The sequence below is a fragment of the Miscanthus floridulus genome, chromosome 7 (assembly GCF_019320115.1).
Source record: "Miscanthus floridulus cultivar M001 chromosome 7, ASM1932011v1, whole genome shotgun sequence".
NCBI classification, from domain to species: domain Eukaryota; kingdom Viridiplantae; phylum Streptophyta; class Magnoliopsida; order Poales; family Poaceae; genus Miscanthus; species Miscanthus floridulus.
The window spans coordinates 132,044,006-132,332,363 of NC_089586.1; the positions used below are offsets into that span (position 1 = coordinate 132,044,006).

The 288,358-nt window shown below is 45.9% G+C and overlaps 11 protein-coding genes, 1 long non-coding RNA gene and 4 pseudogenes across 17 annotated transcripts; 7 read left to right on the forward strand and 9 right to left on the reverse strand.

The window, feature by feature from the left end:
* The first annotated feature begins 4,770 nt into the window (after nt 1–4,770).
* Nucleotides 4,771–7,272, forward strand: LOC136464844 (uncharacterized). The gene is made up of 2 exons (XM_066463790.1): nt 4,771–5,508; nt 6,177–7,272. The coding sequence occupies exons 1-2, from the start codon at nt 4,926–4,928 to the stop codon at nt 6,881–6,883; spliced, it is 1,290 nt and encodes a 429-aa protein (XP_066319887.1). The 5' UTR covers nt 4,771–4,925; the 3' UTR covers nt 6,884–7,272.
* Nucleotides 7,273–7,917: 645 nt separating this feature from the next.
* Nucleotides 7,918–14,867, reverse strand: LOC136464845 (actin-related protein 2/3 complex subunit 1B-like). The gene is made up of 15 exons (XM_066463791.1): nt 14,677–14,867; nt 12,753–12,838; nt 12,600–12,676; nt 12,408–12,502; nt 11,780–11,849; nt 11,400–11,469; nt 11,046–11,119; nt 10,915–10,957; nt 10,225–10,306; nt 10,021–10,109; nt 9,846–9,931; nt 9,501–9,561; nt 8,594–8,700; nt 8,446–8,504; nt 7,918–8,366 (listed from the first exon to the last, which is right to left on the reverse strand). The coding sequence occupies exons 1-15, from the start codon at nt 14,744–14,746 to the stop codon at nt 8,308–8,310; spliced, it is 1,128 nt and encodes a 375-aa protein (XP_066319888.1). The 5' UTR covers nt 14,747–14,867; the 3' UTR covers nt 7,918–8,307.
* Nucleotides 14,868–36,942: 22,075 nt separating this feature from the next.
* Nucleotides 36,943–38,124, reverse strand: LOC136464846 (uncharacterized). The gene is made up of 3 exons (XR_010761285.1): nt 37,454–38,124; nt 37,168–37,376; nt 36,943–37,072 (listed from the first exon to the last, which is right to left on the reverse strand). It is a non-coding gene; the product is annotated as an uncharacterized lncRNA (long non-coding RNA).
* A 2,683-nt stretch (nt 38,125–40,807) lies between these two features.
* LOC136466310 (uncharacterized) lies at nt 40,808–43,487 on the reverse strand. The gene is made up of 3 exons (XM_066464691.1): nt 43,357–43,487; nt 41,920–42,455; nt 40,808–40,851 (listed from the first exon to the last, which is right to left on the reverse strand). The coding sequence occupies exons 1-3, from the start codon at nt 43,485–43,487 to the stop codon at nt 40,808–40,810; spliced, it is 711 nt and encodes a 236-aa protein (XP_066320788.1).
* A 232-nt stretch (nt 43,488–43,719) lies between these two features.
* LOC136468026 (probable voltage-gated potassium channel subunit beta) lies at nt 43,720–48,466 on the forward strand. Its single transcript, XM_066466878.1, has 4 exons — nt 43,720–44,423; nt 46,891–47,034; nt 47,808–47,972; nt 48,078–48,466. Exons 1-4 carry the CDS (start codon nt 43,860–43,862, stop codon nt 48,189–48,191), a joined length of 987 nt encoding a protein of 328 aa, XP_066322975.1. The 5' UTR covers nt 43,720–43,859; the 3' UTR covers nt 48,192–48,466.
* A 441-nt stretch (nt 48,467–48,907) lies between these two features.
* LOC136468027 (auxin-responsive protein IAA10-like) lies at nt 48,908–51,660 on the reverse strand. 2 transcript variants are annotated; one of them, XM_066466879.1, is made up of 5 exons: nt 51,181–51,660; nt 50,329–50,624; nt 49,848–49,950; nt 49,675–49,736; nt 48,908–49,267 (listed from the first exon to the last, which is right to left on the reverse strand). In XM_066466879.1, the coding sequence occupies exons 1-5, from the start codon at nt 51,519–51,521 to the stop codon at nt 49,209–49,211; spliced, it is 861 nt and encodes a 286-aa protein (XP_066322976.1). In that variant the 5' UTR covers nt 51,522–51,660; the 3' UTR covers nt 48,908–49,208. The 2 variants fall into 2 exon arrangements, with proteins under 2 accessions (XP_066322976.1, XP_066322977.1); XM_066466880.1 differs by having other exon boundaries at nt 50,329–50,621; nt 51,181–51,659.
* Nucleotides 51,661–64,381: 12,721 nt separating this feature from the next.
* Nucleotides 64,382–70,058, reverse strand: LOC136464847 (GTPase-activating protein gyp1-like). 3 transcript variants are annotated; one of them, XM_066463794.1, is made up of 10 exons: nt 69,970–70,058; nt 69,632–69,884; nt 69,145–69,277; nt 68,880–69,063; nt 68,355–68,425; nt 68,132–68,269; nt 67,940–68,031; nt 65,754–66,025; nt 64,998–65,260; nt 64,382–64,867 (listed from the first exon to the last, which is right to left on the reverse strand). In XM_066463794.1, the coding sequence occupies exons 2-10, from the start codon at nt 69,700–69,702 to the stop codon at nt 64,706–64,708; spliced, it is 1,386 nt and encodes a 461-aa protein (XP_066319891.1). In that variant the 5' UTR covers nt 69,703–69,884; nt 69,970–70,058; the 3' UTR covers nt 64,382–64,705. The 3 variants fall into 3 exon arrangements, with proteins under 3 accessions (XP_066319891.1, XP_066319890.1, XP_066319892.1); XM_066463795.1 differs by lacking the exon at nt 69,970–70,058 and having other exon boundaries at nt 64,383–64,867; nt 64,998–65,099; nt 65,175–65,260; nt 69,632–69,957; XM_066463793.1 differs by lacking the exon at nt 69,970–70,058 and having other exon boundaries at nt 69,632–69,959.
* Nucleotides 70,059–74,010: 3,952 nt separating this feature from the next.
* On the reverse strand, nt 74,011–77,690 carry LOC136464849 (3-ketoacyl-CoA thiolase 2, peroxisomal-like). The gene is made up of 14 exons (XM_066463796.1): nt 77,488–77,690; nt 77,309–77,385; nt 76,658–76,742; nt 76,361–76,487; nt 76,162–76,260; nt 76,016–76,083; nt 75,798–75,930; nt 75,659–75,729; nt 75,295–75,427; nt 75,095–75,191; nt 74,848–74,971; nt 74,652–74,760; nt 74,469–74,552; nt 74,011–74,334 (listed from the first exon to the last, which is right to left on the reverse strand). The coding sequence occupies exons 1-14, from the start codon at nt 77,581–77,583 to the stop codon at nt 74,225–74,227; spliced, it is 1,413 nt and encodes a 470-aa protein (XP_066319893.1). The 5' UTR covers nt 77,584–77,690; the 3' UTR covers nt 74,011–74,224.
* A 10,031-nt stretch (nt 77,691–87,721) lies between these two features.
* On the forward strand, nt 87,722–89,226 carry LOC136468029 (uncharacterized; annotated as a pseudogene).
* On the reverse strand, nt 89,078–93,878 carry LOC136468028 (protein LUTEIN DEFICIENT 5, chloroplastic-like). The gene is made up of 16 exons (XM_066466881.1): nt 93,491–93,878; nt 93,165–93,390; nt 92,973–93,044; nt 92,759–92,869; nt 92,488–92,679; nt 92,235–92,396; nt 92,039–92,134; nt 91,858–91,959; nt 91,681–91,713; nt 91,508–91,588; nt 91,346–91,428; nt 90,705–90,836; nt 89,869–89,929; nt 89,646–89,711; nt 89,337–89,574; nt 89,078–89,217 (listed from the first exon to the last, which is right to left on the reverse strand). The coding sequence occupies exons 1-15, from the start codon at nt 93,772–93,774 to the stop codon at nt 89,374–89,376; spliced, it is 1,902 nt and encodes a 633-aa protein (XP_066322978.1). The 5' UTR covers nt 93,775–93,878; the 3' UTR covers nt 89,078–89,217; nt 89,337–89,373.
* Nucleotides 93,879–94,915: 1,037 nt separating this feature from the next.
* Nucleotides 94,916–97,665, reverse strand: LOC136464850 (uncharacterized). 2 transcript variants are annotated; one of them, XM_066463797.1, is made up of 9 exons: nt 97,510–97,665; nt 97,263–97,329; nt 97,006–97,071; nt 96,688–96,781; nt 96,482–96,598; nt 96,182–96,282; nt 95,642–95,716; nt 95,469–95,561; nt 94,916–95,363 (listed from the first exon to the last, which is right to left on the reverse strand). In XM_066463797.1, the coding sequence occupies exons 1-9, from the start codon at nt 97,521–97,523 to the stop codon at nt 95,100–95,102; spliced, it is 891 nt and encodes a 296-aa protein (XP_066319894.1). In that variant the 5' UTR covers nt 97,524–97,665; the 3' UTR covers nt 94,916–95,099. The 2 variants fall into 2 exon arrangements, with proteins under 2 accessions (XP_066319894.1, XP_066319895.1); XM_066463798.1 differs by lacking the exon at nt 95,642–95,716.
* A 3,936-nt stretch (nt 97,666–101,601) lies between these two features.
* Nucleotides 101,602–105,067, forward strand: LOC136464851 (pentatricopeptide repeat-containing protein At1g31430-like; annotated as a pseudogene).
* A 515-nt stretch (nt 105,068–105,582) lies between these two features.
* On the forward strand, nt 105,583–106,971 carry LOC136464852 (uncharacterized; annotated as a pseudogene).
* Nucleotides 106,972–117,275: 10,304 nt separating this feature from the next.
* LOC136466311 (uncharacterized) lies at nt 117,276–117,542 on the forward strand. Its single transcript, XM_066464692.1, has one exon. It carries the CDS (start codon nt 117,276–117,278, stop codon nt 117,540–117,542), a length of 267 nt encoding a protein of 88 aa, XP_066320789.1.
* Nucleotides 117,543–132,139: 14,597 nt separating this feature from the next.
* LOC136464853 (heavy metal-associated isoprenylated plant protein 3-like) lies at nt 132,140–134,290 on the forward strand (annotated as a pseudogene).
* Nucleotides 134,291–278,860: 144,570 nt separating this feature from the next.
* Nucleotides 278,861–282,862, reverse strand: LOC136464854 (uncharacterized). 2 transcript variants are annotated; one of them, XM_066463799.1, is made up of 3 exons: nt 281,714–282,862; nt 281,143–281,604; nt 278,861–279,670 (listed from the first exon to the last, which is right to left on the reverse strand). In XM_066463799.1, exons 2-3 carry the CDS (start codon nt 281,183–281,185, stop codon nt 279,090–279,092), a joined length of 624 nt encoding a protein of 207 aa, XP_066319896.1. In that variant the 5' UTR covers nt 281,186–281,604; nt 281,714–282,862; the 3' UTR covers nt 278,861–279,089. The 2 variants fall into 2 exon arrangements, 1 of the variants encoding a protein (XP_066319896.1); XR_010761286.1 differs by lacking the exon at nt 278,861–279,670 and adding an exon at nt 279,696–280,824.
* Between the last annotated feature and the right edge of the window lie 5,496 nt (nt 282,863–288,358).

Consider the following 288,358-nt stretch of genomic DNA (forward strand, 5'->3'; position numbering starts at 1 on the left):
ACGCACCCTGCTCGACGAAATGGTGCCTGGTCAGACGGGATGTGGCCTAGGTATGGCCCGCCACTACTGCATGCCGAGCACAAGAAACAAGGCAACATGGCGCGTAGGCGGCCCTCCGCTTTCCCAGGCGGGACTTGGAAAGGCCCAAACAATGAGATCTTTGCCAGGAGAGACCAACGGGCTTCTAGAGTCTAATTGAACGGCTCAGGTGAACGCTAAGAGATAGGTAAGGAGCAAAGGGATGCCCCATGTGGGCCATGCCAACTCTATCACGAATGACGAGCATAGATCTCGGTTGGACATTTCCGATTGGAGCTCTTCAAACCCCGTCACTCGAGTCATCAAGGTAACATTACCAACCCCCACTATTTCTTTATATAATCATTCATACATCCATACACGCATTCATTCCATGCACCCGCGCCCCTCGGGCGATTCTACCCGAATCGCCCGGGGGCTCGGGGGCTAAGGCATCGCATATGCGGTTAAATGCATCACAACGCTCTGTGTTGCGTCATGAAGCGGCAGTTGCCTCATTTAAACATGAGCAACGACCGACTGGGGTTCGAAGGCCGGCCCACAAAGGGCTCGAGGCCACCTCATGTCAAACAGAGCTAGGGGAGAAAACGTAGATGAGCCCCAAACAGCCCTCGCCTAGTCTGCCCCAAAGCGGACAGGATCATCTCAACCTTCTTGTTCGATCTTAAACCTTGCCAAGCCCACAGAATCTCCATCGAGAAGAGGCCAATAGGCCACCCGGGTTGGTCTCCATAATGACCTAGGCATCTGTCGGGTTATAGGTTAAGGAGCAGTGGAATGTCACAAGAGGGCTATGCTGACCCCATCATGAACGACGGACCTGGATTCCACTCGATCATACCCGTTAGCGAGCTCACCGAGCGCGTCACTTGAGCCCAAACCATCGAGTCAAGCGATGTTAGCTCAGCCCCTTCGATTGTGAGAAACTGAGGACGGGGTAACGCACAAAACTCAACCGACCCCTATCAAGCCCATCAGGGCTTAGGGGCTCAAGACACCTAAACTGCCTCGGCTGCGTCCGACGCGTGAGGCCCGACACTAGGATCCGCGAGCTCCATCTCGCCCGATCCCTAAAAACAATTGCCTCGGCCACGCACGACGGGTCCATGAGTCCGCCACGACCGATCCCTCAGCCACGCCCGACGCCATGATCCGCGAGCTCCATCTCGCCCGATACCTAAACAAGTGCCTCGACTGCGTCCGACACATGCGCCCGACGCCAGGATCCACGAGCTCCATCTCGCCCGATCCCTAAAAACAACTGCCTCGGCCACGCACGATGGGTCCATGAGTCCACCTCGACCGATCCCTCGGCTGCACCCGACACCAGGATCCTCGAGCTCTGCCTCGCCTGATCCCTAAACAACTGCCTCGACCGTGCACGACGGGTCCGCGAGTCTACCTCGACCGATCTCTCGGTTGCACCCGACGCTAGGATCCGCGAGCTCCATCTCTCCTGATCCCTAAAAAAATGCCTCGGCTACGCACGACACCTTGGTTGATGACTCTGTCTCAACTAAAATGCACGCACACACGCCCGCTGACAAAAAAACCCCAGGCGATCCTACCCAAATTGTCCGGGGGCTCAAGGGCTACACCCGCGGGTGCGCTCGCGCGCACCCTCTGACAAAATGAAACTTCCCCTGTTGGTAACACACAAAAAAACCCCAGACGATTCTACCTAAATCGTCCGGGGGCTCGGGGGCTACACCCACGGGTGCGCTCGCGCGCACCCGCCGTCAAGACAGAAATCCCCCAGACGATTCTACCCGAATCAACCGGGCGCTCGGGGGCTCCTGTCGGGTTCATAAACCCGGGCTCCCTCATGGACCATCTTTCCAACAAAGGCTCGGCCCAACAGACAATATTGCGAACAACGCGCAACTCATGGGTCGGCCCAAACACCTAAACGACAGGCCAAAAGGACAATCCAATCTCCGACCGGAAGGCCTGGCTGAGAAGGAACGGCACCCGCTTCTGACTCTGGCCCGCCTCTCCGACCGGAAGGCCTCGCCTCCGACTCTGGCCCGCCTCCGGATGGCCTCTCCGACCGGAAGGCCTAGCCAAACACCACTTTCGATTTTGACCCGCGTCTCTGACTGGGGATGCGCCAAACCCCTGCTCACTGCTCTTCACCAACTAGCGCAATCTGAGCCGACTGGGACCAACCGACCGGGGACGCCCGCTCGGTAAGGACTGAGAAACAGACGGAGAAAGTAAGGCAGGGCACTCAAGTCAACCGCAATACCGAGGAACGTACCCTGTACACCTGCAGGATAGTACCCTACGACCTTCCTAGCATGACAGAACTCAAGCAGTGTTGTAGGCGCTGATATTTTCCCTACAGTGTTGTGGGCGCCATCAACTCCCATACTAGACAAACACGGTAAGGCTCCCCCCACATGCCTCTAGGCATCAACAGTGTTGTGGGCGCCGACATTTACCGTACCAGGCAAACATGGTAAAACCCCTGCATGCCTCTCGGCATCAACAGTATGGCAGGCACCAACGTCTGTCGTACCAGAAGAAGACGACGCAACCTCCCACGTGCATCTGACATTAAACAGTATTGTGGGCGCCTACCATCATCTTGTACCTGTCGGCGTGGGCAACAAGACTTAGTAGCATACGTACTCTCTCCCTCTCACTTGTAAGGCCATCCCCTTCATCTATAAAAGGGGATGCGCTCTCTTCCAACAAATAGATCGATCAAGTTCACTAGTAGTCTAGTACACAACAGCAGAACCACTAGGTTCAAACCTCGAGTACACGCTCAAACACTTAGCGCATAGCGGAGCTCCCGTCACACTCGGTCCCTCAGACCGGAGTCCGACCGGACCTCTCGTACCCCCATCTTTCTCCCTTCCGTTTGTAACCTCATAGCAAACTTCGAGCACCTGAGCTCAGGAATAAAGTCACCGACCGACTCAAACTGGACGTAGGGCACGTTGTCTGAACCAGTATAAACCCTGTGTCATTGAGTGCTAGGTCACCTCCAATCACAACGTACAGTAAAACTACAAATATTTACGTGTTGGTCACTTTCTGCACTGATAAATAGCCTGGTATTTTTGGAGGCGGTTAAATTTTGTGCCCGCCTCCATTAATGTTTGGGCACTGCCTCCTAAAATCATTTGTACGTAGTAGTGTATATAGTGTGTGAAAAATTAATGGTCAAAGCATACCGCTCATAAGGCTTTAACAAATTCAAGTACGCCTTATAAAATTAAAAGAAATGGATGGAGTATGAATTAAATGTTCTCCATTTCCCCATCATCTTAGCTTTGTATAACAATATTACCCAGCTCAAAATTGTAGTTAATCAGCATGAAAGCTCTCTGAAAAATAGTCTATACCAAGGAATGTGTTGTGTATCTAGTAGCTAGTTATAGGCACAAGCAACTCTCTTCCTCCTTTGCTAGTAATTCGCTTAATTATATACATACAGGGTAGCTTTCCTAAGAGCACATGTAGTTTTTACTTGCTATAATTCCTTGTACACTCACACCGAGTCAAAACCTTGGTAGGAGTGTGTATCCACCTAGCTTGTATCAATATCACACCCTCACCTCAAGATAGGTGCTGTACATGCAATAGTGGATATATCAAATCGTCTTGTAATATAATCCTTCCTAGAACTGGACCCCCTACATGAACCCATTTGAAAACATCACATCAGAGCAGGGAACGTGAGCAGCAGGCAGATACATGAAAGAGGAAAAAATTGGCTAAGTCCAAGGATGGAGTTGGATGGCCCTTCAAGCTAGGGCTGCAGCTATGCTTGGAGGTGGCAAGTCTTGTACTTGCTGGTCCCTGGCAGCAAAAAGAAATGTACCTTTGTCACTGGCCATTGTGACAGTTGTCAATTGTCATGTAAGTTGCTGCTTAAACTAATTATCAGATAATTACTCACCATCACCAATGGGTTAGGACCACACTACATACAGATTTTTTTAGAATTAACTGTGCATAATTCTTGTGCTAATCACCCTCACTTTCTGCATGGCACATGCACTTTGTTCCCTCCAGATAGTGTGGTTAAGATCTCACAACCCAAACTAGTTGGCCTCTGCTTCTATTATGATCATGATCTCCATCTTTATCTGCTTTCCTTTTCAAAACTAATTATACATCTACACTAAAAATGGCAGCATGCAGTACGTAGTTTAGAAAAACAACCATTTTAATTTGAGCAATGTACAACTGATATCCAGAGATGAGTAACAGTTTCCTGTTTAAATCATATATATGTGCATACACCAACAGTGACAGTAATGTCAGCTAGCTTCATCATGACTATATATGTTGAATCAGGATGGAGCCAGCTGGGCAGCTAGTGCTAAAGCAAAATGCATGGATTAATGTCTCTGCATGTCATTTCTTGCTTAGTAAATGCTAAGCTTATTTTAAGTGTTGTACTAACCTACCAATGCAAGAGCCCCACTTGCAGGTCTCTACAAGGCTCTCTAGTTAGCTTTTTCCTCTCACTGCAAGTTACTCTAACATGCTGCCTTCATTCTGAAGATTGAGAGCTGATCTTGACAAGTACACCCCTCTTGTTATAGTAAAACATAAGTTCCAGAGAATGTTGCAAAACCCTAGCCGAAAAAGTCCCCCTATCCACATTAGGGCAGCCCTCCCTATCCTGCTTCCACACCACCCATCAGCCATATGGCGAGAAGTGAGACATGCCATGCTACCCAAATCATCACCTTGCTGTACCTTCGTGTGTGTATATACATCACATTCCTCTCCTCTAGCTTTACACCTAATTCCACACCAGCTAGGCTAGCTCATATGCTTGCACCTAGCTAGCTAGCTCCTCTTCTCCAACACAGGTGATCTAGTGAGAATAATTAAGGTATAGTAGCTTCCATTGCCAAGATATGGTAGGCAAGCCGCCACAACACCGCCATCAACATGGCTCCTCCTCACTTGGGGCAGAGGAGCTCAACCTCTTGCACATGTCCAGGGGCTCCCCGCCGGACGGTGGCGGCGGCCGCGGCGAGAGCCGGGGCGCGTTGGGCCAGTGGAAGTGCAGGCTGCTGGGCTCCCTCCGCCCGCGGCGCCAGCGCTGCGTGGTGTGCCTGCAGGTGCAGCACGTCACCGGCCTGCCCCCGGCCGCGGAGGGCCGCGGGGTGGTGGTGGGGTGGCGGAGCAGGGGCGGCGAGGGAGAGCACACGGCGCCGGCCCGGGTGGCGTGGGGCGCCGCCGCGTTCGACGAGGTGTTCCTGCAGCACTTCACCGTCGGCGGCGCCACGCTGCGGGGCTTCACCGTGTGGGCAGCGCTCCTGGACGCGCCCGCCGATAACGGGGATCTTGGCGCGTTCCCCGTCGACCTCGCCGAGGTCGCCGCCGCGGCGCTCAGCTTCCCGCTGGGCGGGGCGGCGGCCGGTGCGGTGCTCACCGTCAGCATCTACTGCAGAGTGATGGATCAGCACGAGGACAACCATGGGGCTGCTAACAATGGTATGTGATGATTGTTACTAGACACCAAAGTCTGATGATGCGTTATAAGCTTTTTATTTACACCTATAGTATTATAAATACATGCAATATTGGTAGGCAAACAAATTATTTCATCAAAATGAATGAACTTTAATTTCCTGATGAGAAGCTAGTTTGTACAAGCTCTCTTCAAGTATGACCTGTTGTGTTCATCATATAGAAACATACCATGTTCATGCATGGTAGGAAGAACTCTTCATTCTAGTGAGTTTTGATACTAGTGCTTTTGACCATCCTCAATTGAACCAAGTTCATGTAGAGAATCAAAGAGTAGTAACAAATTCCCACATTAAAGATGCAAATTATGATAATACATTTCATAGTGTGTCTAATTAAGCTTATTATTGATATCGTAAATAGTTTTTTTTCTATAAATTTGGTTAAACTTATAATAGTTTGACTTAGAGGAACTCAAAACCATTTATATTTGAGGACGGATCAAGTATATGTGTATATATACATGGAATCAATTGCTACATAATAAATAGGAGTATGATCTCAATTGCTTGATGCACTTCATTATGTTCATATATACTGTATATAGCTACTAGTTTAGGCGATGCAACTCTGCTTATTTGCTTTAAAAGAAGAAGAAGAAGAAGAAAAAACAACGTTGGTGACTTAATTAGGTCAAGCAAGGGAGAAGAAGAACAAGGGCAAAGCAGGCTCCTACGCCTCCTGCCTGCCGGACCTGAGCTGCCTCCGCAACCGGCAGGTGGCGGCAGCGGCGGCATCCGGCGGGTTGGCGCGCCGTGCCACGTCCATCCGCTCCGACCGTGGCGGCTTCATCACCATCGAGAACTCGGTGGCCGAAATGGACGGCGGCGGCGGGGCCGGGGCGGCCTTCGGCGTGGCGGAGGACGTGGACGAGGAGGAAGGCGCGGGGTTCATCACGATGGAGAAGAGCAGGGTGTCGTCGAGGTCGTCGAGACGGCCGCTGCCGCCGGGCACGGTGGACGACGAGGAGGAGAAGTCGTGCCTGTTGATGGAGCTGTCGTCGGAGGAGGCGGCGTCGGCGGCGGACGTGGAGAAGGTGGAGGACGAGTTCCTGGCGATGCTGGAGGACAGGTACTGGGCGAGGAGCAAGGAGATCGAGAAGGGGCTGGGCGTGAGCCTGGATATGGGCCTGGACCTGGACTCGCTCATCAAGGACGCCGAGATGGAGCTCGCCAAGGCGGAGCAGGTGTGGAAGAGCAAGGTCGGCGCCGCCATCGTGGAGGAGGAGGAGTACAAGGAGCTCGTCCGGAGGTGGAGCGCCAGGGAGGCCAGCCACCACTCCGCTGCTGCTGCTGCCACTGGCTGCTCCTGGGGCTTTGGATTCGGGAGCCCAATCTGAAAATGGAGGTGGATGGATGCCTCCATTGTTGTTTTTCTGTCTATCTACTCTACTCTCATCATGCATGTCTAATGCTATATGTATACATCCATGGAAATGTCGATTCAGATAAATGTACTGCCATTTGGCTGATGTAATGTAATGTTGGGAAAAATTAAAGGGCCGAAAGAGAAACCATGCATGGGTGACTTGGATCATCGTTCAATCGCTTCTTGTTTCAAGCTCATTCATGACGTGCATACGGGCTACTGGATTTGTCACCATGCTTACCGAAGCTCCTCAGTGATCGCTTCTGTTTCTCTATGCCGCACATAGGCATGGCCAAACAACCAAATTTTTAACAACAAACCACGTAGTCGTAGCTTGACACCACTTTAGGATATGCTTAGATCCAGTGCTAATAGTAAGCTAGCTAATAGCTAAAAACAACTATTAACTTTGACAAAAGACTGTTTGGATCCATCTACTAATACGTAGTTGGATAGTTCGAGGCGTATATGAATTACTAGCACCCCTTCACTAACTATAATGAACTTGTTAGCACCTCCACTTGATAATACTAATTAGCAGGACTGTTTACATCCCCACCTACTAACTACTAGTACTAATAGAACCAAACAGTCCCTTGCCTCTAACAAGCATGGCATAGTTGATCCAGCAAGTAGGCACAACACTACGAACTGAACAGCCATGTATTGACTAACAGATTCGGGCCGAGGAGATGACATTTGAACAATATATGCACCATGTGTCTCCTAGCTAGTCGGTCTAACCACAGCCCCACATGTTGCGTGACCACGAAACAGCAGAAAGTGATCTGCACGGATGCCGCCGCTAGATTTGCTCTCTTATCTTAGAACAAAACTGGCCGACCCGCGTATGGGGATCCACCAGAAGAGCAGGTCCCCACAGGCCACATATCAGCAGGGCCTGGTTTCATGCATCATGCCCGCCCCTCCCTACTGTTAGATTACACATTGGTCACAGATTTCAACCGTCAGGCGAGTCTTTCCATCCTGCAAAGAACCAGCAGCAGAAGAAACGAGGTGTCCACAAGTCCCAGTAAAAGCATTCGCGGATGAATTCCACGTGTGGTTATTTTACACAGGGCATCGGAAAGAAAGAACGCAGGATCACGTCAATTGCCTACCTAGCTAAAATTATACAGGTTACACAATATATATGGACTCAATTCAAAGGACAAAATTACTCGCCAAAAATGAATCTACTTGATAGATGCAAGCTGTCCCTACGCTAAGGCAATGTTTCTGTGTACAGGTACAACAAAATAAAAAAGCAATCTACCTGGCTGGCCCTGGATCTTGAAAACCTGCAGGACCCTGCTGCCAAGAATGGTCCCCTGAGTACGATGGGTAATGACAGAAGTTCCCTTGATTTGATTGGTAATAAAGCCTTCCCTCGAGCTATTTTGCAATGCTGACGTGATTTTCCAAATCCCATACCACGATTTTACCGTCCAATCCTGTAAAATGTGTGGCAAGTAATGTCAAAACATGTTCGAACAAAACAGCTGGAAGCAATTGGAAGGCTCAGCTATAAACCTGACGTGCTGAATCGTTTGATAGTACCGTCGCTACCTTTTATCAAGGGTACAATACACCTGCCGATATGAAGAAATTATTAGTCTGTCGGAGACGAGAGAACATCACTGGAAGTACCGAAACAAAGACGAGGAGTTAAAGACGGTACGTTATGCAATTCTCATGGGCCCCACCACGAGGTTTTGACGGTTCAACGGTGTCGCTACTAGTCCCTTGCTTTGATTGGCCATATAGCTTTCCAAGGGCTTCAGAGAGCTGAAATGTATTTTTTTCGGTATTATTAGTTCATGAGTGATGTTGACTTGGTGAGTTCAACTCAGTCACATAGCTTGTCAGTGATCAGAACTTCAGCAGTATTATATACATAGCCATTAAATTGCAGTCTGACTATACATACAACTAATTAAATTATGTACTCCTGGCAAAGTTTCAGGTACTGAACTAAATTACTTTTAATGTTCAAGAGTTTAACTACACAAATAAGCAGTAAATTGCTAGCTATAACAGCAGGCTGCCAAAAAAAGACCACACTGACCAACCTTTGCTGCCTAGTACCGATTTTCCTAACTGACCAAAAATTAGATCAGTTTGGCATCAAAATAAATAGGTCAAACACCGCGGAATATATTACATGTAAATCTTTATGACAGAGAATTCCACCTGGACTGGGATTAGTTACATCTAAACAAAGCCTTACCGAGAACCACTACCATAAAGGTTATACTTGGCTGAAAAGAAACCCATAATAAGACAGCCAACCAAATTTTGCAAGCAGGGCTTGCAATATGTAGCAATTAGGGGGGCCATCCGAGCATCTGGCCATTGGCAACTCTTACATTATTTCTTGTATGAACAAACAACGAAACAATTCAAACCAAGCTCCATCACTAAGAAAGGAATTGGTTCACCTAATACTTAACCATTTAGGATAAAGTAAATCCTTGATGAACATAGAGTGAATAGCGCCCTCACATAATAGCAAAACAAAGGTAAGTATAATATGGACAGGCATCCACTACATGAATTAACGATAGGGAAGAAAAAAAAATATAGACCTGTGAGGCTTTTGAAGCTGATGGGGCAGCTTTCCTCTCATCCAAGAATCTTATGAAACTCCTACATAACAAAAGGTGTAGCTATGGTGAAAAGAAGGCTTAGATGTCATGAGTGAAAATCGGAGTGACTTGCATATCCTGTAGAAATGGATTTCAGTAAAAAAAGAGCAATGGAATATTTTGCGAGGGTACTGAGGTTAGAAGGATTAATAGATTTGAGGTATGGATAGCAATTTACATGGTTTCTACTGGAAGCAACAACTCAGTTCGGAACACTTCAGGACTACAAGGGAAATGAAATATAAACAATATAAGAAAAATGCTGCTATATGGATCTTTGCTTACCAAAGCCCAGTATCATCAGCAGCAAAGATCATAGGATTGCAGTCAAATCCGACACCAATCAATGTGCGCTCAGAGACAAAAAGAACCTGAAAGTTTGAGCAGTTGTTCAACATTATGAAACACAGAAATCATGACACGCAATTAAATAGTATCAGAAGGGAAAATGCTGACCCACATCACGGAGAGGCAGATCACGCAGCGCCAAATTTTGTGCTGCAGGAGACGATTCGACTTCGTCGATGAAATAAACCATGGAGTTGTGCCCTGGTAATCAACGTACATGTCAGCGCAACAGCATGGTTGTTATGCTAACAAATGGTGTCGTAGAAACAATGCAGATTTGACACTCTCAATAACAATTTGGTAGAGGAACAAGAACCTGCATAGGCCAATGTCTTCCCACTTGGTGACCACCTTACACCAAATACCCAAGTAGATGATAGATCAAGCTGAGCAATTTGCTGCATCCAAACAGGAGAAAAAAAATATTACAAGGATGAATACTCACTTCCACAGGGAAAGAAAACAAATAATATGCTACTCATGATTTGCACTAAGCCTATGACAAATGAAGGGATCTGAGCAAGCATTCCACAAAAATAATAATAACTCAGCCATAGTCACAAAGTTTCTGGGTCGACGGGGTTGAGGTACGGGGTCGCAGAACGTGGTACGCTACTTGCGAGAGATTTTTACACTTTGGGTCGAAAATGAACCCGTGAACCTGGGTCGGGGTCGACGAACCCAGGTCGAGGGTCGAAGGTAGTGAACCCGTTTTATGTGACTAGTATAAGGTTTAAAGCTTAGCTCAGTGCATGAACAGATTGAGTGTTATTTTTCAACAGTAAATGGTATAGGTGCGTCAATAGTCAATAGACTTGAAAATTTAGTTACTATTGCCAAAAGTATTAGCCTTCAAAGATGTTCAGTTGCATGTCATGCTTAGTAAGTGTTGCGACAGATAAATGGGGAAACATATCTGAACATTGCAAAAGTACAAACGTCAATAAAAATTGAAGTTACAATCAAACAGATGGCACAATATCAAATGGATGGGTTAATAAAATACCTCTCCAAATTTTGAATCAGTTGAAGTGCTCGATTGTGATCCCCTGGTCAGAAGTGGAAAAAGGGTATGAGACAAATAAAGCGTTTTGAAGATTTTAGATTCCTAATAGATGTAAGACCAATGTGTTCCACCTTTTGTCTACACCCTTGATAAAAGTAGAGAACACTCTGCATTTACCATCTGTAGACGTTGTTGCAAGATATATCTGAAGAAATACAATAGCAAACAAACTAGTGTCACATTCAATGGGAACAGGTCTTGCGCCTGCATTTACATGACAATACCAGTTCCTACATAGTGGCATACATATAGAGAAAATTTACAACAAAAAGAACTGCATCATGTCATCCAATATCTTTAATGGTATAGATGGGGGTTCTCATAAATGGCGGGAATACGGTGCCAACAAAAAACATATTGAGAACACAACAAAAATGATTTTGTTGTTAGTTTCCTACTGAAGCCTCTCATTACTTTAGACTCACATTGTTTGGATGCCATGCAAGACTAGTGACAGAAGATTCATGCCTTTTCCTGATAACCTTGCTAATCCACCTGTAGCACAGTGTAGGATATAAGACAGTTAAAGATGTGTATCAAGAGTGTCAGATTAACCACACTAACTATAAGAACTAATCAATATAAAACATGCTCAATGACTCGTAATCATGACTCATCAATCACTTATTGGGACATGCAACACAGAATAATGGATAACTATTGATTGCTTCTGCTGGGTTTCAACTCTAGCCTACCCCAACTTGTTTGGGACTTAAAGGCTTTGTTGTTGTTGTTGTTGTTGTAAGGTCATCCAAAAAATGGTAATCAATTGATGAAAGAGGGGTGGTGAATTGGGGTTAAATACCAGTTGTTTTCTTGTTCATAGTAGCAAACACACACAGATTTGGCACCACTTCCCACGGCGAACTTGTTTTCTGCAAACAATACATAAAGAGATTTAAGGAAACAGATCATAGTTACTTATAAAAAATAAACAACAAAAACCATACTCAACAAGTTTTTTCTTCACATGTTTAGCTCACAAGTAATTACATTCTTTCAACATGTACAGCATGGTGTTCCAACAAAGTGTGAAGTGTGCTGAGATAATCTGAATAGCTAAGGCACCTAACGCCCTGTTTGGCAGAGCTCCAGCTCGAAGAAATCAGCTGGTATTACTAGCTCCAGAAATGTGGGTACAGCTGAGTTGTTTGGTTGAGATGTTTTCTTCCTATTCTAGAAAAAAAAAAGTCTCGCGAGTCTTGATTTTAGCATACAAACTCTAGACCTGAGGTTTCATATGTTTGCATCACAGGACAAATATATTAGCATTACAGAATTTAGGTGTGGTCTGAGCTATCATCAAACTTAGGTCTCATACTGTGTATGCAATGAAAACTAGGAGAGCATGTGCACTTGGATAATCGTTTCATTTCACCAGTAGAGTGAGAAAATGTACAGATGTGACAGAAATAGGAAGGGAATTAACTAACCTTTTGGGCTCCACTGAACACATAAAGCTGCACGATTTAACTTTAGAATAACCAGGGTAGGTACCCAATCAGATCCTTCTTGTGTCCAAACATATCTGAGGTCAAATAAAAAAAATAAGCACCCATATATCCACTGCCGGAGTAAGAAGCAACACAAATCTTCTAGAAATCTGCACTTTGACGTATACTTACGAATTTCTATCATGTGAAACTGTTACAATTTTGTTGGATGATTTACTCCAGTCTATTCCCGAAACTATTTGATCATGCTGCAAAATATCAATAGAAATAAGCCAATGATTTGCATTCTAATTAGGCCGTGGTACAGAAAGAATGTTTATCTACCTTTGACAGAACATGAAGTTTCTCCCACTTGTCTGTGAAGAATTTGTAGATATGTACTTCATGGTTGTTTGGACAAAAGGCAATCACTGAAAGAGAAGAAATTTTTTCCTGTCAAATTCAAGATCAAACTCCTTGATGGGTTCAAATGCAAGATAATAATAACAATTAAAAAAAACAGAATATCATGTATGTTTAGCAGAATCAGAAAGCTAGTGATGCTTTGTTCTTAAATTCCACTAGGCCTTTTGCCATTGCAAGCAGACACCATCCTCTGTTTTGGGGTATATTTCCTACAAACAATTGAAATGACAGCCTCCTATACATCAGAAGCAACTCGATAGTAGTGGAAAGCATAGTTATTAAGGCGCTAAGGTGAGACGTGGCGAGCCACCCCCTTCCAATCGCCTAGGCGGCGCCTAGGCGATCATAAGGCGAGGCAAGGCGACGCCATATGATTATAAGAAACTTCAAAGCAGCAGCACAGAGGAAGGAAAAAAAGAAAAAGAAAAAGAAAAGAAGAAAAGAAGAAAAGAAGAAGGACAAGACACTAAGAAAGGCCCAGCCCACCAGCCAGCCCATATATCCTTCCTGGTGAGTTCCCTCAGCCCTTCATTCCGTCTCCGCCGCCACTGCCCGTGCGGGACTCTTCTCTCCGTCCTTCCCTCTCCCGTTCTCCATTTGCGCCGCTGCTGCCTGCAACCATTCCTCCCTACCTCTTCCTCTCCCCGTCCTCACTGCTGGTGCCGCCCCCTTCCAGATCCTCTCCAGTCACCTGTAGATCGCAGATCGAGGGTTGCTGACTGCTGCTGCCCCTCCCAGATGTCCGATGTCGCAGAAGTTTGCGACGGCCATAGCGTCTGGAGCCGATGGGGATGGAGCAGAGACAAGTGCTTGGCCTTCCCAGTCCTCCTCCAGTTCTTCCTCTCTCTTCTGCCTCCCCTCCTCTCTTGTTTAGCTGATTTTTGGTCGTGGCGTCGGGGACGCCCAGGTTTCTTTTAGCGCCTTGACGCCTAGGCGACAGCTAGGCAACGCCTTAATAACTATGGTGGAAAGACATGATTTAATCACCCATTTGAAAAACTAAATACTTAATACAATCATGAATCCCATGATCTAATTCCCTACAAGACTATTGTCATCGTATAAAGAGTCAGGGGTCACTTGATTTACTCAGCCATTTGAAGTAACTTGCAGGATTCTAAAAGAGTACGTTGGCATTGAAGTAAATATCATGGCTAGTTTAGAACTGGTATTATTTTGGCATGCTCCCCTATTAGCAAAATGGGGTTATACCAGGGCAAAAAGTAAATGGAAGGGTGTGTCCAGAAGGCACCTGGAGCAAACACCGGTCCATTTCACCTTTTTATGAACATTGATGCCAAGACCAGCCCTGGTTGTCAGGATGGTCCATGGATGAAGACACATTGATTGATAACCCATAAGTGCAAACCAGCGCAGGAGGTAGCACTCCGCAGCCATGTTCTGGCATAACACTAGCCGCCTAGGTACCGTGAACCGAACCCTTCGAATTTTCGTTTCGACTGACATTTCGGCTTGGGTTTGGATCGTATCGAAGCCAAGCGCAATTTAAATACCCAAGGTGGCACCACAAGCCCGAGCAAGCGAAAAGCGAGGATGGTGAGAAGCACGGCAGGATGATTGATCCCCCCCGGCGATGCGATATAGTCCGATATCCAGGTGTCCAACGGAACAGCCCTTTGGGCGCCAGTCAGAGCGAGCATTTGATCCCCGGGGACGCGAGAGGGCGGTACCGAACCGAAACCCTAAGGAACCCGATCCCGAGAACCCCACGCGCGCTAACCTGCGGACGAGCTACGCCATGCGCGCGGCAACTGGGGATCGGAACCGACGAGCGGAGATCTAGAGCGGAGGACGGGGGGGAGGGGGAGGGCGTTTGTCTCACTCGACTGGTCGGGGCTCCAGGCGTGGCAGGTGATGCACTCGGCGAACTGGTGGATCGCCGCCGCCGCCATCGGGAGGGAACGCGAGGCCAGCGGTGCGGCGTGGGCGGGACGAATTGGTCGACGCTCCCCTTCCCCTGCCTCTGGGCGGTAGCGCAGCGCAGGAGAGAAGTCGAGAGGAGAGGTGGAGTGGAGGCCAAGGGAAATGCTACCATATACCATAGGCATTAGAGCATCTCCAGCACTAGCCCCAAAAACACAGCCCCTACTTTTTATTTGGGTGCTGACCCCAACTTTTATTGGCCCAATAAATCTCTTCTACTCCAGCAGCAGCCCCAAAACAAAACCCCCCAAATCCATATCAGCAGCCAATGACAATTGGGACCCGCGTGTCATTGAGCCATGCCTTTCTTCCCCTCATCCTCTCCACACACATAGGGCATGGATGAGCGGCAGGGGCAATGCAGTCGCCCATCGGAGGGAGGCGTGGTCGGGCCGCTCCGCGCGCGGCGGAGGGAGGCAAGGGAGGAGACGCCGGCCACGGGGGAGAATGGAGCCGGTACCAAGGCGAGCAGTGATCGGGCCTGTGCAGCGCCGCGGATGACGGCCGTGCCCGAGCGACGGCGGGGATGGGCGGTCGCACTTGCACCGGAGCCGCGATTCCTCGCCCACGCGGTGGCGGCGGAGCAGCGCGCCCGCATCCCCACGCGGCAATGGCGGCGCCGGAGTAGGGTGCCCGCATCGATCTGGGCCGTCCCTGCGCTGCCTCATCCGCTGGAGGGGGTGGAGGGGAGAGTCGCCACGCTGGGAGGGAGACCGTGCCGGGCGGGGAGCATCCGCGCGGCGGAGGCGTAGCAGCACGCGCGGCAGAGGAAAGATTGGGGCCGGCCCCCATTCTTCCACCACAATGGGGTCTGGAGGGTAGATTTTGTTGGGCCAACAAATTTTGGGTCCGTAGTAGGGGCCCTGCTGGAGTTGAATTTTTTGCCTGAGACCCCATATTTAGTTATGGGGGCTCAAGTAGGGGCCCTGCTGGAGTTGCTCTTACCACCACTCCACCCCCGCTATACTACTCTACAGGTAGTAGGCCGTTATAAGGCAGGCTCGGCTAGAGGACGGGCACGGCCCACCACACCAATGGCAGCAGCGAGGGCCCACAGGCTGCCCACCGGTTCATTCCTCGCGCAACGCCCACGGAGAGGGAGAGGGAGAGGGCCCAACAAGGGCACAAGGATTAGCTTAGGCCCTGTTTAGTTCCCAAAATTTTTCATCCCAAAGTGTCACATCGAATTTTGCGATATATGCATAGAGTACTAAATGTAGACGAAAAAAAACTAATTACACAGTTCTCGGTAAAATCGCGAGACGAATCTTTTAAGCCTAATTAGTCCATGAAAAGCCTTAAGTGCTATAGTAACCCGCATGTGCTAATGCCCGATTAATTAGTATCATTAGATTCGTCTCGCGGTTTTCTGATGGGTTCTGTAATTTATTTTTTTATTAGTATCCAAAAACCCCTCCCGACATCCTTCCGACACATTCGATGTGACACCCAAAAATTTTCGCTCTCCAACTAAACACCTCCTTAGCTGATTCTTGGCATGCCTTCTTCGCTTCGTCTTGTCTTGGTCACTCTGTTCCCTTCTCCCCAGTCTCACTGAGGCCATCGGAACATAGCTGCCACCGTTGTCCACGGCGAGCTATGATGTTACCAGGACAGATTGTTGGTAACACAATCATCACGTCTATTATTGTTAATTCTCCGGACACTTTTGCCCACTACATTTTTCAGATTCCATGTACCGTATGCCTCTTTATTTAGGTCCCGTTCGGTAGGATCTAAATTCTCGTAGAATTGTTTGAGATCCAGATTATCTAAAGAAATGTTTCGGATAGTGGCATCGTTCGCTTGAACTACTTCAGCAGTACTTTTCGATAAACGAACGGTGTTTTCCTCGCACAACAAATCAGCATAAGCCAAAATTTAGTGAAACAAACAGGGCCAGCGAATTAGAATCACTGGACCGTTTGGCTGCAGGATCAGAATCACTGCGAAAGCACGTTTTTACCGATTCACATTCGTAGGCATGAAAACCTAAATCGCCTGGAGCCGTTTCTACCTAAAACGTTTCACTAATTAGCTGTTTGGCATTGATTCTTGGGTTCCAGGCAAGAATTTGAAACGTTTCATCCTTCCAAATGGCCCCTTATTTTTTTTAGAATTTAGAAACAAACGGCACCTTATTTGACAAGAGATCACCACGACACCACCACATGTAATGTAAACCAGGTCAGCTGGTGTGTGTGCGTGTGTGTTTTACTACAGCTGGTGTGTGTTGGGGCGAGCAAAAAAAAAACCAACAGACATGAGTCGCATGATAACCAAAATGTCGGCCCGCAAAAGGTGGCAACAGTCCGGCAAATCGCAACTCAACCTCCCTCGGCCCATGGCTGTGGGTCGTGTGCATGGAAAAGCATGAGCGAAAACTGGCTGTTGCTCGGACCTCCGACGCGCAGCAGCACAGGTGCTATGGGCGTGTTTGTTTGGGTGGTCAGCTCTTAACTTGGCTTGCTAGAGTCAATTTTGGTTTGTTTGATTCCCTGTAAATGGGTTGGACCTGACTAGGGTGGGTTGGATTCTTCGGTCGCTTCTAAAATTCATGTCATATCAGATATTAATAAAGAGCATTAAATATAGATTAATTACAAAACCAATTACATAGACAGAGACTAATTTGTGAGATGATTTTTTAAGCATAATTAATCTATCATTAGCATATGTTTACTGTAGCACACCGTTGTCAAATCATAGATTAATTAGGTTTAAAAGATTCGTCTCGTAAATTAGTCGTAAGCTATGTAATTAATTTTATAATTAATCTATATTTGATATTTCATGTGTCTAAATATTTGATGGGAAAGAATGACTAAAACCAAACAGGACCTAGGCTGGCCATCAGTACTCAGGATTGAACGCCCGAATCGTTCGTTCTCCTGGAGCCAGGCACAAGCCAGCCGCCATACTCGTTCCCCTCACCTCCGGACGCCCCTCACCCCCCGAGCCTCCCGCGAGCCAGATCTCGTCGCCGGAGAAGAATGTGAGCAGCCTCGTTGGAGTCGAGGTGCTCCACCATGGTGAGGCTGCTCCACCCTCTCGCGCCGTGGACCTCCACCCTCGTCAAGAGTCGCCGCGGCATGGACGTCCTCCTCCACCCTCCCCTGCGCGCCAAATCTCGTCGCCCGAGAAGAACGCCAGCACCCTCGCCGGAGTCGAGGTGCTCCACCATGGTGAGGCTACTCCACCCTCCCACGCGGAGGCCGTACCACGCGGAGGACCACATGCGCCAGATTCGACGAGCTCCCGACGGAGGAGGAGGAGGCCTTCGGCGGGTGGAGCGGCGCGTGGGCCTGGAGCAGCGCGTCGTCACGCGTGGCGGAGCTCCTGCTCGCCTTGCTGCTGCCTGTGTCGTGCTCGCCGAGGTGCTGTCGTGCTCACCGAGGGTGACTCCCCGCGCGTCTCCGGCGGCCCTTCCCGCGCACCACTCCCTTCTCCGCTGGCGCTCGGCGGCGGGCTCGCGCGGTGGCTGCGACTTGAGATGTCGGCGGCCGTGCTCGAACAGCGTCTGTCGCGCTCGTTGTGGTGGCCGTGCTCTGACACGGAGACTCGAACAGCGACTCGGCGGCTCTGCCGCGATCGTCGTGCTTGCCCTGCTGCTCGCCTTGCTCGACCTGCTTAGGTGCAGACCCATGTCGTGGAAGAGCATGCTGACATTGGATGCTTTGTGTTTGCTTCGATTTTTGTGATGTCCACCACATGCTCAACGAAATCTGACTGTATCAAAATAAATCCGGCAACCAAAACCAAACACGCTGTGAGGCTAGCCAAGCTTACACGGTATAGACAACTATACCAACTTGGCAGTAAACCTCCTGCTCATCGGATAGGCACGTTCAGGGCTGGATTCCATCTAAAATCGAGTTCAGTGGCCTAGCGTGCATCCGAGGCCTCGTTTAGATTAAGGTTAGGAATCAGTATTTGACACTATAGTACTTTCGTTTATATTTGATAATTATTGTCTAATCATGATTTAACTAGGCTCAAAAGATTCGTATCATAATTTACAATCAAATTATGTAATTAGTTATTTTTTTATCTACATCTAATACTCCATACATGTGTCAAAGATTTGATATAATGAAAAGAGAGTGAAAAAACTTACGATCTAAGCGAGGCTCAGATCCAGCAGCATCCTATTCGCTTCTTCGCGTCCGTGGTCGCATCGGATTTGGATCTGTCACGACTCACACGTGGCAACTGTGCACAGACAGCACACAGCATTGGACACACAAAGAGATAAAAAAAAAAGCACACGCATCACATGCGCAAGCGCAGCCACATGACGTGGGGCGCAGGCGTCGGATCTTTGGATTTGGATTGGATCCTTCCATTCAATTCCAAGGCCCCGTCACCGCTGACGTACATGAACGTGAATGATTCGTTTAGAATTTTTTTCCCCTTTTGGGCCTCGTTTAGATGCCATCTAAATTTCAAATTTTTTCATTATCTCTCCATCACATCAATTTTTAGCCGCTTACATGGAGTATCGCTTATATGGAGTATTAAATGTAGGTAAAAAAATAACTAATTACACAGTTTAGTTGGAAATCACGAGATGAATCTTTTGAGCCTAGTTGGTCCACGATTGGATAATATTTGCCAAATAAGACGAAAGTGATACTATTCATCGGGTTTACTTTTTTTGCAAAGTGAACGGGGCCTAGATGTCAAAAAAAAAAAGTGCGATCCTATGTTTGATTCGAGTTCAATCGTTTTAACTCTAGCTAATGGACTAAGTAGAAACAATATGGAAATATATCATTATGAATCTAATAGTATCTAAATATTATCCATTCTGATTGTAAGTCGTTTTGTTTTCTATATATACATAGCTTTAATTATATATCTAGATATACTCAGTTATGAAACATCCCTGTTCGCTTATCAGTCATGATACAATATTTTTCTCTCGTAACAAATCAGCGAACAGTACTTTTCAGCATGACTTTTCAGTGAAGCGAACAGGACCAGTAAAAACTACGTATCTAGATAAATCAAAATGGCTTCTAGTAGTTTGGAATTAACGGTGTATTTAGTATAATAAGTATCAGTATTTTTACACAAATTTAGTTAACTTAAGAGAGTTTGACTCTAGTGAACAATGCTCCAATATATGCATATCAAGATTAAAACTTTAGGATCTTTGATCAATTTAGGTCAACAATTTTTAAATATAATTATAAAACATTTGTACGGTTAGTTTTAGAATCAAATACACTATCTATCTAATGATCATAAGTTATAAAAAATATAATATAAAATAAATGAAATGATTAAAATATAGCTTGAAATATTGTGGCATGGTATATGCAGAAAAAAGGCTCGAGTAGTCCAGATCCCCTATTTGTTCACCAAAAAGTGGCTTCTCCTTCTAAAGTATTTGGTAGGGCTTCTCCAGCTCTTTCAGAGAAATTACTAGCGGACCCAGAGCCATATCAAACAGGCCCTATATCTAATAAAATGGATTGGACGGAGTACCGTAGAATTTCATTTCATGCTTTTAGGGCTTGTTTGGATGCTATATTGAAAAGCATGCCAGCTACATACAAGTGCTCCTAGGCGCTCGATTTTCTCATACCAGGTTAGAATGGCTGCCTGCCTAGCATCCAAACACGACCTTAAGACGGAGTCAATACAAAATACGACTACCTCTGTCTTATATAAGGCATAACTACTTTTTGTCAAAGTCCCATAATATAAAGTGTATACTCTTTAGATACACGTACATCGATACAGTAATAGCGGTGTTAAGAGAGAATTAAATACATTTTTTTGTGTTTGAATCGAGGGGGTTACGCTTTATATAGGACGAAGGGAGCACCAGCGTACCACTCCACGAGATGGTCCAATTCACTCGCATCCATGGATTGCTACACGCAAGTCACAAAAAAAGAGATTGCTACGCTTCGCCAGCAGAAACCACGCGAATTTTTTTTACTTTTTAGCCTTTTTTGAAAGTTTCTCACAAATAGACCCGTGGAGGAAAGATTTCAGAATATGGACCCTTAGCTCGGCGTCATTGATGTTGGCGCCAAGCTCCTGGGCTCGAAGCGAACGTGGAAGGTGACATGGCAGGAAGCTCGGCGCCAGTCATCCTGGCGTCGAGCTCGGCGCCGTAGATCTTGGCGCCGAGCTCAACGCCATAGTGACTAGCGTCGAGCCTTTATTACCTATGGGCCCCGCCCCTCTCTTCCTCTCTCCCTCTCCCTCTCTTGCCCTAGCAGAGCAGAGCCGAGCGCCGTATCTGTTTGCATTATGTGCCAGTGAGTGCTTAAAAGCATTTTTTTCGTAAATGTAATATAACCGCATTGCTAACTGATTGTATTTTATACATGAAGGGATTGGTTGTAGCGAGGAACATGCCGTAGAGCTGGCTCGTGCAAGGTATGAGGAGAAGAAGTTAGATGAGCATAGATCGCGAGTTGGTCGCACCGTTCAATCACCGATTGTGTTGTCTGATGAGGGGGACAAGGATGAGGACGACACTAACAGACTGAGTGAGCTCATTGCTCTAGCAGAGGTGGGCTTGTAGACGCAGGAGGCTGAGGACGATACTGGCAGACTGAGCGAGCTCATCACTCTAGCAGAGGCGGGGTTGCAGGCGGAGGAGGCTAAGGAAGACACTAGCAGACTGAACGAGCTCATCGGTCTAGCAGAGGTGGGCTTACAGGCGGAGGAGGATGACGACACGTTCTTTACTCAGGCCACAGCGACCGTAGATGAAGCGGAGACCGCTTACTACAGGCGACAGGCAGGTCAGAGCAATGTAGGTGAGCCTAGCCACAGTAATATGGTTGTAGTAGAGGACTGGTACTCGGATGATGAGTTGCTTACTCAGTATGTTTCAAACTGAGGATTTGGAAGTGCATTTGCCCCTATGTCTACTATCGGCATGTACTTCTAGTATTATTTATGTTGTTTAATGTGGCATAGTATTGAACTTTCTATTATGTGATTGTTTTCATTATTTATGGTCTCAATATTCCGCTTAATGTTACGAACGTATTGAAATGTGAACATGTGTTGTAAATAAAACCTAACGACGTACAGCATTATATAATTCAACACACAAAACACATGAAATGGCATGTGAGAACATGTACCGAACCTGGGTATAGAGTTTCCTTCGACTAAACCTAACATGCCTTAGGTAATTAAACCAAACAACAAGCACATAGATGTGACATGTGAATAAGATAAAGTCATCCTAGTAGTGTGGCCACATAGCAAATTGTGTTGCATCTTCTCCATAGGAGCCTCCCGTTGTTGGTTGTGGTGGTGGCGGGGGTGATGGGGGAGGCCCCTTGTTCTTGTGGTTAGGGCAGATGTAATATGGGTCATTGCAGAGTGCCTCCTGTGAATCGGCACTATTGTTGTTGCCGTCCTATCCGTCATCCTTGTAACCGCTGCTAACTTCCCTTTCTAGATTGAAGATACGGTCCTACAGGTAGTAGATGTACTCCATATGTGGATAAATAGGTCAAGGATCGACCCACTTAGTGAACCCACAGTTTTCTTCAGCCAAGGAAGACTACAATAAGTATGTCGTGTAAGTTATATAGAAGAGGAACATATTGAAGAAACAAATAGTAATAGCAATTATCCATGCTCATGGGCATTTAAAGAAATAATGACCTCCATCTATTCCTTCGGTGAACATCTGCACTAGGCAATCCTCACCATGCATGCATTTTGGCCACTCTTCTTTTCTTGCATCGTATCCTCTCAGTGATGCCTCTTTGGTGAAATCACTTTTGCTCTCAACTGGGAACCTCTCATAAAGAGCTTCCTCAAAGAAATCGAGACCAAGAGGACCCTCCCACCTAATGGTAGTTCTCTTCCCCTTTCCTCTCCCTCTGGACGACCCTCCAGATATTGGTACTGCAACAAAAGAAAATGCTAGGGAGTGTTCTTCTTCCTTGTTATGTGTGTGAATGAGAGGGAGTGAGCGGTTATTTATAGGTTGAGAGGAGGAATAGAGGCCTCTCAATGTGCCATGTCAGCGATCCGTGTGCCTCTTCACCTCAGCCCTTGGATCAAATAGTCATAAGATAGATGGTGGAGATAGAGTGGAGTTGTGCTTCCTTGCATGCCAGTACTATGCCAGTGAAGTGATAAATCGTTGTTGTCCTTGTATCTGAAAAGTCTATTTTTATTGTCTGAAAAGCATAGATTTGTTCACTGTTGCTTGGTAACCCTAGATTCATCTACAAAGCATATATACGATACGTTTGGATTATACACATTCTAATAAATTTACATTTAATCTATGTACTACATTTGTGCCTTTTTAGCAATGTAGTATGATTAATGATTCACGGAAAAAATTCGCAAGAGTTTCCCTTATTTTAGGAGCATCTACAGTTACAAACAGAGACATCATTATATATTCCAAACATTTAATCATCCAAGGAGCAAAATGCAACCACAATGAACATCACAACCAACATAATATGTCCTACATAGTTCAAATAGTCCACAATGTCCATATAGTCTTAAATAGTCACAGAAAAGTAAATACAAAATCCATAATAGTGCATACTAACAACTACCACATCCCTCACTACCTCCTACTCTTGCCCTTACCCTTGTGACCGAGAGCGCTCGTACCTGGAGTGTAAGGGTCACGCGGACGGTGTCGCCTAGTGCCCGAAGGCGGTGTAGGATGAGTCGAGGGAGCATCATGGAGCTGAGAGGGGCCAAGCTCCTCGTGCCTCTTGTCCACGTCGTCGTTGTCGTCTTCCTCGTCCTCGTCCCCATCCCCTATAGCTGCTTGGCTCACTGGTAGAGAACCGAGCTTTACTCCCAGTGGGGAACCCCCTCTAGTCCCGGTTCCCCACCTGGGAGCAAGCATCCGGGACTAAACGGGGGGTCCTTTAGTCCCGAGTTAGAAACTAGGACTAAAGGAGGACCTTTAGTCCCGGTGGGTAACACCAACCGGGACTAAAGGTGCCTCCTGACATGCCACGATGGCCGGCACCTTTAGTCCCGGTTGGTAATACGAACTGGGACTAAAGGTTTTTTTCTTTTTTCTTTTCTTTTCATTTTTTTGTTTTCTTTTCAAAATAGGTTTTCGAAGTCGTATTGTACGCTGCTAATTATACATTTATACGCGCATATAGTATGTTTCGGTTCAAGCACAATGAACGTATTAAATCACACAATTCAAGCATAGAAATATATATATATATATATATATATATATATATATATATATATATATATATATATATATATATATGCATGCATGCATCATATATATATTTACATGCATGCATGCATATGTGTATTTTACATTATATTATTTCATGTGCATATATTACAAAAGATTGCATTATAGTTGTTGTGACATAACAAGTTTCCTCTTATCCTCTAGCTTGGCTTCAATGGCAGTGTTGGGTCGAAGTAGAACTCGCCCTTGGAATCGATGACCTGCTCATTAAAAAATCCGGCTATAGACTCTTGAATTGCTTTGATTTGGTCTTGCCGTATGACCTTTTCCTCCAACCATCGAGTCTACAGGTTTGAATTAAAGGAAAATAAATTAATATATGTACATATATATATAAAGACATAGTAACACAATCAATAATAATAATTAAATGAATATATAGTGTATTTTTAACGTACTTTGAGTCTCTCTGTAGGAGTTCTTTGGGAGAGCACCTTGATAAACTTGCAAACATAGTAACCACAGTAGTTGTTCCCCTGTTCCTGCCTCAGACACCACTTTACGAGAAAAAGATTTGTCATCCAATCTGGTGATCCGGTGAAAGCTATATGTTTAATTAATAAAGATGATGCGATTCAGGGGACTTACTTTCAAAGGGATTACATTCAGTGGCGCTTTGCATTTTTCCATGTGTTGCTTCTCAATAAAGGTTTTCCAAACACTGCCCAATAAAAAATTTGCCACATCATCAGATATAGTTAATCATCATGTTTGTGTGTATATATAGTTGCTAGAGATCCCGAAATTACCTCTGGATAATATCTACCATATCTTGGTAGTCTTGTTGTGGTTTTCTCATCGAGTCATAGATTATCAAGTGACTTTTCACCAGATCGATGTCCATCAATATCCAGTGATTGCTGCATGTGTTTATAGAATATAACGCATAACACTCATTAATTAACTAGAATCAACATATGAGCCATTAAGGATATGATCGACATGATTAACACTCACTTGAAGTTATAGGGAAAGAGTATATCCTTCTTGTGGCATTGGTTCACTAAGAAGTTCATGAGGTTACTCTCTGACTCAGACTTCCAATTAGTCTTTGTTGTAATTGGGTCTTTGAATATTATATGGGGATCAACAAAACCAATTTCATTGCAGCCTTCCTTTCTAAGCTCTGTCATTGTAAATCTGCATATATATAGTACTTGTTAGGATAATTTATATACATATACACACATATGATGAGTTTAATAATAGATCGAAAGAATTATTACTTACATGCAATAGCAGCTAATGATAACTTTGTCCAGAGAGGTCAGGTGGCATAGTTGATGAAATTCTGCAAAGTCAACATACATAACATCATTGCCATGGAACCAATGTTCATCTCTAATTCTGACACCAACGCAGAAGTCTCTATTAGTAGACGCCTGCATGTACCACTTGTTTAGCAGGTACATTTGCATCCCCAGATCAGATAAGGTTTGAGGGTTGTATAGACTCTGGCCTAGTACAAATTTTTTCTTCCAAATATCAACCTCCGCTGCACTCTCAATGTTTCCATCACCAAACATCTGGTAAAGGTCGAGACCAGTCTCATCAAGAAATTCACCAAGGTGATCCAAATCGACATCCGGAGGTATGTTTGCCTGATGCATTAATCCTAAATTCGAACCATATTCATTACCAACAACTAGCGGGGGGATTGATTGGTGCGCTTGTTGTCCGAGTTGGGCAACTCCTTTCCCTGCCCGCTTCTTTTTCTGTGCCGCCTCAATTGACTTGGTGAGAGTGCGGTCATAGTCTGATAACGTTGATTTGGACGGCTTACGAGATTCCCGCTGTTGTTGCTGGTAAGAAGTCACCTTTTTTCTTAGAATATCTGGAGCTATGAAGAAGTACGGTTTCTCCGGGTTTCTCCTTGCTTCTTGATTCATTTTAAGTTTGTCATAGAATCTAGACATATCTTTTTATATGCATCAGTTCCTTCTTCCTTCTCTTCAGATATTATTTTGGGAATAGCCCTTGGTTTCACGGTGGCTTTCTTTGCAGGCGGGGACTGGTTCTTCGTTTGAGTGGCTGGCCTCTTGCTAGGCTTCTTGGTAGGCGGGGGCGGCGGAGGCGTTGGAGACCTCCTTGGAGGTGTTGGCAGCGGCGTTGGAGACCTCCTTGGAGGTGGCGGCTGCGGCGTTGGAGACCTCCTTGGAGATGGTGTGGATGCAGCCTCGTCTTCCAACACAATGTCATCGTATAGAGCACTATGATGATCTGGCGATTGAATAATTGGATTTAGGTTGGGGGAGGATCTGCTACAAAAAAAGGAATGACATATTATTATGAGCAGATTGTTAATTATTTAAGCCAATACAAATTAATGATGTAGTGTTTTCATCCGCACGTACCTATGGTGAGGTAGTTCAGGAGGAGGTGGAGCCGTCATCCCTAGAATGATGATGTAGCACTTGCACCATAGAATGAATGTCTTCTCCGCTTCTCCTAGAGTCTTTTCGCCATCACCTCCAGGAATGTCAAGAGGCAAATCACTAAAACCTTTTTCAGCTTTATCTACCGAGATGGTAGCATATCCTTCTTGGATTATATTCCCATGAATCCTTGGTGTCTTAGTTCGGTCGATAGGATTAACAAGACCGATAGCCACCTTGATTGTGGAATTCTCCTTCGGAATGTGTAGCTCACACGTTATACAAGGTTCAGTGACGTCATCCACAGGGAAGCGCAGTCCTGTGTCCCCTTGATTTGGTATCTCCGTGGAAGCGCAGCTGCTTTTCAACTAAACAGATTGGCTAATGTTGATTCCTGGCTCTGATGCTGCTTGCTTGCACTCACTGCTATTTGCACTTGCCTTCTGATTTCCTCCTGCATTCTCGCTTCAAGGTTTTTTTCCTGCTCCTGTGCTTCACGCACCGCTTCCTCCAACCTCTGGAGCCACTGTGCCTCTTCTTCCTTCTTTCTCTAGCGACTTCTGTAGGAAGGTCTGTCCTGAGGGAATCCATGCTCCCACGAGACACTTCCTTTGCCTCTAGTTCGGCCACCATGTTCAATAGTCCCGATGGCGTATGTCAGCTCATCCTTCTCTCTGTTGGGCCTGAACGCACCACTAGCAGTAGCTTTCTGAGCATAAAACAATCTTTCTGCTGCTTCTTGCAGTCTTGCGCCATAAATGCACTTCCCTGTCTCCTGGTCTAGTGTTCCCCTATGACCAAAAAACCAATTCTTTGTACGTTCTCCCAACTCGAGTGATTCTGGTCTGATACCCTTGGCAAGAAGGTCTGCTTCCATTTTGTTCCACTTCTTAATGGCAGTCGGGTAGCCACCTGATCCCAAGGTATGGTGGTATGTCTTCTGTTGGGTATTACGTTGGTTCTTTATCACCCGACTCACACCCTCTTCTGAAGTCTTGTACTGTACAAACTCATCCCAATAGGGCCTCTACTTTGAGATCGGGCCTAGGACAGTAAAATATGGTGCTATGTTCTTCTTGACATACGTCGTGTATAGGTGTTTCTTCCAAGTCTGAAACTGGGTGGCCATCTTCTTCGTTGCCCAATCCCTAACTCGCTCCTTCAATTCATCACCATCCATTATATCATCATAACCATCTATTTGGAGCGTGAAATGTACCAAGACATCATTCCAAATTAACGCTTTGTCACGATCAGAGACAAAACTGATATGAGGAGCATTGGTCTTCTTCTTCCATTCACGGGTACTAATCGGGAGCTGGTCCCGTACAAGGTAACCACAGTGGTGCACAAATTTCATTTTATTCGGCCCCCTCGGTTCTCCTGTATCCACATTGAACTCCGAGATGATGAAGCGGCCCTCCAATGGCTTTTTGGGACCTCGAACATTTTTACTCTTCGTTGTAGTTGTTGATGTCGATCCAGAGGGCTACAAAACATAAACATTATTTTTAATGTCATGAGCACACATAAGACATATGATAATATATATAGCTAATAATAAAAAATATATACTTGGCCAATCTGTTGTTGCTCATTTTGTTCAAGAGCTAAGTACTGACTCCCGTCATCTGCATCCTCTTGCACGTTATTTTTAGCACCATCATTGCCGGCAACTTGAGTGCCAGTGTTGATCAAATTCATCACCAACTCCTCCTCATCCATGTTTCTCGGGTCGGCCATCTAGCTTCAAAAAACAAAACCAATATATAGTACATCAAATCTTTGCTTACATGCGTAAAATCTATGAACAATATGCATTATTAAATCTTGCCCCTCGGTCACGGACGCAATTCGCCACACTAGGATGAACTACGTCGGTACTAGGGCGAATTAGGGCTATACATAAACGGCCGAGGGCAAATTGCGTCGGTGACTAGGGCAAACCACGTCGGTGACATCAACAGCGCGGTTCGCCCTGGTATGATTGTTTAGCATTAACGATAACGATAATACGAATGTTGATCAACTAGGCCACGAGAAAGGGCGGTGTGACAAGAGTGGCGGTGCTCCACTCCGCCGTATATATGTCTGTACACATGGGTGAACGAGGGCGGCGGTGCTCCGCCATATACATAGAAACGCATGGACGAACAAGGGCGGTGGTGCTCCGCGATGTATATATACATGCATATCAATATAAATGACGTATATATACGTGTCGGCGCGGTGGCCGATGTGCTGACGACGACGACGTGAGGCGGGCCGGCGTGCTGACGACGACGACGACGTGAGGCGGGCCGGGGCGGCGTCGGTGCGTGATGTTGTGATTCTATGTACCATATGAACCATGTAGTCATTCATCATATGAGAAAATTCTATGTTGATAATGTAAGTATAAGTCATTATGAAATGTAAGTATATGTGTCTTATTGCTAATATAACCATTACTATTTCCAAAATGATAAGAATTTATTTTCTTCTTCTACAGGCGATCTCTGATGTTATGATATAAAGTTTGAAGATAGTCTTCCCGGAAAAAATATGTAATGCTCATATTACTTTAGCAACATTAATATATTATATCTGTATATTCAAAGTTCACAAATGAAGAAACGTTGAAGTTTTCCTTCATTTGTCTGTAGCCATGCATGCAAGTCCAACCAAAACTACTTACATCATCACATGTGATATTTTTTATAAACTAAAAAACGCTTAGTTTACAAACTGGGTATCAAAATTGAGTTCCTATTTGACCCTTATATATCCTACAACAAATCCTTCAAAAAAAAGACCCTACATGAATATATTTGGATAAAATTTCGTTAACAAACATTGATCTATGAAGATAGAAAAAATTCTTCTATTGAAACTGCATCTTGGAATAATGGCATATCATATAGCGATGAATATATGGCAGTTGATGGGCTAGATCATTTTCAGCTTTAGTGACAACGACAATGGTTTCCAAATAATATATAGCGTGTTTATTATACAAGCCATGGATTTACATCGATCTAATTAATTTCTAAAGTAATTTCAATGGTGGTCCTTAATTAAACTTGTCATGAGTTTAGGTCCCAGTGATCTTAAAATGTATTTTAGTACCATAAAATGTAGTTTTTGACACTCTAAACTTGCTAATTTATCTATATAATATCCAAATATTCAAAACTTGCGTTAAGATATGGTTTTGAGATGTGAGCTTGACAACTCCATCTTTCTCTCTTTGGCCTCGCTCGCTGCATATATAGAGTTCTAAATATTCATTTTCAGTTCCTAGATTTTGTGATTCAAAATTTGAAATTTTCAATCGACCTCGAGCGTTGACATGGCTTCCACCAAAGTTGTAGTTTTCGACGTGATCTATAACTCGGCAGTGGAGGGCTCGGGCGAATGTACAAAGAGATCGACGAACATATCACCTCGAGCTCAGCAGTGGAGGGCCTCGGGTGCGGTAGGGCCACGGGCATGGTCACCTCGGGCGCGGAGGAGGGCGCGGTGGAGGGCCACGGGCGCACGCGGAGGAGGGGCACGGGCGCGCGCGGTGGAGGCCGCACGAGGAAGAAGAGGGCGGCACCGGTGTCACGGAAGGCGAACGGACGCGGTGGAGGCGGCGCGAGGAAGAAGAGGGCGGCGGTGTTCGACGAGGAAGAAGACGAGCGGATCGATCTACGCCAGGCACTGGAGGTTATATATGAGAGAGAATTACTCCCGGTGCCAGCCACCAACCAGGAGTAAAAACCCTTTACTCCCGGTGCGTATTACCAACCGGGAGTAAAGATATCTTTACTCTCGGTGCGTGTTACCAACCGGGAGTAAAGGTATACCTTTACTCCCGGTTGGTAACACGCACCGGGAGTAAAGGATTTTTTTGGCGGGCCACGAAACTGCAGCCCACCTTTACTCCCGGATGGGCTTCCCACCCGGGAGTAAAGGTGGCCTGCAGTTTCGTTTCCCACCTGTTTTAAGCAATAGTCTTATTAAATACAATAGAAATGCAATAGTTTTTGTTAAATACATAGTAAATTAAATAAAAGGCATAAAATTATTTTGTTAAAAATATGAATTTTCTTTTTGTTTATTGCACATAGGAAAAATCTATAACCTAACTTTTTTTATTTTTTGTTAGAATTATAAAACATAATGTAACTAATATTTATTATTTTGTTAATGCAAAAATGTAGTGTTTAATTAAAATTATTAAAACTATTGGTTTTGGACAGGAAATTTGTTTTCATGTCATTTTAACGTTAATATTTTAATTTTTCATCACTCAGTATCCTAATTTACCTTTTTGAGAGAGAAATCCCACCAAATCAAACATTGATTTAATTTGAAACATGACATAATAAACATCTGAATTCACAATTATTACGTAATATCTCAAACACACACTATATTAAATCACTATATCATCAAGTGGGCACAGCAGTGAACTTCTTCTTTACGTATGTCCCTTGGTTATGATCGCTTCGTAACCATGGAGTGTCCTCATCATTTACCAAGATGCTAGGGTCTTTGTTCACTTTGAAGGGCGGAATTCGGTCATCCTTTTCATATTCTTCTGACATGTCCGACTTGTCCTCAATTCCCACGATGACTCTTTTCCCTGAAAGAACTATGTGGCGCTTTGGCTCTTTGGTTGAGTCATTATCGTTTTTCCCTCTTTTTGGTTTGGTAGACATATCATTGACATAGAACACCTGATTCACATCCTTGGCAAGGACGAATGGTTCGTCTTTGTACCCAATATTACTAAGGTCTACTGTTGTCATTCCATACTCGTTGTCTACTGTTACCCCGCCTCCGGTCACCTTGACCCATTAGCACTTGAACAATGGGATCTTCAAAGTAGGTACATATTCTAGTTCCCATATTTCATCTATGCGTCCATAATATGTCTGCTTATTCCCATTCGGGTCTATGGCATCTATGCGGACACCACTGTTTTGGTTGGTACTCCTTTTATCTTAGGCTACTGTGTAGAATATGTTCCCATTTATCTCGTACCCTTTGTATGTGACGATATGCCATAATGGTTGCATAGCCAATAAATACAGTTGCTCATGGATGCTCTCATCACCTTGACATTTTTTTCGCAACCAACCGCCAAAAGTTTCCATGTGCTTATGCATAATCTAAGCTTCAGTCTTCCCTGGAAACTCGAATCGTAAGAGATCCTTGTGTGTCTCAATATACGGATCTACCAAAGAGGAGTTCTGTAGAACTGTGTAGTGCGCTTTATTGAAATAATCATCATCCATACCAATATATGTTTTCCTCCCTAGTGTCCCCTTTCCGCTTAGTCTCCCCTCATGTCTCGATTCAGGAACACCAATCGAGTCAAGGTCGGGAATAAAGTCAACACAGAACTCAATGACCTCTTCTGTTCCATAGCCCTTGGCGATGCTTCCTTCTAGGCGAGCACGGTTGTGAACATATTTCTTTAGGACTCTCATGAATCTCTCTAAGGGGAACATGTTGTGTAGGAACACAGGACCGAGAGTGAAAATCTCCTTGACTAGGTGAACTAGGAGGTGTGTCATAATATCAAAGAAGGAAGGAGGGAACACCAACTCAAAGCTGACGAGACATTAAACCACATCATTCTGTAGTTTAGCTAGATCAGTTGGATCAATTGCCTTCTGAGAAATTGCATTGAGGAATGCACATAGCTTCACGGTGGCTAGACGTACATTTGGAGGTAGAATTCCTCATAATGCAACTGGAAGTAATTGCGTCATGAGAACGTGACAGTCATGGGACTTTAAGTTACAGAATTTCTTCTCTGGCACATTTATAATACCCTTTATATTCGAGGAGAATCCAGATGGTACCTTGATGTTGTTTAAGCATTCAAACATGATTTCCTTCTCCTCTTTGCTTAGAGTGTAGCTAGCAGGACGTAAGTAATGGCGTCCATCATCTGTCTTCTCTGGATGCAGGTTGTCTCTTTCTCTCAAACAACGCAGGTCCTGTCGTGCTTCAAATGTGTCCTTAGGCTTTCCATACACACCCATAAAGCCTAGCAGGTTCACACAAAGATTCTTCGTCAGGTGCATCACGTCGATCGAGCTACGGACCTCTAGAACTTGCCAATAGGGTAGGTCCTAAAATATGGACTTTTTCTTCCACATGGGTGCGTGACCGTTAGCATCTTTTGGAATAGGTTGGCTTCCATGTCCTTTTCCAAAGATGACTTTCACATCATTGAACATATCGAGTACATCCTCACCGGTTTGGTTGCGAGGCTTGGTCAGGTGGTCTGCCTTCCCTTTAAAATGCTTGCCTTTCTTTCTTACGGGGTGATTTGCAGGAAGAAATCAACGATGGCCAAGGTACACGACCTTTCGATATTTTTTCAAGAATACACCTCTAATATCACCGAAGTAGTGTGTGCATGCATTATATCCCTTGTTTGACTGTCCTGAAAGATTACTTAGAGCAGGCCAATCATTGATTGTTACGAACAACAATGCTCGCAGATCAAAGTGTTCCTGTTTGTACTCATCCCACACACGTACACCTTCTTTATTCCACAAAATGAGAAGTTTGTCAATAAGTGGTCTCAGGTACACATCGATGTCATTGCCAGGTTGCTTCGGGCCTTGGATGAGCACAGGCATCATAATGAACTTCCGCTTCATGCATAACCAAGGAGGAATGTTGTAGATACTTAGAGTAATAGGCCAAGTGCTATGACTACTGTTCTGCTCTCCAAAAGGATTGATACCATCTGTACTTAAAGCAAACCTTAAGTTTCTTGCGTCATTTGCAAACTCTGGGAATTCTCTGTCGATTGCTCTCTACTGGGACCCATCAGCAGGGTGTCTCAACATATTGTCTACCTTACGGTCTTCTTTGTGCCATCGTAACAATTTTGCATGTTCTTTGTTTCTGAATAGATGTTTCAAACGTGGTATTATAGGAGCATACCACATAACCTTGGCAGGGATTTTCTTATGCGGACGTTCGCCCTCAACATCACCAGGGTCATCTCGCCTGATCTTATACCGCGACGCATGGCATACCGGGCATGTATCCAATTTCTCATACTCTTTGCCATGGTACAGGATGCAGTCATTAGGACATGCATGTATCTTCTCTATTTCTAGCCCCATAGGACAGACAACTTGTTTTGCTTCGTAGGTAGTGGCGGGCAATTCATTGTACTTCGGAAGTATCTTCTTTTGGATTTTTAGTAACTCTCCAAATCCCTTGTCAGATACACCATTCTTTGCCTTCCATTGCAGCAATTCTAGTGTGGTTCCCAACTTTTTCTGCCCTACATCACAAGTTGGGTACAACAATTTCTTGTGATCTTCTAGCATCCGCTCGAACTTGATCTTCTCCTTTTCACTTTCACATTCTCTTTGTGCATCACGAATGACCTGACAAAGATCATCAGCCGGCTCATCTTCTACGGCTACCTCTTCTTTAGCTTCTCCCATTACAGTATCATTGAAGCACGCACCATCAAGAATAATATCATTGTCGTCCCATTGTTCTTCTTCACCTTCTTCCATTACAACACCGGTTTCTCCGTGCTTTGTCCAACAAATATAGTTTGGCATGAAACCCGACTTGAACAAGTGTGAATGAAGAGTCCTTGAGTAAGGATATTCCACCGTATTCTTACATATGGCATATGGGCAGCACATGGAATCGTCGCGTTTGTTTGCCTCGGCCGCACGTAACAAAGAATGCACGCCGTCAATGAACTCTTGGGAGCGGCGATCAGCATTATACATCCAATGACGGCTCATCTGCATTACATGACATAAATATCATATTAAAACCTAGATCATAATTAATTATTTATACAACATGTGTGCCACCACAAAAGATACAAATTTATGAAAGCATCGCTACAATGTAGACAATCCCAACTACCACTAAAAGAACTAAAGCTAAAATACATTTTAGGAGCACAAGGATTTCGCGACCAATCTCAACTAAAACAGACAGATCCCCCGATTGTGCAACATCTTTGGGCTTCTTTGGCTGGATCACTGCCTCATTAGCCGCCGTATCTGCCTGTTGTGCAAGATATTTTTGCACGAGTTCAACATACTCTTCCTCCCAATAGAAGCCTGAACATCGTCCACTGCCATCCCACTAAAATTAAAACAAAAAATTAGAACTTTAATCACAACCATCATGAAAATAGGTATAAACTAACCATAATCATTAAATACGATAAAATAACTCACATTGCGATCCGGACACTTGTAGAAGATACGATCCTTGTTGGGACCCTCCTTCTTCACTCGGTACTCCATCACAATCTTCGTCTCATCACGACACTTGCCGCATGGAATGAGAGGAAGGCCCGGCCTAAATCGCTTTGGAAACCCATGAGAGGCCGAGGACCCGGAAGCAGTTGCCATCTACTCTCTATACTCATTTTTTAATACACTATAAATTTCTCCTTTTATAAACAAATAAAATTAACAAACTATAAAATTATCTAGATCTCTAAACAATGATATTTTTAATGGTCATTGTGTTCTCGTCTTTTACTACGGCAGGTAAGTAATTCACATGATATTTCCGTAAATTAACAGAAGAATGGGAGTGTACACACATAACAGACTACTGCGACGATATCGGGACGTGTGAATAAATAACCATCCGTACTAGTTGACCTTGCTTACGTGATCATCTCGGCGAGCATTTCTCCACCGGACGGCACCGTACTTGGCCACGGAAGAGCTCTAATTCTATGAGGAAGGGAACACGGTCTTCCACGACCGTTGCCGCTCTCCCTCGTAGAATCAAAGCTCCTCCTTGACGTCCGTTACCGCTCGGCAGAGAACATGCTCGCCGAAATGAACACGGTCCGCTAGTTCAACTAGTACGGATTTTCTATAATTTTCTAACTATTTTCTAAGTTTTTTATTTCATAAAAAGTTAAAATAAAAAGTACGGTGATTGACAGACTACTGCGACGATATCGGGACATGTGAATAAATAACCATCCGTACTAGTTGAACTTGCTTACGTGATCATCTCGGCGAGCATTTCTCCACCGGACGGCACCGTACTTGGTTAAGGAAGAGCTCCGATTCTACGAGGAAGGGAACACGGTCTCCCACGACCGTTGTCGCTCTCCCTCGTAGAATCAAAGCTCCTCCTTGACGTCCGTTACCGCTCGGCAGAGAACATGCTCGCCGAGCTGAACACGGTCCGCAAGTTCAACTAGTACGGATTTGCTATAATTTTCTAACTATTTTCTAAGTTTATATTTATATATATTTTAACCTTCTTTCATGTAAATATGCAAGCTTGAAGTGATTTTGAGCTCAAATTGCTTACAAATGAAAAAAACCACAATAAAAAACCATAAATATATATAGTGAACAAAATGGCATAAGAAAATAGTGAAAAATGAGAGTATGAGATTGGTAACCTTTACAACTGAAGAATCAACGGAGGAATCGAAAAAATCGGTGGAAGAATGGATGGAGGAACAATGGAGGGAGGGAGGAAGCAAGAACACTAGTGCAGTGAGCTTCAAAATGTGCTGAGCTCGGGCTCGGGGAGAAAGGAGGAGACGGTCGATTTATAAAGGGAGAACATTTAGTCCCGGTTGGTGGATCCAACCGGGACTAAAGGTAACTTTCCAACCCCGAGCGTAGCCACAGCCCAGGAGTAGACCTTTACTCCCGGTTGGAGCCACCAACCGGGAGTAAAAGTATACCTTTAGTCCCGGTTGGTGGCTCCAACCGGGACTAAAGGTCCCTGCCACCTCTGTCTAGCGCAGTAGCCGTTGGACAGGGACCATTAGTCCCAGTTGGAGCCTCCAACCGGGACTAAAGGTATTTCTAGTCCCGGGGGTAAAAAATTCCGGGACTAGAGCCCATTTTGGCCGAGGATCAAAGGTCTGTTCTCTACTAGTGGCTAGAGGAACCCAAGCCTCCTCTACCTACGGAAGGAACGTACACGTCTTGCATCGTGTCTGTCCTACAACCACAACGACCAGCCACATGACGTAGACGACATGACAGCCTCTGTTGTACAAAATTATGTTAACTGAAAGAATCTAACGTATTAATGATATGTTTGAAAGAATATTTTTAATCTTACGTCTAGGAAGCTAAGCATGTAGTCATCCCTGACTCTTGACCGAATGCGTTCAATCTCTTCAACTAAGCATTTGAGTGTATTGTCTTACAACAAAGTTCTCAGTAATAATACTTCTGAATAGATAGCAATAGGTTTTGTTTTCTTTTGTACAAGAATCTAACATATTATAAGGGTGATACGGCTCGAAGGTGGCACTAACTAAAATAGATAACTCCTAATGTCGGTCCAAGAACGCATAATGTATAGTTGTGCAACTTAACGTAGAAAAATAAGGCAATTGGCTTACCACTCTGCCTAAGATCGGTCCTGCCTCCACCTGCCTTCCTGCATGAGTTGATTGGTCGTACGCCGTGTCTTCATCATCGGAGGACTCGATGTCGGCGTAGTAATCTTCTATCCACTATACCCTCAGCCTACAACATGTCGCACGCTGGTGCTAAGCTTGGTACCGCCTGAACTCACGGTTCGTGTGCGGCTCATTGTTGTCGTCCATGTTATCGTGCATCTCCTCCCATTGCTCAATGAAGGACTGGTGGTGCTTCTCCTAGTCAAAAATCTTCTTGTTCTTTTGACGATCCAACCTACACATATGTCATCGTTACTTAAATCCATGTACATGTCACCATATTAATAGAAATGGACCATCATGAGACATTTGAAATATCAAAACACTTACTTGTGTAAGTCAACGTCAGTTGAGAACGGAGCCATAGGCCAAAGCTATCTCACTCCAAATTGGTGTGCAACCCTATCTGGCAGGTGAAACTCGACAACATAGAAGCAGATTAGAGGGCACCTCATTCTATAGAAGTCGTCGTCGAACCCACAAACATTGCTCAACTAAAAAGAAAGTATGCCCTCTCCACCGTATGGCTCCCACTCCACCTGCAACATGTCCAAACAAGATGTTAGATGGTATATTAATCCTTTTTAAACTAGCATGGAAAATAAAATTTACTTACACTAGACGCCGTCAGCGTGTCTAGCTCATTTGTAAACTCAATGTACGCCCGGTCTAACCTCACGTACGGACCCCTGACCTGGTCCCAAAGGTACGCCCACATCGGCTGCCGACTTGGAGGCTGAGCTTAGAACCACTAACGACGAGCCAGAACTTCTAGATGGCCAACTGGAAGACGAGCCCACATCCACAGCTGTAACAGGTACACGCATCCACCAAGTGACGCGTTGGACGAAGACCGACGACTCCCCTCACACAGCTACCGGTATAGAAAACACAAGACTGTAGAGCCCCAGCTGTAGTGACCCGTCTGGTCCCAGTCACTAAGGTAGAGAACCCACATCTAGGACGCACTGTCACTCGTGGCATCGGGGAAGAGAACATAGGCAAACAGGTGTAGGATCCACGCCCTGCAATAGTACCCAACTATCTCCTCATTTGCCTCCTCGAGGCACTGTGCAAACTCTTCCCGTAGCTAGGAGATGAGAACTCCAGAAGTGCGAGCCCCTTGCTCGCCAAGCTTACGCCTAAGGAAGGCCTTCACTCGTGCTCTCTAGCCCTCTGACTTGCACTACTCGGTGACTGGGTTGTCGTGAATCCTTAGGCCTAGCGTCTTCTGATGGTCCTAGAGCGTGACTGTCGTCTCCCCGAAAGGTAGGTGAAAGCTATAAGTCTTCGGCTGCCACCTATATTTAAGACAAAGCAAGATTACTTGTCAAAAAGTCAATCGCGTGAACAAATGGCCATAAATAGAGGCAATGATTCAATTTAATACCTGTCAACCAACGCAATTATGGACGTTGAGTTGAACTTGGGTAACCCATGATGAACCTAAAAAGAGATGACATCTAGGCCAGCTCTTTGCAGGAAAGGAGTGTACCTATCATCGTACCACATGTCCAAGAACCCACTTTGGGTTCTAGGACAAAGGAGTGGAAGGTCCTGCATCGAATAAAACATAGTCTCATGTTACTTTATGAACACATGTATGCTTACCATAATTTGAACAAAACTTATAGATTATTACCTGCCCCAGCGCTATGAGACGTCCTCGGTGGGTCGCCTCGTACGTCGGGTCGAGCAGGTGGAATTGCGCCATCCTACAAAAAAAGTGAATGAATTAGAATTTCAATATACAATGAAACATGAACTTAGAAATGTATAAGTAATTGACACAAATACAAGCATAAATTGAGACAAGCATAATTAATTAAATGAATACGACAAATATAAAATAATAAAATCAATCAATAGTCGCACCTCACTAATATGCTAATGGCAACTTCATGAATTATGGCCAAGTCTACCACACTTGCCGCACTCATACTGCTCGGGGTTAGTAACAAATAGAGTTCCTCTCCCACACCTTGTTCTTCTGGGTATTTGATCCATAACCATCCTGTGCCTCGTCCTCTGCCTTGATCCACGCTTGTTTCAATGGTAAGCTAGATCCGTAATGTACTTTGGCCCATCATATGGAGGCCACTCTCTAGGGTCCTGGAAAGGAACAAAGCGGGGGCTCCATGTGTGCACAAGCGTGTCGACACTGAACTCATGAGGTATCCTCCTCTCGATATTATAGTTGCGATGTCTAGCTGCTGCAACTAAATAAGAACATAGAAAGTGGTACTGCCTTGGTTTATCACAAGTGTATTTGAAATCTTGGAGGACAACCACATGGATCCTCGACTCTCGAACCTCACCATTGGACGTTGTACCACCTCTATGCTTGACCTGATAAGTCCCCGTGGCGTGGTCAAAGCATGTAACCTCATGTGTGCCAACATTTTCTTTTGCCTTCTCTAGGTGTGCCTTTGGTTTCGGAGCCCATATCTCTCCATCACTCCGCAACTGCAATGCATGGGCGTGTCTATCGTTGAACCAGGCAACAAGCTTATAGAAGGTAAATTGAACAATTGCATTTACGGGCATACCATGTATCCCCAATAACAACTTATTGAATGACTCCACCATGTTGCTGCACTAAAACTCATACCTCCATCCATCGACGTCGTGAGCTCTCGTCCATTTCTCAAAATCTCTCATCAAACTTGTCAGCCATTGTCTACCTTCTGTATTTGATGCGGTTCTGACCTGCTCCAACTTTTCCTAAAAGTACTTGTCCTCAAACTATCGAGTAGCCTCCTAGAACAGATCAAAGTTACCCTTCACACCATCCTTCTAGAGCAGATTCTCGGCAAGGTGCCGAGTACACCAACTATGGTGTAAAGGTGCATACCCCTCTATCTGCTCTCGCATGGCATTAAGTATGCCCTGGTGCCTATCAGATATGATGCCAACCTTCTTGTCAGGCCCAACCATGTGTATCCAGACTAGCCTCAAGAACCATCCCCAACTGTCATTGTTCTCCTTCTCAACCAAAGCAAATGCCAAAGGAACCAACTTGTTGTTCGTGTCACAGGATATGGCTATAAGAAGTGTGCCATGGTATTTGCCGATCAAGAACATACCATCAATAGAGAAGACAGGATGACAATACCTAAAGGCCTCCACACACTGAGGGAAGCACCAGAAAGTATGGAAGAATATCTACCTCCCATCCTTCTATGCATTTGGTTTTGGGATGTACTCATTATGCGTGCCTGGATTCACCACTTTGATTGCATTAAAAAGAACTGGCAGCTGCTCATACCCATCCTCCTAGTCCTCATATATCATCTTTCATGCTCGCTGCTTAGCCCTCCATGCTTTACCATAAGTTATCACATAACCTCCCTACAACACATCAACGGTCCTGATAATTGTCCTCACCCTCATGTTGGGTTCTCCCTGCAAAATTCCCATCAACTGCTTGACAATGAGGGTAGATGTCAACTACCGATACCTTAGTGTCAGCTCATGGTCAGCACAATTGTGTGGCCCGACAGCTTTTGTGATCTTCTATTTTCTGGTGACCTATTGCTTCCTTGCACAAACCCTCCATGGGCAGCGTTCTTTGTCATACACAACTGTGTAACGGCGCTCCGTATATGAATGCAATACCTTGTAAGGTCACTTTCGTATCACTGCAAAAGCCTGCAACCACCTCTTCAATGCAGGGAGGTCATCGAACACCCTCCCATTCTCAATTACCATGTTAGGACTGGCCTTAGGAGCTTCTAGGAGCTCATCATCACGTCCTTCTGCAAACGGAATGAGCAAGATCGCTGAACTCGTGAACGCTAGGATCATGGCGGTCGGGAAAGATACGCCTTAGCATCTCAACATCACTCTCTGACAACTCTCCAACAGGGCGATCATCATCAGAATCAAAAGCCCTAGGCATCTCATATGGCTCCGAATCATGCATAATTTTAACACTATTGGAGCCACATAATCCATCTCTAAAGTGCACTTACGTAGCAACAGGGGGCACATCCACATTCTCAGGAATGTCTCCTGCAACATAAGTAGAGAAATGAGGAAAGAATGAAAAAAATAGATGTAAGAAATGGAGTAAGCTCCTAAAAACCATGCGGTTAAGATACTTACTCGGATGATTATATGTTAAAGGGATCTCATGAGGAGGATCTACCATAGAAACATGAGTCTGACAACCATCTCCAACTACCGCATTAGGGGGTAGATTAAGCATCAGGAACCGTAGGTGCAATCTCTACATGCATATAAGGTTCCAGAACGGGAGGGTCGATGTGTGCCTGCTGATCCATTGGTGGGAAAACCTATGAGGGATGGGATCAACTAACACCCAACGCACAACCACGTTCAAACATTGTAGCTGGCTCTTCATAGCCGATATCACATTGTTCTCCCACTGATCCGCACAACCAATTGAGATTATTCGCCTGAGGATGTTGGGAGGAGAACCTAGGTGCAGTACACCATCAACTGCAATGCCATCATCTCCAAGGCAATGCAGCTCCTCCTGAGCCCTTGCAACTATCTCACTAAATGAAGGCCTATCATTGAATAGCACATGCACGCTTTGCATGTTAATAAACTCAACATATCCATAGCGATCGCTTTCAACGGTGCCTCCATGATATATGGTCGCTCGGTTGTCCATCTAATTTAAACACGTAACAAAACACATGCCCTTTAGTACAAATTAGACGATAGATAGTACCTAATAAGTATTTTCTAACTACAAACTAAGTAAATAAGATAATAACTACGTATATATATACAATGTACTCGCTAAATAGCTAGATCATATTTAGTTAACTAAATATGTAACTACATATCTAAGTAGCTATCTAACTATATCTATGTACATATGTATCTATGTTTCTATCTATCTACATATATATCTCACTAGATCACTAACTAAATCAAGTACCTGAGTCATTACATTAACTAGTAAATAACAAATGCCAACTAAGTAGGTACACTGCATATTCATAATTTTTACCATTCCAACGATTGATCCGTGGACATCGATGGAGTCGCAGCGGACGATGGGCGTGGGTCAGGCCGACGATCCGGGCCAGCGGTGGCATGGCCGACCGCTGTAGGTGGCGGGGCCGACGGTGGCGCGGCCGACGACAGCGGTGGCGCGCGGCGGGCGCGGGATGCCCGGGGCTACGCGCGGCGAGTCCAGCTCGACGGGCGTGGGAGGCACGACGGCCGCGGGCGAGGCCAATGGTGGTGGGCGGCAAGACGGGGCAAGGCCAAGGCGAGGAGAGGGCGCGACGCGGGCGCAGGAACCGACGAGGGGACCGGGGCGCGGGCGGAGGGGCGCTGGCCGCGACGCGGCGCGGGCGGCCAGTCGCGGGCAACGGCACGGCGCGGGGAGGGGGGCCGGCCGCGGGGCATGGCACTCCTGCACGGCCTCGGGGCGCGGGTCATTCGTGGTGGTGCGGCGCGGCGCGGGCTCGGGGCGGCCGCGGTGGCGCTCGGCGGGCTCGGGGCGTGGGGCGTTCGTGGTGGCGCGGCGCGGGCGAGGACGGCCGATGGAGGCGCGTGCGCGGGCGGCGGTGGCGCTCGGCTCTGCTCTGCTAGGGCGAGAGAGGGAGAGGAAGAGAGAAAGAGAGGGGCGGAGCCTATAGGTAATAAAAGGCTCGGCACCAGTAACTCTGGCGCTGAGCTCGACGCCAAGATCTACGACGCCGAGCTCGGCGCCCGGGTGACTAGCGTCGAGCTTCCTGCCATGTCATCTTCCACGTTCGCTTCGAGCCTAGGAGCTCGGCCCCAGGGATGCTGGAGCCGAGACGTGTTAGCTCGGCGCCAGCATCAATGGCGCCGAGTTAAGGGTCCATATTCTGAAATCTTTTCTCCAGGAATCTATTTGTGAGAAACTTTCAAAAAAAGGCTAAAAAGTAAAAAAAAATCGAGTGGTTTCTGCTGGCAGAGTGTAGCAATCTCTTTTTCTGTGACTTGTGTGTAGCAATCCATGGATGCTGAGTGAATTGGACCATCTCGTGGAGTGGTACGTTGGTGCTCCCTTCGTCCTATATAAAGCGTGCACGGGCGGCGACGACGGCGAAGCTCAGCTCTGCTCTACTAGGGCGAGAGAGGGAGATGAAGAGAGGAGCGGGGCCCATAGGTAATAAAGGCTCGGCGCCAGTCACTCTGGCGCCGAGCTCGGTGCCGTCGAGTTTCCTGCCATGTCACCTTCCACGTTCGCTTCGAGACCAGGAGCTCGGCGCCAGGGACGCTGACGCCGAGACGTGTTAGCTCGGTGCCAATGGCGCCGAGCTAAGGATTCATATTCTGAAATCTTTTCTCCAAGGGTCTATTTGTGAGAAACTTTAAAAAAAGGCTAAAAAGTAAAAAAAATCCGGTCGCTTTGAGCCCAGGAGCTGACACCGAGACGTGTTACCTTAACGCCAGCATCAATGACGTCGTGCTAAAGGTCTATATTCTAAAATCTTTCCTCTAGATGTCTCCTTGTAACACACTTAAAAAAAAAGACTAAAAAGTAAAAAATTCGGCAGAAACCACCAGGGCGAGGAGTCACGGTGGCAGGGCGGCCGCCCGGCCGGCAGGCCGGCAATGGCGTCGTTACCGTCCAGGTCGCCGGGGACGTGGGGGTCGTTCTCGACTCCAGTGTCATTGAGCGTTCTACCCGACATGTCAGTGTCAGGCAGGCCGCGCCTCTCTGAATGATCGGGGGGCGGGGGACCACACACCACCACACCACTCCCCACACACCCCACGTGACAACGGCTCCACCCTAGTGCCGCTGGCAGGTGGGCCCCGTACAGCCTGGTCCACCTGTCCGACGGCGGTGTCGCCGTCCAGGTCCGGTCCAGTAGAAATGAGCAGCCGCAGCCCGCAGCCGGCCTTGCAGCCTTCCTCCTCGTCCTCGCCTCCCCTCCCCTCCCCTCCCCTCCCCTCCGTTGCCTTGTTCAGTTGCGCTTCGTCTCCCCTCGGGCCCTCCTCCTCCCCGCCTCCTCCGCGCAGATCGCCAGGCGAGGAACCAGGAAGGCTAAGGGCAGGGCAGGATGCAGTACAAGAACCTGGGCCGGTCGGGGCTCCGCGTGAGCCAGCTCTCGTACGGCGCGTGGGTGACCTTCGGCAACCAGCTGGACGTGAAGGAGGCCAAGGCGCTGCTGCAGGCGTGCCGGGACGTGGGCGTCAACTTCTTCGACAACGCCGAGGTGTACGCCAACGGGCGCGCCGAGGAGATCATGGGGCAGGCCATCCGGGACCTGGGCTGGCGCCGCTCCGACGTCGTCATCTCCACCAAGCTCTTCTGGGGCGGCCAGGGCCCCAACGACAAGGGCCTCTCCCGGAAGCACATCGTCGAGGGCCTCCGAGGCTCGCTCCGCCGCCTCGACATGGACTACGTCGACGTCGTCTACTGCCACCGCCCCGACGCCTCCACGCCCGTCGAGGAGACGGTGCGCGCCATGAACTGGGTCATCGACCAGGGATGGGCCTTCTACTGGGGCACCTCCGAGTGGTCCGCGCAGCAGATCACCGAGGCCTGGGCCGTCGCCAACCGCCTCGACCTCGTCGGACCCATCGTCGAGCAGCCGGAGTACAACCTCTTCTCCAGGCACAAGGTGAGGTTTAGATCGCTGTTCATTCTCTCCCAAGTCTCGAACCCGATTCGCCCGCAGATCATGCTGCTGCTGCGGCGGCGGCACCTCTCTCCCGTACGATACAATCCTATCCTATCCTATCCCCGAGGTGGATTTCACGCCTTGGTTTGGTACTTGCGACGCTGTTCACCCGCACTTGCGAATCCCAGATGGCCTATTACTTCCTCCTAATTAAACTGTTAGTACTTCTCTTCAGTATTGTATAGTAGTATTATTCAGTTAGCCGTACTCTCCGGATCTTTGACTCTGGAGCAGTGGCGGCAGTTTTTTCCATGTCCGGGAGCACAGGACTGTTGAAATGCATGCGAAGGGCAGGTTTGCTTGGTTTAATTCTAGTTCTGTACGATTTCGGCTCCTGCGAAGGTATGTCAGCATCGTACATTGTCTGTGTGGGTCGGATCACGGAATAATGGTTCTTCTTGCCATTTATTCTCCCTTTGATGATGCAAAGTAGATCTATTTTTCTCCATCAGCGACCTACCTGGTTTCGTTTGCTGATGAGAGAGGATTGGTTTGTTCTAATGATGATGACATATACCCTTCTTTGATGATGCAAAGTAGATGCATTCTCCATCAGCAACCTACCTGGCTTCGTTTGCTCATGAGAGGATTGGTTTGTTCCAATGATGATGACGTATCCCCTTTCTCAGCGTCCAGATAGGCAGATAGTATGATGTAATTATCAATTCGTATCCAGGAGTGTAATTACTTCTTTAAAAAAAACTGATCTTTCTTGATGTAACCTACAGCTCCAGGAATAGTGTAGCTACCAAACTAGACAGCGATGAAAGCTATGCATTGTCGTGTATGCCTTTGCACCATGTAGGATCCCAGGCACAAGACAGCAAATGCTGACGGTGAAAGGTTTGGTCTAGCACCATGCTATGGACAGTTTAGTGCAAGACTGGAAGGGATTTTTTTTCCCAACAATAGAAACTCAGCTTGATGTTTAGTTTTAGTCGAGCAATTTTATTATTGGTCTGAACTCACTATCAAACTGAAGCCACCAACCTATCACTGTCAATGTTGCATTCAATTAGTCGGCGGTGGTTGCTCATTCCAGGTTAGGAGCTCACTACACAAGATTATTATAAGTCATGCAAGTTGCCTTGGCAAGTTGGAGTTTGATTCTAACTCTTACTACACTGAAGTGATGCAGCTAGGATGTAGAAGTGTTACAAAGTTCAGGATGGAACCAAACAAAAAAAAAGTTTGGTCAATTGGCTGTGGTTAATGGTACAAGGTAGTGGGTAGCTATTAGCCTATTACTGCAAGGTTTTTTTCTTGGTCGATACCTGAATAATTATGGCAGCCTGGGATATTAAACTGCATTACCTATGGTAGATCCAAACGAAACATGATTTTTTTTACAGAAATTGAAACAGCAAGTTATGTAGTTTACCTTTCAGAGGAGCTCCTAATTTAGGATTCCCATGCGTCTTATTTGCCTGTCTGCTTCCTAGTCTAACTCCGTTCTCTGTCGATTGCTTGTATTTCTGTTTTTGTTAATGGAAATGGGGGACAGCCTCGATTCAGGAAAAAAAAGGAGGAGATTCAATCTGCATCTTGAGTGTCTAGGGTATCCTAACATCTTAGTTTACATGTTTTGTCAGTCATGGCACATGGCATTTAGGTACATTTGACTTGGGATATTCCTCATCCTTCAGTTATATTATTTCATAACTTGACTTGGATTCCTCATCTTCCATGTCCATTTTATGTCAAAATTCAGTGAGCATAATTTTTTTTTTATAAAAAACAAGAGCTTGAAATAGTCAGGTTTGCCTTTAGTGTTATACAATATTGCTTAATTTCAGTCTATGAGTGCAGATTTGGTGCCCAGGGGGGTTGGCGCCCTTGTTAGCTAAAAGCATCACAAAAACCATGGATGTAGTACACATAAAGTTAAGTATAGCCGCAACAATTCAGTTTGAAATTCATCCTAGATGCCAAGAATCAAAATAGACAAGCAGTCAACCTGGCACTGTTCATCATGTGTTGACAGTGACACTTCTGTTTTTTTAATCTCAGCATCAAAGATGAATTTCAAACTGTATTGTTGTGGCTACACTTAACTCTACGTATACTACATACATGATTTTTGAAACATTGTAACATGGTATTTTAGAACGAGGGTGCCATATGATTTTCCTTCAGTCTCTAGTGATTCAGATACAGTTTGTTGCATGCCTAAGAGACTTTGTGGTAGGGAACTGCCATTTTGCGTGACTAGAATCTTTCATGTTTATTTGTGTCTGTGATATTCCTTCTCTGTGCGGATGTATTCTATTTGAGATTCCATGGTTCGATAATAAACACTATTTGCTCTTGAATGATTTCAAGAAAAAAAAATCTAAAAGACTAAAACAGATCATCCTATGCATGCAGTTTATGTTACAAGAACTAATAGCACACTACTTTTCTGCAGGTTGAGTCTGAGTTCATGCCACTTTACAGCACCTATGGCATTGGTTTGACTACATGGAGTCCTCTAGCTTCAGGAGTACTAACCGGCAAATATAGCAAAGGGAATGTACCTGCTGATAGCAGGTTTGCCCTAGACAATTACAAGGTATTTGGGGGAACCTTTTATATTATGCCAGTACTCATTCTCTTAACTACTACTCCCTCCGCCCTAGTATACAAGGCGTAACTGTCTCTAGTTCATTGATCAAGGAACGCATTTAATTCTCCTCTCTTCCTCGGCCAGCCGCGCGCACTAACGAGTACTAGTACACAACATGCAGTAGTACTAGTATAGAGAGACTCGTGCATGCATGAGAGGAGGGAGGCAAGAAGGCCAATTGGAGAACTTTGAATGCCACGTGGATGGACGCCCGTGCAGAGGAGAGAGGTGAAGAGCACGCCTTATTATAGGACTTGAATAAAGTGGTTACGCCTTGCATACGGACAGAGGGAGTAATTTAGAATACCAACACCTTTCAGGATGCAATCCCCCAAATGAACCAAAGAGCCGGGAGAAACCATACCAGAATCATCGTATCACATTCTGTTCTACAATTCCACTTCGACAATTGCTTCTGTGGAGATAACAACTAAAATAGCAAAATTACCAATTTTCGTTAAGCACACCAGTGTTCAACTGCATTGCTAATGTATCATAATCATTAGACATGAGCTCATGATCGGCAGATCGCAGGTGGCACACTGCATAATCAACGTATAACCTACCATATCTTTGCAGGAATTAACTTTACTTTGTAGCAGCCACTGGTTTCAGTTCTGTTTTATCTGTTTGTTATGTATAACCTAACATATCTTTATTTTGTTGTTATTTCTTCTGAGTATTTTATAGCTAATCCGTTCCTTGCCTTGGGTTTCCAGAACCTGGCGAATAGGTCCCTGCTTGACGACACACTTCGAAAAGTGAATGGGCTAAAACCCATCGCCGCTGAACTTGGCGTTTCGTTAGCTCAACTCTCAATTGCTTGGTGTGCATCAAACCCCAACGTCTCATCTGTGATCACTGGAGCCACCAAAGAAAGCCAGGTACATTTTCCAAACTCGTGTTCTTCAGAGGTTCTCTACTGCTCTAAGCAAGCATGTCTACATGGTAAGGAATAATCTGACCCATTTGGCAAACCGCATGAACAGATCGTGGAGAACATGAAGGCACTAGACGTCATTCCACTGCTGACGCCGGAGGTTCTCGACAGGATTGAGGCGGTGGTCCAAAGCAAGCCCAAACGCACCGAATCATACAGGTGAATATGGGCATGCAGATTGAGTAGCAGGGAGGGATTCGGCATTCATCCGGATGGAGTTTAGGCCTCTCCAGTGACTTGATTTCACGAAACTATATCCATGATTTGTGTATGATTTGTGTATTCTGGGCGTCCCAGTCGTGTTGCTGTGTTCCAAACATTTTCCTTGTGAACCCACCTAGTGGTCACAAATACTAGTCTGTCTGTCCTGTGTGTATTCTGCGTTTCAAATTCAGATTTTGGACCAATCAATTCTGGATTGTTGCCTGCGAGCATAGAGATTTGTTTGGGACCCTGGATGACAATGATTCTTACTCGTTGTGCTGCAAAGATTTCTGGAGTGTGATCCTCTGCTGTATCAGCAGCTCATGCTGTTGGCTGGTGCTTGCAGGAATTTTCATGTCCAGACACTTTTTGAAGAAGGAAGCCCTTGCAGTGCTGATCACGCGATCTGCGTGCTCCATGGCAGGGGTAACGTCGCTTTTGGGGGTGCTGTTCAAATGTGCCGTCGGATTTGTCCATTCACGAGGTTAGGTTCAGAGGCACTCTCAGGCACAGCCACGGACAACAGCAAAGTGAGCCATCAGCAGCACTGCACTGGTCTCAAACGTGCACATTTTGTCCCCCCCAAACACCCGGGTGGTTGGCGTTGCATTGCAGATCACAGCAATTAGCACAAACACTGTGCGGCAACTGGGAATTCAGATATGAACACAAATATGAAACAGCAGAACTGATACTTTTGCTACAGCAAACAGAAGGATAAAAACCGACACTTTGGCCGACCATGCCTCACAGGTAAAAACAGTGTGGACAGAAGAGATGGGGGCTATGCTCAGAGTCATAGCCCATGAAAAAAGCTCAACGAGGGCACCAAAAGGAAGAAGAAGAAAAAAATACTTCTACTATTTCCACTAGACACAAGTAATCTCACAACTATGCCAAAGATATGGGCTGCTGCTACGTGTACCAAACACAGTTCAAGCTTAGCTCTCTAGCTCCAAGCACCCATCGGTGGTTTTCAAGTCCTGCCTCTTGTGTAAGCTGCTGTAGATCTGTGAGCCCCTTGGAATCGCGGACCTGCAGTAGAGTATTTATTTTTGGAAATTTTGGCGTCAAACATGGTAGAACCAAAATTCATGATGCTGACTAATAGGTAATAACAGCGCTATAAATCCAGCTTCTCAATGGATAACTGGCATGCCTTAAACCTCTGGATTCAACTAGGCCCCGTTTGGCCCGGCTCCCGCGGGCTCCGGCCCTGCACTGTAGCAGGGTGTCCGCCGCTGGGCGGCCGACAGGTGCCTAGAGTAGCCGGAGCCACGGAGCCAGAAAAACGAGCTTCTCCGTCTCCGGTTGTGTCAATGAGAGAGGAAATGAGGAGAGAGAAAAACGGCTCCGATGAACAGTAACCGGGTGTCGCTGGAGCCGCCGGAGCCCGGCCAAACGGGGCCATAGGCTGAAGAAGTATGAGAGAAGGAACTAACCGAGACCGTTGGCATCTGAAGTCCTCATGATCTTGAGTCTCTTCACTGAACCTACAAACATCCTGCGGAAGTGCAGAGTAAAACAATAAGCCATCCGAAAGAACCATTCCATGACACTTCAAAAACGGTCTCCTGTTCAACTTCTGATTGCTAACATAGTGCAGGGGACTTACTCCCAGGGAACATCTCCAACAAGCATCCAGTCCCCATCCCTGTCCTCATAGGTGAGCTGATACTCCGATGAGTTGTCCAATAGCTTAAGAGACTTTGAACTACCTGATAATTTTCATGATCAATAGAGATCAGGGTCAGAAATGAGAGCAGAAAAGGTATCCTCACAAACGTATGAAACTATACTAGAACAGCATTGCGTCCTAAGTATATACAAAAGTATACATCCCCGGTGCCATAACTATGGCACCATATTAGACCCTGATGCAGTAGAGCATCGGATTGACCCATCAAGTGGATAGTACTCAGTGTTTTCAATTCATTTCAGCATTACCGTTTGTAGAAATTGTACACTTGATGACGGTAATCGGAAAAAAAGGGACAAAATATAGAAAAGCTCCACAGCATATAGGTTGACATGATCAGAATATGCACTAGGTTCTACTATATATAGTGAAAGTAAAAGATCAGATTATGACTTACTAGAAGTGCAAAGACGGATGGACGGCTTCATGAACATGAGTTCAAGTGCTGAGGCAAGGGTCTTGTAGGATCGATGGGCGTTGAGATCCACCTTCCTTCCAATGATATCTCCTTCCATGTTCACCTTCACCCAACCAACGACCCGTCCTTTCTTGCTCTCCTCCTTGTCTTCCTGCATGTCAGCTTCAGCAGCGGGCTTCTTTGTGCCAGCCTCAGAGGCATTTTCTTTGGCCTGGTTAAATAGGCTGTTCATCCTGAAAGTTCTTATGGGTGGCCATCCCACCACTCCAAAGCTGCTACCAAACCGGAAAATGCAGTCACGATTAGTTGAAAGCATACTTGTACGTAGCTCGGCAAGCAAGGAAATGGCATTCTTTTTGAACCAAGAAGACATGATACTAGGATACTTTTCTTGTCAAGAAAATTTTGGTGGTTGCAGATCTGAAGGGCAATGCAAGTATGCAACAAACTAAAAGTCTCCTTTTTATTGTCTCAGAGTTTGCAGGATGCTCATGGTAAAAAAAAAAGAGAGTAGATTTAATAACGGGAGCCGTGCAAATTAGGCAGCTTCGCCAGGGAAAAACATTAGTCTTAGGAGATGTCTGTGCATAAACAAGAAAGAAGGTTTCTTTTTTCGGAACAAATTAGGTGCAAATGCACGGCGACGCATCATTCTATGATCCTAACAACAAGCAGACGAGGAGGCACTTATACTGATAGAGTTCTGAACTTTTTCCCCTGATATTATATAGAAATAAAAGACGCATGCTTGGAGCTGTTGTTCTGCATAGCAGCATAGGCAAGGAAGAAGCAGAAGCGTGCAGTGCAAAGGAAGTTGCTCTTGCTGCTCACCTCTGTGGATGGCCAGAAGCCGCATCCGCCTTGGCCCTCTTGCTGGGCGCCGCGGCACCTGCACCTGCCGCGGGGGAGGAGGAGGACACGGAGGAATCCGGCGACAGGGACCCCGGCTGCAGGTCCCGGGCCGTGAGGATCCGACACGGCGCCGGCGCCGGCTGCTGCTGCTGCTGCTTGGAGCCGAGGCAGAGCCCCAGCTCCAGGTCGTCGTCGTCCTGACCCACCACCGCCTCCTCGTCCTCCTCCTCGCCGCCGGAGTTCTCCTCCACCTCCTCCGCGGCGGCTGGAGGCGGCTCGCCGGATATGAACGCCGCCGTGGGCCCCGCTCCTCCTCTCATCGCTGCGCTGCGCTGCGCTGGTGGTGGTTTCCTTATCCTGGCTCTGCGACTGTGCTGTGCTGTGCGTGGGCGTGCGTTTTGGGAGAGACACCTCGAGAGAGAGGAAAGGAGCTGTTGCTATTTCTGAGCTGAGAGGAGTTCTAGGTATGCGTGCAGGCCAGTGTAGGAAGCTTTCGCCTCCTGCGATCCTGACTTGTGGGCCCTACAATGCCGGGATAGCCCCAAATTGCTACTGGCACAGGCCACTGCCCACTTGTCCACCGTAAGGCACTTCTTTGGACTCACCGTAGAGTTGATATTAGCTCGCTAGCTAGCTAACTATATTTAGTTGGTTGCGTATTCTTTGGATTAAGAACTAAAAGATGAATGTATTGATGTTTTTGTCTATAAGTATCTTAATAACATTGTATAGGTTATTGGTAGATCATGTAGACAGAGGTATGTAGAAGGACAAAAGTGTCTTTTATAATCTTTAGGTCTCGTTTGGCCAGACCCCTTTTATTCAGCCCCTGATTTCGAGCTACAGCACCAAAGGAGCAACAAATTATGAGTTCTCCTGGCTCTATGTTCATTTTGCTATGAGGGAGAAAAACGCCTCTTTGTGAACAGTGCTACTAAGTGCTAGTGTAGGAGGAGCCGGAGCCGCGAGAAGCTGTGCCAAAGATACCATTATTTGTTAGAAGGGTGCCTGCCACAATTAGTTGGGCCTATTTGGATCAACCCCAACTAATTTTAGCAGCTAACTATTAGTTACATATTTGGTTCCGATCGGCTTACCTTAAATTTGACTTATTCGACTTCTTTTTTTAGCCGGAACAGTGTTTTTCTCTCACAACATTTCAGCCAGAACAGTGTTTTTCAGCCAAGATTCAGCAAGCCGAACGGGGCCAAATTGCCATATGGATATGGCTCCGACCTCTAGTTGGTAGCTAAGCTCGAAAGTCGAAATCATAGAATCTCGTTCTTTTCCTTATGCAAGCATCTTATCTGAAGGAGAACAATGAATTAATAATACTACACTATGAAATAGACAGCGACATGGTTGTTGGTCTTGTGCAAAACACAGCAACATGCATGCAGAGCATCGTGTGTGGTTGAGGCAAAAGGATGTTTGGGCTTGAAGAGGAAGCGCAACATTCAAGGATCATCTAAGTAGTGAGGACTCATCTTCACTATTGGTTGTGAAGATCGTTGCACAACACATAATGGGCAGACATAGCCGAAAAAGACATCAAGAAAGGATTTAGCATATTAGTATATAAATACTTATGAATTAATACTTACTACATTTGTAGATAGAATGGCCATGCACTTATGACCACATGTTAACCAACGAATATTTTTTTCCAAAGAGAAAATGATTTATAGCTAGAGTATATGAAAAGTATTTTATTTTAATCTTGATACTGAGGTTATATGTAAATAGGGGAGAAAGAGAGGGTTGGCAAAGCATTTTGCAGTGGTCGTCTGCTTTGGGCCTTGCCCGTTGGGTGGTGGGCCCCGGGGTAGCTTTTGCTGGGGTGTACAAAATGCAAAAGACAAGGGCGGGTGCCCGCAGAAACGGGAGGAGTAGAGGGTGGACAAAATTGAGGACCGAGCGTATGGACTATGGAGGGTTCGGCTGGGATTAAAAAAACACTGTTTATACATTGTTTATATAGGAAAAAAAATTTCATATTAAAATGTTGTGAGAGAAAAACATTGCTCCGGCTGAAAAAATAAGCCGAACAAACTGGGTTAAAGTGTAGCCGAACACTGCTGTAGCTTGTTGGCTCGCTCGCTAGGTGTGCCAGTGGCCAGACGTGAGTTCGGTCCTTGGGATCCACACTCGCGTTTCTTACGGCGTTTTTCTTCTATAATAAATTTACAGGTATTGTATATCTATATTCTCACACGTAGATACGTCGTAATGATTAGAGTGACGTGCCCGTCACGTGTAAAGCCTGGACTTCAGATATCTCTCAGCCACGCGCAGCCTCTTCGTGTAAGTGTAGGTCTAGTTTGCGCACTAAGATGTGTGAGTTTGTAGGTGGATGCGCTACAATGGTCAGAGTGACGTGTCCGTCACGTGCGAAACCTGGAAGACTTCGAATATCTCAGCCACGTGCAATCTTTTCGTGTAGGTGTAGATTTAACTTACGCACTAGGATGTGTGTGAATTTATGTGCGTATGGTGGTGTAAGTTGATGCGTAAGTTCAAATAGTACAACTTGTAAACGAAAGGCATAAAAAAAAAGAGGGTGGACAGAATCACAAAGGGGGAAAGCCCCCCATCACGTGAGCGAGCGGTGAGCTCCCTCCCACCTCACTCGACAATGTACACTAGGCTGACTGTTTGGACAGCTGCGTGTGACTAACACTGCTAAAGCGTTAGTGTCTTGCTAATTTGGGAAGATGAAGATATTAAATAAATCAGTGCAAGAAACTCTGAGGGAGTATTGATTTCTCTTGTAGTAATAATAACTGAAAATCTAATACATCCCCCCCCCCCCCCCCCCCAACCATCATGAATTTGATCAAGTTTATATAAAAATCTAGATATTTATATTTATCAAACAAAGACCCTTAGGATTTATCGTAGAGCATACTTTCACATGTTATCCTAAATGTTGAAAATAAGGCATACTCATTCTGTACAGACTAAAAGAAAAATACATAGCTTTTGTTATGTATAATTAGATTTATTGTAGTACCTCCATTCCAAATTAGTCGTTTTGTTTTTTCTAGGTGCATAACTTTTGTTATGTATCTAGATATATATGTATTATGTCTAGATACATTATACATAACTTTTATTACTCTCTTTCTCCAAGAAAGAATATATTTATAGCAAGCTTAGGACCAATTAGCAAACAAGAGAAAAAGACCTTACTATATTTATTGAGCTTCTTAACTTTAACCCACTTACAGAGTTTTGTTATCTCCAATAATATATTAAATATATGCACCCACTACAGCAACTATTGGAGCATGCTATCTAGAGGGAATAAATATCGGAGACTCTGAGGAAGTAAATGAGTCTAATTGATGATGAGGGCCTAAAAGTTAATTTATTTTGGGATTTTTTTTGCGAACCAGTTGGTGTCGGGTATAAGTATTAGGGATATCTGGAAGAAGGAAGCTGATGGCCGCGAACGCTAACTCGCCTAGATGGTCAAGAGCGTATTTTGGTCTCACCTGACCCCGAGGGCGCGGGCTCCGTCACGCCCGACCCCAAGGGTGCGGGCTCCGTGTCGCCCGACCCCGAGGGAGTGGGCTCCGTTACGTCTGACCCCGAGGGTGCGGGCTCCGTCTCGCCCGACCCCTCGGACGTGGACTTTGCCTTGCCAGACCCCTCGAAGGGGGATTCTGCCTCACGCGACGGGGGTCCATACCGTCTTCAACCACTACGGGTCTAAGAGTACGAACTCAGAGTCAAACTTCTAACACCAGAAGGGGGTAGGCGCATCTTGACGTGACCCACGGCCACGATAGACCATACCTGAGGACTCATGTCACCAACAGTGTCGGCGTGACGGCGCTATGCTACCTAATCCCCGTAAGACTTCCGACGGGGGTATCTGCTAACCATGCCGCCCGCCAGAACGAAATGGAGGGCTACGACCGGCTGATGACGCCCACGTATAGCGCAATTGATGAATAGGGTCGCGACGTGGAGACATCCCCGTCATCATCTACAGGACTGACGGGACCCGCGTAAAGGAGATGAAGGGCGTCGTGACCCTAGAGGCCTTCTTCCTCTTCGCTTTTTTCTCTCTCTCTCTCTCTCTCTCTCTCTCTTGTGTAGCCTACGCCTTCCCCTTCAACTATAAAAGGGGAAGCAGGACGCCCCGCGAAAGGCAACGGCTCAACACTTAAAGGAACTGAGTTCAACTAGACTCACTCTATTCGATCCTTCCATCAGAGACTTAGGACCTTCTCCCTCTCTCGCCCGTTTGTAACCCCTACTACAAGCAAGTGCCGGTAACACGAGCAGCCTCAAACTGGACGTAGGGACATTCTGCTTGAACCAGTATAAACCCTTGTGTCCTCCGAGCACACCATCTGAGCTAGACACACAAACACAATTTTACTAGTCGGTGGTTCAAAACACTAACAGTTGACGTGCCAGGTAGGGGTCTTTTACACGTCTCGTCGTCCACAATAGGCCACGAATAGCTAGCCATGGCATCAGCTAGGTTCCGAGCGTGCACGTGCGCCTTAGGAGCTTGGATTTCTTTGTCACTGTGGAGGGAGAGCCAGCGCGGGCTGCTGCCCCCATCGAACTTCTTAACTCCACCGGCCTCGACATAACCGTCGAGACCCTCGAGGAGCTACAGTTGCGCGCCCCGGAGGCCCGTGCCCCCAGGAGCGACCAGCTCTTTAGCTTCAATTATGGGAGGCTAGAGCGCTAGCTCGATGCCTTCCTAGGACCCTGACCGTCCTAGGAGGACCTGCATTGCCTCACCTTCTCGTTCGCCAACGTCACGATGCAACTTGACGAAGGGGAACCGTTCTCCAAGAATACCTTACCTGAAGCACCCCGACGGCGTTCTCGTTCGGTCTGCGTAACACCGCAAGGACCATTGGTCACCACACGGCACAACGCATGCACCTGTCCCCCATAGACGACAAATTCATGGGTATGATGGACTATGTCGCGGAATCTTTCCATGACCTTCTCGCGGGAGATTTAGAGATGATCTCCAACTCTAACTCTAACAGAGGAAGCCATCACCCCTCGCGAGAATGCTTCATGGGAGGCACCCTCGAGGGGCGCATCAAAAGCATCCATGAGCGAGGGGCTACTCCTACGAATGACCCCGACGACGATGTCGAGGGAGATATAGGGCCCCTCCTCGCCTACGGGTAGAGCAGCTGAAGGCACGGCACAAGGACATCGAGGATGCATGACTCTAGCTAGAGCAAGAGCGTGCGGAGCTTGAGCGCGAGATCAAACGCTGTGGAGACGGTGGCCGTGCATGCGCCATCACCTGCGACGTAAACCGAAGGATCATCGAGGACGATGGAGGCCTCCTGCACTTCGCCAGGTAAGCCAGAACATAGCTACCACGGTAGCCTTGCTTCGAGGGCTCCCAAAGCCCATGACACCCGAAGACCATTGGGCCCATTGCGAGATCCGCATGCTGCTCGAGCGCATGGAGGTGCAGTTGGCGGGAAGCTTGCTGTCTCAGCGACGTGAGCTCGATGCTAGTCAGCGCGTGTTTTTGGGATGACATGGCTAGGACGTATCCATCCACCAGGCGCCACGCGATGACAGGGAGCTTGCCATGGTCCCGGTGCATGAGCGTCTCAGCCCCAACCGTGACACACGTAACACCTTGGACGCCCGTAGGCGTGAACGGGGGGACAAGAGAGTGGAGGTCGGCCGTGGCTTCCACCCTTGTCATGGCGGATGCCATGATAGCGGCGAGGACCAGAGCTCGAGCCCTGATTTGCCGGGGCCCTAGGCTTTCGGCTGGCACATCCTCAACATGGCTTTCCCGCCGTGGTATCGACCACCGACCAACATCTCGAAAAACTCCGAGGAAATGAACCCTGGCCTATTGAGGGTTTGGCATATGATGCCAATTAGCGCATAAACCTCCAAATGATTGTATCACCACAACGGAGAGTAGCTTGCTGGCAAGTAAGTGAACCTCGGTGAAAACTCACTGTGTCACCGCTTGTCGTTGGGACTTTATTATAATTGATTGGCTTCATCTTGTGATTGGCACACCTCTCTACATGATGGTATACACATCTCAACCACTTGTGTATTTGCATTCATAATGTAGCTAAGCTCTTTAGTGTAATTAGTTTTGAGAGCTAGCTCGTGTCGTATCTAGTGGTTAGTGAGTCTCTTTAGTTAGTCATTGAGAGCTCACTAACTTAGTGTAGTGGCATAGCTTTTGTGTGCCTAGAGATCAGTGGCGTCACCCTCCTCGCGTGATACGCTCCGATGACACCGGCCCCACGGAGACCATGGTTCTTCAGGAACGTGATAGCATCTAGGAGGCCACAGATCCTCTCCTTTTCCTTCTTGGAAGGTCCCCACCCCCACACCGACGGTGTCTCTTTGATTAGGCATCCGGTAAAGTCCGGCAAGGGGGCAACGACATCGTTCTTCATGTAGAACCAAAGCACGTGCCATCCCTTGTTGGACCTCGACAACGGACAGGTCATGTACTCGGTGGACCGATGGCCCCGGAGGTGGATACCTGCTCATCCCATCGGCATCGACAGGTCCCTAATTCTCTCCCTTTTCTTGTGTAGGAAGACGAAGAAGTACCTCCACAACTTGAAGTGGGGTTTGATCCCCAGACACCCTTCACACAGCGCGATGAAGGCCACAATGTTCTAGATCCCATTGGGATTCAGGTGCTACAACTCGATCTGGTAGTGGTGCAGCAGTCCCTAGGCATGAGCCACGCTCATGGAAAGGGAACGAAGGACATGACATAGCCATCGGGTGGCGCCGGTGCCTCCTCATGACCGGGCAAGAGCCACTTCACCACCTTAGTTCTCCCACAGAGAAGACCGTGCTTGACAAGGCCCTGCATGCACACATGGCTGACGCCAGAGTGATACCACAACTCCATGGGAAGCAAGGGTGGAAGAACGAGAACTTCGCTGGTGGTGGAAGAGTGAGAGCAAGAGATCCGAGCGCTTTGTGGTGGAGAAGTGGAGAGGACAAGGCTGCAGTTAGGCGTATCAAAGATGAAGGGAAAGACCCCTAGTTATCGGGGAAGGTGCAGCGAGAGGCGAACCGTCCGCCTCGATCGACGTGCCTACCACACCTCGTCACTTTGCCTCTCTAGAAGTCGTGCGCACGCCACCCCTGACCGCCCCCTCAAAGGGTGTGCCGGACAATAGTTTGCCCCTTGATGGGTCGAAAACCGCCACAGGTAAGGAGGGATACGGAGCTGAAAACGTTCCCACGGCCCATTAAGGCCTAGGAGTTCGAAGGTTGGCCCATCGACGGGTTCACAACCGCTCTAGGGCACCTTTAGAGTGAGGGGTGGTTAAGGATGGGTCCGCTAGCGGCCAGCACCCGGGCGCACAAGCGCCACGGGCATCCCGACCCACGTTCGAGTCTTGGCTGGTGCACGGTCCATGGTTTTTTTCTCGAAGAAAGGCAATGAGCCCCTAGGACCGGTCGAACGGACCCGAGAACTATATGGACTGACCATCAATAATCTAGGGTTGGTCACTAGCTGACCCATGCCGAACCCCCGTGAATAGGAAGCCGGGGCCCTACTCGGACTAGCCCGTTAATAGCTCACCGAGCACCATGATTCGTTCATCAAGGAAAATATGGCACGGCTCAACCCCTCCATTTTATCAAAAAGACGCTTCAGGGAGGACGACCACAAGACAAGCTGACCCCTCGACCAAACCCTTGCTACCCGTGGGGGCTCAAGGGAAGTTGGACTCACAAGGAGACCGAATACGCGGTCGCATGACAATGGCAGATCGATCGGATCCTAGGAAGGGATCGGAATCAAGAGAGATCTTTTCCGACCCCCAAATCCCGCAGTTGCATGCTCCAGAAGAGTCCAAACGTGGTGGAAAGAAATCATGACCCTACCAAGACATCTCACGGCCCACAAAGAGAGATCAAGATCCTCAGAATCCTTCTGTCCGACAAAGCCTTCAAAGGAGTATCCTACTCCTCCACAGGCTCGGGGGCTACTGTCGGGTATCAGTATTAGGGATACCTGAAAGAAGGAAGTTGATGGCCATGAACGCTAACTCGCCTGGATGGTCAAGAGCGTATTTTGGTCTCGCCTGACCCCGAAGGTACAGGCTCCATCCCGCCCGACCCCGAGGGTACGGGCTCCGTGTCGTCCGACCCCGAGGGCGCGGGCTCCGTCACGCTCGACCCTGAGGTGTGCGGGCTCTGTGTCGCCCGACCCCAAGGGTGCGGGCTCCGTCACATCTGACCCTGAGGGTACGGGCTCCGTCTCGCCTGACCCCTCGAAGGGGGATTCTGCCTCGCTCGACGTGTGTCCATACCGCCTCCAACCACTACGAGTCTAAGAGTACGAACCTAGGGTCAAACTTCTGACACCAGAAGGGGAGTAGGCGTGTCTTGACGTGGCTCGTGGCCATGACGGGCCATACCTGAGGACTCACGTCACCAACAGTGTCGGGCGTGCAGGCGCTATGCTACCTAATCCTCGTAAGACTTCCGACGGGGGTATCTGCTAACCATGCCTCCCGCCGGAACGGGATGGGGAGCCACGACCGGTTGACGACGCCCACGTCTAGCATTAGTGATGAACAGGGTCGTGACGTGAAGATGTCCCCATCATCATCTATAGGACCAGCGGGACCCGCGTAAAGGAGATGAAGGGCGCCGTGACCCCAGAGGCCTTCTTTCTCCTCGCTTTTCTCTCTCTCTCTTTCTCTCGTGTAACCCGCGCCTTCCCCTTCAACTATAAAATGGGAAGCTGGACGCGTCGCGAAAGGCAACGGCTCAACGCTGAAAGGAACTGAGTTCAACTAGACTCAACTCCATTTGATCCTTCCATCAGAGACTTGGGGCCTTCTCCCTCTTTGTCCGTTTGTAACCCCTACTACAAGCAAGTGCCGGTAACACGAGCAGCCTCAAACTGGACGTAGGGACATTCTGCCCGAACCAGTATAAACCCTTGTGTCCTCCGAGCACACCATCCGGGACAGACGCGTAAACACAAATTTACTAGTCGGCGGTTCGAAACACCGACAGTTGGGATAAATTTTTAGTCTAGAAATCTATACTTTTAGGGATGGAGGGAGTAGTATTTAGAGAATAACTTATGATTTTAAATGTGGAGAGTATTTGGCACCAATATATCGGTAGTGATGTCGTCATTAATCTTCCGTCTTGTTTCGTGCAAATCCTTGGTATCTATAAAAACTCTTCAGACCGGTCTCAGTGGGAGTTTCATCCAAGTTTCATCCGTATTTAACAAGTTGCCACGTAGGCATTTTTGATAATGTGGCACAATATTAAGGAGAGAATGAGTTTTATGGGGGTAAAACTCTCCTGGCACGGTTACCAACTCACTATAAGTCATGGAATTTAATGTTTGTGAAAATGTAGAATGAAACTATGCATTGAGATAGGTTGTTTCATTTTTATTTGATAGGGTATTCTTATAAACAACGCTACAAAATCCTCCACTAACACTGGCCTCACACGCCACAGAAGATTACGGAGGGAGGAGTACGTACGTGTACTCAGCAGATTTATTTGTTGGCAACGGCCGGAATAACCAGTGCTACGGAGTACGGAGTAGTAGTTAAGCATTCCAAGGTCGGCCGCCCGGCCGTTAACCTGCCACTTTGTCCCTGGAGGCCTGGAACCACGAGGGCAGGTGGCAAAGCGTTTGATTTGACGGGGAGAAGTGCAATGCAACAGGATCGCGTGCGTGCGTGCGTGCGTGTGTGCGTGTAGCGAAAGGAGCTAGAGTGCGTGTAGTGCAAGGGGAGACGGGGAAAGCGACGCGAGAATTGCAAAGCGCACCCACCCACCACTCCCAGAAAAGAAAGAGAGCAAAGCAAAGGAACGGGGAGGGCAGTGCATTACAGTGGGGCGGGGCCCGGCCAGACCCGACAAGCCGACAGGGGGCTCGCGGCAACTGTTGACCCCGTGCCCGGCCCGACAGCCTAACCTCTCCTACCCTATGGTGCCCCTAGTCTAGCCTAGTGTCCCCACCCACATCCATCCCATCCACTCGCTTCCCAAATCCATCTCCCTTAATTAATCACCATCAACCATCGCTGCCCGCACGTGTCAACCCCAACCAACCACGTACTGCCCTGGAGTAGTTCCTTCTTTATTCCTTTATTTTCGGCAAAAGGAACTGTACAGCTATTTTTCATTACAACTACTAAAAATTCGACAAAAAATTATGAAATAGGGCTGCTTAACCCTGCTATAATAAAAACAAGCATAGTTGGGTATCCGTTTCCCATAGGCGTGGTAACATGGGACATGGCATGGTCAAATGTCACTAGGATCTTTGTGTCATGGAGAAACAAGAAAAGTGTGCCTTGTCCATCAACTACCTTACTAGTTACTTACTACCCACACAACCCATCCTGCCATAGGTGGCCTGCTAAGCTCTAGCTTCAGTGGAGGCGTTGGGGCCTTGGAAAAGCGTTAGAATTGTGAGCCACAACCACCACGCAAGGCTCATATATAGCACTCTATCTTCTCCATGGCGACATGGGCATGGCTATTGTAGCTTGCACGGTAGGAGGTGACAACATGGGATTCAAATCAACGATATCATGAGTGAAAAAGCTTTTGGTGCTCATTGTTTTCTTTGAGCTCCGAGAGATGGTGCTTGACCAGGCAAATGATCCTGGCTCCAGGTGTTCGAAATAGGACGCCTAGGACGCCAGCTAGGAGCCAACCAAACAGGCCTCTAGTTTGAGGAGACAAGCAATGGTTTGGGTAGATTTATGTCTTGGCCCCATATATGCGCAAGGGTGGTACTGGTACCCATTTTGCATTAGCTAGCTTGAAGCCTATACATTCGCATGCTGCGAGGCTTGAAGCCTATACAAATGCCCTTGGAAAACAACCTTCCGGTGTGTTTAGTTCGCGAAATGAAATTTTTTGGGTGTCATATCGATGTGTCGGGAGGATGTCGGGAGGAATTTTTGGATACTAATAAAAAAACAAATTACAGAACCCATCAGGAAACTGCGAGACGAATCTAATGATACTAATTAATCGGTCATTAGCACATGCGGGTTACTGTAGCACTTACGGCTTTTCATGTACTAATTAGGCTTAAAAGATTCGTCTCGTGATTTTGCCGAGAACTGTGCAATTAGTTTTTTTTTTCGTCTACATTTAGTACTGCATGCATATGCCGCAAGATTCGATGTGACACTTTGGGGTGAAATTTTTTTGAAACTAAACAGGGCCTTAGTTGGTTTTTATACGACATAATGGGTAGGGATGTAAGAGAGCTAGCTCGAGAACCCACATATAGGCTTAATTTTGTCGGCTTCACGATGAAACTAGAAGTCCGGATAATTTTCGGGATATCACGGGATCAAATCCAGCGAGCCAGTGACACAAATATGCAAACGAAGAACAGGATGATCCAACAATCGCATCAACCCTGCAAAAATTAAAACAACATGAAGAACATCGGTTTGGATGCCTAGATAGGCATTCACACCGAAATTCTAACACAATCCGTCGAGGAATCAACAAAGATGACACTATAAAATAGCCCACGGTGCATAATTTATTTAACCTAAACCCTAACTACTATGAATAAACCGGATGAAGAGGTTTTCACTCCTCTCACCGTCGACGAGGCTGTCACACGAGGAGAAGGGGCCGGGACTGGCGGTGGTGGTGCCGGGAAGTCTAGGGCTTCGAAAATAGGAGGCCGCGGTGATGGCTCAAATCGGTTGATAAATAGTAATTCCAAATATTTAAAGGTTTATTTAAATCTAAGGTTTCCACTTTTGTTTGGGAAAAAGAAAAAGGAAGGGATGGAGCCAAAGATCCGCATCAGTATCAGCGCACTCCCTTCCATCCTGTATCAGCGCACTCCTACTATCAATTTGTTTATAATTATTTACATATATAATACTCCGTATTATGCAATTTGCTGTACGCACTACTCATGGTTTCTGTCCCCCACTAGACAGTGCCCACTCTACTCCTTTTGACCAGCAGCTGAGGCCTGACCATGACCACAGGTCCACAGCTGTAGTAGCGCCTCCATCCATCCGGGCCTTATTTAGATTGGGTTAACACTGTAGCAATTTCATTTGTATTTGACAATTATTGTCCAATCATGGCCTAACTAGGCTCAAAAGATTCGTCTTATAATTTACAATCAAACTGTGTAATTAATTATTTTTTATCTACATTTAATGCTCCATATATATGTCCAAAAATTTAATATGATAAAGAGAGAGTGAAAAAACTTGCAATCTAAACAAGGCCCCAGTCTTTAGCCTTCTCTTCACCAGCCAGCTTCACTGTCAATCTTTAAGTAGCACTTCTAGTATAAATTACTGTACATGATAATGGTCGACAGGCTTTAAGCCTCGTTTGCAAAGCAGAAGCAGTTCACAGGCGGCTAGTCTAGCCATAAGCTAGATACACTACTGATGAGAGAGAGTATTCAGGGTAAAGCTCAGCCCGAATCTGGTACCAGCACCAGCAACAAAACAACCAACAGTATTTTTCCAGCACTAGTCTAGCCCGAATCTGGTACCAGCACCAGCAATAAAAACAACCAGCAGTATTTTTCGTTTGGATGTAGCTTATCGTAAACGATCATAAATTTCCAGCCGGAACAGTATTTTTCTCTCACATAAACCAGCCAGTAGTACTTCTTCACGAACCAGCAATGATACGAACTAGCCAATCGAACAGGCTGGCTTGGCTGGGCTTGTTCGTTACTGGATCATGAAAAAGTACTGCTGGCTGGTTTGGTGTGAGAAAAATACTATTCCGACTAAAAATTTACGATCGTTTACGAGAGAATAATCCCAGCCGAACAGGTGGGTGTGCCCCAAACAAACAAGAAGCATCTCACCAGCGTCTTTCCAAACAAGCCTCAAGAACATAGCAACTGCATTACCTGCCTTTGTTCAGATTATTCCAGCCTACTGAACTGAACGAACATAGGAACCGCATGCCTTCAGTTGAGATTATTCCAGGAAAAAGCAAGCAAACAGCCCTGACTAGCTTTGCTAGCTCAATGAAAAACAGCTCGGAAAGAGATGTGCTTCCGCCGATGTATGCGCTAGTGCTACCACCACTTACTAGTATCAGTATCACATGCTCACAATGCGTGAAATGAAATGAAAACAAAGGGACAACGGACCATCGCCCAAGCCACAGCTAAGGGTCAGTGTTTCTCTGCGTTTTTCACAAAACAGGGAGCAAGCATCTCATATTGTTGGAAAAAGGCACTGTGTCTCAGCTACAATGGGAAGGGGATCTTGACTCTTGAGTGCATGCCTTGCGCCACCAAGCGGCGGACAAACAATACAACTGGCAGTCCGGGTATCAAATTGAGCACTAATATTTGTCCTTTGGTGTTCATTATAGATCATGATTCCTCGGTATGGAAAAAAATATACAAATCGGTGCGATGCAACTGATGGTATGCATGCGCTTCACAAAAACAGAAGACTGCTGCTTACAGGCATGATGAACTGGGTGGGTCCTAGCTGGCAAGGTGGCTGGGAGAGCTTTTGAACATCGTGTGCCACATGTACGCCCTCGAGAGGACCATCTCGAGCTCGTGGTGCGCCCAGGTCCTTGTGGGAAGGTGCTGAAGGAACATCACCATCTCTTGAAAATCCAGCTTCTGCAGCTTGTCCGACCACTGCAGGGGGAAAAGGGTTTGAAACTATCAGTACAAGGAAGTTGAAATTCTCACAAGCATGACAGACGGTTTGGTGTTGGTATAATAACACAGGAAAAAAAAACATTAACATCATTCAAAGGCGACTTACAGTCAACAAAAAACTAGCCGATATGTACACAAGAAAATCTGGTAGATAGTCTCCTTCAGCAAGGTATGTATCCCACAGGCGTGTTACAAGATGAAAAGGTACCTGCAATGATATGAGACAGATTGGCAATTTTGTGGTGTGTATAAGAAATATCACATCAAGTGTTACAAGACAAACCTCTCGTATCAGAAGGCAGTTGAACCAACGGAAGGCAAATTGAAGAAACTCTAATCCTTGTTCTTCAATGTGCTTGGATACAGGTTCTGCATATATACAACCCAAAATATGAGGTAAAAGACAAGTGTTTTTTCCAATATATGGAAAAATGAACTCTAGTTTTATGAGCAAATCCCATGTATAAGCAATCAATGTGTTATGTGGCTGCTAGGATTGAGGGGGAGAGGCGGCGGAGATACAGTACCCCCATGGGTCCTTATATAGAGAGGTTTACTTCTCCCCAGCAAGGCTTACTTGACCCTTAAGTAAGCGACCCTTATCTCTAATTAACCCTAACACTAATGGGCTATACAGCCAACCCAGGCCCAATAGGCCCCTGACGTACTCTAACACAATGACTAGGCACTTTCAAACTGATGTATAAAAAAAATGCATTATCTATCACCGCAGAAGGGCCCTATAAAGCCTTAAGTTTCTGCTATCCCACCACAATTTTTGAGATGGAACAGCCATTACATTTGTGTTTTCAGAGTGAAATGAAGCCGGAAGTGGAAATATATGGGATCAGTGGAACATTACCATCTATACGACGAACTAGTTCCTTCAATCTAAAAACAAGGCGCTGAATTCCTGGTTGCGCAAAGGTGTAATGATCCTGCATTCCGTCAAGAAACTTCGAGAGACACCAATAACAGTCTGCTTCTATGTTAGAAATATCCTGTGCTGAAAGATTGTCCACAGACCAAGTGTCCATGTTGCCCTCTAGGTGCTCTGATAAGAACACAACCAAGAAGGGTGTAACAAGGTCATTTATTCCTTGGACGTAGCCGCTTGCTGGGTGACGAATAGCCCTGAAATCACCATACCAAAGAATAATGAAGAAAAGCCACTAAACACAACCCTAATGCTGTATGGATAACATAGTCAAAGGCCAAATAGATTAGCAAAAGTCATGGTTGCACCAGCAAAACAGGTCTGCATGAGAATTATATTTATATTAAAATAACCTTTACCAAATCAAGAAGACAAACTTAGAATAAATAATAATACATGTAAGTGTATAAATAATAATACATCTAAGTGGGGAGAAGTGCACAAAAAATACAGGAGATATACTATTTTATATATATATATATATATATATATATATATATATATATATATATATATATATATAAACTGGAGGGGTTTGCACCCCTATAGCATAAATTAAAAAAAAAGGAAGAGGTTCAGTTTACAGGAGATATACTAGTAGAGGCTAAAGATATGGAAGTATGAAAAAGATGGAGAAGTCATGCTGGCGCTAACAGAACTGGTGTACATGTGGGTGAAATTGAGAATCTATATCAAAGGAAACAAAGAATCAAGCCAGTGTAAGAACAAATAAAGGGTTCTGCGCGCGCGTGTGTGTGGGTGTAACCGGGGCTCTTTACCCTTTCTTCTTCTTCCTTAATTTACCGATACACAGTTCTTCTGCGTGTTTGAGAAAAAAAAAGGAAAGCGTTCTGCATTGAGATCCATACAATAATCTCAATGCAGAACGCTTTCCTTAACAGTGGCTGAGGCTTTGGACAATAATAAATGGGTTTCTGCAATACGCAGGAGTCTCTCTTGGATTGGAATCAGGGAGTTTCTGCAACTATGGGACTGTGTCCAGGGCCTTCAGTTAAATGATTTTGAAGATCGACACATTTGGAAATTGGAACCTGGGGGTTGCTACTCCTCTAAATCTGCTTATCGGGCTTATTTACAGGGATCAGTAACCTTTGAGCCTTGGAGAAGACTCTGGAAAACTTGGGCTCCAAATAAGTGTAAGGTTTTTCTTTGGTTAGCAATTCGTAATAGGTGCTGGACGGCAGATAGACTTGAAAAGAGAGGGCTGCCTCATCCTGAGCAATGCCCCCTATGTGATCAGGAGGATGAGACAGTACAACACTTGCTAGTATCTTGTGTGGTGGCAAGACAGGTTTGGTTCAAGCTTTTAGCACCCCTGAACCTGGGTGATTGCATTCCAAGGCAGCGGGAGCGCAGCTTCGCCGAATGGTGGCGCAAGGTTTTGAAGAAAGTGAAAAAAGAATACAAGAAGGGGTAAATTCCCTAATAATTTTGGGTGCTTGGATGATATGGAAGCATAGAAATGCCTGTGTGTTTGAGGGGATGGCTCCCTCGGTCGATTCCATTATGAGAGACCTCAAAGACGAACACAGCCTTTGGTATCTGGCCGGCGCTAAGAAGCTGCAAGGCCTAGGCCTAACTGGTGTAATTTAAACAGCTAGGTCAAGTTTTGGTCATGTACTTTTCTGTTTCATAGGCTAGTTCTTGTTCTGTTGAACTATCTCTCATATTTGGTCCCCGTACGAGAGAAGGGAGTTGTATGGGGACCTTTTTCTCTCTCTAATGCAATGAAGCGCAGCTCTCCTGCGTTTTCTAAAAAAAGAGATCCATACAATAATACATCAAGACAAAGAAGACTCGATCTCTCGCAAACAAACTTAAGGAATTAATACAAGAGCATGTTTGGTGCAAAAATCCCATCCATTTAACCAAGTTTTCCCGCATAGCACATGGAGTTTTTTTTTTTTTTTTGAGTTGCAATGGGTAAAGATGAATTTTGCAAACGCAGTAATTTCCAAACTGACAACAAGCATAATTGCATAGGCAGGTTAACAGCTGCAGGAAAATATGCATTTAAATGGGTGAAAGGACATGTTTTTATGTTGATGATCCCACATAAAGAAAACTAGCCAGCTAAGTTCACACCTTACCATGTATACAAAATGCGCTCAAGAGATTTCTGAATCTGAGGATTCTGAAAAAATGTAACATCAGGTACAGTTCTTGGGCAATCAACTGCAATCTGCAGAACAAGATGTACAAGTCAAAAAGGTGTAAGATGATTCATTTCAAGACAATAGGGTGAGGGAATAAGTCAGCAAGTTACAAGTCAAAACGGTTACCTGGCGAAGCATAGTAATTTCTTCATCTGAGCGTTCACTATCCGGAATATCATAGTATTGAGAAACACATTCCACGTACTCCAGTCTTTTCCTTGTTAGAACACCTTCTCGTCTATCTTTATTAGGCGGTGCATATCCCTGTAGCCAGCTATATTAAATTCAAATATTGAAACGACATATTCAAAAGAAGCTATATGATCTTTACACCTTCTCGCCTACTCACCAAAAGAAGCCTCCATACATTAGGTCGCATATATGGGGGCACGCCGCTCCAAGATAATTCACGCAGTTTGTCTACAGAATGGAGGATAGACAGTAGATATCAACTAAATTCTAGGTAACCTTGAATCAAAAGATATTAAATATTGATGATTTATCAACTCTGAACTGAGATAGAAATTGATGTTTAAAAACTAATTGCACTTGATACACTAAAATCGCTAGTTTTCCTTGTATCTGAAATAATCTTTTAGGATCAACAAAAGCAAACTCTATTGATAAATAGTAGTGAAAAAACATAGTTTCCAGAAGCACTTCACTTGTCAGATTATCATTGTACATAAGTTTAACTACTTGTGACGTTTGACTTCCAGAACAAAAGCATCCAAATAGAAAATTAGACTTTAGAGATGATCAGCCATGCTTAATATAGGAACATTAACGTAATGTTTACTTGTGGGATCAAACTGCTTCAGGCAAAATTGACACTGAACTCCAAATGATACACTGCAAAGAATAATCCGCATACCTAATATAACAGCTGTCCTAGATAGTTCCGTTGTGAATTTAGCAATTCTTGCAGAATCAGTAGCTCTAGCCCCAGAAACTAGCCCTTGGGCATCTGGCAATGAATTTGAACTACTTGTTGACAGGAGATTTGATTTCTTTGAACTTGCACTGTCAAATGAATTTCCAGACGCTTGACCTTCTCCCTGCACAGTTTGACAGTTACAACTCCATCAGTTTCAATACATCTTTACATGCCAAAAGCAATCAAACTAACAGCACATTACCTCCTGAGAACCCTCCTTGCGCTCATCTTCGTCGTGCTCACTCTCAAATCTTGGAGAATAATCAGGAGGGGAAAGAGGCTCAGATCGCCGGGTTAGCAAAACCTTCCCAGGAAAGCTGCGTCCTTTGAGCATTCTGATAGTTTGGAAAAGCAACCGGTGATCATTTGTAAGGTTACAAGCAGGTAGGGTATATAATGTCTAGCGATGGTAACCAGATCATCGTGTTGAGATCTAGATGGAAATAACAGAACTAGCAAGGATACAAGTTATAAAAGTGCAATTTGGTTATTTTCAGATTACAATTCAGAACCCGTGGTGTGTAGATAAAAGAAACATATCAAGAGCATTTCTTCGGAATTGCAACATAGGAACTGCACTCTAGTGTACTGACAGTCTGATAAGCAAAGCCATAGCCGCATCCACGAGCCTGTCTCATTTCGCAGCAATCGGACCGAGCCTGGCGCGAGGAAGCAAAGATCGGGCTTACCCTTGCACGTTGCGGAGGGTCTGGTTGAAGCGCCACTCCGTGTTGTTGGGGCTCCCGCCGCCGCCGCTCATCGCCACCGGCCCGTGCCGCCTGCCTCAGGCGCAGGTAGTTGGACGGCGGAGCTCGTCGCACACGCGCTTCGCGCAAGCCCGCGAAGAACCGCCGAGATCCACGGCGTCCGTCCAGGAGGTGCCACCGGTGCTCTCACCGCCGCCACCTGCCGCCTGGCTGTCCGCCTTCCGGTCGATCCCCGCTGCGAAGCAAGCGGCTCTGTCACCGATCTGAAACAAGGATTTGGGGATCCACGATAATCGAGAATGCATCTGAAAGCGCCTTACACCGAAATTTCACATTGTAGCAATGAAAGCGTAGTTGCTACTTTACGCTTGTCTAGTTCATAATGTGGTGGTTGCCCTTAGGGGGCTAGGGCATCTCCAATGAAGTACAAATGAGTCGAACCTACTGCTAGGGGCTAGAGCATTTCCAATGAACACACTCACACCACCACACATACGTCCGAATTAAACCTACTACTAGAGAAGTGACCCACGGAGAGAATAGAAAATGATCGGTGCATGTTTTTTTAGTTGACTCTTGTGGTGAGTAAAAAATACATTTGCCTCATGTACTAGGTAAACTTGTTTTTTACAACAAGAATTAATTCATCGTTTTTTACGTGGATGTCTTCCTCTGCGAGGGGTCAACACACTGTAGTTGCTCTCATGGCACGAAGAATTTGTTATCCTCGGGTCAAGAGTATTTAGAGCAATTTCATCTATATAAACATCTAACAAAAGTAAGGCATGTTAAAAAGGAACGTATGAAAGCAAATACGTTTTCTTTCAGGCCTTTCAACCGATCAATACGACCTCGTAGGGCAGTTTTTGTTAAAACTCGAGCAGTTTCTTGAAACCTTGCTTCAGATATGAAACTTTGGGTATTCAGGGAAGCCCTTGTTATTCCCAATAAGATTGCCCGATAATAGATCGATTCATATAAAGCCCAGCAATAGTCCTATTAATTCTCTAGGTAAAAAAATATTAGACATTCCATCTTCGAAAACCCTTACTTTTGATGTTACTTGGCGTATAATAATCTCTATATGTCTATTATGGATCTGTACCCCTTGGGATCGATAAACCTTTTGGATCTTATTAACCAAAGATATACGACTTTGGACTATGGTTAGCTCAGCTCCAATCAAGAATCCCCAGGGAACCCCAAGAATTCTTGGTATACGTTCATTCCAATCCTCAATTCTCCTTTCGAGATTCGGCGATAGTGAATCAATTGAACGCGCTTCGAAGATTTAGTTCTACTTTTGGAAGACCTTGCAGTTATATCACTGGATCTCGATTTTTCATATATAAACGTAACTAACCTATCTCCTTTGTAAAGGATTTTTCCATAATGACCATGAACAGTTGCTCCTATAGTGGCCAAATAAGGCTTAGCTGCTCTTAGAACAAAGGAGTCCATATTAATAATGAAAATTTGACCAGATTTTTTTATGTGTGATTTAAATAGACATAAATTTTCACAAATAAATTGTCCAAGGTGAATTATTGCCAATGTCTCTTCCCATGAGTCATGATGGAGAAAGTGCCAATTCAAATGGAATGGCTCCAACATGATGTTACTGTCAAAATTCGAAATCCTTTTATTTTCGTCTATTAAAGAGTATTTAAGTCCTTGAAGTACTTGGAAGGTTTGTTTCAAATTGTCAAGGAACAAGTATTTTTTTAACAAGATCTGATTATGCGTTAATAAATAGTAAGATGAAGAAAAATTCGATATACTAGGTACAATAACGCCTAAGAGCCCAAAAATATCTCGAATAGGAATTCTAGGATTCGATTCTTTTACCGCATTGGGATATTTCGAATTCTTGAATAAACCAATTCGAGAACAGTTGGATGCCAACAAAATCATCAAAGATGGATATTCTTTATTTCGATTCAACAAGGTGCCAATAACTTCTTGATGTTGGCTAAGTGATTGAATCTTCGCCTTGGAATAAAAGGAATTGGTATTGTTGCGATCTAACCTATTATTGGGAATCAGTCCTACACTTGTCCTATCATACCTTCTTCGTGTATACGAAATAGTAGACTTGACTAACTCAATTCTTAGGAAATCGCGAATTAGATCGTTTGTTCTTACCTCAACAAGAGAAGCACGAGCCCCCTCTTTTTCTTCTTGTTCCCAATTCACTACTAAGCAAGTTCGAACGAATTGACTATTCGTGTGATAAATTCTTTGAGTTAACTTGCTATTTTCATGAGAAATAAAATTGACAAGTCGAAGTTGGAGATTATCCTCTTCTTGCAGGAGATCCTGCGGGAAAAGTGTTGCTAAATTTCTCCCTTCGTCCATTTCATATGCGACTGCAGGTCGAACCGAAACAAAATACTTTTCCTTGCTTTTGAGAATTTTTTTCCGTTGAACATAAACCCAATTTTTCCTTTTTTTTGATTCCTTAGAATCTTTTTTTTCTCTTTCTGGTGGTATCAAACTGCCACCTAATATCTTATCCGCCTCTTCAGGAAAATGAATATCTCCGGAAAAGATTTTGAGTTCTGTATGGCTTTTTTTTCTCTTCACTCGGACCAATCCACCTAGTCGACTTCTTGTATTTTTTGTGAGTTGTGTATCGACTCCAATAATACTATTGTCAAGTACCTTTAGGGATGAGGATCTCGGCAAGATATGCAGTTCTTGAAGAATGAAAAAAAACCGATCTACTTCTTTTTGGTATTTTAGACTAAATTCTTTTGTTCCTCGATGCTCAATAAAACCCTCTTTTTTTAAGATAGAATCTTCCTCCGGGCTCCCATATTCGTCTTCTGAGTCTTCCTCTGAGTCTTCTTCTAAAGTCCCATATTCCTTCTCTGAGCCATCTTCAGAGCTCCCATATTCTTCTTCTGAGTCTTCCTCTAGGATTTCATATTCGCCCTCTCCCTCTCGGGTCCTATATTTGTTCTCTAGGCTCCCATATTCTTCCTCTGAGTCTTTCTCTAGAGTCCTATATTCGTCCTCTAGGATCCCATACTCATCTTCTAGGGTTTCATATTCGTCCTCTAGAGTCCTATATTCGTCTTCTAGGATTTCATATTCGCCCTCTCGGGTCCTATATTTGTTCTCTGGGCTCTCATATTCGTCTTCTGAGTCTTCCTCTCGAGTCCTATACTTTTCCTCGGATATTATTCTCTCGAGTCCTATACTTTTCCTCTTGGGTCCGATATTCTTCCTCTAGGGTCCTATATCTAAATCTAACAATTCATGAACCCTTTTATCTTTTCTGTATCGTGGATTGTCAAAATAAGCAAAAATAGTATTTCTACGTAAAACACCCATAAAGGGTATTTCCATTGAAATACCCAAACAGGATATTCGCTCTTTTTCTTGTTCTTGATGATATTGTAATGGAACGACGAACCTATTTCTTCGCTTTTTCGCCAACAAATCCGAATTATCTTGAAGAATAGAAGGATAGAAACAATTCCAATGACCGTTGGATACGATTCGATCTGGCGTTAAATAATCAAGAATTTCCCTACTCCTTATTGGCAATGAATGAAAATGAATGTACGAGTCCTTACTCCCGTGCTGGCTGGACGCCCGAATTAGTAATTAACATGGGAAGAGTACCATGTTGGAAGCCCCTTTTAGCATTTGCATATTAGTAGTATGTAAAATATAATCTAATCGCTGGCTTAAACATTACAGAAGTTAATTGTCTAAAGGCTCTGAGTAAGTCGATGTTGTAGAAGAGGCGCACTTGATGCCTTTGCCATTGCGGTGCAAGTAATTGCCACTCTCATTAACATGACAAGGAAGGTGAGTCATAGATGGTTGGGCTACTGGGGCCACTAACCTAGCTAGACCAAAAAGAAATCGTTAAGTTGGTTCATTCCAAAATTGTTACAATTTGACTGGTTTTTCTTTTGAAATCAAAATAGTTGATTTTAAATGAAATTTAGTTTCATCTCACTTCGTTAAGACAGGTTGAATCTGGATCTCTTTTCTTGTTCTAGCATCCACGCCTCTTATGGGCTGCCTTGGATAGATCAAAATTTACAGATGATGGGCGCCATTTCAGGCATGGCCTATCTTAACAAACAGTACTATAGCGCAGTATAACTATTAAGCTATACCGCTGAATCAGAAACAGTTCATCCAGCACACTGGAGAAAAAGCAAACTGAACAAAATGCTGTCAACTACTATTCCCAGACAACAGTGGTGGCAAGCAATCTCAGCAGAATGGGAATTTTAATCAGTTTAGTGCACAAAGGTGCTCTCTTCATCCTTCTGGTTCAAATACAGAAAAGGCAATGAGCAAGATTTTTGCTCTGTTCAATCTGAGACAAAAGGCAATAACAGAACAAGCTCAGAACATTGAGCTGTCTTACAACACACGGCCCTTCTCTTTTCTGCTTTCACATCTTAGGTGGCTACAAGAGGATACTGTATGACGCCCTTTTATTCGTCGTATACAGAGTAGTGTTTTGTGAAGAAAAAATATGGATTTCGTATTAGTGCTAATGTAGAAGGCTTATGCTGCTCCAGGATGGATGATTTTTCTGCACCTCTACTTTGCATCCCTAGACAGAAAATTATGTGTCTGGGTGTCCCTCACGTTGGAGAGTCCATCCACAGCGTCTCCCCGCTCGAACACAGCTGCTGCCCCCATTCCAGATCCTGCAGTTGGCACGGCACAACATGATCAATTACAGAAGAGATCAAATTACATTTATGCATTGACATTCGTTGCTTGTAGTCTTGTACACATGTGAGAAAATGAGAAAACAAGCACCGCAAGTAATAGAACTAACCGATACACATGGTGACAACACCAAATCTGCAGTCTCTGCCCCGGCGCTTCATTTCATTTAGAAGAGTAGCCACACACCGGGCACCTGAACGTCAAATCACCAGTTTAGACGAGTTTGCTCAGAAAGATGTGGTAATAGGTACCAACAGCAATGGTAGAGCAATTAAAGTAGATGTTCCATTACCTGTTGCACCCACAGGGTGTCCAAGGGCAATCGCGCCTCCGTTTACATTTACTTTGGAACGGTCCAGCCCCAACTTGTTGCAGCAATAAGTAAATTGAGAGGCAAAGGCCTACAGACAAATGGACGATTCAGTAATTGGATATTACAGATAAATAGGTGAGAGAAGAGGGTGCACATCAAGGCAATTAACACAGACCTCATTCAGTTCAAACAGATCAATGTCTCCAATCTCAAGGCCAGCAGACTTCACTGCAGCAGGAATGGCCACAGCAGGACCAACGCCCATAACAGCTGGATCCACTCCAACAGCGGCAAAGCTCCTAACAGATGATGTTGAGCAACGTTGAATGTAACAACGAATCGAGTGAAATATATGTCTGAACAACGACGACAAACACAACCTGAATTAATCAAGATAATATATGGGAAGGCAGATTAGGCACCTGAAAACACCAAGAATAGGAAGCCCTCTCTTCAGAGCCACAGATCTTTTCATGAGAAGAACAGCTCCAGCACCATCACTCACTTGACTAGAATTGCCTACACAGTTTGATTGATTTATCAGATAATGTTTAGGCAGAGAGCGAAAAAAAAATGTAGCTGCAAAGGGAACATCACCAGAAAAAGTTGACTTCTGCAATACCTGCAGTTGTAGTCCCATCCTTTTTAAAAACTGGTTTAAGTTTTGCCAACCCAGATGCTGTGGTCCCTGGCCTAATCCCATCATCAACTGATATCACAACTTTCTTCTCCTCTCCAGTTTTAGGATCAACAATCTGCAGAATACGGAGTGTCAGCAAATGCTCAAAATAACAAATATTAAAAAACTCTGTTGTTCCTAGATAACTAGACTGAAAATTTGGTCAGACAACAAGCACATTAGTTACTTGTATATGTTGACATAGTTAAAAACAACGTTAACATTAAGTTGTTGCTAGTTTCTACTTGAAAGAAATTGGGGGGGGGGGGGGGGGTGCACAAGAAAACAGAGTTTCAATCCGACTTACTTTTGTTGGCACGGGGACGATCTCATCCTTGAATTTTCCAGAAGCCATGGCTGCAGCAGCTCTCCTATAGACTCAGCCTGACAAACCATAGCTTTAGTTATATTAACCGAAATTAATCAATTGATTAATTAATTAATACAGTCCATGTTTAATGAGGAACTCACAGCGGCCTGGTCTTGCTCTTGCCTGGTTACACCATATCGATGGGCCACATTTTCAGAAGTAATTCCCATGGGCAGAAGACAATCCTGTGCTTTCTGGAATGCACTTATCTGCAGAGGAAAATGTGTTATGGAAGTTTTTTTAAAAAAAGAAGAAGAATCTATTTCAATTTACAGTGTGGTTTATAATCCTTACTTTTGGGTTAACTTGCCCTTCCCAACCCGTGGAACTTATGGACATGGATTCAAAACCAGCACCAATCCCTGTTTGGAGGGAAAACGGCGATTCAGCAGTCAAACTAAAGCACAACAGCAAAACTAGCATGTATGTTCAGATAGTACCTATGTCATAGTAACCAGCCTTTATAGCAGCCGCGACATCGGCTACTGCCTGTAGCCCAGATGAACACTGGCGGTTGACAGTTCTAACGGGAACGGTTTCTACAACAACAAAGAAGGGACAGTGAACATTTTGTGCAACAGATAACAATCCTCATCAGATTAGGGTATTATGACGCATGATCGCAAACACAGGTATTACCAGGGAATCCAGCAAACAACGCAGCCGTCCTGCACTCGATCGCACGCTGGGAACTAGGACCGAGCACCGTACCAACCACAATGTCACCAATGTCAGCTGGATTGATTCTAGTGTTGTCCAGAACAGCCTGTACGGAACCGAAACGGAGGAAAGGAAACAGAACAATGAGCGCGCGACACTTTTCTAAAGCACACCCAGTCGCTTGCAATGGGAACTCTTGCGCATGTTTATTAAGCATGGTGAACCACTTGATGTGAAAAGGGAGCAGAGAAATAAGGCAACAAGAGCGAAGGGAACCTTGAGAACAACAGTGAGGAGGTCCTCTGGGTACGTGTCCTTGAAGCCTCCTCGCTTGGCCTTGCATATCGGCGTCCGGTACGCACTGCAGTGACACGGTAAGTCAGCAACGGTAACGAAAAGAAGTGGTATGGTATCCGTAATTATTTCATTGATAGATCAGATAGACTGATAGTGCCAGGACTAAAACAGCAGAGCCTTGTGAGTCCCTCACAAAAGGTATGCGTTTTTGGTTTCTGCATAGGTAAGGTAGGTCTACTTTGATTTTGTTGGACTCAATTGAATTGATTGGATTAGCTTGCCTGTGCATCAGTGGTTTCCTTGACGCTATCATGTATCATGCCCGTAAATTAATTTGACTTTGTGACGCGTTCTTGCTGCTGCTAAGTAGGAGTATAGTATAGTACAAGGCAATAACAATAATAAGCAAACTAAATCATGGAGTTTCCCCCTGGCCGAGCCAGGCCTGAGTTATCGGGCAGGATTAGAAGGGGCGAGCAGCGATTTCAGCTCGCGCGGCACAAGATCGGGTAGCTAGCACACCACATGTCCGGGAATCGTCTTATATATTATACAGTACTGAAGGAAGAAAGGAGGATGCAGAGAGAGAGAGGGGAAAAGTTAGTGTAGGAGGGAGGGAAGGAGGCTTACGCGACGACGACGACATCGTCCCCGAAGGAGGAGGTCCTCTGGTACGCGGCGCTGTCCCCGGCCGCGCACGCCGATGCCTGGACCGTGACGCAGACGCAGACGCAGCAGGGAAATCGAATCAGCCAACCCAATCCGTGAGGAAGAGAGAGACGAACCATGCAGCAGATCGGGACGCTCACCTCAAGCTGAGGCTGCGTGGAGGAGAAGGCGGAGGGGGACGCGGAAGGGAGGAGGTGCGCCAGGAGGACCCGTTGCCGATCGATCGCCTTCTCCATGGCTGACTCGCTTCGCGCCTTCGCTTGCCGAGGAGTCTGGAGAATTGATTGCTTCGTCTCCCTCTTCTCTTATCGGCGCCGCGCCGGCTACCCTCCAGAAGCTGCTAGTCTAGCTAGTACCACGTACGTATACTCGTCTACTATATATATGTATCTCTTTGCCACCTTCATGTTGTGCCCCATCCAATAGTTACATTATTATATTATTATCTCTACTAGTGCAGCAGCTTTGACCATCCAATCTTTTCGTGTTTAGTTTTCACCCCAAAATTCAAAAAAGTGCTACAGTACCCATCACATCGAATCTTGCGATTAAATGTAGACGAAAAAAACTAATTGCACAGTTTTGTTGGAAATTACGAGACGAACGTTTTGAGCCTAATTAGTCCACGATTGAACACTATTTACCAAATAAAAATGAAAGTGCTACAGTAACCCAAATTCCCAAATTTAAGCAACTAAACACGCTCCCAGTACAATTGTTCCAAGCACACAAAATGGTAACCAAGGTGTTGGGTGGCTAGTTACCGGTACTCCCTCCGCCCCTACATTTATATCCTAATAATAAATTAATTTAATTCCCAGCATATTTCTTTTTCTTAATGCATCACTGTCTCTATCTTACACATTTTCATTTCCTGTCTTTATATTCTTCTATGATCAGAACTAAAATGTCATCTACTATGAAAATAATAAAAGCTTGATGCCAACTACACATAAATGTAAACGTAAACGAAAACGAAAACGAATGGGTGTATACTCTTTCTGCATTATCTATCTAGGAAATCACTTTTATATATGTAGTAGGAGTATCACTTTGTTTATTTCATTCATGTTCCGTAGGGTTTATTATTTTCCCCCTTTCAGATTTTCCACAAACAATGGTTCATACCGATTTCTTATCATCTTTTGGGTCCACCTGTAAGTATGTTGGAGCATTATTTATTTGTTCTTAGAAAAAAACAGCAGTGTTGTCTGTGAAACGAGGGCAATCCTAAAAAAAATAGATGGTCTCTATGTTTATTAAAATAATTGTGCCGACTAAAAAAGAGATGATCTGGCACTGCAGTGGTTTCATGTCCAATTTTCAACATTCCCACGTGTTGAGTTTTACCCGCATGAAATTCATCTAATAAATCTTTCATCATTCTTTCTTTTCGTCCACAGGATATACTGCGTATCACCCGATATATAGTACTGTCATGGCCATTACTCCGTATGGAACCGAACGTGCCGTGACTCACGAAATTGTCGCCCTCCACGCAGCTGCCGTCACGCCTGACGCAGGCTTCATTGACCGGGCTCGGGTCGGTCTCCTACTCTCCTGACGGCCTGGCTAATGCACTTAGCGGCGCCGTTGGCTGGGCTGATTTTTTCGGCTGCTTTAGTGCATCTTTTAGGCGCTACAATATTTCTCTCACACCGCTAGCCAGTCCGCATCTGCTATTTCTGCTACCCGCCGCATCTGCTACTCACCGCACGTTTTAAATGCATACTCGGCGTCAGAATACATGCTTTGAATGCATCGTGGGGAATGCGAAATGCATGCAATGGACAGCAAGGTGGCGTGGCGGTCGTCGTCGTCAGAGCCTACGCCTGATGGAGCCTCACTGACTGGAGGGAGAGAGACAGGCAGATCAGACGGCCGGAGTTGGTGGCCGGGCACCGGACACGGACAGACAGACGCGCGCGACGCGGCAATTCTTTTGACCTAGCTTGCAGCTCCCGGTTTAGTTTCCAAAATTTTTTATCCTAAACTATCACATCAAATCTTGCGGCACATGTATGGAGTATTAAATATAGACGAAAAAATTAATTGCATAGTTTGGTTGGAAATCGCGAGACGAATGTTTTAAGATTAATTAGTCCATGATTAGCCATAAGTGCTACGGTAGCTAACATGCGCTAATGATGGATTAATTAGGCTTAATAAATTTGTCTCGCAGTTTCCAGACAAGCTATGTAATTAGTTTTTTTATTAGTATCCAAAAACCCCTTTCGACATCCCGAAACATTCGATGTAACGTCCAAAATTTTTCGTACATTGCTTCCGCTCGTGACATCTAAAAGCAGCTTCAACTGCCCTCCTGTACGTTGCTTCCTAGCGCCATATTTTATTGCAAAAAAGTTGTGAATTGGGCACGCAATGCTCCTCTTCCTCTTCTTCTTGCTTGGCTTGCATCGCAAAGAAGAGGGATGTCCATGTGCAGATGCATGATTAGTATGCCCTTCCGCGTACACGTACATCCATCAGCTGCTACTAGTAGTATATACATATTCTAATCCATCCGTCGTTGGTTGGCTGGGCATAGTTAAATGATGATTGTTTACAGGTAACGTCTCCACGTTAGTTTGAGTGGTGCTTTTGCTGTCGCCGTCGTCGGCGTGTCGCGACGAGCACGTACGAGAGCACGCACGATCGGGCGGACGAGGCCAGCAACGGGACGACAGCAGCCCAAGTGACGTGTTGGTACGAATTAGTGCTGCAAACCAGCAGGGAGATTTGAGGTCAAACACTAAACAATGCACGCCGACCACTATCACAGTACTAAATAATTGGTAGCACAGCACCCACAATAGCGGGCGGCTGCTGTAGTACTAGCGATTCTCTGTAGCCATCGCTACAAGATAGCGGACTAAAGACAGCGTGTTCAGATTTAGTAGCCGCTAATGCACTTAGCGTCCTCTATTGCAAGTCGTTTATTGCTGTTGTTCGCTAGATTCTAAGTGATAGCGTGGATGTTTCCAATAACAATAAAAAAATATTAACAAGGGATGGCGCACCCACGACACGAGGGCAGGACAGAGTGGCAGACGTCAAAAGCAGGCCGGCAGCTATGCAGCAGGAAGCCATTTTGCTTTTGCTTGGCCGCACGGCACACAGAGGCTACGGTCAGGGTCACGACAGGTGTCCGGCGGTATGGGCGCCCACGGCAGCGATGCCCGCCGTGGACAGTGGACGCGACGCCGCGCGACGGTGCGTGTTTTTCCTGAACAGTCCGATCGAAGACGGCAGTGAGTGTAGCGTTTTAGACCATGTTTGGTTCTCTAAAATTTCTGTCACATCAAATATTTGAACACATACATGAAGTATTAAATATAGACTAATTATGAAACTAATTGCACAACTTGCGACTAATTTGCGAGACGAATCTTTTAAACCTAATTAGTTCATGATTTGACAACTTAGTGCTACAGTAAACATATGCTAACGCCAAATTAATTAGGCTTAAAAAATTCATCTCGAAAATTAGCCTCCATCTATGTAATTAGTTTTGTAATTAATGCTTATTATTAGTATATAAATATTCGATGTGACATGAATTTTAGGAGTAACTAGAGAACCAAACACCCCCTTACTCGTACAAACCAACACAGGCTTGGCGTCAGTAACCACGACGTCGAGCTGCCTGTCAAATCATCGCCACGTCAGCGTCGAGCCCAGGAGCTTGGCGTCAGTAACGATGGCGCTAAGCTAAAGGTCCAGATTTTAAAATCTTTCCTTTAGGAGCATATTTGTGAAATTTTTTTTCAAAAAAAGGCTAAAAGATAAAAAAAAAATTCCCACGGCCTGGCTCCCTTCCTTTGTTGGGCTCCATGGACGCCCACGGAAGCCCACTACTCCATCGAGTGTTGTACGGCCCATCGCACCTCAAACCTATGCAAAGGGTTTTGGATGCTCACGGTCATATTGCTGCGGAACAAAATATGCAACACCTGATGTTCGCTCGACGGGTGTCGTGGCGTTCTCCTATACTATCTAATCGCTCGGCTAAAATTAGTAGTCAAACTCACAGCGTGTTCGTTTGGCTGTGGCTTGTCGTAAACGATCGTAATGTGGCTTGTCGTAAATGATCGTAAATTTCCAGCCAGAATAGTATTTTTCTCTCACACAAACCAGCCAGCAGTACTTCTTCACGAACCAGCAACGATACGAACCAGCCAACCGAACAGGCTATCAATAGTTAAGCCATTTTATAAAATAGGAAACTCATAAAAAAAAAAGAAGCCCACCACAATCTTACTATTTCTCATTTCTCATCCTTAGATAGCTATCTCCTATGGTTGGCTTTATAAGTCCACTGAAAACTAAGAGATAGCCAGCTCCCTATTTTATAGCATATCTATTGGAGCTTACTTTTTGCTAAACAAATTTTAAAATAGCCCACAAAACAAGAATAGCCGAGCTGTTGGAGTTGCTCTAATTATTTTCCTACCTATACTTTGTTAAACCTATGTGCCAACTTATATGTCACCTCTTAGAACTCAGGAATCAAACATGGCCACCTTTTCCTATGCCATATTGATTTTATCACCATATTCTTCGGTCATACATTCAACTGAATGTATATATTCATACTTGACCATACAGCATGTACTGATACACAATTGCTCCCTCATTTTTATCAATACCATGTTACTGTTTTTGTTATAAATTTAAACTTGAACCTCTGCCAAGATCACTGAGAACCAATGTAACCAGGGCGTGCATGAAATGTCAAACTTATTTGTTTACTCCCTTCTCCTTTCATTTCACTTCTTTGCCGCTTCACCATATTATTAATCCGCTTATGATTATATAATAATTTCATCTGACGTGCTTGCGTGTATGATTGTATAATATATTTTCAAACTACGTGGCTTTAAAAAAAAAAATAAAGCCACCTATGTAACTTCAGCGATGGACTCCTATTATTAGCTCAGATTTTAACATGTCGTCTCACATGCAGACATGCTCGGGGAATAAGGATGTACGCCAGTCACTAGTCTATCGTCCTGTTTTTTTAGCACCACTTCAACAGTATTTTTCAAAAAAAAAATAATGTTTTTCTCTCACAAAAAATCAGCATCAGCAGCGGCATCAGCCAAGTCTTAGCGAGACGAACAGGGCCAATATAGGTTTGTTTGGTACAACCTATAAACTGTTTAGGGCTAAAATTAAAATAAGATGAAACTAACAGCTAGATAGCAAGCTTTTCTGTGGCTTCCCTTGACATCACCACTGTCCTTATCTCCTACAACTAAAAAGAACAAAGTGTGGATATTTTTTATGTGAGATATTTGTTTTGGTTCGTCCGTCTGCCCACGCCTGCGATCCCCGCCTACTTTGAAGGAAACAAATCGATCACCAGAAGCCACATGCATGGAAGGAAACAATAATCATGCACCGTGTGATAGAAAAAGAAACTGTCATCCCTGCGATCCTCGTCTGCTTTAAAGGAAACAAATCGATCACCTGAGGCCACATGTATGGAAGGAAACAATAATCATGTATGAAAGAAAACAATCATGCGGTGCCCCTCTCTCGCTCGATCAGATATCTTTCATCTCCACGTAAACCGGATCATATGGTATTGTCCGTAATTTGGAGGGTATTAAATTTAGGCTGGGTGCATAGTACACCTAGCTTTATTCTTACAATTTCTACCTCTTTTATGTGTTAGTCTTTGTCAATGGTATAATTTGTTTGCAAAGCTCAAGCAAGACAATTGGCAAAGATCAAGCAAGACGACTCAATGAGGTTGACCCTTAATTTTAGTGTTTCCAGCATGCAGACCTAAAATTAAAAAGTGGCTGCTCCTTGAGAACATCAGTGGTGCCAAATAAAAGATGTGCATGTTATACATGGTGAGACTTGTGAACCTTCTGTAATTTCCTAAACAAATATTCCCACCATTAGTATATAGGTCAATTCCCTGCGTTTCTTCGTGCTCCCATTAACATATAATATGAAAGTATTGTTGTGTTCATCACGACTTCCAGTTGACTACTCCCATTAGCATATACTTCCTCTGCCCTAAAATATAAGTCGTTATGGGATGCGTGCAGGTCAAACTTTCTCAACTTTGACTAGGTTTGTAAAAAATATGTGCAACATTTATATCTCCAAATAAGTTTATTATGAAAATATATTCAATGGTCTATGTAATGATATTAATTATGTATTATAAATTTTAATATTCTTTTATATATAATTGATCGAAGTTAAAAAAAATTGACTTCTCGGAAAGCGAGAATGAATTCTATTTTAGGATAGAGGGAGTATATGAAAGCAGCGTTGAAAATATTTTAACAATCAAGTTCGTCTCTGTCTGATTGGTATGCTCAGACATCATAATGACATAAAAAATTTCGACTCTCATGGGCACCTTCATGGATCAGTGCAAAGCATCCTAATCCTACAGCATACACAAATGACAACCTTAAAGTTATGATATTTTCAAATGGTGGACAATAAAGACCATCTTAGAGTATATACGTGCAGGCACATAGGCATGGTGATGCAAGTGAGCAGCCAGCAGAAGTCGAGAGTCAGAGGGTGTTTGGATCCCAGGACTAAACTTTAGTCCTCGTCACATGGAATTTTTAGATATTAATTAGGAGGACTAAACATGCGCTAATTATAAAACTAATTACATAAGTTGTGGCTAATTCGCTTGGCAGCGCCATGTACAGGATGCTATGGAGATGTGGTAGAACTTATTCGTGGATTTGTTGGCGCACGAAAGAAATAGATATCGGAAATCTCTTCTTGCCGGTATAAAAAATGATCTTAGACGCATCACGGAAAGATCTGCACAGTAGAGTTTGTGAGCCTGCGACGCCACGCTCTCTGTGACTATGTAAATTTTACGAACTTAGCTTTTTGGATTAAATGTCACTTTAACGTCGGTCATATACTTTTACAGTATTGTTATCTTATCGTGCGATCCGCGTGTTTTTAGTACAAAAGTTTAACTGTCCTGTAGCAACGTACGGGCACGAACCTATTTGCATATATACTCGAACCTGTGTGTATATGATTATATGGAGATGCAACGGAACTTATTCATGGATTTATTGACGCATGAAAGAAATGGATATCGTAGAATTCTTTTTGCCGATATAAAGTATTATCTTAGCCGTATCACGAAAAAGTCTATATAGTAGAGTTTGTGAGCCTGCGACGTCGCGCTCTCCATGACTATGTTAATTTCACGAACTTTGCTTTTTGAATTAATGTCATTTTGACGTCGGTATTTAATTTAACAGTATTATTATCTTATCGTGCGATCCGTGTGTTTTAGTACAAAAGATTTAGTTGTCCCGTAGCAACATACAGACACACTACCTAGTTTATATGAAAAAGTAAAAGATGGACCAGACCGTGCTTTTACTTTATTTACGTAGCTTTCCTAGTAAGTTTTTCTTTTTCAATCGACAAAATTTATAGACAAGAAGTAGCAAAAAGAGCCTATCACAACGAGGTAATAAATGCCCACCGAAGCACACGTGCATTATAGTGACGGCTACAAATTTTGCAGATAAATTTGTAGAAAAATCAATCAATTCAATCCATCGTTTTGGAAATTTTCTTTACACGAACATGAAAAAGCACTATAAATCACTCTGTCACGAAAAAGTTGATTTCACAAGGGCTATCATAAATCAATAACTTCGTAAGTCTTTGGATAACCAAAACATCCCTGGCGGGCGCGCTTAGTCAATATTAATACCCTGTGGCTCAACCTCTTAGCGTGATTGATTTGATGATGAAGAGAGCCTGGCTCGTTCCTGCATCCAGGCTGAGATGGGACAGGCAAGGTACATGCAAGACCCACCACTTGTTTGGTTGCTTCATTGCTTGTTTGTTAGCCTATTAGTGCACTCACGCTCTCTCTCGGACGGGAGATGAGACACACCCAATCACTTGTTTGGTTGCTTTATTGCTTGTTTGTTTGCCTATTTGTACACTCGCTCTCTCTCAGATGGGAGACAGCGCACACTCGCACGAGCCAGGCAATATAAAAAAAAAGATTCCAACTGTGTTTCGAGCAAGCCTCGTGCATGCAGCTGGCGAGGCCGGCAGGCCAGGTCAGAGAGAAAGCAGGGGATTACGCCCTATATCTATGGCCTTGTTGAGTTCCAAAAAGTTTTCCCAAAAAATGCTACAGTAGTCATCACATCGAATCTTGTGATACGTGTATGAAACATTAAATATAGATGAAAAAAAACTAATTATACAGTTTTGTTGGAAATCACGAGACGAACATTTTGAGCCTAATTAGTCCATGATTGAATACTAATTGCCAAATAAAAATAAAAGTGCTACCGTAACCAAATTCTCAAATTTCACCCAATTAAACGAGACCTATATGTACATGTTTATAAGGATGAGCGTGCGCACGTGTCCATGTTTTGAAAAATAAAATCATCTGTTTCTTTGTGGTGACAACAGTCGAGGAAGCACGAGAAAATATCAAGTTTTTATGTAGCTTCCCCTGACATCGCCACTGTCCTCAATTATATGAAAAAGTAAAAGGTGGACCAGACCGTGCTTTTACTTTGTTATTTATTTACGTAGCTTTCCTACTAAGGTCCCGTTTAGTTCCCAAAAGTTTTTGCGCAGTACTTGTCACATCGAATCTTGCGGCACATGTATGGAGTACTAAATGTAGATGAAAAAAAACTAATTGCACAGTTAGGTGAGAAATCACGAGACGAAACTTTCGAATCTAATTAGTCCATAATTAGACACTAATTACCAAATACAAATAAATGAGCTACAGTACCCAAAACCAAAATTTTTTTGGCTTCTAAACACGGCCTAAGTTTTTCTTTTTCAAAATTTTTGAGAACAAGTAGCAAAAAGAGCCTATAAACGAGGTAAAGGCCCACCGAAGCACGCGTGCATTCTGGTGGCGACTCCAGATTTTGCAGATAAATTTGTAGAAAAATCAATCAACTCAATCCATGTTTTGGAAATTCTCTTTACACGACGATGAAAAAAAGCATTACAGATCACTCTGTCACAAAAAAAAATGTTTTCACAAGGGTTATCTTAAGTAAATAACTTCTGTAAGTCTTTGAAAACCAAAACGTCCCTGTGGACAGCGGGCACACTTCGTCAATCTTAATATCTTTCGACTCAATCTTTTACAGGTGAGCTGATTGGTTTGAGGATGAAGAGATAGCTCATTCCTAGTAGAGGACAGGCGAGGTACATGCATGAGCATGACCTAGCACTTGGAGCAGAAGCATGGTACCAATCACGTTCTATATGTACATGTGTACATGACTATACCAATATACTATCAGCCTGTTCATTTATTGGTTTCAGTCAGGACTTATCAGTCAGCCAACAGTGTTTTCCTCTCCCAAAAAACCAGCACCAGCCGGACTTAATCAGCCCAGAAACCAACCAGCGAAATAGGTTTTGAAATAAAAATTCACCTGTTTCTGCGTGGCGACAGTAGAGGGGAGAGCAGGAGAAATTAGCATCCCTGGCATACCAGTTACCACAGCAATGGACCAAAACATACATCTGCTACAACTGCTACAGCAGCAATTTTCATAAAACCCAGGGGAGCACTGTGACCAGTGATCACCACCACCGCGGCCGCGGCTTCCGTGGAAACCATGAGCTCTGCAAGTGTATCACTTTGTTACCAAAACAGAGGCCAACCTATCCAGGACAAATTCACAGGCCACAGATCACGAAACTAGCTAGTGGAAAAATCTGCAACTCCAAAATTCACCAACTCAAAAAGTGTACCAAGAGACACGTCACCTTATCCGCTGCCACGTGACAGGGGCCCGCAGGAATCTCGGCGGCCAGTGGTGGCACACCACGTCGGCCGCCCCCGTCCCTGTCCCTGTACAAAAGAACCCACCCATCATTGGAGCTTGGAGGGGAATCTCCAATTCCAGCAGGCAGGCAGGCAGCTCGTCCAAATTTCCATGTCAATCCACATCCGAAACGGGGCAGATTGATTCAGAGCAACGACAGAAATCAAACCAAGCGTCCTTCACGCATGTCGCCCTCAGAGTTGGGCACATATCCAGATCAAAATTCTTACTTGCCCCAGCCCCCAGGGTAAATGAAGCTGCATTATCATCATCATTACCTCCAGTAATTCCACGTTGGTTTTGTTAACAGCAAGTCAGAGCCACTTAGGCTCAGCACAACAGTTACTGTAAGTAACTCCCAAGTATCAACCAACCTGCAGTGAGCAGCCTAACCTTCAGAAGATGAAAATCAGAAGCATCCAGTCAGAGTCCATCAGTAGTGCCAGTCACTGGTGGGACATGCTATCCATGGATTCCTATCCACCTCGGCTCAGCTCAGCTCCCTGACAGTCGTCTTGTTATTATAAACCCCCTCCCCTGCAAGTGCAAGGAGATACAGAAACCAGTGAGACAGACGCCCACAGGAGAGTGATCACCAACAGTCCCCTTCCATCCATCCATCCATCCATGGCATGCATCAACAGCACCTTCCAGAGTTGCTCCATTGCCAGAGGAGAAAAGATCAGCACAAGGGCTAGTAGGGCAGTAGTGGGGGGAAGGGGTCACAGACCTTTCAGTGCAGGGCGTCGACTTTCGTGGACGCCAGCCTATGGCTTGAGCTCGACGAGAACCCTGAGGCAATCATCTCGAGGGTGTGGCCTGAGAACGTCTCCCTTCTGAGCTACGACGATCTCCGCGCCCACCTCGAGTCACAGGAGACGGCCCATGTAGAAGATGATCAGGTACTCGATCTCGGTTTCTTCTTGCTATCATTATTACTACCTCTCTGGCTCTCTTTCATCTCCTTCCACCTCTCTTCAACTCCTTCAGCTCTTGCTGAACTCTGTACTTTTTTTTTGTGTGATGTGAATACAACACGTGGCGCTCTTGGGTGAGACCATGTCAACACCTGTGCTAATGGCCACAGCAGATCAGACACTGGAGGAGGTTGAATGCCACTTTGAGGCCGTGTCAGGGCTTCCAGTTGTAGACAGCAGCCTCAGATGTGTTGGGGTGGTCGTCAAGAATGACCAGGCCAGAGCTGCTCATGGGGTCAGCTCTCTCTTCCCCTCTTTCTCACACACAAATAACACACGCACACACATCAAGTTGCTAGTTTAATACAACAGGAAAGGAGCACATCCATTTTGTTTGCTGATCTATTACTTGTAACAGTAAAAAACAAAGGTCTCAGAAGTGATGACCTCTCCAGCCATCACACTATCTTCTGACAAAACTGTGATGGGTAATCTTTGCTTTCATATCACCTTTTCTTTTCTTTTCTTTTCATGTATGCTTTTTTTTACGATAAGTTAAATCTAACAGTACATGCCTAACGTCTACAGATGCTGCGGTTCTGATGCTCAAGATGAAGATCCACAGATTACCAGTTGTAAATCAGGACGAACAAGTAATAGGTGAGTATCAGAATGCCGACAAGCCAGAGATAAAAAAAAACTGCATGTATACACTTGATTTGTATTATCCTTAACATTGACAACACAGAGTAGGTTACAAGCCTAATGGGGTTCTAAACACTATCAACAGGTATAGTTACCCGTGCTGATGTTCTCCGTGTGTTGGAAGGCATGCTGAAGATTTAGGAGCGCAGCAATCCATGCTTGCAAGTCAGAACTTCTTGTAAATACGTAGATGTGTCCATGGTGCTTTTGAGTAGCAGCATGGAGATCTATAGTCTATAGGAGTGTGTTGTGCCATCAGAAACAATAAGTCCGAAAGGGTTGAGAGTTCTTCGTTGTAAATAAAAGTAGAACGGCAGGAGACTCCATCTCTGTTTTGTATTGCTTGCGCAACCAAATGCTGTAAACTAGCCAAATACTTCCAGAGCAATATAAATGGATATGCCTAAAACAATGTTTTGGAAGAGACATGAGAAAATACCAGTAAATGCACATACTGCATGGAAATAATTCAAACAGACAAGCAATTGAATTATAACACCAAGCAGAATGAAAAGAACATACTTGTTCTGTATGTTGTCGCAGCTTGAAACAGCTTAAATCAGGAGACGCCCCCTTGATCTTCTCCTGAAGCAACAGAAGCAGCACTAACAACCATCGATGGGGTAGAGAGTGTGGGTTCTTGTGAATCAGAAATAATTTTCGTCTCCAGGTTTGGAATTACTGGTGCCCTTGTCCTTCGAGTAACAGTCATTTTTAATCCCTCAGTCGTGTGAATCGTTGCTCCAGTTGTCATGTCAACCTATTATATTGCATATAAATAATGGGGCATGGCTATTAACTATAATGAATCAGAATCTGGTTGAAACATACCGGGGGTGCTCCTGGAGCCATCTGAAAGTCAAATCGCTTGACAAGCATTGCTGTTGCCACCACCGTCTGCAGTGACACAGTATGCCTATGTTACTTGAGTTTGAAATCTAGCATTTACTATAGTGATCGCTTTATTGCTAATCGAATGAAATGAGATATTGGTCTTGTAAAAGCCCAAAATCGAAAAAGAGCCATATATATATAAATTGTATAAAAAGGTTACCTCAAAAGTGGCAAACATGTCACCTACACATTTCCTTGGTCCGCCACCAAATGGTAAGTAACTGAAAATTCAACAGATTATTTGAATCCCACTGCGTTAATTAATGACAGAGGTAGGCACAAGTACAATACTACCACCGTCCCACAATATTCATAATACCAAATAAATATCACTAGATTCATGAAATATATTTTCATAGTAAACCTATTTGGTGTCATAAATTTTGATAATCTTCTCTATAAACTTGGTCAGACATAAGGTGCTTTGACTTAGGACAAAACCAAAATGTCACTCTTTGCAGGACAGAGGTGGTAAGAACATATCTGCCACTACCTTGATTGCAATCTTTATTTTTGTTGTTTATTTGAAAGATACACAGTTGAAAGGAAATATAAAATATTCCATCTTGTTAACCTAAGCTAACACAATAGAGAGACACGAAATCTCAATCAGCAGAGTCAGTTAAGCCTATAATTAAATTTTTATCCATTTAATTGATCTTATTATGTTTCTGGTACGCCAGTTTACAATAGGCTTTTGTTATGTGCTATTTAAGAACTCCACAAATAATAGGAATTGCATATGCAAAGTTCAATTCATGCCCCGAAAAAAAAGAAGTTAAAAATAGGAATTAGCTGTGCTTTGGTTATCTTTCTAGAATGATAATGGCTTTGCAGTATTAAAAAGAATCAAAGTTTTCTTCAGAGAGCAATCTCCTGTCAACAAATGTCTCCCCTGTTCTTGGCTTCTTGCAATCAAAACAATTCACATATGGACAACTTGATGGGACAAGAAAGTGTAACTATAACTGCATTTTGCAGTGATAGAGAGGGAACCTGAAATTTTGGTTTATCTCATTCGGATTTGGTCCATCCAAAGGCCATCTTTCTGGGTTGAAAACTTCTGCATCATCCCAGTGCTTTGGGCAGTGGTGAAGATTCCAGACAGAAATAAAAATATCTTCTCCTCTGAAACAAATAAAGAAAAAAATGTTTCAGATGGTAACACCAAACGAATGAATGCTATCACTATCCAAATATCCTAGGGCAACCAATAAATCAAATTACTTCTACAAGCAATGGAATTTGGAAAGCAGGAAAAAAAACTTTGCATTAAATAGACCACATAAGATTGGAAAGAAGCAGTAGGCTTGCATATTATACATAGCTGTTTAAACTAATATAGCTATTAACGTTGAGGAGTTAAAAAAAATATAACAAATGTCGCAAAAAAAGTAGAAGAAATCTAAGGTAACTAAGCTACCCCTATGGTGCTAAACAGCATCTACAACAACTGACATGATACAAAAGCTAGCTTTTTTCCTTAATGAAATGACATGCAACTCTCCTGCGTCATTCGAGAATAAAACTACCTTTTTCATATAACTCCGACAACAGGAGTTGCATAAACTTAATGCTAAAGAGTATTTGCAGACATCGGTGTCTGAAATATATTAAATTCTGCTAGAAAACTTTACCGGCCAATTGGGTACCCTCCGAGCATATCATCCTCAAGTGACCTACGAATTAAAACCGGCGGCTGTGGATATAGTCTCAATGACTGCAACAAAAATGATTTGGTCATGTTCTTTTGAGATGATCAATCATTGTTTCATGCACCAGCATTGTTAGTTTCTTACTTCATTAATAACCTGAGTCGTGTACTTTAGTTTCTTCACATCCTCAATTGTAGGCAAACCATCACCTAGAACACTATCAACCTGCGGATAGTTGTGTGAAAATAGAGGCATTCATGAAATTTCAGAAGCAGTGAAGAAAAAAACATCTATATAAGTGAAAAACATGAGTGTACCTCATCTTGCAACTTGGCCATTACTTTTGGATACTGCAGGGTACCAATTGGATAGAAAAGGTAAGTAGCTTGATAGTAATGGCTATAAGCTACAAAGACAATCTAAAAAAAACACTACTGCATTTGATATTATAAGTTATTACAGAAGTGAGTTTTCGATACTGATATAGCATATACCTTAGATAGAAGATAAAACGTCCATGTCAAGACTGCTGCAGAAGTCTCATGACCAGCTATGAGCATGGTCATCAAATCATCACGGAGTTGCTTGCTGGATACCTATGACAGATGGAATGAAGCTGTGTGAGGATGAGGAAGCTGAAATAGACAAAATAATTTTTTGCATGTTACATCATACATCATCTCCAGATGCCAAAAGGAAGTGAAGAATACTAGGATCTTGCTCGTTCATGTATTCCTCATGAAACTGAAGATCTTCTTGCTCTACCAGTCTCTGCGTTAATAACAATAGGCAATAGCACTGTCATGATTTTTCTAAACCCAAACATGTACGACATCACAATGAAAGTATTAGAAACGACAGAACGATTTACCTTGCATATGGCAATTAGTTCATCGAGAGTACTATTTATCAACTTGAGAGCTTCGTTGACCTTCTTCTGCCGTGGGGAAATATCCTTCCATATGGGTATTTCCCAGGTTGGTATAGGAGAAGTGCTACGCATCTCTGCTTCCCTTAGTGTTACATACACTGCCTGATCATGGTTCCACAATGGAAAAAGGTTTCAGGCGCGAAGAACCGTAGATAAATGAAACTGGAAAGAGAGGGAAACTTGAATCAATAACCTCGACTATCCCGTTATCGTAAGATAACGAGTCAAAGTCATAATTGAACACCGCCTTCCCGATGACATCCAGCGTGAGTCGAGAGAACAACGACTCCATCTCCACGTCCTCCCCATCCACTGCTGCCTTGTCCAATTTCTCACAGAGACGATCTGAAGCTTCTCCAAAGAGACCAATCATCGCAGTCACATACTGTAGAACGAGCAAACTTGAGGTGAGTAAACAAAGAAACCAATACAGTAGAACACAGTAGGCAGCAGATAGGTCAGACCTTCTGATGAAATGCGGGAACAATAGCACGCCTCCGAACACGCCAAATCTCCCCGTCAGCAGGGATTAAACCCGTACCCATCACGAACTCCAGTATCTCTGCAAGAATTCCCTGCATCAACCACAACGACATGTTCACTTCAGTTCATTGATCGAAAACCTTTCTTCCGAGGGCTGGAAAACGTGTATGCCCAGATTGATACTGATAACCATACCTTGGAATAAGCTTTGGAGTTCTCCCTCAGGATGTGCTTAGCGATAGCCGGATCGGAGACAATAAGAAACGACTGGAAGGAACACAAAATTTAAAATTTTAAACCATCATACGGAGCACGCTAATAGTACTAGGGGGTTGTGGAGCAAGCTCTGGTTGATTGATTGATCGCGTGCCGGCGTTCTGCGTTCACCTTAGGGCCAAAGTTGAGGCGAAAGATGCCGCCGTAGGTGAGGAAGAGGTCGTACAGGGGCACGAAGAAGGCCTGCCCCACGACGGCGTTGATCGACCCCACTGCCTGCGGGATCTCCGGGCCGCCGCGCGCCGCGCCCGCGCCCGCCACCCTTGTGAGCAGCGCGGCGGCGAGCTCCCCCGGCGGGCCCAGCTTGGAGAGCTTCCCCACGAGAGGCGCAATCCACCTTGATGAATTGAAACCCAAATTCGAAACAGAATCAAACAATCAATCAATACCGGAAATAGATAAACGCAAAGAAATGAGTAGCAGGGGCGGCAGCTGACCCGGGGCCTTGCACGGTGAACTCGCCGGACGCAATGCGCGCGGTGAGCTCGGCCTGGCGGCGCCGCTGCTCCTCGAGGTTCGGGTCGGAGCCGCCGCCGCCTCCGGCGCCATCGCCACCGCCAGACGAGGCGGCGCAGCGGAGAAGCAAGCGGCGGCGGCAGGCGGCGGCAGCAGCAGGAGGAGGGAGGCGGAACGGGGCAGCGCCCGGGGACGAGAGCCCGGTGGCGCTGGCGGCGGTGGGCATGGCGGGCGTCGTGGCAGCGCGGCAGTGGTGCAGTGACATGGAAAGTGCGGGGACAAAGGAAAGGAGAAAAGGAAGCGGTGGGAATGGAAGAAGCTTGAGGTGGGAAGAACTGAAGAAGCGGCCAAGCGGGAGAAGGTGGCCACGTGGGGTTTGGTGCTCCCCCCGTTTGTTGCGTTCCGGGTGGGGGCGGGACACGACACGACGAAACCGAGCCGAGAGCACTGCGCGGAGGACGGAGGCCGGAAGGATGCCGTCCGTTTGGCTCCTCTGACGGAATCTGTCGCCCCCTAGTCCACGGCATCTTTCACTCCATTCCCGTCACCACCAGTAGCAGCAGCAATCTCGCAGCCCAACCAGAAGCAGGCATAGATGACGTGATCGTCCTCTTCAACCTATTGGCATTCGAGGAAACAACGGTCAAGGAGGCCAGCATGCTAGGGGAATGGTTTGTGATGTCCATGTCCATGGCCACTATCATCGCTCATCTCCGTCATTTTGGCATCCGAGCAGACGCAGCCACAGCACAGCACAGTCATCCGGCTAGCTATCATCGCTCATCTCCGCATCTTGTGTAGGAGTACGTTCTTGCCGCGAAAACCCAAGCCAGAGACGGCGGGGTTTTCTTTTTTCTTTTTTATCCTCGCGTCGACAGCGGTGAAAAGTGAAAGCCTCCAATTCCTGTCGTGAACACAACCAACCAGAGCGACGGGCTTGTTTCTTCACCCACTCATTTACCTTGTTTCTACCGCCGGCGCCGGCGCAAGCAAGAGCCCCCCTTATCTGTAACAAAAATATTGTTTTTATCCTCTCAAAAAAAAGTTTTTATTTATATGTAAGACAACTAGAGATCCCAGCTTCAGAACAATTCAACTCGTTACCGTCCAAACTCCAACCGACTGGTACCGGCAACGTATAAGTGCAAACCAACCTCTCCGTGCAAACCAACTAATCCCCCCTCCCACCTCTCCCCTGCTTTTGCAAATCCCCCTCCCACCTCTCCCCCACAGTTGGTTTGCACGATTTACACGAAGAGGTTGGTTTACACTAGATATGTTCCCGACTGGTACCACCCCTCACATCTACCGAGGGGGGGGGGGGGGGGGGGTTATTGCCGGCCACATGTCAGGGAGCGAGCAAGAAAGGGCAATTTCTTTTTTTCTGAAAGGATATCAATATCCACTGATGGAACAAGGCAAAATAACGTAGACTGCCATGGCCAGTACAACAATGTCAAAGCGAAAAATGATCAAGGACAACAACATAAAGGAGCTCTAGAGTTCTCCGCCAAGGAAAAAACGAGTTCTAGGGTTCTCCTCCTTGACTGAAATGAAAACAGGGGGAAAAAAGCGTGCTTCGAATTCATGTTACAGTTTCACATCCTTCAGAAGCCTTGCAGCCATAGCCCCACACCTTCTGATTTCCCAATCATCCAGACCGACGCTCTTAGCCTCTGGTGACGAGCCGGAACAAGATTCGCTCTTCACTCCAGGATCTTCGTCTTCCCCTGGATTCGAAACAACCTCTTCCTCGTCGTTCCCATTATCGGTAGCCTCAACCTCAGGGATCAATGGTGCTTTCAGGTCCATCATGTAGAGATGTATGCTAGGATGTTGATATTTCACATCCATCTGTCTCAGAATACACATCATAAGCATATATATAAGTCCCGGAACTGACGCAAACATGAATATAAGATTTGGGTTATCTGAAATTACTTTTCCACATTTCCATACCTTTGATTTAGAGACTGTTTTCACAATGAAATTGCTTTTCCACATTTCCATCATCTTCTCGTGGACTGTGGTCGAACGGATCTCGTATCCTAGCTGGATAGCAGGCAACAGTTCAGTAGTTCCCAAACAACTGCTTTGCAGAAATAACTTCTGAAAAAGAGGACATGAGCTACCAATATTTTTGTTTTGGGACCAGATAATGCAGTAATTGTATCCATTAGAGGTTGCAACAGATGCTCCGAATAAACCTTGAACATGCACAGATGAAGGAGAAAGTAAGTCACTTTGTTACCACTGAATCATCGATCCTGCTACACTCAACTAAAGGCTATTCCACTAAACATCTGCTCCCTGGATCTAGATTTGAAACTGTTTGGTATGCCACTAATTTATGAAATCTTGAAAACATATTGCATTGCTGCTTTATCTACTGTGTAACAATGATGCAGGATTATGAGTGAATTTGACGAGTATAAAAAATATGACAAGATTAAAAATAAATTTCGAATTAAAACGAATGTTTCAGAGCAAGGTTACGTGTGTAACTATGTATTTGCCATGACAGTAAACTTTCACTAAATAATGTACCAAATAATAATTGAAAATAGTGAAATAGCATGTTGCGTGAAAGCTTGCATGACCAGAAGTAAGAAGGATCTGCTATTTGAGAGGAAGAGTTCAGAAATGATTCAAGACGCTGCACAAAGACTTACAACGTCAGTTCCAATGATGTAATCAAATGGAGGCTCAACGGCCTTGATATGTTCTTTGTTCCCCCAGTCCAATTCTGCAACTGTAATTGAGCCGATGGAATCTGTTTTGTGTTTGCCAATTTATATTTGTCAGAACTAAAGAACAATTTACTTAACATGATCCCTATGCATTTACAGTAACCAATGTAATAATTACGTCTTGATTATTTCAAAAACTACAATACCATATGACTATATCCGAAACTACAGCTATGAGAACTACTGAAACTGAACTAGGAATGGCATCTTTTCTTAACAAACCTGAGTCGGAGTTCGATTGTGAAATCCAAGATCTGTTGCGTTCAACATTTCTCATAAGCAGTGGGAGCACCTCGACTTGGTCAGTTGTTGTAACATCACAACCCAACAAGGCCATTCCTAAAGGAGAAGCAAACAATTTTAAAAGAGAAAAGCCAATAGGACTAGGATCCAGAAGTACATCTGATGGGCAGTTGAATTGAGTTTACCGAACCCAGCTAGACCACAGCCAGCTCCTAATTCAATCACTCTCTTTCCTTTTAACTTGGATGGACAAAACCGACCTTTTCTGCTATTCTTTTCCTGTACAGATCAACCATAAAATGCCAGTCATGATGATGGTAATAAAAGTAAGCTGGCATTTTCGTTAGAAGCAAATCCTAGTACTAGCTTCGAAGGTGCCAACAACCCAAAGTCTATGTACGGTGGATGTGACAGACACAGTTTCAAAAAATATATTTTTGCTCATATGATTATATTTATCCACATCAACTTGTGCAGGAAGGCCTAGAACTCAAAGAAATTACCAAGAACTTGACAAACACCATTGATGCATCCCAGACTGTGGTGCCAAGGTGCTTGGAGTTTGGATCCTGTCAGTCCAAAAGCAAAAGAAAATTCAGATCACCCACCATTCAGTATCACCAGTTCACCACTACAGGTCTACAGCCTGAACAGAAGTTAAAGTTGATCCACCTTCTGATGCAAAGCCCGATTCTTTTTCTTAAAAGAAAACCCTCTTTAAGAAGCTAGATTCATTCGGTGCTACTCCAGTTCTCCTCACCTGTGCAATATGTAGCCGGTGGCCCATCACCTCCAGCGAAATAGCCGACGTGCTCGGCGAATTCAACCTGTAATCAGCATGAACCGTACATGAAACTAAAAAAAAAAGTTGCAATCACTACCACCATCACTCACGCCAGTTGCTAACAAGTAGCAATTCACCATGTAATTTGCTCTTTGGCGCTTAAACTATCGCGAAGGAGGTGGGGAGTTGATGCTGCAGGAGGAAACGGCGTCAGCGCAATTACCTGTCGTGGTCCATGGCCTTCGGCGGTGAACTGACACACCGGAGGTCCGGCGGGCGGCGGCGGCGGCGGCGAGGGTTCTCGGAGGAGAGCAATTACACCGTGGTGTTGGTATTGGTGTCGGGCCTGTCCGCCCCGGAGCCCATCAACAGCTCAGCCTGTTCGGATGGGTGGTTAGTATGGTTGCTCGTTCGTGAAGAAGTACTACTGGCTGGTTTATATGAGAGAAAAATGCCGTTTCGGCTGGAAATTTACGATCGTTTACGACGAGCCATAGCCAAACGAACAGGTTGCTAGTCGATGGGCTGTATACTTGGCCATATGGCCCGAGGCCCGTTGGCTCGGCCCATGGCTCGATGTTTCGGCCCGGCCCAGGCATGGCGCGGCCTGGTGGTTGGTGGGCTCGGGCTGGCCCAGTCCGACCCTTGGGCCGTGCCTGGGCCTCACTTTCGGCACGTCGTGCCAGCCCGGCCCGGCCCGACACAACAGTCGGCACGAGGGGCCCGCAATCGGCCAATATAAAATCACCCCTCTCCGCCTCTCCCTCTGGCTCTCTCCATCCCAAACCCTAATCCTCATTTCACTCCGTCGGCCGCCGCCTCGCTCGCTCGCCTAGCGCCAGAGCGGAGAAAGGGAGCACCGCTGCCGCTCGCCTCCAACCATCATCGGGCGCCGACAAGCTTCTCTCGGCTCGTTTGAGGTTACTTCCTTGCCAAATCTACGACTGCGGCCATCGAAGGCGCATCGACGACTCCTCTCGTTTGTCTGCTCTGCGCATCCTTCCTGCTTCCTCCGTCTTCGTCTTCGTCTCCGGTCACCGCTCGTCGGATCCGGTCCCATTTTGGCCATCTATAGCCTCTTCTCTCCCCTCTGACCGTCTCTTCCCCGTCTCGCTCCCTCCACCGTCCTTCTCTTCGTCAGATCCGTCCCCTAAAACCTAGTCTCTTCATCCTCTTCTCGTAGATCTGTGGATCTCGGTCTTCAACGGCAACTTCGGTGCTCCAGTTGAGCAGGTAAGCCACACTCCTAACCCTAACCCTAACTTTGTGTAGCTTGTTCTAACTTCTATCGTTTTGCAGGCCGCAGGCTTCTTGCTCAGCTACGGTAGCCGCCGTTGAGGGACCAGAGTGCCCGCGATGGCTGATGGCGATGATCCCACCACCAATTATGAGTTGAGGATGATAGGGCTTTGAGGTGATGACGAAGATGACTTGGAGGACGGGCGCGCGGAACTGTTCGGCACTACAGCCACTCCGATCGAGGTTGGCGCAGACGAGCCGCCGGCGGCGGCACCGTAGTCTGAGCACGACGCTGCTCTTGGAGCTGCTTTTGGAGCTGCTCCTGAGCACGGCGCTGCTCCTAGCGCTGCACCGTCCGGCTCTAGCGCCAGCAACAAACGCACCAGGTCTAAGGTATGGGAGGATTTTGAGTTGTTTGAGCTCCGCAATGGATCTCAAGTTAGAGTCAATGCTAAGTGCAATTACTGCAAAAAAAACTTTGACTGCTCGTTCTAGTGCTGGTACTGGTCATTTGATTACGCATATCAAATCATGCAAACCGAGAAAGCTTGGCAGTAATGCCATGTCTCAGTCCCTACTTAGGTTTAATCCTGATGGTTCTGTCCATCACTGGGAATACAGCCCTGAGGTTGCTAGAACACAGTTGTACAGGTTGATTGCTAGAGAGGATCTTCCAGTTTATTTTGATGAATCTACTGCTTTTGAGGAGTACATTAAACTTGCTTATAACCCTAGGTTTGTTCCTGTCTATCGGCAAACCACCACCAGAGACTTTGTTAAGTACTTTAATGAACGTCGTAGCAAACTCCTTGAATCTTTGAAGTCTGTTAGTTCTGTTGCTTTGACATCTGATATATGGTCTGGTAATGCTAAAGAAGACTACTTAAGTATTGTTGCTCACTATGTTAACTCTGACTAGCAATTAGAGAAGAGGATTTTGGGTCTAAGGTTGATTGATGTGTCACACAATCATGAGAACATTGCTGAACGTGTGCTTACTTGTATTGATGAATATGGCTTAACTGATAAGGTTTTCTCCATTACATTAGACAATGCTTCTGCAAACACTAAAGCAATGGAGATTCTTGCTCCTGCATTGTCTGGTTATGTTGGTGAACTATTTTTGCATTAGCACTGTGCTTGTCATATCATTAACTTAATTGTTAAAGCTGAGCTAGAAGTCTTCAAGCCCATGCTGCATGCTTTTAGAACTGCAATTTCATTCATGAATTCCTCTAATATGCGCATTGCATCATACAAAAATTTTTGCATTGCTAAAGGTGTCTGCCCTCGTAAGTTTGGCTTGGACATGGATGCTATATGGAATGCAACCTATCTGATGCTAAAGCATCTGATAGGACACAGGGCCCCTTTTTCAGTGTGGATCACTGCAAACCATCCTTTGGTTGATGGCCAGCCGTTGTTAAAAGAGAATGACTGGAAAGCTGTTGAAAAACTTCTCCTATTCCTTGAACAGTTTTATAGTTCTACTGTTGTGCTGTCTGGTGTTTATTATCCAACATCTCCACTAATTATGCATCATGTTCTTGAGATTGCTGGACATTTAAATACTACTTATGAAAGAAACAGGGACCTAAGAAATATTGTTGCCCCCATGAAAGAGAAGTTTGAGGACTACTGGTCTACAATTCCAATGCTTTATTCCTTTGCTTTTATCTTGGATCCTAGAGCCAAGATAAGAGGATTCACTAATGTTCTCCAAATTATGTCTAACCTAATTAATGAGAACTATTTTGAATATTTAACCAGTGTTAGGGCTACATATCTGATACTTTTGCTAAGTATGACAACAAATTTGGTGCTGTGAGATTGCAAAGGGCCACAGTTCTAGGCCCTGCTTCAGGAAAGAGAAAGACTGCTTGGGGGGAAATTTTTGGTGGCACTCCAGGTGGTGGACTTGGTGCTGGTGCCAGCCTAGCTGGTGGACTTGGTACTGGTGCCAGTCTAGCTGCTGCTGGACTTGGTGCTGGTGCTAGTCTACCTTCTGGACTTGGTGGTGGTGCATCTTCATCCACTAGGAGGCTATCAGCATGTGCTTTGCTGCAGGCAACACACTCTGGTGCTAACCTGAATGCTTCTGAGTTGGCTGCATACCTTGACAGTGACACTGTCAACCAATATGACGACGACTTCAATATCCTCAACTGGTGGCATGAGCACAAACTGTCATATCATGTTCTTTCCATCTTAGCCAGAGATGTTTTGACTGTGCCTGTTTCTACTATATCTTCAGAATCTGTATTTAGTCTAACTGGCAGGATCATCGAGAAACAATGACGGCGTCTAACTTCAGACATGGTGGAGATGCTGTCGTTGGTGAAGGACTGGGAGCAAGCAGATACAAAGACTCAACATACCATGGAGAATGTGGAGCTAGTGGAGGTATTTGAGAACTTGTATCTTGATGATGAGAATGTGTAATGCTGTGGCCTATGTGCTTGTACTCTTTTCCTTTCCTTTCTAAATGACTGTAAGACTTAATGAACTTATGAACACTTATTAAAGCTGTGGGCTGTACTCTTTTCCTTTCTGGGGTTTTTCTCACGAGGTGTGAGTTTTTATCCAAAAATATTTTTAATGAGGCAGCCATTGCACTAAGCAGCTAATATATCAGTTATTTATGTTTACATTCATGTTACTTGTGATCTGTGAAAGATGTTTACTTGTTAAAAGATAACCGAGAACTTGTTGAAAGATGTAACTGAGAACTTGTTGAAACCTGTTTTACTTGTAATATGTGAAAAATTCTAAGCTGAACATGTTTTTCTGAGTTTGGGGGGTGTCGGGCCTTAGGCTGGCACGGGCACGCTGGTCCAGTCGGGACGGCACGGCACCTTTAGGGCCGTGCTTGGGCCGTCAGTGCTGCCCGTGGGCCGGCACGGCATGGCCCGATGCACCCGATGACCTCCGGGCCGGGCCGGGCGGCCCGAATGGCCATCTATAATGGGTTGGGCCTCGTTGTATCTCCTCAAGCTCATCGGATACGTACTCCCTGTTTACGCCTTCGTCGCACGTCAACGCTTCCGCCGATTCAAACGTCGGAAAGACACCGCGAGGCCTTCCCGTCGCCTGCCCATGCCATGCCCTTGCGCCGCCGTGCCGGCCGCGCCATCGCCGCCGCGCCAGGCGGCTTCCTCCACCTCTCCCTGCTCGCCTCCCTCCGCCGCCGCCCCTCGCTCCAGGCGCACGCGCAACTCCTGCTCCTGGGCCTCCCGCTGCCCCCCGCCGCGGCCTCCCGCCTCCTCCGCCCGCACCTCCGCGCCGGCCACCCGCTCGCCTCGCTCCGCCTCTTCCTCCGCATGCTCCGCGACCACCAGCCCGCCCCAACCGTCCGCACCGCTTCCCAAGAGGAGGAGACCGTCCCCGACTCCCGCTCCCTCTCCGCGGCTCTCGCGGCCTGCTCCCGCCTCGAGTTCCCTTCCGCCGGCTTCTGCACCCACGCCTTCCTCCTCAAGTCGGGATTCGCCTCCGACATCTTCGCCGCGAACTCGCTCCTCCATTTCTACGCCTCGTTCGGTCTCCACGCCCTCGCGCGCAAGCTGTTCGACGAAATGCCGGCGAGGGACACCGTGTCGTTCAACACCCTGATCGCTTCGTACGTGCAGTCGGGATGCGTTGAACGCGCGTTGGGGATGTTCAGGAACATGGTAGAGGGAGGGTTCCGGCTGGATGAGTGGACCATCACGGCGTTGCTGGGCGCCTGTGCTGGGCTAGGTGATTTGATGGTGGCCAAAGCTGCGCATGGGTTTGCCAGCAGGGCATTGAGGCATACATTGTTCGACTCTGCAGAGGTGGTAATTGGGTTAGTGGACATGTATGTTAAGTGCGGTGCAGTGCAGCTCGCCAGGAAGGTGTTTAATTTGTCTGGGGAGAAGGCGAAGGACGCAAGGGTTTGGAGTGTGATAGTGTCAGGGTATGCAAGGGCTGGTGATATCGGCATGGCTCAGAAGTTGTTTGATGAGTTGCCCAATAAGGATTTGGTTGCGTGGACAGTTTTGATCGGTGGATATGTGCAGGCAGGTAGATACAAGGAGGCACTTCTGTTGTTTGAGGAGATGGAAGCAACAGGACTTGAGGCTGATGAGGTGACAGTCGTCACCGTGCTTTCAGCTTGTGTCCAGCATGGTGCGATTGGTCTAGCAAAGACGCTCCATCGTCGTGTGAACCAGAATGGATTGGTTAGCCGAAATGCAACAGTTGCCACCAGCTTCGTGCACATATATGCAAAGCATGGGTGCATACAGACAGCTATGGATGTGTTTCGTGGAGTCGCTGATGAATTCAAGACTGTGGAGTTGTTTAATGCTATGATACATGGACTCGCTCACCATGGTCATGGTGAGAAAGCTATCTCACTTTTTGATGAAATGGAAACCCGGGGGCTCCAACCTGATGACATCACATTTGTGGGAGTCCTGTGTGCATGCAGTCGCAGTAACTTGGTCGAACAAGGGTGTAAGATGTTCTCATCAATGTCGGACAAGTACGGTGTCAAACCAAATGTCAAGCATCACACTTGCATGGCTGATCTCCTTGGAAGAGCTGGACGGATCGACGACGCTTACAGCTTTATCCAGAATATGCCTTTCCAAGCAAATCTTGTGGTATGGTCATCTCTTCTGACAGCATGCAAGATCCATGGAAATAACAAGATTAAGAATCTTGTAGAGAGGCAAATTCTCAGGTTAGATGCTACATACAAGCCTGAAAAGCTAACCTTATCTGGCTTATTTTCTGATAAGAAGAGGAAAGAGCTATCTGCGAGGGTGAGAAATGCTATAAGGCACAAATCTGAGCACAAGCGTACACAGTAGGAGTCACACCGAATGGTAATGTTTATCAGATTGCAATTACTGATGCTTCCCCGCTTCACCCTCAGGCAAAGGTGATTGATTGGATACCTGAAGATGCCCAAGGCATTTTTTTTTTCATGATGCTTTGGGAGAAGACTGCTTGGAATATCGAGAGACAGCTGCTCCAGCATTTCCCTTGATAAACCCAGTTCCTGAAACCCCAACAGAAGTCACGAACAATTGTATATGTGGTGGTTCCATTCATCAATCTGAGTATTTGCTGAGAATATGAAGTAGGGGTGTTAGTTCCAATGTTAGGATAAGTTTTGAAAGGAAACAAAGGATTGCCCTTGCAAAGAGCAGTGGTGATGCATTTTCAAATCTTGTGTGCAAGCTCTGGTAGTCAAATTCTGAAATGGTAGGTTAATCTCTGTTTTCCTGGCGCAGCTGCTTACCTAGTTTTGTCTTCAATTCGCTGCAAGGATTACAATTAATCAGTCGCTTGTGCCAACTGATCTTATGTTTGGGAATGTGATGACAGAACAGAGAAAGACTGGTGAAAGAGCTATAAGCTCTGGGATGTGGAAGTTTTGAGATGCTCATTTAGAAGAACAGTATGAATCTATGCGGCAGATGTGGATGGAATGTTTGGGAATGAGATGGCAGATAGGGAATGGCTGGTGAAAGAGCTATAAGCTCTGGGATGTGGAAGTTTTGAGATGCTCATTTAGAAGAACAGTAGATTAATCTATGCGGCAGATGTGGATGGAAATAGTTCAGCTGGCTTCAACCATTAATTTTTCAGCTGAAGAGGACACTATGATTTCACAATTTACTTCTAATGGAATGTACTCGTCTCAATCTTTATATAGGAGTATTAACTTCAGGGCTATAATTCCAGTTTACAGGTCAGATTATGGTTCTCAAAATCCCCCCTAGAGTTCATTTTTTTCTTTAGTTTGCTTTCAAAATAAAGTTTTGACTAGAGATAATTTAGCTAAAAGAAGAAAGATAGATGATGTTTCTTGTCTCTTTTGTTCTGAGAGAAACCATCCATCACCTATTTTTTCAGTGTATAGTAGCCCAACGGATCTGCCTTAGTGTTTTTCAGGTCGTGGGTACTGTTTGTGGTTCTGATCATGTTCTGTTGGTAATTTATGGCTTAGTAAAATTGTAAAAATAAGTTGTTAGTAACAGATATGCTTATTTAGGCTGTCCTTTGGGCTATTTGGAAACTAATGAATCTATTATGCTTTCAGAATGTAGCTTCGAGGGATATGGCGATTTTGCTACAGAAGATAGCAGGGCTAGTGCAAAAGAAAAAAAATATATGTTCAGTGGAGAGGAGACATCTGTTGGAACAAAAGGTTTTAGATCAGCATACCAGAAAGAATCAGCTGGTGAGCTGTGATGTGGGTTAGTTACTGGTTGCAGGGGGTGGTGACTCGATACTTGCTTGTGCCCCTCCTTTGGCTAGTTGTATGGGCTTAGAGGATCCGGTTGAGGTCTCTCCTCCTTGAGACGGTCAAGGTAACTAGCTGGAAAGAAAGGCTCCAAGCAGGTGGTTCGTCAGGTTCGGGTGGTTGTTTCCGGTGTGGAGCATTGAGGTTACTGTTATTAGTTTCAGAGTCTGTAGTTAGTTGTTTTATTTTTATTTTATTGCTTGGAATTGTACGGGATATTATCGATACCCCCTTGTGCTGTAAACCGTTTAAATGACCTTCTTTTTTGCCGTTAAAATTGGAAGAGCAATGCTTTTTCAACGTTTTTCAGTTACTGTTTGAATATATTTGTTCCCATCTCGTTTTTCAGAGTGAACGATCTCTTAAACAACAGAAATGTAAGAGCAGGAACAGGCTTATAAGTTGGTAATCACATTAGCGAAGTCCAGCATTTTTTTATCGATTACATTTTAAAATATACATGAGAAACAAACCCATACATACGATCAGGGTAGCTACACAAATTCAAACCTAAATGAGTGCAACAGTTGCATCCGAAGTCAGGTGAAGCATGCTTGATTTCTGCTGAATTTTTTATTAGAAGCTTTGCATTCACCTGTACAGGATGTCATGGGAGGTGGTGTGGTGGCCAACCACTGGGAAGCTAACCTTTTTTGTTTATCAGTTCCTCCACCTTTTGCTCTCAGTATAAAATATGGTGGCACCCTTCCTGGCTACTTAAAAGAAGTGCCAAGCTAGAGTTGAAGACCAACCTCAAAGGCAGGCAGGGCATAAGTGATCATGGGAAAGGTAGCTTCTCTTGGAGCATCTGAAAGCTCATCTCTGCATATAGCGTAATCATTTTGGTTCTTCGTGTAGTAAAAAAAATGTGGTGAACGGTTCTTAGAAGTACGAGTGCTCTGTAGCAGGGACAATGCAAGGCTGGTGGCTCTTCAAAGGCTGGCTGGAGTACGTTCTGAAGCTGGACATGCACTGCCAATGCAACGGCTGTGTCAAGAAGATCAAGGACGGGGTGAAGGAGATCGGCATTTCACAAGGTATGTACGGTAGATTCTGAAGCATCTTTTCGTCAAGCACAAGTTGTGCATTGCGATTGCATGTATTGTGTACCAAGTGCTGCATTGCATGCCTCGGAGAGAAGCTACAGGGGTGGAGCGAGCTGATGTTTCAGCAGAGACGGGAGAGGTGAAGGTGAGAGTGACGGGTGGAATGGACATGGACCCAGAGAAGCTAGGCAACCAAGAAGAAGTGTGTGAGGATAGTGCTCGAAGAAGAGAGCGTCCCATCGCCAGGACCACGACGCATTGGAAGGCCTGGGCAAACCTCTATGTCTGGTCAGATACGCCTTGCAAGTTGCAACGAGCCAAGGAGTACTGCTGGTCAGGCTCAAAGATTTTTGTCCTGAAACAGATTGTGCTGTGTTACTACGTACTATTGGCACGGTTCCACGCTACTCTCTGTGCACTTTTCTCTTCTTCTTCCTTGTCCTTTTTATTTATTTGTATATAATATACGTAGGCCATGAAAAGTTTTGGCATTACTTATTAAGTTAAGGTACCGAATTGGTTAGATTAGATAAGCTGCCAACGTCACTCATTTGGTTATTACTAACTTGAACTCCCTTAGGCAGGCTGGTAAGACACCTGCTACCGTATCTATCTCCATGGCCTGAATATACTCCCACCATCCCATGAAATAAGACTTATATTTGTAATAAGATTCAAATTTATCTAACCAATTAAGGAGGACATTCACATTCTATATAGTAATGTATCGGTTTAATGCGCAATGTTTGACATTGTTCATCGATGCTTTTGAAGGGTATCTAGGTCACTCTGCTTCATCACTAATGTCTCATAGAAAATCCTATAATACATCTTTCTTTGTAAACAGGTTCAGTATGTAATTTCGCAAACCGAATGAACGAACGTTACTTTCAGGTGCCGTCGGACTGGGTGGCTTCGGATTCTGCTGGGTGGCGGCGACACGACACGAGCACCTTCCCCGCAACCGCCCCGCTGCTGCCGGTGCCGGAGGAGGAGGATGCATGAAGTGAGACGACGGTGCCTTCGGGACCGGTGCCGGTACCGATGGGCGGCGCCTGGTAGCACGCTCGGCGTGTGGGCTGCGTCAGAGATCACCGGGACATTGGCCATGTACGAGCTGTGAAACCCACCCATGTTGTCAAACGAAGCGGATGCCGTTGATAGATGCCGATGTAATTTGCTCTCCTAGTACAATATACTATATACACCAACTAATATAAAAGCCTTTATCTCAAAAAAAAAACAACAACAACAACAACAATAATAATAATAATAATAATAATAATAATAATAATAATAATAATAATAATAATAATAATAATAATAATAATAATAATAATAATAATAATAATAATAATAGCAAGACCGAGTGTCCGAGCCTTTTCATTAGGGGCGTTACTGGCAACCCTAGACGTCCAGAGCCGCCTAAAATATTGGACGCCTCCGTCTTTTGCGCGGGAGGCCACGCCGCACGCGAAAAAAGCACACGTCGTATGTTTTTACGCGCCCCACCGCGTGGACTTCACGCTGCTATTTCGCCTGACCACCACGCCCCACATGCAGAAACTCACATGGATCTGAGTCACCTACCCCTACATGTGGATGCTGCGCTGTGATGCGTTTGCTGGCCTCAGACGCTCGCACGGTGACCCATGGTGGCACCCCAGCAGCTGCAGCAGGCAGTTGCGATAGGTGGGTCCCATTACAACATGTGCAACATCCGATCTACTTTTGTAACATACGTCCGAAACGGCTGAAACACTCGCAGCATATTTCTAAAACACTTGCAAAAACACAAAAAAAACTTGAAAACACGTGTGTAGCCATTGCGAATATATGCAAACATCCAGATGAAACACTTGCAACGTATCTGAAACATTTGCATATATATGCAACATCCAGATCTGCTTTTGCAACATCCAAATGAAACACTTGCAACATACGTCTGAAACAGATAAAACATTTGGAACATACACTTGAAACATACATATATAGCCATTGCAACATGTGCAACATCCTGATATACTTTTACAACATCGATATAAAACACTTGCAACATACCTCTGAAACATCTAAAACACTTGAAACATACGCTATCAGCACAATGTCACCTTACTGCTTGGACGAAATGAGGCTAGTCGTCTCGCAGAGCTCGATGCCGGTGCGGAGATCGACATCGGCGTGGAGTAGGGGAGGGTGCAGTGGGGGTGGGCGGGGTGCAATGCCCATTGCGAGCGACCCCCACACTGGAGAAGGCCGTGGCGGGCGGGTGCGGTGCCCGCAGCGTGGCGCCCCTGCGCTGGAGAAAGGCCGCAGAGGAAGGGGATTGGGCGTCGTGGGCAGGAGCGAGCGTCGTGGGCGCAGACAGGAGCGAGCGTCGCAGTTGGGACATGGACGAGCAGGAGCGAGCGGCATGGACCGGGAAGCGCGGTGTCCCGAGGGTCGCACGCCCTGAGGAGAGTATTACCATTTCATTAGACTTAGATGTGTGTTTGAAGTTTTGGACGCGTTTGGATCCTAGGACTAAAAATCAGTCCTGGATTTTAGATGCCAAATAGGACGTCTTATAACATGGACTAATCATGAATGAATGAACTAATAAGACTAATAGGTAGCTTTAAAAACTATAATTATTCTATATTTAACCTATTTATCACACGATGGAGTCCGGAGATACCAAACGCGTCTAGATTGGTTATGTTTTGCTTCACCCTCCGCTTGTGTAACTAACTAAACTAGTACTTCAGTGATCTGCAGTCCATTGGACTGGCGCCAAGAAAACAATGGTATTATATAGTGCAAAGTGGGGTGAAGCCATGAAGGGTGAAGTGACACGGAAGCTGGGTGTAGCGCGTCAACCACGCAAGGCAAAGGGGAAAAACGCCGGGCAAAAGGCCAGTTTGTGTAGTCTTGAGTCTTCGGAAGTTGGCTGCTACCTGGTCCCCGATCTGGTCTACTCTTGGTCCTGCACTCGTGCTCTTGCATTGCTGGCAGTTGCAGGTGGTTGGGGTTTGGATCTCAGTGTCTTCCAAAGAGAGAGAGAGAGAGAGAGAGGGTTCAGTTCTAAAAAGAATGTACTTTTAGATCGATCTATTTAAAACTTGACTAAGTTTATAAAAAATAATGTCAACCACTACATATGATTCTAAACAGGTATACAATAAATATGTATTCTAAGATGAACCTACTTAATGATAATTATTCGATGATACCACACATATAGATAATTTTATTTAAATATGTATTCAGATTGAAGAACTATTTTGACTGCATTGTATGTGTCATGAAAGCCTAGTGAGCCCGCCATAGCCCCGCGCCACTGCATGAGCCATCTAAGGTCGTGTCCATGTGTTACCGCCCGAGATGGTCTTAGGTCCACACCTCTGCGTTGTTGGGCCGCCGTCGGTGGCTCTAATAGAGATGGGATGGGAAGAAAGGGCCGCGAAGAGGAAAGGAAGAAGAGGGAATTGAAGTTGAGGATGGAGGGGAGCAGGCAGGTGGAAGAGATAGTGGATGTAGTGGATGAAGTCGATGGTTTTAGTGAAAAAATAAAGGCACTTTATATATGGGGTGGACATGGCATAGATGGGCTCTTAGTATGCCTCCTAGTAATTGGTCTAGGACAGGGGGACTGTCCCATACATGACCCGAACAAAAGGTGGCCTAAGCACGTAAGGTGTCGAGCCGACCGGTATGTACTGAGCTAGACCAGAACATTGGGTTGTAGACTAACCCGTGGACTTTGGGTTGTTTGAGCATCTATACCTGACGGTACCAATAGGATAATGAGTCCCCGTTTGGTAGCTTCTCAAGCAATTTTCACGAGTTGTTTTGTACCAAATAGGTATTTGGTCAAACAACTTCACATGTGAAGCTCCTTAAAACATGCTCTCAAAAAGAGATTGGTGTGGGTTCAAGCCGAGAATAGTTGCTTCTCATAGCTTCAACTTGTTTTGGTGGCCCCCTGCTGGATTTGCGAGAGCATGTTTCAAAAGAAATTCACATGTAGACTTGTTTTTTGCCAAATGGTTCACCAAAACAACTTCAGCTCCACCGTTAAAGATGCTCATGGAGCAAAAGTAAAAAAAACCCCTGCTTTGGTCCCCTTTGGAACACAGGATATAGAAAACACAGGGATTGAGGTGACATGTTTATTCTATCCAACCCTGTAAGAATAGAAAACACAGGAATTGAGATGAGATGGTCTTTGGTAGCACTATAGGAAAAGAAAAAAAAAGAGGATCATGATTCTCTCAACTTTTGATTTTGAACGAGTTGCTTGCATAATGGTCAGCTTTCCCACCAAACGGAACACACATGGGTAGCAAAGACAGGAGAGCCAACAACCCATGCACGAGGAGTCAAGCTTTCCGGCATGAAAAAATTCCAAGAGGTCTGACCTGTTGCTTAGCTTACTTTCCTATGAGATCAAGTCGAAGGAATACAATCCTATGAAATGTTTCTTATTGTGCCCTGTGAACTAAAAAGAGGTGTGCAGTAAAAATTTCTTAGCAATCTGAATCCTTTATTAGAGCTCCTTTGCCAATATTCCTTTGTTTTAAGGGGGGGCCAGTTACTAGTACTAGTAAATAAAAGCGAAGTCGTGTCAAACAAGTTGTCCCAACGAATGGGTCATCGTCGTCCTTGCGCACGCAGTACGTCTCCTCTCCTCTCTTCTACTGCAAAAACAACACATGCGGTGTGGTGCGGACATGCATGCCTCGCTGGGTTTGGTCTGGTGGCCATTTTCGATCGTAGAAAACTAAAGAAGAAATGCCATGTGCATGTGCGTACAACAGTGAAGTGTAGTACACTGTACAAGCAGTAGAGGCGTGGCCGACGAGCACGGTGGCTGTGTTAGAAAGTTCTAAACTCTAGGTGTAGATCTAGCGGGTAAAGAACATCGGTTGGTGTACCTTGATAACTAGTGCGCTCACAGCGACCGAAGATGGAGTGTCGTCGTAGTCCCTACAGTGACGCGAGGTACAATGTCCCAGTGGTGGCACTGCAGAGGCGACGACGGAGTCGGTGGGGTTTCCCGTCGCTGGCAACACCCTTCTTTAGATCGGATTAGTGTTTATCTATAGGTGGTTACGGCGGCTCAGGTTAACCTCATCATTAGAGCTCTGGTCCCCACACCTCTCTTTATAGTGTTGTGCGATAGGAGCCCATCAACCATATTAGGGTTGGGCGTCCCCGATCAGGGCGCAAATCCAAGGGCCCAATAGACCGTTGGGCCTATTGGTGGAGATCAACTAACATTCTCCCTCTTGATCTCACTACCATCTTTTAATTTCATATCATTTACTTTTGTTCATTCAATTACAGATTAGCGCATAGAGCATGTTTCATCATCACAGTCAATTGCCGATAGATTTAACAGCTACAACACACCACTCTGTTCTAAAATAGATACTTAACTTTGGGCCTTCTTTTGTCCAAGAATTATAGGCTTTCCTTTAAACCCATGCTAGCTACATATTCTCTGAACACGTTGGGTGGTAAGCCTTTTGTAAGCGGACCCGCAAGCATCTTTTCGGTACTTATATGCTCAAGACTTATGATATGATCCCGGACTTTATCTTTCACAACATAATACTTTATGTCAATGTGTTTGACAGCACCACTTGACTTATTGTTGTGAGCATACTGTACTATCGGATTATTATCGCAGTGTAACTTAAGTGGTCTATAGATGTCGTCAACCACCTTCAAATTGGGTATGAACTTCTTTAGCCAGTTCACCTGCCCCGTTGCCTCATAACACGCTATAAACTTGGCATACATTATGGACGATGTAGTGATGATTTGCTTTGAGTTTTTTCATGAAATAGCTCCCCCTGCGAGAGTGAATACATATTCAGACGTGGATTTTCTATCATCTCCCGCATAATCAGAATATGAATATCCCACTATATGGAGTGAATCAGATCTTCTATACGTCATCATGAGGCTTTTCGTTCCTTGCAAATAACGTAAGACTTTCTTTACTAATTTTCAGTGTTCTGTTCTAGGATTGCTCTAGAATCTGTCAAGTAACCCGGTAACAAATGCCAAGTCAGGACACATACATACTTGAGCCTATTGCAAGCTTTCGATAACTGAAGCATATGAAAACGCTTTCATTTGATCAATCTCATATTGGTTCCTAGGGCATTGAAAATCTCTATATCTGTCACCCTTGACTACAGGAGCAGGTGAAGGACTATATTTGTGCATACTGAATTTCTTTAAGATCTTTTCTATGTATGCCTTTTGTGACAGTCCTAATACCCCTTTACTTCTATCTCGGTAAATCTCGATCCCTAGAACAAACGAAGCTTTACCAAGATCTTTCATATCAAATTTTGAGGACAAAAACTTCTTTGTCTCTAGTAGTAGACTGACATCACTACTAGCAAGTAAGATATCATCCACATACAGGACAAGGAAGATAAACTTCTCATTCTTAAACTTTATATAGACACAATTGTCCTCTACATTCTCTTTAAACCCAAAATTCCTTATTGTTCGATCAAACTTCAAGTACCACTATCTTGAAGCTTGTTTTAATCCATAAATGGATTTCTTTAGGCGACATCTCATTTGTTCTTTTTCTTTAATGACAAAACCTTTCGGTTGTGCCATGTTAATATTTTCCTCTAAGTCCCTATTGAGAAATGTCATCTTTACATCCATCTGATGTAATTCTAAATAGTAATGTGCCACTAATGCCATTATGATTCTAAAGGAATCTTTACATGAGACTGGAGAAAAGGTCTCATTGTAATCAACCCCTTCTCTTTGCGTAAAGCCTTTTGCCACAAGTCAAGCTTTATATCTCTCTATATTACCTTGAGAGTTCAGTTTTGTTTTGTAGACCCATTTACAGCCTACTGTTTTGGCTCCTTTAGGAATTATTTTCAAGTCCCAAACTTTATTGGCATTCATAGATTTCATTTCATCTTCCATGGCCTCAAGCCACTTTGATGAATGATCACTTCTCATGGCTTCTTCAAATGAGGTGGGATCATCCTCCATTTGAAATTCCTTAGTGTTGTATACTTCATAGTCAGCAGGAATAGTTGATTTTCTAATTCTTTGAGACCTTCTAGGGGCCTCCACATTTGGCACATCTTCTATTTGAGGTTGTTGTCGCTCCCCCTCATGTGTGGCAATAGGTTCTACAGGTTCTTGAAGAACAGGTTCCTCATCGTCATTTATTATTGCCACAGGCGGAATAATAATAGGTACTGGCACCACAGTATCTTGCACTGTTGGTGCAGCGACAACAGGTAGTGAGAAAAATAGCTCATGAATCATCGGAGTGGGCGCATATATCCGCTTCTCTTCAAGGTCAATTTCTCAAGCTACCATGCTCCCCCTCATCATTTTGTCCTCTAGGAAGACAGCGTGTCTCATTTCCACAAACCTTGTATGTCTGTCCGAACAGTAGAAACAAAAACCTTTTGACTTTTCTAGGTAGCCAATAAAATGACAACTTACTATTTTGGGATCTAGCTTCCTAATGTTTGGGTTAAATACTTTAGCCTCAGCAGGACTCCCCCACACGCGTAAGTGGTTTAGTGAGGGTACTCTTTCTATCCACAACTCATACGGTGTTTTAGGCACCGACTTACTTGGTACTCTATTGAGAATATAAATGACGGTTTTTAACGCCTCCATCCATAGGCTCAACGGTAAGATGAAGTAACTTATCATACTGCGCACCATATCCATCAGGGTATGATTGCGTCTTTCTGCTACTCCATTTTGCTAAGGTTCGCCCGGTATAGAATACTGGGCTAGTATGCCATTCTCCTATAAGAACCTTGCAAAGGGTCCAGGAACTTAGCCATATGAGATATGCCGACCATAGTACTTCCCCCACGGTCGGACCTGACTATCTTAATCTTTAAATTGTATTGGTTTTTAACTTCTGCCTTAAATATCTTAAATTTATCCAATGCTTCTGTTTTTTCTTTGATTGGATAAATGTAGCCATAACAGGAGTAATCATCTGTGAATGTTATGAACGAATCATAACCATCCACACTCTTTATAGGAAACGGACCACAAATGTCTGTGTGAATAATCTGTAAAATTCATGCGCTTTGTTTGGCATCTTTCTTAATTTTCTTTACATACTTTTCTTTTATGAATTCTCTGCATTGTTCTAAATCTAAGAACTCTAATGGAGGAAGAATATTATTCTTAACTAGTCTTTCTATTCCCTCCTAAAAATATGGCCTAAACGACAGTGCCATAATTTCGATGACGCATCGTGAGCTCTCTTTCGTTTTCCGTTTATATCCGCAGACGAGGATACATTCTCATTGTCGCACGCAACGTTCCCATCATCGCATACAACATTCACATTATCACGTAGCGATAACAAATAGTATGTGCTCTCTTATGCCACCATTTTCAGAGTACCTCTCTGTCACCAGCTGTTTTATCAGCTGTGTAGCATATGTCTTTGAAGAGTCAGTGAACTGACTCTTTATTCTATCGAGGTACTCGGTGACCGTGTCATGCTCTAGGATTGAGCCCACAATTGCAGGCTCAATCATATTCTTTATCATAGCCAAACATTTCTTGTTAGCAGTGACCCACTTCCTATGCTCAAGGTCATAGGACATCTTTTGGGATTTAAAATTCCTCTCTTTAGTTGCCCAAGCGGCATCAGCCTCGTTTGTCTCCCTCACCGGTGCCACAGGCTTAGTGGGATATGGTGAGGTGACTACCTAGTACACCTCAGCCAAGATGAAGGCCAGGTAAATCTTTTTCTTCCACTCCGTGTAGTTGTCACCTTTGAGAGTGGGGATCGCTAACAATTGAATGTCTTGATTCCAACGTTGGTTAAAATTAAAACATATAACTGTTCTTATATACTAATTCTACATCACCATTGGGCAGAAATAGAATTAATGCATAAAATCATTAAAATTACGATATTGTTATTAACAACATTGGTCAGAAAATAACAACATCATAATCATATCAAAATCACTAATTCTACATCACCGTTGGACAGAAATAGAATTAATGCATAAAATCATTAAAATTACGATATTACTATTAACAACATTGGTCAGAGAATAACAACATCATAATCATGTCAAAATCTCTTTTTCTCCAATTAAATATCATGTTGGTTCAAAATAACTGGAGAATAAACAATTTCTTTAGCAGCGGAAAAACTAATTCGATTTAATGAATTTTGTCCACAGAAAAAATCTCTTTTCCATTTTCTTTAAGCCATTAATCAATTTTCAGGAAATAAACATTTACTGGAAAAGGAAAAAAAAGAAAACTGATTCATTTCTTTCACTGTTTTTGGCCCAACCGACAAAACGGCCCACGGCCCACGACTGCACGCGTGCTCTCCCTCGCGCTCCCCCATGCCCAGGCCGCAACCTGGGCCTGGGGCCAGGAAAGTGGCCCAGCGCTCGCGCCCGCCTGAGCCGAAAGCCGGCCCGACCGTTCGTAGCCGCTCAATCAAGATCGACGGTCGTCCGTGTGTCTCAGGAGATAAAAAACACGCTGCGGCCGGTACCCCGAAACCCTAATTCCATTTTGCATTCTCTGCTTCTCTCTCTTCGCTCTCTCTTCGCCGCTCTCCTCTTCCCTCTCAGCGTAGCCACAACGAGCGACCGAGAGCGAGACGCGACGTGGGGATGGCGGCTCCACCGTGGCACCCCTCGCCGGCGCACGCGTGTGGCACCGTCGAGCGGCACCACGGTGGTGCCCTTTGGCCTGAGCCCGAGGCGGAGATCGTGCGACGACGCTTCTCCTACCCTGACGGCTGAGGTTGTCTTCCCGCACGGTGTCCACGCGACTGCCGGCGGTGGAGACAGAGCGGGTGGACCCTAGGTAGGAGCCCCTGGCCCATTGTCCGTTCACTCTCTTCCCCTTTCTCGTCGCGAGTTAGGGTTTCGTTAGGTAAGCCGCCTTGCTAGCTCTTCCCCTTTCCCCTTCTTTTCTTTTGGATCTTCTTTCTTTTCTTCTCGGAGCTTTGCCGATTGGAGATTAGGGTTAGGGTTGCGTACTGTTCTTCTTCCCTGAGCTGTTTGTGCGGGTTAGGGTTTGACTCACTGGAGTCACTATTCATCTTCCCCAGTGAGTTCTTCATGGGTTTAAGCTCGGATTCGGGTTCTTCTTAAAGCCGAGTCCTTCTTCTTCTTACTCCTTTCCTTCACCATGTTAGGGTTGGGGTTTGGCGACCCTCTTTTAGATCCGAAAACCGAATCTCTCACCTCAGCTCTGTTCTTTTCTTGCCATGCACCGGTGAAGACGGCGGTGCGACATCTTTCTCCGCTCGGTGGCGGTGGTGACCGGGAGTTGAGTGACGTCCGCCACCCCCAATCTCTTTTCATTTTCTTTTACCCGGTTAGGGTTAGGGTTTCAATCCGAACCAAATCGAACCCACTGTTACTCTTTGATTTCTTTTCAATTCTCTACCCCATACTAGATCTACACATTGGCAACCTTAGCTCTGGTATCATTGTTAGAAAGTTCTAAACTCTAGGTGTAGATCTAGCGGGTAAAGAACATTTGTTGGTGTACCTTGGTAGCTAGTGCGCCCACAACGACCAAAGATGAAGTGCAGTCATAGTCCCTACGGCAATGCAAGGTACAGCATCTCGGTGGTGGCACTGCAGAGGTGATGGCGGAGTCGGTGGGGCTTCCCGTCACTGCCAGCACCCTTCTTTAGACCGGATTAGTGTTTCTCTGTAGGTGGTTACGGCGGCTTAGGTCAACCTCGTCATTAGAGCCCTGGTCCCCACATCTCTCTTTATAGTGTTGTGCGATAGGGGCCCACCAACCATATTAGGGTTAGGCGTCCCCGATCAAGACGTAGATCTAAAGACCCAATAGGCCGTTGGACCTATTAGTGGAGATCAACTAACAGGCGGTACTCCCTCTGATGCCTGGTACAGACTTGTCCGTGCCTCCATGCAAGAGGAGCCCGAGCTGGAGGCGTGCGCCCATGGCGAGGAAGGCATCGCGGCAGCGCTTCATGGAGAAGCAGCCAAGCTCAATGGCTGAGTTGACTAACCAAGCACACTCCAGTCTAGGTCCACTCCAGTCTCCAGGCCAACACGGCCTCACCTCGCCTGGTGTCTCCGCTCCCACGACACAGCCGTGTGCGCGCGCGCGAACGGCGAATCTTCCCCAGAACGGAGCCCTGCCACATGGCCCACTCGCCATCTAGCTCGCCTCCCTCCTGTCCGGCCACCCTCCCCTAACCCTGAGTTCCCTCCCTCTCCATAAAACAGAGCACCCAGCCATCGCTATCCCGCACCGCCACGCCACTACACTCTCGACCTCTCCATCTCTCCCTCTCTCTCTCTCTCTCTCTCACACACACACACTCGTTCACAGCACGCGCACGCTAGCCACAGCCAGAGCCCGCAACCTAGGCCGACGCTGATCCCGACTGCGATGGGCAAGAAGAGCGGCCGCAGCAACAACGCCGCCGACGCGCCCAAGGCGATGGCGTTCCTGCTGAAGGTGCCGATGCACTGCCGCTGCGACGGGTGCAGCGACAAGATCCGCGCCGCCGTCAAGGGCCTAACGCTCCGGTGTGATAGCATCCTGTCGCTGGACCAGTCGGCCCTGAGCACCAAGGGCAAGCGGGCGGTGGTGGCCACGGCGGACCCGGAGAGGCTGCGCCGCTGCCTACGCAAGGCCACCGGTGGATTGCTATGACCCGCGTCGCCTCTCCCTCCACTCTGCTCTTGGCGTGTGTTCATTTGGCTTGTAGGGCAGCGTCTCTGTTGTCTTGTGTATGTAATTGTGCTTGTTGCATGCAGCTTGGCTGTGCTGCTCTGGCTCTAAACTTGTCCTTTTCGAGGGGCAGGCTAGCCAGTCTCGTTGGAACGGTCATTCCAGTACCTCCCCTCGGTTAGTGACGAAGCTAGAAAAAAATTTAGAAGGGGCTAAACAAAAGAATAGAGGTTTTTTTTTAATCTTTTCTTAACCTTAGCCCCTCCTACTTAATACATATATGCATAAAATTTTAAGGGATGGCTTAGAGGGGCTCCACATGCCCAAGATCGATAGAGGGGGCTAGAGCCCCCCTAGCCCCACCGCTGGCTTCGTCACTGCCCTCGGTCCTACTCGCCATTGACCGGCCTTGGACTCGGTCGTGGTGTTGTGAACTGGTGGTCGTCGTTGGGAACTGACCGGACGGACTTGGGACTTGGGAGCCTCTCTGCCTCTGCCATGGCCGCCCATGGCTATAGCAGAGAGCAGGCATGTTGCCAAGCTGTCGTGCCCCAGGCCACTTCTCTGCCCTCCCTGCATGCACTCTGCAAAAGGCTCAACTCGACTGATACAACCATACAAATAAAGACAGGCTCTCCTCGCTTTTCTTTCTTCTTCGTCTCCGTCGTGCTGGCTGGCTAGTGCACACGCTGTGGCCATGGCCATGCAAACGCAAATACTCCTCCTACCTCACTATACTCATGCATCATGTTTCCACCACTAGCACAGTGCCGGCCATCAGAGCCTGCGACTACGCGCGATTCCGCCCTGCAAGGCTACAACAGCCAACAGGGATGGACTGGGCCGGGCCCCGCTGCCCCACACGCTATGCGAATGCAACCAGGGCCGGGCCCAGCCACTCCTCCATTCCATTCCACTCTACTCTAGCGGCCGTCCTTCAACTAAAACTCCGCTCTCGTTGCTTTTGTAATTTCTTCATTGCTTTGGTACCCAATTTCGGACTTCTTGGGCGTGTGGAAAAAAAGCACTGGTTGGTAATTACAAGCAAGAGACGATATATAACTAGTTTAAGCGACTCTATATTTCTGCCCGGAAAATGACCGGCGTCGGTGAAGCTTCAATTTCGGCCAGTCCCGTGGCCGGCGTCTATGAGAGAACCCACGGTCTACTAATTTACTTCCCTGGGAAGCCCAAGTTGCGAGGAATTGGATTGGGAGGCTCTGGTTTGGTTGAATTCGAGAAGCAGAGGGGGTGAGCTGTGCACGGTGACGGCAATGCTGCTCGGATGCATGCGAGAAGTGCTATGGTGTCTCGCAGCCTGGACGTCATCGAGATGACCCTATCCCACGCGACTACATCACGGGTGCCTGGCTCCACAAGGACACGTCCCTCGCCTGCACGCCCCCTTGATGCCGGCCTCGTTGCGCTGTGCGGATGTGAACCCCTCGCCCTGGACTCCTCCAGGAGCACCTGGCACGCGCCCCAGGGCTTCAGCGCGTCCGACCACACCAACCCGGCCCGTGGCGTCGAGCTCTGCCTCGGCGGCTCCCGCATCCTCATCTACCGTCCCGACGAGGTCGGCTGGTGCTACCTGAAAGCTCTATGGTTTTGGTGAATCGATGGAAACTTAAGTGTTAACCTAGTTTATTAAAATGATTATGAGATAGGTAGCACTATTTTAAGTGATGGAGTAATGGTGAAGATCATGATAATGACGTGGTGACCATGATGATCAAGTGCTTGGACTTGGAAAAGAAGAAAGAGAAAAACAAAAAGCTTAAGACAAAGGTGAAACTTAATAGGAGTTTTTTTAGTTTGGTGATCGAGACACTTAGCGAGTGTGATCATATTTAGGATAGATGGTCGTACTATTAAGAGAGAGCTCTTATCGGACAACTCGATCATCTAGTGCCATTAGGTGTTGGAAAACATGCATATGCATTTTAGGCCTAGTGTACAATCGGTGAGAAGTGTTTAACCTTTAAAAATGACCGTAAAAATGCTAACACACTTGCACGCGATGGTGAAACACATGGAGTGTTAGCAAATTTGCAAAGATGGTGAGAAAAGTAAAGAAACGGAGGCGAAACTCGGCTTGGGGTACTGCCACTGGGGGCGGTGATCGGCTGGAGGCCGAGAACAGCAGGTTGGCCTTAGGGGGCACCACCACCCTATCCGGTGGCACCGCCACTCCTAGGGCAGTGCCTACCTAGACTCTGGCCAAGAGCAGCAGTGGAGACATAAGCACCAGTGTGTTCGGTGTTCACCACCATGGAGAGGGCGGTGCACCGCCTGGTCACCATCGTTGGTGGGCAGTGGCACCGCTGAAAGCTCTAGTTTGGTTTTGGTGAATTGATGAAACCCTAAGTGCTAACCTAGTTTATCAAGTGATCATGAGATAGGTAGCACACTCCAAGTGGTGAAGCAAATGAAGATCATAGCATGATGATGATGATGGCATGGTGATGATCAAGTGCTTCGACTTGGAAAGAAGAAAGAGAAAAACAAAAAGCTCAAGGCAAAGGTATATTTTGTGGGAGCTATTTTGTTTTGGTGATCAAGACACTTAGAGAGTGTGATCACATTTAGGTTTGATAGCCGTACTATTAAGAGGGGTGAAACTCATATCGGAATGCGGTTATCAAAGTGCCACTAGATGCTCTAACTCATTGCATATGCATTTAGGATCTAGTTGCGGACAGTCCGATGGTGCCACCGGCGCCCTAGACAGAAAAGACGGAGGTCACTATGAGTGACTGGACGCTGGACTCAGTTGGACCAAAGCCTCCGGTCAGTGGCAGTAGAGGACATGCGTTTCGGTCAAGTGACCAGACGCTGGATCCAAAAGCACCGGACGTTGACTGCCTGCGTCCGGTCGCGCTGACTTGGCGATACAGTGGCTAGGGTTTACCACCAGATGCTGGGCTGTGTCCGGTCGAGGTGGACCGGACACGTTCGATCGGGGAAAACCGGTTTTAGACCCTTACTATACTCGACCGGACGCTGAGGCTCCAGCGTCCGGTTAGTTTTGCCGGAGCGTCTGGTCAGCTTCGTAGCCGTTGAAATCTGACGAACAACGTTTGAAGCCAGTGACACGTGGCGTCCATTAGTGGACTGGACGCTGAGTCCAGGGTCCGGTCAGTTGGACCGGTGCGTTCGGTCAGAGCGCAGTGTGCCCAGTGAAGGGGTATAACGGCTCTATTTCGTGGGGGCTTCTATTTAAGCCCCATGGCCGGCTATGGCTCATATCTTTGGCCATTTTCATTGACATAGCAACCTTGTGAGCCTAGCCAAAGTCCTCCCACTCATCTCCATCATTGATTCATCATCATAGGGAGATTGGGAGTGATCCAAGTGCATTGCTTGAGTGATTGCATCTAGAGGCACTTGGTGTTCGTGTTTCGCTGTGGATTTCACTTGTTACTCTTGGTGGTTGCCGCCACCTAGATGGCTTGGAGCAGCGAGGATCGTTGAGCGGAGGTGGTGATTGTCTCCGGCTCCGATCATGGTGATTGTGAGAGGTTCTTGACCTTTCCTCGGCGGAGCGTCAAAAGGTACTCTAGTGGATTGCTCGTGGCTTGTGTGATCCTCATCTTGTGTTGATTGTGCGGCACCCTATTGAGGGTTTGGCGTGTGAAGCCAATTAGCGCGTGAACCTCCAAGTGAGTGAATCGCCACAACGAGGACTAGCTTGCCGGCAAGCAAGTGAACCTCGGTAAAAATCATTGTGTTCATCATTGATTCCGAGGTGATTGGTCTTCATTGTTATTCATCTTCGTGATTGATTGGTTCTTTCATCTACACGGCGGTATAACCCTCTTGATCACTCTCTTTACTTTATCACAAACTAGTTGACAAGCTCTTTAGTGTAGCTAGTTGTGAGAGCTTGTATGCTTGGTTGGTGTGGCTCTTTAGTTAGCATTTGAGAGCACACTAACATAGGGTAGTGTCATAGCTCTTGTGTGAATTGACACTATCTAAACTAGAATTGTGGTAGGTGGCTTACATTTTGAGTAGGCTAGCGTAACACTTGCTTCGCCTCATAATTGTCTAACCATTTTGTTAAGTGTTGTTGTAGAAATTTTTATTAGGCTATTCACCCCCCCTCTACCCATTAGGACCTTTCAAGTGGTATCAGAGCCGATGTCACCGTTATTTGAGGCTTAACAACCTTCAGTATTAAAATGGCTCAAATCAACAACACCAAGAAGCCACCCCAATTTGATGGCACAAATTATCCCTATTGGAAGTCAAAGATGACCACACATATCAAGTCAATCAATAGAAAGGTGTGGAAGGTGGTAGAAACCAAAATTTAGATTGGTGATCCAGAGAATCCCACCGTGGCCGAAGAAGTACTTCTCCAAAATAATGACATTGCTCTAAGTGCTATTCATGATGCAATTGATGAGAGAACATTTGAGCAAATCAAGAATATTGAGATGGCTCATGAGGCTTGAAAGAAGTTGGAAGAATCATTTGAGGGCACTCAAGCGATGAAGGGTGCAAAGGCATACATCCTCAAAGAAAAGTTTGCAAGCTTTAAGATGAAGGAGGATGAAAGTGTGCCAGAGATGTTCCATAGGCTTCAAGTGCTTATCAATGATCTCAAAGCACTTGGAGAAGAGGTGAAGGATAAGGACTTCTCCCACAAGTTCTTGAGATGCTTGCCTTCAAGATTTGGTACATTGTTCACCATTCTAGTGAGAAGTGGTTTGGACACCATGACACCAAACCAAGTGTTGGGAGACATCATGATCGATGATACATATAGAGATGATGATGAGAAGAAAGAAAAGAAGGAGAAGAAAGATGAGAAGAAGGATGAGAAGAAGAAGAGTGTGGCATTCAAAGCCACATCATCCAAGGGCAAAGCTAAGCAAGAAACATCAAGTGAAGAAGATGAATCTTGGGATGATGATGATGATGAGAAGATGGCTCTATTTATCAAGAGATTTGGCAAGTTCATGGTGAAGAAGGGCTACCATGCTAGAAGAAAGAAGTCTTCATCCAAGAACAAAGAAGAGTCAAAAAGGTGCTTCAAGTGTAGAAGCAAAGATCATCTTGTTGCTCAATGCCCATACAATAGCGACAATGATGATGACAACAAGAAGAACAAGAAGAAGGACAAGAAGGAGAAGAAAGAGAAGAAGGACAAGATGGCCTTCAAGAAGAAGAAGGGTGGTTCATATGTAGTCACTTGGGATAGTGATGCTTCCTCAAGTGATGATGATGATGATAGTGATAATCACAAGACCACCAAGAAGAAGGTTCTTGCAAGCATTGCCATCAATGAGAAGCCTTCTCTCTTCGAATCTTCATCATGCTTCATGGCTAAGGCCACTAAGGTACAATCTTGTGATGATGAAAGTGATGAAGAACATGTTGATGATAATGAACATGAAAATAAAAATGATAGTGATAGTGATGATGATGAACCTACTAAGGATGAATTATTTGACATGCTAGAGGATGCTAAAGAACACTTTAACATTAAGAGAAGGGAATGCAAGAGCTTGAATAAGGAGGTAAAAGCCCTTAAGCAAGCCCTTGATGAGCTCAAATCAACTCATGAGAAGCTAGAGGTAGCCCATGAGAAGCTTGGCAAGGCTCACAAAAAGCTTGAAAAAGCTCATTCCACTTTGCTTAATGAACAAGATAAAAAGAAGCATATTGAAATGTGTGATGTAGGTGTAACTTGTGATTTAATTGATACATCACTATCTATGCCTATCATCGTTGCTACTACTAACCCTTCTTGTAGCACTTCCACTTCTACCTCATCTAGTAGTGATGGTCTCACTTGTGATGCCTCACTAGTAGTTGAGAATAAGAACCTCAAGAAGGAGGTCACTAAGCTCACTCACACCTTAGCTAAGGCTTATGGTGGTGAGGACCGCTTGCTTATGTGCTTGGTAGCCAAAGAGCTTCTCTCTACAAAGAAGGATTGGGCTATACCCCCAAGAAAGGCAAGGCGGCCTTTGCTCCTCACAAGACAAGTTTTGTAAAGAACAATGGTCGGTTTTACACTAGTTGCAAGCAAGTTGGTATGCTTGTTAAGGGTACAAATGGTGTGAAGGCTAAGTTCATTGGCAAACCATGGATGGGCTCAAAGAAGAAAGCCATTTTGGTGCCAAAGAGCTTGGTTACTAACCTTCAAGGACCCAAGCAAGTTTGGGTACCTAAAAGGAATTGATCTTCTTTTGTAGGTCAATTACAAAGCCGGAGGAAGGCATTGGGTTCTTGATAGTGGGTGCACTCAACACATGACCGGTGATGCAAGAATGTTCAACTCAATCAACACCAATGGCAATGATGGTTATGATAGTATCACATTTGGTGACAATGGCAAAGGCAAGGTCAAAGGGCTTGGTAAGATTGCAATATCCAATGACTTGAGCATATCCAATGTGTTGCTAGTAGAGAGCTTGAATTTCAACTTGCTATCTGTGGCTCAATTATGTGATCTTGGATTCAAATGCATATTTGGAGTAGATGATGTAGAGATCATAAGTGTAGATGGCTCTAACTTGATCTTCAAAGGCTTTAGATATGAGAATCTATACTTGGTTGATTTCAATGCTAGTGAAGCTAGATTGTCCACATGCTTGTTCACTAAGTCTAACATGGGTTGGTTATAGCATAGAAGGCTTGGTCATGTTGGAATGAAACAATTGAATAGATTGATTAAGCATGACTTAGTTAAAGGCTTGAAAGATGTTGTGTTTGAAAAAGATAAGCTTTGTAGCTCTTGTCAAGCCGGCAAACAAGTTGGAAACACCTATCCTAAGAAAAACATGATGAGCACTAGTAAAGCATTTGAGTTATTGCACATGGATTTATTTGGGCCAACTCAATACATTAGCATTGGTGGAAATAAATATGGCTTTGTGATAGTGGATGACTACACTAGATACACATGGGTATTCTTTCTAGTGGACAAAAGTGATGTGTTTGCAACATTCAAATCATTTGTCAAGGGCATTCACAATGAGTTTGAAACAACCATCAAGAGAGTTAGAAGTGACAATGGTAGTGAGTTCAAGAATACTAGAATTGATGAGTTATGTGATGAATTTGGAATTAGACATCAATTCTCGGCCAAGTACACACCTCAATCAAATGGCCTTGTTGAGAGAAAGAATAGAACACTCATTGATATGACAAGGTCTATGCTTAGTGAGTACAATGTGAGTCAATCTTTTTGGGCCGAAGCTATCAACATGGCTTGCTATTGTAGCAACCGCCTCTATTGTCACCGATTGAAAGAGAAGACACCATATGAGCTCTTGAATGGTAGAAAGCCTAACATTGCATATTTTTGGGTCTTTGATTGCAAATGCTATATCTTGAAGAAAGGTACAAGATTGGGCAAGTTTGATAAGAAATGTGATGAAGGATTCCTACTTGGTTATTCCACTTTAAGCAAAGCATATAGAGTTTGGAATTTGGATAGTGGTACTCTTGAGGAAGTTCATGATGTTGAATTTGATGAAACCAAGGGTTCACAAGAAGAGAATGAGAACTTGGAAGATGTTAGAGGCATTCAACTTTCAAATGCCATGAAGAACATGGATATTGGTGAATTGAGGCCTAGACAAGTGATTGATGATGAAGATGATCAAGTGCAAGTACTCTCTAACTCAAATGAGCAAGATGATACAAATCAAGCTAGTGCAAGTGACTCTCATGACATTGATCAAGATCAAGTGGCTAGTACATCATCTCAACCCAATGATCTAGCAAGTGCAAGCAATCAAGTTCCATTGCTCCAACCAACAAGTATTGCAAGAGATCATCCATTAGACACTATCATTGGTGATATTTCAAGAGGTGTACAAACAAGATTAAGATTGGCATCATTTTGTGAACACTTCTCATTTGTGTCATCCATTGAACCGAAGAAGATAGATGAAGCTTTGAGGGATGTTGATTGGTTGAATACTATGCATGAAGAATTGAACAACTTCACAAGAAATCAAGTATGGGAGTTGGTAGAAAGACCAAAGGGACACAATGTGATTGGAACCAAATAGGTCTTTAGAAATAAGCAAGATCAAGATGGGATAGTAGTAAGGAACAAAGTAAGATTGATAGCACAAGGCTATACATAAGTTGAAGGTCTTGACTTTGGAGAAACATATGCCTCGGTTACTAGATTGGAAGCAATAAGAATCTTGCTAGCCTATGCTTGTGCCCACAACATCAAGCTCTATCAAATGGATGTCAAGAGTGCATTTCTCAATGGTTATATCAATGAAGAAGTATATGTTGAGCAACCTCCCAGTTTTGAAGATGACAAGAAGCCCAACCATGTGTACAAGTTAAAGAAAGCATTGTATGGCTTGAAGCAAGCACCTAGAGCATGTTATGAGAGATTGAGGGATTTCCTACTCTCTAAAGGGTTCACAATGGGCAAAGTTGACACCACTCTTTTTATCAAAAAGATTGGAAAAGACTTGTTTGTGTTGCAAATCTATGTTGATGATATCATATTTGGATCAACAAATCAAGAATTTTGTGATAAGTTTGGGAAGATGATGGCTAATGAGTTTGAGATGTCCATGATTGGAGAATTGAGTTACTTCCTTGGTCTTCAAATCAAGCAATTGAAGAATGGTACTTTTGTGAGTCAAGGCAAGTATATCAAGGACATGATCAAGAAGTTTGGCATGATTGATAGCAAAGTCATTAGCACACCAATGGGAACCAATGGCAACTTGGATAGTGATGCAAGTGGAAATATGGTGGATCAAAAGTTATATCGGTCCATGATTGGAAGCCTACTCTATGTGACTGCATCAAGGCCGGATGTCATGTTTAGTGTATGCATGTGTGCAAGATTTCAAGCCTCACCAAGAGAAAGTCATTTGAAGGCTACAAAGAGAATATTGAGGTACTTGAAGCATACACCAAATGTTGGTTTATGGTATCCCAAAGGAGCAAAGTTTGAGCTAGTTGGTTACTCCGATTCGGATTATGCGGGATGCAAGGTTGAAAGGAAGAGCACCTCGGGCACATGTCAATTGTTGGGAAGATCACTTGTTTCATGGTCATAAAAAAGCAAAATAGTGTTGTATTATCAACCGCCGAAGCCGAATACATATCCGCCGGTAGTTGTTGTGCACAAATACTTTGGATGAAGGCCACTTTGAGTGATTTTGGAATCAAGTTCAAGAAAGTGCCATTGCTATGTGACAATGAGAGTGCAATCAAGTTAATCAACAATCCGGGGCAACATGCAAGAATAAAGCACATTGATGTCCGCCACCATTTTATAAGAGATCACCAACAAAAAGGGGACATTTGCATTGAGAGTGTAGGCACCGAAGATCAACTTGCCGACATATTCACCAAGCCATTGGATGAGAAAAAGTTTTGCAAGCTAAGGAATGAGTTGAATATATTGGATTTCTCAAATATGTGTTGATGCACCCCTCACTCATATGACATGCCTCTCCTTCGAGCAAACCAAGGTAAAAGTTGATTGGCATGACATACATCCTTGCTAAGGACATGTTTAGTGCATCTAGTCATATTTTTAATCTAATTAGGACCCTTCAAATGGTTCTATTTTATTAAGCTCATTCATGAAAATCAAATGAATTTGATGTTTATATGATATCACTATTGCTTCTATGCTTGATTTGATCTAGTGATCGCATATGACATGTTTATGGGCTTGTAAACCTAGTGTTTAACCTAGAAAATGAGCTATAAGTGTTTAACTCAACATGGTACAAGATAACCCTTATTTGGAGGTGTGAAGAAGCTTGTCCTTGGATCAAACTGAGTTAAATATCTTTGGCAAATGATCTAGATTAGACCAAATTTGGGAAATGATCCTCACCCCATTGATTGACATTGCTAATCTCGACCCTACAAGTAATACTATCTATATTTAGAACATTTGTGGTCATTGATAACAAAGGGGGAGAGAAACAAAGATAGTAGTAAAAATAGTGAAAAAGGGGGAGAAATATCATAAAGGGAGAGAAACATAAAGATATCTTGATATATGAGAGAAATGAACAAAGGAAAGGGATCAACTAAAATTTTGAGCACACAAGTAGGGGGAGCAAGCTCATGAACTTGTTTGGTGCATTCGAATGTGTATTTCATATGTTTGCTTGCATGGCACAAGTTTTAAAATTCAATATCCATGCTTGTGAGGTGTATGCTAGTTGTCGGTTTGAATGATGAAATGAAAACTAGCATGCATAGGATATCTAGTGATTTCACTTCCAAATGTTTTCCAAGTGGTATTAAACTAACCATGGTGCTAAGGATGGTATAATGGTGCACTCCGATTGGTATCACACTTCAAAGGTCCATCTTTTATACCTTAGCATCATATGGTAGACATTGTCTCCTATATTTCCTATCTAAGCATATGTGCAAGCTACAATCCAAACTCTTAGCACATATGTAGGGGGGAGCAATTGCTACCATTTGGGGTTTATGAAACTTGTCCATACTCTTTTACACATGGTAAATATGCCTGGACAAGCAACATGGATTCAATTGAATTTTAATTCATATCTTTGTATAAGGGTTGTCATCAATTACCAAAAAGGGGGAGATTGAAAGCTCTAGTTTGGTTTTGGTGAATTGATGAAACCCTAAGTGCTAACCTAGTTTATCAAGTGATCATGAGATAGGTAGCACACTCCAAGTGGTTAAGCAAATGAAGATCATAGCATGATGATAATGATGGCATGGTGATGATTAAGTGCTTCGACTTGGAAAGAAGAAAGAGAAAAACAAAAAGCTCAAGGCAAAGGTATATTTTGTAGAAGCTATTTTGTTTTGGTGATTAAGACACTTAGAGAGTGTGATCACATTTAGGTTTGATAGCCGTACTATTAAGAGGGGTGAAACTCATATCGGAATGCGGTTATCAAAGTGCCACTAGATGCTCTAACTCATTGCATATGCATTTAGGATCTAGTGGAGTGCTAACACCCTTGAAAATATTTGTGAAAATACGCTAACACATGTGCACAAGGTGATACACTTGGTGGTTGGCACATTTGATCAAGGGTGGTGAAGTTTGGGTGCAAGGGTAAGAAACTCCACCGGTGGAGTGTCCGCTCGTAGAGTGCGGACAGTCCGACGGTGCCACCGGCGCCCTAGACAGAAAAGACGGAGGTCACTGTGAGTGACCGGATGCTGGACTCGGTTGGACCGGAGCGTCCGGTCAGTGGTAGCAGAGGACATGCGTTTCAGTCAAGTGACCGGACACTGGATCCAAAAGCACCGGACGCTGACTGCCTGCGTCCGGTCGCGCTGACTTGGCGGTACAGTGGCTAGGGTTTACCATCGGACGCTGGGCTGTGTCCGGTCGAGGTGGACCGGACGCGTCCGATCGAGGAAAATCGGTTTTAGACCCTTACTGTACTCGACCGGACGCTGAGGCTCCAGCGTCCGGTTAGTTTTGCCGGAGCGTCCGGTCAGCTTCGTAGCCGTTAAAATCTGACAAACAACGTTTGAAGCCAGTGACACGTGGCGTCCATCAGTGGACCGGACGCTGAGTCCAGGGTCCGGTCAGTTGGACCGGTGCGTCCGGTCAGAGCGCAGTGTGCCCAGTGAAGGGGTATAACGGCTCTATTTCGTGGGGGCTTCTATTTAAGCCCCATGGCCGGCTATGGCTCATATCTTTGGCCATTTTCATTGACATAGCAACCTTGTGAGCCTAGCCAAAGTCCTCCCACTCATCTCCATCATTGATTCATCATCATAGGGAGATTGGGAGTGATCCAAGTGCATTGCTTGAGTGATTGCATCTAGAGGCACTTGGTGTTCGTGTTTCGCTGTGGATTTCGCTTGTTACTCTTGGTGGTTGCCGCCACCTAGACGGCTTGGAGCAGCGAGGATCGTTGAGCGGAGGTGGTGATTGTCTCCGGCTCCGATCGTGGTGATTGTGAGGGGTTCTTGACCTTTCCCCAGCGGAGCGCCAAAAGGTACTCTAGCGGATTGCTCGTGGCTTGTGTGATCCTCATCTTGTGTTGGTTGTGCGGCACCCTATTGAGGGTTTGGCGTGTGAAGCCAATTAGCGCGTGAACCTCCAAGTGAGTGAATCGCCACAACGAGAACTAGCTTGTCGGTAAGCAAGTGAACCTCGGTAAAAATCATTGTGTTCATCATTGATTCCGAGGTGATTGGTCTTCATCTTCGTGATTGATTGGTTCTTTCATCTACACGGCGGTATAACCCTCTTGATCACTCTCTTTACTTTATCGTAAACTAGTTGACAAGCTCTTTAGTGTAGCTAGTTGTGAGAGCTTGCATGCTTGGTTGGTGTGGCTCTTTAGTTAGCATTTGAGAGCACACTAATATAGGGTAGTGTCATAGCTCTTGTGTGAATCGACACTATCTAAACTAGAATTGTGGTAGGTGGCTTGCATTTTGAGTAGGCTAGAGCAATACTTGCTTCGTCTCATAATTGTCTAACCATTTTGTTAAGTGTTGTTGTAGAAATTTTTATTAGGCTATTCACCCCCCTCTACCCATTAGGACCTTTCAACCGCCTCTTTTATCCAGAGAGTAGGGGAAGGGCTGCTGGGCACCGCCATGTCCGATGCCAGGCACCGCCGTGTCCGGTGTCCTCGCAGAAAGCTGCTCCAAAGGGGTAACCGCTCTATTTATTTGTGTGCTTATAAATAGAGCTAGTGGCCGGCCTTGGCCACTCTCTTGGCACTTCTAACAGCTACATACACCCTTTGAGAGCTGAGCACACCACTTCACTCACTTGCACACTTGATTTCATCATCTTGAGTGAGATTGGAGAGCCTCTAGTGCATTGCTTAGTGTTCTAGCATCTTGTGGTACCAGTTGGGTGATTTGGGCTGATGGAGTTCTTGTTACTCTTGGTGTTTGCCGACACCTAGACGTCCTGGTGATTGGTGGATCGTCGAGCGGAGGAAGGTGATTGTCTTCGGCTTCGATCATTGTGATCGTGAGGGGTTCTTGTGCCTTCCCCGACGAAGCGCCAAATATAACTCTAGTGGATTGCGCGTGGTTTGTGGATCCTCATATTGTGTTGGTTGTGCAGCACCCGGTTGCGGGTTTGACGTGTGATGTCAATTAGCGTGTGAACCTCCAAGTGAGTGAATCGCCACAACAGGGACTAGTTTGTCGGCAAGGAAGTAAACTTCGGAGGAAAAATCATTGTGTCTTGATTGTCTTTTCGATATTCATTGATCGATCACTTGCCACGACAATATATCACTTCTATCCTTCTCCCTCGTTACTTTGTATTCACCTTGTGTAGTGTTTGTAGCTTGTGGAGCTAGCTAGTTTTGTTCACCTAAGTGTAATTTAGCGACATAGCTCTTGTGTGACATATTAGAGGTCATAGAAATTAGAATTTGGTAGGTGGCTTACAACCCAAAGTATAGTGCTAGCGCAAAATTTGCTTCATCATCTTATTGACAAATCATTTGTTTTAGTGTTGTTATAGAATTTTTTTAATGGACTATTCAGCCCTCTGGCCAGTAGGCTTTCACTACCGCGCGCCCACCACCGGCCGTCGACTCTGCTTCATCCAGGATGACAACAACATGCACTAGCTCGGCGCATTCCTCGATGGCAAGCGCGTTATCGTGGCATGCGTCGGCTGGCGGATGAGTGGGCGTTGCACTTGCACATGGCGCGGCCGACGAAGCTGAGCCCAGAGCGCATGGCGTGTGGGTCCCTTAGCCCGGAGATGCGTCTGGAGCGGCCGCCGATGAAAGCGGCGGAGGTAGATTGGGGTGGCCCCAAACTGGGTAAGGCAGAGTGGCAGCAGGCGACCCGTGGCGCCTACCTCTGCTTTGACGTGAGCTACTGTCCACTTCAGCAGCCACGTTTGCTTGCCACGTCGGATGAAAATCATAAAATGAAGGGGTGTGAACTATTTACGTATCATTTAACAAGGTTTTAAATCTAGAAATGCACTTTTGGACTAAAGCGGCACATGCTGACAAATTAATGGACTAACCATGCATTTTACTTTAAAAAAAAGAGTGGACGGAGGTGAGTTTTACGGCGTTTTTCTGTTACCGATCCATCGAGTTGCATGGCGAGAGAATCGCGGCCAAGACACATGCATGGACACGCACTCCTAGTGGACGGCTAACTAAGATGCATGTTGGGCTCCTTAATTGGCCGCATCAAATCCAACCATCGCAAAGGGAAAACGGAACATTATCAACGAACAAATTTGAATGAAATTTGGAAAAAAGAAGAAGAAGAAGGGAAAACGCGGACCCTAAAGCCGGTGGGCCTATAATAGATACCAAAGCTACAGTATAAGTACGTCTGTACGTGCGAGCCACGGCCGAGTCCCTGCCGGTGGGCCCAGCAGCGCCAGGCGAGGTCCGCGAGGACGAGGCGGAGGCGGATGCGCAGACGTCCAACTCCAGTCCAGAGGCGAGTGAGCCAGGCGGCTTCTTTTTGCCAGGGCCAGGAGGCGACGTCGCCCAGCCCGGGCGCCGCCTTCCGGCTCCGGTGCTCTCTCTTCGCCCCACTCGCCTAAAACCCCACGCGCTCGCTCGCAATCGCTCGCGTCGCGCCGTCCCTTCCCTTCCCTTCCCTCGCGCAGCAACACAAGGCAGCCAGGGAAAGCAAGGCGGCGCCTTGCCCCTTGGACGAGGCGAGGCGAGCACTTCGGCCAGGGAGGACCACGCGACCAGCCAGCCACGCGCCGCCATGGGCAAGGTCAGCCGCGCCGCCTACCGTGCCCTCAGTTGCCTGTCTTTTAATCTCTGTTTTTGTTCTTGACCCCATGGCGCCCGCCCGGCCTGTGTATGGTGTAATGGACTAACGGTGTTGATTGATCGCAGAAGAAGCGCGGCGGCAGCGGCGGCGGTGGAGGGGGTGGTGGCGGCGGCAACGGCGGCGGAGGGCAGCAGCAGAAGCCGGCGGATGATGGCGAGGAGCAGGCCCCCGCCGCGCCCAACGCCGGCGACGCGTCCCCGGCGGAGGGCAACAAGGACAAGGAGCACGAGAAGGGGAAGGACAGTGACAAGGAGAAGGACCAGCAGGAGAAGGGGGCGAAGGGGAAGGACAAGGACGGGGAAGAAGCAGCCGCCCATGGTGACCGCGGTGCTCAAGGTGGACATGCACTGCGACGGCTGCGCCAAGCGCATCCACGGCTCCGTCCACCGCTACCCAGGTAAGAAACGCAACGCCATTACGCAAAGCCGCGACCTTTCCTTTCCTGTCTGTCGCCGGCGCCACACCATCTTGTGATGTGATGTGATGTCCGCCACCAGGCAGGAGGCTCTGGTACGTGGTGAAACGGAACGTACGCTAACTGATCGCCGATTGGCATTGCAGGCGTGGAGGGCGTGGCGATGGAGGTGGAGAAGGGCTCCATGACGGTGGTGGGGCGCTTCGACGCCAAGAAGCTGCGGGACCGCGTCGCCGACAAGACCCGGAAGAACGTCGACCTCGTCGTCGCCGGCGGCAGCAGCAACAACAAGGGAGGAGGAGGTGCCGCTGGCGGCGGGAACGTCAAGCAGGGAGGAGAAAGAGGCGGCAGCAACCAACACAAGGGCGCCACCGAAGTGGACGGCAAGCAGATGGACAAAGGCGGCGAACAGGAAGGCAAGGAGAAAGACAAGTCCGATCGCCAGGAGGACGGGAAGGGGAACGATGACAAGCAGGGCGGTGGCGGCGGCGGTGGAGGAGGGAAGGGGAAGGGCGGCGGCAAAGACAACAAGAAACCCGTCGTGGTGCGTTCTGCACTCCCCATCTTAATCATTCCGGCCACTCCCTGCACGAATTCTGTTCTTTTCCTCGTTGATCGTTCGCATGATTCGGTCGGCATGCCAAATTTGCGCCTAAACGAAATTTGCGCCTAGCTGCCACATGAGCCACGCCCACGCATGATCACTAAACGAAATTTGCGCCTAGCTGCCACATGTTTTTTCCCCGTTGCTGTTCTTTGATTCCTCCAGCTGCTGTTACTGTTAGTAGTACCTGTACTGTACCATATGCATGAGAAAGTTGAGAACGGCGCAGATGCTGTGCTGCTCGTTATTCCTTCATATTGTTTGTCTCGTTCTTGGTTCAGTATTACTAGTAGCAGCACCAGCATTGTTGTTGTTGAGGCGGGCTAATCGAGGGGGGAAAAAGGGCTTGCTCTGAAATCTGAATCTGATGGAATTTGGTTGTGCCATGACAATGCAGCCAGTGGTTGCGACGGTGGTGCTCAAGATCGGCTCCACGGGGCTTCACTGCGACGGCTGCATGAACCGCATCCGCAGCAAACTCTTCAAGATCAAAGGTACACACTTGCACTTGTGATGGAGGGGACTGAAGGAATTTGGCTCCGTTCACTATGCATGCATGATTTAATTTGCCAACCGTGTCTGCACTTGATGTATGGATCATGGACGCTGCAGGGGTGGAGCAGGTGCGCATGGACATGGCCAAGAATCAGGTGACGGTGACGGGGACCATGGACGCCAAGGCGCTGCCGGAGAAGCTGCGCAAGAAGCTGCGGCGCCCCATGGACGTGGTGGCGCCGGGCAAGGACAAGGACGTCAAGGAGCAGGACGGGAAGGAGGGCGGCGGCAAGGACGGGAAGGAGGGCGGCGGCAAGGACGGCAAGGACGCGGCGACCAAGGCCCTGAAGGCGGAGCTGGAGGCGTGGAAGGCCGCCTTCTACGACCAGCAGTCGCTGATCAACGCCTGAATTCATGCTCAGCGACGAGAACCCCAACGCCTGCGCCGTCATGTGATCGTGATCGTGATGTGATGCCAGCCAACGTTCGTTCGTGTGTGTTGCCGGTGGGCGTGTGTTCGATGGAACTTCCATGGATTTGCTTAGCTGTGTGGGTTACAGTAGCTAGGATCATGAGAAGAGACAGTGCCGGGGGTGTTCAGTGTTCGCTCACTGACAGCGACAGTGATCGAGCCACAAGATGGGGAACACGCGACCAGAGATAGAAGTAGAACTGGGAGTAGTAGTTACACTACCACAGTACAAGACAGATATGCAGAGTGCAAGCTTACTGGGAACTGCCGCTGCAATGCAGTAGTAGCAGTGCACAACAGCATAGTAACAAATTTGAGATTTTGGTAATGTTTATCACACTGAATGGTAATGTTTATCAGATTGCAATTACTGATGCTTCCCAGCTTCACCCTCAGGCAAAGGTGATTGATTGGATGCCTGAAGATGCCCAAGGGATTTGTTTTTTTTTTTCAGGATGCGTTGGGAGAAGACTGCATGCTTGGAACATCGAGATATAGCTGCTAGCATTTCCCTTGATAAACTCAGTTCCTGAAACCCCAACAGAAGTTGTCACGAACCATTATATATGTTGCCATTCATCAATCTGAGTATTTGCTGAAAATATAAAGTAGGGGTGTTAGTTCCAATGTTAGGCTAAGTTTTGAAAGGAAACAAAGGATTGCTCTTGCAAAGAGCAGTGGTGATGCATTTCAAATCTTGTGTACAAGCTCTGGTAGTCAACTTCTGAATTAATGTTAGGTTAATCTCTGTTTTCCTGGAGCAGCTGCTAGCCTAGTTTTGTCTTCAATTCGCTGCAAGGATTACAATTAATCAGGCACTTGTGCCAAATGATCTTATAACTTGTGGGAATGAGATGCAGAACAGAGAAAGACTGGTGAAAGAGCTATAAGCTCTGGGATGTGGACGTTTTGAGATGATCTTTTAGAAGAACAGTAGATGAGTCTATGTGGCAGATGTGGATGGAAATAGTTCAGCTATCTTCAACCATTAATTTTGAGAAAATTTCTTATTTGGCCCTGGTTTAAAGTTGTCTTTCTTCCTTGGCCCTGAAACAAAATTTCTTACCTATTTGGCCTCACTCGAAGTTTCGTTTTCTCATATGACCTTACCGTGAGATCTGTCGAAGTTTGCCGTGATTGAGTTGTCAGTTTTTACTGAACGGACAAAAATACCCCGTGTCTCTCCTTTCTCTTCTATCTCGCTGCCGGTCTCGTCTCTGTCCCTCCGAGCCCGCTCTCTTCTTCTGAAACACAAACGAACCCTAAACCTAGGTACTGCGGGGCGGTAGCCAGGGCGCGCAGGCTCAGCAGGCGGCTGGGCGGGCGGAGGCAAGGGCGCGCGGCTGCCTAGGGTCGCGGCGACCAGGGCGTGCGGCGGCCTGGGCTCGCGGCGACCAGGGCGCGCGGCGGCCTAGGCTCGAGGCGGCGCCCAGGCTCGCGCAATGGCGCGTCGACGCGCTCCCTGCTACACCTACCGCAAGTCACTCCCCTTCCGCATCGGCCTTTGGAACTGGTCCGTCTCCTCCCTTGCTCCCTCCCTCCCCTTCCATGTCTCTCTGCTTCTCAGCAGATTCGTTCAGAAAGTCTATGCTTGTTACTTGGTTCTCATGTCGGTTAGGGATAGGTTTGTACCAAGCTGAATTTCATCTGTGCAAAATTTGGGAACGAATCATGGAGTTTTGGTCGAGATTGCTTCGTTTTTTCGCTCGCGCCTCTTGCTGTCCGTAGCGTTCTATTCTTCGTGCTCGGTCTCCAGGTCGGCGCTCCCGTACGGTGTTGACCGTGGCAGTGCAGCTCCTGCCCGCGTCCCTCGCAGCCGCATCGCTGCAGGCCGGCTCGGCGTCGCGCTGCCCCGCGCCGCAGCCAGCTCCTTGCCCTGCTCGCGTCTAGCAGCAGGAGCGCTCCTTGATTTGTGCGAATCCAGTTCGAGCAGTGCCTGCCTGTGAGGCCCAGGTGGCCTGCTCGTCCGCTCTGCAGGGAACAGCTCGCCGTGGCCGGTCGTGGTCTTCATTGTTCTTGCAAGAGCAGCTTGCCAAGGTCGTGCGTGGCCTTTCTCCTTGCTGTTCGTGGCCGTAACCTCTCTCTCTCTCCCTTCGTGCGTTTTTGGTTCCGTGAGATTTGGACTCCAGGAGGAGCTGGTCCGTTGCCCCAGCTGCTTGGTCCATCTCTGTTCGGTCTCTCCTCTCCCTCTGCTTGTTTTCTGTGAAACCGGTTGAGCCACAGGTGTTAGACTCCCGAGAGGATTTCTCGTTCTTGTACACGGGGGTATTTCTGTCCGTTCAATAAAAACTGACAACTCAATCACGGCAAACTTCAACAGATCTCACGGTAAGGTCATATGAGAAAACGAAACTTCGAGGGAGGCCAAATCGGTAAGAAATTTTGTTTCAGGACTAAGGAAGAAAGACAACTTTAAACCAGGGCCAAATAAAAAATTTTCTCATTAATTTTTCAGCTGAAGAGGACACTATGATTTGGCAATTTACTCCTAATGGAATGTACTCGTCTCAATCTTTATATAGGAGTATTAACTTCTGGGGTATAGTTCCAGTTTACAGGTTAGATTTATGGTCCTTGAAATCCCTCATAGAGTTCATTTCTTTCTTTGGTTTGCTTTCAAAATAAAGTTTTGACTCGAGATAATTTTAGCTAAAAGAAGAAAGATAGATGATGTTTCTTGTCTCTTTTGTTCTTGGAGAAACCACCCATCACCTGTTTTTGAGTGTAGTAGACAAACAGATGTGGGTACTGTTTGTGGTTCTGATTATGTTTCTGTTGGTAAATTTATGGCTTAGTAAAAATAAGTTGTTTAGTAACAAATATGTTTATTTGTGCTGCCCTTTGGGGTATTTGGAAACTAATGAATATATATTATACTTTCAGAATGTAGCTTGGAGGGATATGGCCAGGTGCTTTCAGAATGTACTAGCAGCCTGTTTGGTTGGCTGGTTCGTATCGTTGCTGGTTCGTGAAGAATTACTGCTGGCTGCTTAGAGAAACCACCCATCACCTGTGTCTGTGTGGGTTGCCACAAAGCTGCTGAGGTGCAGTGTGTGTGCAGCTGCAGCTGCAGCATTGCAAAGCTTGCAACTTTCTCTGTTGTTTTGTTTAGTTGGTGCACATGAGTTTGCACAGTGAGGACTGCGGAGGCGTTGGGATTGGGCCACCCATTGGAAAGAAAGAAGGCAAAGGAAAGGAGCCGCTCTTTTGGTTTTGGGCTGCTCCTGTGGGGAAGCAAACAAAACTACAAAAGAGAGAGGCGCAGAGCAGGCAGAGATGCTGCTGCTTTGCGTTGCATCGCATGCTGCTCCAGGGATCCGATCCGGCGATCCGTATCGTCATCAGCAGCAGGCCGGTGGAGTGGTGAACTGTCACTGTGGTTTGTGGAAGGCTGGCATGGCCGCATTGCAATGGCAATGGCAATGGCAATGGCATGCCAAGACGACTATAGAGACGAGTCTGCTTTCTCGCCGCAGCGCAGCGAAACCCCATGCGGCCGTGTCCCCATACTCGCTTCGTTTGGATGGATGTAGTGGCTATTTTTGGTTGGTTCTTCTCCACCAAAAGGCCAGTCAAGACTTTGAGAATCTTTCATACCAACTCTTGCAAAGTTGCACTGCATTGCAGTGCTGTGCTATGCTACACTGCTACTACGGTGTACGTACGATGCATTATGCTCTAAACTCTGACATGACAGGACAAACAGCGATCGCTTCATCAGCTACACTTGTTTTCTTGGCAGGAAGATGTAGCAACTATGTAGGTGCTAAGATAGATAGGATGGGCTGCGGCTGCTGCCTACTGTCAGAATACTACTACTAATACATGCAAATGCAGCAAGCTTCTTCTTTTTGCTGCTAACTGCTATGGAATCAAATCAAAGTTTACATTGCAGTACTACTATACAGTATACTCTACGTCTACGTAACAACTCAGAGTAGAGAGCTTTTCCTTTCTGCACCAGCCAAAACATACCCACTGAAAGCGAGACAGCAAACTCATCTATAAATAAAACGGGCACACCTCTGTTACGTTGATGCCTGCCTGAGGTGCTGCTGGCCCTGAAAGGTTGAAACATTCATGCTGCTTCCCTTTCGCTCTTTGGGAGTTGGGGCTCGTTCACAAGTTCAGAACGGTTACAGCATAAGAGCACTTTTTTTTGATACTGTTGTTCACAACACATTCTGCACTGCACCCTAACCTAATATAACCCTGTTCTCAGCAAAACATATATAGCTATGTTTCAAACTAGTTCAGATATATATATATGATATGTGCTGGTTTATTTGTTGTAATTTTCTAGCAACTAGAGATGATATATAATAGGGTTGTTGGCTTGTGCTTGACTATCAAGTTGTAAAACCAAGGGCAATCTGTTATATGTATATTAGACAACACGTAACAATGGCAGCCAAGTGCTATATATCCAGGTTAAGCCATCCGAGCCTGGTAAGCGGTAAACTTACCAACACACTCACTCACTGTGACTAGAGGTAGTAGAAGATATTGAGAACAACTCACACATACACAGCACAAGCCCAGCGCTAATAAAATCTCTGCTTCTGGATGTGGCAAACTGAACTACTTTCACTGAGTTACAGTGGGAAGCTATACATACAACTCTACCCATCTAATCCTAGTACACAGACATGTCAGGCTGCTATGCTGCTATAGTGACTAGATGTGACAGCAGGGCTGACTTTGGCGCATGCCCCTGCTGTGGCTATAGTGCGACAGGGGAGCCTTTCGGCGCCTGCCCTTACCGCGACTACAGTGCAGCAGCAGGGGAGCACTTTCGGCGCCTGCCCCTGCCGCGCGTACAGAGAGAGAGCAGCATATTACTTTATAATTCTTTCTCTAATCCTGCTGCTAACCCTAGAACCTCCATCATGCCGATCATCTTCTTCAGCTCCATGAACTGAAGACGGCCTAGCGGTTTGGTGAGGACGTCCGTGAGTTATCGATCAGTTTCTTCGAACTCGATGACGATCTGGCATCCATCGACACAGTCCCTGAGAAAGTAGAACTTAACATCGATGTGCTTGCTCCGGTCGTGAAGAACCGGATTCTTCACGAGGGCGATGGCGGGCTGGTTGTCCACCATCAGTGCTGGTGGGTGAGCTTCCATACCGGTCAGCTCGCCCAGCAGCCAGCGTAGTCACACGGCTTGGCACGCCGCTGTGGATAGCGCCACCACCTTCTGTTTCAGCGACAACATGAGATTGGAGCCGACCCGAGGAAGACGAGCACGCCAGAGGTGCTCCGCCGTCCGTCGATGTCCCCCGCCATGTCTGCATCGCTAAACATAGTGAGCTGCAGCCCACTTCTGCCGGTCTTGGGAAAGACGATCACCTAATTCACCGTCCCATTGATGTAGCGCAGCAGCCGCTTTTACCATGGCCCAGTGATTCTCTCAGGAATCCTCCATGAAGCAACTGACGTAGCCCACGACGAACGCAATGTCCGGCCTCGTGTGGACTAGGTAGCGTAGACCGCCGACGATGCTCCGGTACAGTGTTGCATCTACCTTCACCGTGGTACTAGCCTTCGTCAGCTTCAAACGCTCCTTCATCGGAGTCACGCACGGCTTGCACTCAGCCGTGCCGCTCCGCTCAAACAGTTTCGAGGCATACGCGCTCTGTCCGAGCATGAGCGCCTCCTTTCCCTGTCTCACCTCGATGCTGAGGTAGTAGGAGAGCGCGCCGAGATCGCTTATTCGAAAACGAGCCGCCATGTCACGCTTGAAGCTGTCGATATCCTCTACACGCGCGCCAATGATGATCAAGTCGTCCGCATACACGCCGACGACGAGCTCCTCCTTCCCCCATCACCGCGTGTAGAGCGCGTGCTCGATTGCGCACCACGTGAACCCAAGCTCACCCAACGTGGCGTCAAGCTTGGCATTCCATGCTCACGGGGCCTGTCGCAGCCCGTAGAGCGTCTTACGAGTTGGAGCACCCTGTGCTCCGCTCCCTTGATGGCGAAACCCAGAGGTTGCCTGATGAAGACCGTCTCTGCCAGCTCACTGTTGAGAAAGGCTGATTTTATGTCTAGGTGATGGACATGCCAGTCCTTCGCTGCTGCCAAAGCCAGCAGCAGTTGGATAGACTTCATGGACGCTACCGGCGCAAAGACTTCCTCGAAGTTGATGCCCTCACGCTGGACAAAGCCTCGAGCAACGAGGTGTGCCTTGTGCTTAACAATGGCGCCGCGCTCGTCCCGCTTGACCTTGTACACCCACTTCAGGCCGATTAGACGACATCCTGGAGGTGGATCGATGAGCTCCCAAGTCTTGTTTTCCTTGATTGCCTTCATCTCCTCCAGCATTGCCCATCGTTAATTTGCATCGTGCTCGCCCAACGCAAACATGGGTGGTTCCTCTGCACTAACGAGAAGCAGCTTTGGGTCATTAAGCAGCTGACCCGCTAGGCCTGAGGACCATGTGCCATCGACGATGTCGTCCAGCCTGCGGAACCACACCTCCTCACCGTCGTGGAAGGCATCCACGAACTCGGTGATGTCACTTGGAGGTGAGTCGAACTCGATCAACGTCGATGGAGTCCCCTATTCCGCTGGAGTGGTCTGCACAGCACTTGGAGTGCTTGGCACCCCGGCTGTAGTGCTTGGCACTACTCCTAGACCGCTCGTCACCACTCCTGGAGTGGTTGGCACCACTGCAGGAGTGCTCGCACCAGTCTTAGAGTGGTGGCACCACTACAAGACCTCTCGGCTCCGCTACAGGAGCGTTCAACACCCGTCCTGGAGTGGTCGGCACCACTACAGGACCACTCGGCACCACTCCTAGAGTGCTCGGCACCGCCCTAGGAGTGCTCAGCTCTGTTGCTGGAGTGGTCGACACCTCTTCTCTAGCGTCTCCCCCACCGTGGATGACCAAGTGCTCGACGACGAAGGTGCTGGTGAAGCTGCTAGCTTCCCCCGTGTCTAGACTGTCCCAGTCCCAGGTCGCCTCCTCATCGAATATGACGTCGCGCAAGACAACCACCTTGCCTCCACGTGGGTCATAGAGCTGGTATGCCTTGGTGCCCTCCTCGTAGCCCAGGAGCACCATTAGTGTGCTCCTGTCTTCCAGCTTGCTGAGGTGAGGCTTGGTGTTCTTCACATGTGAAAGCTCTAGTTTGGTTTTGGTGAATTGATGAAACCCTAAGTGCTAACCTAGTTTATCAAAGTGTTCATGAGATAGGTAGCACATTCCAAGTGGCGAAGCAAATGAAGATCGTGTCATGATAATGGTGATGCCATGGTAATGATCAAGTGCTTGGACTTGAAAAGAAGAAACAGAAAAACAAAAGGCTCAAGGCAAATGTATAAATGATAGGAGCCATTTTGTTTTAGTGATCGAGACACTTAGAGAGTGTGATCATATTTAGGATCGATAGCCATACTATTAAGAGGGGTGAAACTCGTATCGAAATGCGGTTATCAAAGTGCCACTAGATGCTCTAACTCATTGCATATGCATTTAGGATCGAGTGGAGTGCTAACACCCTTGAAAATGTTTGTGAAAATATGCTAACACACATGTGCACAAGGTGATACACTTGGTGGTTGGCACATTTGAGCAAGGGTAAGAAACTTCACTGGCGGAGTGTTCGCCTGTAGAGTGCGGACAGTTCGACGGTGCCATTGGTGCCCTGTATAGAAAAGATAGGGTTTCACAGAGTGGACCGGACGCTGGACTCAACTGGACCGGTGCGTCCGGTCAGTGGAAGTAGTGAAGATGCTGGCATCGGTCTTCGACCGGACGTTAGGTCACTTCATGACCGGACGCTGGCTGGGTGCGTCCGGTCCCGCTGATGTGGCAGCGCACAGAGGAAACAGTGTGTGACCGGACGCTGGGTGAGTCCAGTCGGGCAGACGCTGGGGTCCTACGTCCGGTCGTGGCACTGTGCTGCGTCCAGTCATCACTTGACCATTGGGATCGGACGCTCAGTATTTGAAGAAAGAGATGACGTGGCAGCCATCTGTTGACCGGACGCTGGCAGGGTGCGTTCGGTCGATCTGACCGGAGCATTCGGTCACCCCGAGCAGTGCCCAGTGAAGGGGTACAGCGGCTCTATTTCATGGGGGCTTCTATTTAAGCCCCATGGCCAGCTCTAGCTCACTCTCTTGGCCATTTGCATTGACATAGCAACCTTGTGAGTTTAGCCAAAGCCCTCCCACTCATCTTCATTTTGATTCATCATCTTTGTGAGATTGAGAGTGAATCTAAGTGCATTGTTTGAGTGTTTGCATCTAGAGACACTTGGTGTTTGTGTTTTGCTGTGGGATTCACTTGTTACTCTTGGTAGTTGCTGCCACCTAGATGGCTTGGAGCAGCGAGGATTGTTGAGCGGAGGTTGGTGATTGTCTCTGGCTCTAATCGTGGTGATTGTGAGGGGTTCTTGACCTTTCCCTGGTGGAGAGCCAAAAGGTACTCTAGTGGATTACTCGTGGCTTGTGTGATCCTTATCTTGTGTTGGTTGTGCAGCACCCTATTGAGAGTTTAGCATGTGATGCCAATTAGAGCGTGAACCTCTAAGTGAGTGAATCGCCACAATGAGGACTAGCTTGTCAGCAAGCAAGTGAACCTCGGTAAAAAATTATTGTGTCATCATTTGATTCTGAGGTGATTGGTCTTTATTGGTATCCATTCTTATGATTAATTGGCTCATTCCTCGTCACGGCGGTATAACCATCTTGCTCACTCTCTCTACATTACCACAAACTAGTTGTCAAGCTCTTTAGTGTAGCTAGTTGTGAGAGCTTGTTAGTTTGGTTAGTGTGGCTCTTTAGTCAGCCTTTGAGAGCACACTAACTTAGTGTAGTGATATAGTTATTGTGTGAATAGAAACTACATAAACTAGAATTGTGGTAGGTGTCTTGCATTTTTAGTAGGATAGCGCAACACTCGTTTCGCCTCATAATTGTCTAACCGGTTTGTTAAGTGTTGTTGTAGAAATTTTTAATAGGCTATTCACCCCCTCTAGCCATTAGGACCTTTCAACATGGTTGACATAGCCAAATGTCTTGAGGAAGGACACATTTGGCTTGCATCTATGCCAAGCCTCGAATGGCGTCTTGCCTTAAGTGCCTTGGTGGGCGCACGGTTGAGGATGAACACCACCATGGTCACCGCCTCTCCCTAGAACTTTGCCGGCATGCTTTTGGCCTTCATCATAGATTGAACCATGCCGACCACCATCTGGTTCTGCTGCTCCACCATGCCATTCTACTGTGGCGAGTACGGCGTGATGTGGTGTCGCACCACACCCTGATCCACGCAGTACGCAGCAAACTCCACCGAAGTGAATTTGCCGCCACGATCAGTCCGCAGCACACGTAGCTTCTTGTTGCTCTACGCCTCCGCGTGCGCCTTGAACTTCTTGACCGCTTCTACTGCCTCGGTCTTGCTGGTCAAAAGCTACAGCCACATGAATCGGCTATAGTCATCCACCAGCAAAATGAAGTACTTACGCTCGCCGTGCGTCGCCAGCGTGATTGGCCCACAGAGGTCACCATGGACCAGCTCGAGGGCCTCTTTCACACGGTACTTCACCGTCTTTGGGAATGACAACCTTCTTTGCTTCCTGACTAGGTAGCTATCACATAGCTCGCTTGCGTGCTCGATATGAGGCAGCCCAGTCACCATCTTCTCCAGCCGACCAAGAGTGTCGAAGCTGAGATGGCCATACCGGGAATGCCGCAACCATGGCTCCTTCGTGTGCCATGCAGCCAAGTAGATGGGCTGCTCCACCTTCAAGTCGAGTAGGTACAACTAGTTATGGGACCTCTTCAGCTTGGCAAGAAGCCGCTGCTCCTGGTCCCTGATCCTGAGGACGCCGTCCTTGATCAGTACCCTGCTGCCGCGCTCATCTAGCTGGCCCATGCTGATGTTGCTTGAACGCAGCTACGGGATGTAATATACATCCGTTAGTGTGTGGTGCTCGCCATTCTGGCACCTAAAGATGATGGTGCTGTGCCCTTGGATCGCCACCCTTGAGCCATCACCGAACTTCACCGTACCGATCACATTGTCGTCGAGCTTAGAGAAGGCTTCCTTGGAGCCTGTCATGTGGTTGCTGGCGCCAGAGTCTAGGTACCACCACTGCTCCTGCTCACCGCCCACACGTCCGAGGTAGACTTGGGCGCGTGGTTCATCAAGGTTGACAACCTTTAGAGCCTTAACCGTCGTTGGCTCTGCTGCTAGAGGGATCCGCTCCGCTGTTGGAGTTCTCAGCACCTCCTCTGGAGTGGTCGGCTCCACTCCTAGAGTGCTCAGTACCCCCTCTAGAGTGGTCGGCTTTGCTGCTGAAGTGCTCGGCACCCCCTCTACAGCCTTCAGAGCCCTTTTGTGTCCTTCCACCGCCATCACCTCTCCCTTCTCCTTGGCCTCAACGTCGTGCAGAGCATAGAACATCACCATCAGGAGAATGGCTTCATCATCATTATCTACCTGCGCCAGATGAGCCTCAGCCTTCTTCTCCTACTTATGATTTGGGCACTCCTTTACCCAATGGCCTGTCTTCCTGCAATGCCGGCAAGCGTTGGGGTCGACCTTCTTCTCCAAAGAAGCCTTGCTGCGGCCTTTGCCATCACCACCGCGGCTAGACAAAGCTTTCTTGGACTTCTTCACCTTCATCTGAGCAGCCCACTCCTCCTATGTTAGTAGCAGCTTGTCGCTGTCCGTCGTTGCTGTCGCTTGCTCTAGGCGCTCATCCACCACCCGCAGATGGCCTATCACATCCTCAATGGTGAGGGTGGATAAGTCCAGCATCGTCTTTATGGAGAGAGCGATCTGGATGTACTTCACCGGCACGGAGTGGAGGTACTTGGAGTTTGCCTCTTCTTCATCGATGGTGATGCCGTGGGTTCTCAACTTGCTGATAAGTGACTGCTGGCGGAGGAAGAAGTTCTCCACCAACTCACCATCCTTAAACATGCGGTTGGCGTACTACTGCTTCAGCAGCTGGGCCGTCGCCTTCTTTGCGCGGTTGGAGCCGACGCGCATCGCTGCAATGGCCTCCCACGCCTCAGCACAGTTCTTCACCCCAACGGCTCCATGTACTCTATCATCTTCTTGGTTGTTGGTGCCCTTGTCAATGGCATTTCAGAGCCATCAGGCTCTAAGCTTGACCTTTATGGTCACCGTCCACTAGCCATAGTTAGTGCAAGTTAGCGTCGGCCAACTAATGTCGTTGACCTCCCACACCGTGTGTACGACGACCTCTTGTCGTGGCTGGGCAGCCACAGCAGCACCGCTGCTGTCGCCCATCTCCAAACCGTCCATCATCGCCAGCGGTTAGTCCAACGATGGCATTTGTACGGCTCTGATACCACTTGTTGGTCCCTCGGCTGCCCTGCACAGGTAAGGAGTAAGCTTACCAGCATACTCACTCACTATGGCTAGAGGTAGAAGAAGATATTGAGAACAAGTCACACACACAGCACAAGCCCAACGCTGGTGAAAGCTCTGCTTCTGGATGTGGCAAACTGAACTACTTTCACTGAGTTATAGTGGAAAGCTATATATACAACTCTACCCATCTAATCCTAATATACAGACATTCTAGGCTGCCATGCTGCTACAGTGACTAGATATGACAGCAGAACCAACTTTGGCACCTGCCCCTGCTGTGGCTATAGTGCGGTAGGGGAGCCTTTCGGCGCCTGCTCCTACCGCACGTACAGAGGGAGAGCAGCAGATTACTTTACAGAGTCAACCGTCTAAGTTTTACTGAACTTACAGAAAATAATACCATAATTTATGACTTCAAATAGCGTAGACTATGAAAATATAATACTTGATCAGTATAATTTAATATGACAAATATTAATGTCTTTTAGACAAAATTTGGTCAAACTCATAAGAGGTTGACTGAAAACTATTCTGGAATTATATTTTTTTTCTACGACAGAGGAAGTACTAGTGTACGTGCTTCAGTGCATCTTGTCTGCTGGATCATATCCGATCCCTCAGCAGCACATAATGAATAACCAAATTTATGTTGTTGAAAAATAAAATGAAGGGGGAATTGGGCCCTTGCTGGCTTGTTTTTAGCTGTGCATGTGCTGGGTTGGTTGGTCTTGGACAGGCCGCTTTTGTTCCTCGGTTGTTTGTACATTTTGGCCTGTTGGGCTTTCGTGTATAGATCTATTTTTCCAAAGCACTTGTATTTCATCAACAAGCTAATTTACAAAAACTGATCCCACTTGATGAGGTTAACAAGGCGGTCTGAAATATTTTTATTCAGTCAGAACTACATTCAGCTAATGCAACATGGAAGCATAGTCCATATTCTGAATGGATGTTGCATTAAGTTTCCTTGCATGCTAATTTGTGATCTAGTGTTGTATCCTGATGACTTAAGGCAGTGAGACGAATCTTACTTGACCAATGAGTCTATGTCCAAGGAAGATATTAAGTTCCTGCTGTTTGTCATTAATATATTCGATTGAAGGGATTGCTCAAATCTGTTAAACATTCATGGACCATGCCACTCCATAAATAACTCCAAGCTAAGTTTCAGCGGTGCATACATAAATATTCATGGACCAACCACCGGTCAAGACTGAATTTTACAACCTAATATGAATACAGTCACATTGCACTAAAACCAGGATAATCATCTGCAAAGCCAGAGATGGGATGCAATATTTTAGGTGCACAAAAAAGCAATAAGTAGATCTCTTCCTCTTCTTTGCCCCCTTGCTTCGGCGCTCAACAGCATCTTCGCCATATAGGCCACCTACAAAAACGCAAAAAAAGAGAGGATGAAATGAGCACCGAATATTAGTTAGTACTAATAAACTAATCAAACACAATTTTCCCAGCCTCGTATCCAATAGCATGTTCATAAATAACTACTAGCCATTAATTTTTCATGTGCTAACATTGTCCTATGGAGGTCACCCAATGTCTTTTCAAACTAGCAAATCTTCTAAATCCATCTGTTATTAACAAAGTTGGAATTTCATGCACTCGCAAAAAAGACATATATAGGTACAATGGAGACATGAATAAATCACAGTATTTTACAAACTATATTAACATCAACAAGTTCATGTAATTAAAAATTTGTAGTAGTTGAGTAACTAACAAGATAACTGATGCATCTTGCATAAAAGGGCTTCCATGAAGGTTACAGATGAGTCAGAGCTAACGGATAAAATGTCAAATGGAAATATGAAATGTTGAGTAGGAGATATAGTATGGTACAATTGACGGACTCATTTCTTAGTTCACTGGAGGATCAAACAATGCATGCATGCTCTGCTACCTATACAACCCAATAAATTAGCATAGTATACACCAAAAACAAATACACCTCCATGAGCATTAGGAATGCTGATTTCAAAATTGACTGGAGTTCTTATGAACCAGGGGACTAAGGTGCTAATTTCTATACCAATCAACCTCATGATTGTCATGGACCTGCCGAAGTGGGTGATAAAGCCATTGATAAGAGAAGACTAGGTTTCCTATGGAAAGGGTCAAGAGAAGATCAATGGAGGTAACTGCTTGGTCTCATTGGAAAAAAGTCCAACCAATTCAATTTGGTGGTCTTGGGTGTTGGCCCACAGGATCACCGGCTCAGGTGAGTGAACCACTCACCAGTCTTACCGAGCATCCGCTAGTGTTGCCGAGCACCCACTAGCCGTGCCGACCATGAACAAGCGTTGTGCGTCCCACACACTATGGCTGGAGCTAGAAGAAGAAGGGAGAACAGAGCAAGCACACACAATACAAGACACCAGCGTTGGCCAAAGCCCTGTCTGTGAGATGGTAAATCTAAACTCTCTTTACTGAGTTGTCGTGGTAATCTATTTATACAACTCTATCCATCTAGTTCTAGTACAGCGCACATGCTATAATAGTAACTAGATAACATACAGGGCTGACTCTGCGTCGGCCACTGCATGTGCCTACAGTGCTATAAGTGAGCCGTGCGGCGTCTGCACCTGCAGCGGCTACATTATCATAGCAAGGGGCCTTTTTGGCGCCGCCTTCCCTTGCTGTGTTCACACAAGGTAGCAGTATATTATCTAACAATCTTCCCCTAATCCTACTGCTAACCCTTGTACCCCCTCCATGCCGATCATCTCCTTCAGCTCCATGAGTCAAAGATGTCTGAGCGGCTTGGTGAGGACGTCCGCGAGTTGCCAACCAGTTTCGACAAACTCGATGACGATCTGCCCTCCATCGACACAGTCCCTGAGGAAGTAGAACTTCACGTCGATGTGTTTACTCCAGTCATGCAGAACCAGATTCTTCGCGAGGGCGATGGCGGGCTGGTTGTCCACCATCAGTGCTGGTGGGTGAGCTTCCACGCCAGTTAGTTCACCCAGCAGCCGACGTAGCCACACAACTTGGCACGCCGCTGTGGCTGCCGCTACGTACTCTACCTCGCACGTAGATAGCGTCACCACCTTCTGTTTCAGCGACAACCATGAAATTAGGATCGACCCGAGGAAGACGAGCATGCCAGAGATGCTCCGTCGCCCGTTGATGTCCCTCGCCATGTCTGCATCGTTGAACACAATGAGCTACAGCCTACTCCCGCCGGTCTTGGGAAAATGATCCCTTGATCCACCATTCCCTTGATGTAGCGCAGTAGCCGCTTTACCACAGCCCAGCGATCCTCTCTGGGATCCTCCATGAAACAACTCAGAGTAGAGAGCTTTTCCTTTCTGCACCAGCCAAAACATACCCACTGAAAGCGAGATAGCAAACTCATCTATAAATAAAACAGACACACCTCTGTTACGTTGATGTCTGCCTGAGGTGCTGCTGGCCCTAAAAGGTTGAAACATTCATGCTGATTCCCTTTCGCTCTTTGGGAGTTGGGGCTCGTTCACAAGTTCAGAACAGTTATAGCATAAGAGCACTTTTTTTTGATACTGTTGTTCACAACACATTTTGCACTACACCCTAACCTAATATAACCATGTTCTCAGCAAAACATATATAGCTATGTTTCAAACTAGTTTAGATATATATATGATATGTGCTGGTTTATTTGTTGTAATTTTCTAGCAACTAGAGATGATATATAATAGGGTTGTTGGCTTGTGCTTGACTATCAAGTTGTAAAACCAAGGGCAATCTGTTATATGTATATTAGACAACACGTAACAATGGCAACCAAGTGCTATATATCCAGGTTAAGCCATCCGAGCCTGTTGGTCCTTCGGCTGCCCTACACAGGTAAGTAGTAAACTTACCAACGCACTCACTCACTATGACTAGAGGTAGTAGAAGATATTGAGAACAACTCACACATACACAGCACAAGCCTAGCGCTGATGAAATCTCTGCTTCTGGATGTGGCAAACTGAACTACTTTCACTGAGTTATAGTAGGAAGCTATACATACAACTCTACCCATCTAATCCTAGTACATAGACATGTCAGGCTGCTATGCTGCTATAGTGACTAGATGTGACAGTAGGGCTGACTTTGGCGCATGCCTCTGCTGTGGCTACAGTGCGACAGGGGAGCCTTTCGGCGCCTGCCCTTACCGCGACTACAGTGCAGCAGCAGGGGAGCACTTTCGGCGCTTGCCCCTACCGCACATATAGAGGGAGAGCAGCATATTACTTTACAATTCTTTCTCTAATCCTGCTGCTAACCCTAGAATCTCCACCATGCCGATCATCTTCTTCAGCTCCATGAACTGAAGACAGCCTAGCGGCTTGGTGAGGACATCCATGAGTTGCCAATCAATCTCTTTAAACTCGATGACGATCTGGCCTCCATCGACACAGTCCCTAAGAAAGTAGAACTTAACATCGATGTGCTTGCTCCGGTCGTGAAGAACCGGATTCTTCACGAGGGCGATGGTGGGCTGGTTGTCCACCATCAGTGCTGATGGGTGAGCTTCCATACCGGTCAGCTCGCCCAGCAGCCAACGTAGCCACATGGTTTGGCACGCCACTGTGGACAGCGCCGCTATAAGGAAAATGGACCCTAGGCCCATTTACTTTGGATTTTGGTGTTTGATGACTAAGACAACCAAATTGGACTAATGAATTTGCAAGTGTTATGTTTTGTAGTTCAATAGGGTGCAAGACGTGACTTGGACAAAGGCGACGTGATGATCCGATGATCAACACCATAAGCAAGACCTTAGGAGCACAAGAAAAGACACAAGATATCAAGCAAAGTCCAAGCACGAAGATAGGAACCAAGCCAGATGCAAAATCGTGAAGAAACGAGCTCACAGAGGGCACATGACGCTGCATAGGACGCTACATAGGACGCTCCGATGCACAGGACGCTGCACAGGACGCTCCAATGCACAGGACGCTGCACAGGACGCTGAGTGCCAGAGTCCGATCAACATCAGTAAGGTTCCAGAGAGCCGTTTTCATGGCCGAACGCTGGTCAGAGTCCGGTCAGTAGCAGAAAAGCGGGATTTCGTCCCCAATGGCTACTTTCTCAGTAGGGGCTTATAAATAGACCCCCCAACCGGCCATTTGGTGTGTTGGAGCTGAGGAAACATACCAAGGGTGTTGATACACCATTTTAGTGATCTCCATATGCATAGTGCTTAGTGTTTTATTAGGTGATTAGCATAAGTGCTTTGCGAAGTGCTTAGGTTGATTAGACCACCGCTTATGCGCTTGCTCTAGGTTTATGCCTAGTGTTTAGTGAGGTTTGCATACCTCTTGCCACCCCGTGCTTGCGAGCACAAGTGTTGTACATCAGGAGGGGCTTGAAGTCTTGCGAGATCACACCAACCGCGTTTGTGGTGTGGCCGCCACCAGTGTACTGGAGGGAACAAGGCCCGCGGCATTTTGGTCGGAAGCTTGATAGTGAAGACAGCGGGGAGCATCCGGGAGAGGCTTGCTGAGAGGCACATCGGAGACCCACTTGCACGTGGGGAAGGCCCGAGGCTATCCACGGAGGTACCCGACTCGGGAGCTTGGCCCTTGTGAGGGATTCCTTGCGAGGGGCTCCAACGAGGACTAGGGGAAGCTTGCACGCTTCTCGATACCTCGGTAAAAATACCGGAGTCGTCGATGGGAGTTTGCATATCTCTACCTTGCTCTTTAGCTTCCGCATTTACATTGATTACTTTACTACGTTTGCGGTAGAGATAGCAACACACTAGCAAAACCATAGTTGCACATCTAGATAGCTTATCTATTGCATATGTTTTGCTAGGGTTAGAAAAAGAGGCCATAGTTTAGAGTTAGAATTTTAAGTTGCCTAATTCACCCCCCCTCTTAGGCGTCATGGTCCCTTCAATTGGTATCAGAGCCGGTTGGCTCATTTTGGACTTTTGGCTTAACCGCCGTTGAGCCGACGCTATTTAGAGTGGTTGGGATGGATACCGCTAGGCCTCCGCACTTTGACGGCACTAACTTCCCATACTATAAAGCAAGAATGGCTTGCCACCTTGAGGCGGTTGATTTGGGTGTATGGAGAGTCACTCGTGATGGGATGAAACCCATCAAGAATCCCAAAAAACCCACAAAGAGTGATGAAAAAGAAATGCACTTCAATGCTAGAGCTAAAAATTGCTTGTTTGAATCACTTAGTATGGATGTTTTTAACCAAGTATTCACTTTAAATACGGACACATGAAATTTGGTTAAAACTCCAAGAGCTCCATGATGGCACAAGCAATGTCCGTGAGCAAAAACATTGTCTAGCAAAGCAAAACTATGATTCCTTTACTATGAATGATGATGAGCTTGTTCGTGATATGTATTCTCGTTTGAATCTAATTATCAATGAGCTCCATTCTATAGGATTATTAAAGCTAGATGATGCGGACATCGTGAGGAAGATCATCTCCGTGCTACCACAAAAGAAATATGCAAGCATCATCACCATCCTTCACAACATGGAGGACTTGAGCAATATGACCCCGGGCATAGCCATTGGCAAGTTAGTGGCATTTGAAATGTCACGTAAGATGGGGCAAGAAGAAGCTTCTTCATCAAGCAAAGGCAAAGCTCTCGCTTGTAGCTGAGAAAAAGAAGATGAAGGGCAAGCAAGTTGAGACAAGCTCAAGCTCAAGTTCCTCAAGTGAAGAAGAAGAAGATGAGGACGATGATGATGATGATGAAGATTCAAGTGATGATCAATCTTCCTCCTCCACCTCCGATCTTGATGAAGAATCAATCAAAGTGATCAACAAGGTGGAGAAGATGATCCAAAGACTCAATGTCAAGGGTGTGCCCATCCAAATTCAAGATTTCATTTTCACAAATCAAAGAAAAGAGCAAAGAAAGAAAGGATGCTATGGATGCGCGAGTTGGGGCACTTTGTGGAAGTTTGTCCAAACAAGCCCACACCCAAGACAAAGAAGAAGGCATGCAAGAACCAAGCCCTCACATCAATAAGATCATGGGATGATTCTTCAAGTGAAGAAGAACCCCATCACAAGAGGCGAGGCCGCAAGCACTCATCATCAAGCTCTTCTCGTGTGTGCCTTATGGCATGAGGTAACGAAAGCTCTTCCTCTAGTGAGAGTGATAGTGATGATGATATGCCTTCTTATCACAAACTTGTGCAAGAAAATCTTAATTATGCTAAAGCTTGCACTAGTCAACAAAAGAAGCTCAAAAGTTTAAAAGAAAGGCTAGATAGTTCACAAAAAGCATACAAAACCTTGCTTGAACAATATGAGAACTTTGCTAATCTCAATGTTGAACTATCTACTAAAATTGAGAGACTTGAGACTAGTGCAACAACAAATGCATGCACAATCAATGATGAGCAACTTTTAAAGAAAAATGAAAAATTAAAAGAAAAGTTAGCTAGCTCACAAGAAGCATATAATAGTTTGCTTGCTAAAATGGAAACCATGTGCAAACATTGTGATGAGCTAACTAATAAAGTTGCTAATCTTGAAGCCGTTAGCACAAACCCCACCAGGGCATCTAAAAAGAAAAGTTCTATCTTTAACATGTCTAAAAAGGATGCCTCTACTTCTTGTAATGATTTATGTTTAGACTCACCTTTGTGCAACCAAGTTTGTGTTGAGAAAGTTATTGTAGATACATACACACAAGAGGTTGCAAAGGAGAATGAGCAACTCAAGCAAGAAGTAGCTCGCCTCACCAAGGACTTGACTCAAGTGAAAGGCAAGGCGAAGCAAACCCAACTTCATCAAGATAACACCGTCAAGGGAGTGAAGAAGCTTGATGAAGGACAAACCGTGGTTTGTTACGTGTGCCACAAGGAAGGTCACAAGTCCTATGAGTGCAAGGTGAAGAATGGGGGAGGAGCAAAGAAGAAGGAGAAAAAGCAAACAAGCAAGCTCTCCAACACCTACACCAACAAGGTGGACAAGAAGGCCTCCACACCTTATCTCTTGAAGAAGAAGAAAAATGACAAGGTGGTGGCCATCAAGGTGAACAAGCAAGCCAACAATGGGGTCAAACGCTTTTGGGTGCCAAAGGAAATCATTTCCAACATGAAGAGTACCAAGAAGGTTTGGATCCTGAAAGGGAAGTGAGAAGTCCATCGGACTTCGGAGAATTTGGAGACTTGGCAAAGTTTGGGTGCATTTCATGGGGTGCATCATGATGGACAAAGTCATTGCCAAGTAGGTTAGTGAATACTATGGACCCAAATTCCCCTTCCCATGTTAGGTAACTAGATGTCATTACTTTCAAATAGTATTCATTTCAATTGGTTTTGTTTTTCAATTGATATACTCTTAAAGCATCTAGTTATCTTTCATGCCTATGTTTGCATTTACATGCTTAAATCTTTTGTCATGCATTCAATAGGTATATCATATGGTAGGCTTGCTCGGTTTCATTATCAACCCTTGGAGCAAACCTACATGGTTTAAAATTGTTTAGGAGCATGGCACATAGCTTGTTTTACAATTATTTATCTAATATGTGCCAAAGTCCAAATTGTAGATAATCTCTCAAAAATGTGCACAAATTTTACAAGTATTCAACACTTGTGTGCACAAATTTAGGGGGAGCTTAATCTACAAGTTGGATGCTTTGAGACTAACACCTTTTCAAGCTTATCTTGTGTAGTAGTCTCATTACAAGGAAAATGGAGTCCTCGGAGGAAAGCATTATACTTCAATTGATAGAAATCAAATTGATTTTCACATGTAGGTATTTCTAAACCGATATCACCATGTTGATCTCACTTTGATATTTATTTGCTTTCTCCATACATTATATAGATTAACCTCTCTTGTGCAATGAATTGCTAATTATGCATATACTTTGCTTTTTATCATATGTATGCATAAATTTAGGGGGAGCTTAGTCTATATAATGTGATAGTCAAGTTTTGTGACCTATTCCAGGCTAATCAAATCCTTCATTTGGTTCACAAAGTTTGACCCTTCCTTGTGCTACTAATGTATTCCTTTTGGGTGTTTGATGCCAAAGGGGGAGAATTTGAAGGACCAAAGACAAGCATTTAGTTACAAGTAGTAATGGTCCGAGAAAGGGAGGAAAGTGAATTATGGGTTAGTCTAAGTAATGGGAGAATTTTTTTAGAAAGCTAGGCTTTAATCCATAATATCACATGGGGACATTTGCAAGGGCAAGATAAGGTTGCATATAGTATCTTATATAGTATCTTTTAGCATCACATAATCTTGTCCCTTGCATTGCATCCTAGCAAGTAGATAGTTTTTCAATTTCAAAAATTTTATTATTTGCTTGCTTTGGTCGTGTTGTCATCAATCACCAAAAAGGGGAGAGATTGTAAGGAAAATGGACCCTAGGCCCATTTACTTTGGATTTTGGTGTTTAATGACTAACACAACCAAATTGGACTAATGAATTTGCAAGTGTTATGTTTTGTAGTTCAATAGGGTGCAAGACATGACTTGGACAAAGGCGACGTGATGATCCGATGATCAACACCATAAGCAAGACCTTAGGAGCATAAGAAAAGACACAAGATATCAAGCAAAGTCCAAGCACGAAGATAGGAACCAAGCCGGACGCAAGATCGTGAAGAAACGAGCTCACAGAGGGCACATGATGCTGCACAGGACGCTGCACAGGATGCTCCGATGCATAGGACGCTGCACCGGACGCTGCACAGGATGCTGCATAGGATGCTCCAATCAAGCAACAGCAGAGTCAACAGCAGCGACTAGACATTGCACAGGACGCTGCACCGGACGCTCCGATGCATAGGACGTTGCACAGGACGTTGCATAGGACGCTGAGTGCCAGAGTCTGGTCAACATCAGTAAGGTTCCAGAGAGCCATTTTCGTGACCGGACGCGTCCGGTCAGTACTGACAGGACGCTGGTCAGAGTCCGGTCAGTAGCAGAAAAGCAGGATTTCGTCCCCAACGGCTACTTTCTCAGTGGGGCTTATAAATAGACCCCCAACCGGCCATTTGGTGTGCTTGGAGCTGAGGAAACATACCAAGGGTGTTGATACACCATTTTAGTGATCTCCACATGCATAGTGCTTAGTGTTTTATTAGGTGATTAGCATAAGTGCTTTGCGAAGTGCTTAGGTTGATTAGACCACTGCTTATGCACTTGCTCTAGGTTTATGCCTAGTGTTTAGTGAGGTTTGCATACCTCTTGCCACCCCATGCTTGCGAGCACAAGTGTTGTACATCGGAGGGGCTTGAAGTCTTGCGAGATCACACCAACCGCGTTTGTGGTGTGGCCGCCACCGTGTACCGGAGGGAATAAGGCCCACGGTGTTTCGACCGAAAGCTTGATAGTGAAGACGGCGGGGAGCATCCAGGAGAGGCTTGCCGAGAGGCACATCGGAGACCCACTTGCGTGTGGGGAAGGCCCGAGGCTATCCACGGAGGTACCCGATCGGGAGCTTGGCCCTTGTGAGGGATTCCTTGCGAGGGGCTCCAACGAGGACTAAGGAGAAGCTTGCGCGCTTCTCGATACCTCGGTAAAAATATCGAAGTCATCGACGGGAGTTTGCATATCTCTACCTTGCTCTTTAGCTTCTGTATTTACATTGATTACTTTACTACGTTTGCGGTAGAGATAGCAACACACTAGCAAAACCATAGTTGCACATCTAGATAGCTTATCTATTGCATATGTTTTGCTAGGGTTAGAAAAAGAGGCCATAGTTTAGAGTTAGAATTTTAAGTTGCCTAATTCACCCCCCCTCTTAGGCGTCACGGTCCCTTCAGCCACCACCTTCTGTTTCAGCGACAACATGAGATTGGAGCTGACCCGAGGAAGACAAGCACGCCAAAGGTGCTCCGCCGTCCGTTGATGTCCCCCGCCATGTCTGCATCGCTAAACATAGTGAGCTGCAGCCTACTTCTACCGATCTTGGGGAAGACGATCACCTAATTCACTGTCCCATTGATGTAGCGTAGCAGCCGCTTTTACCATGGCCTAGTGATTCTCTCAGGAATCCTTCATGAAGCGACTGACGTAGCCCACGACGAACGCAATGTCCGGCCTCGTGTGGACTAGGTAGCGTAGACTGCCGACGATGCTCCGGTAGAGTGTTGCATCCACCTTTGCCGTAGTGTTGGCCTTCATCAGCTTCAGCCGCTCCTCCATCGGAGTCACTCATGGCTTGCACTCAGCCATGCCGCTCCTCTCTAACAGCTTGGAGGCATATGCGCTCTGACCGAGCGTGAGTTCCTCCTTCCCCTATCTTACCTCGATGCCGAGGTAGTAGGAGAGTGCACCGAGATCGCTCATTTGAAAATGAGCCGCCATCTCATGCTTCAAGCTGTTGATGTCCTCCGTGCGTGCGCCGGTGATGATCAGGTCGTCCACATACATGCTGACGATGAGCTCCTCCTTCCCTCGTCGCCGTGTGTAGAGCGCGTGCTCGGTTGCGCACCTCTGAAACCCAAGGTCGCCCAGCGTGGCGTCAAGCTTGGCGTTCCATGCTCAGAGGGCCTGCCGCAGCCCGTAGAGCACCTTGCGCAGTCGGAGCACCCTATGCTCCTCTCCCTTGATAGCGAAACCCAGAGGTTGCTTGACGAAGACCGTCTCTGTCAGCTCGCCATTGAGGAAGGCTGATTTAACATCCAAGTGATGGACGTGCCAGTCCTTTGCTGCTGCCAAAGCAAGTAGCAACTGAACTGACTCCATGCGCGCTACTAGCGTAAAGACCTCCTCGAAGTCTATGCCCTCACGCTGAACAAAGCCTCGAGCGACGAGGCACGCCTTGTGTTTGACAATGGCACCGAGCTTGTTCTGCTTGAGCTTGTACACCCACTTCAGGCTGATCGAATGGCATCCTGGAGGTGGATCGACGAGCTACCAAGTCTCATTTTCTTTGATCACCTTCATCTCCTCCAGCATCCCCCATCGCTAGTTTCCGTCGTGCTTGGCTAGCACGAATGTGGGTGGTTCCTCTGCACTGACGAGTAGTAGCTCTACGTCGTTGAGTAGCCTGCCCGCTAGACCTAAGGGACCTGTGCTACTGACGATGTTGTCCAGCCTATGAAACTGCACCTCCTCACCTTCATGGTAGGCATCCACAAACTCAGTGATGCCACTTGGAGGTGAGGTGAACTCGATCGGCGTCGATGGAGTTCCCTGTTCCGTTGAAGTGCTCGGCACCCTGGTTGAAGTGCTTGGCACTACTTCTAGACAGCTCATCATAACTCCTATAGTGTTTGGCCACACTGTAGGAGTGCCTAGCCTCAGTCTTGGAGTGATCGACACCACTGCAAGACGTCTTAGCTCCGCTACGGGAGTGCCCGGCACCCATCCTAGAGTGGTCGCCACCACTACAGAACCTCCCGGCACCACTCCTGGCATGCTCAGCATCCCTCTAGGAGTGTTTGGCACCCTTCCTTGAGTGCTCGGCATCCCTCTTGAAGTGCTCGGCACTGCCCTAGGAGTGCTCGGCTCTACTGCCAGAGTGCTCGGCACCTCTTCCCCAGCGTCTCCACCACCGTGGATGACCAAGTGCTTAACGACAAAGGTGCTGGTGAAGCCGCCAGCTTCCCCCATGCTCGGACTGCTCCAGTCCCAAGCCGCCTCCTCATCGAACATGACATCGTGTGAGACAAGCGCCTTGTCTCCACGTGGGTCATAGAGCTGGTACGCCTTGGTACCCTCCACATAGCCTAGGAACACCATGGGTGTGCTCCTATCCTCCAGTTTGGTGAGGTTTGGCTTTGTCTTTCTGATGTGGCCGATGCAGCCGAATGTTTGGAGCAAGGACACGCTTGGTTTGCGCCCATACCAAGCTTCGAATGGCATCTTGCCCATCAGGGCCTTGGTCGGAGCACGGTTGAGGATGAACACCGCCGTGGTCACTGCCTCACCCTAGAACCTTGCTGGCATGCCTTTAGCCTTCATCATGGATCGGGCCATGCCGACCACTGTCTGGTTCCATCGCTCCACCACACCATTCTGTTGTGGCGAGTACAGCGTGGTGTAGTGTTGCCCCACACCCTAATCCACGTAGTATGTAATGAACTCCATCGAAGTGAATTCGCCACCGTGATCAGTCCTCAGCACACGAAGCTTCTTGCCACTATCGGCCTCCGCGCACGTCTTGAACTTCTTGATCGCCGCCGCCGCTTCATCCTTGCTCGTTAGGAGTTGCAGCCACATGTAGCGACTGTAATCATCCATGAGCAGGAGGAAGTACCACCGACCACTGTTTGTAGCAGGCGTGATCGGCCCGCAGAGGTCGCCGTGGACGAGCTCAAGAGCTTCCTTTGCGCGATACTTGGCCACCTTTGGGAAAGGTAGCCTCCTCTGCTTCCTGGCCAGGTAGCTGTCACACAGCTCGCCTCCATGCTTGATGTGGGGTAGCCCTCAGACCATCTTATCTAGCCGACCAAGTGCGTCGAAGCTGAGATGTTCGAACCGGGCATGCCACATCCACGGTTCCTCGGAGTGCCATACCGTCAGGCACACCGGCTGCTCTACCTTCAGGTCGAGCAGGTACAACCGGTTCAGGGACCTCTTCACCTTGGCAAGAAGTCGCTGCTCCTGGTCCCTGATCCTAAGGATGCCGTCCTTGATCAGTACCTCGCTACCGTACTCATCTAGCTGACCAATGCTGATGATGTTGGAACGCAGCTGCGGGATGCAATATACATCCGTTAGCACATGGTGCTCCCCGTTCTAACACCTATAGATAATGGTGCCGCGCCCTTGGATAGCCACCCTTGAGCCGTCACCAAACTTCACCGTACTGGTAACATCGCCGTTGAGTTCGGAGAAGGATGCCTTGGAGCCCGTCATGTGGTTGTTGGCACCAGAGTCTAGATACCACCGCTGCTCCTGGTCAGCGCCCACACGTCCAAGGTGAACTTGGGCGCGTGGTTCGTCGAGGTTGACAGTCTTCATGGCCTTCCCAGGTCCTTCCACTATCGTCGCCTCTTCCCTCTCCTCGGCCTCGACATCGTGCAGTGCACAGAACGTCGTCATCAGGATAGTGGCCTCATCCTCATCATCGGCTTGCGCCAGATGAGCCTAAGCCTTCTTTTCCTGCTTACGATTTGGGCACTCCTGTGTCCAATGGCCCATCTTCCCGCAATATCGGCAGGCGTTGGGGTCGACCTGCTTCTTCTCCCAAGAAGCCTTGTCGCGGCGCTTGCCATCGCCATCGCGGCTGGAGGAGGCTGCCTTCTCGGAGTTCCTCCGAGCAGGCCACTCCTCTTCCGTCAGCAGGAGTTTTCCGCTGTCCTTTGTTGCTGTTGCCTGCTCCAGGCGCTCATCCACCACCCGCAGACGGCCTGTCACATCCTCAATGGTGAGGGTGGACAAGTCCAGCATCGTCTTTATGGAGAGAGCGATCTGGATGTACTTTGCCGGCACAGAGTGGAGGTACTTAGAGACTGCCTCCTCTTCGTCGATGGTGACGTCGTGGCTCTTCAGCTTGCTGATGAGCGTCTGCAGGCGGAGGGAGAGGTCCTCCACTGTTTCACCATCATTGAACTTAAGGTTGGCGTACACCTGCTTCAGAAGCTGGGCCGTCGCCTTCTTTGCGCGGTCGGAACCGACACGCATCGCCGCAATAGCCTCCCATGTCTCCTTAGCAGTGCTCTTCGTCCCCAACGGCTCCCTGTACTCCGCTGGTACAACAACGAGGATAGCCTCCAGCGCTGATATGTCATCTTCTTCATTGTCGGTGCTCTTGTCAACAGCATTTCAGAGCCGTCGGGCTCTGAGCTTGACCTTTATGGTCACCGACCACTCTTCATAGTTAGTGCGAGTCAGCGTCGGTCAACTGATGCCGTTGACCTCCCGCACCGTGCGAACAACGACCTCTGGTCGTGGCTGGGTAGCCACAACAGTGCCACTACTGTCGTCCATCTTCGAACCGTCCGTCATCGCCAGCGGTTAGTCTGGTGACGACGCTTGTACGGCTCCAATACCACTTGTTGGCCCACAGGATCACCGGCTCAGGTGAGTGAACCACTCACCAGTCTTGCCAAGCACCCGCTAGTGTTGCCGAGCACCCACTAGCCGTGCCGACCACGAACAAGCGTTGTCCGTCCCCACACACTATGACTGGAGCTAGAAGAAAAATGGAGAACAGAGCAAGCACACACAATACAAGACACCAGCGTTGGTCGAAGCCCTGTCTGTGAGATAGTAAATCTGAACTCTTTTTACTGAGTTGCCGTAGTAGTCTATTTATACAACTCTATCCATCTAGTCATAGTACAACACACATGCTGTAACAGTAACTAGATAACATACATGGTTGATTCTGCGCCGGCCACTGCATGTGCCTACAGTGCTGCAGGTGAGTCATGCGGCGCCTACAGCTGCAGCGGCTACAGTATCACAGCAAGGAACCTTTTTGGTGCCGCATTCTCTTACTATGTTCACATAAGGTAGTAGTAGATTATCATTAGAGATCGGGGTTCATCACCTTGAAATGCTCGGGTGGGCACTACGCATCCAGTGGCTTTGGCTGCACAAGACGGACGCGTCTCGCCCCTAGGCTGGTCCGCCAGTTCATGTGCCACGTAATGCCCAGGCGCTATTTGGAGTTGCTGTGCAAATCATCATATCGTTGGCAATGGTGAAACAACTAAGTTCTGGACAGACAACGTCTACAAGGCAGAACAGTTGCTGAGATCGCATCCAATAAATTCCCAGGAGAGCTATGAAGCAGTGAACAGTGGCTCAAGCTTTGAAGAATCGATATGGGTGGCGGATATAAAGGGAGCCCTGACTTGCAAGTTTTGGTGGAGTATCTGCATGTTTGGGACATGGCCGATAGCCTTGTCTTGCACTGTGATGTCCCTGATCAGCATCAATGGTAGCTAACACAACAAGAATCTTATACTAGTAAGTCTGCATAACAATAGCAACAACGCATTCTTCACTGGGACCATCAAGATCGCACAATGGAAACGGATTTGGAAAAATTGGGAACCCACGCTGTAGACTTTTCATTTGGTTGGCAGTGAAAAATCATTGTTGGCCAGCTGACAGGCTCACCAAGTGCTGTCTGCCTCACCCTGCTGCTAAGGCTGGACGAAAAACTCGAAGCTCGTTAGCTCGCTCGGCTCGTGGCTGGCTCGACTAGGCTCGGCTCGGCTCGTTATGATAACGAGCCGAGCCGAGCCAAGATTTTAGCTCGTTAGCTATAACGAGCCAACTCGAGCCAGCTCGCGAGCCGCTCGCGAGCTAAACGAGCCAAGCTTCCAGGAAAAAAAGTATCAAAACTTGTATTAGTTTTTGTATTACTTCATGTCTTGCACTTTACAATTGACTAGTAACTGGTCTAGACCCTATAAATTGACTGGTAATTGGTCTAGATGCATTTCTTTTGTATTATTATTATTCTCAAACTTTAGATAAATGCAAATATTATATTTTGTGTATTTTTTATACCTGGCTCGCGAGCTTAACGAGCCAGCTCGAGCTTTTAACGAGCCGAGCCGAGCTAGCTCGTTATCTTAACGAGCCAGAACGAGCCGAGCCCAAACGAGCCGAGCCGGCTCGTTATCCAGGGCTACCTGCTGCAGTGCTGCCTGCCCGCTGTGTGATCAAGCTGAAGAAACAATCCAACACATCCTTGTGTCATGTGTGTTTGAGAGGCAGGTTTGGACGATGATTTTTCACAAGCTGCACCACAGCCTCCATTGGAATAAGTAGGAGCTATGGAAGGAAGAGGTGAGGGGAGAAGAAAACGGAGGAGATGAGGAAAGAGGAAGAAGAAGACATCAGCACCCCCCCCCCCCCCCCCCCCCCTCCCTACAGTTAGTGTCCCGGTCCACCCCTGATCAAGGGCATTCCGAAGGAGATAAGAAAAGGCCTTAACTCCCTCATCATTCTAGTTTCATCGGAGATTTGGAAATAGAAGAATGCATGTCTTTGAAATCAACTCCATGTGTTCAAATGGTTCTGCACAGTGTCCAATGAAAGTACTTTGTGGTGCTGATGGGGCTGGCGCATCAGCACCCCATGAATTACTTCTTACGTCGCTTATACTGGACTCTTAGTCCTTTTGTAGGGCCGTGGCTGTGTTCACTCTAGTGCATGGCTCAAACGTAATTAGAGCTCCTAGGGTTGTGTTGGGGGTGTTTCTAGGAGCAGGCTTTGCCACTCCATTGTACTTCCCTTTTCCTTAATGAAATGTCGCGCAGCTCTAGTGCGTTGTTTGCGAAAAAAAGGTGATAACATGTCTTTTTGTGCACAACGGCTAGACCTGAGCAAAAAGGCCTAGCCCAATCACCCAGTGGGATAAACCTGGCACAACACTAATTTAGGGGAGCCATCTGGATACAACCACTCTCCTTATCAACGAGTTGCAATGTCAGTCATAAGCATATATTGATCATGCAATCATCTATTTTTTTTATAAAAAATGAGGTGCATATAACAGAGCATATAACTTACGATGCGTTACGCATAAAAATTAATTTGGATGAGAAGAATTACCATGACACTCCTTGTCAATGTTTTGCATGATGACAACGTCCACTCGTCACGGTCTCCGTCACACACAGCATCTGAGTGAAACTCAACAAACACTAGTACCTTTTTAGAGCCAGGAGTGTCAGCATAGAAGTTCATATGGGCATATTTCTTCATCCTGATATTGTTGTCCTCCACAAAGGTCCGCAGAAAAAGACGCTCAGAAAACTTGTACATGTTATCCTATCAAAATGTTGAGGAACCAATCAACATTAAGATTCAACAATCAATTTTCACATCACAGAGATAGGGTGCAATTACCTCTGATTCTTCCTTCTATTAAGATATGCAAGTGCAATTCTAGACTATGCTGGTGAAACTCCATGTCAGCAAGTGCAAGACCGTACGCCCCGCAGAAAGAATCAACAACACTATCACTGCTACAGGTTGACTTATCATTATCGCCACTTTTACTGCCGTAGCGATAGAAGCGACAGTGTTATGCTTCCACCACTGGTTGGACCGATAGCGAGGCCTCCTGAGGAAGGAAACCGGCAGTTGAAACTTCTACCACCCACAGGTTAACAATAGATGCGGTAGTGGTATTTTCTCCGTCGCATGAAAAGCCAAGCCGACTAGATAGGTATTCTGGCCGCCGGCCCTACACGACGGTTTGGTTTACCGGCGATAGTAAATTGAGGGAGTTTTTTTTCTAACTACCCACAACACAGTTGCATCACCATTCCACTTTTCCATCTTCAAGGTTGGCACATTGTTCCTCTCTCCCAGTTTATGTGAACCATTGCACGCCTCGCGCAGCCCCACCGCCACCTCCCGCACGTCCGGCGTATTGTTCCTCTCGCAATTTGTGTGAACTATTGCACGCCTCACGCCGCGCCGCCGCCAGAACCAAAGGCAAGGGTAATGCTTTCGCACTGCACTGATGGATCTTTATCGGATTATTTTTCTCTTTAGTGATCTCATTACTAAGGAATCTCTCATCCTAATGCACAATGACGATCGCAGGCTCTTCGAAATTGAGGCACCCCCAACAACAGGAACACACTGGCCAACCTCATAGAGGATGTTGTTCTGGAGATCCTCCACCGCCTCCCCGCCCGCTCCTTGTTGTGCTACAAATGTGTATGTCGCTCCTAGAACCGCCTCATCTCCAACAACCATAAGGTGCTACCCCAGACTATGGCCGGCTTCTTCTACGACGACGAGAAAGGCGAGCGACACTTCACCAGCGTCACCGATGATTGTCCCGACTTGTCCTTCTTGCCCTTCCCCATTGACAAAGTAGCTGTCTTAGATTGCTGCAATGACCTTGTCCTATGCATGTGCGTTGAGGCTGCTAGATCCTGCTATGTCATCTGCAATCTGGCAACCAAGAATTTGTGGGTACTGCTGTCTAGCATCAGTGTTGTTGGTCAGGCTCGATTGGGGTTTGATCTGACAGCCTCCTCGTATTTCCATGTGATTGAATTTGTGGAGGAGGAGGACGTTGAGTGCCTAGGTGTGGAGATCTACTCATCTCAAACTACAGCATGGATCTATTAGGAATCTGAATGGGGCCAGGACATTGATGATGTGATACGTTCAAGATCAGCAAGTGTTATTTAGAATCATTTGAAAGCGGCTCAGAACTGTCAGAAAGCATATGCGGACCAGAGGAGAAGACCTTTGCAGTTTGAAGTTGGTGACCATGTATACCTAAAGGTATCCCCGATGAGAGGTGTGCATCGGTTTGGAGTCCGTGGAAAGTTAGCTCCTTATTATGTTGGACCTTATAAAATTTTGGAGCGGTGTGGTTCTGTTGCTTATCGTCTCCAACTCCCGGGTATTGTATCAACAGTCCATAATGTTTTCCATGTCTCCTAGCTAAAAAAGTGTTTGAGGGTTTCCGATAAAGTGGTGGAAATTGAAGGACTCTCTCTCCAACCTGATCTTTCTTATATTGAGCACTCCGTCAAAATTTTGGATAAAAAAGAAAGAGTAACGAGAAACAAAGTGGTAAAATTCTATAAAGTCCAATGGCAAAATCATTTGGAGGACGAAGCAACTTAGGAACAAGAAAGCTATATTTTTAAACATTATTCTCATCTCCTTTCTAGTTCACCAAGGTAATTATGTAAATTGAAATTTATTTCTTATCTCTTTTCCACACTAGGCAGACACATGAAATCTCGGGATGAGATTTTGTTTAAGGGGGTAGAGCTGTAACACCCTCGGTGTTACGCCGTAAACAAATTACAAAATCATGTCATGAGCATCATGTTTATGTGATAATACATGTGATAGAATGTGTAGATAACATTTTTGTAGCTTAAGATGATCAATAAAAATGTTAAATGAGAAGTTATTCCATAACTTATATGTATCAAGTAGGGTTTAAAACCAATTTTTATAGAACAAAAATACTATAGAACATATATGTGGCATTTAAATAAAATTTAGAATATGAACTTTGTAGATGACAATGAAATATTTGCCGTGGAAAAATAACATTGCTAGCTAATATTTCTAATAGCCTAAAAATGCAACTTGGAATCAAGTTCAGCTCAAAGACTTAGAATATTTTTAAGTTTATAAACAACAAGACAATGCAATGTTTGGCAATTTATTTTGTTAAATTAAGTTAAGAAGTGGTGTCATGTTTTAGCTCGAGTGGGTAGCCTGATAAGCCCTCTTGAGAATGGTGAAGGTGGTTTGATTCCTAGAACAACCGTTTAGTTTTTATAGACGCTTTAAATTCGTGCACGACACGTTCATGGGCTGGTTCGCCGGGTGAGCGTGATCACCATGCCCGGCCGCACGGCATCACACGCTGGTCGCGCGCGCTGCCATGTGGGACTGGCCACGGCTGCTCTGTCCTAGCTGTGGCCTGGCCACCACTGGCCTTTGGCGCGCGGAGCCACTGCTGCTGCTTGCGCAGCCAAGCGGTACTGTCGTTGGCCCCGCGCTGCGACGCAGCCGCTACCAGTGCCGTCGCCTCAACGTCATGTCCACGCTTCTCTCTACACCTCTATGCCACTACTGGCCCAGTTTGAGGCTGCCACTGCCGCGCGCACGTGGCCATGCTCGTCGTCGCCTTGCCATTTATGGCGCTGCGCCACGCGGGCCATGCCGGTCGTGGACGCGCACGCTTGTCCGTAGCATCTGTGCGCATGCCTCCATGATCACGCCGACCGCATCCCTCCAAGGTGAGCCCAAGCTGAGCCCACCTGCTACATCCCATCTCTCTCTCTCTCGCTTTCTCCCTCTGCTGCTGCCGTCGAGCCGCGCCATCAAATTACCCAGCGAGCGACCACCTCCACTCAATTCAGTGCATCCACTGTTTCAACATCACGTCCTCTCGTTGCCAGACCCCACCTAGCCTTGAACTGTGCACGACCAAGCTCTAATTTGGAACTTTCCCCACCGCCGTGTTGATAAGGCCGTGCTCGGCCATGGCCGAGGGTAGCCCTCCATCACTTCACCCAGAGCCAATTCCTGTGCACCACTAGATTCGTCTTCATTCCCTCTTTGCCCTGCATGCCATAGCCAAACCTCTACCGCCTCCCCATCGTTGCTGACGCGACCGTGCCGCCACGGTGCGTCGCCGCACGGCTCAGCCGCATGTGACCAACCCTTCTCCATCATCCTCCGCTCCAACCATCACATCGCCTAGGTCCACGGTAGCCTCCTGATGCTCACGCGCTAACCAATTAGGTCTATAGCTGCCCTAGCTCGCCGGAATAGTGGCACCACCATCGTGGATGGCCACGTGCCACTGTAGCCTTCCCTAGCAAGTCATGTCACCCTGCACCGCTGCTTAGCGTAGCTGCTTAGGCCGGAGATGGTCACCGACCTATTAAGAGGGTCGACGCAGGTCCTAGGTGGCCGGCGTGGCCACGCTGTGTCACCGCCGCTGCGCCGCCATGCATTGAGTTGCCGTGGGTGCGCATAGGGGAATTCTAGGAAAGCCAGGGGGTTAAGTGAGAAGGTTTGAGAGAGGGGGAAATAACGTTAGGACTTGTAATTCAGGAGAAGTGCGAGGTCTATTTCGCAAAAGTGCCTGTGTGCGGGATTCCCCCACCGCGGGCCATCTCGCACGCGAGCCGGCGTCGCGTAGACCACGGTAGCGTGCCACTACGCGTGCCCTGTGTCGCGTGGGCCACGCGTGTGGGCCACGTGGGAGATTGATTTTTTCTTTTTCTAGGAATTTGTGAATGGTTTTCTAATTTAATTATGAGCTGATCTTTGGTAATTAATATAAAATCATGTAGGTGTCCAAAAATTATGAATTTTTTGTTAGGTTCCTAAAATTGTGATCTATCTGTTGGTATATTTAGTTCATATTTATATGTGTTGACATTAGGAGCCATTAAATCAATTGATGATGCTTAATAATATTAAGTTAATTATTGTTGGAATTTTTATGGTAAATTGGTGATAGCTTTAGTCCTAAAATATTTATATTCATTGGATTATTATGTGCTCACTGTAATTTTTGTAGCCTTAGAATATAGAAAGCATTAGGGTAGTTAAATGCTCTTTGTTTCAATATACATTAAATAATTAGTAGAAATAAAGATATATCCTTAATTTGTAAAGCTAGGTGTTTGTTAGTTGAACCCAACAGTTTGCTTGGTAAAAATGATAGTTAGCTTAGTATCTTAATCATTAGTGCTATCTTAGTAGCTTAGTATATGTATTCTTATTTTAAGAGTTGTTGTTGTCTAAATGCTAAGTGTTGCATCATCATCGCATGCATGTAGAGAACGAGTTGGCGGAGATCGTGATCACCGGCGATCATGAGTTTGAGATCATTGAGGAGTATGAAGAGGAGATTCTTGTGCAGGAGGAGGACCCAGAGCTACCACTGACTGACTCACCTGACACCGCGCCTGCCTAGGGCAAGCCCCGATGCATAACCCCTTATTTTTTATAATAACTGTTTATATATGTTTTGTGCATTTACATTATAGGAATTTTATGAAAACCACATGGATAGATATACCTGTCCTAAGAGTCTTACTAGTGCAGGTTTGAGTAGATGCTATGCTTAGGTCATCGGTAGCGTGAGTAACCTATCGTTACTCACAATTGGTGATTATTATAATTACTCTCATAATAAAAGGATGAAAGAAAAAATGGAGACAGGGCAGGGATATGGTATGGGTATTGGTGGGTGTACCAGGTTATGTCCCATGGCCAACGGGACTTAGCTTGGTTACACTATTTTCCTATTCGTGTTGATTAAGGACCGTCCGTTGCTGTGGATGGTAGTCAGATCACAGACTTATTATCCTGAGCACATACTTGGTTATGGGAGCGGGAAGGCTCGTTATGCTCTTATCGTGGGTTTTGGCTCTTTTTGGACCGACTGATTGGAGGTGGGGAAAGGTGGATGTCTAAGCACCATGTTGAGACCAGGTCTCAAGTGCGAGGGGCTTGGAGTCCAAGTTTTGACGGGGACCTAGACCCTGTGACAGAAGTGGAATGAGTTGATCTTGTTTGTGCCTGGGGTACAAACAGGGCGTGTGTTTTGGGGTACCCAGCTGGGATATATTGGTTCACGAATCACCATTTCCATGAGACGCTACGACTTGGCTATGGTCTAGCACCATAGTAAGAACTAGAAGATGAAAGATGGTGAAATTATTCTGATTGCTTAACCCTTGCTTGAAAGTAGAACATGTGCTTATCTAAAATAGTTAGCTAATGAAGTAATCATGACTGCTAAAGAAACTTGACTGTAAGAATGAACTATTAGTAATGCTTTCCGCAATCAAAAAGAAAATAGCAAACCCGTATTACCTATCATATCCTTGAGAGTCAGCAAACTATTCTCACTAGTCGGGTAAGTCTTGCGAGTACATTATGTACTCAGGGTTATTTTACCCATGTTGTAGGTGCAGCTTGAGGAGTAGCACTTATGTGGAGGATTCTTCTGGTGGCACAGACAGATCCTTGTATCATTTTCGCTAGATGTTTATTTACTTTATGCTATTTAATTATCACACCCTAAACTCTGGTATTTTAATAAATAATTTCCAAGAACTCTTTTTGTATAAAATGGACTAAGTATTGTAAGAAGCTCGTACCCATTATTAGATTCTGGATGTAAAACGTGGATTGTTTTGAGTTCTCCCTTAGGGTGTGCTCGACGGAATTGACCGATGTAGCTCATTTTCGAGGTACTTAGTGTCTAGTGGAAGACGAGCACCTCCGAAAGCATGTTATTTCGGGCGGTTCTGCCACACCCTCCATCCATCAAGCTCAGGGTCACCGCCGCCGCGCTGCTGTGCATTGAGTTGCCAGGGGTGCGCACGGGGGAATTCCAGGAAAGCCAGGGGGTTTAGTGAGAAGGTTTGAGAGAGGGGGAAATAGCGTTAGGACTTGTAATTCAGGAGAAGTGCGATGTCTATTTTGCAAAAACACCAGCATGCCGAATTCCCCCACCGCGGGCCGTCTCACGCGTGGGCTGGCTTAGCGTAGGCCGCGGTAGCGGGCCGCTGCGCACGTGTGCTGTGTCGCGCGGGCCGCGCGTGTGGGCCACGCGGGAGATTGGTTTTTTCTTTTTCTAGGAATTTGTGAATGGTTTTCTAATTTAATTCTGAGCTAATCTTTAGTAATTAATATAAAATCATGTAGGTGTCCAAAAATTATGATTTTTTTGTTAGGTTCCTAAAATTGTGATCTATGTGTTGGTATATTTAGTTCATGTTTATATGTGTTGACATTAGGAGCTATTAAATCAATTGAGGATGCTTAATAATATTAAGTTAATTATTGTAGGAATTTTTGTGGTAAATTGGTGATAGCTTTAGTCCTAAAATTTTTATAGTAGCTTCATTGTATTATTATGTGCTCACTATAATTTTTGTAGCCTTAGAATAGAGTAAGCATTTGGGTAGTTAAATGCTCTTTATTTCAATATACATTAAATAATTAATAGAAATAAAGATATATCCTTAATTTGTAAAGCTAGGTGTTTGTTAGTTGAACCCAACAGTTTGCTTGGTAAAAATGATAGTTAGCTTTGTATCTTAGTCATTAGAGCTATCTCAGTAACTTAGTATGCGTATTGTTATTTTAAGAGTTGCTGTTGCCTAAATGCTAAGTGTTGCATCATCATCGCATGCATGTAGAGAACGAGTTGGCAGAGATCATGACCACCGGCAATCACGAGTTCGAGGAGATCATTGAGGAGTACGAAGAGGAGATTCTTGTGCAGGAGGAGATCCCGAGGCTACCACTGACTGACTCAGTTGACACCGCGCCTGCCTAAGGCAAGCCCCGATGCATAACCCCTTATTTTTGATAATAACTGTTTATATATGTTATGTGTATTTATGTTACAGGAATTTTATAGAAACCACATGCATAGATATACCTGTCCTAAGAGTCTTACTAGTGCAGGTTCGAGTAGATGCTATGCTTAGGTCATCGGTAGCGTGAGTAACCTATCGTTACTCACAATTGGTGATTATTATAATTACTCTCATAATAAAAGGATGAAAGAAAAAATGGAGATAGGGCAGGGATATGGTATGGGTATTGGTGGGTGTAACAGGTTGTGTCCCATGGCTAATAGGGCTTAGCTTGGTTACACTATTTTCCCTATTTGTGTCGATTAAAGACCGTCCGTTGCTGTGGATGGTAGTCAGGTCACAGACTTATTATCCTAAGCACATACTTGCTTATAGGAGCGAGAAGGCTCGTTATGCTCTTGTCGTGGGTTCCGGCTCTTTCTGGACCGACTGATTGGAGGCAGGGAAAGGTGGAGGTCTAAGCACCATGTTGAGACCAGGTCTCAAGTTTGGGGGGCTTGGAGTCCAAGTTTGGACGGGGACTTGGACCCCGTGATAGGAGTGGAATGGGTTGATCTTGTTTGTGCCTAGGGTACAAACGGGGCATGTGTTTTAGGGTACCCAGCTGGGATACATTGGTTCGCGAATCGCCATTTCTGTGAGACGCTATGACTTAGCTATGGTCTAGCACCATAGTAAGAACTAGAAGATGAAAGATGGTGAAATTGTTCTGATTGCTTAACCCTTGCTTGAAAGTAGAACATGTGCTTACCTAGAATAGTTAGCTAATGAAGTAATCATGACTGCTAAGGATACTTGACTGTAAGAATGAACTATTAGTAATGCTTTTTGCAATCAAAAAGAAAAAAGCAAACCCATATTGGCTATCATATCCTTGAGAGTCGAGAAACTATTCCTACTAGTCGGGTAAGTCTTACGAGTACATTGTGTACTTAGAGTTATTTTACCCCTATTGCAGGTGCAGCTTGAGGAGTAGCACTTGTGTGGAGGATTCTTCTGGTGGGCTTAGACGGATCCTTGTATCATTTTCGCTAGATGTTTATTTACATTACGCTATTTAATTATCACACTCTAAACTCTGGTATTTTAATAAATAATTTCCAAGAACTCTTTTTGTATAAAATGGACTAAGTATTGTAAGCTCGTACTCTTTATTAGATTCTAGATGTAAAACGTGGATTGTTTCGAGTTCTCCCTTGGGGTGTGCTCGATGGAATTGACCGTTGTAGCTCACTTTCGAGGTGCTTAGTGTCTAGTGGAAGACGAGCGCCTCTGAAAGCATGTTATTTTGGGTAGTTTTGCCACACCCTCCATCCATCAAGCTCAGGGTCACTTGTGTGTATGTACTTTTGGTGGTGTTAGTGGTCACAATATGTTCCAACTTTTAGTCTGGATCCTTGAAAGACTATGCTACTAATAAATGGACATTGAAGCATACTGTCAGCACACTGAAGGTGTTTGAAAAGACTACTATTAAATTTGGTTACGTGGATTATGATTCAGCCTACACATCGATTACAGTTCACCTAGAATGGAATTTAATTTTCTTTGTTGGGGTGGAAAGAACAATCATCGGGTATCACATGGACCAAAGAAAAGTTCATGTCATCCCTGCTAGTGTTGCCCATAGCTATGGTAGACGTAAAGTCCTGGCATGGTTCATGAGCAAACCTTACTTTCTTCCTTATGTTCCTTTGTTCTTTTTCTTGGAGTCATTAGCGGATGTCGACAGAATATCATCAACAGTCCTCCGAGGGGTATCCCACGAAGGTAGATTGATCGGCAGAGGTGTGCGTAATCAAGAACAAGAAGGCAATAAAGACATAAGAGTTAGATAGGTTTGGGTCATCAGCGCAACGTAATACCCTACTCCTGTGGTCTATTAGATTGTATTGGCTTCGTATGATATTACGTGTCTTTGGAGGGGGGTCCCTGCCTGCCTTATATAGTCTGGGGTGCAGGGTTACAAGTCAATTAGATCTAGGAGATAGCCGAAAAGTAATAACAAATTACAGGAATCATGGGATCAAGTGTATCCTAACAGATCTCGTAGTATCTTCAAGATATCTTTTTGGTGTCTTGCGGGGCACACCGAGCAGCGTCGTGCTCTGCAAGGCTTCATCTTGTGGGCTGGACCGCCCTTAGGAGCATAGCCCATGTAGTCTACCATGGGTATCCGAGGTCATACCCCCCATAGCTAGTCCCCGAGCACCTTGTATCCGCTGTGCAATGCTATCTTGAGCTTGTCTGAGCAGGTGTGAACAATGCCAAGCAGTCAAACTCATGGTCCGACCACCGTGATGAGTCACCGAGCAGTTGCGAACAGTCGTTGAGCAGTGTAACCCAAGTAATGTTTGCCATAAGGATGTAAGGAGCTTAGGTTCAAAATCGAAAATTTCCTCGTAGTGGACCAAGTGTGCCCACTTAGAGTCTGACCACGAGAAAGGAGTTAGTCTTCTTCAACTTCAGAAGGCGCGGAGTCTTCTAGATTAAAGCAAACACACTCACCGCAAGGTGAAGTGTGCCTACTTAGTCCCTGAACCTGACAATAGGTGATGCAGTCTCATGGTGCCAGGGTCCAAAGTAGAAGAAAAGTAGAAGGCTAGCCAAGCAGGCAGCCAGTCCCTGGGCGGAGCCCTGAAATGAGAAAAACACATTCACCGCAAGGTGAAGTGTGCCCACTTAGTCCCCGAGCCTGATACTAGGTGATGTGGTCACGTGGTGCCAGGGTCAAAAACAACAGTAAATAGAAGAAAGTCTGCAGTGTGGTGAGGAACCAAGTCATAGTGATGCCATAGTCCCCAAGCTACAAATGGAAATTTCAGAGAAATCAAATCATGGAGAAAAAACTAGAGTAACGACTTATAGTAGGAGTTACTGAGCCTTAATGGTATTGCGGAGACGTCGGCGAATATTTGGTGTGCAGTAACAAGTTGCGGCAAAAAGTGGGTGATATGGCCTGTAGTTGCGCGGAAGCCTAGGTAATGGCCCACCACGCCGCTTCGGAGATTTCAGAGAGGCACAAATCATAGAGCGATTTCCCAAACACCCTTGAATGCAAAAAGTGGGAGGGTGCTTTATAACTGCACCGCCGCACTCCATGCTCCCACCTTTGCCACTTCATCTTCCTCCTCAGCCCTCATGCTTCTCGATTCACATTCTTATGCGCTTCTGCTACCAATCCCAAACCAGATCTAAGAGATGGCGTCGAAGAGGGGAGTTAGTAACCTAAAGAAGGCGGCCACCGGATCAAGCCATGACAAGGAATGGGTGCCATCACTCATGGGGGAGGCAGAGCTCAATGGGATGGTGGAGGCGGGCATTCTCCCTGACCGTGTCACCACCGATGGCATCCGACCAAGGTCAGCCCTATCCGATGCCGCATACTGATGAAGTCATAGTATTTGAAGATTATTTCTAGCACAGATTATGATTTCCCATTCATCCTTTCTTGCGGCATCTGTTGGAGTTCTAGGGAGTGAATCTGTGCAATCTGCATCCCAACACCATCGTGCACATCTCTATTTTTATCCATTTTTGTGAGGCGTATCTTGGAATTATGCTCCACTTCAACCTCTTTCGACTCCTATTCTGGCTGAAGAAGAAGGGCGATGGCGGTTATAGAGTGGTTGGTGGTGTGTATCTACAACTCCATAATGGGATGGCCTGCGAGTACATCACTATGCCACTGAACACCTCGTTGAAGGGGTAGAACGTCAGGTGGTTCTACATGAAGCAGAGTCATCCTGCCATCCGCTACAACATCGACCACATTCCTAAGAACTAGAGGAGCTGGTTGGAGAAGCCGAGCAGTGCTAATATGGATCAATGAGGGAGCTCCTCGGCCTGATATAGGGCGTAAAGATGAATGGCGCACTGGTGGCTATGAGGTTCATAGTGTGCCGTGTCCAACCCTGCAAGGAGAGGGCCCATGCGGGTTCGATTTCAAGGGGGATACTGATGGCACCCGGGAGAGGACAGAGAGGCTATCGAAGGAGGCTGTGATATGCTGAGCAGCCGAACTATTCTCTCCAAATGCCCCATTCAGCATGTTGGGGCAGACGAGAGCCTTCAACTGCATGAACCCAACTCCTTAGGTAAAAGTCTCAACTGTTTGTTCCTGATGCTTTTTATCCTGTACCGTTGTCGAGCAGTGAACTGATTCACTTGTGGAAAGATCCATTTGTAGGAACGAGCAACATACTTCTCGGGCATGCCAAGGAGTGATTGGCCAAAGGCAGTGGACGCCCAGCCAACCACTTAGCCAGAGGAAGGTGCCGTTAGTGCCTCTTTGGAGTCCGGAGGCGGAAGCGCTAGTCGGACAGAGAGTCCCCCTCGATGTTGGAGAAAGTCTAGGGGAAAAGGGAGACGACAGATGAGCCACCCCACAAGAAGAGAAAGACAATAGGTGTAGCTCCTCACAAGCCGGGTGGCATCTCGCTTGGCAGCGATTAGACCACCCGGACGTAGAGTGTGGCGATGTCTGAGTGGTCGGACCACTATGGGGCTCCAGTAGCTCCTCCTCCGAGCACTGAGGCACCACCACACAACACGTGCATGAAGGTGCGGTCGAAAGGAGGGGAGGGAGCCCCCGAGCAACAGGTGAAGGTTGTCCCCAAGCAGCAGGCGAAGGGAGTCCCCGAGCAGCAGGCGAAGGCAGTCCCCAAGCAACAGGCGGAGGAGAGGCTGACGGTGGGGGCCATGAGACCTCTAGCCTAGGGCACATGGGTTGACCCTAGAGCTGTGCCTGGGTGCTCAAGGAGGCAGCGCTGGTTCAGAACTGTGTATCGAGATGCCAGCGTGTAAGTATCCTTGCCTTGGATTCATTTTGCTATCGGAACCTTATAGTTGCAGTGACTGACGAGTTAATCTGATGCAGAGTGAGGCATACGGAGGATCTAAATCATTCGTCCAGACTAGCGAGCAGCCGGGGGCTGGTCCTAGCATGGAGGCAATGCTAGCAGACCCTGTCCCAGAGTCCTTGGGCACTCGATGGCCTATGAAGGAGTCGACCACCGTTGCTTATGGAGTTGGCAGTAGAGAACAATTGATGACGATGGCGGCCGATGTGACGGAGATGCCAGGAGTGATGGCGGGAGCCACCGAATCTTCAAAGGAGGGAGCTAGAGCTACCAACATTGCATTGGGGTCTAGGGCAGAGAGGCCGGTGGTACCGAAGGAGTAGGCGGCACTCCCTAAGATGTTGAAGGGTGTGGTTAGATGCACTGTGCGGTCACCGAGCCCCTAGGTGGCGCCACCAGCTGCAGTGGAAGAGGACAAGGTGGAGGAGATTGAGCATGAGGAATCATGACCTCAAACTGTCCGGATCCTCCACAAGTAGGGGGATGAAGTGGTGGTCGTGGAAGAGGAGGACACCACCAGGGAGGTGAAGAGGCTAGAGTTCACCCTTTCCACAGCCATGAAGCAGATCAAGATTAGTATTGCATCATCAATGTCCGTCTTTGATGTTGGAGATTGGAGTTCTTCATAATCTTGGTGCTTTTGTAGGGCATAGCATGAACTGCTATACACCGACAACAACTGTTCAAGAGGATGGAGCCCCTTGCCGAGGAGAACACAAAGCTGAAGGAGGCGGTGAAGCTGATGGAGAAGAACATCTAGAGGGACCAGCGCGAGTGGGATCTTGCTGAGTCCAACGGCAAGGACCTAGAGTACCAGAAGGGCATCCTATCTGAGCAGTTGGCCACCATCTCCGAGCAGCTAAAAAATGTCTTTGAGCAGAGAAAAGGTATGGAGGATCAGTGAATTTGCTTTGCATTGCCGAACAACCTTATTGTTCTTGACGATCGTTATGTTTGTAGAGCAAGACACAGAGCTCGGTCAGTTGTGTCAAGTCATCAGTCAACTTCAAGAGGAGGACAAGAACACGTCTAGGCAAGCAGAGAAACTAGCCAAGGAGCTAAAAGGTGAGTGGTTCATGGTCAGAGTTGTTACTGAAGTGACTTCTTTGCTTGATGGGTCTTCTTGGTGCTTGTAGAATACTACCAAAGGACTAGGGCATAGTTCGACATGCTGGAGCTAGAGGCCAGAACCCAGAGGGGGAAACTTGATGCCGTGGCTACCGAGGTCAAGTCTGTGCTCGACTGCATCGACATGGAGGTAGCTCCTCAGCCCGACGGTAGGCCGCTGCATCCGGACACCATCATCGATAGATGCAAGTCGGTGTGGGAGAACTTCAAGAGCTTCAACCAAGATGCCACTGTCTCCGCTGTGACCCATGCCCTGGTGGTAGTCCAGTCTCATTACCCTGCCATCGATCTTCAAGCAATAGGGGCTGAATTTGCCAGAGGGATGGGTACCATGAAGCAGCAGCAGCTGGAGGATGAGGTGGAGGACGCAGCGATGAAGCTGGCCGGCGATGTCGATCTGCTCGATGAGGTGAACAGAGAGGGCCAAACGCAATGACCTACTTGGAAAGTATCCTGTATAGAACATCTATAGAGGATAGTTAAATGCGCTAGGGCGTAGACAAACATTTATGTATGTGTATAAATGTTGTAAAGTGACATGTGCTTATTTATGTAGTTTGCCAGCACTTTTGGTGAAAAATCGATGTTGTGTTTATGTATGTGTCTCCACCGTGTAGATCTGGCTGGGCTATGGGAGGGACAAAGAGCCTGCAAAACATACCATCTTATTTGATATGGAAACACCACGCACACACCTACCTGGCATGCCAACTATCGACATAATATCGTCGGCAGTCCTTTGAGGGGTATCCCACGAACGGAGATTGATCGGCAGAGGTGCGCATAATCAAGAACAAGAAGACAATAGAGACACAGGAGTTAGACAGGTTCGGGCCATCAGCGTGACGTAATACCCTACTCCTATGGTCTGTTGAATTGTATTGGCTTTGTATGATATTACGTGTCTTTGGAGGGGGTCCTTGCCCACCTTATATAGTCAGGGGGAAGGGTTACAAGTTGGTTAGATCTAGGAGATAACCAGAAAGTAATAACAGATTACAAGAATCATGGGATCGAGCGTATCCTAACAGATCTCGTAGTATCTTTAGGATATCTTCCTGATGTCTTGCGGGGTAGGCCGAGCAGCGCTGTGCTCTGCAAGGCTTCGTCTTGTGGGCTGGACTGCCCCTGGGAACGTAGCCCATGTAGTCTATCGTGGGTATCTGGGGTCATACCCCCCACAACGGAGTAGTGACTAAAGCTCCATTTGATGTATCTCTATGTCACGATATGTTCAAATTGACCAATGTTGTTTGATTGTCTATGGCCATGTTAATTTCATCTAGGATGGATGTTGTCATTATTGCAGCTAAACTAGTGTGCCATCTTAATTTGTTGTGTTTCCAAATTTGTTTATTTCCCTAGCGTGAATAGTACGTTATGGTGGTGTTATAGCTCCCCTCGCTGTTTCATATGATGATTTTGCGTTAGTGTGACATCGCCCTACTCTGAGAGGAGGAAGGCTTGCGTGACCATGAAGAAGGAAGAAGCATTGTAGTAGTAGAATACTATATTGATTTCTAATGTTATGGGTACATGGGGAATGCTGATGAGGGCACTCCAAAATACTACACAAAAATGATTCCCTCAAAAGCACTACAATGCACCCACGTTACAGAAGCGCCTCAAATGTGGCAGGGAATCAAATGGTCCATGCCGTTTGCCCTGCTCCATCACCCGTGTGACTCATGTGGGTGGCCGTGGATGTCACAGACCTTGAATGTTGCCTTCCCCGCTCGTGTCGTATCATACACTTGAGTACATGTTGTCATTAAGTCCAGTTTTAGATGAGGATGAAATGTGGCAGGGAATCAAATGTGCCAGGGAATCTAAACCGCATCGTGTTCATCGCTCCGTCGCCCGTGAATCATGTGGGTGGCCACGGATGTCATGGACCTTGATTGTTGCCTTCCCTACGCGTGTCTTGAGGTGGGGCTATTTAAACCAAGGTAAGCTAGTTTGCCATCAGTTGTGCTCATTCCACACACCTTCTTCCTCTAAGAACCGCCTTTAGTTTTAGTGAAAGGAAGCTTTTGATCCTGTCATCCTTCTTCATCACCATGGTGCTCATTCTTCAACTTCACTGGCGGCAGCATCGACGATGGCATAAGGCCTTGAAGATTGGCTTTCTTCCGCGTTTGGGGTGCAACAATGCATGGCTCCTTGTCTAGCCTCAGTGCTAGTGGAAGTTTTGCGAAGATATAGGGAGGATCACCACCTTTGGTATGTCTAGGGATGATCCTCTCTTCTGTTTCTATGGAGGAGTCAGACACATGGGCAGGTCTCCTCATGCTTTTCGCTGCAACCCTTGCCTATAGGGTGATGCAAGTGGAAGCTTTGCGAGGTGGGTGTCGTGTCGGCTCTCTTCATTAGAGCAGCCTACGACTACAACTCTATCATTTCAAACTTTGCTCCATGCCCCTTCTTGGGCGATGTTAGTGGAAGTTTTGTGATGTCATAGTCGAGTATATATTATTTTATGTACTCCATAGTTCTTTGTTATTATACACCCAGTAGTCTTCGATACACATCTTTGTTATTGTACACCTTTCGAATGTACGTAACCTACTAGACTTATGAATAAAGATATACTTTTTAAACAAAATGTTGGCTCATGTCATTGTGGTACTCACATTCCTATTTTTATTCTACTCTGATGAGCCGCATGGTGCAGTCAATTTTCTGCGTCCAACTTCCAACGCCATTTCTGGGAGAAGCATGCTCCACTAAGATCATGGGAGATGTGGCCTCGCCTTAACTCCTGCTCTCGCTCGATGCAATCATAGGGAAATCCAACAGATGCTTAGCTTGCCTATATATTCTTCGATAAAAGGGTTGCGTATCCTGACCCAAAAGGTGCCTCATGATCTTTGGTGTGGGCCCACAGCGCATGAGTCCAAACACCGGTAGAAGCTCATAGATAGGGAGGTCAACGAGGCCACCCTGGGCGATGTTGTCCTAGCTTTCCTAAAATGGTCGAAGACTGCAATCACTTTAGACAAAAAGGATCACTCTGACCACATTCTGCAGCAAGGATGTTTTCCCCTTATCGTCGACCCAATCATCAGCAAGACCCGCCTGTCTCGTGTCCTCATGGATGGCGGGAGCCGTCTCAACCTCCTCTATGCTGAGACCTATGATGCAATGGGACTATTATGAGCGGCGATGTGGTCATCCGGTGCTCCATTCCATGAAGTCATACCTGGACTTCAGGCCATTCCCCTCGGGTAGGTCGACCTAAAGAAAAGAGGTCGACAAAGGGCATGATACCGCCAGATCTGTCCTATGACACTTCGGACATGAAAATGGAGCTGCACTGGGCTAAGCCTCATAGGTCGATCTCTAGGCAAGGTTGCGCGACTATGGCATTTGAATGATCAGATCATTAGCAAGCACGACAAGACAATGATGCATAAAACAAAATAAATCAAGAAACATGAGCTGAGAAGATTTCTTTATAAAAGGCCCTAGCTAGTTACAACCTAAGGCTCTTGGCCACCATCGCGGAGGATGTCCTCCGCATTCACGATGGCCACAACGGCAGCCATGGCAGTGGCAAAGTCACCAACTAGCTCAACCCACTTTGTCTACTCGGCATGGCACGAGAACCCGGGCTCCACCTAGTGAAAGTCCTGGCCGGTGCAGAGCTACATGGCGGCAAGGGCAATGTCGGCTCCCTGTCAGATTCCCACCACCATTGCCTGCTCGCGGTTCTCCATCAAGAGAAACTCCTAGAGGCAGGCTTCCTCCGTCTCATGGCGAGAGGCCGCCAGCTACTTCTCCAGCGCTGGCAACAAGATGTGGAGAAGATCAAAAGCTACATATGTCAGATAGGACGAAGACAAGGTGGAGAGAACCCTCACCCACGATATGGGCCTAGGCGTCAGTGGTCACCGCCTGTGCGATGATAGTCTCCCTCTCTGAGGCGATGAGCGCCACCCTGATAGCATCGAGGCAGCGCTCCAGCCGACCTACCTCATGGGTGGCATCAGAGTAGCGCTGGCGAGCCTCATCCATCATGTGGATGAGCTCGTGGAACTCTTGCTAGTCATCCGAGGAAGACAATGACGAGGACGAACTCGACCCTGTCGTTGATGGGGTCATGACACGGGGGAGGGGGCGTTGGTGGCCCCTCCAGACGCAGTGTGGGAAACGGCCCTGGAAACAACACCGATCAACGTAGGTCAATCATAATCTCAAAACATTGCTCGAAAACTTACCCTTGCCCACACAGGTAGGCTCAGAGACATGGTTGCAGCCCTCCAGCCTCTGGTGGCTCCTCTCGAGGATGCTTATCGTGATCCATCTCGGTAGGTAGAGAAGAGGCTGCAAGCGCACAGGAATGAGAATGAGGAAGTGGCAGAGTAGGCGACCTGAAGTGAATGCATCCCTCGCCGTACCACTCTAGCGTATTTATAACTACGGTGAACACCTAGGTAGGTGAAACAATTAGAGGGAAGGCGGAGCGACAGCTGCCCACGCATCGGTGTGAACCAAGTAAGCCTTACGCATCCCCATCTTTTCCAACTATGACATTTGCCAAGGTGTCGCGGGGGCCCTGGCCACCGCCTAGCTTTAGCATGGGGGCCTACATGGGCTAGAGCCAGGGTTCCCACCATGGTCGTCCTTTCACGATCGAGTGGACCTCGTTGTCTACTTTTAGCCTATGACCGCGGCCGTCTCAGCCATGATGGATGTACCGGACATCATTCTTAACGTTCCCCTTGAGTAGTTGGATTGTAATCTGCCTCTGCATCCTGTACAAAAATTGTTCATACTACTACTATTTACTATGAGTTTGAACTTTGAACATATCTATATTTACTGTTGCCTAGAATGTTCCATTTGTGTGCCTTTGACACATATGACACGACCGTCATTATTAGGTGGTGGTAACATCTTCGTAGGAGAAGCGTGCTCCACTAAGATCGCGTGGGAGAAGCGTGCTCCATTAAGATCATGTGGGAGACACAGCCTATTTAATGAAAATGAAAGTTCCACTGAGACTAGCCTTTAGATAGTTTGAAATGTGCAAGTGAATGTAAATTGCCTTGTTTTCCACTTCCCATCATCTTCGCCATGCCATCGCTGGTGACCCGCATGGGTGTAATGGAGACGAGGGTCCCGATCTTCTGTCAGGTTCAAGATAAACAATGATTTGTTCGGAGAGCGACACACCGATCCGGCTTCAGATCACAAAGACCCGAACCCTGCAACCTTAGCACCACGTCTCCTCTGGTTATCAACCGTGTCACAATCCAGTTGACCTCACCAAGAAGGCTAATCCCTGCTGCGAATTGAAGAACACAAGCAAGAACAAGATAAAAAGCAACTTAATTAAAGTGACAATTGCAGATGAATGATTAAGCACTCGAAGTTGGGGTCTTGCAAACCGATAACGGCGACTGTTCAATGACAGATTGATCTAAAACAAAACCCAAAACCTAAAGTAGGTGGTGGCTACTGATTATATAGCCTAAGGGACGTCCAAGGATCCCTCTTCACGTCCTAAAGGTGTCCCAACACGTTACAAGGCCCAACGGCCCAAAAGACAACGACGCAGCGCCATGACAGATTCTGGATGTTAACTTGTTTCGACGATTTCCATTGATTCTGATGTAATTTTGATGTGGGACCACTTCCATTGGTTTCCTTATGAAATTATCTTTCCATCCATATGTGGATCATAAAAAACGGAGTACGTATGCGACCTGGACGTCCGTTCTACTACACGCTGGTTCTGAAGCCCGAGATGGACTTGAACTCAAGTTGGACTGGGCCTCCGGCTTGGCTTGGACGTCCTTGCTGTCCTCCTAAGGTGGTAGCCAAGGAGGAGGATGTCCAAGGGTTTTCTTGGTGGGTTCTCCAAGTCCTTGGGGTCTGCTCCCACTTGGGCCAGGGTCCCAAGGATGAATAACAAGCCCATAACGACAGTGTAGCTCCCAGCAGAAACAGCGACATAATATCTTGATGGTTTGGAGTCCTTGCTGATGTGATATTGAGATGAGACCAGATCTATTTGAAATCTTATCAAACAAGCTTTCCATCAAGTGCTCATTGACCTCGATCGCACTCCAGATGGCTGAGTTATGGCCTTCCCAATGATGCACTGTCGAGCTACCGATGAACCGAAAATTCAACTTTGATGAACTTGCACGTTGAGACATATTTGTACCTACATTCAAATAATGACATGTACATGTGGAACCAAGTGACAACAACAACAAAGCCTTTATGTGGAACCAAGTGAATTGTACCAAAAATCACTATACAAATGTAGGAACGAGCTCACCTTATAAACAATGGTCGTATCCGATGGTGTCATGTCCTCATCATCCTCCCCTTCTTGACAACAAACCGTCCTCGGTTTGGGATTAGCTGAAGAAAACGTTGTTGGTAGTAGCCAACATTGCTCCCCTTCTTGAAATTTAACATGTTTCTTTATAACAAAACTAGGGGAACTCGACATGACAAGATTATAGCAATTGCAATCCTTTGGTTGATCATACTTTTGCACAATATAAGGAGATTTCAGATTTGAACAAATATAGACACGATGCACCATATACTCTCCTTTACAATTATATTTTCCAATAAAATGATATGTACAAGTAGACAACCATGACAATTCAACACATTTAAGTTTCTCTTCTAAACTACTAAGAGCATATAAAGTATCAAACTCAATATAACCCAAAGTATTTGAAGAATACAATAATTTCTTTTCATCTTTTTCGGTAGCAATGGGAAGCAATTTTTTATGTTCAGCATAAGTAATTGGTTCCAAAGCCAAAGCATCATACTCATTCACTAGTTGTGGCATACGTATAATAAAAGCATTTTCACATAGCTCTTCTTTATCACTAGCATTATTAGAATAATTATTTTTTGACAAAGGCAATTCAGATTTAACATCCAATTCTTTCCTTTCATTAGCAGCTCTATCTCTATTAGTTTGTTCATTTTCAGCATGGTTTAAAGTTTTACCAGACTCCAAAGTATGTGTGGGAGGTGGTGGTGGTGGTGAAGATGTTGTTGTAGTGGCAAAAGTAACCACTCGCCTTTTTATCGCAGTCTCAACCTTCGCAAATGGTTGCTCCACCCTTGCTAAAATCTGGTTGAGGTTGTCGCCAATGTTGGTATGGTTCTTTTGCTGACATTCCTACAATTCTTTTTCTGCAAGCATAGCAAGCTGGAACAAACGTTTGAGTGTATAAAATTCTATATGGAAAACAATATCTTGTATTTCATGCCTCAAACCACCAAAAAAATGAACAATGGTATCTTCCATGTCCTCTACTATCCCACAACGTATTGCACACTTTTGAAACTCTGTATAATATTCTTGGACAGACATATTGCCCTGCTCTAAGCACTGCAATTTGTTATGCCATTCATGTTTATAAGAAGGAGGAATAAAACGATCACGCATAGCTATCTTAAGTTCTTCCCATGTACCAGGTAAAACATCCTCTGCAACTAGCCCATACCACCAAATAATGGCAAAGTCCTTAAACTCACTAGTAGCTTGTCGAACTCTATATTGCTCAGGTACAAGGTGAGCACTAAACTTTTGTTCTACCATTATCTCCCAATTAAGGTATCCTTCAGCATCATAATGACCCGAAAAGGATGGTATGGTCAATTTACCTCTCATACCTTGATGATTATAGTCTATATGTGAGGGCTCATTGTTCTTTATTCGGTCCATCCTTGCAAACTTCTGGTCCATGATTTCCTGCAATTCACTCTTAAACAGAAACTTGTTGTTTGATATTGTTAGAAATTAATATAAATCCCCTATCAACTATTTATGAGTAAGTGGAATCACACTCTCACACGTCTTACCAAGTTCTTACAAGGTTCTTACCAACGCAAAGCAGTGGATGGTACAATCGGTGGCTGGTTCGTGATACCTGTGAGGGTGTGACACCAAGATTGCAAGGGTCTTTTTCTGTACCGATCTGAAGTATATGTGGAGCTTGGGAGGCACGAAAAAGAACAAATATATATATGTGGCACACAAGTCAGTGACAGACAGCAATATTGAATAAATGTCCAGAGCACTTGTCCTAATTGCTGGCCTATACGTGTTCCTATCACCAGTTGTGATAAACAAGAGAGGAAACAAGGATGAAAGGAAACAAGTATCAAAGGTAGCAACGGATGTGAACAAGGCAAAAGGTATCACAAACAATAGAGCTATTGAGTGTTCCTTATGTGCTCCTTTTCGATATCTTCTATTCTCTTTTACTATTTTTTTCTTTTATTTTTTTGTCCAATCTTTTTTTCTTGCTTTTGCTCTTTTGATATTTTTTCTCAGCAAGGAGCACACAAGAATAAACCACAAAAAATTTGAGCTCAATTGAATAAAAGATGTGGCCTATAGAAAATTAGGACTGTGCTCTAAAAAGCATACCAAAACTTGTGGGCTCAGAAACTCAATTTTTCTAATCGAATTTCACAAATCTAATTTTTGCAAACCCAGCAACGCTGGGATGAAATAGATCTAAAATTTTCTGGCATTCTCCGTAGATATAAAATGTTCCCCGTTTCGAGTTCAGATGCAAAAGTTATGACTGTTTTAAGGAAGCTGCTCGAATCAGGGTTTTAGTGGACACAAGATGCAAACCGATGGTGATACGGAATAGCGGCAGGTGAAGGGATCAACACAAACTAGAAAAGAACACAATCTAAACCAACAACAACACTTTGACCTAGGACACAAACTCAACAAAGCGGACTCTGAAACTGAATCATGCAAAGGCTATGGCGCGGATGGTTATAGGACAGGAAACAAATATGGCATTGGACTATGGGATAAAAGAAAAAACACTCGAACTAAGGGTAAGATGCGAACTTGACGATATACCTGAAGCTCTAATTACCACTTAATGTAGGAACGAGCTCACCTTATAAACAATGGTCGTATCCGATGGTGTCATGTCCTCATCAGGGTGACTGCACAAGTCACGGATCTTGACAATTCCTTCCCCGCTCGTGTCTTGAGGTGGGGTTATTTAAGCAAAGATAAGGCGAGCCTCTTAAGCGCACTCTGATCCCAACCTTCTTCCTCCCTTACCATTGAAGAAACCAAAGAGACCCTTTAGTTGCTCCTAGTCTCCCGTCGCCATGGCTACCCTAGACCTCCATCGACTCCGGCGCCGCTGGGAGAAGGCCTTTAAGATCAGCTTCCACCATCACCTAGGCATGGCTATGTCCTGGGTGTTAGAGGATGTTTCGAGAAGGTAGGGAGGGATGCCTCCATGGTAGGGTCCTACTGCTGATCGCCATCCATGGTTAGAGCATGTGGAATCGAAACCATGGAGAGCTTTCATTGGAGCAAGGGCCCTGGCGCCGGTGGATCTTCCGGAGCTTTCACTAGAGCAAGGGCCCGAGCATCATCTTGATTGGTTTCATGAGCCAGAGCAGTTCTGGCTCACGAATGCAATCCAGATGTGGGAATAGATATCCTTGTTGCTCTACTTCTCCTCTTCCTCTCACTGCTCCTAGGGGGATGTTAGAGGAACTTTCATGAGGTTGTTCTCCATCTCCATTCTCCTATTTAATAGGTATGGGTTACCCCCATACTTGTAAGGTCTTTGCAAATGGAAAAGTGTTGTTGCATCTAGCTCCATCATTGATTGAACATATTAAGGAGATAGATGCAAATGACCCTTATCCAAAGCAAAGCAAGTTATGAGGATCATAGGAATGACATATTTCAATTCCTGGACCCATAGATTGTATGTAGGGTATAATATATTAATGGAAGATTTATTGTTGAATGTTGGACTCAGTTCTAGTTTATTTTGTACTTAGGCCAGTCTTAGTGGAAAGTTTCATTATGTTGTTTCCAAGATAGCCACATTATGTAGAATAAAATGAAATATAGATGAAATAGCCCTTCTCAATGGAGAGTTTCATTCTAGACTTTAGTAGACGGAAACCAAACGAGCCCTTAATCTAACATTTTTCTAGTTACAGTCGGGTAGAATGAGTGACAGTTTACAATCAGGTAGAACGAGTGACGTCCTCAACCAGGCAGCAGTCACCACCATCCACAGCGATAGTGGTGAGGTAGCCTTCGCCGCCGCCTACTATAGGGTCGAGATGGCGGACTAGAGGGGGGTGAATAGTCCTTTCTAAAATTAATCGCATCGGCTAACCAAAACAAATATGGAATTAAAACTATCGGTTTAGCCAAGACTACACCCCTCTTTCTAAGTTCTCAAACACCATAAAAGATTTTAATTAGGCAACTAAGGTGCTAGGATAGTAGAGCTCGCCTAACCAATTCTAGGAGAAAGGTCACACAAACCTATGCCGCTAGTACTTCAAGCAACCGGGGGAGCTCCTACACAATTGGTGATGCAAGGCGCACATAGCCCCTAAGCTCACTAGCAATGCTCAATAACAAGGCTACACAAGCCAAATTAGAGAGCGCAAATTACTTAGCTACACAAACTAAATAATGTGACTAACAAGGTTACTCAAACCGAATTAGTCACGCAAGGGAGCTACTTCTATGCTACACAAGCAAGAAGGTAACTAGCAAGCTACACAAGCTAACTACTTACAAGAGTGATTACACAAGCACAATGTATATGAAAGTAAAATACTAGCTTGAGTAAAGGGAATGCAAACCAATAGGAAGACAAGGATGACACGATGGTTTTTGTCCCGAGGTTCACGTGCTTTCCAACACGCAAGTCCATGTTGAGAGAAGCTCTAAGGTTGCCGCCGGTCCTCTTACTAGTGGTGACCCACAAGTCACACTCTCCCACATGGAATGCTTACCACAAGCTCTAGCACTTGACCCGGCCAGACCACTTGTCTCCCTTCATGTCTTGCTCTACTAGAGTTGCTCTTCATGGCTCCCATGGGGTGAGGATAATCCCCCTCACAATCACTTCTCTGGAGCACCGCACAATCTTCTTTGCGTGCTTTGACGGAGACCACCACTAAGCTGTCTAGGAGGTGGCAACCTCCAAGAGTAACAAGCACCACCAGCTTGCAACTCGATCACCTAGTTTCACTCGATGCAACCTCAGGATGCAATCGCATTAGAATCGCACTCACACTCAATCAGATGATCACTATAAAGAGCATGTGAGTTAGAGGGCTCCCAAGCACACCTACACAAGACACCAAGGCTTAAGGGTGCTTAGCAACCAGCCCAAACCTGAGCTCCACCTATATTTACAACCCCCAAGCCAAATAGAGCCATTGGAGCAAAGCTGCTGGTTTCTGCGAGGGCACTGGACATGGTGGTGCCTTGCACTAGACATGGCAGTGCCCTTCCCAATGGTCGAATTCCAATAGCTGGTCACCGGATAGGGGTGGCAGTGACCTCCTAGGCCAACCCTACGAAACCCTTGCCCTCAGGAAAAATAGGGTGATGCACCACCCTCGGCACAACAGTGACCAGGTGGTGACCAAGCCATGTTTCCTTGCTCTTGGCTAAAAAACGACGGTGGCACCGAACAACACCCGATAGTGCACCGACCTCACGATGGCAGTGTACACCATCACTTTTGATGACCACCCTAACTCCTACTGTGCTCGGGCAAGTCCAAGTAGGCACTGCCCTAAGGGTGGTAGTGCCATCGGACAACCAGTGACCGCGCCCTTAGGGCAACATGCTGCTCTTGGCCTCCCAACCAGTCACTGCCACAGGGGTGGTGGTGCACTGGACAGTGGGTGGCGGTGCCACTTAGGTAGCACCCCGATCCTGGTTTCACCTCCTCTTCTTCACCAACTTCTTCACCTTTGCAAATGTGCTAACACCACCAAGTGATCACCACCTTGTGCACGTGTGTTAGCTTTTCACAAACATTTTCCCAAAGGATTATCACTCTTTTCACCATGCCACTCGATTCTAACTTGTATGCAAAGTTAGATCGCTCAAGTGGCACTAGATGACCGATATGCAAACAAGCTTGCCCCTCTTGATAGTATGGCTATCTATCCTAAACTCGGTCATCAACTTCTCTACACACCTATGACCAGAGAAATGAAATGCCCTATAGGTTATACCTTTGCCTTGCGCATTCCATTCCATCTCCTTCAATGTTGATGCAACACATGCACCAACCATATCACAAATGATATGATCCACTTCATATCATCATGTGATCTTGTTAGTTCATCGATCTTGACCTCACTTGCTTTTCACCATTGCCTTCGTCCATCGGCGCCAAGTCTTGCTCAAGCTTCACTGTCATGTGGTCCATCACTCTAAAGCCTCCAACTTGCCCTTCACGCTTGCAATCGGTCCATCAAGCCAAGTCTTATCTTGATCTTCTCCACCTTAGTCACATAACTCAATGTCATGTCTCATATGCAATGAGCTCCTTTATCACATGTGTGAGCTTTACAACATATCCAAGCCATTTCACCTCTATGGCATGAGTTGCTTACACAAGTGTACCTATGGGCTAATCACCTATGTATCTCACATTAAACATAGTTAGTCCACCTAGGTTGTCACTCAATTACCAAAACCAAACAAGGACCTTTCAATCTCCCCCTTTCTAGCAATTGATGACAACTCTACAAAGATATGGAAATTAAGCTCAAATGGATTCATGTTGCTTGCCCAAGCTATTTTACCATGTGTAAATGATTTTGGACAAGTACCATAAGCTCAAATTGGTAGTATTAGCTCCCCCTACATATATGCTAGAGTGTTTAGTTTGAAGCTCGCACATATGCATATATTGGAATTGTGGGAGAGTAATTACTACTAATGATGCTAAGGTGTAAAGAATTAACCTTTGAAGCGTGATACCAATTGGAGTTGCACTTTTAAGTTCATCCTTAGCACTATGAGTAGCTAGACAACAAAAATACTAGAAACCCCGTGAGATCAACATTATAAGCAAGGTTCTAGTACCTCGTGTAAAAATACAAGTCTAGCTACCATCCTATGCATGCTAGTTTTCATTTTATCATTCAAGTTCTACAACTAGCATACACCACACAAGTATGCATATTAAAACTAAAAACTTATGCAATGCAAGCAAGCACATGAATATGCATATATCAAATGCAATCAATCAAAGTTCATGAGCTTGCTCCCCCTACTTGTGTGCTTCTCTTGTCCAAGAATTTTCATCCTTCTCAATTCTTTAATTTTGCTCCCTCTTTGTCCTTGTCCACGTCCAAACTCTACTTCTTTGTCTCAATCTCTCCCAAAGCTTTCATATCTTTGTACAATCTCTCCCCCTTTGTCATCAATTTCCATAAAAGGTGTGCTTCTTATTGATGCAAAGGCTTGCGTTTGGGGTAGATGGACACCACTTGTATAGCTCTTTAGACACCATGTGTAGGATCTTGTGACCTTGATACCAATTGTAGTGGGGCTCCTCCCCCTATGTCCAAACATGGGTCATTCAATAATCTTGAGCTCTTGTAGATGAGGAAAGCATTCTTCACTTGATGATCACTTAAAGTTGAGGATTACTTGTGGAACCACCTTCTTGTATGATTGATACTACTTGTAGAAATGTGATACCATGTGTATGATTGATTTGTCAATAAAAACCATTTCTTGAACATTTGCTATCTTCATGAGTACCACTTGCAGGATATCTCTTATATGTTGATCTAGACACCACTTGTGAATACCACTTGATAAATCAATTGAGTCTAGGTACCACTTGAAACAACCAAACTAGATATCCATTTGCATTGTTGTCTTGTGCTTGTACTCTTGTTACCATCATGAGCTTCTAATGTTGACTTAAACTAAATTGATTTGCCTAAGCTTTCAAGTCCGGTTTGAACAAATGACAAGCTTCTTCACACCTCTTGCAAGGGTTATCTTGCCAATATTGTAGTTGTCACTTGTTGTCAATTCAAAATAAATCAAGTACTTGGGTTCACTAGCTCATGAACAAACTCATACACTACCACTAGATTCAACTAATTATTCAAGCAATAGTGGTAGGCTATGAATTTTTAAAATTTCATTTGTTATGCATGATCCTAATAGGAAAGTACTATATGCACTAACCCCATACTAGTAAGGGATGAAATGATCATGCACATTACAATGATACCTTTGCTATCTTAGAGTAGAGGATAGTCACATAGATTCCAATTCATTACTCTAATAGCAATGTGAAGTCCAATTTATAGCTTGGTGAAGACTAATCATCATTGATGGAGTCTATTCTTCACCTATATGATTTAAGAACCACTAATGATCAAGTGCACTTTCTTGTTGTGGTTTGCTTGCTTCTTTATTTCATCTTTGCTTGCATGAGAGCATCAATGTGAGAATACCACTTGAAATATCATTGCTAGCTCTCTCTTGGGTGTTGCTTGCTCTCTAGATCAATCTTTTTGATTTGCTCCAACTAAGCATCTCAAATGTTCCTTAGATCACCACTTCCATGCATGTTAGCCTTCCAAGTACCACACTTGGTTCACATACAAAAGGCGGCAAGTCCCTACACTAGGGAGAAGTGATCTCTCTCCAAAGAACCATTCTTGACACTCACTTGAAATAGCTTTATTTGATTGATCCATAGAATAGACTTAACTTGATGTATAACCATGAATCCTTCTTTAAGTTTTTTTTCTACTTGTTTAAGTCTTTTTTTCTACCAAATGATCTCCAATAGTTACTAGAACTTAAACTTCATCTTCATCTTGAGTTTGATCTTGATCTCCAACTTGAGTACCAAATATGTGCCAAGTATACTCCATAATCAAATGGCCTTGTAATCTTTGCTTGTAATGCTTCTAGATCAATCCAAAACCAAACTTAGGTACCTCAACCACTTACAAACATGATTCCAACTTGAGAACCTTTCAATCAAAGTGACTCTTGATCAATCCAATAATTGTTACTTTTCTGACAGATTTTGTACCCTTCAATGAATAATCCATAACTCCCAATGTACAGTTCCAAATACCACAAAATTTGGCAGAGATGTGAATCACTAAGACATCTAGCAACTGTAAAATCTTGGGCTTCATTTGACTTCTAGATTGCTACCAGATTTCAAATCTTCCACCACTGCTATATGCTAAGAACCGCTACACTATAGCTGACAAGATCCACTCCAAAACCGAGGCATCTCTTATCTAATTCTCATAAAATTTGTACAGTATCTTATACTATAAGTCTAGAGCATGCATACCAAATTTCAAGGCAATCCAAATAGATTTGATCACTAAAACTCAGACTTGATCACAGTTCACTCAGATTTTCAATAATGGACAGATTTCAATCACTTGAACTATACTTCATCAAATTTAATCAAACTTGAAATCAACTTGTTTGAATACTTTCACAAGACATATATCCATTAAATCCACTTACTAAAAGTCATCTTATGAATTTATCCATTCAAACCAACTCAAATTTAATTGCTAAGCATTTATCCATTCAAACACCTCATATCAAGAAACAAATGTATATATATATCCAATTCAATCAATTCATATATACCCAAATCAACGAGATCAACTAGAGATATACCTTGGTTAGCTCATGATCATCCAATTAGCAAGCTTTCAACTCTAATATTTGCAAGCCATCAAATATATCCAATAGATTACCACAACTTGAATTATAGCACTTGGACTCCACTCAATTTTCACTTGGCATTAGGTTTGGATGTGCACTAAGCTTCATAACTTGATTCAACACATAATGAACAATAAGAAACCCATTGAATCAAACCTCCAATGCCATGGTACCTACAAGCAATCATCCACTTTTTGATGGTACCCAAACAAGTTTGGGTCCTCTCAAGTTAGATGCAACATACTTAGTCAAAGCCTTAGTATGGGTAGCAAGATGTTTTGCAATTGCAACCAATGAGGTACCATTGCCATCCTTTTTAAGTATAGAATCGTCATCAATTGAAATAGGCTTAGGAGTGTTACCAAGGGGACATGAATGTGCCATGTGTCCCCTTTCTCGGCATGAGTAGCAAACTTTCTTTGATTGAGCCTTTTCTTCCTTGCTCATGTGTTGCTTCTCATTGCCTTGCCTCTCATGAGTTGCTTGAACCTTCTTCTCAAGCTTGGTAGGACATCTGTTGACACAAAATGTGACGCACTATGCCTCACACACAGCAAGCCGGAAAGCGTGGCTTCAATTGGATGCCCGGGTGCTTCGTGATCCGGAAACATGCCAGTCAGTTTGACCTGAAAAAAACTAACAAGGGATAAAACAGTTAAATGCCAAACTGGAACATGTCGGGTGAGACCAGACAGTTCCATATATACGGCCCTGAAGCCACTTACAACGACATACAGCTATAGGAAGCTATCTGCCAGCAAGTTTATAAACCATTCGGCTAATCGTAAGATGAACACACGTAAAGATCCAATTGCCGAATGCATGTGCATGGGAAGACATGTTTGAACAAGTAAAATTAATCATGAGTTAATACATAACCAAGCTCAGCAATCCAGCCGAGTTGGGGTCCATGAAGAAGGAACGTGCAAATAAACACGATTAAACTAATCTAAAACCTGCATCTGCCGCACGACACCTAGTTTCGTCAAAGCTTAAACGTAATTAAAATGCATGAACCCACGACATGTGACAATCTAGATTAAAATAATTCAGCCATTACGAGCATGTTATCTATTTGCAAAGGTAATACGAAAGTAATGATCATTGAACCACGAATAAAACCATAAGAGAGGGCCGAACAATATCAATCTAGATTGGGCAAAAGTGTGTTACAAATATATAAAATATTTAAAACATGCAACACAGGATAACTTAATGAATCTATTAGATTTTGCCATATCTAATAGAGCCGATAATTGTCTTGCCTTCACTAAGCATATTGAGCAAATGCCTGCCGCATGGTATCTACTCATAAACAAAGCATAAGCAAAGACTTCTTGATTGTCAAGCAAAGATCCGCTGCATGATCATTGATAACAAACAAGACTACTTGCATCACGTCTAAATCCACCGCATGATACTAAACATGATAACAAGGTTGTCGGAACTTACGGAGGTCGACGGATCGATGACTCCTCTCGAAGAACTCGACGACACGACAAAAGGACTCGAAAGTTGGCACGGGGCCGGTTGTATTGATTTGGTTGTGAACCCCTATTACAATGGTCGAGGGTCAATATTTATACCCTAGACAAAACACGAGTCCTAAAAGACTACGATTTACAAAGGAACTCTTAAACAAACTTGGAAACCATGATTCCTTGCCCTAAACTCTCAGAGTCCTTTATTATTACAACTTTCATCTTTTCAATCGGCTTTGCTTGCCATCTTCTGCTTTCTCGAATGGAATCACCACCTTCTGAAGTAACCGACCGCACAAGCATTTAGCCGACCGCTCGTTTTGTTTGCCGAATGTCCTTCTTCCCACATGCGGGCCCACCTGTCATCTTCCAAAGTCGACCAAAATCCAGTGTTAACACATGCCCCCTCAATTTCGGGATAAAAGTTGTTTTATTCTGAAATTGACCACAAGCTCCTTCTTCCTCCTAGGTCAGCACCGTTCAACACCGCAGCCGCTGTCCAAACATTCAAGCTTTCAGCGCAACCTCGGACCCACTTCGAATCTTCAATGGCGACCCAGGATGAAATTCCAGAGGTAAACTTCACTTATATTCAGCAATTTCCACTTGATCTTCCCGTTCTTCTTTTGGCTTATTCCTCTTTGATTTCAATCACCCTTTAAAGGAATACAAGAATCAGATTTTGATCCCTTATGCTGCCAACCCCGATTCCTATTTCCTCAGCCCAATGGGAAATCCTGACCCTTTTGAAATTATCGAGAAGGAAACCCAAAGAATCCCTTTCAAATCTAGGATCACCTTGCCAAACCGATGGCCAAACACGTTCAAGAATTGGCCATTTCTCCCAATCGCTGGATGGCGGAATTGGTACAGGAGAATGCTGGAGAAAAGCAGCAGCCACTGGGAAAGTCAAGACATTAGTCATTATCTGGAATTATCCTTAGCAGAAACACCCAGAAACGATTCCCTTTTGATAGCAGCTTCCCATTTTTGGTCTGACACCATTAATGCCTTCATCTTTGGTCATGGTATGATGACCATCACTCTAGCCGACGTGTTCATGATGACTGGCTTGAACGTGTCACTACCAGTATACCCTCATAAGTACAAGAGCAAAAGTAATCAAAGAGCCGTCAGCTCTGGATGTGGATGGATCAAATACATCTAGAACTACATGAATGCATCTGGCACCATTTCTGACAAAGAATTGAAAGCCTTCATGAATATGTGGCTATGCAGATTCATCTTCTGTGGAAAATCCAATGAACCAACTCTGAATCACATGGTGATGGCTGAAGACTTAGTTGCAGGCACTCAGATCCCACTAGGCAAATATCTCTTAGGGTCTGTTTATCATATGATGCATCAGATTACTCTTCAGATGCGCCAAGGTGGAGAAATCTCTTGTGTTAATGGTCCCTGGTGGCTAATTCAGATGTGGCTCCAGCTATACATGCATCAGATAACCTCTGTGAGCCTCTTCAATCTAAGTTTTCCTTCAGTTAACTACGCTGAAGGCAGTACAACAAAGGTTAAGGCTTGTCAGACTTATGGGGAAGCAGCATCATCTATCAGCATTGACATAGACATTGGTCATTTCTTCAAGCTATTTTTCAAAGGATTCAGCAATGTGCTCTGGTTCCCTTATAGAGAAAATGAAAATTTGACTTTGCCCTACAAGTTTAGCTATGAAATTGGTTGTTCAGGTCAAGAATCCACGGAGATCTTCAACTCCTTTATCAAACCTTGCACTCTGCCAGCCGAATTTCATCATGGGAGGTTAGTGCAGTCCACCTATGAATTCTACTATCCAAATATGGTGGCTAGACAATTAGGATGTGGCCAGCTGCCCCCAAGATTCCTCTTCTCAACAATCATAAAGCCAAGGGAAGTAATAACAGAAAGAATGGAAGCCAAGAAAATCTTTGAATTAGGATGGGAATTGCCAACATACGAACCATCTCCATTTGGGCTAATAGATGTTGCTCATCCCTTCTTTATCTCTTGGTGGCAAGAATGGCATGCTCATATCTTCAATATATCAGTTCATCCTTTATGCAAAAACTTGCAGCCCGATTTTGCTTCTGATAGTGAGGTAATTTCATTAGGCTCATCATTTCCTGCTCTTGAATTCACTTCTTATTTTAACATCTAGTTATGCACAGGATCTTGAGTCTACTCCCCCTGCCAAAGCAATCCAGTACTATTCGGCTGGTCCCAAGCCTGCTCTGGGGTTTGATGCTCCAAAATTAAAGGAATTCATGAAAATTCCTGCAACTTTGGATTTAGTACCTTTAAAGGCACTCATGAGAACTCCTGCTACTTCAGCTGCTGCATCTTCAAGAGGAAAAAGCAAAAGGAAAACACCTGAAAGTTTTCTCTTACCCAAGAAACCAAGGACCAAGAAAGCCAAATTATCTCTTGAGGTATGAACCTTTCATTCTCTATTAGGTTAACAACCCCACTTAGCAGTAAACCTGACCACCTCTATATTCATTACTTCCATTGCAGCCACAAGTCGAAATTCCCAGACTAGACAGCACCTCAGCAGCTGCAAAACCAACTCCTGAAGTTCCTACTGAAAATGAAGAAATTCATGACAGTGAAGCTTCAGAGACTCATGAAGCTGAAGGTTCAAAGGCTCATACATCTGATGAGACTATAGGTAACATCGTTCAACCAATTCTCTTTTTCTCCTTTTTTTTAAAATAACATCTATCCCTTATGCTCATTATCATTTACTTTATTGAGAATAGATAAAATCTTAGATGAACTGGCAAGGGAAACTTCTCCTGATCAATCTCCAAACCCGTCCCTTCTGAACATTCAGCCAAGTCCTCCAGCAAGCCAGGGTATAACCCATCCTGATGATCAATCAGTTCAGCAGGTAATGCCTTGTCTTACACTATATTTTAGCAAATTCACCCAATCGGCTAACACCTCCTTTCTTCTCTTTTCTTTTAGAAGAACATCACTAAACCGACCACCAGCTACTCCTTCTCTATTGAGGACTACATCATTGAGAAAGGTGAAGAGATTACTTCTCAACAAACCTTATCGCTGGAAAATCAGGCTCGGCTAAAAGAGGTGATCATCCTGCTGAACAAGGATACCATTAATCTGGTTCAGGATGCAGATCAGATAAGAGACTTCCTTGAACTCATTGATCAAGATATCCCTTCTGCTCTCAAGGCCCCCCTAGAATCTATAGCCCATCTTGATGACCACTTTGCCATGGTGAGAAGGGCAACCAAGAACATATCTTCGAGGGCTGCTTTGCAGAAGGACAGATCTTTGAAGAAGCTGGAGATTAAAGATCTTCACTCTCATATCCAGACTACAAGAAATTCCTTGACAACCTTGGAGCCTGAACTGAAAGCCATGGAGGATGAAAAAAGCAGACTAGAAGCCCAACTAGCTGAACTGAATACCAAAATTCAGTCTCACAGGGCCCATATAGCTAATTTGCCGAAGAACATAGAAGCAGCTTCACTAAAAATAACTTCGGCCATCAAAGAAGATCAGCAAATCAAAACTAAGTTATCCAGCATCCAGAGTTCTGAAGATGAGGATCAGAAAGTGCTAGATGATGTTAGCCGAATCAGGACTGAAGCCATAGAGGCAATCAATCAGCTTCTGAACAAGTAGACATTGGGCTTGTAATAAACTTAAGTGTGATATCCTCTGTCCCTTGATCAATCAACTTTATGTTTACATATTTTATTCGTTTGAAAAAGCAATCGGCTATTTTCCCTTAAATTTCTCAATTAGAATGTAGCCAATTGTCTCCATTCTTCTGATAGCCGACCGAATCCTAATTTAAATGTTGTGAGGGTATAGCCGAACAATGCTGGCTCCAACAAATCAGGGAGATAGCCGAACAACGCCCGACTTAATCCATGCCTGGCCCAGCCTAGTAGCGGCCCAGCTGAAAGGAAAAAACCCTATTCCATCGTTCGGCATTCCCGCCCCACGACTCCGTGGAATTTGCCACAATTCTTCGCTTCGGCTTATAAATAGACCCTTCCGTTAGCCTTCATCACTATCTCCATTTTAGCATTCTCATATCCGTCTCCTCCACTTCCTTTGTTCGATTCATTCCAGAAGAAAACCCTAACCTCCACCAAAGCAAATGGCAAACAGTGGCGACCGTGGCAAGCGACCTGCCGACGGAGAGGTGGAAGGAAGCAGAGCATCGCGCTGCCGGCGCCGTGGGTACGAATCGGCTTTTTGCCCCCTTGTGATTTTCTTGTTCATCTCTTAGTTTCGATTTTTTCTTCCTCATTCATCAGGATAAGGGTCATCAGCTCCAGCCAATATCATCTCCTTCCTCCGGCGACAGTAGTTCAACCGGGAACTCCATCATCCGGCTCCTCCGGATCCTCCAGCTCTTCAAGCTCCTATCATTCCAATCCTTGGGGCCTGGCAGAACCAGCAGATGCACACCATCCATATTCTCACGAGGAAGCGCTCAAATTTCGCCAGGAGAGAGACGAGGCCCGAGAGGAGCTAGGCGACGTCTCCAAGAAATTCGGCATCGAGCAAGCCGAATGGGAGGACCAGTGGAAGCAACTCTGCGACGCCATCACCGGTTTGATATCTTCATTTGGTTTTATCATTTTGGCTTCCCCTGCTTGCTGACCCATTTTTTTTCTTTCTACCTAGCTCTTTCTGCGGAGAACGATCGCCTAAAGGCGGCGGTGAACAAGGTTGCCGACAAGGTGAATGCCCAGGGGGAGACATCCGAGGCACGCCTTGGTGCTCTGGACGGCCGTGTTGATCAGGCCATCATCCAAGGTGTGCACCTTGGTGTTTCTCTTGGGCTGGCGGCAATGACCTCCCGAACTAACGAAGACTACTCCTTCCAGCCAGTCGGCTTTGCTGGAGGATGCCCGGACGAGATCGACGACATCGATGAGCGTCTGGAGGTCTACGATGATCATGCCGTCGCCCTTGCCGAGTCCACACATCCCCAGTCCATCCTCAATAGGTTATTTGAGGAGTAGTTTGTATTAGGATGGACTTCTGTAAATAAACTTGTCTTTTGGAAGAATGCTTATTTCTTTGATTCTTTTCGGTAAAATTCTGCCTGCGACTGTCAGAAAAATGCTGAAAACACCCCGGTCTTGCATAAACATTCTTGTGCTAGAGGCGATGCAAACTGCATTGGCTATTTTGTGCTAAAGGCGATATAAACAATATCGGCTATTCTCAGTTTTATTTCTTTTTAGGCTAAAGGTGATTTTCCTTTTATCAGCTTTTCTGATCTATGTTCATGAACCAACCTCAACACTAGGGTAATATTTCTTAAGAAATCTTCCATTGATAGCTCTGGTAAACTCTTCCCCAAATAAAGTCTTCAATATGTATGCATTGCCAGGTACACACTCTACTATTCGGAAAGGACCTTCCCAATTTGGAGACCATTTGCCGAATGCTCTATCCTTTGTTCCAACTGGCAATATAGTTTTCCAAACCAAGTCTCCTTCTGTGAATTGCCTCAGCCTAACCCTTTTGTTATAATACTTGGCAACGCGTATTTTATTTTTTTCAATATTTTCCAATGCCTTGAGACGAATCAAATGTAAATCTTCCAATTCATCCATCATTAGATTCTTATAATCTTCTTCTACCAATTCTTTCTATAACACAACTCGCCTTGAACCTGACCGTAATTCCCATGGTAATACAGCATGATGCCCATAAACCAGTTCATAGGGAGACGTTTGAGTGGACCCATGATAAGCCATTCGGTAAGCCCACAATGCTTCATTAAGAACCAAGTGCCATCTCCTTGGTTTTTCATCAATCTTCTTCTAGGATGATTTTAATCATAATCTTATTTGATGCTTCTGCCTGACCATTAGCTTGTGCATAATAAGGAGAAGAATTATACAACTTAATCCCCATATCTTTGGCAAAATCATAGAATTCTGAAGAAGTAAACTGAGTTCCTTGATCAGTTGTTATAGTTTGAGGAATCCTGAATCTGTGAATTATATGTTCCTTAACAAAACTGATCATATTCTCTGACGTTACCTTCTTCAAAGGGATTGCTTCAACCCACTTGGTGAAATAATCCGTGGCCAAGAGTACAAATTTGTGTCCCTTACTAGAAGGAGGATTGATCTGACCAATTAAATCTATACCCCATCCTCTGAACGGCCAAGGCTTGATTATGGGATTCATAGCAGATGCTGGAACTTTTTGAATATTGCCGAATTTTTGACAATTGTGACACCCTTTGTAATATTCAAAACAATCCTCCAACATGGTCGGCCAAAAATAACCAGTTCTCCTAATTATCCACTTCATCCGATAAGCTGACTGGTGTGCACCACACAATCCTTCGTGAACCTCATACATCACTTTCTTGGCCTCTTCTTGACTTAAACATTTGAGCAATACTCCATCGATGGACTTGTAATATAACTGATCATCAAGGAACACAAATTTGAGAGCTTTGTATCTGAGTTTTCGGGAAACTTTTTGAGATGGACCTTTCAGATAATTGGTAATTTCGTATCTCCAATCACCATCTACTTGATCAGTATTTAAAACACCTTCTACTAGCAAAAACTTCTCGACTCTCTCGATATCTAGAAGCAGCTTGAGCTAACTTATTTGCTTCTTCATTATACTCTCTAGGGATATGATGCAAGGTTACTACCAGAAAATTCTTCAAAAGTTCTCTACACTCCTCATAATATTCTCTTAACATATTGTTCTTGCATTCATACTGACCACTCAGTTGATTAATCACCAACTCAGAATCCCCAAAGATTTCAACAGCAATGGCCTTTACTTCTATAAGAAGCTGAAGCCCTCTAAGCAACGCTTCATACTCTGCCTGATTATTAGTAACATGAAATTCAATAGGAACCGCATACTCAAAAGTTTTTCCTTGTGGGGAAATCAAGAGAATACCAGCACCACCACCTTTGTTACAAGATGATCCATCGAAGAACAAGGCCCAAGACACAATGCTTATCGCCTCAACAGAAAGATCCCGATGTTGGGTAATAAAATCGGCAATAATTTGACCCTTTACCGCCTTTGCCGATTCGTACCTTAAATTAAATTCTGACAATGCTAAAATCCATTTGCCAATTCTTCCATTCAAAATTGGCATTGATAGCATATGTTTGATTACATCAAAACTAGAAACTACCACGCATTCGGCATTCAACAAATAGTGCCAAAATTTGGTACATGAGTAATACACACACAAGCAAAGTTTTTCTGTAGCCGAATACCTTATTTTTGGGTCTAGCAGCTTTTGGCTAAGATAAGCTATGACTCTTTCTTTTCCTTCAAATTCTTGCATAAGGGCCGATCCTATCGTTAGGCTATCAGCCGCCACATACAACTTAAAAGGCTTGTCAAGTTGTGGAGGTACCAGCACAGGTGGTGCCTTCATATATTGCTTGATCTCATCAAAAGCCTTTTGTTGTATGTCACCCCATACAAATTTTTGATCCTTCTTGAGCTTTAATAAAGGAGAAAAGGGTAAAACTCTCTCTGATAGATTGGATATGAATCTTCTTACAAAGTTGATTTTGCCTAACAATGACTGTAATTCTGTGAGATTGGTTGGCAGCACAACTTTGTCTGTTGCTTCCATGCTCTTTTTCCCAACTTCAATTCCTCCTTTATGAACTAAAAATCCCAAAAACTCACCAGCCGAAACTCCAAAGGCACATTTGTTTGGATTCATCTTCAAGCCATGCTTTCTTGTGCACTCCAGAGTCTTTCTTAAATCGGCTAAATGTCCTTCATGATTTCTAGACTTGACTACTACATCATCGATGTAGATCTCTACAATCTTGCCGATCAGCTCGTGAAAAATATAATTCATAGCTCTTTGATAAGTTGCACCGGCATTCTTTAACCCAAACGTCATGACTATCCATTCAAACAAACCAATATGACCAGGACATCTGAAGGCTGTTTTTGAAATATCTTCCATTGCCATAAAAATTTGATTATAGCCAGCATTACCATCCATAAAACTAATGACTTCATAACCTGCTGCTGCATCTACTAGTAAATCGGCAACTGGCATTGGGTAACCATCCATGGGAGTGGCCTTATTAAGATTTCTGAAATCTATGCAAACCCTCATTTTTCCATTTTTCTTGTATACCGGTACTATATTTGAAATCCACTCTGCATACTTGCAGGGCCGAATGAAGTTTGCTTCTATTAATCTTTCAACCTCCTTCTTCACATCGGCCAATACCTCCTCTTTGTATATCTTCCGTGGAGGTTGTTTATAAGGACGAAATCCAGGTTTAATGGGTAATCGATGCTCAACAATGGAACGATCCAATCCAGGCATTTCCGTGTAATCCCAAGCAAAACAATCTTTAAACTCTTTCAACAGATCTATCAACTTTGATTTATATTCTGGGTCTAACTTTGCACTAATATACATCGGCCTTGGCTTAGAACCATCACCAACATCAATTTCTTCCAACTTATCAGCCGACATAAAACCACATCCCAACTTTCCTTTGTTGCCATCGACAGGATTTCCCATTAAAAATTACTATGAGAGCCGATTGCTTGGATCGGCTGTTGGCCCTCGCTGAAAACATTTACAGGACCTTCTTTCCACAGTTTTCTAGAGAAACAATCGACGCCTTCATATTCCCAGTAGGTAGATTCTGTGGCAGCAACACTTACCGAATCGTCAGCATGTACAACTTCAACATCATCTCCAATCCATTGAATGAGAATTTGATGCATGGTCGAAGGAATGCAGCAATTAGCATGGATCCAATCTCTGCCCAAGAGTAGACTATATGCCCCCTTGCCATCAATGACAAAAAAGGTAGTAATCAGAGTTTTAGACCCAATAGTCAGCTCGACATGGATAGCACCTCGGGTATCGGAAGGGTTGCCAGCAAAGTCCCTAAGCACCATGTCAGTTTTCAACAATTCTTCATTAGTCATCCCAAGCTTTCTGAAGGTAGTATAAGGCATGATATTGATAGCAGCCCCTCCATCAACAAACATCTTGGTTAAAGGCTTGCCATTGACATATCCCTTTAAATAGAGTGGTCTCAAGTGACGATTCTTGATTGGTTTGTCAAAAACAGCCTACTGTGTTAATACAAGCTGGGCCATCAAATCCTGACATTCACTTTCATCAAAATCAGAGTACACCTCTTCTTGGACATATTGGCTTTCGGGAGCTATAAACTCTAATGGGAGGAAGAAAGCCATGCAAGCATCAGCCGAAGGACCACATTCGTCAGGCTTCTTCTTAGGACGCCATATTTGCTTTGTTTCGGTAACTTCCTGTTTCAACTCCCTATTCCTCAACCGTTGAACTCTTCTTTTCTGACTTTTCCTCAGGCCTGGAGGACACCACTGTCCTTTTTGCCATACGTATCTATAGGAATCAGCTTCTTCATCATGCACTCTATCATGAATCCAACCTTGACCTGCAAATCTTTTCCTTTGCTGATTCTTAAAATCATCTATTTTTAAGCACCGATCATCTTCAGGAACCTTCGTTCCAAGTCTTTCATAGACGGGACAGTGGTTGACTCGAGATTGCCTATACTCGGAGTACTGAGCACTACACTCTGGACAATTATTTCTAGCAGGCAACCTCAAGCCTTCATTCCAACAATGCCTAAAGAATGAACAACCCCAATGAGACTGCTCCTGTTCTGTCATGTATTCTTCTTGCTCCCTTCGGTATACCTCTTCCTCATACCTCCGGCATTCTTCCATAAACCATTGCTTCTTATAGTATTCCTTCTCTTGTTCTCTCTACCACTTGTTTAGCAAAATACATGATGTAACTCTGGGTTTGGAAGTTTGACCTTTCTTGGTTTGGCTATTCTAAAACCGAACTCGTTGCTGTAGCTCTCTACTGGTGACTTGCCGATCCGGGTCAACAGCACCATTTTTCTTTGCTCTATCAGAAGTCAACACCTTCATCTTGCCTTTACCTTTCAGATCATTGGCAGAGACCATATTCATAGAGAAAGAAATCATATTTTGTGGAAAAGGCTGATCATCAATTTTCATCTTGCCATCAAACTTCAAATGTCCCTCTTGGATAGCTTTCTGGATTCGTATTCTGAACACTCGGCAATCATTGATAGAGTGAGAATTAGTGTTATGGAAGCCACAATACTTTTTGTCTTTCACTCCCTCAGGACGCAGCATGGGATGTCCTTCTGGTAGCTTGATGCGTCCTTCCTTCATCAATAATGCAAAAAGCCTGTCTGCCTTAGTAACATCAAAATCATAGGTTCCCTTTTGTTGTTTCAACCAGCGTTGACTAATTTGAGTAGGCTCCTTTGCCCAATTCAACTCAGCTGCAGCTATCTCATCTTCATCAATATACTCAGTCGCTTCCTCCAGAAAACCTTGATACACCTCATTAGTGGCATTGTTCTTCTGAAAGCGATTATCTCTCCTGAATCCTTGGGCCTGATTACTCATAGCTGCTAAACGCTGTGCAAGTTGGCCAAGATCATCAAACTCCATGCCGAACAACTTCTCCTTGATATTCGGCAACATTCCTGCTATAGCTATTCCAGGTAGTTGATCATCTGGTAAATTCAGAGAGTAACACATATTCTTGGTCTCCCTAAATCTGCGAAGATATTCCAATGGTGTCTCATTTGTTCTCATCCTCAGACTCATGAGATCGACCAACTTCTTCTCATTAGTACCTGTGTAGAAATATGAATGAAACTTCTGCTCTAGTTCTGCCCACGTACCAATGGAATGAGCTGGCAAAGACGCGAACCACGTGAAAGCTGGTCCTGTAAGAGACAAAGGAAAATATCGAATCCTCCAGGCTTCATCTGAAGCAGCTTCTCCAAGCTGCATTAAGTACCGACTGACGTGCTCTATGGTACTAGTATCATCTTGACCAGAAAACTTGGTCAAATCTATTGGAGGCTTCACCCTTGGAGGTAACGCCACTCTATTGTACCACTCTGGGTAAGGAGACTTGTATGAATAGGATTGATTTTTTGGCTTCAAGCCGAACTGATTCTGCATCATATCAGGAATCCTGTGCATCAAAACATCAATGCCTGAATCCTGATTTCCTTGTGCTTGTACTCCAGAAGGCAATCCTGAAACACTCCTATACCCTAGATTTGGCACAGCATTGATAGCATTGTAATCAGTAAATTCTTGATACCCATCTCCATACATATTCTTCTGTAATCTGTTTGATGCTGGAGAAACTCTATAAGCTGAAGGTGGCACTTCTCCTGTGGTACCAAATGTTACCTGGCCATAGGTGGGATGTGATTGTTTTTTCAGTGTGAGTCAATCCACCTATACTTGAAGTCGATGGTCCTTCTTTTCCAACAGGCTTCTCTTGATGCTTTGGAACATTGAAAAGTGTCGGTCCACTGAGTGGGCCAACATTTTCTTCAAAGTACTTATCAACCATTGGACCAAAAGTACTGATCATGATTGCCCGAAAGGTATTCAGAAAAGCTGTGTGATGGTTTGTCATGGTTTCTCCCATAGCTTTATAAACCAGGGCTTGCCATCTTCTGAGCATCCTCCTCTTCAGTGTAATCAGTTTGATGTGGAAGAAGAACCCTTGGCATTGACTGCTTTTGAAACACTTTATTGCTCTTGTTTTTGGAAAAAGACATCAAACACTTCCGTCGGTATTGCTCACATGCTTGTAGCACCAAATCCCTGTAATTATCTGGCAATTTTGCCATGCTCACATCCAGAACATGATCATTGTTGATCTCAGACGCCATCTTGAACTAACAGATTGTCCCACCGAGCGTGCCAAAAAGTGTGTTGACACAAAATGTGATGCACTATGCCTCACACAGCAAGCCGGAAAGCGTGGCTTCAATTGGATGCCCGGGTGCTTCGTGATCCGGAAACGTGCCAGTCAGTTTGACCTGAAAAAAACTAACAAGGGATAAAACAGTTAAATGCCAAACCGGAACATGTCGGGTGAGACCAGACAGTTCCATATATATGGCCCTGAAGCCACTTACAACGACATACAGCTATAGGAAGCTATCTGCCAGCAAGTTTATAAACCATTCGGCTAATCGTAAGATGAACACACGTAAAGATCCAATTGCCAAATGCATGTGCATGGGAAGACATGTTTGAACAAGTAAAATTAATCATGAGTTAATACATAACCAAGCTCAGCAATCCAGCCGAGTTGGGGTCCATGAAGAAGGAACGTGCAAATAAACACGATTAAACTAATCTAAAACCTGCATCTGCCGCACGACACCTAGTTTCGTCAAAGCTTAAACGTAATTAAAATGCATGAACCCACGACATGTGACAATCTAGATTAAAATAATTCAGCCATTACGAGCATGTTATCTATTTGCAAAGGTAATATGAAAGCAATGATCATTGAAGCACCACGAATAAAACCATAAGAGAGGGCCGAACAATATCAATCTAGATTGGGCAAAAGTGTGTTACAAATATATAAAATATTTAAAACATGCAACACAGGATAACTTAATGAATCTATTAGATTTTGCCATATCTAATAGAGCCGATAATTGTCTTGCCTTCACTAAGCATATTGAGCAAATGCCTGCCGCATGGTATCTACTCATAAACAAAGCATAAGCAAAGACTTCTTGATTGTCAAGCAAAGATCCGCTGCATGATCATTGATAACAAACAAGACTACTTGCATCACGTCTAAATCCACCGCATGATACTAAACATGATAACAAGGTTGTCGGAACTTACGGAGGTCGACGGATCGATGACTCCTCTCGAAGAACTCGACGACACGACAAAAGGACTCAAAAGTTGGCATGGGGCCGGTTGTATTGATTTGGTTGTGAACCCCTATTACAATGGTCGAGGGTCAATATTTATACCCTAGACAAAACATGAGTCCTAAAAGACTACGATTTACAAAGGAACTCTTAAACAAACTTGGAAACCACGATTCCTTGCCCTAAACTCTTAGAGTCCTTTATTATTACAACTTTCATCTTTTCGATCGGCTTTGCTTGCCATCTTCTGCTTTTCCGAATGGAATCACCACCTTCTGAAGTAACCGACCGCACAAGCATTTAGCCGACCGCTCATTTTGTTTGCCGAATGTCCTTCTTCCCACATGCGGGCCCACCTGTCATCTTCCAAAGTCGACCAAAATCCAGTGTTAACAACATCTCAAGGCAAAGTGTCCCATATCCTCACACTTCAAGCACTTGATGTGAGCATACATCTTCTCATCTTGTGTCGATGCAGAAAGTGATCAACTAGTGAATATTTGTAGTTTTGCTATACGTTGTGATCGGAGGTGGCCTAGCACTCATTGACACAGGATTTATACTGGTTCGAGCAATGTGCCCTACTTCCAGTCGGGGTCGGTCGGTGACTTTATTCCTGAGCCCAGGTGCTCGAAGTTTGTAGTGGGGTTACAAACGAGAGGGAGAAAGATGGGGTGTACAAGAGGTTCGGTCGGCTCCGACCGAAAGGGCCGAGAGTGACCGGAACTTCGCTACGAGCTAGGTGTTCGAGCGTGTGCTTGCGGTCGGAACTTGGTGGTTCTGTGGTTGTGAGGTGTTGATGTCGATCTGAGGAACTCTGGCCTTCTTGAATCGGTCCCCTTGTTGGAGGGAGCGCATCCCCTTTTATAGATGAAGGGGATGGCTTTATAGGTGAGAGGGAGAGGGTACGGATGTCTTCAAGCCTTGTTGCCCACATCACTATTGATGTCGCTGTAGAATGTCAGATGCGCATGGGAGGTCGTGCTATCTTCTTCAGGAAGGATGGATGCTGGTACCTGCAAATACTATTTGATGCCTAGTGGCATGTGAGGTGTCACGCTATGTTCACCTAGTACGGCAAATCCTGGTGCCCATACCGCTATCGATGTCTAGAGACACATAGAGGGCTTACCATATGGGAGTTTTAGCGGCCCCTACAAAAACTGTAGGGGGAGATGTCAGCGCCTACTATACTGTTTGTGTCAGGGTGGCTACAGAGTACTGTTTCGTGCAAGGTATGGTCCCTGGTACAGTGGTTTTGACTTGTGAGCCTTGCCTTGCCTTTCTTCGCACGTCTTCTGGTTCCTTCCGAACGGGGTGCTCCTGGTCGGATGGCTCTAGTTGGCTCTAAGTGCGCCGGTCGGAGTAGAGCAGTTAGCAGGGTTCCTATGAGCTCCCGGTCGGAGGGACATGGGGTCGCAGTCGGAAGTAGGGCTCCTACGAGCTCCCGGTCAGAGGGACGTGGGGTCGGAGTCAGAAGTAGGGCTTGGGGCAGGCCTTTCGATCAGAGAGGCTGTCCGGAGGTGGCTGAAGCCTAAATTGAGTGCTCCGATCAGATAGGTGCTTCAGTCAGATAGGTGGGCCGAAGTAACGGAGGAGCGGGCGTTGCTCTTCTTGGGCCTAGTCTTTCGATCGGTTGCTGGACCGTTCCTTTGCCCGGTTGTTTTTAGACTCTTGGACCGAGCCCTGGCGCAGAAGCCGGTCCCTGAGGGACCCCAGGTTTATGAACCTGATAGGAGCCCTCGAGCCCCCAGGCGATTCGGGTAGAATCATCCGGGGGATTTTTGTTTTGTCGATGGGTGCGCGCGAGCGCACCCACGGGTGTGGCGCCGACCATGGTTTTGAAATGGTTAGTTCTAGAGATGGATGAGATGGAGCCCATGGGTCCTGATGTTGGTGTGGCCTGGCAGCCGAGGTAGTTAGTTGAGTTAGTTTTTACGCGAGTTTGGAGTTGTGGTCCCTGGCCAGGGTTTCTTGGAGTGCAGTTGGTAGTGAAGCCGGTATGCGAGTTCGGAGTCGCGGTCGTAGGCCATAGCCGGATGTCGTAGATCCTGTCGACGTGAGTTCAGGGTCGCGGTCCTAGGCCGTAGCCGGATGTCGTAGATCCTGTCAACGTGAGTTCGGGGTCATGGTCCCATGGTTTTTGTCGGAAGTAAAGCTGTTACGTGAGTCCGGAGTCGCGGTCCTTGGATTTTTTTTGTAGCACAGTCGGAAGTGAAGCTGTTATGTGAGTTCGGAGTCGCGGTCCCAAGCCGTAGCCGGATGTCATAGATCCTGTCGACGCGAGTTTGGAGTCGCGGTCCCAAGGTTTTTGGCATTTGAGCCCCCGAGCCTTGTTGGGCCTTCATGGAGGCTGATGTGAGTTGTTTTGCGCTACCCAATCCAGTTCCTCACAACTGGAGGGGCTGAGTTTCGTCGCCTGTCCTGATTGCTCAGGCTCGAAGACTAGCTCGGTGAGCTCGCTAACGGGTGTGATCGAGCAGAATCCAGGTCTGTCGTTCATGATGGGGTCGGCATAGCCCTCTTGTGGCATTCCACTACTCCTTTACCTACAACCCGGTAGATGCCTAGGTCATTCCGGAGACCGACCTGAGTGGCCTAATGGCCTCCCCTTGATGGAGATTCTATGGGCTTGGCAAGAGGTTCAGGATCGAATGAGAAGGTTGAGATGACCTGGTTTGCCAGACCGGGTGAAGGCCACATGGTGCTCATCTATGGTTTTCTCCCCTGGCTCTGTTGTTTGCTCATGTTGAATGAGGCAACCACCGCTTCATGGCACAACATGGAGCGTTCTGATGCATTTCACTGCACGTGCGATGCTTAGTTCCTGAGCCCCTAGGCGGTTCATGCCCTAATCATCCAGGGGGTTTAGGCGTATGAGATGAATGCGTGTATGGATGTATGAATGATTGTAATGAAATAGAGGGGGTTTGATAGTACTTACCTTGATGATTGGAGTGACGGGGTTCGGAGGGCTTTAGTTGGAAATGTCTGACCGGGACCTTGATCCCCTGTTCTCCTACTAAACATCTATCGGTGTGATGCCCTTGAGGTATCCATTTGTGCTTGCCAAAGCCGAGGGAGTGGAACCAAGCAGGCCCTTGGCAGTCGCAGTGGTATTTGCAATAGTAGAAAATGTAAAAGTTAAGTTTGCGGGTGAGTCCGTAGCATAACCTTGTGATAGAACCACGATATGCTTTCCCTATTTATATCCTAGCATAACCTTTGTTCTTACCCTTTCTCTCTCTCGTACCTGCTCATTTGTCCCGTAGGGTGCGACCTTGGGAGTTCGGGGCGTGGCCCACAGGGCTCGACTACTCGCGACTGTAGGGAAAGGCAGGGTGCATTCGGTTCGTAGTAAGAACAGACTTACATAGGGTAATCAAGGACATGGAATGTGTTTTTGTTCGGGGACAAGGTTGTTTGTTATGTGATGACAAAAGAAAAAGGAGGTAATATACAATATTGTACCCTTATGGAGCCCTCGAGAGACCCAGGCTGAAAGTGTTTCGGGCAGGGGTGCTCTTACGGGAGCATGTTTTAACTAAAAAGCGGTTTAGACCATATTTAGGGGAAAAACGACGTAGCTGTTCAATGTTCCAAGTGTTGGTGAGAGCATTGCCGTTGTTGTCCTTCAGTCGGTAGGTGCCCGGTTGAATTACTTTGATCACCGTATAGGGCCCTTCCCATGGTGGAGAGAGCTTGCGCTTTTCCTTTGTTGATTGGGTCCTCCAGAGCATGAGATCACCGACTTCGAGTATCCTTCCCCTAATCTTCCTTTCGTGGTACCTGCGGAGGGTTTGTTGGTAGCGAGCGGAGTGGATGACGGTCGTTTCGCGGGCCTCTTCGAGTAGGTCGACCATGTCTTGTTGAGCCTCCGCGGCTCATTCGTGGTCGAAAGCCTTCACTCTTGGTGCGCCGGGGTCAAGGTCGGAGGGCAATACTGCCTCAGCCCCGTAGGCTAGGAAGAAGGGTGTGAATCCCGTGGATCGGTTTGGGGTCGTTCTTAGGTTCCAGAGGATCGCTGGAACCTCTGCTACCCAATGCCTAGGGTACTTATTGAGTTGGTTGAAGATGCGTGACTTAAGTCCTTGGAGGACCATGCTGTTGGCATGTTCAACCTTGCCGTTAGTTCGTGGATGTACGACCGAAGCCTAGTCGATCCTAATACCGTATCCATTGCTAAAGTCTAGGAACTTTTTTCGGTGAAGTTGGTCCCGTGGTCAGTGATGATACAGTTAGGAACACTGAACCAGTAGATGATGTCGAGGAAGAATTTGACTGCCTCCTCCGACCAGACGTTGGTGATCGGTTTGGCCTCTATCCACTTGGTGAATTTGTCGATTGCTATGAGTAGGTGAGTGAAACCACCTAGGGCCTTTTTGAGGGGTCCTACCATGTTGAGGCCCCAGACCGCAAACGACTAGGTGATGGGGATGGTTTGGAGCTCCTGTGCCGGCAAATGGGTTTGCCGAGCGTAGAACTAGCATCCTTCACACCTGCGGACGACCTCCTCCGCATCTCGTAGCGCGGTTGGCCAGTAAAAACCTTGGTGGAAGGCTTTTCTGACCAGCGACCTTGGGGCCGTGTGATGCCCACTAATGCCGACATGGACCTCGAGGAGGAGCTACCTCCCTTGGTCGGTGGGGATACACTTCATGAGTACTCCTGACGGGCTCCATTTGTAGAGCTCGTCACCGAGCGCGATGAAGGTCTTTGCACGTCGAGCGATCCATCGGGCTTCAGCCCTTTTGGGTGGGAGAACCTCCTCAAGGAGGTAGGCGAGTAGCGGTACTCGCCAGTCGGTTTGATCGAGTGCTAGTATGGCGACGTTCGTGGGTGACGTAGGGGTACTAGGGTCGAAGTCCCCAAGCGCTGGCCGGGCGTCGGGAGTGGAGCCCCCGAGTGCCAACGAGGCATCGGGGTGTGTTCGGGTCGAACCTCCCAGGATGCGGACGGACGGCTCATGGACGTCGTTGATGAAGACCCCGCTTGGGGATGGATCCCGCCTGGCGGCCAGTTTTGCAAGGAAATCAGTGGCATCGTTGTCCCTTTGAGGGACATGATGCAGTTCAATTCCCCGGAATTTGTCCTCGAGCTTGCGCACCTCTTGGCAGTATGCTATCATGAGGGGGCTTTTGCAGGAGGACTTCTTCATGACCTGATCAATGACTAGTTCTGAGTCGCCACGGACGTAGAGTCACGTAGCTCCAAGCTCAACGGCGATGCGGAGCCCGTTGATAAGGGCCTCATACTCCGTGGCATTGTTTGAAGCCGAGAAGTGGAGGCGGATGGCATAGCGGAGCCTACTCCTGTCCAGGGAGATCAGAACCACCTCAGCCCCTAAGCCGAGCACCATCAAGTACATTGTCCAATACTCATGGGTGATGTCTGGGGTCGGCAGCTGGACCTCCGTCCATTTAGTGACAAAATCCACGAGAGCCTGAGACTTAATAGCGGTGCGAGGGTTATATCTGATGTCATGGCCCTTGAGTTCAAGTGCCCACTTGGAGATTCATCCCACGGCATCGCGGTTGCGGATGATGTCTCTGAGCAGGTATGAGGTGACGACTGTGACTTTGTGGTCAGTGAAGTAGTGTAGGAGCTTCCTGTTTGCCATCAGTACGGCGTATAGAAGTTTCTGCACCTAAGGGTATCGGACCTTGGGGTTGGTAAGTACTTCTCCAACAAAGTATACGGGTCGCTGTACCTTGAGCTGGTGTCCCGGTTCATCCCTCTCGATGACTAGGGTGGCGCTCACCACATGGTTACTTACCGTGATGTAAAGGAGGAGGGGTTCTCCCTGCTCAGGAGCGATGAGGATTGGGGCCGACGTTAGGGACATTTTGGGGCTTTCGAGAGCCTACTGGGCTTCCTTAGTCTAGACGAAGGAATTCGTCTTTTTGAGGAGCTTGTAGAGTGGCATCCCGCTTTTGCCGAGCTAGGAGATGAAGCGGCTTAGGGTAGCCAGGTAGCCAGTGAGCCTCTATACGCCCTTGACGTTGCATATGGGACCCATGTTGGAGATGGCTATAATCTTTTCGGGGTTGGCTTCGATGCCGCGCTCGGATACGATGTATCCGAGCAGCTTCCCATTCGAAACCCCGAAAACACATTTTTTGGGATTCAGCTTGATGTTGAACCTTCGGAGGTTCACGAACGTTGTGGCTAAGTTTGCGATTAGATCGCACGCTCGAGCTGTTTTGACCACTATGTCATCAACATAGATGGCGATTGTTGGTTTCGGCCGTTCGGCCTGATCAGGCTGATCGGGCAGGTCGATTTGGTCAGCGAAGCATTGCTACATGCACCTTTGGTAGGTGGCGCTAGCGTCCTTCAAGCCGAAAGGCATGGTTACATAATAGTATGAACCATACAGGGTGATGAACGAGGTTGCGAGTTGATCGGACTCTTTCATCGCGATCTGGTGATAGCCTGAGTAGGCATCCAGAAAGGAGAGGATCTCGCAACCTAAAGTGGAGTCGATTATCTGGTCTATGCGCGGCAAAGGAAAGTGATCCTTTGGACATGCCTTGTTGAGTCCAGTATAATCAACACACATTCTCCATTTCCCGGTCTTTTTCCTGATAAGGACGGGATTGGCGAGCCAGTCGGAGTGAAAAACCTCCCTGATGAATCCGACTGCCAGGAGCTTGACGATCTCTTCGCATATGGCCCTACGTCTCTCGTCGTCGAAATGACGTAGGCATTGCATGGTGGGCTTTGAGCCTAGGATAAGGCACAGTGTGTGCTCGGTGACCTCCTGTGGTATCCTCGGCATGTCAAAAGGCTACCATGTGAAGACATCGTGATTATCTCGCAGGAAGAAAACGAGCTCGCATTCCTATTGGGCCGGGAGCTGGGTCCCGATTCGCACCATTTTGGCTGGGTCGGTGGGGTCGACACCCACTGCCTTGGTTTCCTTGAGCGAGCGGAAGGCCATCGAGGAGGTTGGTTTGTTGTAGTCTGGGACTGCTGGGGTTGACGACTCCCTGAGCTACGGGAGCTTAGACAAGTTGGCGACCACGGTGGTGAGCTTGTAGTGCTCGCAGTCGCACTCGAAGGCGTGCGAGAAGGCGCTACTCACGGTGATGACGCCGTTTGGTCCCAGCATCTTCAGCTTGAGATAAGTGTAGTTGGGGATTGCCATGAATCTTGCATAGCATGGCCACCCCAAGATGGCGTGGTAGAACCCTAGAAAGTCCACCACTTCGAAGGTGAGGACCTCCGAGCGGAAGTTGGCCCGGCCGCCGAATGTGACAAGCAAATCAATCTATCCGAGCGGGTATGCCTGTGCTCCTAGTATTACCCCATGGAAGGGGAGCCTGTCAGGCAAAGCTCCGATCGGGGGATGCGCATGGCATCGAGAGTGTCGATGTACAGGATGTTGAGGCCGCTACCTCTGTCCATTAGCACCTTGGTGAGGCGCTTCTTGCGGATGATGGGGTCGACGACGAGCGGGTAGCGTCCTGGTCTTGCGACGTAGGAGGGATGGCCCCTCTGATCAAAAGTGATCGGGGATTCCAACCAGCCAAGGAAGGAGGGGACGGCTGTTTCAGCAGTGCATGCCTCCCTGTAGCGTACCTTATGCTGGCGTTTAGTCCAGATGGCGTCAGACCCGCTAAAGATCATGATGCACTCTTCGGGTTTGGGGAAGCCATCTCCATCCTTGCTTGCCGCGCCTCCCCTCTTGGCTACCGACTCCTTGCCGTCTCCCTCCTTTGGCCCGCCAGCCTGTCGGAGGAAATGTTTAAGAAGCTCGCACTCCTTGTAGAGGTGTTTGACAGGGTAGGCATGGTTGGGGCATGGGCCATCCATGAGCTTGTTGAAGTGGTCAGGCAGTCCCTACTAGGGCTGCCTGGCCACACGATCGGCCGTGGCGACCAGCACGGGGCTGTCCGACCGGCGTCGATCTTTTTTATTTTTCTTGCCCCTCTGTGTAGAGGGGCCTTCGTCTGGGTCTATGTGCTTGGCTTTAAGCTTGTCCTAGCCTCCGCCGAAGACCGCTCCGACTACCTCCTCGCCAGAGGCATGGTTGGTGGCGACATCGAGCAGGTCGTGGGTGGTACGAGGTTTCAAGCAACCAAGCTTGTGGATCAGGGACTCACAGTTCATCCTAGAGAGGAACACGCTGATGGCGTCTGCGTCAATGACATCGGGGAGGGAGTTGCATCATTGGGAGAACCTATAGATGTAATCCTGCAGGGACTCATTGGGCTCCTAGTGATAGCTCTTGAGGTCCTAAGAGTTTCTCGGGTGGATGTACATCCCCTGGATATTCCCAATGAAGACCCTCTTGAGGTCCGTCCAATTGCGAATGCTGTCATGTGGAAGGAATTCGAGCCATGCCCGAACATGTTCCCCCACGCAAATGGGAAGGTATTGGATGATGAAATAGTCATCATCCGCTCCTCCGGCCCGATAGGCGAGCCGGAAGTCTTTGAGCCAAATGCCTAGGTTGGTCTCCCCAGTGTATTTGGTGATGTTGGTGGGTGGCCGGAAACGCTGCGGGAACAGTGCTCTCCGGATACGCTGGCTAAAGGCCCGTGGCCCCGGGCCCTCAGGGCTGGGGCTTCGGTCGCCTAGCCGGTGGCCGTGCCTAGGGCACATTTCACCACTTCCCTCGATGGTTTGGTCGGGGTCCGTGTCGCCTACTACCGCACGGTGGACGCCACTATCGCGTCGAGCCTGACGCTGGTTGTCGATGACGCTGCGGGCATCCTGATGCGGACCGGGCCGCTCATGTATCGGCGGTTGGCGCAGAGCAGGCGCTAGGTTGGACCGTGGCATGACCACCGCACCCCGAGCCGGGCCTGACGGCTATGGCGGCGAGTGAACGGAGCGACCCGTCTGGTGCGTCCTCATCCCCCTAGTGGGGAGAGAGGGCGTAGGTCAGAGTTGCGACACAGAGCTTTCCACCTGTTGGACGGTGGCGGCTTCTACTAGAACCCGGAGGTTTCGGTAGACTGCCCGCTCCTAGGGGTCGATGAGCTCGGGAACACCGCGCAGAAGCATTGCCACAGCAGCGATGTTTTGGCCAGCCTGAGCGAATTGAGGGAGATCGTTCCCCTTGTTCATGATGTCATGTTGGACCTAACGGGCATGACCCCAGGCGTCAGCCACTGGGCCATGCGCATGGGGTGCAACGGGCTGTACTGACGGCGCCGGTGCAGGCGGTGGTGGGTTCTACCGTCATTGTCATAATTCCTCAGCGTGTGCTTGTGTAGACGCAAGGGCCCCCACTCGTGGGTCCGGAGGGGTGTGAGTTTGCACAGACTTCGCAACCATCGGCGGTTGTCCCGGAGCGTCCGCCATAGCGCACTCCCAGGACAGACAGTGGCAGGGTGCCACGTCACCGATGCTGGAACCATCGCTCTCGCCATCACCATCCGGGAGTTCATGGGAAATGGTAGGAATGCAGCCTGCCATTCCCACGAACTCGGACATGAGGGGGGATGGTGCCCGCATCCTTTGGAGCCCCCGAGCGTATGCGTCCGCAGAGGACGCGAGGCCATAGGGGAACCGATCGTGTGGTGTTTGTGGCGTGGGCGGTACATTCCCTCCGGGTGATTGGTGAGAGACAGTAAATAAAGGGCTTGTAGTAGTACGCATATTACTTACAGCGGGGTTTGAGCAGAGAGTTTGCTCGGAATGAAGCGCAGATGCCGTGGCGTCGAAGTCGCGCGTCTCGGAGTCGATGGAGGATGTCCCTCCGACGGGTGCTGGGTCGCGAGCCTCCTCGCGGAGGTGGAGTATGTCGAGTCGGTCGGTGATGAAGTTCAGGCTTCCAAAGAGGAAGGCCTGGGATGGCACGAAGACGGGTGGAACCCGCATCCCGGCGGGCGAGAGTGCGGGGAACTCCAACGAGCCAAAGCGAATCGTATCGCCCGAGCCCGCCGGGATGAGGGTGGTGGAAAAGTGGGCCACCCGATGACCAAAAAAGTGTTGAACGTACAACGTCTTCCCCACGGACGGCGCCAACTGTCGGTGCAAAAAGTGACCAACTAGTGAATATTTGTAGTTTTGCTGTACGTTGTGATCGGAGGTGGCCTAGCACTCAATGACACAGGATTTATACTAGTTCGGGCAATGTGCCCTACGTCCAGTCGGGGTCGGTCGGTGACTTTTTTCCTAAGCCCAGGTGCTCGAAGTTTGCAGTGGGGTTACAAACGAGTGGGAGAAAGATGGGGTGTATAAGAGGTCCGGTCGGCTCCGACCGGAAGGGCTGAGAGTGATAGGAACTTCACTACGAGCTAGGTGTTCGAGCGTGTGCTTGCAGTCAGAACTTGGTGGTTCTGCGGTTGTGAGGTGTTGATATCGATCTGAGGAACTCTGGCCTTCTTTGAATCGGTCCTCTTGTTGGAGGGAGCGCATCCCCTTTTATAGATGAAGGGGATGGCTTTATAGGTGAGAGGAAGAGGGTACAGATGTCTTCAAGCCTTGTTGCCCACATCACTGTTGATGTCGCTATAGAATGTCAGATGCGCACGGGAGGTCGTGCTATCTTCTTCAGGAAGGATGGATGCCGGTACCTGCAAATACTATTTGATGCCTAGTGGCATGTGAGGAGTCACGCTATGTTCACCTGGTATGGCAAATCCTGGTGCCCATACCGCTATCGATGTCCAGAGACACACGAGGGGCTTACCGTATGGGAGTTTTAGTAGCCCCTACAAAGACTATAGGGGGAGATGTCGGCGCCTACTATACTATTTGTGTCAGGGTGGCTGTAGAGTACTATTTCGTACAGGGTATGGTCCCTGATATAGTGGTTTTGACTTGTGAGCCTTGCCTTGCCTTTCTCCGCACGTCTTCTGGTTCCTTCCGAATGGGGTGCCCCCGGTCGTGTAACACCCCAGGTGTTTGGCTTCCACATTTGCACTTGCATTTCATGAACATGAGCATCATTCATCCATTCATGAGCTTATATCACATGAAACATGTTTTCGAAACATTGCAACATATTGTATATTTCATGTGTGTTGTTTTTATGAAATGAATAGTGTGCAACACCCAAGTGCAACATGTGCAACTCACTTTAGTGAAACATAGCTAGTTAGTACTATGCAACAAGATCATGAAACATGTGAAACATGGCTATGAAACAAATGTAACATTTCATTGGTTTTTCATTGTTTCAGTACATACAGTGCTTGATTCTTGTGTGACCAATGTGTTGTGTGGCTAATAATTCTCTTAAACAACTTAGTGACACCTAGAATGTCATTTGGAACATTGTTCATATTGATCATGTTGCCTAATTATGATTTCAAATAGTGGTTTGACTTGTTTTGACTCCTAAACCCTTTTGTTTGACTATTTAAAAAGTGTAGCTTAGAGTGTTTGCATGTCTGAGCAACCTAAAGCAAAGTTGTAGCAAATTTTATAAGGAACAAACTTTGTTTAGAAGCCAAGTCATGAAAATGTGCACAACATGCTCAAAAAGGGCCCACAAGTCAGTGTTGAGGGCTGATTCAACACTTAGAAAATTTTCTAAGTCTAAAATGCAATGTCAGTTTGGTCGAGCTGACTTTGGCTTGATATAACTCATGATCTGTTGAGAACTAGCAGATGATTTCTAAAACATTGTTGTAGCCCTATCATAGCTTTACAACTTTCATGTATATGGTTTTCACTGATTCGTCATGGTTTAAGAGATCAAGCATCGTCAATTCTCGCGGTCAGGCTCGGTTTGGAACACTGAATCGACACTACAATGACTGTTCGGTTTCAGAAATCGAATGCCACATGGATGACACTCGTTGCTGGCCGCCTGACCACGCAGGCCACATGCTGCGGCCGTCCTGGCACTGCTGGCCATGACTTGAACCCACGCCCGCCTGCCCGACCGGCTCACAAGTTCATTTTTCATTTCCTTCGCCTTCGCCGCTCGCAGCAGCAGCGCAGCACCGCTCCGCCATTGCTGAGCAAGCTCCGTTGTCACCTAGCTCCATCGCCGCCACAAAAATGCGACCTCTAGCTCGACCACAGCTCCGCCGTGCCCTACTCTACTTCATTGACCTTCTAGTTGCGCCAGCCGAGCCATAGGTGAGGGCCATTGGCCATTTTTCCGCCGCCGTCTCCATGGCCGCACCTCGCTGGAGCGGAGCTCACTGTGGCCAACCACCACTGGGACCCCCTCGTCTTTCTTTCTCTGCTTAGTTAGCTCCGTGGTGACCCCATGAAGCTCGTACCGGGCTCAGAAGGGACATTGGGGGCTTGCCGTCATCGGCGCCTCACGCCGGAGCTCCACCATGTCGACGAAATATGGTTGGCAGTCCACCGAGGGGGGTGCCTGTGGTGGTAGATTATCGGTAGACGGTGCGTGTGATCAGGAACCAGATGGTGACACAAGGCGCAGAGACAGCAATTTAGACAGGTTCGGGCCGTCTGATCGACATAATACCCTACATCCCGTGTCTTTGGTGTATTGTATTGAGATGTATATAGATTAACCTCCCCTCTAGGGGACCCCTGTCTCTCCTTATATACTCCGAAGAGACAAGGTTACAAGTAAAGTATCCAATTTGGTACTATTACAATATCTAGTACAACTTGTAATCTTGATGTGTACGCCTTGATCTTACGGGCCGGACCACCTCGGATGGTGTGGCCCATGTACCATCTTGTGGTACCCGAGGGTATATCCCCCATAGCTAGTCCCCGAGCGCCATGTATTCTGATGCGACACGTAATTTTAACCTTCTCCGAACAGTGAGGCTTGAGTTCTTGACATCTCTGACCACCGTTGTCGCCGGAGAAGTAGGTTGTCCGAAGAATGTATGGTGCTCTTTAAGAAGAAAGAAAAAGATTTCCATCCCAGTAAGTGTGCCCACTTGTATTTCTAAAAAGAAATATAAGTGCTTCTTGAAGCGTAGCATCCTTGATCATCAGAGGCATAGGGGTCGAAAAACAAACACATTCACCGCCAGGTGAAGTGTGCCCACTTAGTCCCCGAGCCTGGTAGTAGGTGACATAGGCACGTGGTGCCAGGGTCTAAAAAAGAATTACCAGTTAAGTTGAGAATCCAATCATTGTACAGGCGATACGAGATGCACCGGCAGGTGCATCGTACCGATGTAGTCCCCGAGCTTGCTGGAAGGCGAGGTATGAGCCTTGTAGCAAGGTCTAAGTGAGAAAAAATGTCCCAACTGTATGCGAGTTGCCAGTCACATGTAGTCGAGACGCAAAGTCCCCGAGCCGTGGTCGGAGAGTGGTCGAGGTAGTCCCCGAGCATAGGTCGAGGAGCAAGCGACGAAGTCCCTGAGCCGCGGTCGGAGAGTGATCGAGGCAATCCCTGAGCACAGGTCGAGGAGCGAGCGACGAAGTCCCTGAGCCGTGGTCGGAGAGTGCTCGGGGCAGTCCCCAAGCGTAGGTCAAGAAGCGAGCGACGAAGTCCCTGAGCCGTGGTCGGAGAGTGATCGAGGTAGTCCCTGAGCATAGGTCGAGGAGCGAGCGACGAAGTCCCTGAGCCATGGTCGGAGAGCGCTCGAGGCAGTCCCCGAGCACAGGTCGAGGAGCGAGCGACAAAGTCCCCAAGCCATGGTCGGAGAGTGCTCGGGGCAGTCCCCGAGCGTAGGTCAAGAAGCGAGCAACGAAGTCCCCGAGCCGTGGTCGGAGAGTGATCAAGGCAGTCCCCAAGCACAGGTCGAGGAGCGAGCGATGAAGTCCCTGAGCCATGGTCAGAGAGCGCTCGGGGCAGTCCCCGAGCGTAGGTCAAGAAGCGAGCGACGAAGTCCCCGAGCCGTGGTCGGAGAGTGATCGAGGCAGTCCCCGAGCACAGGTCGAGGAGCGAGCAACGAAGTCCCCGAGCGTAGGTCAAGAAGCGAGCGACGAAGTCCCCGAGCATAGCTCGAAATTACTGCAATATAAATATATAGAATGGTAGTACATGATGTACAAAATAATAATTTATGGAGAAAAATCAGCGGTGAAGAAATAGCGTATGACACTCAGCAGTCATTTACAAATGAGCATGATGTGATAAAGCAGTTGGTGCTTTGTAAACATCAGTGTTAATATGAAGTTTGTGTTTATACTTAATATAAACCATCCGACCAGTTAGTATATAGCTAAATCTCCAGCCCTAGCTAGCCTATTAACCATAACGTGGGGCGCGGAGCCCATGCACGTGTAGGAAGAACAAAGCGTCGCTAAGGAGCCGCTGCTGACCACCCATAACGTAGAGGGCAGATGCTCGTGCACGTGTAGGGAGGAGCCGAAGACAGGGCCTTTTCTGGAGACATCGAGCGTCAACATGACTGGTCGAGGATTTGTATTAAGTATAGCTGTATGTTATCTTTAAGATGGTATACATGGATAAACGTTATTTGAAGAATAATCATGGTAAGGACGTTGTGGAGAAACATCGTAATGAAAATTATATTAAATATTAGAAGTGTACTTATCTTTGGATAGAAATATGGTCGACGGTGATGAAGTTGTCTGGTCCTCGAGCTTTCTGACCTGTCGTCATGACAGTGGTCGCGGTTGTCGTAGCACCGTTCTTCGCGGCGATCATCATTGCGATGTGGTCTGGTGGTCAACGTGGTCGGAGCTCGGCAGAGCCGCTCAGGACGTGGTCGACGTGGTCCGTGGTCGGTGTGGTTGGAGCTCGGCGGAGTCGCTCGGGACATGGTCGACGTGGCTGAGTAGTCGAAACTGCTTCCCGGTAGGTTCTTGATCAACCCGAGCAGTTGCCGAGCAGTCTTCCAGGTTGTCGCCGTGCGTCTTTCGTGTATGCACGCATGCAAGCCTCAATAATTAATTAGCTTGTATATGGCTGTACGGACGTTGCATGCTTTGTAGACGGACATGAGACTGCATAGCTATATCCTCTGTAGATTGATTCGTAGCCCCCTCTGTTGATTATGTCGGAGCCATGATGACGTCGAGGTCTTGATCTTCAAGAGTTGTTACCGCTGCTATAGATGGATTTGTACTCCTTCCCATACGTCGGCACAGTGTTGGATCTTAACATAATACACACATGCATCATCCTATACCTGAGCGATGCATGCATGCAGATACTTGTACATGCAAGAAGCCAAGTCCTGACCGGCTTGCATGCTGCTGCATGTTGTCCGATCTATTTACGTCTTCATGTTCTCGTTCTTGATGATGGATTTCTGGTTAACGGCGGGACGTCGAGTGCTGGAAACGACGACGAACGTTGATCCTTGCCGGGAACGTCGATCCTCAATAGTCTTCTTTCGTCGCCGTTGTAGATAGATTTGACGTGGCTGCTGCTTATGATATTGAACGCCACCGCCAATTCATCGTAGATGTTGTTGAAGGAGGCCGCTGCAGCAAGATGGGTTGCCGCAATGACATTGGTCTTGAGGTACGCCATCTCGTTCGCCATGGATCAGCGCGCATGACCCCTAAAAGGGACCCCTACTTGGTGTGCCACTGTCGACGAAATATGGTCGGCAGTCCACCGAGGGGGGTGCCCGTGGTGGTAGATTATCGGTAGACGGTGCGTGTAATTAGGAACCAGATGGTGACACAAGGCGCAGAGACAGCGATTTAGATAGGTTCAGGCCGTCTGATCGACATAATACCCTACGTCCTGTGTCTTTGGTGTATTGTATTGAGATGTATATAGATTAACCTCCCCTCTAGGGGACCCTTGTCTCTCCTTATATACTCCGAAGAGACAAGGTTACAAGTAAAGTATCCAATTTGGTACTATTACAATATCTAGTACAACTTGTAATCTTGATGTGTACGCCTTGATCTTATGGGCCGGGCCACCTCGGATGGTGCGGCCCATGTACCATCTTGTGGTACCCGGGGGTATATCCCCCACACACCATGCCGCCTTCACCGGTGACGAGCCACCTCCGATGAGCTTTAGGTCTTGCCGGTAGCACCAGTCGACGTGTCTCGTCACGTGGATCACGTAGGTGCCCTCGGTGTCGCTAGAATCCTCGCCGTCGATGAGCTAGACCACCGCTGCGCTGTTGCAAGCCGCCTCCCCTGTTCTGTGTCGCTGACAAGTGGGGTCAGCTGACATGCGGGTCCCTCGCGTCAGTGACAGTTTAGTTGTAGGATAGTTCAAATTTGTAGATTTGAATGATATTTTGTGAATTTTGTATCTCCAAATTGGTAGATCCAAATGGCGTGATTCAAATTTTGGTAGAATCACAGTGAAGTCTAGTATTTAATAAAAATATGACATGAGCACTTGAAGTGGAAATTTTGGATGAATAAAATAGGAACTTGAAATGTGTTTTTAAATGCATGCAAACTTGTTTAAATTATATCTTGAGTTTCTATTATCTAAAAATTATGAAATTTTGTGGGTAAGCTACTCTTGCTTAGTAGAAGCGCTGGTAAAAATTTAAGAGTCATTGCATGTATGGTTTTTGAGTTATAGATTTTCCTTTTATCATTGATTGATACTTGTGTAAATTTTTGTAAATTATCTAAGAATCCTATGACCATGAAACTTTGTGGGTAGCATCCTAGTACCTTAAGGATGCCTGGAAAAATATGAAATCTGTTGGTTGACACTTTTCACTAAGGTTTCCTAATTATGTCATTTTAAGCCATTATGCCTTATCATTTTTGTGTAGGCTGTTATACTTGCTCAAATGGTGTGAAATTTTTATAGGGGTCTACTTAGAGCATGTAGTACCTACTGTAATTTTGGCAGATTTAATGGTGTAATTTTCATATATGTTTACTATTTCCTCTAATTAATTAAATAATTTAAGAAAGGTATTAAAAGAAATGTTTTGGTGATGAACACCCTACTTTCTAGTGTTCTTGTGATATGTGTAATATATGAGTAAAGTTAGTTTGGTCTAATTATGTGTTTACATCATAAGTTAATAATTATTTTGTTTGCATTATGTCCTTCTGGACAGTTCTGGGAACTTTATAAAATTCCCCATGATAATTTGGTTTTCTGTCAATTGGGTGAATACAAAAGTTGTATATAAATTATGTATCTAGCTCCTGTCAAAATTTGATGGCATTTGGCCCAGTAGTTTAGGAACTACAGCTGTTTAAAGTTAGGTTCTAGTTTTGCCTACTCTCTGTCTTGTGAAGATAGATTTCTGTTGATTAAAGAATTCGACCTAGTAAAGGTTGGGGTCATGCTTTGAGCCCTAAAAATGAATTGGAAACAATTTCATAAGCATTCTAAATTGTCTTGTTGCATGTCATTTGGATTTATAATCTCCAGTTATGGCTAGTTTACTGTACCACTATATAGTTTCTATTTTGCTGAAATACAAATGCTTGTGTGTATGCCTTGTTACAATGTTCTTGTTGATTGTTTAGGGTCTAGCCTAACTTGAGAACATGCTTAGGTGCAGGTGTTAGGTCCTTAACTAAAGATGAGCAATTATATATTAGGTTGTATGAACTTGGTAAGTTAAAGTGATTTGAATAGAGCTTAAGTGGAATATGCGGACTGCAGTGAGCATGTGCATTCCCCGAGCATCCCTAACTTCATTCATATGCATCCATGATATTTATCATGCGCATACATGCAATAGGTGTGCCGGAGGGAGTGACGCTGCTGGAATTCGAGGGAGCCAACTAGGAGGAGCCCGAGGTGTAGGAAGCCGACGAAGCAGCCGCCGAGGAGTTGCCCAAGTGCCCTAACCACCATCCTTCCTCTTTCCTGAAAGGCAAGCCCCGGAGCATATTAATCCTCCCATGTTTTTACAAATACCTTAAGTATCTTTTATTCGTTGATGATGCATTAAGTATAGGAATTGGTTGGAACCAATTGTTGCATTATATATTCCTCCTTGTCTAGATATCATACTGGAATCCTATTTAAGTTCAGGAACGGGTTAAATGCTTAGCCATGCTTAGTGCGGTAGAAGTCAGGTGATTTCCTATTACCTGCGAGCTTTAGGATGAGGTGGATCATGGTTGGCTATATGTGCTATCGTGGAAAAGAACCATGTGAATAATGAATTAAGACCGGGCAGAGTCTTGTGTAGGTTTGAACATAGTGACTCCGTCTATGTCGTTTAAGGACCGATACGCTGTACGTCCTCATGTCATGTTGAACACAGCCTAACACTTAGCTAGCCAGATAAGTTGTTCCGACCGCGAAGCCGAGTAGCTCAACTCAGGCCAGGATCCGCGGGGGTTGGATGCATTTTGGAGGTAGTAAGGATGTGCGGAGAGCCATTGGCATAAGTCAAAGGGGAGTCAAGTGCTTAAAATCCTGCACTTCCTGGCAGAGTGGTTCTCTGAGAATGCAGGGTGGCCTGGACCCATGTCTTTTCTTTTATTTTTCTCCTGAGTTGTACCAAAGGTGAGTCGTTGCGACCCTGATGGTGGAAGCAGGGTTTGTGTTTAGGAATACCCCTCCAGCTGGATAGGAATCGATTCAAATCGCCATCTCTCCCGGATAGTGAGAACTTGACTGAGCAGCGGCAACGTAGATTCAATTAATTTAACGATATGGTTAAATGGATGATGATAATGTTGCCACGATTTATACCTGATATGGTTATTAATGTTTGCACCTTAATCAAATGATTGCCTAGTACAGGTGCTAATATAGATGACAGGTTAATGGCTAAAAGTCACTGCTAGTTCAAGTTACGAGTTGATCATTATTACTTATGCTTTTCTGCAAAAAGAAAGTGTCAACTAGATCCACTAAATTAAGCTATGCATAATCCTTGGTGTCATTTGTTTTGGTTTTCGACGGGTAAGTCTAGCTGAGTACATTCTCGTACTCAGGGTTTATTCCCTCTTGTTGCAGATGACCTTCTATATCAGGGATTCTGTAAATATTGTCTCCACCCGGTGGGTGATGAAGACTAGATCATGGGCATGATCTCTGTTTCTCTTATCTGAATGCTTTTGCGGGTTGTGATCAGCGAACCAGTATTTGTATTTGAACTCGGGTGTGTAAGTTAAACTATTTGCTTCCGCGTACTTTACAAGACTTGTTTTGTAATAACGATGACTCTGAGGTGATGTAATCTATCTGCAGATGCCTGCGAAATGTTGTAACGTAAGATATGTTATGTTGAAATACTGTGATCTTGGTTGTATGCAAGTTGGTCTGAAATCCTTCGAGATTTCAGTTGACTACCGGGTTTATATGGGCTCAAGTGCAAGAATTTGATCGTTTTGGCGATTGTTTTTGTACTTGTGCTCTTATAAATTGGTCGGTTCTGTGACAGCTGGCATCAGAGCTAGATTCAACATTAAACATGTCTTATGGCTATTTAAAACAAAAGCTTTTGTTGTAAAAACGGTTTTCCAACTTATTGTGGCAGAACCTCCTAAGAAATTGGGCCCACGTGCACCTATCGTTGTCTTATCAGACCTCGGATAGCGTTCACGAGTTCCCAACAACTCAACAGGTCTGTCGGGTGTCCTCGGGAAACCCAAATCATCCACGATTCTCTTTTCAAATAGGATCCCAATCATAGACATTGCAGATTACAACAATTTATTCAAATATATACCAGAGTAAAAGATAGCGGAAGTCTTAAGATAACATAGTTACAAACTAGTTGTTTTCAAACTTACAATACCATAAGTGTCATACAACCATAGTAGCGGGATAATATTACATTAACTTTATTTATCATACAAACTAGTGCCTTGTCCAAAGGCCATCCATCACTCCTCATCGTCATTGACTTCAAACACAGACATGCAGCAGGGACCAAAACAAGCCTGCGCATGCGACTCACCTGCAACAAGGGTTAACAAACCCTGAGTACAAAGGTACTCAACAAGACTAACCCGACGTAACGGGGTGTAAGACTTTAGAGATGCAGGGGTTTGGGACAAGGTAAGTATGTAGCAAAATTCAAAGTACTTTGCCAAAAGCTTACTATTCTTATCCTATTTTTCAGTTTTACCCCTAAGTCCTTTTAGTTCATTATCTCAAACTAAATGTACATTTCCCATATTCCATTCCTTCTCATTTCATTCTTTTCTCATGTTTTAGTAATTCACCAGTCCTGCATTGCTTCTGTAATGAATCGAGTCTCCATATCCGCGGAGCACCGACAATTCGAACTGATTCAAGTCCTAGCTGGGGATTCCTTATCACACGACATATGTAGAACTTAATCTTGCATATATCAACCTTGCTACTGGATCCTCCTACACTAAGCCATCTCCATGCCACCCGAGAGCACAGCACACCTCAAATCTAGCCACATTCCAGCCATAAGGGTACATGCTACTCCCGCCATCTCTCCACTCCCAGTGCGTGGGCATTCGTCTTAGCATCGGATTAGCCGAAGTAGGCTTACCGGAGTATGTGACCAGTACTACAAAGTGTCTCATTCAGAAGATCCACAATGAGTGGCCTTTAAGCGACATAGTCGGCAACGTTACCCAAAATTCAAGATAAGTCACCCGACTAGTCTCTAGTTCATTCACCCTTCTTTCTTTCTTTGGCCAGTATGCCTTCTTTGATTGTATCAAAACTTTTATTTTGAAAGTCTATCATAAGCATACTAAGCATTCTATGCCTTTGTAAATGAAAACATCTTCAAGGATGGTAAACAATTAACAAGGTAGGTAATGCATCACGTAGGTAACATTTGAATTAATCAACTTAATGCAATAAGTAACATAGGTGATAAACTTTTCAAAGTAAGCAAGGTAAGGGTTTAATGCATAAACCGGGGCTTGCCTTCGTTGACGATCTCAGGTTCCGGATCAGTACCACGATTATCGAATCCCGTGACAACCGGGGATTCTTCCAGAACTTGCTCAACTAGAATCGTTTCACTCTGGGATTCTACACGAAACGATAACATATGCCTTAACATGATGATAATGTAAACATGATGCTTTCATGGTACATGAAATGTAAAAACACCCCGCAAATGATTTTATTTCACGGTACAGTTGCAAGCCAACAAAACCAACTTGCAATCCTACCATCAAGAACCACACGTGTGACTTGACCAAATGGATCTTGAAACCCTACTAGTCACAAAACATGACCAAAATAAGATCCAACACTAATCAAACACTTAGGGTTTGTCTTTATTTATTTTTGAATTAATCTAGAATTAAGCCCAAAAAAATGAACTTGTTCCAAATGACCTGAAAATTTTATGTAAGCTTCTTCATGACAAATTAGTGTACCAAAACAAATTTCATAATTTTTGAAATTATACAGTGACCTACAAAAATCATGGAAATTGCATTTTTCAATTAATGGACTGAATATTTGAACATTAAAATTTTATTCAAATTTCAAGTTTCAAATTTTTAAATCATACTAGAACATGTACAGAAGTTACACACAAAATTTTAGAATTTTTGGAGCTATCATGAATTTCCTACAAATTCCCAAAGTTTCAGCACTATTCACAAATTCAGAAAATAAAAATTTTCACTGTTCTTCTTCCTCACTCGCACTGACAGGCGGTCCCGCTCGTTAGTGACACGGAAAAAGACACGACGGCGCGGCCAGCTTCGACCAGCAAAACGCGCCGGCGGTGATTCTCCGGTGAGACGGACTGCACCAACATGATCTACACCATGTCGCGAATCTAACCCAACCCTCAGAACAGCAACCGACACACCAGATGGAACTCTATGCCGGCCATGGCGACTCAGACTCGACGGCGGTCGACGTAGCTATGGCTACGGTGCAGTAGAGTCAAAAGAAGAGCGAGCATCACGCTTAGGAGCTCACCGTGATCACAAGGGTGTACTTGGTGCAGGCGGAGACGTACTGAATCACCCTGGCCACGATGAGGTGGGTTGTGGTGGAGCTTCGGCTGGCTCCGAAGAAGACGACGTCGCGCGGTGGCGCTGGACTTCCAGGGGCGACACAATCAGGCTTGGGAGGAGCAGAAAGACGAGACGGAGCTACTGGCGGATGCTACTGACTTAGGATGCTACGACGGCGGCAAATTTCACGAGCGCAGTGAGGTCGTCGTCGGCGAGCAGAGGCAGGAAAGGAGGAGAGGGACAACGACGGTACGGCTATTTATAGCCAGGAGGAGCTTGTCTGGCTTCGACAGCACACAACGAAGATGCCACGGCGATGGCAGCGTGTCACCACGCGTGAAAGCGGCAAAGAAGGTCGGCGGTAAGCAGCTCGGTGGCGGTGGCGTCCTGTTCCGGTTGGATTTTGAATTTTGAAATAATTACAGAACTGCCACTGCGTCTATTTTTCAAATTACTCACAAATTTTCTAAAGAAGTTGAAAATCTCCAAAAATGAAAGTTGTTCAATTTTTCAAACTCTACAACTTTGCTTCTAGAAACATTTTCAAATTCTGCCTCCATTTTGAAATTTGAATTTGGGGTGCATTTGAGCATTTGAATCATTTCAAAATTACTCCAAATTTTATATGTAAACTTGAAAAACTTTGAATACCAAAGTTGATCTACATAAAATAATCTCCAACTTTGCTTTTTGCCTCAACCCCAAATTCCACATGGATTTTGAATTTGCCAAAAGGGGCAAAAAGGACTTTTATAAATTGAATTTGAATTCAAATTTGATTTGTCTTCCTTTTACTTAAATTTTGATTTTTGACTAGTAACATGGCCCATTAGGGTTATTTGAGTCAAATGACACATGATCTCACATGATCACATGAATTTTGACCCTTGTAGTCATGATCTTTATTTAGGGTTTTGAATCACGTCACATGAAATAACAACATTATGAAATAAAGCTTATTAGTGAATGCATTCAAAATTTTCTACTTTATGAATGCTTTGCAATGCATATGATGACATGTCAAATTTTAGTGCTAGGTCAAAACACCAAAGGTGTTACAACCCTTCCCCCTTAAAGAAATCTTGTCCCGAGATTTAAAACTTAAGGCTAAGCAATGGAAAAGGAAATGTGTCAAGCTAACACATCATAACTTTATTCAAAAGGCTAGTGAGGGGGTTTTCCATTCTGTTAACAACAAGACAAGTTACAATATAGACAAGGTATTGCAACTAGATAGAAGTGAAGAAGTTAGGAAAGTTCTCTTCTAAGTAATCCTCGGACTCCCAAGTAGCTTCATCTTCCGTGTGTTGATTCCATTGTACTTTGTAGAACTTGATTGTACGTCTGCGAGTGACTCGATCTTTCTAATCTAAGACTCTAATGGGGTACTCGGCATAAGTCAAATCAGGCTCTAGTTCTACATCACCAAAGTCGATCTCTTGGTCAGGTACTTGAAGACACTTCTTTAACTAAGATACATGAAAGATATCATGCACCACTGACATGTGATCTGGTAGCTTGACATGATAGGCGACTGGTCCACATCGTTGTTGGATCTGAAAAGGACCGACATAACGGGGCGCCAACTTTCCCTGAATCCCAAAACGATGAACTCCTTTCATCGGTGATACCTTGAGGTAGACATAATCTCCCACTTTGAATTCTAGCGGTTGTCTCCTCTTATCAGCATAGCTTTTCTGTCGGGATTGAGCTACCTTCATATTGGCTTGTATGAGTTTAACTTTCTCTTCAGCTTCCTTGACCACATCCGGTCCAAAGAACCAACGTTCTCCAGCTTCTGACCAATTTAAAGGTGTTTGGCACCTATGGCCATACAGTGCCTCGAATGGTGCCATTTTAATGCTCTCTTGATGGCTATTGTTATACAAGAATTTAGCTAAGGGAAGGCATTCATCCCATTTAGCACCAAAAGAAAGAACACATGCTCTTAACATATCTTCAAGAATTTGATTTACCCTTTCAGTCTGTCCATCTGTTTGCGGATGATAAGCAGAACTACAGATAAGTTTAGTTCCCAAAGACTCATATAGACTTTTCCAGAACTTGGATATGAACAATGACCCTCTGTCAGAGACAATGGTCTTGGGTGCCCCATGCAGACTGAAGATTCTATCAAGATAAAGCTTGGCATACTGCTCCACTCGACATTTATCTCTAACTGGTAGGAAATGAGCTATCTTGGTTAGACGATCCATAATAACCCATATTGAATTGTAGCCTGCAGATGTCTTAGGCAATCCCACGATGAAGTCCATACAAATATCTTCCCACTTCCAAGATGGAACTAGCAACGAATGTAATGGACCTGCAGTCTTCATATGAACCGCTTTGACTCTTTGACAAATATCACACTTGGCTACATATTGAGCTATTTCTATTTTCATTTTGGTCCACCAATATCTCTTTCTCAGGTCATGATACATTTTGTTGCTACCCGGATGAATGGAGTATCTTGTAGAATGAGCTTCATCAAGAATCTGCTTTCGCAGCTCCGGATTTTTGGGTACTACCAATCTATCCTTGAACCATACAACATCTGATTCATCAATCTTGAAACATGTTGGTCTCCCAGATCTGACTTTATCCTTAATATGGGCTATGCCCTTACTTTTCTGTTGAGCAGCAATGATTTGATCTTTGATAGTGGACTCAACTACAATATTGGACAGGGAACCTTGTTCTATGATTTGTAAATCCAGATGCTCCATCTCTTGACATAATGTTCGCTGCATAGGTTCTACAATTAGGCAATGACAATGACTCTTGTGACTCAGGGCATCGGCAACCACATTAGCCTTGCCCGGATGATAGTGCACTTCTAAATCATAATCTTTAATAAGTTCCAACCATCTTCTTTGCCTCATATTCAATTCTGACTGGGTGAAGATGTATTTCAAACTTTTGTAATCTGTATAGATATGACATATATTGCCTAATAAATAATGTCGCCAAATCTTGAGTGAATGAACAACAGCAGCTAATTCAAGATCATGGGTGGGATAATGTTCTTCAAGCTTCTTGAGTTGTCTGGAAGCGTATGCTATGACTCTGCCTTCTTGCATCAGAACACAGCCAATACCAATTCCAGATGCATCACAATAGATATCAAATGGCCTCTTGATATCAGGTTGTGCTAATACTGGTGCAGTTGTTAACAACTTCTTCAATGTCTGAAAGGCCTCTTCACATTCTGTTGACAATACAAACTTAGTTTGATTTTTCAACAGTCTAGTAATTGGCTTCACAATTCTAGAGAAGTCAGGGATAAATCGACGGTAATACCCTGCCAACCCTAGGAAACTACAAACTTGATGTATAGTTGTAGGTGCTTTCCAATTAAGGACTTCTTCTACCTTGCTCGGATCAACAGCTATACCTTCAGTAGATAGTACATGACCCAGAAATTATACTTCCTCTAACCAAAATGCACATTTGCTGAATTTGGCATATAATTGGTGATCTCTTAATCTTTGTAGAACAATACGGAGATATTCCACATGTTCCTCTTTGCTTTTAGAGTAGATAAGAATGTCATCAATGAACACCATGACAAACTTATCCAACTCAGGCATGAAAACTGAGTTCATCAGGTACATAAAATGAGCCGGGGCATTGGTCAGCCCAAAAGACATGACTAAATACTCATATAGACCATATCGGGTAGTAAATGCTGTCTTCGGCACATCTTCACGTCTGATCTTAATCTGGTGATAGCCCGATCTCAAGTCTATCTTCGAGAATACCTTAGCTCCCGCGAGTTGATCAAAAAGCAAATCAATTCAGGGTAAGGGATATTTGTTCTTTATGGTGACTTCATTTAATGGCCGATAGTCAACATATAACCTTAAGGTTTGATCCTTCTTCTTCATGAAGATTGTAGGGCATCCCCAAGGTGATGAACTAGGTTGAATGAAACCCTTGTCTAACAACTCTTGTAGTTGCATTTTTAATTCTACCAGTTCCTTGGGTGGCATCCTATATGCTCTTCTGGACACTGGTGCTGTCCCTGGTTTTAGATCAATTCTGAACTCTACATCTCGGTCTGGTGGCAGACCAGGTAGATCATCGGGAAAGACATCCGTAAACTCACATACCACTAAAATTTTCTCGACTCCTTCAACAATAGTTGCACAGACTGTTTCCACTGTACTCTTAGGAAAGGGAAGTTAGATGAGAAGTTGGGTTTTGCTGCCAGGTGCATTTACCCTTATGGTTCTACACAGGACATCTATAATAGCCCTGTGTTGAGTTAACCAGTTCATACTAAGGATCACATCTATATCTTGATCCTTTAATATCAGCATATTAGTAGGGAACTCATAACCTCCCAAATCAATAGGTACATGCTGAACTACCTCCCTTGTACAGATTCGTCCCTCGGGCGACTGTATATGATAGGGTTCTTTTGTTTCCCCAATAGCTATCCCATGCTTCACAACAAATGTGCGATTGATGAATGTATGGGATGCACCAGAATCAAATAAGGTAATTGCAGGATGCTTAGCAATGGGAAACATACCCATCATTACTGGTTCTCCTTCTAGAATAGATTCCACTTGAGTATAGAAGACCCTTCTAGTTTTCTTCTTAGCCTAACCCTTCTGATTATTCTGAGCATTGCCCTTGTACTGATTCTAAGCTTGGTTAACAGAGGCTTTGGGTGCATCAGGATTGTTCTTCCTAGGATACTGACATTCTCGGGAAAAGTGTCCGGGTTTACCACAATTATAATATGGAAAATTGTGATTCTGGGGAGTAGCATTGCGGTTTGCATTATTTCTATTGTTTTGCTGCTGCGGTGCTTGATGAGTATAAGGTGTATTAGTTGTAGGGTGAATAAAGATCTGCTGCCTGCTTTGGCCTTATTGTGGGCGGAATGATGCATGGCTATGATTCTAAGGATGGTAGACTATCTTCTGATGCTTTCCACTCAACAATCTGGAAGCAAATATTTTCTTCTTCTTCGCCTCCTTGTGTCGGCGGTAATTCTCCTCTGAAGCGATAGCAATGTTGATTGTCTCATGATAAGATGCATTACCACAAGTTGCCATCATGGTCTGAAGTTTAGTGTTTAGGCCTCTAAGAAAATGATTCTTTTTCTTCTTGTCAGTATTCACATACTCAATAGCATACCGCGACAGGTGGTTGAAACACCCAACATAATGCATCACCGGGTGCTCCCCTTGCTTAAGAGCCAAGAACTCTTCTAACTTCATGGTCATCACACTGTCTGGAATATAATGTGCCCTGAAGGCATCCTTGAACTCCTCCAGTTGATTTGGCGACCAGCGGGCTGTACTGCTACCAAATTTGCCCACCAGGCACCAGCAGCTCCTTGAAGTTGTTGTGCTGCAAACCTTGGTTTCTGAACCTCGGTACAGTGAATCAGCTCGAACTTTTGCTCTATTGTCCTAAGCCAATCGTCTGCTTCTAAAGGTTCGTCTACCTTAGAGAACACAGGCGGATGTGTGTCAGTAAAATCCACATAGGTTGACTCATCGTTTCCATTATTACGAAGGCCACGATTAGGGTATAGTGCCTGCTGGTTCTGTGCTAATTCCCTTAACAGCCTAGCATTCTCTACCGTTGCATTGACGAGTACGGCTATGGCATCTGCCATAGTCGAAGGCATTGGTGGAGGATTTGGGCACTCATCATCATCGTGCGAGCCACTAGCACCAGTTTGGGTGATAGAACGAGGCATCTGTTAGAGAAACACGTTTACTTACATTATTCTTTATTGAAAGCATTTAAAAGGTTTCATACTACAAAGGGTCCTTATTTATATTACATGTCTTGTATCCCACAAGACAGCCCTAGTTTTCTAGGAAAGCAGTAAAGGAACTATTCCTACTTCGAGCTCTCAGTCTTCGGCATCCGTGCCCATATCGGACGAAACCTCATCTTCATCTGAGAAGTACACTAACTCCTCAGGATCCTCCTCCTCTTCTTCATTCTTGACCTCTCCTGGAGCTACAATCATTTCTTCATCGGTAACTTCACCATCTCCATGAGGAGGATGAAGTTGAGCGTACAACAAGTGGACATTCTCATGAAGAATGGCATTGTCCATCTCTAGGTCTTCTACGTAGAACTCCAACTCATGGATGTGTTCATTGGCCGCATCCTCTCGTGTCTAGGCTTCATTCTGCAGCTCCATGGTCATGGTGATGCCCCTTTGCATTTCCGCCAACTCCTCTTGATCTTTGGCATGAGCTCGACGAAGAGTGTTAAGCTCCTTGTTAAGGTTCTCGATGTTGGTGGGGTTGCTTGAAGATCCTTCATCTCCTAGTTTCTTGGGACTTCCTTCACCAAGCTCATGGTTTCATGGCGCCAACTGGTGACGAGGGACTCCATGAGGTCCGGTAGACTTGCGTGCGGTTATCTTGGTCTTTGCCATAGCCTGTAGAAGTTAGGGTAAGACTATAAGGATAGCTTGAGGATAAAGGAGGTTAGCAAGAATGGGATTGTCATTACTTACCCAACCACTTTTAAGGGGAATTATTATGCAAGGTGTTCAAGCATGATGCATGAATCGATCTTACGAATCCGAGTACAAAATATTTATACAATCAAAAGTACTAGATTTTTAATACATAGGACAAACCTAGTCATATTATCCACCACAAACTTTCAAATAAGATAGGATTGAGGCTAGATTAGAGGGAAGAAGAAAGAAATTTCAACTCCAAATATCTAGTTTAATTTCTTTGATCCAAATTAGTTTGAAGGTTTTCAAAAGCAACCTACAATGATCTTAGATAGGACCTGCTCTGATACCAGCTGTGGCAGAACCTCCTAAGAAATCGGGCCCACGTGCACCTATCGTTGTCTTATCAGACCTCAGATAGCGTTCACGAGTTCCCAACAACTCAACAGGTCTGTCGGGTGTCCTCAGGAAACCCAAATCATCCACGATTCTCTTTTCAAACAGGATCCCAATCACAGACATTGTAGATTACAATAATTTATTCAAATATATACCAGAGTAAAAGATAGCGGAAGTCTTAAGATAACATAGTTACAAACCAGTTGTTTTCAAACTTACAATACCATAAGTGTCATACAACCATAGTAGCGAGATAATATTACATTAACTTTATTTATCATACAAACTAGTGCCTTGTCCAAAGGCCATCCATCACTCCTCATCGTCATTGACTTCAAACACAGACATGCAGCAGGGACCAAAACAAGCCTGCGCATGCGACTCACCTGCAACAAGGGTTAACAAACCCTGAGTACAAAGGTACTCAACAAGACTAACCCGATGTAACGAGGTGTAAGACTTTAGAGATGCAGGGGTTTGGGACAAGGTAAGTATGTAGCAAAATTCAAAGTACTTTGCCAAAAGCTTACTATTCTTATCCTGTTTTTCAGTTTTACCCCTAAGTCCTTTTAGTTCATTATCTCAAACTAAATGTACATTTCCCATATTCCATTCCTTCTCATTTCATTCTTTTCTCATGTTTTAGTAATTCACCAGTCCTGCATTACTTCTATAATGAATCGAGTCTCCATATCCGCGGAGCACCGGCAATTCGAACTGATTCAAGTCCCAGCTAGGGATTCCTTATCACACGACATATGTAGAACTTAATCTTGCATATATCAACCTCGCTACCAGATCCTCCTATACTAAGCCGTCTCCACGCCACCCGAGAGCACAGCACACCTCAAATCCGGCCACACTTATAGTTATATATAAGTGTTCAAAAAATCAAATTTTTATGGTGTACTGGTGATCACATCCCTTGTAGCCCACTTAAGGACTTCTAGGTGGCTTATATATAATTACTAACTTGGGGGAAATTGATTGTTTCTATTTCGTCGTCCATGCGGCGTGATATTGCATGGGTGCCATTCGTTTGAATGGTAATGTATGGATCAATTGCCTCTATGCTAAGGTAAGTGTGAGTTGCGAGAGTATGACCGTCCAATCATCGGTCTAGGGGAGAGCTAATTGTGGTTACTAGAGTATTTACATGTTGCATACATGTATTTATGAAGGTACTTAATTGTGGGTACATCTGTCGGGTAGTTTGGATACCAAAGTATATATATCTGGGGATGTATATATGGAGAGTATCTTAGTTGCTACTTTTGTTATTAGCATTATATCTTGTTGGGTTGGGCTGCAATGAAGTTTTCTGCAGGTACGCTAACAATGCACCGTGTAGATCGACTAGTTACCGCTAATTGAGAGAACATATGTATGCCACCGTATATCCCACTAAAACTTAACTTTTCTTAGGTTTGTGAGGACGTATGGAACGAGCATGCATCATATTCACTCATGTCATTCATATTGCATTACTCCCTCCCTTATAATTGCTTATCCCAAGTATTAAGTGCAATCTCTCAGCAAAATAATCCTCTCACGTGAGTTGCATCCCTTTTTGATACAGATGGCCACGCCCGTGTTTTCTACTAGTAGCAGCACCTTTTTGGACAAGTTCGGTACTCCCACCTTGCTCTGGAGGGTGCTTAGTTCAGTTGGGTACCCAGAGGCACCCCGCTACACGTGGAGGTAGGCGGTACCATTGGGAGATGTACCATGGTATGTCATGACCTTTATAGTGCCGCAAAACCCCACAAGACCATTGTGGCATGGGTGGAGCATTGAGACTGATGGGCAAAGCCCATGGGAAGCCGCTCAGGTTGCTACCCTTGATGTGCTGATGGATATAGCACAGAGCTTCGGGAATGAGTTAGTGGGTGGACCAGCTTCATCCATTCCTCGAGTGGCTCCTACTGAGGCTGAGTGGACTCAGGACGTTGGCTAGGCCTTGGTTCGAGGCCGTGGCGAACATGTACAGAGCGACAATGCTGGAATGAGTGCTATGATGGCAGTCTTGAAGCTTTGTCGAGTCAGGCAAAACACCCTTTCCAGTGTGCTAGATGAAGCTGGTAAGGCAATGGCAGCCCAGCACAAGTTCAGGTTGCGTGCCTGCAAGTATCGCCGTAGGGCGAATGCATGTGGGAGAGCTCAGCAAGAAGTTGATGAGATTTGCGATATTGCAAATTATCGCCTGCAACAGTGGGGTCAAACCGCACGCGAGAGAGACGAGCTTCATAACTAGCTGATGAACCTCACTATTGAGAGAGATGAGGCTGCACAAGAGTTGGATCGTGTGACCCGTCATAGAGATGCAGCTTTAGAGTTAGCAGAAGAAAGACGCCAGGGTTGGATTATGGCTAACCAAAATGCTTTCCATAGGGAGCAAGAACTCCAAGAATGGCTTGAAGAGCTTCAGGTTGAGCACCATCAACTAAACAACCGTCTGTTTCCTATTCCTCACCCCATATCGAGGTATCCTAATGTGGGTGGACCTCAAGTGATTGAGGCCGATGAGGAAGAAGAGGACGTGCAGATGGATGACGATGTAGCTGAGCCTATAGATGAAGAAGAAGAGGAAGACCCCGAAGAAGTCCAAGGTGTCTCCGATGTGGACAACGATCACTTCGATGAGTAGTTAGTTAGCAAGTCTCACTAGCTTAAGCTTTTGCAGTCATTGATGTAATGGACTTAAGTACGATGACTGATGTTGGATGTACCTTTTTAATTCGAACTTGGCATGTAATGTACTTTAATTCGCTCCCTTCGGGATGCGTACCTTGATGGTTAAGTTTAAAACTTGTCATGTTGGAATGCACTGCGTATGGCGCTAGTAAGCTGATTGATGATGTGGCGATTGGAGAATGAATTATTGCATCTGTTTATTGTATGAAGTTTTCATTCTTGCCAGTAAATTTAGTTTGGCGCAATTACATTGTTCCTCTCCAATGTGCTAACGTCATCAATAATTACTGGTTGCACATGGTTGTAGATGCCTCGTACTCGTTCCACTGGTGCGACTGGTGATGATGATGACCTTCCACCGCCACCACCACCCACACCAACAGAATTGATGGCAATTCTTGCAGAAGGATAGCGCACTATGGCTGAGGCTCTCCGCATGATTGCAAATCGTGATGATCATGGTGCACGCCAAGGACCGGAACCAAATCAATACAGTGACTTCAAAGATTTCCTTGACACGAAACCCCCGATCTTCAAGGAGGCTAAGGAGCCCCTACAAGCTAATGAATGGTTGAATACTCTCAAGTAGAAGTTCCGTCTGCTTTGCCTGACTGAGGTGCTAAAGACTGAATATGCATCTCATCAACTGCATGGGCCAGCTGGCATTTGGTGGAGTCATCATCGGTCCACTATGCCCGCTAATGCCCAAATCACTTGGGATCAGTTCAAGTCTGCTTTCAGGGGAAATTATATTCCTCCTGGTCTCATGGCAATCAAGCATACAGAGTTCATGAAGCTGACCCAGGGGAACAAGAGCTTGAATGAATACCTATAGGCTTTCAATAACCTTGCAAGGTATGCTACCAAATTTGTTCACACTGATGCTAAAAAGATCACTAGTTTCAAGCGGGGACTTAGCCCCAAATTGATGAAGACCATGGGAAATTGCAAGTGTGCTCATTTTAATGAGTTTGTGAGTGATGCTTTATCGCAAAAGAACAACAATGATGTGTATGCTGCTTCGAAAAGTCGTAAGAGGGCCTATGAGGTGGGTGCCTCACAATCCAAGGCTCCAGTCACATAGAGGGCTCCGTTTCGTCCTCCAGCATCAGCTGCAAAATTCCTCCCACCACTTGTAACAACCCAAAAATCCACACTCCAAAAATCACAACTACACAATTTTTGTTTCTAACCCCATGCAATGTTGAGTGAAAACTGTAGGAGCCAACCCTAGGTTTTTCATTAGTTGTAACCCAACTAGACAATTTCATGAGCATAGCATGTCATTTGTTAATTATGTTTATTTAAATTCTAACAAATAAAGTAATGCATACATTGTCAACTCAAATTGTGATTTGGATTTCCAATTGCTTTACAACTTCTTTAAGGTAATAAACCATAAGGTAATTATTACTCAAACCAAAGAATAAATGCTTAAAATGAAAACCATTTCTATTTTTGCATAACAAAACTACCACTATTTTTGTTAAACAAAATAGCTAAATAAAGTTCCTAATATATATAAAAGAGTGTTGTGGGCCTCATATCTAAAAATCCAATGAATAAGTTACACCAGATTTGAATTCAAACTCCAAATCAAATTTGAATTCAAACAAAGAAGAAGAAAAATAAAATAGAAAAAGAAAAGAAAAGAAGAAAGCCTCGCAGCCGGCTTGGCCTGCTCGGCCCGCAAACCAGCCCTGCATCACGCATAGGCCGGCCCAACTCGCACGACCGAACGACCGGCCCAGCAAGCCGGCCCCGCACGCCGCTCACACCCGCGCGCCCATCTACCCCCCTTGCTGCCGCTGCCACCCGAACCCCACGCGTCAGCCACTCCCGACACAGTGCCTTCTTCCTCCCCACGTCGGCATCTCCTCCCGACCGAGTCCCAACCAAGGCGACAGGCGCAGGCCTGGGGTCACGCAAATCACCTAGCCCTGTTCCCTTGGCGCCGCACCCATGCAACCCCTGCGCCAACTACCCGCGCCCATGATACCGTCCAATGCAATTGGCGCATCGCCAGCCGTTCGCCCCGTCCGCCATGGGTGAAGCTTGGACCTCGGGGCTATAAAGCAACGCCCAGAGTGCCCTAGGGATTCCTCAGCCCACCGCCGCCGTTTGGTGGCCCAACTGCTCGCACCACTCTGAGAGAAGAGAGCTGAGAAGCAAATTTAGAAGGGGGAGGCGAGCAGGGAGCTCGGAGACGTCGATCACCGAAGCCTAGAGCGCCGCCCTAAGCGCCTACCCTGATGACGCGGCCTCCACCACTAGGCAGTGCCTCGCCACCGCACCACCACCGAACACCGCCAGCACCACTCGGTGAGTTCCTTTGCTGAGACCACCTCCTAGCCCATGGATGCCATCATAGTACACACGCTCGCCCCGCTCGCGACGCCGCCGTCATGGCGCGGCCACCACATGTGCACCTGGCCACCTCGCTGGACTAGGACGCAGCCATAGAGCACCGTCGTGATGCCTGGAGGATAGCCGTGTAGACCAAGACACCGTTAGCCAGCCGTAGCGCCTTGGCCACGGGCACCGGACCTCGGCCGGAGCTCCGCCGTGCACCACCACCACGTGCAGACTCCGCCATGCCCTATGGTCATCGTTGATGCTACATCCTGCCTCCCGCTTATCGTCTGAAAGAAAACGGGGCACTAGGACCCCTGGAACTGCCCCTAGATGCCCCGCCGGCGAGCACTGCCACGCCGAGCCGTCGACCACCGTGGCCAAAGCCCTAGGAAGCCCTGGCCACCACCTTGACCCCACCACCGTACTCGCCGAGGCCTAGTGATGCTTTTCCCCACCTCAATTGGACGCCAGCGCCGCTGTGGGAGCTCGCTGGTGAGCACACCACCGGCGGGAGCACGCTGGGGAAGGAAGCAGAGGATTTCCCCTCGCCGGCCACACACACATGCACCCGGTGCATGTGGACCAGGCCAAAGGGGAGAAGGATAGACTCGGTCCACCGAAGACCCAACCTACGGTCCATGGACCGTGAACACCAGTCCACCATGAGCCACGCGGTGTGGGCCAATCTATGGACCAAAGCCCAGTGGAGGCCCTTGGCTACAACGTGGCAACGCCATAGCATGCCACGTGGTGGGCCAAAGCCTAGCCCATATCCAGGCCCAACTAGCCCAGTTTGGACCCGGTCTGTGTTGACCGTTGACCGGTCAACGTTGACCGATTGACCGGACCCACATGTCAGCGACACAGAGACTCTAGAGCCACTTGTCAGTAGGTGATGTCATGATGACGTCATGACGACATCACGCAGGTCCCACCTATCAGTAACAACACAGCCGAGGTGACGTCATGATGACGTCATGGTGACGTCAGCTGCTGACGACAGCAGCTCTGGCCCCACCTATCAGTGACTATGATCCGTTGACCGTTGACCATTGACTTGCCCGTTGACTTGACGTTAACTTTGACCAGACCCACATGTCAGTAACCCAAGAGCTCCCAGTCCCACCTGTCGGAATTGATGACGTTGATGATGTCATGCTGACGTCAAGATGACGTCAGCAGGACTCCCACTTGTCAGCTCAGAGCCGAGATGATGACGTCATGCTAATGTTACACTGGCGTTAGCATGCCACGTGGACCAGTCACAGTGTGACACGTGTCAGCCCAGGATTAATTCAGCCTTTTCCCATTTTTAGAAATGATTAAAACATCGGAAATTCATAACTAATTCATACGAACTCAGAAAAATACAAGACTAGGACCAAAATTCATCTAAAATCGAGCTCTATGCAATGAACCCATGTTTGAGTGCATTTGGTTCTTTTGAATTTTCATTGCTCTTTGTGCTATTCTATAGACGTCACTAATGCGACTATAATTCAATCGTATGCAGACTCGAAGGAGAACCAAACGGACGAGGATCGTGAGTACCGTGAGGAGTACGGAGACAACTACACTGAAGGTGCCACATCCCACCCAATCTCGTAGCACCTATTACGCATGGCTAATATAGAACTGCTATTGCTTTACTTTACTGTTATAATCAAACTATGATAGGACTTGCATGGTAGTATGCTTATTTGATGGCCTTTACCTTGACGCAACCTTACCCCTGCATACCCTACTATTAGGCTAGACACACGCTTGCTGCTATACTTCATTGCTTATTACTTCTACTACGCTTGTACTACACTGATGCGTGGTGGAAACTAGAGATATCTGGACTATGGGGAGAGTGCTGCGTGTGTGACTTGGGTGCGTGGAGGGTGAGGGTTGTGTCGACCAAGTTAGAGTATACGACAAGCCTGGGGCAAGTCTTGCCATGGGGTGCTACCTAGGCACCCCTAGAATGGATACCTGTGGTGGGTAAAATGGTATATGAGGTGGCCCTGGGTGTGAACCTGTGATGGGAGGAGCCCGGGGTGGAGGTGCTGTGGTGGCACGGTAAATGAAAACCCTGATGAAGACATTCTGGCTTGGTCATCCCTAAGGACTTACTAGTACTCAGATTCATCGGGAAGCCTTATGCACCACTCGCCCTATATGGTGCGGGACGGCCGGGCTATTTGGTAGGATATTGCCACTACTGCTAGGTTGATAGCGGACAGTGCAAGGAGGTATGGGGCATGGAGGATTTCCCCCACACCCTTCCGAGACTTCATGGAGACCTTGTGGACCCGGCTCTTGACTCATAGTTTCAGCCACCCCAGACTAGACTTGGGGTGTACCAGGGTTGAATGGTAGAGTGGCATTATCCTAGGCTAGCAAGTGGCCAGAATCAGCCCAATTGACGACGGTCAACGAAGAAGGCAGATCTTGTGGTTATGTAAAACCTCTGCAGAGTGTATGGTTGATCGATCGATACATGTGCTGACTTATCGGCTATGGACCTTTCCTGGGTTTTGCTTAAACTAGATAGTGAGATGAGTCCTTCTCTACTTCCTCATGAGAGAGTGTCGGTCGTAGCCAGGGGTTACGAGCCATGAGGCAATGCCGTGAGGGAGTTGGCCTATCGACTGAGCGATGGTATGGTGATGATATGGAGATGGTGATATATCGATCCCAGGATCAAAACCTGGCTTTGGACGGAAATGGGGTGGAATGTGTGTGGGGATGGAGTTAAAATTTGACTATACTAATATATACTTGATATGCTAAAACATAGGAAACCCCAGCCTTATAGGTTCCTTTTGACTATATCCAACTTGCATCCAATTTACACAAAGCATAGCTCATAAGGTGGGAGTGGCCAGTACAAATCGTACTGATAAATTTTGGCACACAGGTTCTGCTGAGGAGTATAGCTCCGAGGAGTTTGACGGTTGAGGGGTTCGTTCCTACGCTCGAGTTTGGTGATCTTATCTTCAAGCTGTTCTGAATGAATGCTACTTTTGATTCCACCAATACGGTGATGTAATAATTTATGTAATTCCACACTATTTGTACTCTGATATTATCGTTGTATGGATGTGGTATTCGACTAGAATTTGGGTAATATGATCTACAACAGTCATAATACACTTCAACTCTATGGATTTTCCTTCGTGGAAATCAGGTCGCTTTAGTTGGTATCAGAGCCATACTTGACCCTAGGACGAAACCCTCAGAAATAGACGATAGAATAGGACGTGAACAGCCCCTCTTTCGGTTATATACCAACCCTGCATTTACTTTTATGCAAGGCTTATCTATTTACTGACCTGCTAACACCTATTTCCTTAAAACATGCAGATGGCAACGAACGTCGAATGGCCACCTCTAGGACCACTACCTCTGGACCACACCAAGCTTACCTTCGACCTATGTGAGCTCGGGGGTTTTGCACAGACCCTCTGCTGAGTTCTCATCACGTTAGGAGTCCTTGACAAGCTTGTCAAGGTCACCTGCACCGGGAAGTTAGCTCAGGAAGGAGGAATCGAAGGACCGATTATCACCTCAGTCGAGTTCCCAGCTAGCACTACCTTATCTTCTGTCCCAGCTTTCACCGAGATGACTATAGAGAACACAGTCGAGGAGGGATTACGAGCTATCTCACACAAGGCACTTTGTAGAGTGATGAGGGACCACTACGAGCACCTGAAGACGACAGAGTTCCCTCTACTTCCCTAGGCCCTCGACCTCAGCCTTACCCCTAGTGAGCAGAGTTTTGCAGCCAGCAGAGTTATGTTTGCTAAGGAGGATAGATGCCTTCGCGTCTCAGCTATCCACCTACTAGAGTAGGATAGGTACATGACCTAGCTGGAGTAGAGGAGATGTTAGGACTAGGCCCTTCTGTGGGAGTACCAGGAGTGAGACTCGCAGGGAGCGCAGGAGCGAGCTAGTCTACTTGAGACAATTGCCAAGCTATAGGACGAGCTCAACCATCATGAAGAAGTCCATAGAACCGAGGTCGTAGACTTATAGGACAAAGCCGCCGATCTAGGCAACAGGAACTGCTACCTCGATAGCAAGGTCTTGGAGTTGTAGAGAAAGTTGGATGACAAGAAGGCCGAGTTCAACCGCAGAGGAGACAGAGAGAGGTCCAAGGGGATTGATATGCTGAAAATCCAATCTCAGAACAAGACCATGACTTAGGATCTAGAGGAGTTCAGGAAGAAGGCCATTCGCAACCAGGGTCACCTGATCGAGGCACTCAGGCAAAACAAGTACCTATAGGACAAGTGTGAGAGGACTTGGCAGGCTTGGCAGAAGTCTGACAAGAAGTGCCTCAGGGAGATGAAGGGTATGTGGGATCAGCTACCCAAGGAGATTCGCAGCAAGACGAAGCCTAGGATAGAGGAGTTTGAGTTAGCCCCGACTTGCCTCAACCTAGACGCCTGCCCTACCATACCTGGAGCCATGCCTACTGAGGAGCTCGCCGAGGCCTTGAAGTACATGTCCCGACTTCACAAGTCTGACAAGGAGATCAAGATTGAGAACAGTCATATCCTAGCTACAGTGTATGAGTTAGAGTAGATGACCCTGTGTGGTCATGAGTCATGTCAGTGGCTTCCATAAGTTGTACGCCATGATGTACCCCTTATGAGATGTAATATGAGACACTATGCGTAGTACGATTCTCACGAGTCTTCAAGTGTAGCTACTAGAGATGATGACATGTAATAAAACTCATGTAATGAATGTTTTGGATCTTATTGCTTCTTATGGATCATATTGCTTCTTTGTAATGAATATTGGATAGTATAAATGTTTTTCTTTAAATCATCAAAAATCATGTAATTATACTGAATTATAAGCACTTATGGCACAAACACTAAAATTCCTATGATCCGTGTTGCAGATGTCGAACCGCCAATCTGATCGCCTAATGAACCATGGACGTGCGCCCACCCCCAAACCAGTCGAACCGAACGGGGGGTGTGGTGGCAACAACCGTGGCCGAGGCCATGGCCGTGGACATGGAGGGATACCCTTCAACCTAGAGAATACCCCACTGCCTGAGGAGAACATTTTGCCACCACCACCACCGAACCTGGCAGAGGTGATGGCACAACAGACCCAACTTCTTGCAGCTCTTGTTAATGGAGCAAACTGTCGCCAGGGAGGTCAGCAGAATGACTTCCAAAGGAAGCTAGAAGGATTTCTGAAGCTAAGGCCACCTACCTATGATGGCACCGACCTTGACCCGCTTGTGGCCGATGACTGGCTCAAGGAGATGGAGAAGAAGCTTGACCTCACCACTTTCACCAACGATGAGTGTGTTGGAGCTGCCACACACCAGCTCACAGGTGTAGCACGTGCCTGGTGGGATAGTTTTAGTGATTCCCATGAGGACCCTACCAACATCTCGTGGGATGAGTTCACCGAAGCATTCACTGAGTATCACATTCCCAAGGGTATCATGGAGGCCAAAGCCAAGGAGTTCTGCAACATTAAGATGGGAAAGGACAAGGTGACTGAGTACACTACTCGTTTCACCAATCTTCTGTGCTATGCACCTTCCTATGTTGTGAACTCTGAGAAGGAGAAGCTATACTATTACCGCAAGGGACTTAACCCGCACATCAAGCTGAAGTTTGGCGGTATTGAGAGTAGCACGCTGCGTGCTCTGGTGGATCACTGCATCCAAATTGAGAAGGACCATGCTAAAGCTGGAGAGGAGTACAGGGAGAGGAAGCGTAAGCCTGAGGAGTCCTTCCGTGGACGTGATTGCAAGAGGTTCCACAGGGATGCACCACCTAGGGAATGCTCTCGCCACAACAGGGATGACAACCCTAGATCGAGTAGGGGTAGTGGAGGCTACACCACCAAATACTCCTGCCCTACCCAGGATCGTTACACCTAGGACTGTTATGCTTAGGACCGCAACACTCAGGACCGTTTCAACTGTTCTCGCTCTATGAATGAACGCCCAGCACAGAACCGCTCCACACCAAGCACTGGAAACTGGAAGGCACCTGCGCCATCCCCTACAGGCAGTGTGCCTTTCACCTGCTTCGCTTGTGGCCAACTGGGTCACAAAGCCACTGAGTGCCCTCAGAACTCAGCCGCTCAGAAGTCTCAGTTCAAGGGATCTGTTACTTGTGGACATCTCAACCATCTGGACGCCGAGGAAGCACAGGCTGCCCCTGACATGGTGTATGGTATGTTTTTAGTTAATGGCAATACTGCATCAGTTCTATTTGACTCTAGAGCAACTTGTTCTTATATATCATCCAAGTTTGCATGAGAGCATGACCTGCCTGTAACCCCACATGGAAAGCCTATCATCACTAGTTCACCTTTAGGAGACCTAAAGTACACCCACATCTGTAAGGGAGTGAGTCTTGCCATTGAGGGTCTTACCTTTAAAGCCGACCTAACCCTGTTACCTTCCATGAGCCTAGATGTCATCTTAGGTATGGATTGGCTAACCATTCACCGAGGTATCATATCATGTTCACCTAGATACGTCCAAGTGACCCACCCATCGGGCCAGGTTATTAGATGTGAACCTCAGTCCAGAAAGTCCACTTCTATCCTGTGTGCCCTTAAAGCTAGTTCAGAATCACAAAAAGAGGAGAAGACAGTTCATGATGTGCCTGTGGTCAGAGACTATCCTGATGTATTCCCTGAAGGATTACCGGGTATGCCACCAGACCGTGATGTGGAGTTCATCATTGATCTTTTGCCGGGAATAGGACCCATTGCCAAGAGACCCTATCGCATGTCAGTGGACGAACTAGCCGAGCTCAAGAAACAGCTTGATGAGCTCATATCAAAGGGGTATATCAGACCCAGTGCTTCACCCTGGGGATCCCCTGTTCTATTTGTTAAGAAGAAGGATGGCTCGATGAGAATGTGCATTGACTACCGAAACTTGAACGCAGTCACCATCAAGAACAAGTACCCTCTACCAAGAATCGATGATCTGCTTGATCAGCTTCGAGGTGCCAAGTATTTCTTCAAGATTGATCTCAGATCTGGCTACCATCAGATGAAGATTTGAGAGAGTGACATCTCGAAGACAGCTTTCGTGACTAGGTATGGGCAGTATGAGTTCACTGTGGTGTCCTTTGGACTCACGAATGCTCCCACATACTTCATGAACATGATGAATAAGGTTTTCATGAATGAACTGGATAAGTTCATGGTAGTATTCATTGATGACATCCTTGTCTATTCACCCACCGCTGAAGAACACGAACATCATCTGAGAACTATGCTTGAGAAACTAGCCCAACATCAGCTCTACGCAAAGTTCAGTAAATGCGAATTTTGGCTACAGAAAGTTGCCTTCCTAGGCCATGTACTATCAGCTGAAGGTGTCGCAGTTAACCTAGCCAAGATTGAAGCTATGAAAGAGTGGGATCAACCCCGTAATGTGACAGAAGTCAGAAGTTTCTTGGGATTGGCTAGATATTACCGTCGGTTCATCGAGAACTTCTCCAAGATAGCCCGTCCAATGACCGACCTTCTGAAGAAGACTAAGGAGTTTGAATGGATGCCCGAGTGTGAACAAAGCTTCTAGGAATTGAAACAGAAGCTTACCACAACTCCTGTGCTAGCATTGCCTGACATCGGTAAAGATTTCATGGTCTATTGTGATGCATCCTATCAAGGACTTGGTTGTGTATTGATGCAAGGTGGAAGAGTGATAGCATATGCTTCCCGATAGTTGAAAGAACACGAGAACCATTACCCAACCCATGATCTTGAGTTAGCAGTAGTTGTGCATGCCTTGAAGATCTAGAGACACTACTTGATAGGCAACAAGTGTGATATCTATATGGATCACAAGAGCTTGAAGTACTTTTTCACTCAGGAAGATCTAAATATGAGGCAACGCCGATAGCTAGAGTTGATCAAGGACTATGACCTAGAAATTCACTATCATCCAGGAAAAGCTAATGTAGTCGCAGATGCTCTCAGTCACAAGAGTTACTGTCACACTTTGATCACTGAATCCATACCACCTAAGCTCAAGGAAGAGATTGAAGATTTCCAACTTGAGATACTACCGCATGGCTTGTTGAATGAGCTCCGCATACAGTATGATCTCACAGATCGCATCCATCAAGCTCAGAAAAATTGTGAAGAGATCGAATATCTCCATGGTCTGATGAAACTAGGCTACAAGACCAACCACCATGAAGATGAACAAGGAACCATTTGGTTCAAGGATAGAATATGTGTTCCTTCTGATCCAGCACTACGAGAGAAAATTCTGTCAGAAGCTCATGATTCCAAGTACTGTATTCACCCTGGAGGTTCAAAGATGTATCAAGACTTGAAGAAACACTTTTGGTGGAAAGGTATAAAGACAGACATTGCGGGACATGTGGCACGATGTGACACCTATAATAGATTCAAGGCTGAACATCAAAGACAGGCAGGATTGTTAAAGCCTCTTGACGTTCTTGAGTGGAAGTGGGAGAGCATATCCATGGATTTCATAGTTGGATTGCCCCGTTCAGGGAAAGGCAATGATTCCATTTGGGTGATTGTTGATCGTTTGACCAAGATTGCTCACTTTGTACCAGTTAAGACCAAGACCGATGCCGAAAAGTTAGCAGATCTATATGTGGAGCAAATCCTCAGACTACATGGAGCTCCCTCTAGTATTGTATCTGATCGTGGTCCTCAGTTTGTGTCTCGATTCTGGGAAGCCCTGCATAAGTCCATTGGAATCAAACTTGATTTCAGTACCACTTACCACCCACAGATAGATGGACAGACTGAACGAGTAAATCAGATCTTAGAAGACATGCTTCGCGCTAGTGTACTGAATTATGGCTCTGATTGGGAGAAATGCCTGCCCTATGCAGAGTTCTCTTACAACAACAGCTACCAAGCTAGTATCAAGATGTCGCCATTTGAAGCTCTGTATGGCAGACCTTGTAAGACACCTTTGATGTGGTCTCAACCGGGTGAAAGATCGTTCTTTGATTCCGCTAAGATCCAAGATGCAGAAGGAGTTGCTCAAGTGAAGGAGAATTTGAGGATTGCTCAAAGTCGATACAAGAGCTATGCTGACAAAAGAAGAAGAGAACTTGAGTTCAATGTGGGAGACTTCGTCTATCTCAAGGTATCCCTGCTACATGGAACTATCAGATTCCATATGAAAGGAAAGTTTGCCCCTAGATTTGTTGGCCCATACAAGATTTGCAAGAGGATTGGAAAGCTCACCTACAAACTTGAGCTACCTGAGGAATTGGTGGGTGTACATCCCATATTCCATGTCTCACAGCTACGCAAGTGTTTGACAGTGCCCGATGAAGTAGTTCCAACTGATACACTGGACATTCAAGACACTCTCGAGTATAAAGAACATCCTATCCGAATTCTGGGTAGAGATACCAAAGAGACCCGAAGCAAAACTATTCCTATGTGCAAGATCCAATGGAGCAATCACACTAAGAGAGAAGCAACATGGGAGAAAGAGTCTGACCTCCGGCTACAATACCCTTACCTCTTCGAAGAGTACGTTACGCTTTAATCTCAGGGACGAGATTCTATTAAGGGGGTAGGACTGTAACAACCCAAAAATCCACACTCCAAAAATCACAACTACAAAATTTTTGTTTCTAACCCCATGCAATGTTAAGTGAAAACTGTAGGAGCCAACCCTAGGTTTTTCATTAGTTGTAACCCAAATAGACAATTTCATGAGCATAGCATGTCATTTGTTAATTATGTTTATTTAAATTCTAACAAATAAAGTAATGCATACATTGTCAACTCAAATTGTGATTTGGATTTCCAATTGCTTTACAACTTCTTTAAGGTAATAAACCACAAGGTAATTATTACTCAAACCAAAGAATAAATGCTTAAAATGAAAACCATTTCTATTTTTGCATAACAAAACTACCACTATTTTTGTTAAACAAAATAGCTAAATAAAGTTCCTAATATATATAAAAGAGTGTTGCGGGCCTCATATCTAAAAATCCAATGAATAAGGTACACCAGATTTGAATTTAAACTCCAAATCAAATTTGAATTCAAACAAAGAAGAAGAAAAATAAAACAGAAAAAGAAAGAAAAGAAGAAAGCCTCGCAGCCGGCTCGGCCTGCAAACCAGCCTTGCATTGCACGTAGGCCGGCCCAACTCGCACGACCGAACAACCGGCCCAGCAAGCCGCTCACGCCCGTGCGCCCATCTGCCCCCCTTGCTACCGCTGCCACCCAGACCCCACGCGTCAGTCACTCTCGGCACAGTGCCTTCTTCATCCCCATGCCGGCATCTCCTCCCGACCAAGTCCCGACCAAGGCGATAGGCGCGGGCTCGGGGTCACGCAAATCACCTGGCCATGTTCCCTTGGCGCCGTGCCCACGCAACCCCTACGCCAACTACCTGCGCCCGTGATACCGTCCGATGCAATCGGCGCATCGCCAGTCGTCCGCCCTGTCCGCCATGGGTGAAGCTCGGACCTTGGGGATATAAAGTGACGCCTATAGCGCCCTAGGGATTCCTCAGCCCACCACCGCCGTTTGGTGGCCCAACTGCCCGCACCACTCCGAGAGAAGAGAGCCGAGAAGGAAATTCGAAAGGGGGAGGCGAGCAGGGAGCTTGGAGACATCAATCACCGAAGCCCAGAGCGCCACCCTGAGCGCCTACCCCGACGACGCGGCTTCCACCATTAGGCAGCGCCTCGCCACCGCACCACCACCGAACGCCACCAGCACCACTCGGTGAGTTCCTTTGCTGAGACCACCTCCTAGCCCATGGACACCATCACAGTACATGCGCTCGCCACGCTCGCGATGCCGCTATCATGGCGCGGCCACCACGTGCACACCCGACCGCCTCGCTAGACTAGGACGCAGCCGGAGAGCACTGCCGTGACACCTAGAGGATAGCCGCGTAGACCAAGACACCGTTAGCTGGCTGTAGCGCCTTGGCCATGGGCACCGAACCTTGGCTAGAGCTCCGCCGTGCACCACCACCGCGTGTAGACTCCACCGCGCCCTATGGTCATCGTCGATGCTACATCCTATCTCTCGCTAATCGTCTGAAAGAAAACGGGGCACCAGGACCCCTAGAACTGCCCCTAGATGCCCCGCCGGCGAGCACCGCCATGCCGAGCCACCGACCACGGTGGCCAAAGCCCTAGGAAGCCCTAGCCACCACCTTGACCCCACCACCGTACTCATCGAGGCCTGGTGATGCTTTTCCCCACCTCAATTGGACGCCAGTGCCACTGTGGGAGCTCATCGGTGAGCACACCACCGGCAGGAGCACGCCGAGGAAGGAAGCAGAGGATTTCCCCTCACCGACCACACACACATGCACCCGGTGCACGTGGACTAGGCCAAAGGGGAGAAGGATAGACTCGGTCCACCAAAGACCCAGCCTATGGTCCATGGACCGTGAACACCAGTCCACCATGAGCCACGCGGTGTGGGCCAATCTATGGACCAAAGCCTAGTGGAGGCCCTTGGCTATGACGTGGCAATGCCACAGCATGCCACGTGGTGGGCCAAAGCCCAGCCCATATCCAGGCCCAACCGGCCTAGCTTGGACCCGGTCTATGTTGACCATTGACCGATCAACGTTGACCGATTGACCGGACCCACATGTCAGTGACATAGAGACTCTGGACCCACTTGTCAGTAGGTGACGTCATGCTGACGTCATGACAACATCACGCGGGTCCCACCTGTTAGTAACAACACAACCGAGGTGACGTCAGCTGCTGACGACAGCAGCTCTGGCCCCACCTGTCAGTGACTATGATCCGTTGACCATTGACTCGCCCATTGACTTGATGTTAACTTTGACCAGACCCACATGTCAGTAACCCAAGAGCTCCTGGTCCCTCCTGTCGGAACTGATGACGTTGATGACGTCACACTGACGTCAATATGACGTCAGCAGGACCCCCCACTTGTCAGCTCGGAGCCGAGATGATGATGTCATGCTGACGTCACGCTGGCGTCAGCATGCCACGTGGACCAGTCATAGTGTGACACGTGTCAGCCCAGGATTAATTCAGCCTTTTCCCATTTTTAGAAATGATTAAAACATCGGAAATTCATAACTAATTCATACGAACTTAGAAAAATACAAGACTAGGACCAAAATTCATCTAAAATTGAGCTCTATGCAATGAACCCATGTTTGAGTGCATTTGGTTCTTTTGAATTTTCATTGCTCTTTGTGCTATTCTATAGACGTCGCTAACGCGACTATAATTCGATCGTATGCAGACTCAGAGGAGAACTAGACGGACGAGGATCGTGAGTACCGTGAGGAGTACGGAGACAACTACACTGAAGGTGCCACATCCCACCCAATCTCGTAGCACCTATTACGCATGGCTAATATAGAACTGCTATTGCTTTACTTTACTATTATAATCATACTATGATAGGACTTGCATGGTAGTATGCTTATTTGATGGCCTTTACCTTGACACAACCTTACCCCTGCATACCCTGCTATTAGGCTAGACACATGCTTGCTGCTATACTTCATTGCTTATTACTTCTACTACGCTTGTACTACACTGATGCGTGGTGGAAACTGGAGATATCTGGACTATGGGGAGAGTGCTACGTGTGTAACTTGGGTGCGTGGAGGGTGAGGGTTGTGTCGACCAAGTTGGAGTATACGACAAGCCTAGGGCAAGTCTTGCCATGGGGTGCTACCTGGGCACCCCTAGAATGGATACCTATGGTGGGTAAAATGGTATATGAGGTGGCCCTGGGTGTGAACCTGTGATGGGAGGAGCCCGAGGTGGAGGTGCTGTGGTGGCACGGTAAATGGAAACCCTGATGAAGACATTCTGGCTTGGTCATCCCTAAGGACTTACTAGTACTCAGATTCACCAGGAAGCCTTACATACCACTCGCCCTATATGGTGCGGGACGGCCGGACTACTTGGTAGGATATTGCCACTACTGCTAGGTTGATAGCGGACAGTGCAAGGAGGTACGGGGCGTGGAGGATTTCCTCCACACCCTTTCAAGACTTCATGGAGACCTTGTGGACCTGGCTCATGATTCACAGTTTCAGCCACCCCAGACTAGACTTGGGGTGTACCAAGGCTGAATGGTAGAGTGGCATTATCCTAGGCTAGCAAGCGGCCAGAATCAGCCCAGTTGACAACGGTCAGCGAAGAAGGCAGATCTTGTGGTTATGTAAAACCTCTGCAGAGTGTATGGTTGATCGATTGATACATGTGCCGACTTATCGGCTATGGACCTTTCCTAGGTTTCGCTTAAACTAGATAGTGAGATGAGTCCTTCTCTACTTCCCCGTGAGAGAGTGTCGGTCGTAGCTAGGGGTTACGAGCCATGAGGCAATGCCGAGAGGGATTTGGCCTATCGACTTAGCGATGGTATGGTGATGATATGGAGATGGTGGTATATCGATCCCAGGATCGAAACCTGGCTCTGGACGAAAATGGGGTGGAATGTGTGTGGGGATGGAGTTAAAATTTGACTATACTAATATATACTTGATATGCTAAAACATAGGAAACCCTAGCCTTATAGGTTCCTTTTGACTATATCCAACTTGCATCCAATTTACACAAAGCATAGCTCATAAGGTGGGAGTGGCCAGTACAAATCGTACTGATAAATTTTGGCACACAGGTTCTGCTGAGTTGTATAGCTCCGAGGAGTTTGACGGTTGATGGGTTCGTTCCTACGCTCGAGTTTGGCGATCTTATCTTTAAGCTATTCTGAATGAATACTACTTTTGATTCCGCCAATGCGGCGATGTAATAATTTATGTAATTCCGCACTATTTGTACTCTGATATTATCGTTGTATGGATGTGGTATTCGACTAGAATTTAGGTAATATGATCTACAATGGTCATAATACACTTTGACTCTGTGGATTTCCCTTCGTGGAAATTAGGTCGCTTCACCGCTGAAGAAGAATCCCGGCAAGACTGGGTTTCGCAAGGCGTTTACAGTTGCTCTTCCCAAGGGCACTACCAGTCAAGGTAGTTCCAATGTGCCGCCAAGTAACATGCCATGTTGGAATTGCAACAAGACCGGTCACTGGGCAAGGAAGTGTCCTTACCCCAAGAAGAATAACTACCAAGGTGGCCGTAAGGGGCAGGTGAACCACATGAATATTACTGATATTCCTTCAGGAGAGGTAGTAACTACTGGTAAGTTTCTGGTTGATCAACACCCCGTAGTTGTACTATTTGATTCGGGTGCTTTGCATTCTTTTATTAGTCCAGCATTTGCATCCAAGTTTGTGCAGAAAACATACACTGTTGAGGGAGAGGGTTATTGTATTATGGCTGCTAGTGGTACTATCCCAACCAAGATGGTAGTTGGGGACGTACAATTTGAGATAGAGGGGCGAAGTTATCAGGTTGATCTGGTAGTTTTATCGGGGCTGGGTATTGATGTGATATTGGGAATGAACTGGATGAGCAGTCATGGAGTGCTTATTGATACATCGACTAGAGTAGTCATGCTCAAAGATCCTAGTAATTAGGAGGGTTTTGTAGTACAGCTACCCAGGGACATCAATCTTTCTTGTATGACTAATGCCGTGTAAGTAAAGGCTATGGTAGATATCCCTGTCGTGTGTGATTTTCCGGATGTATTTCCCGATGAATTGCCTGGATTGCCCTCAGATCGAGACGTAGAGTTCAAGATAGAGTTGCTACTCAGTACAGCGCCCATCTCTAGAAGGCCATATAGGATGCCTCCCAATGAACTAGCTAAACTTAAGACCCAGTTGAATGAACTTCTAAAGAAAGGCCTTATCCGTCCTAGTTCATCTCCGTGGGGGTGCCCAGCTATCTTTGTAAAGAAGAAGGATCAATCACTACGCATGTGTGTAGATTATAGACCCTTGAATGCAGTTACAATCAAGAATAAGTACCCTCTGCCATGCATAGATATCTTATTTGATCAGATATCTAAAGCAAAAGTCTTTTCCAAGATTGATTTGAGATCTGGTTATCATCAAATCAAAATTCGGCCTGAGGATATTCCAAAAACTGCATTCTCTACAAGATATGGTCTGTATGAGTACCTTGTTATGTCTTTTGGATTGACCAATGCCCCCACACATTTTATGTATCTGATGAATTTGGTTTTTATGCCCGAGTTGGACAAATTTGTGGTGGTATTTATAGATGATATCCTAGTTTATTCGGAAAACGAAGAAGACCATGTTGAACATTTGCGAGTGGTTCTCACTAGGTTGCGAGAACACCAACTTTATGCAAAGTTCAGCAAATGTGAATTCTAGCTTTGTGAGGTACCTTTTCTTGGACACGTGTTGTCCGATGGTGGAATTATGGTTGATCCCACCAAGGTGCAAGAAGTGTTGAACTGGAAGGCCCCAATCTCAGTGCACGAGGTTTGGAGTTTTCTAGGGTTGGCTGGCTATTATTGTCGCTTCATCCTGGATTTCTCTAAAATAGCCAAGCCTATGACTCGGTTGCTGCAAAAAGACATGAAGTTTGTCTGAACTTCTGAGTGTGATGCGGCTTTCCACACCCTGTGAACTCTTCTAACGTTGGCTCCGATTTTGGCACAACCAGATATCGAGAAACCTTTTGATGTGTTCTGCGATGCATCAGGTATAGGTTTAGGAGGTGTTCTTATGCAAGAGGGTAGAGTCATTGCTTATACCTCTCGCCAACTTCGGAAGCATGAAGTGAATTATCCCACGCATGACTTGGAACTCACTGTAGTTGTTCATGCTTTGAAGGCCTGGAGACATTATTTGCTCAGCAATGTGTGCAACATCTACACTAATCATAAAAGTCTCAAGTACATCTTCACTCAACCAGAGTTGAATATGCGTCAGAGGAGATGGCTCGAGTTAATCAAGGATTATAACCTCCAAGTGCACTATCACCCTGGCAAGGCAAACGTCGTAGCGGATGCCTTAAGTAGGAAATCTCATTGCCACTCGTTGATTGAGAGTGATGTCCATTTAGCAAAACTTCTTCATCCTACAGTCCTTTACAACATAACTGTCAGTTGTACTCTATAGAATTGAATTATCGAGCTGCAGAAGACAGATGCAGGTGTGTTCCACATCAAGCGCAAGATGAAAGAGCAAGAAACCAAACATTTTCGCATAGATGAGAATGACATGTTGTGGTTCAAGGATAGGTTGGTGGTTCCGAAGGAGAGAGAGCTTAGAAATCAAATCATATCCGAAGCCCATTCCTCTAAATTTTCTATTCATCCTGGTAGTAGCAAAATGTATCATGATTTGAAGCCTCGCTTTTGGTGGACCAAAATGAAGAAATATATAGCCGCTTATGTGGCTAGGTGTGACACTTGTTGTCGAGTCAAAGCTGTACACATGAAAGCTGGATTACTTCAGCCACTCTCTATTCCAGGTTGGAAATGGGAGGAGATAAGTATGGATTTTATAGTTGGACTCCCTACTACGCAGAGGAATTTTAACTCCATTTGGGTGATTGTAGACCGTCTGACCAAGTCTGCACACTTCATTCCTGTCCGCATAAATTTTCGTCCAACTGACTATGCGGAGTTATATTTTAATCAGATAGTCCGACTCCATGGGATACCTCATACCATTGTCTTGGATAGAGGACCACAGTTCACTGCTCACTTTTAGGAGCACGTACACGGATTATTAGGAACTAAGTTAGTAAGAAGTTCTGCCTATCATCCGCAAACCAATGGGCAAACTGAACGAGTGAATCAAATCTTAGAAGATATGTTGAGAGCATGTGTCATCTCGGCTAAGGGTTCATGGGAAAAATGGTTGCCCCTAGCTGAATTCTCGTACAATAATAGTTATCAAGAGAGTATCAAGATGGCACCGTTTGAAGCTTTGTATGGAGGAAAGTGTAGAACCCCGTTGAATTGGGTAGAAGCCAGTGAAAGGAGGTATTATGGAATTGATTTTGTTCAAGAAGCCGAAGAACAAGTCCATACTATCCAAACCCATATGGCCGCAGCTCAAGCTAGGTAGAAAAGTTATGCTGATCGACGTAGAAAACCTATTGAGTTTGAGGTTGGAGACTTCGTTTATCTGAAAGTATCACCCATGAAGAGTGTCCAACGCTTTGGTGTGAAGCGAAAGCTTACGCCAAGATATGTTGGTCCATTTGAAATCATTGGACAAAGTGGTAAGGTAGCATACAAGATCCAATTACCTCCTGAGATGAGTGCTATCTTCAATGTCTTTCATGTATCCCAATTGAAGAAATGTCTTCGTGTCCCTAAAGAGAGAGTTCCATTAGGGGATATCAAGTTAAAATCAGATTTGACCTTTGAAGAAAAGCCAATCCAAGTGATTGACACTCGTGAGCAAGTGACTTGGAGTCGGGTGGTCAAGTTTTACAAAGTCATGTGGAGTAATCAGGGTAGTGAACGCGATGCAACATGGGAAAGAGAAGATTATTTGAGGGACGGTTATAAGGAATTCTATCAACAATGGTACGCTTGTCAAATCTCGGGATGAGATTTTCATAAGGGGGGAGGGCTATAACACCCCAGGTGTTTGGCTTCCACATTTGCACTTGCATTTCATGAACATGAGCATCATTCATCCATTCATGAGCTTATATCACATGAAACATGTTTTCGAAACATTGCAACATATTGTATATTTCATGTGTGTTGTTTTTATGAAATGAATAGTGTGCAACACCCAAGTGCAACATGCGCAACTCACTTTAGTGAAACATAGCTAGTTAGTACTATGCAACAAGATCATGAAACATGTGAAACCTGACTATGAAACAAATGTAACATTTCATTGGTTTTTCATTGTTTCAGTACATACAGTGCTTGATTCTTGTGTGACCAATGTGTGGTGTGGCTAATAATTCTCTTAAACAACTTAGTGACACCTAGAATGTCATTTGGAACATTGTTCATATTGATCATGTTGCCTAATTATGATTTCAAATAGTGGTTTGACTTGTTTTGACTCCTGAACCCTTTTGTTTGACTATTTAAAAAGTGTAGCTTAGAGTGTTTGCATGTCTAAGCAACCTAAAGCAAAGTTGTAGCAAATTTTATAAGGAACAAACTTTGTTTAGAAGCCAAGTCATGAAAATGTGCACAACATGCTCAAAAAGGGCCCACAAGTCAGTGTTGAGGGCTGATTCAACACTTAGAAAATTTTCTAAGTCTAAAATGCAATGTCAGTTTGGTCGAACTGACTTTGGCTTGATATAACTCGTGATCCGTTGAGAATTAGCTGATGATTTCTAAAACATTGTTGTAGCCCTATCATAGCTTTACAACTTTCATGTATATGGTTTTCACTGATTCATCACGGTTTAAGAGATCAAGCACCGTCAATTCTCGCTGTCAGGCTCGATTTTGAACGCTGAATCGACGCTACAGTGACTATCCGGTTTCAGAAAACGAACGTCGCGTGGATGACACTCGTCGCCGGCCGCCTAACTACGCAGGCCACACGCCATGGCCCTCCTGGCGCTGCTGGCCACGACTTGAACCCACGCCCGCCTCCCCGACCGGCTCACAAGTTCATTTTTCGTTTCCTTCGCCTTCGCCGCTCGCAGCAGCTGCGCAGCGCCGCTCCGCCATTGCCGAGCAAGCTCCATCATCGCCTAGCTCCATCGCCGCCACAAAAACACGACCTCTAGCTCGACCACAGCTCCGCCGTGCCCTCCTCTACCTCATCGACCTTCTAGCCGCACCATCCAAGCCATAGGTGAGGGCCATTGGCCGTTTTTCCGCTGCCGTCTTCATGGCCGCACCTCGCCGGAGTGGAGCTCACCGCGGCCAACCACCACCGGGACCCCCTCGTCTTCCTTTCTCTGCTTAGTTAGCTCCATGGTGACCCCATGAAGCTTGTACCGGGCTTGGAAGGGACATTGGGGGCTCACCGTCGTCGGCGCCTCACGCCAGAGCTCCGCCATGCCGCCTTCACCGGTGACGAGCCACCTCCGATGAGCTTTAGGTCTTGCCGGTAGCACCAGTCGACGCACCTCATCACGTAGATCACGTAGGTGCCCTCAGTGTCGCCAAAATCCTTGCCGTTGACGAGCTAGACCACCGCCGCGCTGTCGCAAGCCGCCTCCCTTGTTCTGTGTCGCTGACAAGTGGGGTCAGCTGACACGCGGGTCCCACGCGTCAGTGACAGTTTAGTTGTAGGATGGTTCAAATTTGTAGATTTGAATGATATTTTGTGAATTTTGTATTTCCAAATTGGTAGATCCAAATGGTGTGATTCAAATTTTGGTAGAATCATAGTTAACTCTAGTATTTAAGAAAAATATGACATAGGCACTTGAAGTGGAAATTTTGGATGAATAAAATAGGAACTTGAAATGTGTTTTTAAATGCATGCAAATTTGTTTAAATTATATCTTGAGTTTCTATGATCTAAAAATTATGAAATTTTGTGGGTAAGCTATTCTTGCTTAGTAGAAGCTCTGGTAAAAATTTGAGAGTCATTGCATGTATGGTTTTTGAGTTATAGATTTTCCTTTTATCATTAATTGATACTTGTGTAAATTTTTGTAAATTATCTAGGAAGCCTATGACCATGAAACTTTGTGGGTAGCATCCTAGTACCTTAACGATGCTAGGAAAAATATGAAATCTATTGCTTGACACTTTTCACTAAGGTTTCCTAATTATGTCATTTTAAGCTATTATGTCTTATCATTTTTGTGTATCTGTTATACTTGCTCAAATGGTGTGAAATTTTTATAGGGGTCTACTTAGAGCATGTAGTTGTAGATAAATTATGTATCTAGCTCCTGTCAAAATTTGATAGCATTTGGCCTAGTAGTTTAGGAACTACTGCTGTTTAAAGTTAGGTTCCAGTTTTGCCTACTCTCTGTCTTGTGAAGACAGATTTCTGTTGATTAAAGAATTTGACCTAGTAAAGGTTGGGATCATGCTTTGAGCCCTGAAAATGAATTGTAAACAATTTCATAAGAATTCCAAATTGTCTTGTTGCATGTCATTTGGATTTCTAAATCTCCAGTTATGGCCAGTTTACTGTACCGCTATATAGTTTCTATTTTGCTGAAATACAAATGCTTGTGTGTATGCCTTGTTACAATGTTCTTGTTGATTATTTAGGGGCTAGCCTAACTTGAGAACATGCTTAGGTGCAGGTGTTAGGTCCTTAACTAAAGATGAGCAATTATACATTAGGTTGTATAAACTTGGTAAGTTAAAGTGATTTGAATAGAGCTTAAGTGGAATATGCGAACTGCAGTGAGTATGTGCATTCCCCAAGCATCCCTAACTTCATTCATGTGCATCCATGATATTTATCGTGCGCATACATGCAATAGGTGTGCCGGAGGGAGTGATGCTGCTGGAATTCGAGGGAGCCAACCAGGAGGAGGAGCCCAAGGTGCAGGAAGCCGACGAAGCAGCCACCGAGGAGTTGCCCGAGTGCCCTGACCACCGTCCTTCCTCTTTCCTGAAAGGCAAGCCCCAGAGCATATTAAGCCTCCCATGTTTTTACAAATACCTTGAGTATCTTTTATTCGTTGATGATGCATTAAGTATAGGAATTGGTTGGAACCAATTGTTGCATTATATATTCCTCCTTGTCCAGATATCGTACTGGAATCCTATTTAAGTTCAGGAACAGGTTAAATGCTTAGCCATGCTTAGTGTTGTAGAAGTCAGGTGATTTCCTGTCACCTACGAGCTTTAGGATGAGGTGGATCATGGTTGGTTATATGTGCTATCGTGGAAAAGAACCATGTGAATAATGAATTAAGACCGAGTGGAGTCTTGTGTAGGTTTGAACATAGTGACTCCGTCTGTGTCGTTTAAGGACCGATACACTGTACGTCCTCATGTCATGTTGAATGCAGCCTAACACTTAGCTAGCCGGATAAGTCATTCTGACCGCGAAGCCGAGTAGCTCAACTCAGGCCGGGATCCGTGGGGGTTGGATGCATTTTGGAGGTAGTAAGGATGTGCGGAGAGCCATTGGCATAAGTCCAAGGGGAGTTAGGTGCTTAAAATCCTGCACTTCCTAGCAGAGTGGTTCTCTGAGAATGCAGGGTGGCCCGGACCCGCGTCTTTTCTTTTATTTTTCTCCTGAGTTGTACCAAAGGTGACTCGTTGCGACCCTGACAGGGGAAGCAGGGTTTGTGTTTAGGAATACCCCTCTAGCTAGATAGGAATCGATTCGAATCATTGTCTCTCCTGGATAGTGAGAACTTGACTGAGCAGCGGCAACGTAGATTCAATTAATTTAACGATATGGTTAAATGGATTATGATAATGTTGCCACGATTTATACCTGATATGGTTATTAATGTTTGCACCTTAATCAAATGATTGCCTAGTACAGGTGCTAATATAGATGACAGGTTAATGGCTAAAAGTCACTGCTAGTTCAGGTTATGAGTTGATCATTATTACTTATGCTTTTCCGCAAAAAGAAAGTGTCAGCCAGATCCACTAAATTAAGCTATGCATAATCCTTGGTGTCATTTGTTTTGGTTTTCGACGGGTAAGTCTAGCTAAGTACATTCTCGTACTCAGGGTTTATTCCCTCTTGTTACAGATGACCTTCTATATCAGGGATTCTGTAAGTATTGTCTCCACCTAGTGGGTGATGAAGACTAGATCATGGGTATGATCTCTATTTCTCTTATTTGAATGCTTTTGCGGGTTGTGATCAGCGAACCAGTATTTGTATTTGAACTCGGGTGTGTAAGTTAAACTATTTGCTTCCACGTACTTTACAAGACTTGTTTTGTAATAACGATGACTCTGAGGTGATGTAATCTATCTGCAAACGTCTACAAAATGTTTTAACGTAAGATATGTTATGTTGAAATACTGTGATCTTGGTTGTATGCAAGTTGGTCTAAAATCCTTCGAGATTTCAGTTGACTACCGGGTTTATATGGGCTCAAGTGCAAAAATTTAATCATTTCAGTGATTGTTTTTGTACTTGTGCTCTTATAAATTGGTCGGTTCTGTGATAGGTCGGATGGCTCCAGTCGGCTCTGAGTGCGCCGGTCAGAGTAGAGCAGTGAGCAGGGTTCCTATGAGCTCCCGGTCGGAGGGACGCGGGGTCGGAGTCGGAAGTAGGGCTCCTACAAGCTCCCGGTCGGAGGGACATGGGGTCGGAGTTGGAAGTAGGGCTCAAGGCAGGCCTTCCGACCAGAGAGGCCGTTCGGAGGTGGCTGAAGCCTAAATTGAGTGCTCCGGTCGGATAGGTGGGCCGAAGTAGCCAAGGAGCGAGCGTTGCTCTTCTTGGGCCTGGCCTTCCGATCGGTTGCTGGACCGTTCCTTTGCCCTATTGTTTTTAGACTCTTGGACCGAGCCTTGGCACAGAAGCCGGTCCCCGAGGGACCCTAGGTTTATGAACCCGACATCTTATGTCTTGTTCATCATCTTGGCATCTTGAATTTGCATTGGATGCCTTGCCTTTCCACCCCTTCTTGTTTTCTTCATCTTTTTCTTCAAGTCACCACCATCTCCATGGTTGATCTTGACTTACTCTTAGGCTGTCTTCTCTTGCTGAACTTGTGGCTTTGGTTGAGGCTCTTCTTGTTTCACCAATTGCTTAGTTGGGCACATTGAGGTAAGATGTCCCCAAGTACGGCACTTGAAGCATTTGACATGCTTTAGCCTCTCCTCTTCCTTCATTTTCTTAAGCTTCTCTAAGTTAGGGCATTGATCATGAAAATGACCCACTTCATGGCATCGGTAGCACATGAAATAAGAGAGCTTCTCATGAGCCTCCTTCTTCATCTTCTTTTCTCTTCTTCTTTTGCCCTTTGTCATCTTCTTGTTGAAGCCAAGGCCGCTCTTGTCATCAAAGTTTCTTTGAGTCTTCAACATATGCTCAAAGGTGACTTTTGAGTTGTGAAAAAATTGTAGCACCTCTCTTACTTGTTGCTCAATTTCTTCACTTCTCTTTTAAGCTCATTGTTCTTCTTCAAAATGTTAGTCTCACAAGACATAGAAGTAGAACAAGCATCTATATGTGAAGAGCATGGTATTTATAATAAATTATCATAAGAGGTGGATACATGCTTCTTACCTACATCACAAGAGTTAGTCACATGTTGCAATTGATCACTTGACTCATGTGATGAGCTCTCATTCTTTTTAAGTTTTTTTTGTAAATACTTTAATGAGAGAAGCATATTGTTCCAATAATTCTTCATGAAATGCAAGTAGTGTCTCATGAGTCAATTTTAGCTCACCATGTGAAGATTTAAGAATATCAAGTAAGTGCTTATGTTCTTCACATGAGTTTTTTAGAAATGAGTTTTCATTTTCCAACTTCATTATTTTAGCTTTCTCATTCTCTAAAGACATGGTCATGCTAGCAAGTCTACTAACAAGCTCATCATATGAATCAACATGATAAACCACATTAGCATTTTGTACCTTTGTGTCACCTTGTGACATGAAGCAATGTGGTGATAATGGAGAGCTTGTGGTAGAATCACAATTATGGCTCGAGCATGAACCAACATCATCAAGATCACCACCAAGTGTGCTTGAGGTAGAATCATCAAGTGCATCACTTGTGGCATCATCATCAATCTTGTCAAGTGATCTTGTGGTAATATCATCATCATCATCATCACTTGACCATGAGGTGGATCAATCTTCCACAATCACCAAATTATGGTCATGCTCGACACACTCATGCACCTCCTCCTTGGACTCCATGAACTTGACATCATCCCATGTGGAGGAATCACCGAAGGTGTGCTTTATTGATTCCCATATCTCATGAGCGGTTCCCATGTAGTTTATCTTTTTCATCAAATCAAAGCTCAAAGCATCCATTAGATAACAACAAGCATGTGCATCAAGTTCAAAGAGAACTCTTTGAGGTTTGGTGATATTTCTATGGTCCAAGACATGAGTGAGACCACTAGTCACAATCCACCAAAATTTAGGTCCCTTTGCACAAAAATGATCAAGTATGTGATTTTTCCAAACTGCAAAGTTTGTGCCATCAAAAATATGTGTCTCATAATCATCTAGGCCACTATACGCCATCCTCTTGGGTCGGTGAAGACCACAAATGAGAGACCTAGCTTTGATACCACGTGTAGGGCCGAGATGACGGATTAGAGGGGGAGTGAATAGTCCTTTCTAAAATTAATTGCGTTGGCTAACCGAAACAAATGTGGAATTAAAACTATCGGTCTATCCAAGACTACACCCCTCTATCTAAGTTCTCAAGCACCTTAAAAGATCCTAATTAGGCAACTAAGGTGCCTGGCTAGCTAGAGCTCACCTAACCAATTCTAGGAGCAAGGTCACATAAACCTATGTCGCTAGTACTTCAAGCAACCGAAGGAGCTCCTACATAACTAGTGATGCAAGGCGCACATAGCCCCTAAGCTCACTAGCAATGCTCAATAACAAGGCTATACAAGCCAAATTAGAGAGCACAAATTACTTAGCTATACAAACTAAACAATGTGACTAACAAGATTACTCAATCCGAATTAGTCATGCAAGGCAGCCAGTTCTATGCTACACAAGCAAGAAGGTAACTAGTAAGCTACACAAGCTAACTACTTACAAGAGCGACTACACAAGCACAATGTATATGAAAGTAAATACAAGCTTGTGTAAAGGGGATGCAAACCAACAGGAAGACAAGGATGATACGGTGATTTTTATCCTGAGGTTCATGTGCTTGCCAACACGCTAGTCCCAGTTGAGACATGCTCCAAGGTTGTCATCGGTCCTCTTGCTAGTGGTGACCCGCAAGTCACACTCTCCCACATGGAGTGCTTACCACAAGCTCTAGCACTTAACCCGACTGGACCACTTATCGCCCTTCATGTCTTGCTCTACTAGAGTTGCTCTTCGCAACTCCCACGGGGTGAGCACAATCCCCCTCACAATCACTTCTCTAGAGCACCGCACAATCTTCTTTGCATGCTTCATGGAGACCACCACCAAGTTGTCTAGGAGGTGGCAACCTCCAAGAGTAACAAGCACCACCGGCTTGCAACTCGATCACCTAGTGCCACTCGATGTAGCCTCACGATGCAATTGCACTAGAATCGCACTCACACTCATTACCTCTTTGGCAGGGCTCCAACGGCTGGCTCTCACACCTGTCGGCCGCCCACGGGCCGATAGGTGCCAGGGGGAGCCAGAGCCGTGGAGCCCAAAAAACGAGCTTCTCCGGCTCCGACGGTGTCTGTGAGAGAGGAAAGGAGGAGAGAGAAAAATGGCTCTAGTGAACAGTATCCCCCTATCGGCCCATGGGCGACCGATAGGTGAACAGGGGTGGGAGCCAGAGCCACCAGAGCCCTGCCAATGAGGCCCTCAATTGGATGATCAGTATCAAGCGTATGTGAGTTAGAGGGCTCTCAAGCACACCTACAGAAGCCACCAAGGCTTAAGGGTGCTTAGCAACCAGCCCAAGCCCAAGCTCCACATCTATTTATAGCACCCAAGCCAAATAGAGCCATTGGAGCAAAGCTACTGGTTTCTACGAGGGCACCGGACATGGCTAGAAACTAGCCATTGGTCACCGGATAGGGGTGGCGGTGGCACCACCCTAGGGGTGGTGGTGACCTCCTAGGCCAACCCTATGAAACCCTTGCCCTCGAGAAAAATAGGGTGGTGCACCACCCTAGGCACGATAGTGACCAGGTGGTGACCAAGCCCTGTTTCCTTGCTCTCAGCTGAAAATGATGGTGGCACCGGTGAAGGGTCGAGATGGCGGACTAGAGGGGGGGTGAATAGTCTTTTCTAAAATTAATCGTGTCGGCTAACCGATATAAGTGCGGAATAAAAACAATCGGTCTAGCCAAGACTACACCCCTCTATACATGTTCACTAGCACCTTGCAAAGATACTAATTATGCAACTAAGGTGCCGGGCTAGCTAGAGCTCTCCTAAACAATTCTAGGAGCAAGGTCACACAAACCTATGCCACTAGTACTTTAAGCAACAAGGGAGCTCCTACACATGCTAGTAAGCAAAAGCACAAAGCCAACTAAGCTCACTAGCAAAGCTTAATAACAAGGCAACCAATGCCTAATTAGAGAGCGCAAATACTTAGCTACACAAACTAAGCAATGTGACTAACAAGGTTACTAAAACCAAATTAGCCACTCAAGGGGAGCTACTTCTATGCTACACAAGCTAGAAGGTAACTAGTGAGCTACACAAGCTAACTAATTACAAGAGCAACTACACAAGCACAATGTATGTGAAAGTAATTACAAGCTTGTGTAAGGGGGTTGCAAACCAACGGGAAGAACAAAGTTGACACGATGATTTTTCTCCCGAGGTTCACGTGTTTGCCAACACGCTAGTCCCTGTTGAGACAAGCTTCAAGGTTGCCGCCGGTCCTCTTGCTAGTGGTGACTCACAAGTCACACTCTCCCACGTGGAGTGCTTACCACAAGCTTTAGCACTTGACCCGGCTAGACCACTTGTCGCCCTTCGCGTCTCGCTTTACTAGAGTTGCTCTTCGTGGCTCCCGCGGGGCCAGCACAATGCCCCTCACAAGCACTTCTTCGGAGCGTCGCACAAGCTTCTTGCGCGCTTCGACGGAGACCACCACCAAGCCGTCTAGGAGGTGGCAACCTCCAAGAGTAACAAGCACCACCGGCTTGCAACTCGATCACCTAGTGCCACTCGATGCAACCTCACGATGCAATCGCACTAGAATCGCTCACTCACACAATCGGATGATCTCTATCAAGTATGTGTGAGATGGAGGGCTCCCAAGCACTCACAAGCATGGACACTAAGTCCCTTGAGGTGCTCAGCACCAGCCATGGCCGAGGGCCACTTCTATTTATAGCCCCAAGGGCTAAACTAGCCGTTACCCCTTCACTGGGCAATGGTCGGGCCGACCGGACGCTCCGGTCGTGTTGACCGGACGCTGGACCTCAGCGTCCGGTCACTCGCAGACGACCACGTGTCCTGATTCCAACGGTCACTTGACCTGACTGGACGCTCCAGCTTCAACTGACCGGACACTGGACCTCAGCGTCCGGTCGTTTCCAGTAAGCTCCCGAGCATGACCGGACGCGTCCGGTCGAACGCGATCGGACGCAGCCAGCGTCCGGTCACTCTCCAGCTACTGCTACACTCCACGTCAGCGTGACCGGACGCAGGTAGTCAGCGTCCGGTGCATTTGGATCTAGCGTCTGGTCACTTGACCGACGCTGGCATCTTCTCCATTCTCTTCACCCTTGCTCTAGTGTGCTAACCACAAGAATTTGCATCCGGCGCAATAGAAAATAGGCATTCCATTTTCCCGAAAGCGCCGAGGGACCCAACTCACAAGCTCGACGGGAGGGAGAGAGGGACCCAAACCCATCTCACCCCTACAAACACCACCTCCTTTGTAAATGTGCCAACACCACCAAGTGTACACCACCATGTGTATGTGTGTTAGCATTTTCAGAATCATTTCCCAAAGGATGTTAGCCACTCAACTTGCCACGCCACTCGATCCTAGCGACAATGCAAAGTTAGATCACTCGAGTGGCACTAGATGACCGATATGCAAACAAGTTTGCCCCTCTTGATAGTACGGCCATCTATCCTAAACCCGGTCATAAACTTCTCTACACACCTATGACCGGTGAAATGAAATGCCCTAGGTTATACCTTTGCCTTGCGCATTCCATTCCATCTCCTTCAATGTCGACGCAACACATGCACCAACACGATCAACAATGATATGATCCACTTCATATCATCACATGATCATATTGGTTCATCGATCTTGACTCTACTTGCTCTTCACCGTTGCCATCGTCCATCGGCGCCAAGTCTTGCTCAAGCTTCACCGCCACGCGGTCCATCACTCCAAAGCCTTCGACTTGCCCTTCACGCTTGCAACCGGTCCATCAAGCCAAGTCTTGTCTTGATCTTCTCCACCTTGATCACATGACTCAATGTCATGTCTCATGTGCAATAAGCTCCTTCATCATCACATGTGTGAGCTTTGCAACATCTCCAAGCCATTTTCACCTTCATGGCATATGTTGCTCACACACATGTACCTGTGGACTAATCACCTGTGTATCTCACATAAACACAATTAGTCCACCTAGGTTGTCACTCAATTACCAAAACCAAACAAGGACCTTTCAACCGGACAATACTCAGCGGTGCACCACCCTCACAATGGCGGTGTACACCATCACTTCTGGTGACCACCCTGACTCCTAATGTGCTCAACCAAGTCCAGGTGGGCACCGCCCTACGGGTGGCAGTGCCACCGGACAACTAGTGGTGATGCCCTCAGGGCAACACGTTGATCTCGGCCTCCCAGTCGGTCACCTCCATAGGGGTGGCTGTGCACAGAATAGTGGGTGGAGGTGCCACCCAAGCAGCACCCCAAGCCCAGTTTTGCCTCCTCTTCTTCACTAACTTCTTCACCTTTGCAAATGACACCACCAAGTGATCACCACCTTGTGCATATGTGTTAGCTTTTCACAAACATTTTCCCAAAGGATTAGCACTCTTTTCACCATGCCACTCGATTCTAACTCGTATGCAAAGTTAGATCGCTCAAGTGGCACTAGATGATCGATATGCAAACAAGTTTGCCCCTCTTGATTGTACTACCATCTATCCTAAACCCAGTCATCAACTTCTCTGCACACCTATGACCAGAGAAATGAAATTCTCTATAGGTTATACCTTTGCCTTGCGCATTCCATTCCATCTCCTTCAATGTTGATGCAACACATGCACCAACCATATCACAAATGATATGATCCACTCCATATCATCATGTGACCTTGTTGGTTCATCAATCTTGACCTCACTTGCTTTTCACCGTTGCCTTCATTCATTGGCGCTAAGTCTTGCTTAAGCTTCACCGCCATGCGGTCCATTGCTCCAAAGCCTCCAACTTGCCCTTCACATTTGCAACTGGTCCATCAAGCTAAGTCATGTCTTGATCTTCTCCATCTTAGTCACATGACTCAATGTCATGTCTCATATGCAATGAGCTCCTTCATCACATGTGTGAGCTTTGCAACATATCCAAGCCATTTCACCTCTATGGCATGAGTTGCTCACACAAGTGTACCTATAGACTAATCACCTGTATATCTCACATTAAACATAGTTAGTCCACCTAGGTTGTCACTCAATTACCACAACCAAACAAGGAACTTTCACCTACATATAGTCTGGTTGGTAATACTTTCATCAATTTCCAAGCCCGTGTGTTTTTTACAAAGTTGTGCAGCATTTCCATTTCCATGTCTGAAAGGGTTGCTTAAAACACCCTCCCCACCCTGTGTCTTTCTCTTCGCCCATAGCTTTTGTTCCTCATCACCGCTCCTTGCTCCCTAGTGCTTGAACTGCACTGACCGCCCCTACTCAGTGGGGTGCAAGCCACCACTCACCGCCTGACAAGCTAGTACCCCATGGTGGTATGCCTCACCTGGCATGGCCCACATAGATCCACCAGTGACCAGGCTACTACTCATTACTGCTATGGCCGCCAACCCCACAAGATCCAAAGGCAATGGTAATTCTTCTGCACTTCCCTCCATCTTTCTTGGATTTTTATTCCCCTCTTCACTCATCTAAGTATGAAACAAGCTTCCATCTGTTTACTAAGGAGCTCACGATCCAATCTCCATAGGCACTTCTTCTCTAATTTAGGCAATAGTGCAACCGCTTCCATTGCTGGTCCCGCTCCACTAGATCCTAGTCAAGAACTAAAGATGGAGGAGGAGGCCCCAACAAGAGGAACAAAGTGACCATCATCATAGACCATGTCTTCATCCTCATCCTCCAATGCCTCACCGCCCACACCTTGTGCAGCTGCATGTGTGTTTGTCGCTCCTAGAACCGCCTCATCTCTAAATCCGAGTACCATAAGGAGCTGCCCTAGATTATCGTCAGATTCTTCTATCGTAGCTAGAAAGGCAAACACAAGTTCATCAACATCAATGGTGAATACCCCTTCCTTGACCTTCTTGCCCTTCCCCATTGAGGATGTTGTGATCTCATATTGCTGCTACTGGGCTCATCCTATACTGGTGTGTTGGGTTTCAGCTATGTTGGCTACAATCCAGGTGACTAACAAATGGTGGTTACTACCGAATAACAACCTGTTCTTTTGGTTCAGCTCGCTTGGGGTATGATCCGACTAGTCTCCTCACACTTCCTATGTGATTGAATATGGGAAGAAGAGGGCAGGGTGAGTCCATAGGTGTGAGCATCTACTCATCTAAGAGTGCAACATGGATGTTTAAGGAATCTGAATGGGGCAAGGGTGTTGTATGCACATATTCGACAAGTGTGTTCCTTAATTGTTCTATGCACTAGCTGGAGTTGTCCTAGATAGTTGCTATTGATATGTAGGGAAAGACATGGAGGAAAATTCATAGGCCACATGATGAAGCAATCTCCATCCATGAAGCTCAGGGTCAGTTATGTTTATGTACTGCTAGTATGTTCAGGAAGTATCAGCTTTCATTCTAGATCTAGAAGACTATGGTACTGATAACTGGACACTGAAGCATACGGTGACCACGCTGGAGATATTTGGATGGGACAATATTCAATTTGGTTATGATGTTTGCGATGCGGACTACAAAGTGATTGCAGTTCACCTAGATTGGAATTTGATTTTCCTTGTTGGCTGAGGACAAAAAACTGATCGCATATGACATGAACCTCAGAAAAGTTCTTGTCCTCCCTGTCTAGGTCGTGCAGTATCATAGACCTACCTAGAGGCTATGTCCAGAGGGACATCACTATCTTCGTTATGTTCCCTTGTTCATGGAGTCAGTAGGAGAGTAGTAAAGTTACATATACTGTTCTTTCTTCAGGTAGGAAGTTATTTTGATTCTATATGCAGTCCAATTTTGCCTTGGTAACTAAAGCAATTGTATGTTAAATATTATTAATGCTACTGCTTTGTGTAGGTTGTGGAGTCTGAAGTGCTTTTGAATGATTTTCCTGCAATGGCTAAGGGAGGAAGAAGAGGGGTTCCATGGTGCACTGGCTACCAAGCTGAAGGAAGCTTTGCCTTACAAGTAGGATTGCTCAATCTAAAGGAGCGGAGCACATCTACCTCATTTTCGTTATGTAACTCTATAGGGAGCAGAACGTTTATTCTTCTATCTATGTACTGCTTGTGTTAATTCTTGAGTTGACACAGTTGTTATGTTGGTGTTGCTTCTTATTATAAAAAGTACTCTTCGTTGTGGACATGATGAATGATGTGTAATGATTATATCTATATAGGTGTGTATTCAGTAAGTTATTAAGGTCCATCTGAATTAGTAAACAAATTGTGAAAATCGGATGCATTTCTGTCACCATTAAATGTAAGGGCCGTTGTCTATTTTGTCATCACCTGCCGTAACACTCAGTCAGTTGGTGAAGCAGATGGCCAACACTGTCACTATTCATCTCATGCGGTAGGGGTCAATAGTGTATCACCACCGAATCATACTGCAATGCGACAGTGACCATTATCGATGACCAGACGGTTCATACACTGAAGTGACAGTGATGTCCACCTCAACATAGACGTGTCGGGCACCAAAGTGACGGTGAACACGCACTACACACAATTGGGTCATTGTGCAAGGCAACTATGATCCTGGTCATTGGTCAAAATGGCGGTGTTAGTGTACACCCACATAGGCGGGTCGTGGTACAACATGACAAAAATAACGACCTGATCATGGACGGATCATAAGCCAACACGGCGGTGTTAGTGTACACTAACATAGGCAGATCATGCTCCAATGCGACAAAAACAACGACTGGTCATGGATGGATCATAAGCCAACATGGCGGTGTTAGTGTATACCAACACAGCTGGGTTGTGCTCCAATGCGACAGAAGTAAGGACCTTATCACAGATGGATCATAAGCCAATACGGCAGTGTGAGTATACATCGCAGATGGTCTCAAATAGGGACGGTGATGACTACGACTATCATTACCGACAACTTACTGCAGAGGCTGAAATTGGACTATAATGGGGGTTACGACGTGGCTGTGAAAGGTGCGAGTGTAGTAGTGTATCAAAATCAAAAGTGAACCTTGACTCTTGTGTTGGAGATGGACCTATTAGAACAAAGATTAAGATGTCAATGGGAAAAATCATTCTTAACATCTCATGTATCTTGTATTCCCGTTGCCACATATATAAGCCAATTGACAAAGTTTTGAAAATAGGTAACCCCTACTTGATCTATTACCTCACCTTGTGGCAATTATGCAGGTACTCGGCTATGTAACATGTTTTCTTATTTATATATTGGATTTATAATTTTTTATATAGGAGCAAAATAAATATCAAATGCAACTTTTCAAACAAACATTTTTGAAGAAATAATATCAATGGTAAATTAAGTAGCTAAAGATAATTTAAAGGAAGTACAGCTTGTGAAGTTGTGATTCATATCCTATGTTGTCGCAAAAGCAATATACTTCATGTTTCAAAACTAAATACTCCAACACAAAATTTAGGTCATTTAGGTTTTGTCCTTAAGTCAAACTTCTATAACTTTGGTTAAGTTCATATAGAAAAATGTACCAACATACATAACTACAACTTTGTGACAACCACTATCATGACAAATCAGACCCATGTGTTAGTGATATTACATCAAATTTGACAAGTGGGCCTAGCTAGGTCATGTACACGACACTGACATGTGGCCCAACTGGTTATCCAAGGAGAATAACACAAAGTCTTATGATATGGCAACCCAAAATAGTGGTTGGTTTGTGATTACTATAGCTCAAAACATAGTATTGTCACTAATTCCAATTCCTTGTAAGAAAATGATCATTCTAGCTACATCACATGTAGTTGATAATAACTTCGTTCATAATACTATGAGACGTACAAAAGTTAGAGCCTATAAGAAATGCAAATATGCAATTGAGTAATTATTGACAAGGAATGAGGCAAAATGTCAACTGGAATACGAACCTGATGTTCTTATTATTGACAAGGCAATGAAGATAAATGTCAACTAAATACTGAACCTAATGTTCTTAAGGTATGGTGGGAGCTCCCAAGCAAGAAAGTGTTCGCCATCATCTCTCCCACTAGATTCACTCTATCACCTTCGCCATCTATAGGTCCACGACAAAAAGTTGTTGGAGGAAAAAGTACACCATGTGTGCGTTAGTGGGGTGGACAAATGCAAGCACTATGCCTCTCCATGGGAAGCCTAGTGATCTGATAACTCTGATGATCAGAGATGTCCTAGATGTGGACGTCAAAATCTAGACTTCATTTGCCAGCCTCGTAATCAGCCAACGTCTATAATTTGATCCTCGTCTGAGAGATGCACTGATTTATCACCACCAACCGTAGCTTCTCACAGCTAAGGCTCATGCAGTGATCTTTGCTAAGACCCTCACGACGGGCCGCCCCTCGAATGTGCCGGATAGCAGCTTGGAAGCGGCACAAAGTAAAGCTCTAGATTGTCAGCAAAAGGGTCGCAAGCGATAAGGCCCTGCAAGAGGTCTACCCACCAGAGTCTTCCTCTATGAGAGAGAGCATAATGCTACTGCCACTGGTGCTTGATTGGAAGGGGCCACAGATTCTTGTGTGTCATCCACATGGAAGTCTCCATCGAGAAGCAGTGCAGGGTGGCAGTGCTATCATAGACGGAAAGCTCAGTGACCATGATGTTGTGTTGGCTGAATCTTTCACTGATGATGAGGCCAATGACACCACTGTCATCGTCTACAGGCATCTCAGGTATGGGGACATGGATGGATGCCTTGAAGCATGGTTTTAAATAGCCCGCTATAGCTTTTCTAAGGGTTTATCGCTATGCTATTGCCAATTGTTTCATTATTGCCGCCAATGACATTTTAACTCTACTAAACATTGCTATTTAGTTTAACCATGATATAATTTTAGTGCACTAATCCTAAGTGAGGTAGATATTTTTTGCAAAATAGTTATTGAACTGTTGATTATTGAGTGTTAATCACAACAGTATGTTGATCAATATGATAAATGTTAAATAATGTGTTGGAACTAACGGTTCTGAATAGGAGAGAGAGGGAGGAGAGAGCTCGATAGTGAAGAGGGACACATTGGGTTTTGAACAAGTAGAAATGAGTTGGAGGTGAAGTCCCTTGCCCTCATGCCCTGGGGCACTTATATAGGTAATGGCTACTTACAAGTGGCTTCTTGGTGTGGTTGAATTTCATATGACACTATGCTAGCTGCTAGTTGGGCCTCTTCTAGGGGTAGATTTGGCCCATATACCTCATGGGTTCCCACAATAGTAGCCCCTCAACTATTTGGTTATGGGTGGTACAACATGACCTAATATATGCTTGTACTATATGAGGCACAAATAGAACCCGAACCCTGGTCACGAGGATCATCCTTCACAACCTACGTGTGTGTGCCTCACTAAAAACTCTATCCAAAAACCCTATGGGAAAAGAGGGCATGGAGAAAACAGCACGCACACGACTCTAGTCTATACAAGTGCTAACTTTGGAAGCCACTAACTCCAAGTGGCTTGATGTCGATCTCCGCGGTATCTTCAAATTTGGGCTTTGGCTTCCTTGGATGCTTCTATGACATGGATTGTTAGCTTCGGTCGACACATAGGTCTTTGTCTCTAGGACCTTCTCAGTGTACGGATCTTTCCTATGGGACCTTCTCGTTGCGTAGATCTTTGTCTCTGGGACCTTCTCGGCGTGTAGATCTTCACCTTTGGGACCTTCTCATCTGAGGATTCACTTGGAGATCGACACACCTTGACTTCACAAATGGGTGTAGGCATCATAGTCGATGTACTCGAAGTAGTCGTAGCCAAAGGTTTCCATGGATCCTCTAAATCTTCTCTCATGAGCATCGAGCAAAAGGCTTCACCCTCTGTAGTGTTAGGTCCTCTAGTATGCTCCCTGAGCTTCTCTTGGCTGGTGCTTGTGACCGAATATTTAGTTGTGCTTGTTGTAGTTGACGTAGTCATAGTAGCCGTGGTAGTAGAAGTAGATATCTAGACCGAAGTTATAGGTGAGCCAATCAAGCCGAAGTGGTCGAGGAAGTATATACCTTGGTGCCAAATGAGCTAATGTAGCCTCTCAAACTAGGCGATGAAGGCAAGCCATCATAAATGTTGATGCCAAAGGTGTCGATTAAGGCTCTCAAGCCATTGTAGTGGCCAAAGATGATAGCGAAGTCCCTTCCATTGATGTGTTGGCGAAGATGAGTCGTCGTAGTTGCTAAAGTTCTAAAGATAATGTTGGGGAAGCCTCTCATGCCAAAGTGTTGGAGGAGGCGAGTCGTTGTGGACGCCGAAGATGTTGGAGAAGGCCCTCGTGCTAAAGGTGTTGATGAAAGCAATGTTGGTGTAATGTTGAAGATGTTGGTGAAGCCCCTCGTGCCAAAGTTTTGGCAAAGGCAAGTTGTTGTAGTCATCGAAGATATTAACGAAGATACGTTGTTGGTGTTGACGTCGGAGATGTTGGAGAAGCCCCTCTACTGTTGGCATTGAAGGTTAGTTATTGTAGTCACTGAACATGATGGTGAGGCCCCTCGTGTGGAAGTATTGGCGTGGGTGACTCGTTTGTCGCTAAAGTGTTGGGGCCCCTCATGGTGAAGTGTTTGTCGGAGCGATGTTGGGGGAGCCCATAAGGTATATGGGCCAAGTCTCCCCCTGGAAGAGGTCCAACTAGTAGCTAGAGTAGTGTCATGAAAAATTGAACTCCACCAAGAGGTCACTTGTGAGCAACCATTGCCTTTGCTTGTTGTTCTAGTTGTCTTGCTAGTTGTTAGCTTTGCTACTAGAATTGTGTAGGACTTGGTCTTGCTTTGCCTTGTTTGCTAGTTAGACGTAGTGCTTATTAGGACCATCTTATTGTCTAGTTTGCCTAAGTGTTTTGATTTGAAGGAAATTTTAATTTGACTATTTACCCTACTCTAGTCATCTAGAGATACTTTCATATGTGGTCGGCAAAATTTGGCTCATGACTGCCACCCTCCCTAGGGCTGACATAGACATGATGTTGGTCATCAAGCCGCCCCTTTGGAGCTTATGACGTCGCTGTGGAGCTCGAGGGGCAGTGCACTAGCGGTGATGGCAAGTTGGCAACAAGCTTGGCTCAATGATTGTTTTTTTGTTTTTTAAAGTTTATTTCCAGAGGTGGGCGTCCTAATGCACACGCCTTTCAAAATATGTATTACAAAGGCAGTCCTTCCCACCCGCCTTTAATTTTGAATGATCGGTTAACAGAGGCCATGTTCTCAAGGCTTGGGCGCGTAAAAAAAGGGTTGATGCACATTAAAGTGGAAACTACAACTCTGTTTGGAGGCATTGGTGCTAATATTAATTAGGCCAATCTCAGTGGGGGTTTCATGTCCCAGTTTCCAACACATCTATACTTTGGTAACAGTGCTGAAGAGTTTCATCATCTCTACTCCCATGAAACTTTTATCATCTCTTTTTCATCAATATGATGCCACATCAGCATATTTAATGCCCATGAAACTTTGATGAATTTAATGCCCATGAAACTTTGATGAAACCCCATTGAGACTGGCCTTAGCTGGGCTAGGCTGTTTGGATTCACTTTTTTTTGCATGTTTTTGGATACATTTGTGGGCTTGCGTCGTGGTTGATAGATGGTTAGATGTGCAAATAAACCATTAACACATGTTAGCACCTCGCCACTAGCCAATGAACTACTAGGAGTAAATGTTTGGATCCTCATCTGCTAATTGTAGCTGCTAACTATTATTAACACTAATGATCCAAATTCCAAATATATGTCCTAAATTTATGGCACCCATGTTGTATATATGCCTAGGGCAGTGCGTAGATGATAAGTAAATGTGCATAAATCACACACACACACATATAGGGATGAAAACGGTTGGGAAAATGTCTTAACCATTCCTGCTCCTGTATTTTTTTTTGTCAGGAACAGAAACAGGAACGGGAAGGCCGGACGGGAGAACGAAACTGGTATTACGGGATATCGGGAACGGAATATTTCGAACGGGAACGTCTCGACTAGGATCGGGAAGCGGTAACACAAAATGGGAACATCAATATATGTAACCACTTAAAACAATGAGCTCGATGCAACAATAGCAACCATATGCAACAGCAAGCTAACAGGCAAAAAAAAAATAGTTCACAATTCACAGTAAGCCAACATGCAACAGTTCAAATTAAAAAAATAGTGCATGTGAACTAGGCAAGCCAACAGGCAACAGCAAGCGGCCACAAGCCCACAACCAGTTAACCACAAGTCTCCAGCCAGCAGCCACAAGCCCACAACACTAACACAAGTAGTTTTCAATTCACAAGTCCAAATTAAAAAAAAACACGCCACAACCACAAGTCTCCCACTGAGAGTCCACAACACCCGCTGACATTTCTACATGTCAAAGAAGGCCAGATCATCTAGCATGTGGCCCATCTTCTTCATCACTGTCCATGATATCATCGTCCTACAACAAATAGGAGGCATCAATCTTAAGAGTTACAGTAGCAAACAATGTTCAAAATGACTTAAACTATACAGTAAAATGACCTCAATTTTCAACTTTGAAGCAAGGGCCTCAATAACTTCAAGATCACCAACAATTGAACCAATCTTCTTATCTGAAAATCATAGTTAGCCAAGACACATATATCAGAAAACATGATGATGATAAAATTTTGTATAATAACTAAAGCTGAGATGTTTTTCTAACCTCTTCTTCCTGCAGCAACCCAATCTTTCATGCATATCAAAGGTTCAACCATTTCAGGATCAAGACGGCTACGGAAAGGATCAACAACACGTCCACCAGCGCTAAAAGCAGATTCAGAAGCGATGGTTGAGACTTGTACAACTAGCAAATCACGAGCTATTTTTGAAAGAACAGGATACTCATCGGTCTGGTTCTTCCACCATGCCAAGATATCAAACTGACCACTAAGCCTCAGAGGCGGATCTGCCATATACTTCTCCAACTCATTCATATCATTAGCATCATGCCCACTAGACTCATATAAGAAGTTCTCTAGTTCATCATCTCCATTGTCCACTAACAGGTCAAGCTGTATCTATATTCTTAGCATCATTTGACCCACCTTTAGGCCTCGAAGATGAAGGTCCAGCAGTAGCATAGAACTGGTACAATTTCTTGATGACATCAACAAGTTCATCAACATAAACTTGAGATGAGGTACCATGGAATTTTCTCATGTAGAACTCCATCAGCCTTTTCTTATATCTAGGATCTAGAAAGCAGGCAACAACAAGTGTAGTGGATGTTGTCTTCCAATATTTTTCAAACTTCCTACTCATAGAACTTGCCATTGCACTAATAGTGGTATCTTGACAAACTGACCATTCATCTAGTAAAATCTTTAACTCACAAAACCCTCTATAGAACAGATTTGCAGTGGGATATAAAGTACCAGACAACAGTTCAGTAAGATCAAAGAATTTCTTCAAGCATTGGAACAGTTTAAATGCCATGACCCATTCACTAGGAGGAGTGATTTTTTCATACCTACGACGATCTGACGATTTTAACCTCATGAATGCATTCTTGTAGTACAAAGCATCTCGAAGCATCAAATATGTGGAATTCCATCTGGTTGACACAGTCTAGTGAAAGGCCCTTGTTTGTATCCAATCCACACTTAGTTGCACGCTTCATGAGCTCCTCCCATTGCAATGGAGATCCTTTGACAGCAAGAACTAGTTGTCTAATATTCTCAATTGTGGGTGTGATTACACTCAAACCATCTCTAGCAACAAGGTTCAGTATGTGACAAGCACACCTCACATGGAAGAATATTCCATCACATATCAAAGACGTTGCACTAGCATTGGCCTTTAGATCAGAGATGATGTCTTTGACTGCTACTTCATTTGCTGATGCATTGTCCAAGGTCAGAGCAAACATTCTCTTGTCAATATACCACTTAACCATAAGTTCAGTAAATGTCTCCGACAGCTTTGTACTAGTATGACGACCCTCTACATGCACAAAGTTAACAATCCTTTTCTGGATAGGCCAATTGTCATCTATCCAATGTACAGTGACACACATGTATGACTTGTTCTGATTTGAAGTCCACATGTCCATGGTGGCACTAAACCGGCAAGAGACGGATTCGAAGTAGTCATACAACCTCTCCTTTTCAGCTAAGAACATGTTCATAATTTCATTCCTAATGGTAACCCGAGATCTGATTGGAAAGGTAGGACAGCAGGGATTTGATGAACTCAACAAAATACTCATGCTCAGATATATTAAATGGGTACTCATGCATGACTATTGCCAGGTAAAACTTTCTCAAGCTAGCCTCTTCATCATACCTGTATGGACCACAGCAGTGATGTCTTCCTTCCCATCTTTTTCCACTTTCAGCTGCTGCTGGCCCTTCACTATACTATGTGCCACCCTCAGATGGGTCCAAAATCTAGTTGTTCCATAATTACTCTCACATCTGCCCTTGTGCTTGCATCTTGGCCACTTGCAATGAGCCCAGACCTGAACATATGTCTTCCCATTGTCCTCAATGACCACCCTCTTCTTGGTAAAGTACTGCCATACATCAGATGTGCACCTTTTTTGCCTCTTCCCACAAGGCTGATCATCTTCAACAGGCACATGCTCATCACCCTCAATAGTGATGGCATTTGTTGTATCTGTTCCTTGCAGACCTTGCTGTCCAACATTTCCACCATCAGCAGCACCATTTCCACCACTGCCACTACCACTGCCACCTACATCAGCTGCACCAGCACTGCTGCCACTACCACTGTCGCCTCCACTTGGCAAAGAAACCACATCATCAGTTGCTGTTGCTGGACTAGATGCAGGAGTTGCACTAGACAGACACAAACCACTTGTTGACCTTGACATCTTAGATCCTGCCAAGACAAACACATGAATTAGTGTAATAACAAGGACGTATTAAATCTGTTCTATAATTGACTCAGCCACATTATATATCACAGTTAAGTTAGATACACCCACCCTTTCTATTTTATACAGGAATGAGCAACGCCCATTGTATCTCAATTTTGAAGTCAAAACTCTGTGCTACTAACAAAGGACATGCAAACAAGCAGAGCCAGACAAGCTGAAAGAAAATAATGTTGAAATCACCGGTTCAGCAGTAGCCACAAGCAAATGCATCCCAAGCAGAAGCAGGGGAACCTGACAGCGAGGCCAAAACCCAGAGCAGAGTAACCCAATAGGCTAATACAACTCACTACACCAAGATATAAGAATCAAATATCCTCAGAACAATCCAAGGAATAATCCTACTCCTACACACGCATTACGCATCGCAAACACATAATGGAACAGGATAATTTAGCAATACAAATAATAAGCAGACACTTTCATGAATAATACAGGATAATTTAGCAGTACAACTACCTGAGGTTGGAGTTGGAGTAGGAAGCGTGGTGCTATGCACCACGACGGGCAGCGGCGGCTCCAGGATGAGTCATCGCTTGGATCCTGACGAGCCAGCAGCAGAGGCGGCAGGACCCCCAGTCGGTGGCGTCATTGGTCCGCCGGAGGTCAGGCCGGCAGGGGCCGAAGGAGGCTGCCTGGTGCTTGCAGAACTCTAGACGGTGTCGGCTCTAAGGAGCTGCAGCGGTGCAGGCGTGCAACTTGCGGGAGAACCTAGGACTCTGGAGTCTGCAGCCTGCGCCCTGCGGGAGTCCGGCCGGCTGGGGGCGATGGCGCAGAGTCGTAGAGAGAAGGAGGCGGGCAGGCGGCGCCGCACGGGACGGATGACGGACGGATAGTAGGGTTCAAGGGTTGGCCGCCGTTTTTGCCTTTTTGGAACGGACGGGGGAGTAGCGCCAGGCCACCAGCGGACGGGAGTGGGCTCGGCTGCATCAATCAGTGATTCAGACATTCAGTGGGCCGGCGCGGGAATACGGGAATATCGTCGGGAATTTTCCTGCCCAAATACGGGAACCGTGAATACGGTCGGGAAAATCCCTTAACTGATTCCGTTCCCGTTCCTACCTAAAATACGGTGTCGGTTTCCCGTTTCCTGATTTTCCTACAAAAACAGTATGCGATCGGTTAATGCGGTATACGGTGTCGTACGGGAATTTCCCGTCCCATTTTCATACACACACACACTATGGGGGAGCTAGACGTCATGTAACCTGAAGAAACAATAAAGTTTTCATCAGAGAGACAACTCCATCAGCGGCCAGCTTCAGGTACGTACCTGGTCACCAGCTAATGCGATATGTACGTTCCGTGTGTGATATGATGAAAGAGATACTAGCTACCAACGCAAATATATGGCCTGCCGGCCAATCAGACTATGTTGTTGCATGTAATAAAGTAAAGTGAGCTGAAATTTTTTTACCTTTCAACTTGGGGACGACAGCAGTAAGTTGCATTTGTACCATCACCACAGGCTGCTGCCCTCAGACAGCATGCAGCTCACCAGCTCGTGTGCAATGTCATATCGGCATTATATATTTTGGTCCCCTTCCTTGGGCACAATAATAGCAATGTACTACTTAGGTACCCCCGGCGGCCCCGGCCTGTGGATGCTGCCTTTATCGATCTGCATCTATCTATCTATCTATCTTCGATCCATCCATCTAGTACTGGTTTCCTTCCTTCATCATAAACTACCACTGCTCATGTTTGTAATGATATGAGATGGATGCTACTGCTCTGCATCATCATGTTCATATATGCTCTTCAGTTCCCTGCTAACTAGCTCTTTTGCTGCTGGTACACCTGCTAGTATCCATCATATTATTCCTTCCACATATATATCATGGGCCATGGCTGCTGCCTGCATGCAGATGCAGCTAGCCTGTAGGCCAGTCCCTTGCAGTGAGAGATATTTCACAGCAATGAAAACACAAGTTAGCAAAGAAGGTAAACTGAAGGTAAAAAAAGGAGAAGTAGTACTCAGTTTGTACCAGCTAGCTGATTCATTCGTCTCTCACTATTGGGGGCCGGGTGATGAGTGAGTGTCTGCTGATGCAGCATCATCAAGATTCTCATCTCATCACATATGCATATATAGCAACTGCAAGCCATCACATGAGCATCACTGAAGATGCATGAGTTGGACGATGTGAATCTTGATGGTGCTGCACCTGCAAGCACCGACTGTGTTGTCTTGCTTGCCTGCTTGTTGCTTCATTCATATACACTGCAATCCATAGCAGCTAGCTTCTGTGGCTTCTCCAAGGTGATCCGGCAATAAGACGAAGCTAAGGTGATCCATATATATTTGCATCTAATATAGTAACTACTGAACCCCATGTATGCATCAGCAAGAGGAAAGAGAGGAGGGATTACTGAGACAACGACTATGAATGGAAGAGAGGAGCTGCAGATGCATGGGTGTTACGCGCTTCTCGCGCGTGTAATTTTATAACTCCTCGTTCTTATTAATACAGGACGGACTGTACCGGCCGGTTCTTTCAAAAAAATGAATGAAGAAGAGGACTAAAGAACCTGCATGCATCAAATTAAACAGCTAGCAGGTGCAAGCATGGATATGATATAGATGAGCTTGAGAGAGATGCATGGGTATATACAGCTACTACCTACATATCAAAAACAAGGAAGGGGGGTGGAGAGACATAGATATGCAGGGAAGGGAATCAATCGAAGAACCAAGAACCTACACACCGTATATCTATCTATCTGCCTTTCGACCTCAGTCGCTGCCGCCTCCGCCGCCGCCGAATTGAACAAGAACAAGGGGATGTCGAGAGGATTAATTGTTGTTGATCTATCTATAGCCACCTCACCTGTATCGATCGATCTAGAGAAGATTGTGATGGACACCTCAGCTAGCTCAAGAGAAAGGAGTGAGCTGACTTGAGCTGAGGGGGCTAGCTAGCTCTAGCTAATTGGCTACATATGGATCGATCTAGGCAAGCAAGACAGCTATAGCTAAGTATATATAAGGCCGGCCGGGGAATGAATAATAAGCAGAAGCAGAAGCAGCAGCTCAAGCAAATAAAACCCTAGCAGGTAGTAGCTAGGATCTTGGATGATGATAGGAACGAAGCTCTCCTCCATGGGATGAACTGAGAAGATGAGTGAGGTGAAAGGACCGGACGGACTAATGGAGAAGAGAGAGAGAGAGAGAGAGAGAGAGAGAGAGAGAGAGAGAGAGTAATGATAAGGTTTAAGTGAGGATGGAGCTATGAGCAGTTGCTGATGGGAATTATATTGCCTCTGTCTCTCCCTAAGCAATTAACAAGGAAAACTAAACAAAGAAAAGAAAAAAGTTGCTGGTAGAGGCGAGACCAGTTGTAAGCTAGCGTCAGATTGCTGACATGTGTGTGGCCCCGTGCTTTCGCGTGGGACTGGCCGGCGCACTAGGTTGTTTTCCACAGGGGGGCACCGGGCCACCCCTGCCCCACATGCATCTATCACAGTGCTAACCTTAATGATGCTTGATAAGGGACCGTGACGCCTAAGAGGAGGAGAGGTAATTAAGGCAACTTAAAATTCTACTTCTAACTAAGGACCTCTAATTTTATCCTAGTCAAAACCTATGTAGTAAAGTAATCTATCTAAATGTGCAACTACGATTTTGCTAGGTGTGTTACTATCTCTATCGCATAAAAGAGTGATGCAACCTAGGTTCTAAACATATCAACTAGCCTATCACTAAGCTAGGAAAGTAAACCACAAACCAAGATTACAATGTAAATACGGAAGCTTAAAGAGTGAGGATAGAGATATACAAACTCCCGTCGACGACTCCATTATTTTTACTGATATATCGAGAAGCGCGCAAGCTTCTCCCTAGTTCCACGTTGGAGCCCCTCGCAAGGAATCCCTCGCAAGGGCCAAGCTCCCGGTCGGGTAACTCCGTGGATAGCCCCGGGTCCTTCCCCATGCGCAAGGTGGGTCTCCGGTGTGTCTTCGGCAAGCCTCTCCCTGGACCACTCCCTCGCCGTCTTCACTATCAAGCTTTCGGCCAAACCGCCGCGGACCTTGTTCCCTTCGGTACACAGGTGGCGGCCACACCACAAACGCGGTTGGTGTGATCTCATAAGACTACAAGCCCCTCTGATGTACAACAATGGTGCGCTGCCAGCATCGAGTGATAAGAGGTGTGCAAACCTCACTAAACACTAGGCCTAAACCTCCAGCAAGCGCATAAGCAGTGGTCTAACTAACCTAAGCACTTCGCAAAGCACCTACGCTAATCACCTTAATGAATCACTAAGCACTATGCAAATGGAGATCACTAAAATTGTGTATCAACACCCTTGGTATGTTTCATCAGCTTCCCTCTACTCAAATAGCCGGTTGGGGTCTATTTTTAAGCCACATGAACAAAGTAGCCGTTGGGGACGAAACCCAGCTTTCTGCTACTGACCGGACGCTGCTGTCATCCTGACCGGACGCGTCCAATCGTCTCGACCGTTGAGCGCGTGCGTAGATATCGGACGCACTGCCGAGTCCGATCTCATCGACCGGACGCGTCCGGTCGCAATTCCGCCGCTCTGGAACCTCTCAGGACATGATCGGACGCTGCATTTTGTGCGTCTGGTCATCCAGTGCCGTTGCGTTCGGTCACACTGAAAACATTGCCGTGACAAAGAACAGTGTCATCGATGCGTCTGGTCACTGCTTCGCTCAGCGTCCGGTCACAGCTGTTGATGCCTACTGTTGCCGAGCAACTGATCGGACATGTCCGGTCCGCATTGGGACGTGTCCGGTCACCTCTGTTGAGCTCATTTCTTCGCGATCTTGCGTCCGGCTTGGTTCCCATCTTAGTGCTTGGACTTTGCTTGATATCTTGGGTCTTCTCTTGTGCTTCTAGGGTCTTGCTTATGGTGTTGATCGTGGGATCATCATGTCGCCTTCGTCCAAGTCACGTCTTGCACCCTATTGAACTACAAAACAATTACTTGCAAATTCATTAGTCCAATTTGGTTGTGTTGGTTATCAAACATCAAAATCCAAAGTAAATGACCTATGGTCCATTTTTCTTACAAGTGCTCTTGAACAACTTTCCTCAAAACACCAATAGCATATATTTTAAACGAATAAACATTTTTTTGAAACGAAGCACCAACACCAATAGCATAATGCCATCTACATTGTGGCACAAGCAACCATAAACTAGCAAGTAGCATCCATTCTCTATGTACTCTCTCCATCGTGGAACACAAGACATCCTAGAAATTGTAGGACGTATTTTTGTGAAGACGACGAAGCATGTGTTTCATTAAAAAGAAAGAAATTCTAGGACATACATAATTATATGGTAATCCAAATGGCGTATGCAACCCTTCTTGTTTTTATCATATTTGAGTTAGTAATAGAAACTAATGTTAGGTATATATGTGAATGTTGTGTTTCTAAACTGAGTTAGAGGGTTAGTTCACCTAGAATCATCCTTTATATTTTAGGATAAATTTGACCGCTTGATACCATATATATACCTTATATTTTAAGAGGGGGTGAAAGTATATATTTGATAGGCAATGACAGAAGGGCACGTCAGTTGTGCACACTAGCTACTTCTTATGACTAGTAGTGTGTCTGTGCTAATGCTACGGTAAAATACAAAATAAAATAAAATTTGTAAAAAAATAAAACAAACAATCAGATTCATGTCGTATAACCAAATATTTTTGTCACATAACTACCGTCAGTCTCTCTCACATACGAGTGGACCTCGCTCATCAGCCTCATAGCCTGCTTCTTTGATCTTCCTCTCGCCTGGGGCTTGCTAGCGGCCAAGAAGGAGAGGGCGAGGCCACGACAGAGACCGCGTGTGCGCCTGCAAGGCTGCGTGCCCTCCACGAGCACTGCCCCTACTCCCTTCGCTTCCTTCATGGGGTCCTCCGGTGTCTTCACTCCTCCGCCGAGCGTAGAGCCGTAGAAGGCCAAGTAGCAGGTATCGATAGTCTGGATGCCACCGCGGAGACGCCTCCGGAGCAGGACAGCACACGGAGTCGTGGAGACCGAGCCCGAGTCATGTCAGGAGGCCAAGATCGCATCCTTCATGGAGCGTCGGCGAAGCGGAGCGAGGTCACGCACGCCTGCGTGGTGGCGGAGCAGAGCACCTGCTCACCACATCTTCCGGCATCCTCCGCGTTCTCCTCGTGCCCTTCGGCGTCCTCCTCGCCATGCTCTCCCCGCGTCCTCCGTGCGCCCACTCGCGTCCAACGGGGATGACGTCCAAACAATTCACGCGATGGGGAAAAGAAGGAAAGAACTAACCCGTACGCAATATAAATTTGGGTGGACTTAGATTAAGCATGACCGTGAGGGTGCATGATCTGAATGATTTTGGGATCTTCAATGGGTAAGAGAAGAAGGCTTGAGGAGAGATTCAGGCCATTCATTTGTACGGAAGTTGGATTAGTGTACATAAATTTGGGTGGACTTAGATTAAGCATGACCATGAGGGTGGTTGAGGGGGTGGATTTGGTATGGAAAATTTTGGTCTTATTATTATATACAGGTAGAGATATCTCATGCTAGAGGTCTATAGTCTGAATCCTAGTGTAACATAATGGCCCTGTTCGTTTCTCTTATAATCTGTACTTTTTAGCTTGTTTTTTCAGCCGGAACAGTGTTTTTCTATCACAACAAATCAGTCGGAACAGTATTTCGACTTGTTTTTTTCAGCGAAACGAACGGGGCCAATAACCCCATTGTTTCAAATGTATCGTCAACATGTAGTTCCGTAACTATATATGTTTGTGTTGCAACTAAAATATGTACATAGTGCCATGGATATAATTTCAAAGAAAAGGAAACACAGGTTTATGGAACAAAACAGCTAGCCCCTAATAATGTTTTTGTTGCAACCAAAATATATATGCAGTGCCATAAGTACACTTTTTTCTTGTTGATTTGCTTTGTCCCTGGTCTTCTACCACTAGCTTGGTGGCTTGTAATCTGGCCTACAACGGGTTTACTCATAGCTCTGTCATGTAATTATCTTTCTCTTAATGAAATATGCGCTAAGATACATGAAAAAAATTACAAAGAAAAGGGAAGACAGGTCCATGCATGGGCCCTAACTACTAGCAGTGTGGATCGATGCTCTTGTGGCTGAGCCAAAGCATGCCAGTGTGCATAGTACAGGAAAACCGGACTGGGACCGAGAGGTGCAGGAGGCCCGGTATTGGCCGGTGTCCGGGCAGCCAACCATGCAATTCTCAGGTTGAGCCTGACAAGCTAGGCCAGGGCGACTGCCACGGGCGGGTCAGTCCATGTCTACTAAAGTTTTAAGGTCCACACCACCATAATAAATTGGAAATCACTTGTCACCCGACCGATGTGATCTATGGTGTGAGTGTGTGACAAGGATATGTGCGTGCGTGTCGCCTATATATGGAGTATATGTAGCATATACTGTATGTGTTTTCAGTCCTGCCACGACACCACCAGTTCCTCAAAGATCAAGGTGACGTGCTCGATGAGCTTACTAACGGGCATGTCCGAGTGGAATCTGGGTCCATCGTTCATAACAGGGTTGGCATAGCCCTCATGTGGCATTCCACTGCTCCTTAACCCGCCTCTCGACAGATGTCCGAGTCATTCCAAAGACTGACTTAGGTGGCCTGCTGGCCTCCTCTCGATGGAGATTCTATGGGCATGGCTCGAGGTCAGGATCGAACGAGAAGGTCGAGATGACCCTGTCCGCTTCTAAGCAGATCGGGCAAAGGCCGCTGGAGCTTATCTGTGTTTTCTCCCCTGGCTCTATTTTGACGTGAGGCGGCCTCGAGCCCTTCGTGGGCCGGCCTTCGAACCTCGGTCGGTCGCCGCTCATATTGAATGAGACGACTATCGCTTCGTGACGCGATGCAAAGCGTTGTGATGCAACAATTACATATACAATGCTTGGATGTATGGATGAATGCATGCATGAGAATGGATGAATGAATGATCATGCACTGGAAAAGTAGAACGGGGGTTGGTAAAGTTAACTCGATGGCTCGAGTGATGGGTTCGGAGAGCTCCTATCGGATATGTCCGAGTGGAATCCAGGTCCGTCATTCGTGATGGAGTCGGCATAACCCGCATGGGGTATCCCACTGCTCCTTACCTATCTCTCGGCAGCCGCCCGAGCAGTCCGATCGACTCGGGTGACTAGTTGGTCTCTTTTCGATGGAGATTCCGTCGGTGGGACCCTCCAAACCTTGCTTGGGAAGGCAGAGGGTCATTTGCGTGTGGTTGCGCCTCGTTTCCCATGCCCGGGTTACGGTAGTAGTGGGCCCCGCCCAGGCCACATTCTGTTAGCCAGGCGCCATTTTGTCGGGTAGGCTGCGTCCCGTCAGCCAGGGCCACGAACCCAAGGGGTCCGGTGAGATGGAGCACAAACCCAAGGGGTCGGGCAAGACGGAGCAGGTCACCACGCAGTGGGTGATGGAGGCTCGTCGTTCGACCGTGACTACAGATGTGCGCCGGGAAGACGTCGTCCAACCTGTTGAGGCAGCGGAGGCTAGGTCAGAGGCGAGTGTTGTCCCACCCCCAACCGAGCCGAATGTCGTTCTGACCACAGTCGAGCTGCCTTCGTCCTTGTCAATCGCACCATCAGCCGACGCAGCCGGGGGGCCATACTCAAA

What these genes read in the sequence shown, in the direction of transcription:
- LOC136464844 (XM_066463790.1), top strand. Translation starts at nt 4,926, where the DNA reads ATGGTAGGCAAGCCGCCACAACACCGCCATCAACATGGCTCCTCCTCA. An exon ending in CCATGGGGCTGCTAACAATG is followed by an intron (nt 5,509 to 6,176) that starts GTATGTGATGAT and finishes TGACTTAATTAG; the next exon opens with GTCAAGCAAGGGAGAAGAAG.
- LOC136464845 (XM_066463791.1), bottom strand. Translation starts at nt 14,746, where the DNA reads ATGGCGGCGGCGGCGATCCACCAGTTCGCCGAGTGCATCACCTGCCAC. An exon ending in AACTTCATGTTCTGTCAAAG is followed by an intron (nt 12,677 to 12,752) that starts GTAGATAAACAT and finishes GATATTTTGCAG; the next exon opens with CATGATCAAATAGTTTCGGG. An exon ending in GTTTCACATGATAGAAATTC is followed by an intron (nt 12,503 to 12,599) that starts GTAAGTATACGT and finishes ATTTGACCTCAG; the next exon opens with ATATGTTTGGACACAAGAAG.
- LOC136466310 (XM_066464691.1), bottom strand. Translation starts at nt 43,487, where the DNA reads ATGTCGGGTAGAACGCTCAATGACACTGGAGTCGAGAACGACCCCCAC. An exon ending in CACCGTGACTCCTCGCCCTG is followed by an intron (nt 42,456 to 43,356) that starts GTGGTTTCTGCC and finishes TATTACCTATAG; the next exon opens with GCTCCGCCCCTCTCTTTCTC. An exon ending in CGGCCCCGCCACCTACAGCG is followed by an intron (nt 40,852 to 41,919) that starts GTCGGCCATGCC and finishes CTTATGTTGCAG; the next exon opens with GAGACATTCCTGAGAATGTG.
- LOC136468026 (XM_066466878.1), top strand. Translation starts at nt 43,860, where the DNA reads ATGCAGTACAAGAACCTGGGCCGGTCGGGGCTCCGCGTGAGCCAGCTC. An exon ending in ACCTCTTCTCCAGGCACAAG is followed by an intron (nt 44,424 to 46,890) that starts GTGAGGTTTAGA and finishes ACTTTTCTGCAG; the next exon opens with GTTGAGTCTGAGTTCATGCC. An exon ending in GAGCCACCAAAGAAAGCCAG is followed by an intron (nt 47,973 to 48,077) that starts GTACATTTTCCA and finishes CCGCATGAACAG; the next exon opens with ATCGTGGAGAACATGAAGGC.
- LOC136468027 (XM_066466879.1), bottom strand. Translation starts at nt 51,521, where the DNA reads ATGAGAGGAGGAGCGGGGCCCACGGCGGCGTTCATATCCGGCGAGCCG. An exon ending in GCTTCTGGCCATCCACAGAG is followed by an intron (nt 50,625 to 51,180) that starts GTGAGCAGCAAG and finishes CCGGTTTGGTAG; the next exon opens with CAGCTTTGGAGTGGTGGGAT. An exon ending in CATCCGTCTTTGCACTTCTA is followed by an intron (nt 49,951 to 50,328) that starts GTAAGTCATAAT and finishes GAAAATTATCAG; the next exon opens with GTAGTTCAAAGTCTCTTAAG.
- LOC136464847 (XM_066463794.1), bottom strand. Translation starts at nt 69,702, where the DNA reads ATGAGCGGCGGCGGCGGGAGCCCCAACAACACGGAGTGGCGCTTCAAC. An exon ending in GCAAGGAGGGTTCTCAGGAG is followed by an intron (nt 69,064 to 69,144) that starts GTAATGTGCTGT and finishes CAAACTGTGCAG; the next exon opens with GGAGAAGGTCAAGCGTCTGG. An exon ending in CGGCTAGTTTTTTGTTGACT is followed by an intron (nt 64,868 to 64,997) that starts GTAAGTCGCCTT and finishes TTCCCCCTGCAG; the next exon opens with TGGTCGGACAAGCTGCAGAA.
- LOC136464849 (XM_066463796.1), bottom strand. Translation starts at nt 77,583, where the DNA reads ATGGAGAAGGCGATCGATCGGCAACGGGTCCTCCTGGCGCACCTCCTC. An exon ending in CCACGCAGCCTCAGCTTGAG is followed by an intron (nt 77,386 to 77,487) that starts GTGAGCGTCCCG and finishes GTCACGGTCCAG; the next exon opens with GCATCGGCGTGCGCGGCCGG. An exon ending in TCGTCCCCGTGCCAACAAAA is followed by an intron (nt 75,428 to 75,658) that starts GTAAGTCGGATT and finishes CGTATTCTGCAG; the next exon opens with ATTGTTGATCCTAAAACTGG.
- LOC136468028 (XM_066466881.1), bottom strand. Translation starts at nt 93,774, where the DNA reads ATGTCACTGCACCACTGCCGCGCTGCCACGACGCCCGCCATGCCCACC. An exon ending in ACTCCAAAGCTTATTCCAAG is followed by an intron (nt 92,870 to 92,972) that starts GTATGGTTATCA and finishes TGGTTGATGCAG; the next exon opens with GGAATTCTTGCAGAGATACT. An exon ending in CGACTCAGGTTATTAATGAA is followed by an intron (nt 91,429 to 91,507) that starts GTAAGAAACTAA and finishes TTTTTGTTGCAG; the next exon opens with TCATTGAGACTATATCCACA.
- LOC136464850 (XM_066463797.1), bottom strand. An exon ending in GTCCCAAAACAAAAATATTG is followed by an intron (nt 95,562 to 95,641) that starts GTAGCTCATGTC and finishes CCTGCTATCCAG; the next exon opens with CTAGGATACGAGATCCGTTC. An exon ending in AAACAGTCTCTAAATCAAAG is followed by an intron (nt 95,364 to 95,468) that starts GTATGGAAATGT and finishes ATTCTGAGACAG; the next exon opens with ATGGATGTGAAATATCAACA.
- LOC136466311 (XM_066464692.1), top strand. Translation starts at nt 117,276, where the DNA reads ATGGGCAAGAAGAGCGGCCGCAGCAACAACGCCGCCGACGCGCCCAAG.
- LOC136464854 (XM_066463799.1), bottom strand. Translation starts at nt 281,185, where the DNA reads ATGGTACAAATGCAACTTACTGCTGTCGTCCCCAAGTTGAAAG. An exon ending in TGTCGTCCCCAAGTTGAAAG is followed by an intron (nt 279,671 to 281,142) that starts GTAAAAAAATTT and finishes TTGTCTTGGCAG; the next exon opens with GATCTAAGATGTCAAGGTCA.